At 51.1% G+C, this 284,597-nt stretch overlaps 6 protein-coding genes across 17 annotated transcripts; 2 read left to right on the forward strand and 4 right to left on the reverse strand.

Annotated features, from left to right (window-relative positions):
• The first annotated feature begins 11,508 nt into the window (after positions 1 to 11,508).
• NCBP2AS2 (NCBP2 antisense 2 (head to head)) lies at positions 11,509 to 12,051 on the forward strand. The gene has a single exon (XM_063131401.1). It carries the CDS (start codon positions 11,619 to 11,621, stop codon positions 11,850 to 11,852), a length of 234 nt encoding a protein of 77 aa, XP_062987471.1. The 5' UTR covers positions 11,509 to 11,618; the 3' UTR covers positions 11,853 to 12,051.
• On the reverse strand, positions 11,955 to 23,716 carry PIGZ (phosphatidylinositol glycan anchor biosynthesis class Z). Its single transcript, XM_063131712.1, has 4 exons — positions 23,422 to 23,716; positions 21,309 to 22,853; positions 12,262 to 12,458; positions 11,955 to 12,017 (listed from the first exon to the last, which is right to left on the reverse strand). Exons 1-4 carry the CDS (start codon positions 23,537 to 23,539, stop codon positions 11,955 to 11,957), a joined length of 1,923 nt encoding a protein of 640 aa, XP_062987782.1. The 5' UTR covers positions 23,540 to 23,716.
• A 23,653-nt stretch (positions 23,717 to 47,369) lies between these two features.
• MELTF (melanotransferrin) lies at positions 47,370 to 78,345 on the reverse strand. The gene is made up of 18 exons (XM_063131713.1): positions 78,214 to 78,345; positions 77,457 to 77,611; positions 76,737 to 76,822; positions 76,192 to 76,346; positions 68,451 to 68,550; positions 66,033 to 66,215; positions 65,622 to 65,778; positions 64,098 to 64,165; positions 62,752 to 62,939; positions 61,699 to 61,879; positions 60,298 to 60,449; positions 59,102 to 59,198; positions 57,233 to 57,427; positions 55,969 to 56,125; positions 55,174 to 55,241; positions 54,900 to 55,087; positions 52,272 to 52,470; positions 47,370 to 47,801 (listed from the first exon to the last, which is right to left on the reverse strand). Exons 1-18 carry the CDS (start codon positions 78,343 to 78,345, stop codon positions 47,731 to 47,733), a joined length of 2,532 nt encoding a protein of 843 aa, XP_062987783.1. The 3' UTR covers positions 47,370 to 47,730.
• A 736-nt stretch (positions 78,346 to 79,081) lies between these two features.
• On the reverse strand, positions 79,082 to 226,786 carry DLG1 (discs large MAGUK scaffold protein 1). Of its 12 annotated transcripts, none has more exons than XM_063131689.1 (25): positions 226,664 to 226,786; positions 225,928 to 226,059; positions 223,724 to 223,890; positions 188,439 to 188,615; positions 143,633 to 143,728; positions 138,375 to 138,428; positions 136,762 to 136,812; positions 135,619 to 135,743; positions 135,035 to 135,204; positions 134,402 to 134,541; positions 129,811 to 129,955; positions 126,934 to 127,060; positions 125,706 to 125,862; positions 125,277 to 125,379; positions 120,423 to 120,537; positions 108,941 to 109,117; positions 107,587 to 107,656; positions 104,145 to 104,241; positions 101,491 to 101,532; positions 96,029 to 96,079; positions 94,264 to 94,365; positions 87,136 to 87,308; positions 81,731 to 81,840; positions 80,771 to 80,862; positions 79,082 to 80,182 (listed from the first exon to the last, which is right to left on the reverse strand). In XM_063131689.1, the coding sequence occupies exons 1-25, from the start codon at positions 226,680 to 226,682 to the stop codon at positions 80,076 to 80,078; spliced, it is 2,799 nt and encodes a 932-aa protein (XP_062987759.1). In that variant the 5' UTR covers positions 226,683 to 226,786; the 3' UTR covers positions 79,082 to 80,075. The 12 variants fall into 12 exon arrangements, with proteins under 12 accessions (XP_062987759.1, XP_062987756.1, XP_062987761.1 ...); XM_063131686.1 differs by having other exon boundaries at positions 104,145 to 104,244; XM_063131691.1 differs by lacking the exon at positions 104,145 to 104,241 and adding an exon at positions 103,669 to 103,702 and having other exon boundaries at positions 134,402 to 134,538; positions 226,664 to 226,785.
• Positions 226,787 to 244,164: 17,378 nt separating this feature from the next.
• BDH1 (3-hydroxybutyrate dehydrogenase 1) lies at positions 244,165 to 256,959 on the reverse strand. Its single transcript, XM_063131699.1, has 7 exons — positions 256,818 to 256,959; positions 253,839 to 253,962; positions 249,116 to 249,188; positions 248,552 to 248,662; positions 246,935 to 247,076; positions 246,475 to 246,627; positions 244,165 to 246,010 (listed from the first exon to the last, which is right to left on the reverse strand). The coding sequence occupies exons 2-7, from the start codon at positions 253,922 to 253,924 to the stop codon at positions 245,541 to 245,543; spliced, it is 1,035 nt and encodes a 344-aa protein (XP_062987769.1). The 5' UTR covers positions 253,925 to 253,962; positions 256,818 to 256,959; the 3' UTR covers positions 244,165 to 245,540.
• A 125-nt stretch (positions 256,960 to 257,084) lies between these two features.
• LOC134402337 (D-beta-hydroxybutyrate dehydrogenase, mitochondrial-like) lies at positions 257,085 to 269,378 on the forward strand. The gene is made up of 5 exons (XM_063131740.1): positions 257,085 to 257,255; positions 262,984 to 263,094; positions 265,207 to 265,348; positions 266,516 to 266,668; positions 267,218 to 269,378. Exons 1-5 carry the CDS (start codon positions 257,085 to 257,087, stop codon positions 267,685 to 267,687), a joined length of 1,047 nt encoding a protein of 348 aa, XP_062987810.1. The 3' UTR covers positions 267,688 to 269,378.
• The last annotated feature ends 15,219 nt before the right edge of the window (positions 269,379 to 284,597 follow it).

Raw genomic sequence — 284,597 nt, forward strand, 5'->3', positions numbered from 1 at the left:
CCCATGTGGTGGACGCCCATGTCCCTGACCCTGAACAAGTCGTGGATGGCACGCTGTTGCTCCACCATCCGCTCCAGCATCAGGTAGGTGGAGTTCCAGCGTGTCACCACATCCTGCACTAGCCTGTGCTGCGGGAGATTCAACTCCTCCTGCTTCTCCCGCAGCAAGCGACTGCCCTTGACGCTGTGGTGGAAATGGCCTGCCACCTTTCTGCAGCTCTCCAGGAGGTTACGGATCCCGGACAGGGGACCGAGGTTGGGCTTGCTGCTGCCCATCCCAAGGCCATCCCTCACCACCAGGTTCAAGACGTGCGCGATGCAGCGGACGCCCTCGAATCTGCCGTCGCGCACCGCCTTCACCATGTTGGCTCCCCCGTCCGTGACCATGTAACCGCGGGTGACCTTCTGCCCAGCTAGCCACCCATCCACCATGCAGTTCATGGCCTCCGTAATCTCCGCTGCCGTGTGGGACTGGTCCATCACTTGCGTGTGGAGGAGGGCCCAGCAGTAGCCCTCCTTGCCAGTCCCTGTAGTGCTGGATCCTTCCTGCCCCACGGCTGCCCACCAGTGTGCCGTCAGGGACAGGTAAGCGTGCACTCCGCCCTCGCTGGACCAAATGTCCGAGGTGAAGTGCACCATCCGTGCCTCTGCCTGGCACAGACGACCCAGCACTAACTCCCTGCAGGAACGGTACAGGGAAGGCACCACCCGCCTGCTCAGGGTAGTGCGACACGGCAGCTTATAGTATGGCACCACAAGCGCCATCAGCCTCTTGAAGCCTGCGTTGTCGACGAGGCTGAATGGCTGGTCGTCCAACGCCACCATCTCACCGATTGACGTGGTGATCTGGGAGGGCGTTGGAAAACGCCATCTTGTGGTTCCATACTTCCCCCACCCCATTTCCGGCAGGGTTGCCTGCCTAACCCTTGTGGGGATGGGAGATGGAGAGCTGAGAGTGGAAGTGCCAGCAGCAGCAGCAGCAGCAGCAGCAGCAGCAGCCTTCGGCTTTCCCCTGGAACCAGTCGCCTTGCCCGCCTCTTTCCCCATCAAGACCGACTGGTGCTGCCTATGAAGATGCATCTTCATGCTGCTGGTTCCATAATGCCCTGTCGATGAACCCCTGCTTAGGCTGAGTTTGCAGTGGCGACAGACAGCAAAGCGGGGATCCGCTCCCAACTCAAAGTGGTCCCACACGATGCTTGTCTTTTGTTTCCGTGGTGACACCACTAATTGCCCGCCTGAGCTCTCTGGTGTTGCCACAGAAACAGGGGTGTGGGATGAGACTGGGGAGAGAGCCTCGGCCTGCTGCTGCTGCTCCTCCTCCTCAGCCCCCACATCCTGGAGGCCCACCGCCTCCTCCTCCTCCCCCTCCCCCTCGTCTAGGTCCATCAGCGGGCTCGTGGGCTGAAAGGATAATGAAGGTGTTGGGGATACTCCTCCTTCTCTAATGCCACCTGCCTCTTGTAAAGGGGCACTTTTCCCATTCCCACCCTCAAAAAGAGAACGCCGGGCACAAGTTGCAGAAGAGAGTGGCTCTGCCTGCTGCTTGTCCTGCTTCTGTTTTGGAGCAGTCAGCCAAGGAGTTGCCCGTTTGATTTTCACAGGAGGAGAGGCAGCCTGCTTACTGCTGCCAGCCTGAGCCTTGCTGCTTTCAGCACGCCTGCTCCCTCTTTTCATGATGACTAATAAAATATTAATACTACTAATAATATGTATAAGGTACTACTAAGAATATGTATAAGAAGAATATATGTTTAAATGTAGGGAAATGGGACAAGAAGTGTGTATGCTGTATAAAAAGAATAAAATATTATACTACTAAGAATATACTAATATATATACTACTAAGAATATCTAATAATATGTTTAAGAATATTACTAATAAATGTAGGGAAATAGGACAAGAAGTGTGTATGCTTTCCCCAAAATGCTCAATCTGTGGCTGCCTGTTGCACTTCACAAAAGCAGCCCACTCAGTCCAAGTTACACAGAGAAGAAAAAGAGAATAATTTTTTTTTTGGTATTTTTTGGTATTTTTTGGTATATAGAAGATAGAAGGAAACACAATCAGGATTTAAGAGAGGGGAGGGGGGAAAAGAACCAACCAAACACTACTACTAATATGTATAAGAAGAATAAAATATGAATACTACTAATAATATGTATGAGATACTAATATACTACTAAGACTATGTAAAAGAATATAATAAAATATGTTTAAGAATATTACTAATAAATGTAGGGAAATGGGACAAGAAGTGTGTGTATGCTTTCAAAAGAAAGCTTTCACAAAAGCAGAACAGTCAGGGGGGGGGGGCAACCAACCCAACCCACCAAACACACACTCCAAAATTTAAAAATAAAGTTTATATTAAATCAAAGTAAGGGAAAAACACAGGGCAAACTAAGCTATAAGTCAGAAAGAAGCAAACAAACACACACACGCGCCAAACTAAATCTATCCTAATCTATCTCCAAAGTCCAAAGCAGGAGCACTAACTAACTAAGTGTTCCCTCCACGAACGCCAACCCACAAAGAGACACAAAACAGAAAGTTCTCAGGGTGGGTCTGCCTTAGTCCCCCCTCCAACGCTGGGATTGGAGGATGATTCTTTCTGAGGAGATCAATTCTCATCAGGATTGGGAGTTGAATGTGCCTGTCATCGCTTCCAAAAAAACCCAAAAAACCCCAAACCCCGATTTTTAAAAAAATATTGCACAAGAACCACAGGACGCAGAAAGTTGAGAGTAGTCTCAAAATGACCCCCATCCACGACTCTCTGTGCACAAGAATTTTCAGAACGATAGCTTAAACCCCCCCCCCAGTTATCCCCGATTCTTTCCCTCAATGCAATCCTATGGGCGAAAAGCCGAAAATGCCGTTTGAGCCGCGAGGTTGACCCGATTTTCAAAAAAATATAGCACGCGACCCGCACAACGCAGAGAGGTGAGAGTGGTCTCAAAATGACCCCCATCCACGACTCTCTGAGCACAAGAATTTCCAGAACGATAGCTTCAAAAAGAACGTAGTTATGCGTGATTATTTGCCGCAATGCAATCCTATGGCGAAATGTTTTCAAGATGGCGACCGGAGCGCTCCGCCTGAACTAGGAGCTCCGAAAAATGGCCGCTTCTCTTCGTCTTGCTTCTAGGGGTCCGCGGTCCGCTCCTACTCCGCCTCTGGGTAAGGCGGAGCAGGCCAATCCGCTACTGCTTCTACGCTCCTAATCGGAGCGGATCACACCCCTAATAAATGCCAAGTTCCACATCTAGAGCCAGATCTACACTAGTCTTATACCGTTGCTAGTGTCCCTTTCTAACGTGGTTCCCTGTATCGGTTCTCTGTAGCTGTAACGTTACTGCAGGGCACATGGTTCAATCCTTTCGTTGCTGGGTTTGCCCCGCCCACTGCCTGCCTCATTCAGGGCAAGTCATAAGCACACACAAACTCCCTCCCTCCCAAAACATCTTAACACAAGTCCCAGGGAAGTGCCTGAATGCACAGGAGCCAGCCACTTTGCTGAAGCTAAGCAGGGTTGGATCTGGAAGAGTGATGGGAGGTGTGGCCTGCTGCTTCAGCTGACTGTGTTTGTTTGCCCCACCCATCTGTGCAGGTATTTTAGCCTGGAGAGCTCTGGAGGCGCGAGCCTGCGGCGAGAGCCGAAGGGCGAGAGCAAAAGGGCTCTCGGCCTGAGGCTCTCCGCCGTGGGCAGGAAGCTAGTCATCTTGCTTTGGGAGAAGAATTGAAGAATTGGAGAGTGTCATGCCCACCCTCTCCACTGAAAGACCCAAGGCAGCCTGCAACCCAACATCTGTACCTTCCGGGGAGAGGAGAGCTGCCTGCCTGCCTGCCTTTTTGTTGTTGTTTTCTGGGGTTTCTAAAATATGTGCCTGGGAGGGAGGATACAGAGCCGGGAGGGGGGATCTGAGGGGGCCCCAATTAGCGTAGTGACGGGTAGGGGGAGATATGGTGTTGTGAGGAGGATGTGCCAGGTAAGGGGAACGCGGCCCAGACAATTAATGGCTGTGCCATGTTCCGGTCCTCCTTGCACCCGCAGGTCTGTTGGTTGCTCTATCAGCCAGCCCTCGGGCCTCCAGATGCTGCTTTTAAATGCCAGATCGGTGCATAATAAGATCTCCCTCATCCACGACTTAATTGTGGATGAGGCAGCCGATCTGGCATGTATAACCGAGACCTGGGTGGGTGAGCAGGGAGGAGTCAGTCTCTCCCAGCTATGCCCACCGGGGTACTTGGTTCAGCATCAGGGTAGACCTGAGGGCCGGGGAGGGGGGGTTGCTGTGGTCTATAGGAATTCTATCTCCCTCTGCAGGCTCCCTGTCCATGTGACTACTGGTCTGGAGTGTTTGCACCTTGTGTTGGGTCAGCGGGACAGATTAGGGATTCTGTTGGTGTACCGCCCACCCTGCTGCTCAACAGACTCCCTAGGTGAGCTGACGGAGGTGGTCTCGGCTGCAATGCTGAGATCCCCCAGACTGTTGGTTTCTGGGGGATGTCAACATTCATGCCGAGGGTGCCTTATCCGGGGCGGCTCAGGATTTCATGGTCTCCATGACAACCATGGGACTGTCCCAACATGTCATCGGCCCAACACATGTAGCGGGGCACACTCTTGACCTGGTTTTCACAACTGGACACGGAGATGGTGATCTGGAAGTGGGGGACCTTACATCAGTCCCTTTGTCATGGTCGGATCACTGCTTGCTGAGGTTTAGACTTACAGCAGCTTTTCCCCTCTGCAAGGGTGGGGGACCTATTAAGATGGTCCGCCCCCGGAGACTAATGGATCCGGATGGTTTCCAAAGGGCTCTGGGGAGTTTTCCGGCTGATAGGGCTGGCTCTCCTGTCGAAACCCTGGTTGATCTGTGGAATGCAGAAATGACCCGGGCAGTTGACAGGATTGCTCCCGAGCGCCCTCTCCTGAGTAGAGCTCGTACGGCTCCGTGGTATACCCCAGAGCTGAGAGCGATGAAACAAAATAGGAGAAGGCTTGAGGGCAGGTGGAGACGAACTCCTGGTGGATGCAATCAAATATTGGTAAGTGCCTATAGTAAGGCATATTCAGGGGCACTGAGGGCAGCAAAAAAACAATACTTTGCTGCCACTATTAAATCTTCAATTTGCCGCCCAGCGGAGCTTTTTAGAGTTGTCCGGGGGCTATTACATGCTGGTCCCAAGGACACGGTAGAATCATCTGAGGCCCGCTGTAATGAATTTGCTAGGCACTTCCAGAATAAAATCTTTTGCATCCGCCAGGACTTAGACTCCAGTGTTATAGCAGGTGAATCTAGTGAGGTGTCCAGAGTACAGTCTTGTCCTGTAATCTTGGATGAGTTTCAGTTGGTACAGCTCGAGGATGTGGACAAGGTGCTTGGACAGGTCCGCGCAACCACCTCTGTACTGGATCCTTGCCCCTCTTGGCTAATAAAAGCTAGTAGGGATGGAACAGCCGGCTGGGCCAAGGAGGTGATTAATGCCTCTCTACGAGAGGGAGTGGTCCCAGACCGTCTGAAAGAGGCAGTAGTGAGACCACTCCTGAAGAAAACTTCCTTGGACCCGGAAAATCTTAGTAACTACAGGCCGGTAGCAAATGTTCCATTCCTGGGCAAGGTCCTTGAGCGGGTGGTGGCGGGCCAGCTCCAGACACTCTTGGATGAGACTGATTATCTGGATCCATTTCAGTCGGGTTTCAGGCCCGGCTTTGGCACGGAAACAGCCTTGGTCGCCCTGTATGATGACCTATGTCGGGAGAAGGACAGGGGGAGTGTGACTTTGTTGATTCTCCTTGATCTCTCAGCGGCTTTCGATACCATCGACCATGGTATCCTTCTGGAACGTCTGGCTGAGTTGGGAGTGGGGGGCACTGCATTGCAGTGGTTCCGCTCCTACTTAGCAGGACGGCTCCAGAAGGTGGTGCTTGGGGGACATTGCTCGGCCCCGTGGACTCTTCAGTATGGAGTTCCGCAGGGATCGGTCTTGTTCCCCATGCTGTTTAACATGTACATGAAACCGTTGGGTGCGGTCATCCGGAGTTTTGGAGTGCGCTGTCATCAGTACGCTGACGACACGCAGCTCTACTGCTCCTTTTCATCCTCATCAGGTGTGGCTGTGGATGTGCTGAACCGGTGCTTGGCTGCGACAATGGACTGGATGAAGGCTAATAAACTGAAGCTCAATCCAGACAAGACTGAGATGCTGCTGGTGGGTGGTTCCTCTGATCGGATGGGGGGTGTTCAACCGGTTCTGGATGGGGTTGCACTCCCCCTGAAGGAGCAGGTTCGTAGCTTGGGGGTTCTCCTAGAACCATCTTTGTCACTTGAGGCTCAGGTGGCCTCGGTGGCACAGAGTGCTTTCTACCAACTTCGGTTGGTGGCCCAGCTACGCCCCTATCTGGACAGGGATAACCTAGCTTCAGTTGTCCATACTCTGGTAACTTCCAAATTAGATTACTGCAATGCCCTCTACATGGGGCTGCCTTTGAAGACGGTCCGGAAGCTGCAGCTTGTGCAAAATGCGGCGGCCAGATTGATAGCTGGAACAGGGAGGTTTGAGCATGTAACACCGATTCTGGCCCGCTTGCATTGGCTGCCTATATGTTTCCGAGCCCAATTCAAGGTGCTGGTCTTAACCTATAAAGCCCTACATGGCTTGGGACCACAATACCTGATGGAACGCCTCTCCCGACATGAACCTACCCGTACACTGCGCTCAACATCTAAGGTCCTCCTCCGAGTGCCTACTCCAAGGGAAGCTCGGAGGATGGCAACAAGGGAGAGGGCCTTTTCAGTGGTGGCCCCCCGACTGTGGAATGATCTCCCCGATGAGGCTCGCCTGGCGCCAACATTGTTATCTTTTCGGCGCCAGGTCAAGACTTTTCTCTTCTCCCAGGCATTTTTAACAGCATTTTAACAGCATTTAACAACGTTAAGTTTGTTTTTAATGGACCCCACAATTGTTGTTTTTAAATGGATACTGTTGTTTTTATACTGTTTTTGTGTGTGTGTGTGTGTGTGTGTGTGTGTGTGTGTTTAAATTGTATACTTTTAATGTTTACTATTTTTAAATGTTGTAAACCGCCCAGAGAGCTTCGGCTGTGGGGCGGTATATAAATGTAATTAAATAAATAAATAAATAAATAAATAAATAAATCTGGTCAGGGTTTGGATGGGAGACCAAATTGAAAAGTTTTAGCAGCAGCCGCATTTAAGCCCCGCTGGTCATGACTTTTGGACTTTGGACCCTTGTTAATTTTCCTGCAGGGAGTTACAGCTCCTTTGCAAAGAGGGGGGAAATGTTTTTTAAAAAATCATAAAAAATCAACCAATGACCCAATTTGATTCAAATTTTAAGGAAGGATGCATGGGAGTACTTCACAATAAAAGCAGATTCGAAGGTGGAAAACTTCTGAGTCCTTTGCATACAATTGTCAGTGATTGCACAGTATAAGGCTGGTGTGATTTATCTGCTGTAGCAGATAAGATAGCAAACGGGGCGAAGGAAGGAGAACAGGAAGTGGGCGGAGCAAACTCAGCAGCTCTGGGTTGCGAGAGGGAAATTACCGGTATAAGGAGGCACATGAATCTGTACGTAGCCATGCTGGAACTAAGAAACAGAACCTGTAAGTACGACTCATTTACAACGTTGGAGACCCAGAGTCACGTGACGCTATGCGTCACAGTAACCCATTCAAAACGTTAGAATAACACCAGTGTAGATTCCCACTAGGAAATAGAAACCAAATAGAAAACAAGATGGGGGATACTTGGTTCAGCAATACTGCAAACAAGAAGGATCTTGGAATTGTTGAAGATCACAAGCTGAATATGAGCCAACAGTGCAATATGGCTGCACGAAAGGCCAATGCTATATTGGGCTGCATTAATAGAAGTATAGTTTCCAACTCGTGTGAGGTACTGGTTCCTCTCTATTCAGCCCTGGTTAGGCCTCATCTAGAGTATTGCGTCCAGTTCTGGGCTCCACAATTCAAGAAGGATGCAGACAAGCTGGAGCATGTTCAGGGGAGGGCAACCAGGATGATCAGGAGTCTGGAAACAAAGCCCTATGAAGAGACTGAAATAACTGGGCATGTTTAGCCTGGAAAAGAGAAGATTGAGGGGAGACATGATAGCACTCTTCAAATACTTAAAAGGTTGTCACACAGAGGAGGGCCAGGATCTCTTCTCGATCCTCCCAGAGTGCAGGACACGGAATAACGGGCTCAAGTTACAGGAAGCCAGATTCCGGCTGGACATCAGGAAAAACTTCCTGACTCTTAGAGCAGTGCGACAATGGAACCAATTACCTAGGGAGCTCATGGCCTCTCCCACACTAGAGGCCTTCAAGAGGCAGCTGGACAACCATCTGTCAGGGATGCTTTAGGGTGGATTCCTGCATTGAGCAGGGGGTTGGACTCGAGGGCCTTGTAGGCCCCTTCCAACTCTACTATTCTATGATTCTAATAAGCCACAAAACGTCCACGAAAATGACATTCCGATACCCGTTCTGGGTCATCGTCCTTTTTGTGCAAAACAAGCCGGAACAGCAGCTTCCAAGTGAGCCAACTCAACTAAACTCACCAGTCACATGTAACTTCATTTCAGGGATTCCATAAGCTCTAAAACTTCCATCGAAAACACATTCCAATACCCGTTCCAGGCCATAGTTCATATCCCCAAAATTAGCTAGAAAAGAAAATTATGGGTGAGCAAAATCAGGCACAATCTATTGTTGGGAAATTGCCTAGTATGACAACTTCTCCGTGCGTGAAGGCAATCAAACTGTTAGACAAGTTCTTTGCCCTTAGGGACAAGATCCAATTCAGCCCCCAAGCACAACTCCACACTTTCCAGCGACAGAGGGTTCAAAAGCGCTTTATTGATTATAATCAAGATCTGAGTGTCTTGAAAGCGAACAGTCAGACCGAGAAATTGGGAATTCAGCACAGCATTTCAAGCCTGAAAGGGGCAGTGTCCTTTAGCAGTATTAACCAATCAGAACATAACACTAGAGCCTTCTTATCTTTTGCTAAACAATCCCTTTGCTCACAGTAAGTTACAGTAAGCTAACTTCCTTCCTGGAGCCGAGGCCATTGTTTTAGTTAGATAAGACAGATACAAGAAGACACCCTTGAAAACACCCTCGGGTACGTGACACTTCGCCTGGTGTATAATGGCTACTTCACAGCTTCCTTTAGAAAATGGAGGCACCTATGCTAACATTTCCCCCCTTTAAAGCAATTTAAAATTCAAGCTTGCTAGCTTCTTCTAGGTCATCCATGGCTAAGGCTTCATAATGCAAATACATTTGCTGGTGGATTACAGATTTTGCAAGATTTTTCATAAGAGACAAAATACAGGGCAGACAAAAAGCAAGGATAAGCAAAATCATTACAATCAGGTACAATGCAAGAAATCCTTCTTTTAACCACCCTAGATTGGGTAACCAACTAGTGAGCCATCCAAATAGATCATTAGTGGGTGGTTGTCCAGTTTTATGAAAGACTTGTACTGCTTCTTCTATTTTCTTTACATCTGTTTCGATTTTACTCTGTTCATTTACATAAAAACAAGAAGATTGGTTAAGCACAGCGCACACACCATTTTGTTGAGCTAATAATAAATCTAAAGCCATTCTATTTTGCACAACATTGCTGAGAGAAGAAACTTCAGTTTGCAAACTCTCTATAGCATCCAGTGTACAATTAAAAGCTTTTTCTAACTCTAATGAGATGTTCTTGACAGTTTTCTCTATTTCAGATACTCCTAACTAAGGGAATAACCATCGTATAGTAGCATGAAATCCAGTGTTCCATCTAGCTAAAGGGTTATCAGATCTTTGTATAATTCTGTGTGCAAAGCTACCAAAATTAGTCATCTGATCAGAAGTGAGATTCTTAACAATTTGTAAATGTGGCACAGCAAATGATACAGTGCATCTTCCTCTCTAGGAGGGAGAACTTTATATAGATTTTCTCCACATAAAAACTACACTCCTTGCTCAATGAGAGTAAGAGAAAAGATATGACCTTTTATAGTAGTTATTTTGCTATCTTTTGATATAATCTTCATTAAAGCTCTGGCGTGGGCTGGTCCATGAAGTCACGAAGAGTCGGAAACGACTGAACGAATAAACAACAACAAACCATATTTACACCTTCAACGTAGTGGTATGTGCATCTTTTGTGATGGTTAGTATTCTTGTGCCATTGTTTAGTTTTCTCTTCCCATTTTATGGTATGTTTAAATCCACAAAAGATGGAAGTAGCCAAGACTTCTAAAAGGCTGTTTGGAATGAGGTCAGGTGGAACTTTACTGGTTTGGTTTGTTCTTGGACAGGAGTTATTAAGTAAAGCTTTGACAATTGCTCCATTTTCACTGAAAAAGGACACAGAGTTCTTTAATAAGGCCATTGATTCATTTTTCCAAATGACATCTGTGAAATTTAAACCATAGAGTGTAGGATTGGTAAGACTATAGGAGGGCATGCCACTAAAATTGTATGTGCTACTGCATGTAGATTTTTCTTTGTTAACTTTCATTTCATCATTAACGTAGGGCTCTAAAAGTCCTTGGGTAGAATCAAACCATAATATGTGTGCACAGTTCTGAACCTTTAACCATTCTACATCTTGGCCAGTTGAATTCTCTGATTCTATGCATATTGAGTGTTTTATTTCATTAGGTATTACTTGGTAGGCTACGAGTCCTTTGGAACGAGGATTTTGCACCCACAAGCCTTTGGTAGTATGTGTGTAATTTAAAACCCAGTCAGCTGCCCATCCTTTTTTTACTTTTGAGGTCCAATAGGTTAGGGGCACAGGGACTGGAAGTAATTTATTACCTACATCTTTCTTCCCTAGTTACTCACAAATCCAAATCTGGGCTCACAATGAGAGCCCAGATGCCAGTGCCCGACATAGCAGCGCGTCTTTTTTAGAAAGTGGGAAGGTCCTTACTGCGTTGTACTTGTAAGTCATTCTGAAGTTGTTAGGGACACATAAATGGAAATGCTTTATTCTATAACAAAACCACTTTCATTGTACTAACTGGAACATTTAATAAACTGGATTGCAGTGTCCCTTTCTAGAAACAGGCCCATTGAGCAAGGGGTGGGACTCGATGGCCTTATAGGCCCTTTCCAACTCTGCTATTCTACGAACTGCTCGATTACTCTCTGGTGTATTTGCTATTTTCTATGAATTAAACCTGGCTGTAGAAGAACTGATTCGTGCTTGAGCAGCTCAGGCATCACGTCTGCCGGGAAGCAGACAAGCGAGCCACGGCACAACGCGGGTGCGAAGAGACGGGCAGAAACGCCGCAGCTGCAAGAGCCCTTCCCAAGCGATGCATCACGTGGGGCATGAACGACGGCCCGTTCTGACCAATCCATTGGTGAAGCGCGAGGGGAGGAGGAAGGGGCGTTTAGGAAACCGGAAACAGAACGCAACGACCGACTCTCGGCACGTGACCAGCATAAAACTCAGCCCCGCCCCCTCGCCTTTATTCCGCCAATCGCCGCGAGGGAAGGAGGCCGCAGGGCGCCTGTCCTCTTCTCCGAGCGCTGTCGGGGAGCCCTGGCCGGCCCCGTTCGTCTCGCCGAGCATGGTGCTGCGCCGGCTGCTTCTCGCCATGCTCAGCAACCACAGGCTCGTGGACCGGTTGGCAGAGGCGGCGCCTATCCGGGCGGCTGCGCGCCTCACGGCCTCGGCTCTGACGCGCGGACTGCGCCTGAGAGACAGCTTCCTGCGAGAGCTGAAGGAGGAGGCGGCGGCGCGCGCCAAGGACGGCGGCTGGCCCAATCAGCGCAGCGGGAAGGACAAGGGGCGGGGCCCGTGAGCGCCTGAGAGACAGCTTCCTGCGCGAACCGCAGGCGGCGCGCGCGCCAAGGATGCCGGCTGGCCCAATCAACGCAGCGGGAAGGACAAGGGGCGGGTCCTGTTATCGCCAGCCGGCCTGGGCAGGCGCCGCCTCTGGCCCGTCGCACGCGATCGGCGGCGCCCCCTGGCGAAGCAAATAAAGAGCGAGGCTTGCTGGACCACTGTCGTCCGCGTTTCTTTACCGCGCGCGCGCGCTGGACGGGGGGGGGTGTTAGGTTGCTATGGCAGCGGCGAAGGGGGGAAGGGGAGTCCCTTTCGGGGCGCTCCGTGTGTCCTCAGGTGACCCAGTAAGCTCGGCTCAGAGGCCCCTCCCCCCCGGGTGCGCGTTGATTCAGCCGTGCAAGAGCTGAGGGGAACCGAGCCCGCACCCGGGAGGAGCCCGGGGCGCCAGGTGGCGGCTTGGACCCAGGCGTCCCGGAGCAGAAAGGCCCCGGCCAGCCGCGCGCCCTCCCCCGGGAAGCCGTTGCTCGGTGGCGGGTGGGGAGTCGCCTCGTGGCAGGAAGAGGCAGGTCGGAGCCGGCATTCCTCAGGGCCGCGGGGCAGCCGGGAGGAGCCGCATGGCTGGCTGGGCGTTACGCGAAAGGTGAGTCGGCCGTGCGCAAGCTAGGAGGGGCAGGCAGGCAGGCAGGCGGCACTCGGGTGGCCCGCAAGCCAGCCGTTGGGGCTCCTGAGCCCTGTTCCCAGGTGCCGCGGGGCCCGGTCTCTGCCCCTGGAGCTGCTGCCTGCCTGCCTGCCGGTCGGGAGAGGAGGCGGCGGCGGCGGCTCCTCCTCTCCACTGCCTTCTCTGGAGGGTGGTTCTTGCACACCTGCGCGCTCTTGCGCTTCCCTGTGTTCTCCTCAGTTTCTCTTTTGCGCCAACCGTTCTCAGAACTCCCTTGCTACTTCCTCAGGCCGAGCCATTCAGTCCCCTGCAGCCGCTTCAAAGGCGCCCCAAGGCCCGTGCTCCAAGCGGCGCAGGGCGGCATCTTCACTGACTTGTGAAAAGTTGAGAGAGGGGCGAAGTCAATCACCCATGGCAGGGAGTTTCACAGTCATGGCTACAGAAAAGGCCCTCAACCCAACCAACGGTGCATGTGACGACCACCACCATCCAGAGGCAAGGCCAGGCCAGGCCTCCCCTGCCAGCCTTTGGGAGCTGGCAATCCCATAACAAGAGAAAGAAGGTATCCTGGGTCCAAGCCACTGAGAGTTTTAAAGGTGATAATCAGCTCTTTGAAGTAAACCAGGAGCCCACAGAAGTATTATAAAACTAGGTGAGACTTGCACCTATTAAGACGCTTGCTGATGTGTTCTGGAAAAGATTTAGAGTGTATTGCTGTAATCTGGTCTGGAGGTAACTACAGCATGTATCACCATGGTCAGATCTGATCTTAGTAATGGGCACAGCAGGTATATAAAACAAAAAATTTCTGTACCCTACCATTTCACTGCCAAGCTGATTCTCAACACCGCTGCCATATTTTGTATTACAGGGAATAAGTGAAGAACTAGAACAAAATGTTTCAGAGTATCCCCATTTGCTAAAATGAGTGCTCCTTTTCAGGACTCAAGTCAGCCTGCAGCAGAAGATTTGTAGTGGTGTTCAGGGCTTGAGGTGAGGTTTTCAGGTGCATATTAATAAAGCTCCCCTATGTGCCTTTTTAGGAGCAAAAAAAGGGTAAGATAATTTATCAAATTGCTCCTCATGGTTAAAAGCATTTTAAAATAATTTTATTTCCAACTGCAGCAAAATGTCCTCCATATGATATAGTGGTAAAGTACAGAAGAATATTTAAATATACATTGGTAGAGCACATAGTTTGCATGAGAAAAGAGCAAAGTTCAGTCTCTAACATCTCCAGTTTAAAAATAGGGTCAGGGAATGTGAAAATCTGAAGTCCAGGAAAGCCTTTTGAGTAGGCACTGCTGGACTAGATAGATTAAGACTCTGGTCTGGTATAAGGAACCTATCCAATTAGCATGTTAATTGCAGAGCAGGGGGAGATTTCAGCAAGACAAGAAATCAGAACTGCACCCTGAACCTCTTTGTAGCAACCAGAACATACAGTCGTTCTGTAAATGAGGGTAATTGAAGTCACCTGTTACTACATTTCCTTGTTTGACATCATTGCTTGTACACCCAGAAGAACAAATTAACCTGACCTTCCTATAGAGTTTGTATTCAAAGGTAATCATCAATTGCTATGACTCCCATGACTGGAATTAGCAATTGAAGGATATAACTTGTTCAAAAAGAACAGAAGAAATAGAAAGGGAGGCGGAGTTGCACTATATGTTAAAAATACCTATCCCTGCACAGAAATACAGGCAGATCAGACTGGGAGCCCCATCGAGAGCATCTGGATTAAAATAAATGGGGGAAGGAATAAAAAGAACATGATAATCGGAGTCTACTACTGACCACCCAATCGAGAAGATGAGGTCGAAACTTTTGAGAAACAAATTGCCAGTGTTTCAAGGAAGTCTGATGTAGTGGTGATGGGGACTTCAATTACCCTGATATCTGCTGGGAGACCAATACTACCAAAAGCGGCCCTTCCAAGAAATTCCTGACATGTGTGGGTGATAGCTTTCTCCTACAGAAAGTGGAGGAAGGAACTAGAGGATCAGCAATCCTTGACTTGATATTGACCAACAGGGATGACAGTGGATAAAGTGGGGTAAAGTGGGAACTCTGGGGTAAAGTGACCACGTCATACTTGAATTCATGATTATGAAGGAGACAAAAGTTGAGTGTAGCCACAAACGTACTCTGGATTTTAGGAAAGCTGATTTTAATAAACTCAGAACTATGATAAGTAAGGTCCCATGGCAAATGAGCCTAATGATTTTGCAACTAAGATTGTAGTGTCTGAATTTGCTTTCCTTTTCCCCCTCCTCCCTTCCAATCCCCTTTCCTTTTGTGTCATGTCTTTTAGATTGTAAGCCTGTGGGCAGGGACTGTCAAGAAATACTTCTGTAAGCTGCCGTGAGAGCCTTTTTTGGCTGAATGGCGGCATGTACATTGATGGTGCTATATAAATAAATAATAATAATAATAATCCTTAAATAAATAAATAAATAAAATAAATAATGAGAAAAGGAGTGCAGGATGGGTGGGAGTATTTAAAAAAGGAAATTTTAAAGGCACAGTTACAAACAATTCCAACAAGGAGAAAAGATAGAAGACAACAGAGGAAACCAATGTGGCTCCACAAAAAGCTTAGAGATGACCTGAAAACAAAAAAGGATACATATAGGAATTGGAAGGAAGGCCAGGCTGCAAAAGAAGAGTACAGACATGTGGCGCAGAAGTGCCGAAATGGCATCAGGATGGCTAAAGCTCAGAATGTGCTGAGATTAGCGAGGGATGCTAAAAGCAATAAAAAGGGTTTCTTCAGATACGTGAGTAGTAAAAGACAGAGGAAAGAAATGGTGGTTCAACTGATGCCATCAGTTGGCTCCTCTGATGCCATGTTTCTCGCCTGCCCAAGGGCCTCTACTTCCCTTGCTCGGCTTCGTCCATTCTCTTCTGCTGCCCCTTACGCCTGGAACGCTCTTCCAGAACATTTGAGAACTACAAGTTCAATCGCAGCTTTTAAAGCTCAACTAAAAACTTTTCTTTTTCCTAAAGCTTTTAAAACTTGATGTTGTGCGGACTTTACACTGTTAGTTTTACCCTATCCTGTGCCTGCTTACCCTACCCTGTGCCTGTTGGCATTCTCTTCCCCTCCTTATTGTTTTACTGTGATTTTATTAGATTGTAAGCCTATGCGGCAGGGCCTTGCTATTTACTGTTTTACTCTGTACAGCACCATGTACATTGATGGTGCTATATAAATAAATAATAATAATAATAATAACTGCTTAATGAGGATGGCAAATTGATAACAGATGACAAGAAATGGCTGAAGTGAAGCAGAAGTTGAGGGGGCAGGATTACAGTTTGAGATTGATAAACAAATGGTCAAAGAACACCTAATTTCCTTGAATGAGTTCAAATCTCCAGGGCCTGATGAACTGCATCTTAGAGTAATGAAAGAGCTAGCGGAAGAACTCTCAGAACCTTTGTCTATTAACTTTGAAAAATCATGGAAGACGGGTGAGGTGCCGGACGACTGGAGGAGGGCTAATGTCCCTATCTTCAAAAAGGGCAAAAAGGAGGAACCTGGGAACTACAGACCAGTCAGTCGCGACATCCATCCCTGGGAAAATTCTGGAGCAGATTATAAAGAAGTCAATCTGTAAACACCTTGAAATCAATGCCGTGATCACTAGAAGCCAACATGGATTTGTCAAGAACAAGTCCTGTCAGACTAATTTGATCTCATTTTTTGATAGGGTAACCTCTCTTGTGGACTGTGGGAATGCTGTGGATGTCATATATCTTGACTTCAGCAAAACTTTTGACAAAGTACCACATGACATTCTGATTAACAAACTAGCTAAAAGTGGGCTAGATGGGACAACTATTAGGTGGATTCACAGTTGGCTACAGAATTGGACTCAAAGAGTACTTATCAACGGAATCTTCTCAAACTGTGGAGAGGCAACGAGTGGGGTACCGCAGGGCTCAGTCCTGGGCCCAGTGCTCTTCAACATTTTTATGAATGATTTGGATGAGGAGGTGCAGGGAACGCTGATCAAATTTGCAGATGACACAAAATTGGGTGGGATAGCTAATACCCTGGAAGACAGAAACAAACTTCAAAGTGATCTTGATAGGCTGGAGTGCTGGGCTGAAAACAACAGGATGAAATTTAATAGGGATAAATGCCAAGTTCTACATTTAGGAAATAGAAACCAAATGCATAGTTACAAGTTGGGGGATACTTGGCTCAGCAATACTACAAACAAGAAGGATCTTGGAATTGTTGTAGATCACAAGCTGAATATGAGCCAACAGGGCGATATGGCTGCAAGAAAGGCAAATGCTATTTTGGGCTGCATTAATAGAAGTCTAGCTTCCAAATCACGTGAGGTACTGGTTCCTCTCTATTCGGCCCTGGTTAGGCCTCATCTAGAGTATTGCGTCCAGTTTTGGGCTCCACAATTCAAGAAGGACGCAGGCAAGCTGGAGCGTGTTCAGAGGAGGGCAACCAGGATGATCAGGATGAACCTCCCTAGGTAACTGATTCCATTGTCGTACTGCTCTAACAGGAAGTTTTTCCTGATGTCCAGCAGTAATCTGGGTTTGTGTATCTTGAGCCCGTTATTCCGTGTCCTGCACTCTGGGAGGATCGAGAAGAGATCCTGGCCCGCCTCTTGTGTTACAACCTTTTAAGTATTTGAAGAGTGCTTATAGGACCCTTCCAATTCTACTCTTCTATAATTCTAAGAATCTAGTCAAAAACTATTATGATGTACTGGTTAAATAAAGATATACTCTCTTATCACCTGGAGGCAAAGTTCTCCAAACATCAGTTAGCCCAAGTTCAACCATATAAGCCTGGAGTGCATGTCTCACCACTGTTTGGCTCTTAAGCGATGGCGTACTCCTATCCAGCAGAGGATCTAAGTCATCATTAAAATCCCAGCCCACAATCAAATAATCAAATGCCATATCAACAAATTTACTAAAACATTTGTGAAACATAGGGGAGTCATTTTTGGGCCCATAAACATTAATCATAGCAATTCGTTTGTCCATATATTTTCCAACCAAACTCAAAAAACTAACCCATCGGGATCAATGATCACCTGTTGCAATGAAGAAGTAAGTCCTTTAGGGATTAAAATAGCAAGCCCTTTGGACCGTGTTGAAGTATCTGTTACATGAACCTCACCAACCCAGTCCCTTCTCAACAACTACTCATCTTCTATCAGGTGTGTTTCTTATAGAAACGCCACAGAATTGTAAAGCTCTTTTAACTCTTTTCTGTTTGTTTAAATTTTTCAGCCCCTTGATGTTCCATGGTGACATTAAGTATTGGAGAAAAAACAAATATATGTTTAGCACCACCATGTGAACAGATCTTTACCAATTTTACAAAGTTTACTACGTTTAAATAACATAACATATGAATCCTTAATACATTACATATTGGTCTGCAAATGTCAAACAGATACAAGCTGATTTCTATTCCTTGCCCACCCACCCCACTGGCAGAAATATCTTAAAAAACAAACTAAAACTATTAAAATAAACTTAAAACTTTTTTGCCTTCCATTTGGAGACTGCCACACACTCTCCTTACCTTGTATTAAACTGAACTAATTTCAACTGAACATATTAAACTGAACTACTTTGATACACAAAGCAATAGCAGATTAATAATAGCAGATTTTTGTGAACCGCCCAGAGAGCTCCGGCTATTGGGCGGTATAGAACTGTAATAAATAAATAAATAAATTATCAAAGACGCAAAAGCAAATTAATATTACAAAAAATGTATTCATCTGATTTATACCAAAACAAAATACAATGAATATATATAACCTATATTTTAATAAATATTTATGTGGATTATATGGTAAATATTAAAATGTTTTTAAAACATAAAGCTTTTTTTTAAAAAAAAGTTTAAAAAGAATTAAGAATTAACAAAGTTGATAGAGACCCACTTTGTTCTGAGTCCAATCAAAACAGATTCTGCAACCTCAGGAACTCTTTCTTTAACTCTCCATCAAAAATAATGCAAAAGGTGGGATATCAAATGTGGTATTGCAAAGCTGTTCCCGTTCTAGCATTCTCGCCATGGTAAATTGCCTTCTCAGATCTGCCACTTCTTTTGCATAATTTGCATATAGCATGATTTTATCATTAGCCGGCCCCCACTGAAGCTCCTCTCCCTGCCTGACTGCGAAGCAAAAATTATTTGCTGGAGGCCTGTAAAAACTGGAGAATAACTGGCCCCAGTCTAGACTCTCATTGGCAACCAGGGAGATGATAAGCATATTCGATAACAAGCTGAAAATCTACAGGCAATTCCAATACGTCAAACAAGAGTTTATCCATAAATTCAGGGAGACAAATCTGTGTAGGCTGTTCATGAGTCCCACAAACTCGTAGGTTGCATCTCCTGGAAAGGTTTTCCAACAAAGCAATTCTTTCAGAAAGAACACTCTGGACATGGCCATTACAGTTTCATGAGTAATTACCCCGTCCTCTAACTTGTCAACTTTTAATCCATCTGCTTAAGTTGAGCATCAGTGGAAACCACATGACCACTGAAGAGCATTGATAGAATCCTGATCAGCTGTAGCTGATCCAGCTGTGCCAGTTGTTTTGACTGTTGAGACAGTTGTAATTATATATTTTTCATTAAAGCCATGGGGAAAGTTGGGTAGGTATATAGTCTCTCCCCCTTTTCTTATTGTAGTGGATTATTTCTAAAATTATCCAGAGGTACTGAACTGTGATTGCTAATCTTAAAGTTGTATTCACTCGTCATGGATTTCCTACGATAGTTGTGAGTGATAAAATGCCCTTTGCTAGTCGAGAGTTTCAGTTGCTTAGGATTGGGGGTTTGAACAATGTTTTAGTAGCCAAGGGTATCCACAATCTAATGGAATAGTTGAAAGAGCAATCCAGTCCATAAAACAACTTATTAAAAATGTAGAAGGTGTATGCGTGGATCTGCATCTGGCATTGCTGGAATATCAGAATACAATGATTTCTGCTCACCTCCACAAATGTTAATAGGCGGAATGTTAAGGAGCAAACTTCCAGCAGCCACTAATTTATTGCACTTTGAGATTCCCACTGATGTACATAAGAACCTTCAGAGAGTCCAGGACAAGCAAAACTATTTTTTAAATATTTTAAAGTCCCTACAAGAAGAAGATTCAGTGTGGATGGAGTCAAAGGAAGGATGGCTCCCTGCTATTGTTACAACAAAATATGAGCAGACTTATTCATATCAAATGAGGACTCCAGAATGTTGTATGTATTGTCATAATAGGCACAACTTAAGGTTTCAAAGTCAGGCATCTGAAAGCTTTGGTCATACAGATTTAGAGCAGGGTGAATCTGTCCCCACAGATGGATGCACAACTTGGTGAGCCTTTTAATGTCTCTATGAGTGATACAAAAGATGTTAATGAGGATAATAGCATAACTTGTGAGACACGTGAAGAAAGGCATCCCATAGGTGTAACATCTTATGGCAGACCAGTCTTCCTACTCTGGGCTTCCAGTGAGGAAGGATGGTAGCAAAGAGCATTCTCAACAGCGGATGTTCAGCGGTGAGGTAGAGGGACTGCAGTTCAGTGGTAGAACATAGATTTATCATGTAAAAGGTTCCTTGATCTTTTGGGTCTCCAGTTAAGGCTGGGAAAGACCTCTGTCTGAGATGCTGGAAAGCCACCACAAGTCAGTGTAGACAGTATTGAACTACATGGACAAGTAGGGTATGAGGCGGGTTGGTTTCTGTATATTTTCATATAGTTAGGACATTAACATGATCTCTGTCCTCTCATATCTGCCCCACACCAAGTTCATATAATACATTATACTGCAGGCCTGATAGGGGTGCTTGGAAAGAAAAGTAGGATTCCTATAGAATACAGCAATTCCTTCTCCTCTCTACCCACCTGAGCAGAGAAAGAATCCTACAGAACGTAAGTGCAGCAGCTTGGCCAGCCTGAGCTCAGTCATATAAGCCAGGTGAGCCCCTTTATTAGGGTCAGCTCCTGTCTGGAGGCAGTTATTCCACGGACTGGTGTGGCATTTAGCAGCAGCACCCTTTAAAGTTAATGCCATATAGGCATGATCACTTGAGTAGCCTTGAGGACTGGAAGAGAGGAATGCCCTTAAATACCTAACCACTCTTCCCTTTGTTCATTTTCCATAGCCAAGATTCCCTTTTCCCATCACAGCTATAATTGGGGTCCCCAACTCTGGCAGAGCCACAAGGCATATGACAGCAGCCAAAGCAGATTCCACTGTCAAAACAATTAGGAAACTAATATCAGTGCTATTAACGAGCAGGAGAAAGGATGGGGTGGGGATGCCTTCACAATATTACTAGGCTACTGAAGACTTTCTTCCTGAGTTACGCCTGTGTGATCAAAGTTCCCACAGGTAATGGCTAGCTGGAATTGCTAGAAGAAATGAAACACATAGATGAGCCTCCCAGGACATACAGTTAGGGGGGTGGGGGAAGCGCTACATCTTTGTAAAGAGTGGAAAAGGAAAGGCTAGAAGCTGGAAACAAAAGCAGCAGCTACGATGGAAAGGCATTTTGGGGGGATGATGAAGAGAAGGACCTGGGCTGCTTGGTCTGAAGCAGCAACAGGCAGGGCCACAATTGAACAGGAGCCACAAAATACACCTCAGATGTAGCTGATAGTACTCACGATCATTTTATATGGCTCTTTGTGAGCCAACCAGTGCTTTGGGGTTCTTTCCTTAGCTCAGCACAATGTTAGGTGCTCTCTTTGTTTCTCTCTAGATGCAGGATATGCAATCCTAACTGACTCCTCCACTTCTCACTAAGGAGAAAGGAAATTTGTGGCGGGTCTTCCATTGTCCAGTGTGGAAATACCACTGTCTCATTCTTGACCAGTAATTGGCATTGCTCTATCATTGTTCTGATGGTACCAGGAATGATAACCAACACATGGCAAGTTATTTCTTTGTGCAGACCCATATCTAAGCATGCAGAACCATTCACTAAGGATCCCAGGATCTGGCAAAGGAGACTTTTCTCAGCCCCAGCCATATCAATGATCTCCACCAATGTGTCACTCTTGTTAATGTTAAGGAGAAACCTGGGAGGCATGTAGGTATGAGCAAAGAGGAGGGTGTAGTGTGTATGATGGCTCAGGGACTCAGGGGAATGAGTGAGCTGTTCCAAGTGGAATAAACAAGGGATTACACCTCCCTGATGGAAGCAGCCGTAGAAAAGGGCAGCACCAATATTAAACATGATGTTGATAGACTTCCAGGGTTGGTTCTGTCTATTCTGTGTGATCAAGAGGACCAAAGGCAAGATAAGAGGGATGAGGAAGCGAGGTTCCTGGTGGCTGAATAAAGAAAGACATGCCAGAGGGATAAAATAGAATGCCAGCAGAGCCTGCCTGCCTTCTGGATGTACAGCTGCTGAATGTGAGCTCCTCTTGGGTGCCCTGAGCCAGGTGACCTGGCCAATGTGGCCCTTCAGTAGTCTGAGACCATTGTGGATGGCCTCTATGTGAAGGGCCCCAAAAAGCAGTACCCCATTGATTGCGAAATGTGTAACACGCGGGTGAGCCCCATGCTGTGCAAGGTTATCAGGGTTGAGGTTATATCTGAGAAAGTTAAAGGGGGTCACGACTACGCTCTGACGTAGCCTAGTGAGGGTCTTCCATGGGTTGTCCTCATAAAAACTATGCAGGCTAAGTCCTGATAGGGCAGGCGTGAAATACCATGTGTCAGCAGCTATGAAGATAACGGCAGTGAAAATAGCACTTGGGACAAGCCGCAGGAGCTGGTTTATAGGTCTTCTAATGCTTTGTCGACATGTGGCATCTACACCTGTCCAATACAGCAAGGGTGTCAAAGCAAATGCCAGAAATGTCGGCCTGTTGAAAAAGCCAGCAACTGTTACAACCCCAATGAGACTGTGACTTAGAGGATTCAGCCACCTGGAGGCTGATGCTGAGGGCAATTCTTTGCCGACTGCTCCTGAAGACACCAATACAAGCAGCAAGGCAAAAAGGAGCCCTTCAACTGTATTAGCAAATGTTCTTGTGTAAAACACCAATGTGACATAGGAGCCGGCGAGCAAAGCCAGTGAGTTCCATGGATCTGCTCCCCACAGAGGAGCTAGCTGATAAACACTGTAGTCCAGGATGAAGGAGAAGATGGTGAGAAGAAGGCGGGGTGAGACAAGGAGGGCATAGCTGGTAATGCAGTTTGTCCAGAGGCCCAGTTGCTGAAGAGTCTTAATGGCCCTGAATGCAACCCCAGATGTAATCAGTGGGAACACAATAGTCCTGCAAGGAGATTTGGGGAGGAATTCCCATGGATGATGCACCTTTAAGTCCAATATGCTGCCTAAGGAAAAGGAACAAAAGGCAACAAGGCAACATTAATGGAACAGTACAAGCAATTGTAAAACCTATTCATTTATTAATTTAATGCATACCCTCTTTCAGCTAGAAGAAACTGACCCTTGAGGCAGCTTACAACCTAAAATTAGAACGTTTAAAAATAATAAAAGTACTCAAATCACTAAATAAATAATAATATATTTATAAAAATATGAATAGAAGCACCAGCGGAAAAATAGTAATTCAGCCAGACTAGGATATGCTGCTAATCCTTTATTTTATCCATTTGTTTTAGAATATTTATTTACCACTTCCTATTTTAAAAATCCTGAAGTAGTTATAAATTAACTCTGCCTGTATTTAGCCCTTTGGAGCAATGGTGGAAATCGAAAACAGCCATTCTGCGCAAGTAGACTTGTTAAATTGCTTTGTAGTGGATCCTAAAATTTCCCTAAACATCAAAGCTTACAAGACCTCATCCCATCTAGATACAAAGAACTCTTCCTACTAAAGCCATCACAGAGACTGTATTCTTTAAGACCATCAACGAATTTTAGTACAATATGTGTTACCTGCCATGACCTCTGGAGACTGGAAAAACTCATCTGGATGCAAGTAGCCAGTCTGAGGAAGAAGACACCAGCAGATTCTTAGCATGCAAAGGACCTTCCAAAATGTTTTAGGTGTCATCCCAACTTTACCACACCTGCCCTGATTAGAAAGTGTCAACTGGAAAAAGTAGCAGCCTCCAGTTCAAAAGCGAGCCCTGAAAGAGTCAAAATATTTAAAGCACAACACCTGATGGATCAATAAAACATATTTTATGGAATCATGGAGTTGGAGATCAACGCCTGCTCTATGCGGGCTCTGAAGAGCAGGGAGCCATTGCAGCATCCCTGACAGGCGGCCATATAGCTGCGGGGCAACCTGAACAGGGGTGAGGCAGCATTTCTGATTCAGAGGATTTGATTCACATCACACGGTCTCCCTGCTTGGCCTGAACATGGGGTTACTACATATCTCTGCGATGTATGTGGGTATACACTTTCAAGAAATAGGCACTGAGGAACAGCTCAGCATTAAAGTTTAAAGGTACAACCACCCTTGACCAAGATGTATTGATTGTTTTATTTATATCCTGCCTTTTTCCCCTTACGGGCCCAAGACAGTGTACACAATCCCCATCACCATTTTATCCTCACAGCAATCTTGTGTGGTAGGTTAGGCTGAGAGTCAGTGACTGGCTTCATGGCAGAGTGGAGACTCCAACCCAGGTCCTCCCCACCCTTTACTACTCCAACACTCGATCTCTTCTTGATCATCCTAGAGTGCAGGACACGGACTAATGGGCTCAAGTTACAGGAATCCAGATTCCAGCTGGACATCAGAAAAAACTTCCTGACTGTTAGAGCAGTACGGCAATGGAACCAATGACCTAGGAAGGTGGTGGGCTCTCCCACACTAGAGGCCTTCAAGAGGCAGCTGGACAGCCATCTGTCAGGGATGCTTTAAGGTAGTTTCCTGCATTGCACCTTATAGGCCCCTTCCAACTCTACTAGTCTATGATTGTAAGACTTCCTGTGAGCTAAAATGTTGGTTTTCCTCTAGTTTGCTGACGCAAGGAGAAACTAAGAGGGGCTGACAACATAACTTTGTGAGTGCCTTAAAGTAGTGCCGGAAGGTGGGACTCAGTGCCAGAAAATATGGTAGTGTGAAAGGCTGGATACTCCTTTCAACTGGCTCCATGAAGGCTAGTGATTCTCCCAAAGATAAGTTTGCATCTGGAAGGTCCCTCCAATTAAAATAAACATCACAAATGAGAGCTTATCTCTAGACATGAAGTAATACAGAACTAATTAGAATGATGCTTCGCAAAAGAGCAAGCAGGGCTGCAACCAAGACCTGACTTTAAAAATGTAAGGGGTTAACATTCAGAAGGAAAGGCCTGATAGAAAATGATTTGGAAGTATGACTTGGTATTGCTCAAAAGACATTCGTCATATGAACTTGTGACATGTACTAACTGTAACTAGGAGAAGGGTCCAAGATGAAGGACAAGTGAGGTTGTGGATGGAAAAATAAGAGCCAGACAACCACAAGAACAGGGAACTTGACCTTTTGTCACAAACAACTAATTGAGAAAGGGGAAGGAGGTTTTCAGGAGAGGATGGTCTAGATTATGAGGTGGTCCAATGAGTTTAGGAGTTTAGAAGACGTCAATAGGAGGAGTTGATGATGTCAAATTGGGCATTTAAGGCTGAGCACAGAGTGATAAGATGTCTTCCCTCTCCCTCAGGCAACGTTTGGTCTTGCTTGGGAGAGATGGGAGTCCCTCTGTGGAGAAGCGCTCATTGACAGTCTGTGTTTGTCTGTCTTTGTGTTTGTCTATGATTGTTTTGTTTTCCAAATCTGCCAGACTTGTATGTTCTTTTAATTTGCTTTGCTGAAGAGGTTTGTGTGTGTCTGTTTGACTTTGACTTTCTTAAATTGTTTTAATAAATGTTTTAAAGTTATAACAGTGTCATTGTGCGTGTGAATCTGAGTGAAATCAGTCATTCTGTATGTCTACCTCCGGATCTTCTTTACACCTACTATAGTGGGGAATTTAGTGAGTACTGTTGCAAGGTATTGCAGGAACCGGCACCTATGTTCAGTACCTCTTAAAAGACCACCATAAAATTCCTCCTACAGTATGTAGTCCAATACAGTATGTATTGTTCATGGCAGCAACAGCTCATTAATTATGTCAGATTTCTTTCTGCAGCTGTGGATGGCATCACCTTCGGCATGGCTGAGATGCTGATTGCCTGTTGTGACCATTGGATGTATGCGGTAGATTACACAGTGTAATTCCTTCTGATTTTTTCTTTGTTACCTTTATACCCTGCCTTTTCTCAAGGCAGTGCATCTGATCCTCCTCTCCTCTCCTGTGGGGTAGCTTAGGCTGAGAGTCAGCAACTGGCCAAAGACACGCAGTGAGCTTCAGAGAACCAAATTGTGTACAATATATGTTACTTCCCTTGTTTGGAAGCATCTCTGCCAAGTATCTGGACTGTGTGAAAGTTTGTTATTTACAGGGGAGTCCAGATCTGAGATTTCATTCTTGATCATTTGCGGTTTGCTCTAAAGGATGCTGTAGTTTGCTGGAGAGAGTGTAACATAATCTCTCACCATAGTCCCTGCAGGACATAGATTTGAATGGACATTTCACTTTCAGTCCCTTGGGAATTATGTCCTACTGTTTGCATTTGGTTAGAAAGATTTTATCTGTCTGTATCTGGATGTGAGATTGTTGGATTCCATTGGTGCCTTCCATTGTAACCATTTCCAGAGGAGCGGCAGTGTTGATGCAAAAGCAACAGAATCCTATTGCATCTTAAAGATGAACAAATTTATTATGACATAATAGTCTAGGCTTTTGTGGACTATAGTCTGCTTCATCAGATGCATGAAATGTTATCCTGTAACTTCCAGGTACTGTTTACAATTATCTCCCTCTCCCCCCAACCCACATGCATTTAAAATAATGAAGTGAACAGTAGTCCATGAATGTTCATGCCATAAGAAATGTGTTACATTTCAAATATGCCACAAGAATCTTCATTGCTTTTGCTGCCAAAGACTAACACAACACGACTACCCCGAAAATTCTGGATTCTGTTAACATACTGCCCATTTCATTGACAACCAGATTCTCTGCCTTACGTTGCCTTGAATTTAGTGTTGCAGACTGCCCAGGCATCTGATTCCAGGGACCACAACTACTACAGGGCCTCGTTGTAAAGTATGACTCAGGACTTCACTGTGACCACAAACACCATCGGGATGTCCCAGACACATGTAGGAGATCACGTTTCACTTGGTGCTAGACAGGGCAATGATAATGAGCCAGAAGCAAGGACGATGTTACCGGTGCCTTTGTTACAACAAATCACAAGCTCTGTGTGTGTGTGTTGGGCTTTCAGGGATCCTACCTTCTGCAGAGGCGGGAAGTAGTTTGGCTGGTTTGCCCAGGGTCTGACAGAGGGCTCTGGTGGGGTTCCTTACTCACATGGCTCGTGATTCCTGTGAAGTGCTGGCTTTGCTGCGGAATACAGAGATGGCTCGGGCTGTAGAAACGATCATTTCTAGATCTTCTTCCCCCATGGCTAGAAAGGAGTTCTCCATGTTCCAGGGCTCTTAGGATGATTAAGCAGCAGTTGGGATAATGACTAATATGCAATTGAAGACAAATTCAGGGGTGAATTTGACAATGCAGGCTCTGGCCCATTTGACAGTCTATTCTGTGGCAGCGATGTCATTGTCAAACATTGTGTTCTTGTGGTGCCATCCAATCAAGCTTTCTCAAGTGGTTCTTGTTACACGTGAGGCTTGAGCCTACGGCTTGTTCAGGCTGTGTTAATAGCTGCATTAGCTTGTTTGTTTAGAAGAACGAATGGGGTGAATGTGTGTGACACCACTGAAGGCAAATAATGGGGACATGGGGAAGAAACCAAGGAGGAAGGAAGTGCAAAAAGCTGATTGTATAGAACAACTCAGAGGCCAAAAGAACGTCACTAACAGAGACACCACCTTCCCCACAGATCGTACATTCTGAAGAATGTCCTGCTTATGGGTCCCTGGTCAACAGCTGATGGGCCACTGTGTGAAGAGAGTACTGGACTATATGGTCCCTTGGCCTGATCCAGCACCAAGTGCAGCCCAAAGCACAAAAAAGGGGCTGGTGGACCAGTTGTCCAGGCTGAGCAGTGCATAAGCCATGCCTGGCCAGCACGGGGGTGACATTTCTGGTGGCCTCCAGAGGGGTGTAGATGCAGAAACTGTCGAAAGGAGGATATCGGTCAGGGTCAAGCCCCCCCCCCGCCCTCGGTTCCTCCCCCCCAGCTCAGCCCTTCTGCTCCTCTTCACCAGCCTGGGTTCATGTGCTCCCTCCAGCACTGCTGCACCCAGAGGAGAGGGGGAGGAGGCAAAGCAGCGTTAACCTTCCAAGGGGGCCGCGGCCCTTGCTTCTCGTGGGGTAGCCCTACGGACTTGCAGTGACGAGAACGCCAAGAGCGCCTTTTAGTCTGGACGAATGCGCCACTTTATTGCAGCAGGATTGCTGCTGGATCGAGGCGAGCAAGCCCCCCCCCCCCCCCGCTGGATCCCCCGTTCAGGTCCATTCTCGAAGTCAACCAAGGAACTACAGAACCGAGACTGGCCGACTCCGGACCCACGAGCTCCATCCAGGCGGACCCACGGCATGCCCCACCCCTTGCTTCTGCGTCCACCGGCCCACCCCGCCATCTGCTGTGCGCGAGCCCCCGACGGGCGCCCCGCTGCAGCCGCCGCCGCCCCCTGCGGACTAAGCGGCAGCAGAGCTAGCCGCACCGGCACCGCCTGGCCTGAGAAGGCGCAGCAACGGCGGCGGATGTTGCTGGCGCCGCCACTGCGGGCGCCGCCCTGGGCAGCCGCCCGGCCTGGGACAGCCTCGTGGGCCGACTGGGCGGCGGCGGCGGCGGCAGGGGGCGTGGCTCGAGCAGAAGGGCGTGGAAAAGGCTTACCTGGGCGCCAATGGGCGGGCGCCATGCAAATAACCCGCTGCTCGGGACGCCACACCGCCCGCCCGCCCGCCCGCCGGATCGTCAGCAGGAGAGATCTGAGCCGCGAGGCAAGAGCAACAGAGAGGGCGAGCTAGAGAGGCCCCCGGCGCCATAGAGAAGGGCCCGGCCGGCGCGGGCTTTCCCCGTCTCTATGGCCAGCAGCCGCAGCGCACAGCAAGGCACGGGGCGAGCGAGGGGGCCTGGGGGGGGCGCCGCCGCCACGGAGGGCCCGCTGGGGAGCGGGGGCGAAGCCAGGACAGTCCAGCGCAGCCCCCCCAACAGGCAGCCGCGGGGCGGCAGGGAGGAGGCCGCTTCCTCGCCAGTCGGAGCCGCGTTTCGGCCTCTCGAGGCGGGCGCCCCTTGAGTCGAGGGGGAGTGCGCCCCCGCCTCAGCAGGGGGCTCCGCCCCATCATGGGCTTGGCTGGTGCCGCCGCTGCCTCCTTCGCCCAGCCGCCGCCGCCGCCGTGGCTGCAGGCGCGGAGGTCGGGGCCTTTCCTGGGCTGCCCCGCTGGTGCCTGGCCCTGGGTCGGGGGGCGCCCGGAGCAGCTCCTGCGCGGCATGGCCGCGGCGCCCGCTGGGCCCAGGCGGCCCTTCCTGCTGCCGGCCGGGGCTCGCCCTCCTTGGCCTGGCGGGAAGAGGGCCGCGGCGCCAGGAAGCGCCGGCATGACAGGACCCCGGCGGGGCCCGGTCGCATCCACCGCCGCGCTGCTGCCCTGTTTCCGACCCAGGCGAGCGGGGGGCTGGGGCCCTCTCCCCGCCTCCGGGAGTGCAAGTCGGGGCGTGGGGGAGCCCGGAGGCAAACCTCCCCCGTCGCCCTTGGCCCTATAGAAAAGCCCGTTCGATAAAGCAGAGCCCCCCAGGAGTGGAGGCATTTCCGTCCCTAGCAGGAGCTGCACAGCGGTGTACCCAGATGGTGCACACCGGACTCAAGTCCCACCTCCCGGCGGGCGGGCGGGCGGGCGGCCTGCTAAAGAGCACTTGGACTCTATTCTGCATTAGCCTGGCCCAGTTTAAGAAGCAGGTTGCTGCACGCTGCCTTGTAGAGCCTGCATTGAGCCATAGTGCTCAATGGTCCATCCCAGCTCAATGATCCTAAACATTGCAAGGCAGGAAAGCATCAGTTGCACACAAGAGCCAGTTGCACACAGGAACCATCATTGCTTTAATGCAAGCACAGGCCAAAATGACTATTAAGCTTAGTCCCAACTCTCTCAAAGGCTCACACCCAACAGGATGCATGATATACTGACTGTTGAATTGCGTACATACCTTTTGTCACAATTTCAGAACACCAAAAGTGACTCAGGTTGCTCCAACAGACATTTATTATCAGTAAGACAGACCACGCGCTGAAGCGAAGTCCCTTCCAACACGCCAGAACAGGAGACTAACACCCAGCTACTGCTAGTAGCACGTACAGGTTAAATGTTGTCATTGATCATTCTGTGGTTTTAACAAATCTGGTTACAGCTTATTTATTTATTTATTACATTTTTATACCGCCCAATAGCCAAAACTCTCTGGGCAGTTAGCTTATACTGATAAGACTAGATTACTACCACATATGCGCTGACTACTTCCTATTTCTTATCTCAGTTAAAAGCTGGCTGAGTACTTTGGGTGTTTCCCACATGTAGTTTCTTCACATACACGGGCTTATCAGTAACAATCCAGCTCATACACTGACCTTCCAGTAAAATTCCATCACAAAGACTCTTAATAAAATTCCATAACACTTTGAAACTTTGACTAAGCCAATAGCTATGTATAGCCATCATGTCCTGATAGGTGCAATCTATGCCCCCTGCCCCCATACGCTTTTCTAGTTATAAAAACATGAACCATGCTGGATCAGATCAAGGGTCCATCTAATCCAGTATTTGGTTCACACAGTGTTAGATCAATGCTGTTTTCACCCAAGGACGAGATCCAAACAGCCCTTAAGCACGACTCCACCATTCCAGCGACAGAGGGTTCAAAAGCGCTTTATTGATTAGTAATCAAGGCCTGGTCTCTTCAAAGGGAGCAATCAGACAAAAGACATAGGGAATACAGTACAGTATTTGAGCTTTCAAAGGGCAGGGCCCAGTAGCAGCATTAACCACTCAGAACATAACACTGAGGCATAGCTAATTATGCTAAACAGTGCTGTAAACAATACCTTTGGCCTGACAGTAAGTTATAGAAGTTAACTTCGACACAGCAGCACTTGGAGACAGCTGGAGCCAGGATTCTTGTTTATATTAGATAAGAAAGACATGAAGACACCCTTGAAGACGCCCTGGTATGTGACATTTCGCCTGGTGTGCAATGGATACTATACAGTTTCCTGTTAAAAATGGAGGTGGTTATGCTAACATTTCCCCCCTTAAAGCAATACAAAACTTAAGCTTGCTAGCTTCTTTTAGATCATCTGTGGCTAAGGCTTCACAATACAAATACATTTGCTGGTGGATTACAGATTTTTGCAAGATTTTTCACAAGAGACAAAATACAGGGAAGGCAAAAAGCAAGGATAAACAAAAATCATTACAATGGAACAAAATACTGTTAGAACAATGTTCTTTTCACCCAAGGACGAGATCCAAACAGCCCTTAAGCACGACTCCACCATTCCAGCGACAGAGGGTTCAAAAGCGCTTTATTGATTAGTAATCAAGGCCTGGTCTCTTCAAAGGGAGCAATCAGACAAAAGACATAGGGAATATGGTACAGTATTAAAGCTTTCAAGGGGCAGGGCCCAGTAGCAGCATTAACCAATCAGAACATAACACTGAGACATAGCTAATTATGCTAAACAGTCCTGTAAACAATACCTTTGGCCTGACAGTAAGTTACAGAGAGTTAACTTCGACACAGACAGCTGGAGCCAGGACTCTTGTTTATATTAGTAATCAAGGATGCAAGGACGCACACAAGGAGACATTCTCATACAGGGCATTATGACATTTTGCTTGGTGTGCAATGGAGATTTTACAGTTTCCTGTTAAAAATGGAGGTGGTTCTGCTAACAATACAATGCAAGAAATCCCTCTTTTAACTACTCCATATTGGATAACTAACTAGTGAGCCATCTAAATAGATCATCAGTGGGTGGTTCAACTGCTTAATGAGGAAGGCAAATTGATAACAGACAATAAAGAAAAGGCTGAAGTGCTCAATTCCTACTTTGCCTCGGTCTTCTCTTAAAAGCGGGTCTATGACCCCCTCCTGGAAAAAGTGAAGCAGAAGTTGAGGAGGCAGGATTGCAGTTTGAGATTGATAAAGAAATGGTCAAAGAACACCTAATTTCCTTGAATGAGTTTAAATCTCCAGGGCCCGATGAACTGTATCTAAGAGTAATGAAGGAGCTAGCAGAAGAACTCTCAGAACCCTTGTCTATTATCTTTGTAAAATCATGGAAGACGGGTGAGGTGCCGGACGACTGGAGGAGGGCTAACGTTGTCCTTATCTTCAAAAAGGGCAAAAAGGAGGAACCTGGGAACTACAGACCAGTCAGTCTGACATCCATCCCTGGGAAAATTCTGGAGCAGATTATAAAGAAGTCAATCTGTAAACACCTTGAAATCAATGCAGTGATTACTAGAAGCCAACATGGATTTGTCAGGAGGTGTAGGGAACGCTGATCAAATTTGCAGATGACACAAAATTAGGTAGGATAGCTAATACTCTGGAAGACAGAAACAAACTTCAAAGTGATCTTGATAGGCTGGAGTGCTGGGCTGAAAACAACAGAATGAAACTTAATAGGGATAAATGCCAAGTTCTACATTTAGGGAATAGAAACCAAATGCACAGTTACAAGATGGGGGACACTTGGCTCAGCAATACTACAAATGAGAAGGATCTTGGAATTGTTGTAGATCACAAGCTGAACATGAGTCAATAGTGCAATATGGCTGCAAGAAAGGCAAATGCTATTTTGGGCTGCATTAATAGAAGTATAGCTTCCAAATCACGTGAGGTACTGGTTCCTCTCCATTCGGCCCTGGTTAGGCCTCACCTAGAGTATTGTGTCCAGTTCTGGGCTCCACAATTCAAGAAGGACGCAGACAAGCTGGAGCGTGTTCAGAAGAGGGCAACCAGGATGACCAGAGGTCTAGAAACAAAGCCCTATGAAGAGAGACTGAAAGAACTGGGCATGTTTAGCCTGGAGAAGAGAAGATTGAGGGGAGACATGATAGCACTCTTCAAATACTTAAAAGGTTGTCACACAGAGGAGGGCCAGGATCTCTTCTCAGAATGCAAGACACGGAATAACGGGCTCAAGTTAAAAGAAGCCAGATTCCGGCTGGACATCAGGAAAAACTTCCTAACTGTTAGAGCAGTGCAACAGTGGAATCAGTTACCTAGGGAGGTTGTGGGCTCTCCCACACTAGAGGCATTCAAGAGGCAGCTGGACAACTAACTGTCAGGGATGCTTTAGGGTGGATTCCTGCATTGAGCAGGGGGCTAGACTCGATGGCCTTGTAGGCCCCTTCCAACTCTGCTATTCTATGATTCTTTGTTAACTTTCTTTTACAACTAAGGTATGCTCTAAAAGTCCTTGGGTAGAATCATGTGTCTATGATTCTGAACCTTTAATTATCTTATATTTTTGCTTGTGTGGTGATCACAAGCTTTTGCAAGGCAGGAAGATGAGCGTTTGCAAAGAACATTTGGCAATTGTGGAACGAAGCCAAGTCACTTATGAGTGGTAAAAGGCACAAATCCTTTCTTAAAAACATTTGCTATGGCAATTAAAGAAACACTTGGAACTACTAAAGTAAGAATTATCAAAATTACAGCTACACAATCTTCACACACATGTAAGCTCATTAGTTTATCAAATTTAACTTTAGTGTCTTTTAAATGTTGGGCTGAGTACCTAGGTTGCTCCGTGCTGGTTTCTTCGCCTATGTTGCTGGTGGCTTCCGGTGCACCAGAAGGCAGATGACCTTTGCTTTGCCTGTGTCCTTCTGGCACGCGGGGCCAGGGGAGGTTTAATTTTAGAACAATGTCTCCATTTATCTGTCTATAATAATTTCACTTACAAGTACAAAGCAGCAAGGGCTTTTTCACTTCTGGGGTCCTACTTTTAAGCAGGTAGGCTGGAACAGGCAGGGTTCTTCTAACGACAATCTCTGGAAAGGTGCAGATAACGATGGAGCTGGGAAAGAGAAAACTGCAGGGCAATTACATATTCTTGGAATAAAACATTCCCCAATTCCTATTTAATTCTTTCTTGTTCCCTCACTAAAAACTGAGAGGAAAAGCCAAACATTAGCTCAAAATGAAACAATTTAAGACCTTTTTCTGACTTGAACAATGCAATTGGAAATACATCCACCCATTTCAAGGAAATTTCTAATTTAATTTTTGCTAGGGTCTCTTTTCAGGGTCCTATTAACTTTATCTGCCTACCGGACTGGAATCTTCATTAGATGCCAGCCTATTTTTAGGACAAAAGTGCCATATTCTACACTACCTAAGAAGTAAAATAGCTTTCTAGATCTGATTCTATGGTTTCAGGCAAGAAAACCTGAACAAAAACAAGCAGGTGTTCAAAAAAACCTGAACAAAAACAAGTAGGTGTTCAAAAAAACTTTTACATTTCAACAAAGTCAATCTGGATTCTTAAAAAAAAAGATAACAAGTCCATGTCTTTTGATGCATTTACAAATGAAGCCAGTAAAAACAATTCACTGAGCATTTATTGATTATGGTTCTCAAAAAGTCTTTCAGTCATTGAAGAGGCTGATCAATGTCCATCTTGTGAGGTCTTTAAACACCTGATCTTTAAACAGGGAGGTCATGATGATTCTTGGCACATCAGGGGTAACAAATCCCATCTTTCTGGGTTCTTGAAAACTTTGAGTTCTTGTGCTAATTCCAAGTCTTCTTTTTCATAAGGTGGATTCAAATACTGAGAAATGGGCTAGCTCCAATTATGGCAGCTCGTTTGTAGACAAATTAGCCAATTCTTTTGGCAACATCAGGGCTTCTAACAGATCAACTGTTAATTCTCCACGGATCACTGCTCCATGGGCAGTCACAAATCTTCTTTCTTTCCAAATCTGTCCATGTGATATTTTGAATCAGTAAATATAGTCTTTTGCCTGAAACAAGCATCAGGGCTTCTGTGCATACTACAAGTTCAGCTGCTTGTTGTACAATTGTAGCTGGATCCATCAGTAAACAACTCGAGGTCATCATATAGGTCTGGGCGAGGTTTGGTGCCAAGTTGCAAGACTTCAAGGCTTTCATACTCTGGAACTTCTTCTTTGTAGTTCAGGTATCAACGTGGCAGGATTCAATGAGGCAAGCCTTGGGTCCACGAGGAGGTTGATCTCATATCTGGACTGGCAGGCAGGGTTCAGGTGTCAGCTTCTTCCACTGTACTCCACTGGTCTGTGCCACGTTTTTGGCACAGCACACTTGAGGCTGGTAGTGCAAACACAGTAATGCAAGCTGGAGTTTTTAATTGCTTTAATCATTTCACAAGTCCATTTTTAAAAAGCAGTAGCTGTATTCTTCTTCTGGCTTCTAATTTCAAAGGATACTGATGCAAGAACACAGGGGTGCTTTTAGGCTTCAATTGTAGTTGCATTTAGGGCTCAGGCTCAGGGCTCAAAGCATTTCAAAAGTTCTATTAGGCCAAAGGAAATTTGGGCCCACAACTTAGTTAGAATATCTCTGCCCCAAAAAAAAGAGCCTCTGGGCAATTTTCAGAACACAACGTTCAAAACACACAAAAATATAGCAATTCAGTATTTCCAACCTTAGTCAGCAGAGGACGCAAGATTGTCCATTCACTAACTTTTTCAAGGCAGGGCTCTTTCACCCCCCTTTTCCTTCTGGTCAAAAACCATGCCACGTACACTAACCTTCAAACACTTTCCTTTTTCTTTTTTTTTCTACGTTTCAACTTCTTCACCTCTTCTATTCACATACACTTTACTCTTCTTCAAATCAACTTCACTTCAAATCAACATCTTTTCAAAACAACCAAAACAACCTTTTTAAAAGTCTTTCAAACTATCTCTTCTGCACATCCTTCTCTCTCTCTTTCTCTTTTTTCAGACATTTCTCTTATCCACTTTTCTTCTATTACACATTTTTACATACTTCTGACATTCAGCAACATACTTTTTCTTTCTCCCATCTTGGCAATCTGCGTTATCTGTGCTTACAAGGACTTGAGCTTTTTAACTCAGGCAGTGAATCTTCAAAGCTATGGAAGACATTTCTTCCGTGAAAGTGGGGTTCTACATTTTCTATTTATCTGAGGTTAGTGAAAGACAAAATACACAAAGTCTTCAAATTCTTTGGACTACTTTCACTGGACATTCTTTCTGCTTATCTCTAGCTGCTAAGCATAGGAGAAGCAGCAAACACTAGGGAGGAGGCTGCAAGGGGGATGTAACACCAAGGGGAATCTAGCCGCAGAAGGAAAACAAAAACTTCAAATTTCTTTCACTTGGGCCAGGTGGAAAACACAAACTGACAATTTTTTTTCTTTCCTCTTTAACACAACACTAACTTTTCTGTAATTCACATTCCAACACTAAAGGGCGATCCTTTGAGAGGTACATTTACTTAATTACATTTCTATGTTTGCAAATTGATTCCAATGACACAGCTGAAATTAACTTTGGATCAAGTTCAAAATATCCACAAGGGGCAATCTAACAAAAAAAAAGACATCCGTTCACAGTCACAAACATTTTTAACTCATTGTTACACTGTTACAGTTTCAAAATCCCTTTTTCAATTTCAATGAAAGCTTTCCCAAAGACAACAACTTTAATCAATGGGCTTGGGGACTCTTTTCCAATACGGACTATAAGCTTCCCATTTCTGAGGTCAATTGTGAACACCCACTCCCTCCATTTCCCTGGGATAGAGTTTTCACTTACCAAATAGCCGTCTCCCGTCTTCACCCTTTCTAATCACGTCTGATTGCAAATTGTTGTTGCCTGTTCCCTTCCATCTGTCGGGTGGAGTTGATTTTGTAACCTTGGCTCGAATGGTCCCGTCAATTCGGTCTCCATGTCTGCACAGTGCATGATTCAACCTACTAGACGCAAGAGAAATCTCTCTTGGCGATCGCTTCCTCAATCTAGGCTCTCCTTTCCACTGGCAGGCATGAATCCGACATGGGGTAGATCCGAGTCATGGCACCATTTGTTAGATCAATGTTCTTTTCACCCAAGGACGAGATCCAAACAGCCCTTAAGCACAACTCCACCATTCCAGCGACAGAGGGTTCAAAAGCGCTTTATTAATTAGTAATCAAGGCCTGGTCTCTTCAAAGGGAGCAATCAGACAAAAGACGTAGGGAATATGGTACAGTATTTGAGCTTTCAAGGGGCAGGGCCCAGTAGCAGCATTAACCACTCAGAACATAACACTGAGGCATAGCTAATTATGCTAAACAGTCCTGTAAACAATACTTTTGGCCTGACAGTAAGTTATAGAAGTTAACTTCGACATAGCAGCACTTGGAGACAGCTGGAGCCAGGATTCTTGTTTATATTAGATAAGAAAGAGACTTGAAGACGCCTTGGTATGTGACATTTCGCCTGGTGTGCAATGGATACTATACAGTTTCCTGTTAAAAATGGAGGTGGTTATGCTAACAACAGTGCAACAGCACTCTCCCACCCATGTTCCCCAGCAACTGGTGCACACAGGAGTACTGCCTTGAATACTGGAGATAGCACACAACCATCAGGGCTAGTAGCCATTGATAGCCTTTGCCTCCAGGAATCAATCTAACCCCCTTTAAAGCCATCCAGATTGGTGGCCATCACCACAACTTGTGGCAGTGTGTTCCATAATTTAACTATGTGCTGTGTGAAGAAGTCCTTCCTTTCATTTGTCCTGAATCTCCCACAAATCAGCTTTATGGGATCATGACTCCACTGGGTTCTAGTATTTTGAGAGAGGGAGAAAAATGTCTTGCTACCCACATTCCTGTTGTAACCTTTTCTAGTAGGGGAGATGCTCCAGCCCCTTGATCACTTTATTCGCCCTTTTCTGTGCTTTTTCCAGCTGTATAATATCTTTTTTTAGATTCAGTGCCCAGAACAGTACATAGTATTCCAAGTGTGGTCGCATCTATATAAGGGAAGTATAATATTGGCAGTTTCATTCTCAATACCTTTCCAAATTATGCCAAACATGGAGTTCGCCTTCTTTACAGTTTCATGCTGGGTTGACATTTTCATCGAGCTGTTGACCACAAATCCAAGTTCTCTTTCTTGGTCAGTTATCACTAGCTCAGTTCCTAGGAGGTTATACTTGAAGTTGGGGGGGGGGGTTTGCCCCAAATGCCCCCAATTTTAGGATGTTTTAACAATGTATATTATGTTTTAATTCAGTTTTATGTGTTTTATATTTACTGTTGTTCCCTGCCTCAATCAGACTGGAGAGGCGGATAAGAAATTTATTATTATTATTATTATTATTATTATTATTATTATTATTATTATTATTCATTTGCTTACAAGGAGCCATGTTAGCCAGTTACATGCCCATTCTCCCAGTTTGGAGATACCCTTTTGGAATTCCTAACAATCTCTTTTTGCTTTAGCCACCTTACATAATTTGGTGTCATCAGCAAACTTGGCCACTTCACTGCTCACTCCTAATTCCAGATAATTTATAAACAAGTTAAAAACCAATACAGACCCCTGTGGGACCCCACTGCTTACTTTCCTCCATTGGGAGAATTTACTATTTATTCCTACTCTCTGCTTTCTGTTCTTTAACCAGTTATTGTTCTAGAACAGCACTTCTCTTATTCCAAGACTGCTAAGACATGATAGAGGTGTACAAAATTATGCATGGTGTGAAGAATGTGGATAGGGAGACATTTTTCTCCCTCTCCCGTAATACTAAAAACTGTTGTCATCCCATGAAGCTGTCTTCTGGGACATTCAGGACAGATAAAATGGAACCAATTACCTAGGGAGGTAGTGAGCATGTTTTTGTAGTTTTTAATTTTCGTATATTGTTTTTAAGTGTTTTTATCTTCTGTGAACCACCCAGAGAGCTTTGGCCATGGAACAGTATACAAAAGCAATAAAACAAAATAAATAAAGGCATTCAAGAGGCAGCTGGACAGCTATCTGACAGGTACACCTTAATGTGGAATCCTGCATTGAGCAGGAGGTTGGAATTGATGAACTTTGCGAAATCATGGAAGACAGGTGAGGTGCTGGAAGACTGGAGGAGAGCTAATGTCCCTATCTTCAAAAACAGCAAAAAGGAGGAACTTGGGAACTACAGACAAGTCAGTCTGACATCCATCCCAGAGAAAATTTTGGAGCAGATTATAAAGAAGTCAATCTGTAAACACCTTGAAATCAATGCCGTGATTACTAGAAGCCAACATGGTTTTGCCAAGAACAAATCCTTTCAGAATAATTTGATCTCATTTTTTGATCGGGTAACCTCCCTTGTGGACTGCGGGAATGCTGTGGATGTAATATATCTTGACTTCAGCAAAACTTGTCAAAGTACCCCATGATATTCTGATTAACAAACTAGTTAAAAGTGGACTAGATGGAACAACTATTAGGTGGTTCCACAATTGGCTACAGAATTGGACTCAAAGAGTGCTTATCAATGGTACCTTCTCAAACTGGAGGGAGGTAACGAGTGGGGTACCACAGAGCTCAGTCCTGGCTCCCATGCTCTTCAACATTTTTATTAATGATTTGGATGAGGAGGTACAGGTAATGCTTATCAAGTTTGCAGATGACATAAAATTGGGTGGGATAGCTAATACCCTGGAAGGCAGAAACAAACTCCAGAGTGATTTGATAGGCTGGAGCATTGGGCTGAAAACAACACAATGAAATTTAATAGGGATAAATGCCAAGTTCTACACTGAGGAAAAAGAAACCAAATGCACAGTTACAAGATGGGGGATACTTGGCTCAGCAATACTACAAACGAGAAGGATCTTGGAATTGTAGATCACAAGATGAATATGAGTGGTGATGTGGCTTCGAGGCAACAATGGATGAAGGCCAATGCACCACAGTACAGATAACAGCTCCAATAGTGCCCCAAAATAGTGTCCGTAACAATGTAGGAACAAAGCCAGACTATAAAACACATGGTCTTCAATGTCTATATACTAATGCCCAGAGCATGGGAAACAAACAGAATGAACTTGAACTCTTATTACATGAAGGCAAATAGAACTTGATAGGTATAACTGAAACATGTTGGGATGACTCCCATGACTGGAATATAGCAATTCAAGGATATAACTTGTTCAAAAAGAACAGAAGAAATAGAAAGGGAGGTGGAGTTGCACTCTATGTTAAAAATACCTATCCCTGCACAGAAAAACAGGCGGATCAGACTGGAAGCCCCGTCGAGAGCGTCTGGATTAAAATAAATGGGGCTAGGAATAAAAAGAACATGATAATCGGAGTCTCCTACCAACCACCCGATCAAGGAGAAGATGAGGTCGAAACTTTTGAGAAACAAATTGCCAGTGTTTCAAGAAAGTCTGATGTAGTAGTGATGGGGGACTTCAATTACCCTGATATCTGTTGGGAGACAAATACTGCCAAAAGCATCCCTTCTAAGAAATTTCTGACATGTGTGGGTGATAACTTTCTCCTACAGAAAGCGGAGGAAGGAACTAGAGGATCCGCAATCCTTGACTTGATATTGACCAATAGGGATGACTTAGTGGATAAAGTGGCAGTTGCGGAACTCTGGGGGAAAGTGACCACGTCATACTTGAATTCTTGATTATGAAGGAGACAAAAGTTGAGTGTAGCCATACACATACTCTGGATTTTAGGAAAGCTGGTTTTAATAAACTCAGAACTATGATAAGTAAGGTCCCGTGGCAAGTGATCCTAATGAGAAAAGGAGTGCAGGATGGGTGGGAGTATTTAAAAAAGGAAATTTTAAAAGCACAGTTACAAACAATTCCAACAAGGAGAAAAGATAGAAGACAACAGAGGAAACCAATGTGGCTCCACAAAAATCTTAGAGATGACCTGAAAACAAAAAAGGATACATATAGGAAGTGGAAGGAAGGCCAGGCTACAAAAGAAGAGTACAGACAAGTGGCGCAGAAGTGCCGAAATGGCGTCAGGAAGGCTAAAGCTGAGAATGAGCTGAGGTTAGCGAGGGATGCTAAAAGAAATAAAAAGGCTTTCTTCAGATACGTGAGTAGTAAAAGACAGAGGAAAGAAATGGTGGTTCAACTGCTTAATGAGGATGGCAAATTGATAACAGATGACAAAGAAAAGGCTGAAGTGCTCAATCCCTACTTTGCTTCAGTCTTCTCCCAAAAGCGGGTCTATGACCCCCCTGGAGAAAGTGAAGCAGAAGTTGAGGGGGCAGGATTGCAATTTGAGATTGATAAACAAATGGTCAAAGAACACCTAATTTCCTTGAATGAGTTCAAATCCCCAGGGCCCGATGAACTGCATCCTAGAGTAATGAAGGAGCTAGCGGAAGAACTCCCAGAACCTTTTGTCTATTATCTTTGCAAAATCATGGAAGACGGGTGAGGTGCCGGACAACTGGAGGAGGGCTAATGTTGTCCCCATCTTCAAAAAGGGCAAAAAGGAGGAACCTGGGAACTACAGACCAGTCAGTCTGACATCCATCCCTGGGAAAATTCTGGAGCAGATTATAAAGAAGTCAATCTGTAAACACCTTGAAATCAATGCGGTGATCACTAGAAGCCAACATGGATTTGTCAGGAACAAGTCCTGTCAGACTAATTTGATCTCATTTTTTGTTCGTGTAACCTCCCTTGTGGACTGTGGGAATGCTGTGGACGTCATATATCTTGACTTCAGCAAAGCTTTTGACAAAGTACCACATGACATTCTGATTAACAAACTAGCTAAAAGTGGGCTAGATGGAACAACTATTAGGTGGATTCACAGTTGGCTACAGAATCGGACTCAAAGAGTACTTATCAATGGAACCTTCTCAAACTGGGGAGAGGCAACGAGTGGGGTGCCGCAGGGCTCAGTCCTGGCCCAGTGCTCTTCAACAATTTTATTAATGATTTGGACGAGGAGGTGCAGGGAACGCTGATCAAATTTGCAGATGACACCAAATTGGGTGGGATAGCTAATACCCTGGAAGACAGAAACAAACTTCAAAGTGATCTTGATAGGCTGGAGTGCTGGGCTGAAAACAACAGAATGAAATTTAATAGGGATAAATGCCAAGTTCTACATTTAGGAAATAGAAACCAAAGGCACAGTTACAAGATGGGGGATACTTGGCTCAGCAATACTACAAACGAGAAGGATCTTGGAATTGTTGTAGATCGCAAGCTAAATATGAGCCAACAGTGCAATATGGCTGCAAGAAAGGCAAATGCTATTTTGGGCTGCATTAATAGAAGGATAGCTTCCAAATCACATGAGGTACTGCTTCCTCTCTATTTGGCCCTGGTTAGGTCTCATCTAGAGTATTGCGTCCAGTTCTGGGCTCCACAATTCAAGAAGGATGCAGACAAGCTGGAGCATGTTCAGAGGAGGGCAATCAGGATGATCAGGTGTCAGGAAACAAAGCCCTATGAAGAGAGACTGAAAGAACTGGGCATGTTTAGCCTGGAGAAGAGAAGATTGAGGGGAGACATGATAGCACTCTTCAAATACTTAAAAGGTTGTCACACAGAGGAGGGCCAGGATCTCTTCTTGATCCTCCCAGAGTGCAGTACACGGAATAACAGGCTCAAGTTAAAGGAAGCCAGATTCCAGCTGGACATCTGGAAAAACTTCCTGACTGTTAGAGCAGTACGACAATGGAATCAGTTGCCTGGTGAGGTTGTGGCCTCTCCCACACTAGAGACCTTCAAGAGAGCTGGACAACCATCTGTCAGGGATGCTTTAGGGTGGATTCCTGCGTTGAGCAGGGGGTTGTACTCGATGGCCTTGTAGGCCCCTTCCAACTCTGCTATTCTATGATTCTATGGCTGCCAAAAAGAACAAATGCTTTTTGATTCTATGAACCCTTTGGAAGACTCTGCCAATAGACAAATCCTCAGGCAAAAGCATAGCCCTCTGAAAGAAAGCTGCCTGGTCAGTTCCCTGTATGTGCAAATGAGGCAGAGGTAATCTTCTTCCAGTCATCCTCTTGTCCAAATGTAAAAATACACACACAAAAACTAGTCATTGTTAAGTTTTGAACCGTAACACAAACAAGAGGATGAGTGACTGCAGCAGTGAGGGAGAGTCAGGTATAAACTTCAAGGCAATAATGGATGAGGGCCCATGCACCACAGTACAGAGGACAGTTCCAATAGTGTCTACAACAATGTAGGAACAAAGCCAGAATATAAAACACACGGTCTTCGATGCCTATATACTAATGCCCAGAGTATGGGAAACAAACAAAACGAACTTGAACTTTTATTACATGAAGGCAAATGCGACTTGATAGATATAACTGAAACTTGGTGGGATGATTCCCATGACTGGAATATAGCAATTGAAGGATATAACTTGTTCAAAAAGAACAAAAGAAATAGAAAGGGAGGGGGAGTTGCACTATATGTTAAAAATACCTATCCCTGCACAGAAATACAGGTGGATGAGACTGGGAGCCCCATCGAGAGCATCTGGATTAAAATAAATGGAACCAGTTACCAAGGGAGGTTGTGGGCTCTCCCACTAGAGGCATTTAAGGGGCAGCTGGACAAACCAAGTATGCTTTAGGGCAGATTCCTGCATTGAGTAGGGGGTTGGACTCGATGGCCTTACAGGCCCCTTCCAACTCTACTTTTCTATGATTCTATGAAGTTGAAGGTAGATTTTATTAGAACTAGTTTGGAATGTCTGTGCAAGCTTATCTCTGTCAGGGTACTCAAGGAAAGAGTTCATCTCCACCCCTTCCACCTTCTGGCCTTGAGCCGGTTAGAGTTCCCTGGGAAACTGATAGAGTGTTTAGAAAGGTGGAGGGCCCTTGTTGAAGGAGTCTTGGACATGGGCATGATTTATGGGCCACAGCCCCTGCCTGTCAAGTGGTTTTGAACAGGCTCACGCCTCCCTTTATAAGCTGGAGCAAAGGCAAGGAGCCTCTGCTAGGATCATCTTTCGACTCATGGCCTGAAAACCCTCCCTGTTTTCATCTATCATCGTTTGGGACTTTGAAAGCACTCTGCACATGAACTCTCTCCTATTTGGGCTTTGGATTTCTAAGGACTGTGTCATGAAAAGTACTGTGAGGCTTTTCATAGACTTGAACTCACATTTATTTATTTATTTATTTATTTATTTACAATATTTATGTCCCACTACCCATTCAAAATTTCGGAGCAATGTACAAGATAAAATAAAATAAAAACAGAATAAAACATTTTAAAATAAATTTTGAAAGAAACACAATGTACGGTGAACCATGGCTGGTCATTAGGAAAAGCTTCCTGGAATAATGACATTTTCAGGAGGCTCTGAAAGGAATACAAAGTTGGTGCCTGCCTGACCTCCAGAGGCAAGGAATTCCATAGGAGGGGGGCTACCACACCGAAGGTTCTTCTGATGGACACCAATCAGGGGATGGGTCTATGTGGAACCACCAGGAGCATGCCCTTGGATGCCCTCAGTGACTGGGCATGTTGGTAGGGGAGAAGGCACTCTCTCAGGCATCCTGGTCCCAAGTTGTTTAGGGCTTTGTACACAAGTACAGGAACCTTAAACCTTGCCCAGTAGCGAATAGGCAGCCAGTGCAGTTCTCTCAGCAGAGGAGTTACATGCTGGAAAGGGGCAGCACCAGACAACAGCTGAGCTGCAGCATTCTGCACTAGCTCCAGCTTCCGAAGCAGCTTCAAGGGCAGTCCCACATAGAGCACGTTGCAGTAATCCAATCTTAAGGTTACCAATGCCTGTACCACTGGCCAAGCTATCCCTTGTCCAGGAGAGGCTGTAGTTGGCAAACCAGCCAAAGCTGGTAAAAGGCATTCCGGGCTGCCGTGGCCACTTGAGCCTCCAGCGACACAGATGGATCTAAGAGTACCCGAAACTATGAATCTGATCTTTCAGAGGCAGCGCAACCCTATCCAGAACAGGCAATGAGCCTATCTCCCAGACTCGGGAACCACTCACCCACAGGGCTTCCGTCTTGCCAGGCTTCAGTTTCAGTTTATTGGCCCTCATCCAGCCCATTACTGAGTCTGGGCACTGGTCCAGGAACTGCACAGCCTCACCTGACTCAGTTGTCACAGGGAGATAGAATTGCGTGTCATCAGCATATTGATGGCATTTAGCTCCAAATCCCCTAATGACCGCTCCCAAAGGCTTCATATAGATGTGAAATAACACTGGGGACAAGCTGGTGCCCTGCAGCACCCCATAGCTCAATTGCCAAGGAGTGGTCACCCAACGCTACCCCGTAGGTAGGACCGGAACCACTATAGCACACTGCCTCCGATGCCCATCCCACAGAGTCGATCCCAAGGATACCATGGTCGATAGTATCAAAAGACGATGAGAGATAGAGCAGGATTAACAGGGTTGCATTCCCTCCTGTCCCTCTCTCGATAAAGGTCATCCATCAGGGTGACCAAGGCTGATTCATTTGCTGTAGATGGTGTGTTTGTGGTCAGCTCAGTGTAGCGGCAGGCTGGGATTGACTGTTGGATTTTTCCTCTGGTGACTCAGGTGGCAGGGAGTTCCCTGGGCTGAAGTACAAGCACGGGACTCCTTGTGTCTGAGGTTTTACCTGCCCTTTGATTGTGTGATCAACTGCTCAGTGTAAGGGTAGACTGGGGTTGATTATTTATTGTTGGACTTTTTCTCTGCAGACTCAGGTGGCAGGGCGTTCCCAGTGCTAAAGCAGCATGGGAGTTCTTGTGCCTGAGATTTTTTTACCCACCCCATGGTCTTGTTTAGGCCTTGGCCTCGTTCCCTGTGTTACCCACGTGTGGCCACGTTTGGACTAGCTCCCTTGGGATGGTTTATTAAGCCTTTCAAGAATTCCCCCATTATGATTACCTGAAAGATCATATCAGGAATCTGTCCCCTCCCTTGGTCGGGGTTGGAACGCGTTATTGGAACTGTTGAGATGGCAACTGGGAAACCAGGTTGCTATTGTAGTGAGTAGCATTTTGACTATACGTTATCTTGGAGCCTAAAACTTTCTGACCAATCAGTTTGAAGTGTTTTTGAAGTGTGTAACCATTAAGCTTTTCACGGTGGGATTTCCTCCAATAAAAGAAGACTCACGGATTGGGTGTCCTGTGTCAGTTTTGCCAGCATGTGTGAATGCCGGAACGGGAAGCACGACGGAGAGGGGACTCTCCTAGGGCTGTTTCCTGTGTTGCAAGGGCACTGCAGGCTCTTTGGGAGCAGAGCCCCTTTTTCAGGTGCCGTGGCTGCTGCTGCTTCTCCTCACCCTGCAGAAATGGAGCCCCGTCTAGGCCGGGTTAAGAAGGGGCCGATCATTCCACTTGCCATTCCTGAAAAGTTTCTGGAGATTGGGCTTAGGTAGAGAGTGGGGTGGGGGGGCAGAGCCCTATCAAAACCTGGGCACCGTACTCTTGGGATCCATGGGCCAACTGACCTGCCACATGACTGGCTTGGATGGGTGTGATGGAGAACTTTCCCAGAGGAAATGCCCAGAGAGCTTCAGCTATTGGGCAGTATAAAAATGTAATAAATAAATGAAGAGGAAGCACAAGCCCCCCTGGGCAGGAGCTGCTGGGATGGATCCCTGCAGTCCCAGCAGAGGACATGGGAAGGGGACAGGCCACAGGTGCCCCATGGGTACAGCTGTGGATGGGGCTCCCCACTTCCTTAGGGTGAGGTGTCTCTGAGCTCCAGGCACCAAGAGGGTCTCGGAGTGCTTCCATAGAATCATAGAATAGCAGAGTTGGAAGGGGCCTGTAAGGCCATTGAGTCCAACCCTCTCAGGAATCCACCCTAAAGCATCCCTGACAGATGGTTGTCCACCTGCCTCCTGAAGGTCTCTAGTGTGGGAAAGGCCACAACCCCCCTAGGTAACAGATTCCATTGTTATACTGCTCTAACAGTGAGGAAGTTTTTCCTGATGTCCAGCTGGAATCTGGCTTCCTTTATCTTGAGCCCGTTATTCCGTGTCCTGCACTCTGGGAGGATCAAGAAGAGATCCTGGCCCTCCTCTGTGTGACCTTTTAAGTATTTGAAGAGTGCTATCCTGTCTCCCCTCAATCTTCTCTTCTCCAGGCTAAACATGCCCAGTTCTTTCAGTCTCTCTTCATAGGGCTTTGTTTCCAGACCCTTATGGAATATACCAGAACAGTCTTTGTTAGAACCTCAGAGGAAAAACATCACCACTGATCACCACCTATCTAGACCTGTAGAACCCCACTGTGCAAGCCGACTTGATTTTGCATGATGCTTACCTGTGGGGGTTGCACATGGAATTGCCTGTTCATTGTGGATGAGGGGGTCCTGACATCCCGCAGCAGGTCTGCCCTGCCCTGCCTTCACTACAGCTTGACGCCCGATAATGGGTTTGGTTTTCCATGTACTGAAAGATGTGGCCAGAGGAGAAACATAGAGCCAAACTCTTAAAACATGGGGTGGGGGGCTCTTAGAAGCTCCTGGGGGCATCCACATGCCATGGGACACACTGGGACAGTATGCCATGCCAAAAACGGTGCATCTTGGCAAGTGGTGGGAGACAGAGGCCTCGAGGCTGGAGTTAGCATTGTTTAAATACCAATCATGATATAGACGCTGCTGGACACTTCCACCCACCCCACCTCTCTGCTCCAAGTGACCTGCAGCTGCCCCAGTCCAGAGATTCTGAAGGTTTCACCTTCTTCTGAGAAAGCTGTGATTACCTTCATCAGCCTTTGGAAACCGGCATCACCTCCTCGGCACTGGGTGCCTAGATGCCCCCTTATGTAACCACATGAGAAAATGGTCTTAACTTCTCTCTGGACTCAATTTCTATCCTGCTGTTTAATCCACAAAAGGAAACTCCAGGCAGTTAACAAATACAACCATAGTGTTCGTCTGGTACATAAAAGTTCGTGCTTCATGCCAGGGACAGTAGGTCACACACACTTGGCCCAGAAGCATCGCCCAACCCCTGGCGCCTCCCTCAGTCTACCCGAGCACAGCAATGGCACAGCAGGGGGCACTTGGAGAATTAGGAGCAAAACCGTCTCCAGAGTAGGGCAGGTTGAGCGATGAGCCAGGTCCAGAGAAGGAGAGGAGAGGAGGACGGCCAACATTCCTCACTGGCTTGTTGTTTTCATGTTGGTTGTCCATGATATTAGATCCCGGGATTGCATTTTGCTTTGCTGCAGGTTGATGCCCAGCCAATGGATCATGAAGAGTAGAATCGAGCAAGTCCTAAACTTATCATCAGCAGGAGGAAGGTGTTCATGGACATGACAGCTGGAACGGCATATAAGAACACAAGGGCAACTTTCCCATCTGTTTTAGCCATGCAATGCTCCCTAAGATGCTGAGTCAGAGTCAGACCACCAGTCTGCCCCAGTTTGGCCACACTGACTCAGAAGTGGCTTTGAATATGGGTCTCAGGCAGTGGGATACGGTGGGTGGGTGGGTAGTGTCCCTGCCATGCTAGCTGAGATCATGTTAACAGCAGACATCAGGAACAGAACGCAGGAACTTCAGAATGCAAAGCAGATGCAATATGACTAAGCTATGGCCCCAGCCAGCCAGCATTTTATCCCACGCTTCCTGCAACACCTTAGGGCAGCAAACATTGGTTCCACCTTTGATGCCTTTGATCCAAGCCACCAGTGTTAGAGAAGTCTCTCCATTTTTAACAGGAAACTGTAAAGTAGCCATCATATTGCAGGCAAAATGTCATGATGTCCTGTATGTGAGAATGTCTCCTTGAGTGAATCCTTCTTATCTAACATAAACAAGAGCTCTGGCTCCAGTGCTGCTGTGTCAAAGTTAACTTCTGTAACTTACTGTCAGGCCAAAGGTATTGTTTACAGAACTGTTTAGCATAATTAGCTATGCCCCAGTGTTATGTTCTGATTGGTTTATGCTGCTACTGGGCCCTGCCCCTTGCAAGCTCAAATACTGTACTGTATTCCCTATGTCTTTTGTCTGATTGCTCCCTTTGAAGAGACCAGGCCTTGATTACTAATCAATAAAGCGTTTTTGAACCCTCTGTCGCTGGAATGGTGGAGTCGTGCTTAAGGGCTGTTTGGATTTCGTCCTTGGGTGAAAAGAACATTGATTTAACACCAGTAAGCATTATGGCTATGGGGGGAATTGGACTCCGTTCTCCCTGGTCCTCATTTTGACACCCTAATCATTAGAATAATAGAATAGCAGAGTTGGAAGGGGCCTACTTGTAGGCCCCTTCCAACTCTGCTATTCTATGATTAGGCCATACTTGTGCTCAACTAATCTTGGGAAATGGCCCCGGGCACTCAGAACCTCCTCCTCCTCTTCCTCCAAATCACAGAATCATAGAATAGTAGAATTGGAAGGAGCGTATAAGGCCATCGAGTCCAACTCCCTGCTCAATGCAGGAATCCTTTCCACCCTATTTGTAACCTTCTTCAAAGGGCAATGAGGTAGCTGGCAACCAGGATCCCACAAAGGCCTATCCCCTCCCAAACCAGTACACCCACTGAAAAGTTGATTGGGTCCCCACAGAAAGTACTGCAACTTTAAAATTTAAAATAAATATTGTAAATAAATAAATAAAATAGGGGCAATGTTCACAAAGTATGAAGTAATGGGATTTGTTTTGGGAACTGGTTCCCATTTGCTTGTCTCAAAAATGGCCAGGAGCAAATGGGAGCTTTTTCTTTTCTTGTTCATACAAAGAGATGCTAAGTACTAGAGAGTGAAGACAACAGGGGCCATACTAATGGGTATGAAACATCTGAAGGGCAGGAGCCATGCATTTAAAGAAAATAGCTGATTTAGCCTGGAATTGCTATGAAGGCTGCCCTGAAAAAGCTAAGCCAAAAATACAGTTTCTCAAAGATAAATCTTACCTAGCCTAAGAGATGTATGTTTAAGTCTTTTTTGTATGTTCCCATTTTATGGGATTTTTTTTTAGAAATTACAACTGTAAGACTAATTTATAGGACAGCTAGATAATATTAGCTGTGAGAAAAACATTACCCAAATAAGCATGATCTGATTTGGGAATGAGGACGCTTCTTCACCATCTATAAACTCACCAGGACTGCTTCCTGAACAACCTGTTCAGAGCTGAACAAGAAACTTGGTACTTAAGTGAAAACGCTCATTTTAGACTGTTAATACTAAAAATATTTCATAGGAAGAAATGATTAGGAAATACCACTTCCTGTTAACATTTTTTTTAAATCAGTATGTTGTAGTTTGATATTACCCTTTATTGAGAGTATAACACATACATACACACACACACACACACACACACACACACACACACACACACACTAATAGAAAAAGAAAAATGGATGCTGTCAGGGGTCTGCCACTAAAAGTTCTCAATGTGGCTGAAGTGATTGTTTAAGAAAGTGAATATTTCTCTCTTACAAACAGCAAAAGCTGCCGTGCCTTGGAGCTGCAACCCCCAAGCAATTAAGCATTTTGCATAGATGATAATTAGAAATTCAGAGAAATACATCATAAGGTAACTAGTACTAATAAAGAAGACATAAGCAAGTTTATAATGAATTTTGGGTAACTAGCATAAAAATAATTGTCAAGATTACCTGGATGGTATCCAAGGCCTATCACTTGGGCAAAAGTGTGAGTAATGAACAGGTGAGACAGTCTTATTCCAGGTCAAAAGTGTTCTTACAGTTTTCACTTATGAATGAACAAGAAACAACATTTTGTGTAAGGGATACTATCAAAAAGCTTGATATAATAGATGTCTAGAAAAAAAATGTACTAAAGTATAATTAGCAAATTTTGAGTAAAGAGTTTTCCTCTCAAATGTATAAATCAAAATTGATTTTTTCTAGCCTGAATGTACATTCCAATTTTTAAAGAATGTATGTAATGAAATAATTAGTTATAATGAAATAATTAAGAGTGAAAGCCATAATTTATAGGATAGTAGATAACACAAAGAAGTATAAATACAAGCTGATTTTAGAAGCCAGGAGCTTCTTCTTAGAAGCTCACCTTGCCTGTGTACCTGTGAACTGAATATAAGAACATAAGAACATCAGAAGTGCCCTGATGCTGGATCAGAACAAAGGTCCATCGAGTCCAGCACTCTGTTCACACAGGGGCCAAACAGCCATCGGCCGGGGATGAACAAGCAGGACATGGTGCCACAGCACCCTCCCACCCATGTTCCCCAGCAACTGGTGCACACAGGCTTACTGCCTCAGATACTGGAGGTAGCACACAATCATCAGGGCTAGTAGCCATTGACCGCCTTTGCCTCCAGGAATCTATCTAACCCCCTTTTAAAGCCATCCAGATTGGTGGTCATCACTACATCTTGTGATAGTGAGTTCCATAAATTAACTATGCGCTATGTGAAGAATATACAGCTCCATCAGATGGGGGAAATCACGGTTCCCTACCATCATTTCCCTGCCCCCATTTTCGTTGCTCCTTACTTCCTCTTTTGAAAGAGGAAGTTAGCAACATGCACGAAGCCCATTCAGTCAGCTGTTCTAATTGCGCTGCTTCTCCTGCACACAGCAGGAGATAGCGGCAACTTCCGTATAAAAGTATATGGGATTTTCTGAGGGGTTTTTTTTGTGTGTGTGTGTCATGCGAGTATCAAGGAAATCAAGATGGGTGGTCTTTCACCTATGCCCACCCTCCCTCCCTCGGGACGTGTGCTCGGGCCCCCTCAGCTGCAGTACTTACAAGGGCCCTGAAAACGTTTGCAGGGCTTTTGATTTATTTTATTTTATTTATTACATTTCTATACCGCCCAATAGCCAGAGCTCTTGTGTTGTGTTTCATTGCCCCTGCTGCTCTTTTCTTGAATTGGCTGTGGAAATAGTTTTTATACTGACTGATTTATTTTAGTGTATCAGGGTGGGGTTATATTTTAAAATTTTACAGTTTTAATATTATATTCTTGTAATTTAATTTTTATTCTGTATTTTGTTTGCCACCGTGGGTGGACTCGGTGCAGAAAGGCAGCATATAAATATTTAAACCAATGAGCATACATTTTGCATATATTAGTCATCCCCATAGGTGGATGGTAGACAATCCTGTACACCTAAACAAAGCAAGAATCCGGTCTTGGCTAGTAAGATAATCTGTGAACGAGTTGCACCGATGTTCCAACTTGGGACAAAACATTTTCAGGTGGAAGCAGCTACAAGAGTCACCTGGACATGCTCCCTGCACATGATGCAGCATTTAAGGGCAAAACAGGTTGTATGAAGGCAGCCCAGCCCAGCCCACCGGTGGATGTTCCAGCCGACACGGCTTTGGCTGTTGCCTTCGAAGCATCCCCAACGTCCCCACATTTTGGCTCCAGAATTCAGCCCCTGCCCGAATGCTGTGAGGCACACAGGTGAGTCCCAGCGCACCCAGCAGCACATATGCTCACTCCGACACAGGGAGAAGAGTCTCAGGCTACCTGGAGGGCCTGCCCTGCCCTGCCCTGCCCTGCCCTGCCGGGGCAGTGCCCAACCACCCTCTTGTCTCCCATTGCGCCCAGGCCACCAACTCCATGCTCAAAAAGTAGAAAGCCAGAAGCTCTGCCTCTCTTTGCAGAGGAAGAGAGGAGGCTGCTGTGTGCCAAGGAAGGAATTGGGCTTCTCACGCAGCGGGATGGGGAAAGCGGTAGGGTGACAGCCCTTCTCCAGAACGCCCCCTTCCCTTCCTGCTGCTCATCTTTTCCCTTCCCACGGGAGCGATCCAGGGCAAATCACCCCAGCAAGTCAGACTCACCTGCTCCTGAGCACTGGGAGGATCCCAACCCTTCCAGAGACTCCATGAATTGCTGCCCCAGCCAAGAAGCAAAGGTTGTTTTTCCCCCTAGGGACACAATCGCAGTGGTGGAATCCTTGAAGATTAAATCTTTCCCTTCGAAGTCCGTGGAACTGAACATTTTAAATCCGTTAGGGTTGTTGTCCTTTCCAAAGAAATCCTGAAATACAAGCAGAGGGTTTCTGAGCCCCTCTGACTGGGGCCATTTCAAAGCATTCTGCATGAAGGCCGGCTCAGCCTAGCCCTGCCACTGGCTGCCAATCAGATGATGATGATGATGATGATGATGGCCCCTGGTGTTACACTTTTCTCCTTCTCCCTCAATACTAAGCACCCGGAGTGCTGGACTGGATGGACCCTCGGGTCTAACTCAACACGGCACTTCTTATGTTCTTATTTGGATGGCTTTAAAAGAAGGTTAGACAAATTCCTGGAGGAGAAGGCTGTCAATGGCTAAGAGTGGCTCTATGCTGCCTCCAATATCAGAGGCCAGAAGCCTATATGCACCTCAGTTGCTGCTGAGGAACATGGGCGGGAGGGTGCTGCTGCTGCTGCTGCTGCCCTTTATGCCCTGACTGTGGGTTTCTCAGAGGCCTTTGCATGGCCACTGTGGGGACAGAATGCTGGACCAAGTAGGCCTTTGGTCTGGTCTCCTGTTTTAATGTTTTAACAGATAAGAATTCACCACTATGCTACTCTGCTCAAGGAAATGTTTTGAGTAGCACCATTTCTTTCCTTTGAATTAAAATCAAAGGAGCAAAACAAATGCCAGCAAAAATTCTAAAAAGGGTCACCGTACTTGAAAGAATTCCAAAACTGCCTGCCCAGGAGCTGCTTCTGCCTCTGGGAGGGGCAGAGTTCTGGCTGGCCAGCGGCTGCTCTTGGAGGGGGGTTTCCGTAAGACACGGGGTGGGGGCCCGAGACGCAAAGCCTTCGGCTTCTTGCTGTGAACAGGTTGGGCCGGGTCCCTGGGTATGTTCTATTGTTATTTTACCTTTTACTTTACATGTCTCCCCTGTATTTCTGCGCACTGTTATCCAAGGCACCAAAATAACATGTATCAAAAGTTGATGTAATCAAAGGCATCTTACAGCCTAGTTGCACGTAATACTCCGGTGGAAAGGAGCCTCCAAACCGAGCCCTGTTTTGATTATTCAGTATATTTAGATGTAAAGCATGTTGTGATCTGTGGGTGACTTTGCCAAAAGTCAGACTGCAATCCAAATTCTCTCAAATAGTTAGTCAGCTTCTCCCACAAGCTTATCGTCCCACAAGGAATACTAAGGACTTTAACACTGCGTTTTCTTTTCCTCTTTATGACTGACCTTATTGCATAGTTCTTTCTTCCTTTTTCATTGCCTGCATCTTTAACTTTATTTCAAAAATAAATACCATGGTAATTGTTGTTTTAAAAGATAGTGAATGCTTGAGATTCTGCCCTGCAAATTCTTGGACAATGTTTTAGAAATATTGTGGATTTAAGCTTTTCAAATATTGCACAAGAACTAGTAATTGCGTTAGTTTGAAGCAACGAAAGAGTCTTGTGGCATCTCTTCATGAATGGTACAGATTCATGAAACAGATTCAACCTGTTTCCTGTGGCCCGAATAAAGACAATTTATTTATTTATTTATTTATTGCATTTCTATACTGCCCAATAGCCGGAGCTCTCTGGGTGGTTCACAAAAATTAAAACCATTCAAAGTATAAAACAACAGTATAAAACCATAATATGACAAGACATGAAGTGTGATTTTCTTAAAATCATACTTGTCTTAATCTACTCACCACTGTAACGAGGTCTAGGTTATCAGCCAGCAACATTCGCGAATGGCAATTATTAAGGTAATCATCACGGTGTGTCCTTTATGAATTTCAGTTCCCTCCAGCCCCACTGTTTACCGTTTCCACCCCCCAGCCTGCATATAAATAAACCTGCCAGTTGAGGATAACACACTTCATGCATCTGTTGAAATGGGCTAGGTCCACGAAAGCTTATGCAAAATAAATGTGTTAGTTTTTAAAGTGCCACAAGACTTTTCTGTTGCGTTTATTTATTGACTCAGTAGATACCCTGTTCTTTTGTTTGACCCACTTCCACAAGGCCATTTGCAAGGCGAAACACAGAAAATCCTGAACATGTTAAAACAGCTAAAATACTAAACAGCACTAAAATATCAAAATTAAGATCAACTAAACCAGCAGCCATCAACCATTAAACTTTGAAAAACAAATATATTATTGTCAAAATCCTCAAAAATAGCAGTGAGATAGCCTGGCAGATCTCACACAGGAGAGACTTCCAAAGCACAATGGGGCCACCACTGAGAGTGCCCTGTTTTTTGTAGCTTCCTCTCTAGTGGCAGATCCACCAAACATGACTGAAATACTCCTGGGCAGTGAGGGAGAAAGGGGAGCACACCTAGTAACGTTGGGAATTACGGCATAGAATCATAGAGTCATAGAATAGCAGAGTTGGGAGGGGCCTACAAGGCCATCGAGTCCAACCCCCTGCTCAATGCAGGAATCCACCCTATTTCAAAGACCATGTGACCTCGTATATTTTCTCTCTAGGAGACTCACTAGTACCTGAGCTTTGTCCAGAAGTCCGTACACAGCCAACGTATTGATGTCTGGGTGGACCATGATGGCCCGAGAAGGCACCTGCCCCCAGTGGCACTCAGCAAACTGGCCCACTTCAGCCCGGGCACCGTTTGGGCACAAGAGCTGGAAATCGCCAGACCGGAGCTGAGAGGCCCAGGACTCAGTGTTGTTCCCTGGAAGGAAAAACAGGCTCCCTGAGCAGATAGTGTCAGAAAGGGACGGCTGGAGGGCCCACAAAAGTCAGGAGCAAGCAACGTACCATCTGTGTTTTCAAAGACTGAAGTGTGTTTGACAAAGGCCACGTCGCCACGTCTCTCGACTAAACACCTGCAAATAGGCCAACAGCCACGTCACCACCTCCATTTGATGCAGTGTTAAAAAGGCGGCAGCATGGGATCGCAATGCCTGAATAGGGCTGCAGAGACCACAGACACTCTTTCTGGGCTGCAGCCCGTAGTCCTGGGGAGCACCCGGAGCCTTTCCTTGCTATCATGTGCTTCAGGACAGTAGCTGGTGCCCCAATGATGAAGAAGGCCCGCAGATGCCATTTGCACACAGGCGTGCACGCACGCACCCACCCCACCCCCACCCCATACGTGGCACTGCCATCCTAAGGCCAGGACGGGGTGCTCAGTCCTCAGCCCTGACGTTGCCACCTCAGAAACCCAGGCATGCGTTGAACCTTAGAGACGCACAAACCTGGACCAAGAAGCGACAGCAGCTCTTTCTGTTGCTACACTGCTGGGGAAACTTCTGTTAGGTTTGCACCTGCCGGTGGCAGGGGATCCACAAGGGAGGCAGGCCCACACAGGCTGGGTGGGTGGGCGGGAGAGGAGCGAAGGGGAGGCATCCAGCCAGCCAGGTCTGATCAGCATGCCATGGCAGAGAAGGCCGGGCCGGGCTGAAGGGAGCGCCCGTGGGAGAGATGAGTGGAGTCACAGGGGCGTGGGCCACTGTGACCAAAGAAACCCAAGCATGGCAGCAGCGTGGCACGTCCACGTCCACGAGACCATGAGCCGATCGCCCTCGGGCTGCACCGGGGCTACCGGATTACCTGAAGGCTCCAGCGTAGCCATAATAGCGTTCCTGGAAGCTGGCGTCACACTTGTGATTGCCGCTGACATCACCGACGCACAGCTCACAGAGGTTGGCCGGGTAGTCCTCTCGATTGGCAGCAGGAATGCAGCTGGCTGAGAAAAAGGAGCTGACCGCTGCAGGGAGACGAAAGGGGATGGGTGGGGCTCAGCTGATCATCCTTGGTCAGACTCAGGAAGCCTTCTTTTGGCTCCATGGCCAGACAGGTCCTGGGCTGGGAGAGTGGGGTGGGGTGGGGGTGGGGTGGAGTGGCTGGATCGGCTAGTTGTGACCCTCTCCTCTCTCCACACAAATCCTCCCTCACACACATCCCATTCGTAGGCAAATTGACTTTTCAACCTGTGTGTTGATTTTGGACTGGAAATCCAGTTTCAGCCTCACTGACATGCAATGCTCACCGTGGGCCACACTGCAGGGCTAGCGTAGCCCCCTCCTTTCACCCACCTGCCCCCATCTCCTGCAGTAAGGGGAGTAATGGCATTTGCATTGGCAGGGCTGTTTTTTAAATGTTCAAAAGCTGCTGCAACCTTTTGACAGTAGACACACTCTGCTCCTTGACTTCCACCCCTCCATCCCTGGCAGGTCAGGTGAGGAACCCCTGCAGGCCAGAGGTTCCCCATGCCTGCCCCAGACTGAGGCTGAGTGAGGCTGGCAGGCTCTCCTAAACAGCCCTGGAGCCTGGAGGCCTCAGGGGCTCATCTAACCCTTCCCCTGGCTAGGATGTCCTAGACCTAGCCTAGGTGAGCCAGGTAGGCAAGAGAGAAAGAGAGAGACTTGAACGAGAGCATCTGGATTCAATTCCCTATTCAGTGGTGAGGCTCACTGGGGGAGCTTTGTCCGCATACTCTCAGGCTAAACTACCTCACAGGGGTTGCAATGACCCCATGGATACCACCCAGCATTCCTCGGAATGATCAAGGCTGGGTTGATGGGTACAGCCTTGCATTCAGTTAGCTTTAAAAAGATCTGGATCAATCCCTGCCCTGACATAAATTTGCAATGGCTGGGAGAAAGGTGGCTGGTGGAGGGGTGTGGAGGAGGGGGGATTTAAGTGCCCACCCCGCCCATTGCTTCTCCCATCCAAAACACCCCCTCCAGTTTTCAGATGTTTGCTGGAGACTTGGGTGGACCACTGAATGCCCTACTTGCTTCAGAAGATCAGGGGTAGCCCAGCTCCCCAAAGAGCAGCCCTCTCCCCACCCCCCACCTGCACAAACACTTACCTTTGAGGACGCTGCATCCCTGGGGCTGAATAATCCCCTTTCTTAACAGCAAGCCCACAGGTATCTTCCACCCAGCTGTCCTCCCATAGCCTGTGTGGCAGGACCGTTTCCCTTGGAGGTCGTGGATGGTGAAGGCGTTGGCCGTCGCTCGCTCCACGACGGCCACTGCGTAGTACGTGCTCGTGGTGTCCCCATCTGGGCATGGGGGAGAAACACAACACCTGTTGGGTCACACGTCCGTGTAGTGACCAAAAAAATACTCTATGATCTCCAAGCTTCCTTATGGGAAACAGGCTTCCTTATGCGAAACAGTCAGACGTTCAGCAGTTCAGATTCTAGTCCTTTGTCACTAGCTGACTGAAAGACCTCTTTGACAGATGCATTCTGGTGGGCTGGCTGCAAATCTCACTCACCCTTCAGCACCAAACCTGAAAAACCTTCCTGTGATGGGCCTCCAGCCCCTTCCTTGCTCTGCCCTCTTAGATCTACCCCTGTCTGCCATGCTCCCCCCTCCCCTTCTGTAAGCTGCCAAGTTCCCACCCAAAAAGGAGCCGTGTTTGTGCCCAGCAACCAGGATGATCAGGGGTCTGGTAACAAAGCCCTATGAAGAGAGACTGAAACAACTGGGCATGTTTAGCCTGGAGAAGAGAAGATTGAGGGGAGACATGAGAGCACTCTTCAAATACTTCAAAGGTTGTCTCACAGAGGGCCAGGATCTCTTCTCGATCCTCCCAGAGTGCAGGACACGGAATAACGGTCTCAAGTTAAAGGAAGCCAGATTCCAGCTGGACATCAGGAAAAACTTCCTGCCTGTTAGAATCATAGAATAGCAGAGTTGGAAGGGACCTACAAGGCCATCAAGTCCAACCCCCAGCAGTATGACAATATAATCAGCTACCTAGGGAGGTTGTGGGCTCTCCCACACTAGAGGCCTTCAAGAGGCAGCTGGACAATCATCTGTCAGGGATGCTTTAAGGTGGATTCCTGCACTGAGCAGGAGGTTAGACTCGATGGCCTTATAGGCCCCTTCCAACTCTACTATTCTATGATTCTATGAGCTCGCCCTGGAGACCTGGGTCTCGGTCTCCCCTGGCGCCTGGCCCAGCTCATTGCCTGGCTCTGACTCCAGTTCTCCCATCTTTACAGGGAGTCTGGACCCGATCCTGATGACAATAAAAGGAAGCCTTGAGATGCCATCCTGCCCCCCTGAGCAGTGTCGCCTGGTCCCTGGCTTGTTGCTGGATTCCCGGGGGGCGGGGCGGGGGAGCACTCAGTTATACATCTCTGAGATATGAAAAGGGCCCAAACCCCAGAAAAGGGATTATGACTACCCGCCCACGCCCCCCCCCCCCCACGCCTCTCTGGGGCTGAAGAGAGGAGCACCAAGCACGAGCAGAGGGCCAAAGACTTTGGGGTGGGGGAGTGGCAGGCAAAGGCTGCCGAAAGGCCACGGTGGAAGCAGAGGGTTGCTTTCAGAGCCAAACGGGTGAGGCCTCCCCAGCCCCCCCCCCTTCGGCTTCTGGTGCTTAAGGGCTGCAACCGCGAGGATGAACGGGGGCCGGGGTGGGGGGAGGCAGACGTGGCCACGTGCCTGACGTTCAGCCCCTCTCGGCCAGGGAGCCCCGCGGCTGCCGCCTGCTCGGAAAAAGCCAGGCGGGCGCAGAGCAGGCGGGCAACCGCCGCGCGGCTCCCGGCACGGTGGGCGCGGCTCTCGCTCTCTGGCGGGCGGCGACGTCCTCCGAGAGCCGCCTCGGCTCGCCTATTGCCGCCCGGACGGGGCGCTGAAGCTCCGCCTCCCTGGGAGCTCCAGACCGCCGCCAGCCGTCCCGGCACAACGGCCCGGTGTGCTCCGCCCTCCGGCAGCCTCACCTGCATAGCGCTCCCCCGCGGCGGGCACCAAGCCATACGCCTTCCCCGCCGTGTAAACGTCCTCGCCAGCCAGAGTCACGGCGTCCACGGCTCTTTTCTGAAAGGAAACGGGCTCGCGTCTAGGGCTGGGAACACCCCCCCCCTCAACGACGCGTGGAGGGGGGGAGGCGCCTGGCGCCCCCCCCCCCCCGCCTCGCTCGCCAAGCAGCCGTCGCGTCTCGCCCGCAAAGGCCAGGACTAGAGGGGCGGCGGCTGGTGCCCAAGCGCCAGCCCCGAGGCGGGGGCAAGGAGCCCGGCGTCTGCCCATTGAGCGGTTCCTCCGCTCGCCACCCGCTCAGACCCCAGCAGGGGATATATCTGACGCCGAGACTCCCAGCCCGCAACGTGTGTCGCGCGTTTCAAGCGAGCCAGTGGGCCCCGCGCGGCTTCTTCCGCCGGGAGCCCCGGGGACTCTGGCCGGGCGGGAGGGGGGCGCAGCGGTCTCCCTGCCCCAACAGGAGAGGAAGACGGAGGCCGACGGCCCCACTGGCCCGGGCCGCCGCCGTAATGCCAGCGGAGCTGCTGTGGGCTGAGCTGGGGGGCTGCCGCTTCCCGGGGCTGGTCTTTGGACGCGGACGGGCAGCCCAGCCAGCCCGCCGCCGCCGCCACGTGGGGAAGCAGCCACTGCGGCGTGGGCGCTTCAGCCTCCACGCCGGAAGGGACGCGCGGCTCCAACCCCCGGGGGCGGGAGCCCCTGGCAGTGCTGGGCTGAAGGCGAGATCCCCGCCACGGCCGGAGGCCCCCGGGCTGCCGGGTCGTGTGGCAGCACCTCTGCCCAAGTGGGCGCAGCGGCGCCTGGTCCCAGCTGGCCAGAAACGCCTCGGTACAAGTCGCCATTTCGTCCGAGCCTGGGTGGCCTCCTCCTCCCCCTCTGGTCTGCTCCGTTGTGAAGCTTTTGGAGTGATGTCAGCCGCTTTGGGGCGTGGGGGGGGGGATGGATGGATGCCAACATTTGTCTGAACAGCAGGATAAACGAAAGGACGAGCAAGACATGCCGGGCGGGCGGGCGGGTTTCTCAGCCGCCCTAATTCCACGTGCTCAATCCTTCTTCCCCATTGCGCGCGTGCGGAGGAGGTGGAGGAGGAGGCCCCTGGAGCGCGCGCAGAGGGCAGCACACAACTCGCCGCCTCGCGAAGCGTCCGCAGCCAGCGCCTCACCTGGATCCACTGCATGCATTGCTCTGGACCTGTCGCTGAAACACATTGGATTTCTGGCTTCAAGGATTGGTTCCGGAAGGCCACAGCCATGGCGCTGCATTTCCTGATCTCCTCTGTAGACAAGACGCACCAGCGCAGAAATTCTGGCAATCCTGCGTCACCAGAGAAAGAAACAGGAGGCGGGAGAGCCGGTCAACGTAGTGTGGCAGCCGCAGGCCTCAGAATCCCGCGTCCGCATGCACACTGGGGGTGGGGGGGGGGTGGCACGGTGCAGACTCAGGACTCTCAGAGAGAGAGCTCAGGGGCTCACTGGAAGCACATGGAAAATTCGCCAGAAAGGGGTTGAAGTCTAACCTGCAAAACATTGCGGAGTTCCCATGCCTCTGTGCCCATGCTGCATGCAGCACAGAGATGCCACCACCACCCCCATCTCAGAAAGGACATCTGCTGGTGCCAGGCCAAGGGGTTAGGCCGGGAGAGGGCAGGAGGACGATATGCAGAAGTTTGGGACTGCCACTCCCAGAAGCCCCTGCCAATGGTCAGGGATGTTGGGAGTCTAAGTCCAAACTCCCTGGGGATCTTCCTTCTGTCCCCACCCACACACCCCACTGGGTCTGACCGCCTGCCCTACGAGGAAAGGCTGAAGCTCTGGCAGGAGACGTTCAGTGGGGCAGGGGGAGGGCCGGCGTGTGGGAGGTGTATGAAACCACGCACTGGAAGTGTGCGCTGCCCTGGCGCTGATGGGCAGCAGGGCCTGGGGAGATGAAAGGGGGGGGGTGCCTCTGGCTCACGGCATCAAGGGCTCATGGCCACGACCCTTCAGCGCAACCTTCAGGTCAGGAGCAATAGCGGCTGAGCACCCGAGGTAGAAACAGCCACAGGGGTGGCCATCACTGCCACGCCCTCTGGGGCCAGCTTTCAGTGTGTGTGTGTGGATTGTCTAGAAGGGTGATGATCGACACCAGAACGCTAAGCTAGAAGGGCATGTTGTACAGGTGTGTGGTGAGCAAGTCAGCCTTCTAGCCTGTATGAGTGCAGGACACAGAATTACGGGCTGAAGTTATAGGAAGTCAGATTCCGGCTGGACATCAGGAAAAACTTCCTGACTGTTAGAGCAGTACGACAATGGAACCAGTGACCTAGGGAGGTGGTGGGCTCTCCCACACTAGAGGCCTTCAAGAGGCAGCTGGACAACCACCTGTCAGGGATGCTTTAGGGTGGATTCCTGCATTGAGCAGGAAGTTGGACTCGATGGCCTTATAGGCCCCTTCCAACTCTGCTATTCTATGAGTGTGTGTGTGTGTGTTTGCCTGCTACACCCATTCCCTCAGTGGCGGCTGCCACCACCACCCTCCCTTCACATGCCCATGCTGGTCCCAAGTGTCCCCCCTTGCCCCTTACTGGTGGGGTCACAGTCCAAGCCCCGCAGAGCATGTAGGTATTCATCCCCCAACCAGGCCTGGTACGTCTGCTCCCGGATGGGAACCAGCTGGCTGGTGGCGTCTTTGAAGAGAAGGTTCTTCCCACCATAAGCGTCAGAGTCAAACATCTGGAAAGTGGCGTCTTCTCCATTAAACCTTTGCTGTAACCAAGAGAGAAAAACACATCTGAAGGAGGTGGGCAGCTGCCACATCCCTGAAGGAAAGACAGAATATTCCTCAAGTGTGCAAGAGCCAGCGTGGCAAAGTGGGCAGAGGGACGTTGGGCCAGTCACTCTCAGCCTAGACTACCTCACAGGGTTGCTGTGAGGATAAAATGGGAGAGAAGGAGGTTCATGGACATGGCCTTGGGCTCCTTGGGATATAAACGTAACCACCCAACCGATAAATGCACAAACTCTGGAGAGGGGGGTGGCCATGTTGCTCCAAAGTGCCCAGTGAGCATCCAAGGCGATGCCTGCCCAGGTGGACTCCAGCAGCTGCTCAGCCCTGAGCTCCAGCCTGGGCAGCTACCCTGTCCTCAGACCTCACAGCACACCATTGTGGTTGTGGGGCTGAATAGTGCCCATGCACGTTGGAGAGCTGTTAAGGTGGCAATGCCCCTTTGCACCTCCTCTTACAGCCTATTGTAGTTCTATGGGGCAATTCTGAATCTCTGCCCATCATGAACCTACGGAGAAAAGGAAATGGTCAAGCAGAAGTGCGGCAGGTGAAGTATTTCCCATCACCAACAGCTGGCAACGCTATGGGCATGGGGGTGAGGGGAGAAAGCCTGCAAGGTAAGAGCACAGATGTTTCATGGCCCACTGTGGTTCTGTTTTCCGCCTTCTGCAAACATGACACCAGATGACCTGCCACAAGCGGGGGGGTGAGGAGCATGCCAATGGCTGGGCGAGGCTGCCCACATCTGCAGACTGCAGTTAGTCGCTTTCTGCAGGTCTGGTGTGGAGAAGCCTCCCCTACCGTCCATTCACTGCCAAGCTGGCAGCTGAGGCAGGACTCAGGAAAGACCCACCTGCCCCTGGTTCAGCAGCTGGAAGACGAGGCCCCCGTCAGTGTCCGCTCTGGCTACCACGGCATGAGCAGGGACGCGGGCCAGGTGACAGGTGCGCCACGCCGTGACGGCCGCCCTGCTTCCATCTCGGCAGAGCAGCTGGAATTCCCCCGGCTGGAGCTGCAGGGCCCATGAGGGACGACTCGGCCCTGCAAGCAAAATTGGACCAGAGCTCAGCCGGGGGACTAAGAGGCCCATCGGACCCCCACACCGCCCCCAATATCCCCACTCCCCGCTCTGGGAGGAGATCCACACAACAGCGCACATTTATCAGATGCTGCAAGAAAGAAAGGAAGGTTTTTCCCAAGCAGATACAATTAGGAGTAGGAGTAGGAACGTAAATTAGGGGTTTGTGTATGCAGAGCATGCAGATAACTCCATCAGCTTAAAAAAAAATGGTGTCTGCTTCATGCCATTCATCTTGCTCTGAGAGACGCCATGTTGGCTGAAAGGCACCTGCTGCCCCTCCCCTAGCTGTGGTTCAGCTATGCAGTCGTGGCCGTGGCATGACACCCCAGCCCAGCCACGTTCTACAGACCTCTCTTCAATCCAAGGTCATTTAGTAGAGAATTTAACTCTGGGAGAAGTAGTGAATGCCGCATGCCACTTATTTATTATTTATTTATTTATTTATTACATTTTTATACCGCCCAATAGCCGAAGCTCTCTGGGCGGTTCACTTCCACCAATCTCTGCTCAAAATCCCACCCCCTGCCCCTCAAGTCACACCCAGCTTCTGGAAAAGGACAGTCTGGTTTACCATCTCCCTGTCGTCAGTGTCTGAGAGCACTTTGGACCATAGAATCATAGAATCATAGAATAGCAGAGTTGGAAGGGGCCTACAAGGCCATCGAGTCCAACCCCCTGCTCAATGCAGGAATCCACCCTAAAGCATCCCTGACAGGTGGTTGTCCAGCTGCCTCTTGAAGGCCTCTAGTGTGGGAGAGCCCACAACCTCCCTAGGTCACTGATTCCACCGTCGCACTGCTCTAACAGTTAGGAAGTTGAGCTGACCCACTCTACCATCTCAAGACCATCCTATTCTCTCGCATTTGGCAGCATATAGTGAGGCTTTAATCAGGTCCTGGATTTTTCTTATTGTTGATTGTTTTAAAATAGTTTTAGATTTATGTCTATCTCTGTGTGTAAGTAGTTTTTAATAACACATTTTAAAGGGTTTTTTCTTCTCTCTTTGTAAACTGCCCAGAGAGCTTTGGCCAGTGGGCAATATAGAGATGTCATAAATGACATGAACCCGCACAGCTCCCTTTCCAGCCAGCCTGGCCCCTCGTGCAGGGCGGACGCACCGTCGGTAGCTTCTGCCACTGTGCTGTGCTTGACAAAGGCCACGTCTCCCGCACCATCCGCCAGGCACCTGCAGGAAGAGACCGCGCAACAGTGACGTTGTGGCGAAGGGGGTGGGAAGCGTCCAGGGAGACTTCGGGGGGCTCAGTTTGCTGCTCCAGCCCCAGTCTCGTTGCCCCCCACCCCCAAATGCCTGCTGGGGTCACCAGCTCACCCCACGATTGCACTCAGGACAAAATCATGCCATGCCTTTTGAAAAGGCAAGGTTGATCAAAATCAAACCATTTAAACACCTGGCTGTTACTGGACTACTCATTTTACTTTTCACATGGTTATCAGCCACTTTTTACACCGGCTAACAATACACCTTTTGCATGGCCTGAATTCTGAACTACAGCAATATTATTTTGGAATTGTATATTTTTCTTTGAACTGTTCATTTTGTGTATTGTTGTTCATTTTACCAAAGCTCTGATAGCATCAGAGGACAAGTCTACCATTGCTGGTAGTTCTGGTGACAGAGCAGCGAGAAGGCAGGACACCAATTCTACCGAGATGAGTGGACCAAGCCTCCGAGGCATCTGTACACCCCCCTACCCCTTGGTTGCTGTTGAACGGGTAGAGCTGCTGTCCAGACTACGTATTTCCACACACAGCTGAAACCTTCCATTTCTGAGAGAAGGGGAGGAGGGCTAAGAGCTTCCATTCATCCTTGAAGAAGGAGTCATGATCCCAGGCAGAAAGGGCAGAGGGGCAGGCCTCCAGAGAGCACCAGAGAGAAGGAAGAGGCGCAAGGAGAACGTGTGGGTCAGGGTCCTGCAGTCCTGGAGCTTGGCTGGGGACGTGGAAGAAGAGGGGGAGCTGAACATTGAAACCAAAGCCTTCCCACTTTCTCCAAGGACACAGCAGGAGGGGGTGAATGGAGGCACCAAACAGGCTCATAAGCTGGGGCTTGGCGATCCGTGGGGTGAAGGGCAGTGGGTCAGGCAAGTCAAAGGCTGGGAAGGGGTCAAGTTGAAGGTGGAAATGTCCCAGCCTAAGGAGCAGGCTGAAGCGACAGGTGAGATGAGGGGGGGGGGGGCTTGGTTTCCAAGGAAGAAGCCCTCTCGATGGGCAGCTGCTCATAGAGAGGCAGGGGGTGCGCAGAGGCATCGCGGGAGGCATTCTGCAGGGTCAGGGCAGTGCGCAGCGGAGGGCGGCGTTGGTGACATCACGGAGTAAAGGAGGAAGACTGCTGGGAGAAAAAGAGAAGGGCAGCCGGACAGGTTGGTGGTCTGACATGTATGGGTTGAGAGTGGGCTGGAAAGGGGGGGGGCAGTGAGCCAGCACAGCGCCACGAAGGTGTGCAGTGAGGGCAGACGGGCAGACAGCGTGGCCTCCAAAGGCCAAGCATGCTGTCGCCAAGGGGGAGAGGGGCGGGAGCAGTGGCTAGCCTGGCAGAATCAAATGAGACTGGCAAAGGCCTGGGGCGGGCGGGAGGGCACCATCAGCTAGACTTCCAAGGAAGGGGGCAGAGAAGGGGTTACCTTAAGGCGCCCAGGTAGTCAGAATACTCTTCACTGGGACTCGGCTCACATTTTCCTTGCCCGGTTTCATTTCCCTTGCAGAGCCGGCAGAGGGACTCGAGGGCGGGGCTCCTGGGAGCTCCTGGCACGCAGCTGCCATTGAAGTAGCCCCCCACAGCTGAAAGGGAAGGACAGGCTGAGCACTCGCTGGCCCACAACCCAAACTCCACACAGCTCCCCATCATTCAGGGGGGGGGGAAACCAGTCAGCTAGACAGAGACCCGCCCCAAAGGAGGGTGCCCTGCTTCCGGCTGAGAGACCCAGATGCAATGGCCCAGCTCAGGGCCACAGCCGAAGCCCAGCCAGGTCGCGTGTCATGGCTCATGGTGGCCGCCAAGGAGCCGCAGCGATGCAGCCTCAGCCAGGCCTCACCTCGAGCGACGTCACAGCCCATCACGGCCATCCGGCCGCTGTCCAGTAGGAAGCCGATGGGGACGTTCCAGCCTGCCGTCCTGTTGATGCCTGTGTGACACGACTTGGCCCCCTTCAAGCTGTTGATGGTCAAGGTGGAATGTGCTCTCACAACAGCCACGGCGTAGTAGGAAGTGCCAACATCTGCACAGGGAGAGGCGAGAACTGCCTGACTGCGAGGCCAAGGTCCGGGCAGGCAGGAGTTCCAATGGAAGAGACCCACTAATTCCCAACCCAGCCAATTTCAGTCCACGTGGATGTGTGGCCCTCAAACACCATTTGTGGTGGAAGGTGGGGCAGAACTTCAACCAATAAATAAGTAAATAATCATGCGTGGCCTCCCTGCCCCAACTTGGGACCAGGATACCTGGCAGACCCCCTTCCCTTATAGACACCCAGGCAACATTTACACTCGTCAGCGGAGGCCCTGCTCGTCATCCCAACACGAAGAGAATGTCACCATGAAGAACCTCGACCGCGGCCCTTCTCTGTAGTGGCCCCCACCCTCTGGAAAAACCTCCCTTCTGCAGTTCAGGAGGCGGAAAATGTAGTAACATTTAAATGCTTCCTAAAAACACATCTTTTTAAACAAGCCTTCCCTGGACTGTAATTTATTCTGGTTTTATGTGATTTTAAAGTTTTAACCTGGATTTTATGGTTTTAGTTGTAAACTGTCCAGAGAGCCTAGGCTGTTGGGCAGTATAATTAAACAAAAAACAAAAAAACCTGCTACCAATTCTTTTCCTAAGAAAGAAAAGAACTCTCTTGCTTCTGCAGCTGCTGGGATTGCCACAGTGCCTTGGGAAAGAGCAGAGCCATGCCCCACATGGACAAAGCCAAGGTGGTTCTGCCAGCAGGGGTAATTTTCAACAGCTGCAGTCAGATGTGGTGGTGGTGGTTGGGGGGTGCAGTTTAAAGCTCCCAGATATCTCCAGTATCAAAGGCAGTGAGGCTGTATACACTAGTTGCTGGGGACCATGGGTGGGAGAGTGCTGTTGCACCGTGTCCTGCTTGTGAGTCCCTGGTTGACAGCTAGTTGGCCACTGTGTGAACAGAGGGCTGGACTAGATGGACCTTTGGCCTGATTCAGCAGCAGGGCTCTTCTGATGTTCTTATGTTAAGATGGAATCCTAGGACTGAGTGTCCTCTTCCTGATTTACCAGATTTTGCTTCCTTGCAAGGAATGATTCCCACAGTCTGCATCTGCCCAGGCCAGGCACAGCATCCTCAGCCATGGCAGAGCGAGCTCCAAAAAGAGGGTGCTTTAGGGTGGATTCCTGCATTGAGCAGGGGTTGGACTTGATGGCCTTGTAGGCCCCTTCCAACTCTGCTATTCTATGATTCTATGATAAGAGATTCTGCAGGACGTGGCAATAGCACGCCTCAGGAGAACATCTCAAGGGGACAGAGCACCATGGGCCTCCAGGGACAGGGCATTGGGCACCACACGACAGAGGCAAGGCAAGCATAAGAGGGCTTTTTCGGAAGGCCAGTGGGGAAACTTCCCCAGTCACACTTGCTCTGAAGTCCAAGGCAGGTCTGCCCACTGTCCCCCGAAGAGGACATTTTCCCAACAGCAAACTGGAGGTGAAGGGACTACCCAATATCTGCCAAAAGCCACCCGCTAGGATTGGGGCTAAGCAGGGCTTTGTACCGAGGTCCAAACTCTTCACTGTCCAAAGGAGATGGCAAGAAAGCCTTAGCTGCAAAATGATGTGCTTGGCACAATGGGGAAAAACTTTCCATCCCAAAAGATGGGGGTGAACTCTCAGGTTGTCCTATTTCAAACCTCATTGAACCAACAGGGAATGGGAGCAATGAATGGTGGCTTAGGGGCTCACGGGTGGCGACGATGCCCCTGGCCAGGAAGGAGGAGGAGTGGCTGCAAGCAAGGGACTCGGGAACATCCGGGTGATCAACTGGACTTATCCAACACAGTTGTAGAACCCTAACCCTTGGTTTAAACCAGGGCAGTATGGGTGTTGTTCTGTATATTTATATGGTGTTTGTATTATATTTTGATTGTAGCTCCTAATGAAGGATCTTGGCATCCGAAACTTTGAGCTTTTTCAACCTTTTAAATAAAAATCTTATTTTTTGACAATACCATAAAAGACTTTTTATCCTACACAGCACCAGAGCCAGTCTCTCTTTTCATACCATAGGGGAAATGGGAACATCAGCAAACGTGTCACCCTGGCTTGGTGAGGCGGAGCACCGTAAAGATGGCGGTGCTGATGCATGATAGGTACTGCTGGCCTGGGGCACCTGGCTTCCTGTTTCCCTCTTGGCTGGAGCGAAGCCACGGTAGCAGGCCAAGGGCACAGAGATGGGGCCCTGCCCAAAAAAGGAGTCAGCCATGGCCACGCTCCCCCTTACCTTGGCCATAATCTTCGGCCACCACTGGCTTCAGACGGAATTCCTTCCCAGCCTGGTAAACGATGCCACCATCTACAGCCACCGCATCCGCCAAGCTGGCCTGTATGTGAAAGAGGAGGGCATTTGTCAGGGGTGTGTGTGCATGCGTGTGCGTGCGTGTGTGCACTGACCACGAGATTTGGTTCAGACCCTGATTTGGTGATTGAGAAAACTGCTCGAATTGGCTTGGCTCCCAATCCGAATGTCAGTTCATAATACCAAAGAATCCTGCCTCACATCGATTATCTTTGGATGTCAACAAACAGCTGTGATCTTTTTTTCGGTTTGACATAATTGGATGAAATGTGTAGGCATTGCAGCCCCTTATAAGAAGATTATACCTGCCAAATTTGAGACAAATAGTGCAGTGGTTGTTGTGCTTTATTTTATTTATGTTTTTGTAAGGGAACAGCTAACAACTTTATTTTTTCATCCATTTTGCAGGTTTAATTTCCGCTTCTGAAGGGACCAAGGCTGCCAAGTTTAAGATGAATAGGTGCAGGAATATTTGCACAAGAGCAGCCCTTTCAGAAAGTGTGGAAGTGGCTGATGGCACATAGGATGTGTCCCTATGTAAGACACCTGCAGAAAATTCCAAAGAGGAGAGGGGAAGGGCTGAGGGAGCGTGCCCCAGCCAGCCATGCAGGCTGCCTGAGCAGGCACACCATTGCGCCAGAAGACTTTTTAAGTGCGCACAGGAAGCGCACTCGGACGGGGTATGGGTGGTGGTGTGGAGGCCGCAGGGAAGCCCCAGTACTGCAGCCTTCCTGGTGGCACAGATGCTACCGAGCCCCACCTCAGCCAGAGAAGGCCACGACTCCTTAACCAGGGTGGCAACCTCGCCCTCAGAACAGGAGCAAAGGAACGCCCATGCCTGTCCTCGCTGCCAAGGGATGGCACTCCCACCAGTACTGGACTCATGGCGCAGCAATGGATGGGATTGTGGGGTGTGTGTGCATGTGTCTGAGGGGATCCTCCAGGCCAAGTGGGGCAGGCCGTCCCTGCTCAGCCTCCTGACAGCAACTGGCTGCCGCTCGCTGCTCCTTCCCAACTCTGGGACTCATGACTTGCTTGAGCTCTCTGGATTCCTGGACTAAAATGCAGAGTCCTGGATGCGAAAGGAAGCGGCTCTGCTCCCGTGGGTGGATCCGGGTGGAGTGGGTGAAGTTGCAGGGCAAACCACTATGGGCTGTGGGCTGGTGTGGGCAGGATCTGGCGCACTCAGAGGAAGACCACCACAGAGCTGCTGAGCAGGCAGGGCCAGAGGAGGAGGAGGAGGAGGAGGAGGGCGCTTTGCACCTGGGCCCTCCTGCTCTCCTCCACCCAGTGGAAACTGGGCTGCACTTTGCTCTCCCTATCAAGAAGAGATAGGGAGACGGGGCGGCAGGTGTGCCGGACACCCGGGGTTGGCAAGTCAAGCACCCTGCTTTGCCCCAAGAAGTGCCTCTCCCTGGCTGCTTCCCGCAGGGCAGAGTCCAGCAAACACTGAGCATGCAGGGCACAGACGTCTGCATTAAGACAATGGGGAGGGAAGGAAAAAGAGAACACCAAGCTCCACTTCCTAGGGATGGGCAGGGAGCGGGGAAGGAGACGGCATCTCCTGAGCTCTGAGTGAAGAGAGGAATGTCACATGCCCCACCTTTTAGGGACTGCAGTAACCATGGCGGCTACAGGCCAGTCCCGTCCCTCCTGCTCTGACCCTGGTTTTCTAAAGGATCAATGAGTTGCCTCTCACTTGCTCAGCTGAGCAAGTGCCTTCCTTACAGATCAGGGCTGTCTTTTATAGCTATGCAGGCCCAGCAGAACCTCCCCTGGAAAATCCTCCTAGGACATCTTCCCAGGTTCAGAACCAAAGCGCAGGGGAGGATCTTCAAAAGGTGCAAAAGACACATCCTTAGGAGGACCAAGGGCCGTTCATATTGCGTTGGGGAAACTTACGTTTGCAAAAACGTTAAAGAAAAAGGACATTCTCAATGGCTCCAGCACTAAAACTGCTGGAGCCATATCCTTCAAACTCAAGTTGTCAAACCTCCTCTTTGGGGTTTTGCATATTGAGCAGTTTCAGCCCTTGGCATTAAGGGGATCTCCAGTCTTTAGGTAAACTGCCACAACACCCACCCTAATGTTAGAGTAGAGAAACTTGTGACAATTATACACAAGCTTTTTTAAAAAAATTGAAATTAAAAAAAGCCAGCCATCCGGCCGGCCAGTAGCAAACCCTGTTAACAACAACAGCAGCTTGCAATGAGTGAAGACACAGTCAGAAAAGATATTTGAGGGAAGGAGAGAATGTATCACACAAAGCATAGCAAAAGCTTCAAAGTACAGCAAAACCTACAAAAGTAGGAGTGAGTGAAGTTAATTTCGGATACATTGAATCTCTCACTTGTTCTTTATTTCAGTGATTTTAACATTAAGATGTTATGTAGAACAGATTTGTCTTAAATGTGTGCTGTAAAATCAGACATGTGACCAAGGCTATGTTCGGGTGGGCACGGCCCCTTGGTACTGGACACGCCCCCTTGGGGGCGACCATGTTGTCCTCCTTTTTGGTTTCCAAAATAGGGTCACCCTAAGCGAAGCGCCTTCTTCTCATGCTCACCATGCACACAAGCAACGTACCCCCGAGGTAGCGCAGCTGTGGCAGGCTGAAAATGCCCCCCAGTGGCTGGATGAAAGGAGACCACCGCCATCCAACTGCCAGTCACTCCCTGCAAGCCTGCTGTGTTGGGTGGCAGCCAGGCGTGCCCCTCTGCACTCCCGTGGGAGAGCAGGTGGGGGCAGGGCAGGGGACCCTTGGCAGTTGGCGGAGGGGCAGGAAAGGGCAACTAAAATGACCCTGGTGCTGGAGCAACTCCGCTACGAGAAGGAATGCTTAGCTTAGAGAAAAAGTGAGTAAAGGGAGACATGATAGAGGTGTACAGAACTACGCACGGGGTGGAGAAAGTTGGGCAGGAGTCACGTTTCTCCCTCTCTCGTCATGCTCGAACTGAAGGCAGCAAGTTTGAGGTTGCCTCTCTCGCAGGCCCCCGCCTTGCCTCGTTCAGGAGCAGGGCCCCAGATGGTGACCTTAGCATCCAGGTAGGCAAATACAGCAGGAGATGCTCCTTCAGCCTATGGTTGGAAAAGCGCATGAACTAACCCCAGTCACCTTATTAGGTGAGGCAATTACAAACAACAACAACAACAACACAAGTGGAACTACTCCTTAGGGAAGCGTGCCGATGGCTAGACGGCTTTCTTGCACAGCGCCAATGGCGGAAGCGGAAAGAAGGTTCAGCAAAGGGAGCCTTCGCCCAAACTGCCACTGTTCTGCAACGGGGCAAGAACAGCTGCACTGCCTGGCTATTTTGTTTAGCTTGCAAGACAAGCTGACTTCTGGCAGAGAAGACAGGATTTTGCAATGGAAGAAGCCAGAGAAACAAGCAAAGAAAACACTTTAAACGTCAATGGGTCCATTCATAACAATGTTTGCAACTATGTTGATTCACCTGGAATAAAACCAAAATAGAACAAACCCCAAAGTGACAAAATAGCTAGCAAGCTTTGCAGAACTCTTCTTCAGGCTGGATACAAAAATAGGAAAAATGAGGAGTGTTTGGGGGTGGGGTTATCATGGAAAAACTCCAATTTGGGCCATACTGTAATTTCAGAAATGCAGAAAATCTCCCAGGCATTTAGCAATATGTAATGAGCCTGTGTCTGTTTTTTAGACTCATAGTTTTTTTTTTTACAAAAAGCTGTTATAGTGGTTTTAAATGTATGTGTATAATGTATGCTTTTGTGGTTTTTAATTTCTGTATATTGTTTTTAAGTGTTTTTATCTTATGTGAACAACCCGGAGAGCTTCGGCTATGGGGCGGTATACAAATGCAATAAAATAAATAAATAAATAAATAAAAACTAATTTCAAAATTAAAGCAGAAACCTTTCTTTCCTGGCCCATGAAACTGTGTGGATTGTGGTATGCCTGAGGGAGGGGGCCCATGTTACCAGCTTGCACTGTCCTCCCCACTCCCCACCCCAAAAAGATGCTTGGGCTCTGCTCCCAGCACTTGGGTGTCACATACAGACTCTTCCCCCGTCTCAATGCCCTTTGGGCGACGGGTGGGTGGACCACCCAGAAATGGAGGTAGGGATGGCTGACCTGGCCCTCTTTCGTTCCATTGACCCTCCTGTGGCAGGTTAAAGCTGTGATTTCACCTTCTATTACTATGCAGAAAAGGTGATGGTGTTTTCCCTTATGCATTTTGGAGTCGATACTGTATCTTGTTTTTTTCTGCTGTTGTTTTTAAGCAGGTTTAATGAAGTTATTAAATTATGATTATTATTTTATCACTGTTATTAATTATTGTTGTCAGCTGTTCTTTGAGGGACAGGGTCCCACTCAGTGGAACACAAAGTTGGGTAACATAATTAAAAATATAAGATTGGATCCAGACTTAGTTGTATCTAGAGCAGACCCACGGAAATCTATGGGACATACGTGAGTCATGACTGAATTAATCCTGTTGGTTTCAATAGGTCTACTCCAGATCCAAGCCAGATAGTTGTATTTTCTTGATTTATTTATCGAATGAACCAGAATCAAAAGGAGGAGGAGGTGGTGGTGGTGCCAACATGAGAGTTTTGGATTCTGGGACCACAGGCTACACTACTTGGAAGATGCTGCTGGCAAGGGATGGGTTGCACCTCACAAGGGCTGGAAAGAATGTGTTTGTCCACAGCATGAAGAACTGGATCAGGAGGGCTTTAAATTGAATCTTACGGGGGCGGGAGATGTAAACTTCAAGGCAACAATGGATGAAGGCCCATGCACCACAGTACAGAGAACAGTTCCAATAGTGCCCAAAAATAGTGTCCACAACAATGTAGGAACAAAGCCAGACTATAAAGCACATGGTCTTCGATGTCTATATACTAATGCCCAGAGCATGGGAAACAAACAGAACGAACTTGAACTCTTATTACATAAAGGCAAATACGACTTGATAGGTATAACTGAAACTTGGTGGGATGACTCCCAAGTCTGGAATATAGCAATTGAAGGATATAACTTGTTCAAAAAGAACAGAAGAAATTGAAAGGGAGGCAGAGTTGCACTGCATGTTAAAAATACCTGTCCCTGCACAGAAATACAGGCGGATGAGACAGGGAGCCCCATCGAGAGCATATGAATTAAAATAAATGGGGCGAGGAATAAAAAGCACATGATAATCAGAGTCTACTACCGACCACCCAATCAAGGAGAAGAGGAGGATGAAACTTTTGAGAAACAAATTGCCAGTGTTTCAAGGAAGTGTGATGTATTAGTGATGGGGGACTACAATTACAAATAAACAAATAGTCAAGGAACACCTAAATTCTTTGAATCTCCAGGGCCTGATGAACTGCATCCTAGAATAATGAAGGAGCTAGCAGAAGAACTCTCAGAACCACTGTCTATTATCTTTGTGAAGTCATGGAAGACAGGTGAAGTGCCGGACGACTGGAGGAGGGCAAACGTTGTCCCTACATTCAAAAGGGGCAAAAAGGAGGAATCTGGGAACTACGAAGCAGTCAGTCTGACATCCATCCCTGGGAATATTTTGGAGCAGATTACAAAGAAGTCAATCTGTAAGCACCTTGAAAACAATGCAGTGATTACTAGAAGCCAACATGGATTTGTCAAGAACAAATCCTGTCAGACTAATCTGGGCCGGATCTACACTACTGCTTTAAAGTGCTTTATAACAGTTTTATAGCGCTTTAAAACAGTTAAAGCGCTTTATAACTGTTATAATGCGCTTTAAAGCAGTAGTGTAGATCCTGCCCTGATCTCATTTTTTGATCAGCTAACCTCCCTTGTGGACTGTAGGAATGCTGTGGACATACAGTGTACTCCTTCCATTGCCAGCTGAAGACCTTTTATTTTCTCAGTATTTTAACACCTAATTTAACTTAAATTTAAACTTTGCTGTTTTAATTCCATATTTTAACCTATATCAATTTTTTCTGTGTGGTTTTATCCTGGTTGTGCTTTTTATATTGTATTTTGTATTTGTGTTTTTCGATTGTTGGGTTATGCTCTTTCTGGTTTTAATTTTTGTGAACCTCCCAGAGCTCTTTGGCTATTGGGCGGTACAAAAATATAATAAATAAATAAATAAATAAATAAATCTTGACTTCAACAAAGCTTTTGACAAAGTGCCCCATGATATTCTGATTAACAAACTAGCTAAAAGTGGGCTAGATGGAACAACTATTAGGTGGATTCACAGTTGACTACAGAATCAGACTCAAAGAGTACTTATCAATGGTACCTTCTCAAACTGTGGGGAGGTAACGAGTGGGGTGCCGCAGGGCTCAGTCCTGGGCCCAGTGCTCTTCAACATTTTTATTAATGATTTGGACTAGGAGGTGCAGGGAACGCTTATCAAGTTTGCAGATGACACAAAATTGGGTGGGATAGCTAATACCCTGGAAGACAGAAACAAACTTCAAAGTGATTTTGATAGGCTGGAGTGCTGGGCTGAAAACAACAGAATGAACACAGAATAACGGGCTCGTGACAGGAAGCGAGATTCCGGCTGGACATCAGGAAAACCTTCCTGACTGTTAGAGCAGTACGACAATGGAACCTAGGGAGGTGGTGGGCTCTCCCACCCTAGGGGCCTTCAAGAGGCAGCTGGACAACCCTCTGCCAGGGATGCTTTAGGGTGGATTCCTGCATTGAGCAGGGGGTTGGACTCGATGGCCTTGTAGGCCCCTTCCAACTCTGCTATTCTATGATTCTAAGGAAGAGCAATACATGCACACTTCGTTTCAGCTGGCGACTGCTACTGAGCAGGGACTTGAAGCTATTTCTCAGTGGAAGCCCCAAGTCAGGCCATTCTGTGAGTGTGCACACATACACTTTTTCATTAGGAGTTGGCTGGCTCATGTTCCCAAGGCGCCTGCTACCTAGGAAAAGCCTGACGTAGTGGAAGGCTTCAAAAGCCCACCCCTCCCCAGCCCACACAAAGCGCCTCTCCAGCTGCAGAGGCCGGCCTGGGACAGCCCAAGGCGTTCAGCCTCTCCCTGCGGGCCACAGCAGCCAAACGCTGCCTCCGCTCTGCTCACAGAAGCGGCTGCGCCTCTCGGCTGGCACCACACACTGATGCTTTGTCCTTCGTCTGCGCCTTCAGCAGCATCCTCTGCTCCAGAACTGGAAAGCAGAGATGACGCACAAGAGCTCAGGCATTACTCGTGCAACGTGCTAATGATGCCCCCTCGTTTTGGGGCGAGGTGGGATGTAAGGAATCCATTGGAGGCTGCAACGTCTCTCGCTCATTCTGCTGGTTTCTTTAATTGACTGATAATTGCAAGATACACTTAAGCTGCAACCCTAAACATATTTACTCGTGAGCAGGCCGCAGTGAACACAGTGACACATGCAACCAAGTAAGAACAGAAGTGCTGCCCTGCTGGATCAGGCCAAAGGTCCATCTGGCTGAGCAGCCTTCCTGTTTCCTCCCCGTGCAGCCGGAAACCCCGATGAGAAGCCCACAGGCAGAAGAGGAGGGCAACAGCCCTGAGGTTCGCTTGCCCCCCTGACCCAGCCCCACTGCTAAAAGATCCGAAGGAAGGGTGAGTGGAGAGAAGAGGCAGCCAGGGGTGCCCTCCAAAGCAGAGCGGAAAGCCAGCTGCATCTCTTGCCCAGGCACAAGCCGCTCAGACTTACGTTGATCATCGAGATGCAATCGACAGCCGAGCCGCCGTTCACACAAGCCAACTCGGGGAGAATGCTGGCCCGGGAGAACGCTTTGCTCATATCGCTGCACTTGGCAAGCTCCAGGTCAGAGATGGCGCACCAGCGTAGGAGGCTCAGGCTGAAGGCTGGAAAGAGCACATGCACACAGAGGTGGTTAGGAGCTGCCAGCCAGCCGGCAGACGCAGCAGCAGGCGAGCCCAGGATCAGGGCCTGGTCACCACTTGCTGCGGCTTGCACCTCAAGGCCCCTGGCTAGCCACAGCTGGCAATGTCTATCCCATATCAAAGGGTGTCCTATTCAGCGACCCTATGAACTCAACACACAGCTGCCCCTCAGCCTGATCCGGTTGCTCTCGCCGTGAGCGGCTTCTGTTCAAGTCGGTACAACGGGCAGCGGCATTTCAACGGATGCAGGACCAGCAAGGGACCACCTGGACCAGCCCCCTCCCTCCGCTTCTCTGGGCACAGCTGGTGTTTCGGTCTTGGTGCCTGGAGCCCAGCTGAAGGATTCCGCACCGGGCTCTGCTTGCCGGCCAAAAGCCAGGCGAGGAAGCTGGAGCCCAATCTCTTGCCGTCCCGCCAGCATCTGCCCAGCTGTGGGCCTGCCAGCAACAACAGATTATGTCGCCCAGTCAGACGTGGGGCATTCTGGCCATTTTGGCTCCCCTGCCTGCCTCCCAAAGAGAGATGGAGCGTTGCTGTCGTTCCCGCCTCTCCTGAAAGCGTGGATCTGAAACTAACAAGCCAGCCTGGAAGCCAAAGTACAGAGCACCAGCTGCAGCTGCTCTTTGGACATGCTCCACTCCACGTCTAACCACCACGCTGGAGCCACGATCCCAGGGAGAGAACGGCTGTTGCTTCTTAGAGCAAAGGCCAAGGGTGCTCTGCTAGAGAGCTGGATCAGGCTGCTGCCTCACGAGGAGGCTCACAGCAGTCTTTGGGGTCGGTGGGTGGAAGAGATGGGTGGTATTGCTATCAAATGAATGCCTGGCTTAGCCTGAGCCTGGCCGGTGTATTGGCCAGAGGGCTCTCCTGCTAGGACCCACTGTAATGTAACTGATGGGGTTTCAAGGGTGCCCCCCCCACTATCCTCTAGCAATGCGTGGCCACATCAAGAGTCAAGGAACCCCTCCCCTCCCAAGGAGTGGCCAGGACCAAAATGCCTCCAAGGATCTTTTGGGCCCAGTCCTGGTCTCCGAGCTCTGCAAGAAGCCTTAGCCCAAGCACTTTCCCTACCGATCTGAGAGCAGAGCAGGAGCGCCCGGAGGCACGCTGCGCTCGTCATGGCAGGGGCCGCGGGCAGGTTTGGCTTCCACTCCGGTCCTCACGATGAAGCAATGTGGCTCTTCGGAGGCCCCCAGTCCGGCTGTGCTTCCCTGGACCCTCCCTCCCTGCTGGAAAGTGGGCTGGGCCTTGGTGCTGGCAAACAGGCCGTGCCTCTGTCCTCACCTTCATCGGGGAAGGAAGTCTGTGTCTGCCAAGAAAGTTAATGACTGCCTTCAAGAGCTGCCCCCAGCCGATCAAACGCCTGGGCCAGGAGGAGGAGGAGGAGGAGGGGATGGAGCTGCTCAGCGCTTAGTACCACCTAGTGGCTTAACTGAGAAATCCCTCACGGCGAGGTGGACGGCCCACTTGGCAACAAACGCACACCAACCTGGCCTCAGCGGAAGCCCAGGTCTGTGCCTTCTGTGTGGTACACCTGGGAGTTATGGCAGAGCAGCGGAATAACAGAAGGGACGCATGCCCAGCCTTCCCTGTAAAGTGGGCATGGAAGCAGGGTGCAAGTGGAGCAGAAATGATGCCACTTTAAGTGGATGCATAAGAAGGCAAGTTGGGCCACGTCCTATTGTCAGCATTGTCACGAGACCAACGCGTGGACTGCACACAGAGCCAGCTGAACAAGAATTCAACCAAGAATGCAGCACAGGGGTATAGGAAGAGCAGCCCTTCCGGTCCCCTCGCCCAAACACATTAGGACTTGAAAGGGAGTTACCAGCACTTCGATTCGGGCCCAGAAGCAGATGGGAAGCCGGCAATGCTGCAAGGCGGGAGTCACACACGCCTGCTTGCGTTCTCTGGTCAACCTCCTGGCAGGGGCCTTCTGAAGCGCACTGCAGTCCTCCATTCTCAACTGGACAAAGACACCTCCTCTGCCCGCACCCGCCTAAGCGCTCCTCGCCACGGCTGCCACCTGGGAGGGAGCTCAGGAGCAGAGCTGGCTCCAGAAGCCCCCCCAAAACTGGGCCCATTTTGGGTCAGATGTCGGCACTCACATGCCCCTGGCACTACAATGAACGCCTCCACCTCCCAGGCCGGCTGCGAAGAGCCTCCATCTCATGCTCTTTCTGTCTTTTGCCATCCATTGCAATGGCTAAAAGCCCCAATTCCTCAATTCTCTCAATTATTTCTCTCTCAATAAGTAGGTTGTGCAATGTTTTTAGCGGTTCTCTTTCTGAGGAACTGGATGGCCATGGATGAAGGTTCTTTACAAATGAAAGCCAAGAGGTTTGTGAAACTGCACCCAGGTTGCTTGAGATGTGTCTGATGAATGGGCCATGGAAACGGAAATTACCGACTTGGAGACCTGACCCCACCTCCGTACAGGAGGAGGAGGAGGAGGAAGAGCCCTTTGCCCTTCCTGCTAAGATGCACCTCTTAGAGGGGCAAAAACAAGGCTCCAGAAGCGGAGAACTTGCCCAGAACTAGGCGGCAGCAACCGCAGCCCCCCCCCCCCCCCCCCCCGGGCCCCAGCGGCCTCGAACTCTGGCCGGAAGGTTGTGCTCTCGGGGCTCCTCAAAGAAGAAGAGCACATGATGTTTGTGTGTACAGCCACGGCACGAAAATAATCCCCACAGTTAGACTTTAGTTAAAGAAAGTTTAATATATATATTTATATATGTATATGTATATAATATGTTTTATTATAACAAAATAGGCAGTTATTGTGGGTAAAATATTCATTAAAATCTGACCTCTAAGAACATATTTATATTTTCAGACTCTTATGACCATAATAATGATAATAATCTTTCAGAATATTTTCCCCAAAAAACCATCATTCGTAGGTGAAGTACAAACTTTTAAAGCACCTAAACAATATTTGGATTTGAAAACGTCATATTTGTTATCTATCAACGATATCTGTAAGACATTCCAAATAGTCTTGTATGTGCTTAGTTTAAAAACAGGAGATATTTTCGCCCCAAGTAACGGCATCAGCAAAAAATGAAAAAATAGACTATAAAGAATATTCTTCTGAAATTATGAAAACAAGTTTTCCCTTGTGAAATAATGCCAATTAAGCAGACATTATCTTGGACATTTGAAAAAGTTTCTTATTGAACTGCCTGTAAAATTTATTTGCTGCCAAGAACAGAAAACTATGAAACTAAACCACGAACCCATTTTCCCCCTTGGATCAAACCATGCTAGTAAAGTTAAGCGTGCAAAAATGCTCACAATTGACATCATTAAGACCACTTTTCTTTCAGGTTGTTAGGAAATCTTTAAAAGGATGTATATAAAGCTTTGTTTTCTCAAAATCTCTGAAGGATACTTTCCCTTAAACATTAAGGAGTTTACCACGTAATTCCCCATTTCCTAGCCATAAGAGCGGAACCAGCCACTGCCCACCCCCGGCCCCGATCCTTGAGAAAACGGCGGCCCACCGGCAGCTCGCAAGACCAAAACGGCGTAAGCCAAACCGGGGCGCTGAGTGCGAAATGCTCCCGTGGCCACAGGGTGCCGCGGACGCAGCTCCAGGGAAAAGCTGCCGCCAGGGGGAGGAGGGAAGCCCTGTTGGAGGCAGAGTGGATCCAGCGCTGCGTGCAGGACGGCCGGAGGGGGGGCGGGGCGTCACAGCTTCTCCTTGGCCGGTGCCCAGATGAAGGGGCCGGAGTGCTCCTCAATCACTTGTTTGACCTGGTCGTAGATCTCTTCCAACGTGTCGCCTTGCACGATGGCTGCAGGGGAGAGACCGAGACCGATCCTGAGGGCCCGGGCCATCCCTTCCGCAGGGCGCCCGTGCCTCTCGTCCCCTTTCCCCGCTCCCAGAACACCGAGGCCAAGCCATTCCCCGCCCCAGCGGGGCTCCCGTTGTCTTGCAACGTCCCATGACACAACGAGCGCAACGGGCTCTGAAGTGGGGCTTGCCACAGAGGCTGCAGCATGGAGGGCGCTGGGGGTCACGGTCACCTCCCCCCCAAGACTTCTGACCAGTGCTCCACCTGCTGTCCCTCCCGCGTGCGGCCCACTGCAGTTAAGGATCCACAAGCCGCTCGTATCACCTGACCTTAACGTCTACGCCCGTACAACCGGGCCTGGAAAGCTGCCCCAGTTATCGGTCGCAAAAGAGAGGCTGGGCAAAGCACCGCAGGGACATTTCCTTTGACTCGGATTTTGGTGGCAACAGCAGAAGGGACCCCAGGAGCTCGCCTGCAGGTAGCTGTGGACCCACACGAACGGGATGGCGCTCCTCCCCAGGAGAATGGCACTCCCTGGCCACTGTATCAAGGACGGCGGCACCTGGGGTGCTGTGGGCTGCCACCAACCTGTGAAATGCTCAGCAAATTCCTGCTCCAGCTTCATGGCCCTCTCAAACGTCTTCCGAGCTTGCTCATCCGTTAATCGCTTATTCATTTCCCTGAAATGGCAGACGTTATGCAGCCATCAGCATCACAACCCAGGCAAAGACACGGAGGGCCAGGCAGTGGGTGGCCACAGTGGTCAGGCAGGCAGGCAGCTGTGACCGATGTGGGAATGTTCATTTCTTGCCTGAGGGCAACTTCCAGCCCTCAGGCAGTGGGGAAACCGCTGGGAGCATGTGAACCCATGTGGCCGGCGAGGTGCCAGAGCAGCAACTGGGCAAGGATGCCTCCCCCCGGCTCAGGAGGGGGCTATAAAGGCTAGCTGCCCCTCTCCCCCACAGGCCACTTCCATACGGGGCCATCCCCCACTCTATGGGGCCGTTTGCAGGACATGGCAGCCCGCCGTGGGTTATTTCAGTCATGGCGGGCCGTGGGGTGTGTGCGGCTGCCGTGTTGAACAGGCAACCCCTGTCCAAGGGTTGCGGTGTCGTGCAAACCTGGCAAGCGTGGGTTACGCAAGGGCGTTTAACGCTTGCCACGTTCGCATGGCATGGCGACCCTGAGCAGCAGCTGCGCAAGCTAGCTGGTGCCAGTGGGTGCCATGGCCTCGTCGCGGGTCAGGTAGCCCACGATGAGCCGTGACCTGTCATCTGGCCAAAGACAAGATCTCTGAAGATGATGTGGGCAGTTCTGCAAAATAGGCGTACGTTTCGTTTAGCACGTATCACTTATTTGACTCCGGGAACGGGCGGACGCGGATTCCCTTCTGGGCCCTGGCAAACCCCCAGCCCTAGCCAAACGCCCCGTGGGAGAAGGCCGCGGGCTTCCTGGGAGGAGGCCGCCCAGAGCAGCTCCGCCGGCATCAAGAGGCACGCGGGGGGTGGGGGGGTTGGGGAGCACGGAAGGCCGCCCGGCTGCACTCACATGATGTTTTCCACCGACTTGGGTTTGATGAAGATGGCGATCGGGTGCAGCTGGGCTATTTGGAGCCTCTTGATGGCATTCCCAGAGACGTCGAGGATGCAGTGCTTTCCCTGGCACAGAGAGGGGAAAGGAAGCGGTGAGCGCGGGGCGGAGGAGCGCCTGATGGGCCGCTGAGCCCTCGAAGGGCGCCTGCGTGGGGAGGCCCAGCGCTGCAGCAAGGGCTCCGCCTGAGCACGGGTCTTGTGCTGAGGCAGGAGAGCCGAGATTTGCAAAAGCTAACTTCCTCCAGCTTTGGATGAGGCCCATCCTGGCAAACGCCCTCCAGCGCAGCACTGCTTCCTCCAAGGCGAGCGGCAGACAAGCGAAGGACGTGTGGGTTTGGGGTGGGGGGAGAGGGCTTTGTGGGGACAGTCAACAGCCTGCACAGGAGCAAACCAAGGGCCACAGGACTCCCCGCCCGCTGGTTTGCCACCGCTCCCCTTCCTTGCGGCTCGTGTTAAGGGAACCTCTCCACTCTGCCCAGGTCCGGACACGGCCTGCACACTCTCCCTAGAGCAAGGCACGGTTGCTGCCCACCCACCTGACTTTCAAGCCAGGTTGGAGGGAGGCACACGAGGGGTCTCTCCCCAAAGGAAGCCCAGCCCAGCCCAGCCCAGCCCCCACGCTGCACCCCACACTTGGCCCGCAGGGAGCCTGTTGTCCGCCTTTTACTTTGCAGGCAGTTTAAAACACCGACGAGTGTCGTGTGCCTCCAGGACTGGTGTGCCCACGGCGGCACCCTTTTGTGGACCGGAGCCCCCGCCATCAGAGACGTGGCACGTCACCCTGATACAAACACCGTTCCCAAAGGAATGCTGTTTATGGCCTTGAGTGCCAGCTTCTTGGTAGAAAGGCAGAGGGGAAATAAATAAATAAAATAAAATATACCCATTGGTGCCGGCGAGCTAATTAACACCTGTAGTGGGATAAAAATCTGTTATTTTGATTCAGGTCTGAGGTGACTGGATTGGAAGTCCTGACAAACGGCCATTCTGCAGGTTCAGGCTGGGTCCTCCCCTCCCTCCCTCCCTCCCTCCCTTTGTTCCTCAACGGTTCCTGAACGTTATCCGTCCCCATGTCAGATTTGTGTCCGTTTATTCTCTTGCCTAGGGACTGGCCTGCTTGCTCTATGGGGAATGCATTCCTGGCCCATGGGGCTGCCTATCACATGGGAAGAAGAGCAGGTGAACGCTGAACCTCTGATGCTGCGAGGGACGCGGCGAAGTCCTGCAACGGCACTGGCTGAACAGGCACGGGGGGGGGGGGGGGAGCTGGGATCGAGGGCGGCCGCTGGGTCTGCGCCTGGCGCTTGGGGCTTGGTTCCAGGGCCTGGCACGGCTTGTGAGTGGCTCTTTCAGGTTAGCTGTCCCAGGGCAGAACTGGCTGTTGGCAAGGGGTGGGGCAGGGGCGTGCACAGGCTGGGGCTTGGGGGTTAGGCAGCTTTGGGGGCGCCGACAGAGGGGAAGGCTAAAGCCTCTTGCACGCACGTGGCTTTCACACTGCCAGACCTACCACCCAGCCCTACGAGAGGAAGTGTCATTTGGGGGGGGCGGGGTAGATCACTGATATGTTGGTGAGATTTTTGCTGGGAGCAGAACAGGGGGTGTTCTGTCATCTCCTCTCCTAGCTCTGTCCTCTAGTCAATTATTTCTGGACACCAGCCTGGCCTTGTTGATTTGCTCTTTCACTTCATTGCACAAAACTCACACAACGAAGTGAAAAAAGCAGTGTCCTTTAACAGGGAGAAATGTAAGGTATTACATTTAGGGAGGAAAAATGTAGGGCAGACATACAAGATGGGGGGATTCGTGGCTTGGAGAAGGATTTGGTCACCAGTGCAAGATGGCCACTAGAAGGGCGAAGGCAGTTCTGGGCTGCCTTAGAAGCGGCTGTATGAAAGACGCGTGAAGTCCTGATTCCTCTCTACTCAGCACTCAGAGAGTACTGTGTTCGATTCTGGGCACCACATTCCCAGAAGGCCATCGGCAGGTTAGAACAGGTTCAGAGGAGGGCAATGAAGATGACGCGGGGACTTGAGGACCTGCCCTGTGAGGACAGGCTGAAGGAACTGGGGATGTTCAGTCTGGAGAAAAGAAGGCTGAGGGGAGACATGTGAGCCGTGTTCAGTACGCGAAAGGCTGCCACAGGGAAGATGGTCAAGAACTATTTTCCATGGCCACAGAAATTAGGACCTGGGATAATGGGTACAAGTTACAGCTACCTTGATTCTGATTAAATATAAGGAAAAAACTTCCTGACGGTAAGATCTGTACAATAGCGGAACAGTCTCCCTACGGAAGTTGTGGGTTCTCCATCTCTGGAGGTTTCTAAGAAGAGGCTGGGCAGCCACCTCTCACGGATGGTTTAATGGGTTTTCCTGCACATTGCAGAGGGTTGGACTAGATGATTCTTCTGGTCCCTTCCAACTCCACAACTCCACAATTCTATCATTCTATGATAAGCTCACTCAAAGACCAGGATGCAGAGGAAGAGAACTCAGATGTATCCTGTTTTGGGAACTTAACAAAATCTGTTGTGCAGCAGTGCTGACAAGGATATTAAATAAATATATTATACCCCTGAATCAGAGCTGGGAATTTTGGTAAAAATAATACCTCATTGTTAAAATATGCTGAGCTTGAATTCTGCTCTTTGTTAAGTACTATGCGACCAGCTTGTAATAATATAGATATTAAGGGGAAAACCGAGGGACTTAAGAAGTCAAATCACAGTTGTGGCCACTGGCCTATGTGGGAATTCCTAAAGAGTACTTAGTCGGGGGCCAGGATGAGGCTGGGAATATTATGGATGCATCCCGGAAATTTCTGTCACTCGCTGCACACAACAACATAAAACGGAGGGCTTTAGACACGCAGCCGCCATTCTGGGCTCCGCTGGCGGTGCAGCCCTCGTTTCCTACTGCAAGACGGATGCGATTCTTGCATGGAACGGGGCCTGAGAGCAACCCCGCAGCAAGGAAGGCTCCTTCACCAAGACTTCACTCCTTCCCAGTGTCATGCCGCCACTGGAGTCATCTTCAGAGGAGGAGCCGGAACCTGCAAAGCCTGTCGGCCCCTCAGAAGACCCCGTCAGGAGTCAAGACAGTCTGGGTCCCCCAGGCACGAGGCCTTCAAATCTGCCTCCTGAAGAGGCAGAGAGCTCAGCTTCTGAGGCAGGGGAGGACGCAGGGCCAGCACCAAGCCCCAGCAAACACCCGCACCTTAAGATCCATGATAGGACGGTGGCCGGGCACAGCAGTGCTCGCTTAGTGAAGAGGACTACTCATGAGTCTGGCTCTCCTTCTGAGGAGGAAAACTGACGAGCCTCTAACATGATGCAGCTGAGGCCTGGGAGGACTCTAGTAGCTCTAATAGATCAGCCCTCCCTCTAGGAACTTGAGAGTTGCTGGAAACAATGTCTGAACTTCAACTCTGAGTCTCTGTTTCCTGCTTTCTCCCTGACCTTGCCATGGGTTTGGATCTCCTGGACTGCTACCGGACTCTGCTTTTGGACCTGGGTTCTTACTTGACTGATCTCCTGGCTTTGGACGTTTGGTAAAACTGCGCTTGACCATTTGCCTGCTAAATTGACAACTGCATTTGCTTACAAAAGAATCAGGACTCAGGTCAGAGCAGGACACCCAGCCCAGGCACCTGCCGTGCAGACCCTGCAATGGCTCTTCTGGCCGTGAGGAAGTTTTCCTGAAGTTCAACCAAAATCTGCCTTCCTGCAACTGAAGCCTCTTATTTGGGTCCCACAATCTTGGAGGGCAGGGAACAGGATGCGACCCTCCTCTGAGCGGCAGCCCCTGAGGCATGTGAAGAGGGCTGTCCTCTCCTCGCCCCTCGGTCTTCTCTGCTCAAGGCTAAACAGACCCAGTTCCTTCCAGCTTTCCTCCTAGGTTTTGCCAATAAGGTACTGTGAGTAGCTACTTATTAAGCCACTGTGTGTAATCTGACTCACCCCCCCTCCCACCCCGTCCTGCTGCAGTCTTCCTGCCTGAGCAGCGGCGCTGTTTTACCTCTGAAGTGCTGGAAGCTTGCAGAATTGGGACAAAACGTCATACACCGCCCAGAGAGCTCCGGCTATTGGGCGGTATAGAAACGAAATGAAACAAACAAATAAATAAATAAATACACAGCCTCGCCCAGTCAGGAGGCACCCGATCCACCATCAACCCCGTGCTCAATAACTCACCAACAAGGGAAAATCCCAAGTGCCCCCCAAAGGGGCCGTGGCTAGAAATTCTTGGGCGTTTGCAGAATTGGGGCCAAACTCTACACAGACTCCCCTAGTTGGGAGGCACCAGATCCACCACCAACCTCCTTACTCTAGAGGAGCCCCCAAAGGGGGAGATGGGGGTTTGCAGGATTGGGACCAATCTTCACAGACAGCCTCCTCTATTAAGGAGGCACCGGATGCACTATAAAAACCCAGCGATAACTGTGAAAGCAGCGAAAATGCCAGGTGAGCCAAAAAGCGGGAGATGCCTGTAACACCTTGGAGGTTTGCAGGATCAGGGCCAGACCTTACAGCCTGCCTGCCTGCCCCGCCCTGCTGCCCTGGTTGATTTAATGTGGTCCTGAGCAGTAAGCCAAGGTAGAGCAGAGCGAGCGGCAGCAGCTGTTTTGACCGCTCTTGCCGCACAGCCCTGCAGCCAGCCAAAACAACCCGCCGTGACCGCTATGCAACATGATAACCCACGATGGATTAAATAACCCAGTCTGCAGACTGTGGTTATCAGAATGGGTTATTCTGGCCAAATAAGACATCATGAGGTTTATGATAGCCCACCCATCATGGGTTAGCGTGATGGCACGAGTGAAAATGTGGAGGAGCGCAGGGCCCAGGCCTGAGGCGGCCTGCAGCGCCCCACGCGAGACCTCCCTCTACTGGGTGAGGAGCACCACCCTCGGAGCGTGGCTCCCCAACTGCGGTGACTCGGCCTAGTAGTCCTCTCCAGCTCACGTCACCAGCACCAGCACCATCACCTACGTTTCTATACCGCCCCATAGCCAAAGCTTTCTGGGCCGTTTACAAGATTTCATTTAAGTAGTTTGCTTCTCAGGATATCATGTATGCATGTTTTTAATAAACCAACTTTGCTTTATGCCCGGTAAAACGGAAACCATTACCCTCCCAAAGGTGAGTTTAGGCGGTATGAAACCTTGTACGTGGGGTGCTCTGGCAACACTGAAGGTCTAAGCGAGGAGGCCTCGCCCGAAGGGCCTCCCTGCTGCTGTGGGTCTGTTTCACTACTGCCAGATAAATTAATGCTGGGGAAAGGGAAGCTGGGTCAGGAAATGCCCTGGAGCCCTCCCAAGTCCCACAGAAGCCCCCTTTTGGAAGTGGGGCGGGCGACTTACCTTCTCGGCTACCTCCCGCACGGACTGAACGCTCGTCCCATACAGGTGATTGTTGTACTGCCCAGCTTCAATGAACCTGTGATCCTGAATATCTTTCTCCATTTGTTCCCGGGACGTCACAAAGTGGTAATCCCGCCCATCCACCTCATAGTCTCGTTTTGGTCGGGTGGTATCTTGAGAGAGAGAGAGAGAGAGAGAGAGAGAGAGAGAGAAATCAGGAGGGAGGGAGGGAGCAAAATAACACAACACCCCAGCTACTTCAAAGTCTTCCCTGCAAGTATTGCAATTATCAGTTCACTCCTGAACTGACTCCAGACACGGGTTTATCACTTCCACTGCTTCCCCGGGATTGGACAATGGGAATGAGAGGGCACCTTTGGAAATACACTCTCTTTTTGCATTTCTTTCCGTTTGGGTGCCTCCCTTTTGGCTTTCTCGTATCGTTTCCCCACCGTAGCCCCACTGTGAAGGGCCTTTCACCATGGCGGGAAGCTCTGCTGGATGACGCTAAGCAGAGGCTGCAATGCCACAAAGGAAGATTTCTTCCTTGTCACGACCATCATAGCGTTGGCTCTAATATGAGCTTGCACCAGATCCAATTTTTGCCTCTTTTAATGCTTGCTTATTTATTTATTTATGGGTCTGTCATTCCTTTGAAGTTGGGGACGGCCATGAAGACGTCTCATTGGTGAAATTCCAGGCATGAGACTTTCCTGTATTTCTATATCGCCAATGGTGCTTTAAGGAGTGTATTTTGGTTTTTCAAGGCATTTTTGGTATCTTTTTTTAAATAAAGGGTATAATCTGTGGATCTGGCTGTTTAAATAAAGATCTTTCTATTTGTACCCACTGCTTTTCTTGTGAGTCATTCATAAAAAATAACAGGTGTCTTAAGTTGATATGCTTCATAATAAAGTTTAAGATTGGGGACTCCCCAACCTCCCTCAGTTAATGGGCTGCATCTTAACAGTTCTGGAGTATGAGGGTTACTTTTTAAAGACAATTGCTTTCAATTTTGGTTTGCCAGATCTGAAGATGTTGTATTGGGGCTTCTATTGGTAGAACTTAAAATAGATGTGGTGTTGGGCAATGCCAAGGGGGAAACGAAGAGCCAGTCAGAGCTATGTAGGGGAAGGCAGAGACTCCCTCGTAGACTTCGCTGTGCTGCCACTACAGCCCTGCATTTCACAAAGAGTCGTGGCTTGGCCAAAAGGGAGAAGTACTTGGGTCCCACGGCGAAGAAGAGGAAGGGATGGGAGGCCGGATGAATGGTCATATGCAAGCAGGTGTTGCTCAGGTCTAGTGCTATGAGACAGTCTTCCAAATGGAGTAGAGAGAGGATAGAAGGTAAGGTGGTCATCCAGAATTTTGGGGTCCTGATACAGCGATTGATGCCTTAGGTTGAGTATGGGGTCAAGGTCTCCATCTTTTTGGGGTATGGTTTAATATCAGCGGCGGTGGGAAGAACTGGTGAGCTCTTGGCAAGAGGAGATCTTTTGTATAGCTCCTTTGTCTACAAGTGTAGCGATTTATTCCAAGAGTGTGGGTGTCAGATGGGTGGTGCAAAAGATCCCCGTGTTGAGTCCAGTCAAACTCAATGATGTAGCCATTCTGGATAATTGAGAGCACCCACAAATTGGTTGTGACCGACTCCCATATTGGTAGGAAGGGTCTGAGTCAGTTGAAAAAAACAAGGGTCAATGTTGAAACCCCATGGCCCAAGTCAAAGATGACATTTTGACTGGTCTGTGTGTGGTGGGTTGACGATACTTGCTCTGGAAGTGTTTTCTAGATCTCAGACGTAAGTCTTTGATCCCCTACTCAAGGCTAATTCTGAGGGCTGCTTATTTGTACCCTGGTGGTTCCAATAAGAATGGGGATGATTAGTGATGGTGGATGAGGATTGGGACCCCATTCCGATTTTGTGGGTCATCTTTTAGATGTGGTCCAATATTTCATGTGATGTATTGATCTGTTGGCCTGCTAGTTTGTGAGCTGGGGCTTAGAAGATCATTGCATAGTTTTGACGTTCTCTTGGAGGCGATCGAATAAAGTTGCCACCTTTTCCCATAGAAATTGCTGGTAGGCTATCATCCAGACCTCACAGTTAGTTATCTCAGTGCCAGGACAGCTGTGGAGTAAATTTTATGGTTCATGGACTCCAATGCCCTCCCCTTGGTGTCCACTCATGCCTAATCAATTTTTCAAGACATTAGTGGCACAGTGGATCCCCCCGCCCAAATTCCTTGATTACATGGAGGTTTTAGTAACATTGATATGGTTACCAGTGGTGTTAAGTCAGACTTGATTTGTTTGAATACCTGGCCTGCAAAGAACGGAAGGGGCTTTCATCTTTACCCCCAGAGACGTTGCCATCTCAAGTACTTGTTCAGCGTAAGACCGAACGTCATCTGTGGGAGAGAGAGGGTTATGGTCTCTGGAGAGGAAATAGAGGCCACCGTGGACCAAGGTGAAGAAGAGTTGAGGCGGTAGTGGCCTTGATCAGATGTCCAGACTCTGGAGGAGGGTTTTGCTACCATCTGCAGGGGTTTAGGAGCTACTGATGGGTAGGATGTTATAAGTGGTTGTGGTATTGCTAGTGTTGAAGCAGGTACCAATTGATTCCGAAGTGGTTGCCAGGGCCTTCAGGAAAATCATATCCTGGAAAAAGTTCAGCAGGTAAGTGCGTCATTTGTTTATTTATTTTATAACATTTCTATGCTGCCCAATAGCCAATGTTCTCTGGGCTGTTCACAACAATTAAAAATGCTGTTTGCTTAACTAATGAGGAGCAGGAAAAAAGGGCAAAGGAAGGAAAGAAAGAAAACTTCAGTGGTTGAGAAAACAACAGGTTTTCTTGGAGAGAGGCTCCCGACGTGCAGCACCAGCAGCGGTCAAAAGAGAGCTGGGGACCTGGTCGGGAACCCCGGAGCACGCGCGGTACGGTGGTGGGGGAGGGGCTCCCGCCAAAACCATTCCTCAGCTGTTGAAGTTTCCCCGACAACGGCCTCGGCACAGATCCCGTAATGTGTGATGCACAGAGACCGTGATGAAGAACCATAAAACATAACACGACAAAATACAATATAAAAGTTTAAAACTGCAGTATAAAAGTAATAATCAACTAGAAGCTAGCAACAGTGCAAAGATTTAAAATTCAGCATCAGATTTAAAACAGAAACTGAAAAACTAAAATGTCTGGGAAAACAAAAAGGTCTTCATCTGGGGTGCCACAGCAGAAAAGGCCCTCTTCCTAGTAGCTACCACCTCACTTCCTTTGGCAGGGGCTCCCCGAGAAGGACGGCTGAAGATGATCTTACCGTCCAGGCAGGTGTATATGGGAGGAGATGATCCTTCAGGTAGCCTAGGCCACAAGCCCTTTAGGGCTCTGAACAGTGACGCTGGAAAAGTTTTGGGAGGTGGCACAGTGTGATCCCGTTGACCAGTCCCTATTAATAACCTTGCTGCCCTGTTTTGGACCAGGTGGAGTTTCGAGACCATCTTCAAAGGCAGCCCCACGTATAACGCACTGTAGTAAGTAATCCAGCCGAGAGGTTATCACAGCGTGGACAACTGCAGCTACTAGGCTATCTCTGTCCAGCTAAGGATATAATTGGTATAATCAACCTACGCAGATTGTGAAGAAATGCCTGTATACAACTGTATTGTTCTGCAATGTTTATTTCCTGTGACTTCTGGGAGGTGACAATGTATATGAGTCAGCTTGAGGCCTTCTTTCGTTACAAGTCTGTGGAGTCATTACTTTGCATCATTCTGAAGGGAGAGAGAGAAACAATCACTTTGAATAGTGTCAGGTGGAGCCTGGATCAGGTAGATTCAATTCTGGCTGGCTGGAGATTCTAGCCAGGTGGAAAAATGACAGCTCAGGTGTGTCAGACGGCAGTTGGGAGTCCAGCCAGAGAGCGCAGGAGGAGGAGGAGGAAGAGGCCTGCGGGTCGGGAGGTGGCGTTTGAGGAGGACGAAGAGCCAGTGGGGAGCTTGAGTCTCCCTTTGTCAGATAGACCTAAGCGGCTGGTGAAGAGCAGGAGCAAGGAGCAGCCGGTCATGTCATGCCAGGAGAAGGCCCTGAGATCTGGCCATTTAAGCGGGAAGTAAACACCTGGATAAACGTTCCAACTAGCCAGAAATGCAACTGGAGGAGTTTGGGTGTGGGAAGAAGGCCGCACCCTGAAGCTGGACTTGCTGGTAAAAGTATTTGGCTGGGCTGGAGGTTCAGGGAATTTGGCCTGAGGTAAAAGAAGTCCTAAGAGGCTCATAGCGGCCACAGTGTCTCTTGAGTCCTACAGAATTGCCATGAAGAAGCAGTCCTTTGAATACCCCAAAGTAAAAATGAGTAATCCTTTAGGTACAAAATATCCTTTTAATAAATTACTTCTTCAATTGTTCAACTTGTCTCTAGCGTTAGGGCCCATCTCATACCTAAACCTACTACACCAGGTGCTAGGAATTTTTAAAGTATTCTAACAGAATTGGTGGCAGCAGGAAAGGGTGAAACTCCTGAGTTACAGTGGCAGAGAGTTCCTTAGGACAATAAATATAAGCATTTCTTATAAATAAGAAACCCCATAGGTGGGACCGTCCAGTGAAGGAGAAGTTTCCCCATATGTGGTGGCAGTTATAGGGAGAGAAAATCCCCAAGACTGATGAAAGGTGCTCTGTGCCACCAAGACCACCTGTGCTCTAATGACAATGCTGGATCCAACAGCACCCTCAAATGACGAACCTGATCCTTTAGGGGGGAGCGCAACCCCCTCCAGAAGAGGTTGGACATCACTTAACCAGGCAGGCAGGCCACCCAATGGCAGTACCGCTGTCTTGCCTGGATCAAGTCTCAGTTTACTGGCCTTCATCCAGTCCATGACCGCACCTAAGGTCTGGGTGGTGCCTCCGCTGCCTCACCTGGGTTTGATGAAAAGGAGAGACAGAGCTAGGTGCCATCTGCATATTGGTGGCAGCTCAGTCCGTATCTCCGGAAAACCTTCCCCAGGGGCTTCATGTGGACGTCACGTCAAACAGCAAGAGACAGAAAGCGAGAGTCCTCAAGACTTCAGGATCCGTTTCATTCAAGAGTATCTGGAGTTGGCCTGCAACCACCCGCTCAAGCATCTTGCCCAGGAAGGGGATATCAGCCCATAGTGAACCTCTTCAGGGGGCATTTTAGGCCTTTTCTGGAGTGGCCTGATAACTGCTTCCTTTAAAGTGGCCAAGAGAGGCTCCCTCTCTCAAGGAGGAGTTGATGACCTCCTGGTCCTGTATTGGTGCCTTGAGTAGTGGGGGGGGGGGGGGGGAGACACTCGGCTGGGTGGACTCCACTATGGGCAGTCTTGATACCGTGCAGCTCGGAGGGTGACGGCAAAGAGATCTCTCAGTCCTGCCAGAAGAGGAAATAGCGCCTCTCAGTGTCTCCCTCTTTCTCTCTGCAGTTGGGGCGCCGTTGGGGCTAGCAGCAACGTGGAGGCAACCTGTCCTCGAAGCACTAAGTCCAGGGAGATTGGGAGCAGTAAGAGCAAGAACCACCATCCCACGGGAGGCCACGACGGTGACGAAGGGAGCTGCATAAGGAGGCCTGGTGAGACCTCTCACAAAGGCATCTGTGTAGATTCAGCAAAGGGCTGATCTCCTTCTACTGGGGATCCCCCACAACGTTCATCCTCCAGTCCTGCGCACTAAACCTCGTCAGATGAACCAGTGTCAGGAGGCAGCTGAACTTCTCCAAAATAGGGGTGGCAACCTCAGCTGAGACGGCGGGCCCTGAACTGGTAGACGGGTCGGCTCCGACGTTGCCTCCCAAGGCAAAACTTTGTGGCCAGGTTTGACGCTCCCAAGCTGCACGCCGAGTCCTTCAGGAGCGGGGCCAGCCCACCCGAGACCAGGCGCACGCCTCTATCCAGGTCGGTCAGCAACCCTAAATCTTTAGTGACAAGGAATGTTTAGGAACAAGGGCTTCTGAGTTTGGGCCATACGTTACATTTCGATGTCTGTGTTTTATTTGAAGGAGCTCATGTGTATAGTAAAAGTGAAAGCAAAGGTTTTTCATTTACTAATGCTCGTTAGTAAAATGGCAGAATTCAACCCATGCCACAATTCCTGGCATATTCCTTGTTGAAGCTTTGTTGTTTATTCGTTCAGTCGCTTCCGACTCTTCGTGACTTCATGGACCAGCCCACGCCAGAGCTTTCTGTCGGCCGTCGCCACCCCCAGCTCCCCCAAGGTCGAGTCCGTCACCTCTAGAATATCATCCCTCCATCTTGCTCTTCCTTCCACTCTCCCTAGCATCAGCCTCTTCTCCAGGGTGTCCTGTCTTCTCATTATGTGGCCAAAGTACTTCAGTTTTGCCTTTAATACCATTCCCTCAAGTGACCAGTCTGGCTTTATTTCCTGGAGTATGAGGTGGTGAAATAGCAGCCAAAGGCTTCCTAAATTTTGAAACTACAAATAGATAATGCAAAGTTGAACGCAGAACATCGACGCCTTCTCTTCTGACTTCCAGAGCTCTCCCCGTTCTTCCTCCCTGATCTTAACTTTCACAAGATGCCCTTGCATGCTCCACCACTCTCCTGCCCTCTCAAAGGGCTCCACATCCAGATCACAGCATCTCCCCACTCCTCAAAACCCACCTGTGCTGGGGAAGGGTGGGCTTGACTCCTCAACAGCCTCCTTCCAAACCTTAAAACTACACAAATGCATCGGTTCGCCTGTGAGACCCCTTTTCTTCCCTCCTCCAGCTGACTTGGACTGTAGGCTCTGTGGGGCAGGCTCTTGCCTCTATGCCTCTTTCATGGGTGCAGGAGCACAGGTCAGGGGGCAAAATCCAGCCCTCCAAGGGTACCCAGCAAGCCCTGCCCCCTTTTCCTAAACTAGTTTTGTGAAGTCCCCCCCCCCGGCCAATTCTAAAAGGTTGAAATGCCTCCCCTGAGGGCTCCGTTGCTGGCAGGAAGGGCTTCAAAGTAAAATAGGATGGTATTTTGGCCCCTCCCGGAATGCCTCCCCCCCTTCCCGAGAGCTTCTCTGAACCGGAATTCAGCCCTCAGGGGACAGGACGGGTTTTCCGCAGCCCTCCTGTCCTACACACTGAAGCCTTCTCGGACAGCCCTTTGCCATACATACGTGGGACACAGGACCCAAACTTGTCAGGAAATTCAGAGATCAGGTCATCGTTGATCCGGTCTTTCATAGGTCCCAGAATGATCACAGGCCGCGTGTAACTGACTGGAAGATAACGGACCAAACAGCTTTTGGTTAGAGAGTTTCAGCAAAGTCAGGGCATGGAAACGAAACGACCAAGAGACAGCAGCCGGCCTCTCTCGAAGGGGAATTGCGCACCGATGAGAAAGAGGGAGCATTTGGGCGCAACAGCTGGCTGCCCGGCCAGCATCCACTTCCCAGGGACCCATCTCCACCCCCAGCTCCAAGGCCTTGAATCAGAGGGCCTGTGGAGGGGCGTTCAGCCGCTTGCCCCGGCCTCCTCTCCCACACCAGCCGCCAGTGCCGCCTCGTCTCTTAGGCCACTGCTTTGCCGATAGCTATCCATTCTATTTATTACAGGATTATCTCTTATTCTCCTCCACTGCATTTTCCCCACCCAGACCAGCAATCAAAAGCCAAGGCTGATAGAGGTGTGGAGGCAGGACGTCAAATTAAATCCATGGGTGGCAGTTTAGGGGATCTCCTCCTCCATAAGACAAGCCAGGTTTAGACATGAGTGTCAGGTCCGTTTGAGAGCTTCAAAGTTCACTTGCTTGCTCCGGCACTCGGCTTCCGCATCCCTCCCTGCCTTTGGTGAAGGGGGGGGCAGCGCTCCTCTCCGGTTGAGCATGCTGGAAAAGCTCACGTCCGGGGAGGTTTCTCCTGACTCAACGCCCCTTGCTTGCTTATTCTATTTACAGGAACCGCCCAATACCATGTGTTTTCAACTGCTCCTCCAAATTTCATCCAGGTTTGGCCCAAGGCCCAGGCACTGACCTATGCCCAACCCCCACCCACCCTGGAAATGAGCGTCTGCTGGTCCTGAGCTACTAGCAGAGGGGGAAAGCACCAGAGCTGGGTGAGCAAGAGGCACACGGAGCTGAGGTTGCCTGGGCAAAGTCCGCAAAGCCCCCTGACCCAAAAGAGCAGAGGGCAGTTCTGAAGAGCTTCGTGCTGGTGGACCGTAACCCACCCACTGTTTATGTTACTGGGACACACAGGCAGGTTGTGAACCAACCAACCAATAAAATGTCCTGGGCATTTTGCAGCCAGACATGACAGATCTTCTCTGCCAGATTTCCCATTTATTTATTCATTTCTGTGTGACCCAATAGCCAAAGCTCTCTGGGAGGTTCACAAAAATTAAAACTCTAAAATACAACATGACAGAACCTAATATAAAACCTTTAAATATTTAAACAAAACAGAATCAAAGTAAAAAACAGCAGCAGGGAAATATCTAAAAACACAGCAACACAATTTAAAAACAAAACTGAAGGGCTTAAAAAGATCCAGAGGCCTGAAGCGCTCCCTCCCAATCCCCAGCAGAGTTCTGACTGAGGCCCCCCACTGCCCCTGCCCCTGCCCCCCTCTGTGGCCGCAGGGCAAAGCCCACCCTTGGTCTGGGGAACGAGGCCTGCGTGTGTAGAGCCGGCGCTGTGGTGGGCCCCAAGACCCAATCCACACCTTTCTGTTCATGACACGGTCCTTCCAAGGCTCTTGGGGGGTAGGCAAAGATTTCACCTCGCCTAATAAGGCACCCGCTCCGAAACACCAGCCAGCAGGCTCTCAAGCACAGGGCTGGGTGTGTGTGTGTGTGTGTGTGTGTGTGTGTGTGTGTGTGTCTCGCTCAGGTCTCTGCGGCCCACAGTGGGTCTGCTTATTTCAGAAGCAAAGCTGTACAAACCTTCTTGCTGAGTCACCGGCTCATAAGACAAGACATATTCTTCTTGGCCACCTATAAATTTAGATGTATAAGTTTAGCCACTGTAGTATAGAGCACTTGCTTGTCACCCCCCCACCCCACCCCCTGCCTGCCAGCCAGCCAGCCAGCCAGTTCTTCCATTAATGATTAAGCGGAGAAAGTCTGGAGGAAAGAATCTTCCAGATCAGCAAAATGATGTAAATGTCAAGAGATGAGGTAAACAACCGCCATTTTCTGTGAAAGCAATGAGCTACAGTCTAATGTTATTCAGACGAAGATGAGTTCATGGGGATGGTTAGCACTACTGAGCTCTTGACCTTCAAAGCTTTCCACGGTCTAGCTCCGCCCTATCTCTCCTCTCTCATCTCACACTATTGCCCCGCTCGCCCTCTTCGCTCCTCTGATGCCATGTTTCTCGCCTGCCCAAGGGTCTCTACTTCCCTTGCTCGGCTTCGTCCATTCTCTTCTGCTGCCCCTTACGCCTGGAACGCTCTTCCAGAACATTTGAGAACTACAAGTTCAATCACAGCTTTTAAAGCTCAACTAAAAACTTTTCTTTTTCCTAAAGCTTTTAAAACTTGATGTTGCTCAGACTTTAGACTGTTAGTTATACTGTTAGTTTTACCCTACCCTGTGCCTGTTTACCCTACCCAGTGCCTGTTTCCATTCTCTTCCCCTCCTTATTGCTTTACTATGATTTTATTAGAATGTAAGCCTATGCGGCAGGGCCTTGCTATTTACTGTTTTACTCTGTACAGCACCATGTGCATTGATGGTGCTATATAAATAAATAATAATAATAATAACGTGAAGTCCCAGCTGTTCCTGGACAAGAGTCCACCCCATGGCGCATTGGGCACAGGGGAAGTGATCTGTTCAGTCACTGCCAAAGGCGCCGGGGGCCGCAGGGGGTTTACGCTGCAGGCACAAGCTTTTCCCTTTTTCTTTTGCAAGATGCATGTTTTGCCTAGAGACCCCTTAATGAACGTGACTTCTTCTATCTCCTTGTTTCACTGAACGCATTTTCCTTCATTCCAGCAGCAGTGAAGGGCCTGAGCTTCTGCACTCAGAGGCTGCAGAGTTCAGGGCCAAATGCAGAAACGCAAGGCAGGCTGCTGTCCAGACGCCCTCCGGAGAGTTTCCTTTGAAACCCTCCGTGGCCTGGAGCATTTGCTGGCGGCACCTCGCCCACTGAGGGAAGCAGCCTGAAGCCGGGCGGGGAACGTTAGAGCTGCAATGTGGACAGAAAGCAGAACCTCTGGATTCACGTGTTCTTAGAAGCCTCTCTGCCCATTTGGAAGTAGGCTGCTTCCTGCCAGCCCATCTGCGCCCTCCTGCCTCCGACAGCCCTCTGCAAGGCCAAATCGCCCAGCGGTTCGCACACGTGGTTCAAAAGCCCGGGAGCTGCACAAGGCTTTGGGTTTTCGTCTCTTTTCTTTTCGGTTAGCAACAGTTCATTAAGGTTTTTAATTGTACATAAAGGGCAGAACGGTGACAAGCTTATTCTTGTACAGGCAGCCCCAACACTCCTTATGGCAGCGTTCTTTGTGAGCACGATCCAAAGGAAGAGCTAAGCCCTGGCCCCTTCCCGCGCGGCCCATGAGGACTACAGCGTCTGGGATGCACCCAGAGTTCGTTGGGGTAACAGATGAAGGACCCTCAGTATACTTTGTACAAGCAGTCACAAGCCAAAAACCAGTTCAACAAATAAACAGAAATGTCAATAACAGAAGTGACTTACTGGAACAGAACAAAGAGTTTGTTGGAACAGGAAGCAATAATAAAACAGATGTCACTACCACAGAGGCCTTTTGAACAGCCTACTCTTCTATCACCAAGACCAAATGAGAGAGCTGGGGGACAGTGTGTGTGTGTGTGTATGTGTGTGTTTGTGAATGAGAAAGAAAGAAAGAAAGAAAGAAAGAAGCTGTTTAGAATTGCATATTCAGAAAAGGGGCTTTGATCTTTTTGCTACGCATCCAAATCAAAGCGTCTGAGAGCCAAAAGCGGAGAGCCTCTCAACCGGGTCATGACAGAACCATCAGCAAGCAAACGGAAATCTTCCAGCACATACAACATTACTGCCGCTGCCGGGGCTGTGCGAAAGGGACGCCTGTGTCCCTGGGACTGGACGTGGGAAGAGAGGGCAAACGCCAACAGGAAGCCCAGGGAGTTCTCTTCCCACGGCTGCTGACGAATCCCAGCCCAGGTGAGGATTGGGGAGTCTTCCTCTCCCTGCTCACCTCCTCCTGCTAAGGCCGGTGCTCTCTCGGCTTGCAGGCTGAACCGAGGAGCACCAAGAGAAGAGAGGGGTGAAAGTGGTCGCAAACATTCTGGTCGACCTTGAAGTCCTCGTTATGGGAAAGCCAAAACTCAACACCACATCTAACAGCGCAAGCCACAGTGAAGATGGGTGGCTGAGTGCTCTCTCTTCAGAGTGGAGAAAGGGGTGGCAATTCCTGTGAGCGCAATTGGTGAAGATAAGAGCACGGGGGGAAAGAGAATGAATGGAAGAGATACTAGCCCAAGGTTTGGACTGATGGTAGCAGACCCTTTTCGCAGGGCTGGGGACCAATTCAGGCAGCCCGCCCTGGGAGGCTCATGGACTCTGGCAGTGTGGGTGATTCTGTCAAGGCCTCTGGGTCCTTCTATGGAATGGGAAGCTAGAATGGGAAGCGATCTGAAGCATCCTCTTCTGGGTTTGCAGATGATCCGTGGACCATGAAACAGGCGGGTGAAGACCGGAGCACACGCGGCTTAAGCCACAGAGTCCGTGCGACTGAACGCACGGAAGAGCGCTTCGTCGTGCCTCCTCTCCGGCAGCGAGGGAGACGAAGAAGCCTTGGGCTCCTCCGTTCCGTCCTTGAGGTGTTGTTCAGCAGAGTTGCTCTGGGTGGTGAAGACCCTGGGCTTTCAGGGGGTGGGAGCGGAACCTTTTGCCACCTGCTGAGACAAACTGGCTAAGTAGTTGGCAGAGAAAGTTGCTTGCATCTGCTCGGATCTTGATGCCAGAGTTGGGGCAGTATCTGGGGCAGTGTCTCGAGGACGGCCCAGTTAGCATTTGGGGGATCAATTTCAGTTGTAGCAGCCCAAAGAAGTGGACAAGATGCTTGAACCCATCCATCCCGCTTTATGCAGGCGCGACTGAGAGGGAGTGACTGGGTGGGTGGGTCCAGGGCTGGTGAAGTCCTGGTGAGGTCAGAGGGTGGCGCCTGTGGCTGCCTTGGGCAAAGTGGCAGGGGCCTCTACCTGGGCCCTGAGATATACAAGAACCACCACCACACTTTTAACAACCGTTTGGGGCAAGACGCTTGAGCGGGTGGTAGCCGCTCAGCTGCAGATGTCCTTGGAGGAAACAAGAGTTTCTAGAGCCATTCCAGTGTTGCTTCACCCTGAGGTTTGGGATCAAAAGAGCTTTGGTCACCCTAACGGCTGACCAGCTCCAGGGAAGAGACAAGCGGAGCCTCTTGGATCGTTCAGTGGCTTTGTAATATCGTCAGTCATGGTAGCTTATCGGACTAACTCAGCGTGTTGTGAGTTGAAGGCACAATGTTACTACGGCAGTTCTGCTCCTACCTGCAGGGCCAGGTTCAGAGGGTGGCGCTGGGGGACTTTGGTTGGGCGCCTCCTGCTATGACGGTGTGGGATGCCTCCGTGCTCCGTTCTGCCCTCCCCCGCCCCCGCTGCTGTTTAGGCTACTGCAATGCGTCCTTGGTGGGGCTGCCCCTTTCTCTGTCCCACAGTGTCGCTCCTTTCTCTGTCTCATGGTTGGGAGCGATGCCGTCTGCGGAGTCGCAGGAAAGAGCTCCCTTGGCTGTGATGCCCTGGTCAGAGAACGCCCCACTTCCGGAGGCCCGGCTGGTGCCAACACGGGTCATCTGCCAGCGCCATGTCAAGACCTGGTCATCTGCCCAAGGTCTGGTGCCTGAGGGACAGTAGCTTAGTTTCAATCTGTTGCTTGGGGCTTGTTGCTGATTTTATGCCTGTGGTCTTATGTGGAATGTTTTGTATTGCTGGATCCCACCTTAAGATCTACTGCTATAGGGCAGGGCAGAAATGCCTTCAACAACAACCACAACAACCGGCCGGTCTAATTCTAGAACCGCGTGAAGGAGAGGGAGGTGCTCGGGGGCAGCCGTCCGTCCTCCTTAACACAATGCTTATTGCTACTGTTCAGGTGGAATCTAATACAGGGCCCCTGAACCAGAACAAGTAGATGAGGCATTGTTTGGGAAGGTATTTATTTATTTATGGCATTTCTAGGCTCCCTTTCTGAAGCTAACCACATAAAAGGCAATATTGAGCATCCAGTTCTTTTCCAAGAAAGCCTCAGTGACCTGCTCTAATTAAGGCCACGAACTGCAGGGAATAACAGGAACCCTACAGGTTTGCTGATACTTCAAGGTTGTCAGTCTGTACATCAGAACCACTTATTTTTTTCAAAACTTAGAAGCACTAAGAGGTGGCTGAGCATTTTGGCAGAAATTGAATAACTGGTGGGAAAGGTTGCAAAGAGAGTCCCCTCACAAGAACACAACCATGAAATAGGAGTTTGGGACGCTAGATTCCGGCTGGACATCAGGAAAAACTTCCTGACAGTTAGAGCAGTATGATGATGGAACCGATAGCCTAGGGAGGTCATGGGCTCTCCCACACTAGAGGCCTTCAAGAGGCAGCTGGACAACCATCTATCAGGGATGCTTTAAGGTGGATTCCTGCATTGACGAGGGGGTCAGACCTGATGGCCTTAGAGGCCCCTTCCAACTCTAATATTCTGCAGTTCTATGAGACCCCGAAGTGCTGCTGCCAGTCTGAGTGGACACTCCCGGGCGCATGGGGTAAAAGGAACATGCACCACTCAACTGAGCACGTGGTGATTTTGAAGTGTTTCATCAGGATCCTTGTTCCCAAGGCCCAGAAAGTGACTGCGCTGTTCAAGGTTCTGGAAAAGACTCAAATGAGAGTGTCCGAGGGTGCCCAAAGGACGCTGAAGGGGAGCCCAGCAGGCAAGGCGGAAGGGACTGAAGACGGCAAACAATGAGGCCAGAGGCAAGGGAGGAGGTGTGACCTTGAAGGGTGACGGCCAGGTCAGCCCTGCAGAGAGCTGCCAAAGAGAAAACACCTGCCTCGGATCCCTTTTGTGTCAGATCTTTCTGAGGCGCACAGAAGCGCTGGGGCAGGGGGGGGGTTCCATCTACCGCTTGGCCGCTGGGGAATGGGTCCCTTCTGCAGGGGTGAGAACACCGTTCAGTCGGATGGGGAAAGAGCCTTTGAGACACGCTCCACAGCCCTGCCACCCTCAGAGACATGGAAGGCCTCGTGGCTGCGGAGCGGCTTTAGGGACGTCACACGTTACCTGCGGTCTCAAATTGCGTCAAGCACCTGGAAAGGAAACCACAGATAATGCCCACAGACAAAACGAAGAAGGCTCTTAAAACACTTACGGTAGCTACTTTCACTATCGCTGGCGTTGGACGTCACGTGCTCTGAAACGGGAAGAGAAGGCAGGACTGAGGGACGGCCCCAGCGCAGCAGTGCAGAACCTCTCCCAGCCCAAGGGCTGGATTTCGTTTTGCGGGAGGCTCTGGAGGGTCGTGTCCCGGTGGGGGTGGGCAACGGCAAGAGGGCTGGCTGGTGCTAGAACTGCCAGCGCAGAATAGCTCCTAAGAGCTCCTACTGCCGGCAGTGCAGCCTCAGGAGAGGCGTTTCAACTGCTTAGAATGGGGGAAATGGCAGGCAGCCGGGCCTTGGGCCAGGGTGTGCAGCCACCAGGGGGACCTCGGAGGGCAGGACTGTAATCCCAGGAGGGCCGGAGGTTCTGCACCCCAGCTCCAGCAGAGGCGAGGGAGCGGAGGCAGGGCTGGCCTTGCAGCGGCTGAGGATCCGCGCAAAGAAATGGGGGAGGGGGCGAGAGAGGGGGAAGCACAGGCGAGAGGCCGAGGGAAGCCCAAACACCCGAGGAGAAAACCCTGCCAAGCCCAAGAGCAACTTCCCAACACTCAGCAGGGCTGGGGGAGGGGGAGGGGGAGGGGGGGGCACCACCCTGTCCTCGGCTGGCTGGCTGGCTGCGTGAGGCGAGAGGGACTTCCTGCTCGGAGCCCCACCAGCATGCTATGCTGAATGCCCACAGCCAGGGATGATGGGGCTGCTGCTGCACAGGCTGGTAAAGCGAGTGGGGGTGGGGTGATGACTCCCCTCTGGGAAAATGGAGGGGGCTCCAGTGGGAGAGCCAAAAAGGCAGCACACGGTGGCTGACAAGGCACCCAGCCTGTGGGCAGGGGCAGTGGGGGGGGGGGGGGGAATCCCGACTTTCAACAGGCCACTTGGCCAAGGTGGGCTCCTGCAGAGCCGGGCCACTTGCCCAGGGACGGAGCTCTCTCCTTCCAGCTCAAGCTCCCAAAGTAAGGGGCACTGAAGGAGAAATCCAGGCACTTCAGCTGAAATGCAGGCACGCTCCGGAAGAAGGGAGGCCACCCGGGAGCCCCTCCCCCCTGCACGGCTGGGCTCTGGCACCTGGTCCTGCAGGGGCGAAAGGCCTGCTTCAATGTCTCAGGTGTCGTGAACGAGGCTGTTCCTACTGAACCTGCGCCCCTGCTTGGCACGCACAGGCCTCCAGGTCCAATCCCCGACAGCGTCCCCAAGTAGGGAGAGGAAGGGCTCCTGCTTGAAACCCCGGTGGGAGGCAGAACCAGGGCCGCCAGCCCGTGTTGCCGACGCTCGGCTGGAAGGCCCAATGGGTGGAGTCGGGCTGAGGCGGCTGCCTCCAGTCCTGGCTGGGGAGCTTTCGTGTGCCTGGCAGAGCAGGGGCAGGGCCACAGGGCTATGGCTCCTCCACACAGGAGAGGGAGCAGGAGTGTTGGCTGCGGGAGCAGAGGCAGGCGGAGGGAAGTCCCCAAATAAGAACAGGACCCCTGGGAGGCTTTAGGCCTTTGCTGCGCTGGGGACGACGCCCCCCACCCCACCCCACCCTGTGCAAGAGGTGGCAGTCGTGGCCGGCCATCCCACTCAAGATCTGCAGAGAGAGCCGCGTCTGCTGAAAGGGAAAGCCTGGTTAGTTACAGAGGAAAACTAGTGGATAAACAGAGCTCCGTGAAGCCAGACCTGAGCCAAGGAGAGGCGGAGGGGAACTGTGAAGGGGGCTGGGGGGCTGGAGAGACCCTGGGGCGGGGGCAGGAGGGGATGGCACAGGGGGACCAGGAAGCTCCAACCGGCTTGGCCTGGAGACGTCATCCGTCGACGGTGTCCCTACGCTGGCTTTATTCGTGCCTTTAACGGGACACGGTGAGCTGCCCAAAGTCCTCCCAGGAAACGCGGACTCCAGGTCCGTGTCTCCCAGGCCAGGTTAAAGGTGACGGGGACACAAATGCTTGCAAAGTGAGAAGCTGCAGGAAGAGTTCTGAGGCCCAAATCCAGAGAGGAACGTCAGGAGGCTGAATGAGATGGCAAACCCTGGAAGAGAAGGCGGCAGCGCCCAACAGAAGAGACAAGAACTGGGGTCCTTCGCAGAGGACGAGCCTTTCAGCAGCCTCACGCCCAGCTTGCCTGGTAGCCATGGAAAGGTGCAGATGGGGGGCTGGGGGTAGGGGAGGGCGGGGTGGGAGGGCGGCAGGAGGGTCACTTACTCAGGCCTTTTGATCCCATGTCTTCAGGGATCTCCTGCGGAGTAGTTCCCAGAGGGCAAGCAATGAAGAGACAATCACAAAGAAAACAACCGTCAGTAGCACATCACAGGGTTGCGTCGACAAGGGCTTCCAAGAGCATCCGCAGGGGGAAGGCGAGAGGCGCCCGGGCCAGGGCCAGCCCCAGTCCAATTTAGGAGGAGCCCTTCAACCCTAACCCCAGACATCCTCGGCGTGGGCTTGGCGGAAGGAGGGCCGCCCAGCGCAGCCGCTTCCCTGTGGCGGCATCTCCAGTGGGCAGAGCTGGGGCGCTCCGGCGGGGCGCCCCGCGGGATCCGCCGCCGCAGGAGGAGGGCTGGGCTGGGCCGGCCCTCCGGCCCCTGCTGCAGCTCTTGGAAGACCCCTCAAGGCAGCCCCACACGGCCCGCTGGCCGGCGCGTCGGCCCCTGGCGCTGCGGGGCTCCCACCCCCGTACTTACGGTCCACATCACTGGTCTCCTGCTCACTCTGGTCCTTGTTCTTGTAGAAGGGGAATTTTCGGGAAAAGAGGTTCTTTTTACGCTTGTCATTGAATGACTGCTGAAGAAGAGAAGGAAGGAGGGGCAAAACAAACCATGTGGGACCTCCGGTGCGTCACGGAGGCCCAGCCCCAGCGGAAGCGGGTGGAGGCCGGCTCCCAGCACGCCCACATGCAGCTTGGGGTGGGTGGGATGGGGGCATCCCTCGCTCAGCAGGGCAAGGAGGACAGGGGGCTTTGAGGCGGCAGAAGTGGGGGGCTGGCAAGCAGGGAGGGGGGGAGGAGGAGGAGGAGGAGGCGCTCCAAGAGAGGCCGGCCGGCGTGGTGTCGGTGGCCCGGGTCAGGCTCTGCAGCCTTGCCATAATGCCTCCACGCTCTTCGTGAGCGCAAGCGTCAGGCAGCAGTGGAGTCTTCTTCTTCTTCCTGACGTGGAAGGAGTGGAGCCACCACAGCCTGTCTGGCAAGACGGGCTTAGCGAAGGGCTCGCATGTGGTGGGGAGGGTGTCCACCCTCGAGAGCGGTCGACGCCTTGGAGAGGCAGTCAGAGCGCGGCACCGTTTGCAAAAGAAATCCAATACTTTTTATAGCCAGGCCAGCCCTGCCTGCTTCGTCCTCCCCTCCAGTGGGCTTCTGAGATGGGATCCCCCACTCCACGTGTGCACACTGCAAGGGGCCCCAGAGGGCCCGCTGGGCAGGGTCTGCGCGTGCGTCTGCAGTGGGAAGGGGCCGCCCAGGCAGGCCCAGAGAGCGGACTCCGGCTGGACTCATGGGCAGCTCCCCTGGGCCGCCTGGGGAGTCTGACCCTATGTAAGCCCTTGCGGGCCTTTGGCTTGGAGCCATGGGACTCTTGGCCAGGCGCCTGGCCTGGTAGCCACCCTTGCCCCAAATGCATTATCCTATTTCTTGACAGCGCTTCACAAGAGCGATGTCTTGGAGGCGAGCAGAGAGCCCGCCAGGGCCGGCAGAAGAGTCCTGCTCAAGCCCAGGGCCCTCCGCCTCAAGGAGAGTCTGGCCACGCCAGAGCAGAGCTGAGGGAACCAGCCCAGCACCCAAGGAGGCCAGGTGCCAAGGGAGGCTGCCCGCTGTTCGCTCAGGTTCGTGCCGTGCAGACTGGAAGGCCCGGGGAGCAGCTTGCCATGTACGACCCAGACAAAACCAGCAAGAGGGGCAAAGTTCCCACTGCCCTGGCGGGGCCGGCATCAGCTGTGGGCAGACTGGGGTGAGGAAGGGCTCCTCCTCCTCCTGGCTGGGGGAGCCATGGCCCAAGCGCGCCTGTCTCCAATCAAAGGGCTGGAGAGCGCTCATCTCTCCGACTGTAAGGGGAATGGTTAGAAGCCAGAAAGGGAACACGGCTGGTGGACCCTGAAGGGGCCCGAGAGCTTCGGCCTTTGTTCCGAGGGCAGATCAACGTGACCAAAGCTTGCCCGGCCACTTCTCAGAGCCAGCAGCTCATTCGTCCAAAGGGGTTAGAAAAGGCAGCCACAGAGGAAGCAGGGCGGGGAGCGCGGGGAACTCTCCCTTGAGGCCGGATGAGGCATAAGCTGGTTTGCCCCAGGCAGAAGAGATGGAGAACTCTGGTGCCACGTCAGGGGCGATGTGAGCCATGCACACATGAGGGGGGGGGAGGGGCTTCCATTTTCTGCACCAGAAATTCTGCCTCTTTCCACTTTGCCAGGTTAGGTGCCGCAAGAAAGAGATCAGACCACATGGCTTGCTGTGTGCAGCCACTGACCACAGCGAACACGCACAGAGTTCCCGGTCAGGCATGGAGAGGAAGGCCAGAGACAGGGTGCGTGAGGAGAAGGCCACGCTCCTCCCAGGGGAGCCACCGCGAAGAAGAGCAGGCAAGACCCAGCAGAGAGAGCAGGAAGCCAGGAAGGCAGTTCTTTCTCAATGGCAAGCGTCCGTGGGTTTCCGCTCAGGATCTCATGCATGGACCTGGCGCTTTGTTAGGACAAGGGAGCCACGTGCAAACTCAGCCACAGTCCGTGGACAGGGCCACAACTTCAATGCGGCCAGATTTTAAACAGACAGCTGGTCGTGCGTGTGCGTGTGCGCTCGCTGCCCTAAAATAAATACAAACGTCTACATTCTGTGGGCTGTGCGGAGGATTTGTTTGCAAAATTCTACTTTTCCTTGGGTTTGGAGAATCAGTAGAGGAACCAGCGCAGGCGGAGTCGCGTCCCTCGCTCAGGCACGTGATGGCCACACCGTGGGTCACTGTGTCATCCGACCCTGGCGCACGAGGGCAGATCAAATATTTCTTAAGCGAAGAAATATTTCATTGGATCTGCTTCCTGCAGGTGCCGCCTCTCCCCACCCATCCCCCGCCTTCAAACAGGGCCACGGTGGCCTTAGGCCAAGCGCTGCCAGCCCTGGCGTCCACGGCCAAAGGTCCCTCCCTTAAGGCCGCCTTTCCTGGGCTGTGTGAGCTCCCTCCCTCCCTCTTTCCAGCCCAGCCTCCCTGTAAAAGGAAGCAGCTGCCAGCCGGCTGGTTCCGAGCTCCCTCTGCTCTACGCCACAGAGACTCCTGCCTGCTCTGCTCTCCCGGAGGGTTTCCTGTCTACCTCTCAGCTGCCCCTGAACATGCTGTGCCACCAAAATCTTTGCAAGGGATGGGTTTCCCCAGAGGGCGCTGGGCAGTCTCCCCTCCCCTCCCTTGACGCCCCTTTCACGGGACAAGTGTGGCCCACAGAGGAAACTACGTGGGAAAAGAGGTGCCCTGTGCCTGGCACCCTGCCTTGCTTGCACACGACAGCCCTTTACCTGGAAGCCTTGCCAGGCCTCCCTCCGCAGGTAGGTAGGTAGGTAGGCTCCTCCAATTAGTCTACATCTCTCTTCAGAGCCATCTGATCCATTGGGCCATCATCACTACCATCCCACTTACGGCCGTGAATCCCCTCACTCAATTAGGCTTTGTGGGATGGAGGGTTCTCTTTTGCCTGTCCGTCAGTCTCGTGGGCTGACCCCGCTGTGATCTAGTACGACGGGAGAGGGAGGCAAAGGGCCCCCATCCACTTGGGTCACACCATGCAGCTCTGTAGAACCCTCTACCACATCTACCCCCGTAACCCCCGTTGTCTCAATGGTCTCTCCTTGGGACTGCACATAAAAACCAGTCGGAAACGTCCGTTGGCTCGGAACACCCTCCCTAAACTCTCGACCAGCAGCACAGAGACTTCATGCCAACAACCACCTGGAAGCCCGAAACCGTTTCAGCCCAACCATTCCTAGCAAGGGATTCGCTTCCCTCGCAGCGGCTTTCATGGTTCATGGCTTTCCTTCTTAGCACCCCCGGTCCGGACCCTGGCAGTGTATCGGTGTGACGTCAGCCACCCCTGGCCACCGATTAGGGCAGTTGTCATGGCAGGAGACTTTGGAGGCAGTCAAGAGTCCAAACTCACCCCTTTGTCACCTCTGGTTTTAGAATTAAATTTCACTGTCTTTAAACGGGCTCGTTCTTTCTTCTCAACCCTGCCAGGAAAGTGCAGAAGACAAAACAAAACCAACACAGAAAACATTACTTGCGCTGCAGCACTTGCAGCTACGAGCTCGGCCTTACTGCCCCTCAACTGGCCAGGAATGCCCCACTCCAGATGCCCCCCCCCCCCGTGTGTGTGATCTGGCAAAGGGACAACCTGCCAGACACAGGCTGTGGGGGGGAAGCACAAGCAAGTCACTCAGCGGCAAGCAAGCCCGGCCTTGGAGGCGTTGCCTAGAGCAGAGACCCAGCCCGCCACTTTGGCTGTTACGGGAGCCAAGGTGGGGCTCAGCCACCCGCTTGGCAGGGGAGAGGGCCCCGGTGCACGTGCAGAAGGGCCTGCGATGGGCAGCGATGCCCCCCCCCCCCCGGCAGAGCTCTCACTTCTGCTGCTGCATCAGTTTGGAGAAGATCAAAGCAGCAGGAGCCGCTCTCTCACTCTGCATGATCTTCCCCAAACCTCAGGGGAAGCCTGAGGAACGCTCCCCTCTCACCCTCTGGGCTTACCAAGGAAGGAGCCGCTTTGGGTGGCAAGTGCAAGCCCAGCCAGTATCTGTGGGCCACGGGGGTCAAGAAGGTGGCTGGCTTGTGCACGTCCGTTTTTTTAGGGCTGGAATTATCTCCTTTATCAGGGAGAAAATAACTTCCAACCAAGTAAAAGGAAACACTGAGGGACAGGCAAGACGTGCTGGTAAACAGCAGCCCTGGGGGCGCTTGCGGATGGGGCAACCTCCCTCCCCCGCCCCACCCCCCACCCCCAGCTACTTGCATTGGGAAGGAACCTCCCTGTTGCCACCAATGGGGGATTTTGTCCCAGTGAAAGATCCAGCTTCAGATGAGGAATCCCCCTCAGAAACGTAGCAGGGGAGGAAAGAGTGAAATCCCCCTCCCCACCTCCTATGATTCTGGGGATTTGTTGTCCCCCTCCCCCCCCTCTCTCTCTCACACACACACACAGAGGCATTATTTCTTTTAGAACCTGCACATTAAATCCAAACGAGCGTTCAATTTCACGTCTGGTTTGGCCTTAACAGCAGGTTCTTCCAAACACAGGATTTCTTCTGCTTGATAAATCAAGGCAGAAAAATGTCAGAGGCTCCGCCATCCCGCCATGTGTTCATGCGGACGGTCCCTGCGGTCATTTGGCCACGCCAGGGGGCTCGCAGACGGGCAGAACTGGAGGGGAACGTCCGGAGGCGACCAATGCCGAGCGCTTCGCCCTCGCCCTCAGCCGCTCGCCCTCTGACGGCAGGGCATGTGCCAGCGCCCATGCCTACCTGCGCTTGCTGGGAATGACGCCAACCTCCTCGCTCTCGCCGCCGGGCAACACCAGCCGCGCCTGCCACCACTCGTCATCGGAGGCGTTGATCACGTGGAGGATGTCGCCGAAGCGGAAGTTCAGCCCCTGGCTGGGGAGGCCGCTGTCCTTGGTCTTGTCGTAGTCAAAGAGCGCTCTGGAGACAGAAAGGGAAATGGCTGAAGCATGGCCCTGCGACCCGGGGGGGGGGGGGGGAAGCGAGGAAGGACGGAAGGAAACAGCCCCCGCGGGCAAGGCTGAGTTATGCTTCCAATTGGATATTTATTGTTGTTATTATTATTACTACTACAACAAAGGTTGTCACACAGAAAAGGGCCAGGATCTCTTCTTGATCCTCCCAGAGTGCAGGACACGGAATAATGGGCTCAAATTGCAAGAAGCCAGACTCTGGCTGGACATCAGGAAAAACTTCCTGACTATTAGAGCAGTACGACAATGGAATCAATTGCCTAGGGAGGTGGTGGGCCCTCCCATGTTAGAGGCCTTCAAGAGGCAGCTGGACAACCATTTGTCAGGGATGCTTTAAGGTGGATTCCTGCGATGAGCAGGGGGTTGGACTCGATGGCCTTAGAGGCCCCTTCCAATTTATTTATTTATTTATTACATTTTTAGACCGCCCAATAGCCGAAGCTTTCTGGGCGGTTCACAAAAATTAAAACCATAAAACCATAATAAAACAACCAACAATCTAAAAACACAAACACAAAATACAGTATAAAAAGCACAACCAGGATAAAACCACGCAGCAGAAATTGATATGATTCTATTGCACCTTTCCCCCCCTTGCAAGGAACCCGAGGCAGCTTACACGGTCCCCCTCCTCCTCCTCCTCCCCATTTTATCCCGTGAGGTTAGTGAGGCAGAGTGTGAACAAGGGGCCCAAAGGCAGCTGGACAACCCTCTGTCAGGGATGCTTTAGGGTGGATTCCTGCACTGAGCAGGGGGTTGGACTTGATGGCCTTGTAGGCCCCTTCCAACTCTGTGATTCTATGATAGCCACCCAGTGAGCTTCACGCCGAGCGGGGACTTGATCCCAGATCTCCCGAGCCTCAGTCCAACGCTCCAACTACTACACCGCCTTGGGACTCCGTGGTGCCTAACCACTCAATTCTGGGCTGGAAGAAGAACAAGGAGTTGCCCCCCCGCATCCGCGTGAAGCACAGCTGGGCCGAAGCGGTGGTGGCTGGGCAGGGAAACCCCCCCCCCCCCCAGCCTCTTCTGCTGGAAAGGCTGAGGCCTAACAGGCCCGGTGGGTGCTGAGCACACCGACGCCCTTGTGCATTGCTTCATGCGCTCCTGTTGCAGGGTGAGCAGGCACCCGGGGCGTCTAGTCGGACCCTTGCCCTGAAACGGAAGAACCTCAGCAGCGCTTTGGAGCTGGGCCAGAGCTCAGGCCTCTCTGCTCCAGCATCCTGTCTCCACCCTGGCCAGCCAAAGGCCCCGCGGGGGAGCCCACAAGGCAACAGCTTATGACACAGGAAGGGGCACCTGGCCTTTGAGCTGGAAGGCTCAGGCGCCTCCTCAGAGCTGCCTTTCGCCTTTGCCACTGCTTTCCCAACCGCAGAAAGATCGGGCCTTGTGGTTCTGCTCACCCCCACCCCGCGAGCCCTTCAGTGGGGCCACTGCCTTTCTGAGCCTGTTCTTCTCCCTTGCTTTATTGGCAGAGCAGAAACGGGAGGGGGCAGGGCAAGCCGGACCCCTCGGGATGGATGGATGCCAAAGGGAAGCCCTCGTGGGGTCTGGGGGAGGGGGAGAGGGAGGAGGATCTATGGGCCCATTCGTGGGTGTGGGAAGGCCTCCCCCTAGAACTACCGTGCCGCCACCGCCGCCTTCCCCTTCTTCTTTTCATGGGAAAGGAAAAGAAGGCAAGGCGGACCCCCATGTGGGGCACCCCTCCCTGTCAGGCCCAGCTCCAGTGCCGCTGTGGGTCCTACAGTTTCGGAATCAGAATCTGATTCAGGCTCAGAGCAGAACGTTTTAGAACCCCGGCTGATCATGAGGCCTTGGGGCCTGAGAGCATGGCTCCGCCTGGCTTCCCACCTGATTGCAGGGTGAAGGGGGGATGATATTCCCATCAGCCGCAACTGCAAGGTACAGCCTTGAATCGGATCTGGTTTACAACCTGAGAAATGTTCTGTGGGAACCGAGCAGGAGGAGGGGTCATGGGGGTCACCCAGGTGGAGACGTCAACTGCGAAGGGCCAAACGGAGGTGCTCCCCCCAGACGCAGCGACAGGCTAGATCAGAGGTTTCCAAACTGTGTGTCACAACACATTAGTGTGTCAGCTGCAGTGTGTAGGTGTGTCATGTGAATGTAATGAGAAACCTGAGTCTATGTGAAATAAGCAATACCAACTTGCACGCATTTTTACGCAGCAAAGGTGCCGATTAGTATGGTGCACTAGTATATTCCCCTTCCGTCGTATCCGTGTATGCACACCACGTTCGAGGGATCATACAGGTACTGCGCATGCGCTGGATGCATAATCGGGTCGAAACAGATGATTCTGCGTCACTTCCGGTGACGCAGCTGCACCTGAAGTGACGCATTCGAGAAATTCCATGGGCCCAGTTTTTTGATAGAACACCGTCTCAACCGCCGCTCGATCGCAGCTTGACAAAATTGGTTCAATGTGAAAAGTCTTGGAAATGTATGTTATTATCTTGCAAATCATGTATTTTTAAAAATATAAATGAAAGGTTTTCATCAGATATGTTGTGTCCCCATACATTTCGTTATTACAATTTATGTATGTCTCCGCATCTCTTATAAGGGGTTAGTTTAACCTTCGGTTTGCTAGTAAAACTGAATTACTGTGTCACGAAATGATGCATGTCTAAAAAGTGTGTCACCAACATGAAAAGATTCTGGGCTAGATTCTGTTGTCAGCACAGTTCCTCAGAAGGAGGGCTTTAGCAGCCCCCCCATCCCATATTTAAGCCAGTGATTCAAGCGGAAGAGCCTCCGTTGAGAACGTTTTAAATGCCCAAAATGCTGACTTGCCTGGACTTAGCATGAATCTTGAGAGTCTTGTCTGCTTTGAACCCTGTGTACTGTTAATCCCCTGTCTGGGAACGTGCAGCTGGACTTTTTGGACGATGACTGTGACTCTGCGTGGCTTTTGGCCTTGGGACTTTCTGCTGGACAAAGCCAAGCACCAACGCTGACTGGGGCACCGGAGCCGTAAGCAGGGAAGCTCGGGCACAAACTCCGTCACGCTTGTTCTGTGCTGCCTGGTCTCCTGCCGCGCGGCGTCTCCTTCTGATCAGCGGCCTGCGCTGACTTGCCAGAGGGCGTCGGAAAGCCAGGCCTGGTGCTCCCGCTGGCCAGCAAGGCCACTGTATCCTGCAGGGAAACCAGGCTCTGGACCCAGGCTGCCGAGTGAACCACAGCCCCTCTCCTGCATGAGGGGTGGGCTGTAACGCCGACCTCTGAGTCCTGGCAACCGAGGGGCATCCCTGTCCTCTCGCATCAGATCCGGGGCTAATAAGGACATCAGAAGAGCCCTGAGGATGGATCAGACTGAGGGTCCATCTGGTCCAGCTCTCTGTTCACACAGTGGCCAACCAGCTGCTGACCAGGGACCCACAAAGCAGGACACGGTGCAACAGCACCCTCCCACCCATGCTCCCCAGCAAGTGGAGCACACAGACGTACTGCCTCGGATACTGGAGGCTGCACCAGAGCCATCAGGGCTAGTAGCTGTTGATAGCCTCCTCCTCCTCCTCCTCCTCCTCCAGGAATGTATCCAACCCCCCTTTAAAGCCATCCGCATTGATGGCCATCACCACATCTTGACTTCTTTCTGCCGTGGTGCAGACGGCCCACAGAGGCTCGATGCTCTCTGCCTGCCCTAGAGAGAGGGAAGGGAGCAGAGCACAAGCGACCGTCCTCCTGACAGCCACAGCCACTGGTTGTTCCGCAGCCACGGTGAGGGGCCTGGGAACAGTGGCAGGGCCAACCCGAAGGGAGGCCACCTGCTTGTGAGCCCATCCCTAGGGAAGCCATGGGAAGCCAGCTCCCGGCTGAAGATTGGTGGGATGGAACAGGCAGCTGCCCAAGGAATCAAAGCAAAAGGAAAGGAAAAACCAGGCCTCCAGCAACTAAGCTGGGCGCTTAAGAGCACCAGCTCAACTCACTCTGCAGAGCCAGTCTGCGAGGGCACAAGTGGGGCAAGTCAACTCCACCTGTGCAGTGCCACCCCAGGGTGAAGGAAGGCCTCCTCCCAGGGAGGAGCTCTGGAGAACCTTCAACTTGAGGGCTAAATGCTGGACTTCATCTGGCACCGGGACATTTTCAGAGAGCTCCTCCCTCCTGGCCCAAGACAGGGCCAGCGCCTGGCTCAGTGCGACCGCTGGAAGGTGCTCCAGCCACCACCCAGCAAGGGCGCTCGGCCTCTCCCACTCCAGAAGGCATATGTCCCAATAAAAGGAGCAGGTGTGTGCCTCGCTCTCTGGGGACAGAGATGGATTGGCTCCTGGGCGTCTGTTGATCCCAACCTAACTAGCACAAGCTTAGGGGGGGTGGCAAATCCACCCCACCCCCAGCACCGTCCAGTATTTCCATTTACTTATGGCATTTATAAGTAAATGAAACAATGGTATTCCAGTATTTCCATTTACTTATGGCATTTATAATGCAATTTTTTAACAAATAGAACATTATTCATTCACTCTTGATTGTGGGTGGCACGGTTTCCACCTTGCTTCTCCCTGAGGAGGTGGCAGGGCCTTTCCCAGGCTCGCAAATTAGGCTTCCGGCCGCGTGTTGGGAGGCCGCTTCTCCAAACTCTCTCACTATGAGAGCGGGGGGGGGGGGGGGGAGAAAGAAAGACAGACAGACAGACTATCCCTTCTTGGAAGGAGGAGGACAGGGCGAAGGCAACCTCTCCACCTGGCACACAGGTAGATGGTCACGAAGGGGCTGCGGATCCAGGAGACCCCCTCCTCCCTGGGTTTCTCACCTGCATGTGTCGGGGAAGCCCCAACGACTTCGCTTCACCATCGCCCAGGTGCGACTGGGAGCGACCAGGCACAGGCTCCTTCCTGCTGTGGAGGCCGGAAGCCTCATTGCCCGCGGACGCAGAGGTGCAGCAGGGAGGGGGCGGGAGGCAGGGTCACTGGGCGACAGCTCCAGAGCAGGCCCTGCGGATCCCTCCCTCCCTCCCTCCCACCCCCATCTCACCCATCAGCAGCAGAGCCAATGGGGCCGTGGGGTGCATCCTTGGGGAGCTGGACGGAGGCCCCACAGGGTCTTATCAGAGCAGCCTCCCTGATCATTCCTCCACCAGTCAGAAGGGTTTCCCACACGGAGCCCCAAGGTGGTGCTGAAAGCACTAACCAGGAGCCCTCCTCTGAACCACGAGTGGCGGCCACCCTTGGGTGCTGACCCTCAAAACCATTTTCCTGGCAGCCACCACCTCAGCAAGGAGAGTTTCTGAATTAATCATAGAATAGTAGAGTTGGAAGGGGCCTACAAGGACTTTCCTCGGAAAAGGAGCTTTCTGTTTTTCATAAGGACAAATCAATTCTCTTTCCAGATCCCGCCTTCAACCCCAAGTTTAACACAGAATCCCATAGAACTCAGGAGCGGACAATTCACAATTCCTTCTGCCCACAGCTGGCCGGCCCTCAGGAAAGGGGGTGGCGCACCCTGGATGTTAGGCGGGCAGCCAAGTTCCACCTGCCAGGCTGCCCAGTGCGTACATTCACCCACCGCTACAAGGTTGATCCATCTGCCTCTGCAGAGGGTGCCTTTTGCCCACCTGGGGACATGCTGCTCTTCTATATCCCCCAGCTAGCCGGCTTCTTGCACTTGAGGGGCGAAACGGAAAGTCGGTACTCACCGGTGAATCTCTGTTCTCCTTGAGTGAAGGTGGCCAATGGGGCTGGCCTCCTTCCGGGTGACTCACAGGCTAGGCAGGCCTTGCCAGCGTTGCTTCTAGAGCCCAGACGTCATCTGAGGTGTCCAGCCAGGAGCCGACAAGGACCGGTTGCTTCCGACGGGACACAGTGGCGTGGAAGAGCCAACTCACGGCCTCGGGGAGGCCCCACCTCCTCCGGCAACAACAAGGCGGAGCCGGCCTTCCCGGCCCCTGAGGTAGAGCCCTCCCCAGGCCAGCTGGCCTCCTTCACTCGAGGAGAACAGAAATTCACCGCTGAGTAAAGAAGTCCCTTTTCCCCCACCGCCGCATGCAGCTCCTCTTACACACTCAACCAGCCAAGCTGTTGATTAATTTAGTGCTAATTTGTAAACGGAAGCTCAGACAGGAAGTGCCAGAAGTAGTTTTCTCAATGTCTGGCCTTAGTTAAGAAGTCATTTTGATTTGTAAAGTGATTACAATTGCAGACTCTGAAAGGGCTGCGGGGAGAAAACCTGCGGCAGAATGATGTGGGTCAAGGTGCCCCTTCTGCCTCTGCGGCTTTGCAAAGAACTTCCATGATCCACTCAAGGCAAAGTCGCAAAGCATAAGCTCATGTCAGCTTCCAGACAGCACAAACAGCAGTTCAAAGAACGCCTAAGCAGGCTTTGATACTAGACTGGGCTACAGCGAAACACAGCAAAGGAAAATAATTGGAGTCGTGGATATCGGTGGGGCAATGAAAAACGCACAATCAGTTTCAGCCCTACGGAAAAGAAACGCACTTGCTGATTTGCACCCTTATCAGTGCCAGCAGGATAAGCGTCACCATGCACAGAGGCGGTGTCCTTGCTTTGCTGCGCTTATGCCTCAAGTAGCTGGAAGCCAGAGGCCGGCAGGCAAGAGCTCGCCATCGCTGCAGGGCGCCTCAGAGGGACGTCCGCCTCCGAACGCTCCGTTAACCGGGCAAAGGAGTCAACAAACTCTTTGTTTTACTGGGCAAAGGGAACACGTGGCGGCTCAAGTAACACCAACCAGAGCCACAGCCTCCAATGGCTCCGGCCGCTGCCCTTCTGCGAGCTCCGCTGGGCTCCCCAGCAAGAGAACAGAAGCCCCCCAAGTGGGTGGGTGGGGGGAGGGAGAAGCCCCAGCACCGAAGCGTCAGGGGAAGCACCGCGCGAGGTGAAAGCGGCTGCTGCCCGTTGTTTATTGAATTTAGTCAGGTCATTATTTAAGCTCATAAATCATCAGCTGAAGCCAGAACAAGGGTGCAGCAATGAGAGCTGATTCCAAGGAGGAAAATCCGTTAGAAAAACTTCCCTTCTGGAGCAACATTTTCAGGGAGAAATTCCTACAGAAACTTAAAAAGAGTTCTTGCAGCCTGCTCCAACAGAGAAGTCAGAAAATCTCAGTGGTTGCAGAAAATCTCAACCGGGTACCTAGACTAAACCAGAGTTTGGAAAGAGGGTGTAAAATTAGTGCGTAGATCTATATTTGACATCAATCCCTGGGAATTGGACTCGATGGCCTTTTAGGCCACTTCCAACTCTACTACTCTATGATTATTATTATTATTATTATTATTATTATTATTTATTTATTTATTTATTTATTTATATAGCACCATCAATGTACATGGTGCTGTACAGAGTAAAACAGTAAATAGCAAGACCCTGCCGCATAGGCTTACAATCTAATGAAATCATAGTAAAACAATAAGGAGGGGAAGAGAATGCAAACAGGTACAGGGTAGGGTAAGCAGGCACAGGGTAGGGAAAAACTAACAGTAGAAAGTAACAGTATGATTCTATGATTCTATGAAAATGTTGGGAGCAGATTATAAAGAAGTCACACCTTGAAAACAATGCAGTGGTTACTAGAAGCCAACATGGATTTGTCAAGAACACTGATGTTTGCTCTGTCCTGGACGGGGTTGCACTCCCCCTGAAGGATCGGGTCCGTAGTTTGGGGGTGCTCTTGGATCCAGAACTGTCACTTGAGGCACACGTGAACTCAGTGGCAAAGAGCACCTTTTATCAGCTAAGGCTGAAATACCAACTGCGCCCTTATCTGGACAGAGATAGCCTAGCTACAGATATCCATGCTCTGATAACGTTTGGATTACTGCAATGCGTTATACGCGGGGCTGCCTTTGAAAACGGTCCGGAAACTTCAACTGGTACAAAACAGGGCAGCATGGTTACTAACAGGGACTGGCCGACGAGACCACATCACGCCAGTCCTTTTCCAGCTTCATTGGCTGCCAGTCCAGGTCCAGGCCCGATTCAAAGTGCTGGTATTAACATTTAAAGCCCTAAACAGCTTGGGGCCAGGCTGTCTGAAGGAACGCCTCCTCCCATATGTACCTGCCCGGACCCTAAGGTCATCCTCAGGGGTCCTTCTCCGCGAGCCCCTGCCAAAGGAGGTGAGGCAGGTGGCTACCAGGAGGAGGGCCTTCTCTGCTGTGGCACCCTGGCTGTGGAATGAGCTCCCTAAGGAGGTTCGCTTGGCACCTACATTATGTGCTTTTAGACGCCAGGTGAAGACCTTTTTATTCTCCCAGAATTTTAACAGTCTATAAATAAATTTTAACTTGATGTTTTACATTTGAAATTTTGCATTGCTGTTTTTATCTGGTTGAGCTTTTATATTGTATTTTATATTATGGTTTCATACTGTTGTTTTATACTTTGAATGATTTTAATTTTTGTGAACTGCCTAGAGAGCTCCGGCTATTGGGCAGTATAGAAATGTAATAAATAAATAAATAAATAAATAAATAAATAAATCCTGCCAGACTAATCTGACCTCATTTTTTGATCAGGGAACCTCCCTTGAGGATGGTGGAGATACTGTGGACATACGATATCTTGACTTCAGCACAGCTTTTGACAACCCTGTGCCTGTTTGCATTCTCTTTCCCTCCTTATTGTTTTATTATGATTTTATTAGAATGTAAACCTATGCGGCAGGGTCTTGCTATTTACTGTTTTACTCTATACAGCACTATGTACACTGATGGTGCTATATAAATAAATAATAATAATAATAATAATAATAATAATAATAATAATAATCAGCAAACTAGCTAAAAGTGGGCTAGATGGAGCAACTCTTAGATGGATCCACAGTTGGCTGCAGAATCACTCAAAGGCTCAGTTCAGACAACACATTACTCAATGGTGGACTTTTAAGCAACCATTGCTTAAATAGTCCCCTGTTGACTAACGTGTCATCTGACGGGAAAGAGATAACCAACGGTTTGCAGAGTTGTTTATCTGCACAACCACTGCCTATCCTGTTGTGTGGCGGGCTCTGTGGACGATTTCCTGTGTTTACAGAGTTGGACCAAGAGCAGCAGAAACCCCTGCCGCTCTGGCTCAGCGCGCCTCTATGGGCATGGGAAATAATCCTGTCCTGGGAAATGCTCGGGGAGCCACTGATCATGCCGTTCGGGGGCTCCCCACGCGCTTCCCGGGATGGGCATATACTGTCCCTGGGTGGGGCGCCCCCTTTCCCACCCCGTGATCCATCTGGAGATCGGCTTGAGGGGATGGAAGAGCTGCCTTCCATCCCCTTGAGCCAATCCCCAAATTGATTGCAGGGAGGGGGCGAAGGAGAAATCCATCCGCCGATATTGGGGAGGGGCGCAACCATCTGTCCTGCAGCCGTCACACGCAGGACAGGTCCTTGCGCGCCTCGTCCCTATTCGGCAGAAGAGGAGGGGAATCAGACGCGCAAAGCATCTCTCCTGCTGCTTCGCAAACCTAGCTAGAGTGGAAAGGTCTGCTTGGAAACCAAAAATGTGGGCTTAGCTTCAGTTTAGGCTCAGCTTTTAGGTCTTTCAGTGGAGCTCATAAACTCAACTTTAGGTGCAGACCTCAGCCCAAAATAAGAGCTCAGCTTTTCCTTTAGTTTTAAAAAGCAGAGTGTGAGTCTAGAAAGTGCACCGTGAACCCAGCTCATACTGACTCAGTGCTTTGCATTCCCAGCGGAGCCGAGGCAAGGTCCTCTGCTGAGCCCTTTCCCAGGCGAATTCAAGCCACGCCCCCTCCTTCACCCTCTACCCACTGTCCTCTCATCTAACAAGAACTTCCCTTCCCAGGGAGGTAAACTGACCGAGTTCTCCAGGCACCGGAAGCTACTGCAGAGCAGCAGTCAAGCCAGGCCCTCCCTGGTCAGGGTTATAAAGCAGGCGGCCTGTGAGGGAGCTCCGCTCACCAAGTGGGAGAAAAGCCCAGTGACGAAGTATCTCGGTCCAAGCTGAAAAGACGAGGCCCTTCCCTGGGCTTAGTAACAGGACGCGGAGGTGAAAGCGGTAGACTCTACCCCAGCTTCTCCTAGTAAATAACTTCACTTTTCAGGTAAGCAAACCCAACAATCATAAAAGCAACAGCTACGGAGGTAGGAAGCCAGCAGGGACGGGGGAACTGTCAGGCACACAACTATCTTCCTGCTGGACAGGAGTCGTGGGTGTCCTGCTTAGCGTAATGAGCTCCCGGCCCTCAAGGAACAGCTCTGTTCCCTGGAAGCCAAGGCGGCCGACCTGGACAAGCCGAGAGGTTGCTGAACAAGCCCTTTGGGGGCGTGACAGCGGCATCACAGTCCCCGGGCAACAGCTCCTCTACTGTCAGAGAAGGAGAGTCCCACAGAAAGAAGGCGTCATTCTGAAGAAGAGGGAAATGGCCCTTTAGAACGGACCCATTCCTTGGAAGACAAACGCATATCCCCACATGCCGAGGGTTTGCTATGCAGGAGAGGGGAGAGGGGGGCTGGCAGTAGTGGGCGATTCAACCATTAGACCTATACAGCTCCCCTGTGATGGGCGACACGGAAAACTGTGGTGGATATCACACGCCATCAAGTGAGCTTTGTAAATAGTTCTGGGGTGCAGTTGTGGTGCATGGCGGCACCAACGGTATGGACAAATGTTGTTGTGGGGTCCTGGAAGCCAAATTTAGACTGAAAGCCGGGACCTCCAAGGCAGCTTTCTCTCAAATGCATACCTGTTCCCCACACAGGGCCAAGCAGACAGGTGAAGCTGAGGGCTCTCGATGCAAGGGTGAGATGGTGGGATGGGAGGAAGGGCTCAGGGCTGCCCTGGAAACATTTTGAGATGAGCAAGAGGGACACAGGCTCCGCCTGAACCGGAATAGGGCCAGACTACTGGCGCGCCACATCAAAAAGGCAGCAGAGCGGCCTGCAAGGCTGCTGCCTCTTCCTCCTCCTCCAGAGGCTCCCACAAGAGGAGATAATAGAACCATAGAATAGCAGAGCTGGAAGGGGCCTACAAGGCCATCGAGTCCAACCCCCTGCTCAATGCAGGAATCCACCCTAAAGCATCCCTGACAGAGGGTTGTCTAGCTGCCTCCAGCTGGATCTTAGAGAAGTCCGTATATTTGGGGAAGCGTTTGCAGCCAAGGATGAGCTGCCACGGGATCTGGCTTCCTCTGCTCTCAGGATGGGGAGGGCCGCCCAGCCTCACACGCAGCCACCCTCCTGCGCCACGTGTGACCCAAGAGCAACCAGCCCCGAACTCCCTCTCTGGGAGAACAACTCAAGGGCTAGAAAGTGGCCTCACCTGACGTAGAGAGACCGCTTCTGGCTCATCCGCAAAGACCCAGATCCTGAACTGATGCTGCTGTTCATCATCTGCTCTCGCAAGTCATGTATCTTGGCTTCAAAGCGGCTGTATTCTGCCAAAAAATAAAGGAAAGGGGGGGGGGGGGAGGCAGCGCCAGTTCAAACCGAGTCAGTGGCCAGAGGACCCATCTAGCAAACGCTTCTACTGCTGCCGCTGCCACATGTTCCCGTTCAGAAGGCTTCGTGACAGATGCTATCAACAGCCAACATTCTGTGACCAGTATGAAGTCCCCTCCTCTGGCATTCATCCAGCACTTGGGCTCCTTCAAAATGTCCACACGGCTTTTTAAAAAGCTTTTAATGGTTGAATTCACCAAACTGGCACATGGTTTTAACTGTTTTAATAGTTTTACTGCTTTTAAATTATATATTGTTTTAACTTGGTTTATGGTTTAATTTGTTTTTAGCTGTGTATATTTACTGTTTTATACTGTATGCTTTTATCTGTACGTCGCTCTGAGATCTTATTGATATAGGGCGGATATAAATGTTTTAAATAAATAAATAAATAAATAAATAAAAAAACAAATTTCCTCAAGTATGAAATGGCAAAAGCACCATCAATGTTGAAAAGCTCATAAAACGTAAAACGAAAGCATTTAAAAGTGTGTGTGTGTGTGTGTGCCCACTGCACAGCGCCGTTCAGCCTTGCCCTTTGCAGCTGGATCCCTGCGCTGCCCGGGGAACTCACCTCCAGAGGCTGGACAGGACGGAAACATCTGAGCAAGCCAGTTAAAAGGCCTGCAGCGAAGCCACACACCAAGCCTCCGGAGGAGGAGGGAGGGAGGGCTGTTCTTCGGGTGCCCACAGGCAGCCACCGTTCCGTGGCAGCCACGCAGGGACAGAGGCGCACGGCTGCTTCTAAGAAAGGGAAAAGCCTCCCCACAGCCAACAGCCCAGGAGGCCAAAAGCCTCCCTTGTCCAGCTCACGCCCGGCCAGCAGCCGGAGAAAGAACAGGTTGCTTACCTGTCACTGTGGTTCTCCACATGGTCACCTGTGCATCCCCACACATGGGCTCTGTGCCCACACAGAGCCTCGTTTCGGGAAGACTCCACAGCTGAGGGTTATTTTGGCATCTCAGTGCGCATGTGCCAGCAGGTTCCCGCCTTTCCCCTCAGTTCCCTGAGACCGCCAACAGAAGAGCCTCATGACTGAAGGGGAGCTCCACCTCGGTCTCAACACCAAAAGCGACACAGACACCAAAGCGGGGATTTGGTGGTGGTGGTGGTGGTGGTGGGGTTGTGTGACTGCACAGATGACCACTCGAAGAGCCACAGTCACAGGTACGTAAGCAACCCTGTCTTTCTTCTTCGTTGTGGTCTCTGTGCATCACACACATATGGACGGTTACCAAGCCAAGTCACGTACTGGAGGTGGAGAGGCATCACTGCGAAACAGGTGAAAGCACTGCTCTACCGAACGAGCAGTCCGTCCGGGACCAGACATCAACGTTGTAGTGCTTGACAAAGGTCAGAGGTTTGGACCATGTTGCTGCCTTGCAGTGGAACGAACGCCTCTGCCAGAAGCAGCTAAAGTCACCATGCCTCCTGTCAAACGAGCTCTAAGTTGAGCAGGTCATTCCAATTAGGCTAACTTAATTGTTTGCACCACCCAAGCAGCTAGTCTCTGAGTAGACCCCTGGAGACCCTTCCTCTTCTGTCCTCCAGAACAAATAAAGAGGCGCTGTGTGTCGACCAAAAAGTCCGAGTCCTCTCCTTATAAAAATCTAGGGCTTGGTGAACATCTAATGTATGTAACCTCCTGTCTAGGTCCGTAGAAGGAGATGGGAAGAAAGAAGGTAACGTAATCGGTCAGCTGATATGAAAATCTGACACAACTTTAGGGAGAAAAGTGGTATCTGGTCGAAATACGACCGTGTCCTTGTGAACAACTGTAAAAGGTGGTTCCAAACGAAGTGTGCATGGCTCCCCTGCTGCAGAGGTTATAGCCATTGAAAGGGCTACCTTCCGCATAGCTTGAACGGACGTCCACCGTCACCATCGGCTTGAAGGGTTCGGTCGACAGCGTTTGAGGGACCACCGATAGGCTCCATTCAGGCATTCTCGGTCGTCCTGGAGGCACCAAATTTTTCAAGCCATGAAAGAGGCTGCGAGAATAAAGACTGCCCTTGAAATGGGCCCTCGGCACGTTGCCAGTGCTGCAAGATAAAACTCCGACGGACGAATACTTGACTCCGTTCTCGTATAGGTGATGCAAAAAGACTAAAATACTAGCAATTGAGCAGGAATCAGCAGAAAAGGAATTTGTTGTAGCAAATCTAGAGAAAGCTGCCCATTTCAGAGCACATGACCATCCCGTGGCGCATTTCCTAGCTGCGGTGTCTCACACCGAGAAGCAGAGAGACTGTCGATGCCGTAGTCGGGGTCGTCGGAGTATCATCTATAGGGTGAGTTGTGGGTCAAGGCTGTTGCTGTCGAACCTGACACTGTCGACCCTAAATTCTCCATGCCGTGAGATTCACAGTGAGCAGATCTGGATGTCGGACCCGACCTTGGTCGCAAGAAGTGAAGGATGGAAGCAGCGGAAGGAGGTACATTTCTCCCGGGGTTATCTGTAAAAGCGGTGCAAACCAGGCTTGCCTCAGCCACGGAGGAGTGACTAGAATGCAGCTGGTCCCGTCCTCTCTGGTTTTGGCAGCCATTCTGGATAGCAGCAGGAACAGATAGGAAAAAATCCCGTTCCACTGGAGGAGAAACGCGTCTCCCAGGGACGATCAATCTAGTCCCAGGCGCAACAGGGAAAGATGATGAAAAATACAGCCGGACGAACGATGATTATTTCTTAAATGCAGAACAGAGCAAAGGCGAAAAAACACGGAGGAAAATGCAAAGAATAACAACGAAGCAAGCACCCAAATCGGAAAAACTCAACGAGCGCTTTCCCTACGAGGCACCGGTGATGGCGGCCGCAAAGGAACTGAGGGGAAAGGTGGGAACCGGCTGGGACACACGCCCTGGGCTGGCGGGGGAGTGTTCCCGCCAAAAGGCGCCTCCGCTAGAGCGTCTGCCCGAAACGAGCCCAGGTGCGCAATGCACAGAGACCACGACGAAGAACCAGCACACAAAGAGGCCCGGGGGGGGTTTCTCACATGGGGGCATGGGGGGCTCTTTTAGGCGACGGCAGGTGAGGAAAACCAAGAGCAAAGGTGACAGCCCTCCGGGTGGCGAGACAGGAAGCGACTGGGCAGGGGAGGGAGAGGGGGGCCTCTGCACCCCACTCCTCACCAGGCGTTCTGTCCTCCCCCCTGCCCAGTCTCTGGAAATGGCTGCCAGGCGGGTGTGACGGCCGTGGCACTGTGGGGAGCCAGCCGTGGCCCGGCCACCCATGGGTCTACCTCCTCTCCAGGCTGGCTTCAGCTGCCATGTCCACCCCGGCACCATTCCTGCCTGTCTGGCTCAGCGTCGCGTGCAGGAAAGGTGCTACCGACACCTGTCCCACCTCCGATGCTGGCCTCCCCAAACCTGGTGCCTCCCAGATGTTTAGGACTTCAACGCCTATCAGCCCCAGCCAGCAGAGCCAGTGGGTGATGCAGTCCAGGAGATCCAGTGGGGACTCGGTTGGGGAAGGCAGTTGTAGCCCACCAGCTGCCGGCGGTGCCAGAGTGTGCCTGGATGGCACTGGGTGCCAGGATGAGGCCTGTTCTTCCTAGTGTGGGGGAAAGGGAGGCGGCGGCGGCGATGGCTAACGAAGCTTAGCAGAAAAGCCCCCAGCATTCCCACTCCCTTCAGGTGCAAAGAGATGCTTATTTGCTACATAAATGCTGCGTGGATTCCCCAGCAGGCCTCTTCCTCTCCTCTCCTCTCAGCGGCAGGGCTCAGAACCCCGACACGGCCCCACCGGAAGGCCTGGCAGAAGCGGAAGGCCTGGGAGGACTTGCACCCTCCGGGGCCTGGAAGTGCCAGAAGGGAGGAACATCGCCGGATCGGGGCCTGAGCTTTCCATCGGTCAAGCACACATACGTTCCTCCGCCTTCCGCCCGAGAGAACCGGTATTTGAAAACAAGGCTAAAGCTTGGCTATGTGGGAGCCCCCTGCCCCTTCGGCAATCATAATTCAGGGCAGAGAAAAAAAGGCCTCTCCCCCACTCCCCAATCTGCAAAGGCCCCCGAAGGGCGTGGGGCTGGGGAGGGGCATCCTTGGCGTGAGGGCGCTCAGCAGCAAGGAGTGGCAGGGGAAGGCTGGGCGGCCTCCCCCACAGGCTTCTTCTGCTCGAAAGGAAGGCAGCCTTTCCCTCCTGCCCGCTGCTTTACACAGGACTGAACACGGCGGCCTCCCGCCCCCCAAAAGCCCCAGGCGCCCCATGGGCTTGGACAGTGGCCTTCAGCCTAGAGCCGTTCGAAAGGAGGCCACGGAAGGGGGGCTCAGAAGGGGCCTGTGGAGGCTGCGGCCCACGGTGTTCACGCTCCCGCAACATTCCCTCTGCCCACCCCCCACAATGAATTTGGAGAACGGAACGCCATCGGGGAACGGGGGTTGGATGTGCCCTGGCCTGTTCTGAGCAACGGTCGTAATTCCCGACTTCCCATTCCAACCAGGGGAGGGGAGGGGAGGGGAGGGGAGGGGTGGCGTTCTCTCCAGGAACCCCAATTCTGAAAGACTCAGCGACAGCGCCGTCGCCGTCCAAGCGTGGGAGCGTGGCCTGGCTATGGTGATGCTCCTGGGGGTTGAAGCATCGCCACCTGCCGCCACCCGGTCTCCCTTCTCTCCCCTGCCACTGATTCAAGCAGCGGAGCCCCATGAGGCAGGCGGATCAGTTCCACCACGCGCTTACCTTCCGGACGGTACTGAGCCACAATTGCGACGGCTTGGCCGGCGTTCTTCAAGGCGGCAGCGGCTTCTTCGTGGGTGGCAGCTTTGAGGTCTACACCGTTCACCTACAAGGCCAAGGTGAACACAGCACATTGAGGAGCATGAGGGCTGCATTTCACGGAATGGCACACTGGGGTCTCTGGGACCTAAACGCCTCCTTCCAGCCTCCACGGGGCTCTCGGGACGATCGCCAGCGGGAAGCAGAACCTTCCAAGGGGTCTCAGCCCAAGACGCCGGCAGGACCCAGCGTCCCTCCCGATGGCTCTGGCCAGAGCCCCGTTTTGCATGCGGCAGGGCCACGGCCGGGCCGGCCACGTTCTAAGGGGCAGAATCCAAGCAGGCTACGAGGCAGGAGCCCCCTCGCTGTTCCCCGTCCAGCCGCCCGCCTCACCGAGATGATACGGTCTCCTTTCCTGAGCTCGCCGCTGAGGTCTGCCGGCCCCCCTGCAAGGATGAACGAGACAAAGATCCCTTCTCCGTCTTCCCCTCCTACGATGTTGAAGCCCAGCCCCGTGGATCCTCGATGGAGCACCAGCTTCCGCGGCTCCCTAAAAGGCAGAGACAGCCCTGGCTGTGAACCCTAACCCTGCACAAAGCCAAACAATGGAGCAGCAACGACAAATACGTCTGCAACTCAATGGAAGACATCTCAATCAATCCAATTTTAGATTAAATGTGTGCATGTGAATGAAGATTTCAGCAGGAAAATGCCCCTTTTTAATACATAACGAAAAAGAGGAAATGTAAAAAAATTACCAGTGAAAATAAAATGCCAAAAAGGAGAGAATACAGATTTAAACATTTAGCAGGCAGGATTTTGAACACTATTTTTTGGGTCAGGAACTTAACTGTAACAGAATGCAAAGGGGCAAACTAATTAAGACCCCAACAGCCTTGCCAGTAAACCCGGCGGCAGGTTCCTAGGCGTGGGCCAGCCAGAGGCCATGCCCACCCTCAGCCCCCCACCCCCAAGAGTGGTTTTCTTGCCTCCTCAGGGGCTGAGTCAGGGGCCAGCTGCATGTGACGACGCCCCCCCCGCCCCTCCACACACCACAAGGTGAAACGACCTGCCTTTTGCAGAAGCGGCCAGATGCAGATGCAACCCCCCCTGCCCCCCCTGAACTACGGCACCCCCTGCTTTGCAGAACAGCCTTGCTTCCAAGAGAGGCCGGCCAAGCGCAATGACCTTCGACTCCCCGCACCCGCCAACAGCGCCCCACCACCACCACACACACGCCCAAGCCAGCCAGCCAGCCAGCCAGCCAGCCAGCCGCAGCCCCAACACGTGTCCCCAGTGGTTTCGATGCAAACGCCTGGGATTGCTGAGCTTAGAGAAAAAGGGCGGGGGGAGGGGGGACCAGACCAGACGGTGAGGAAGAGCCTGCCAGCAGCCGAGGCCACGGGCGCCACTGTCAGCCTGCCCTGAGTGCTGGGGAGTTCCTCCGACTGCTCAGCCGGAATCTTCCCTCCTACAACTGAAGCCCCCCGGGGCTGCCCCCCCCCACCCTGAAGCCCCCGAGGCTGCCCCCCTGCCCTGAAGCCCCCTGAGGCTGCCCCTCCTGCCCCCCCAGGCCCTCTCCAATGAAGTCCCGTGCAGAGCTCCAGCAGCCGCTGCCTACCTGGTGATCTCGTCGTCTCCCAGCATCCCCTTGGGAATGGGGGAATACCTCCCTGGTGATGCCGGCGGCAGAGACTGTCCCAGGTAGGTGGACGGGCTGATGTGGTTGTCAACAGGCTGAGAATAAGCTGGGAAGGAGACAGATGCGCAAACGGTGAGCTCTGCGCAAAGACCTGATGCCGGTCTGAGGCCGACAGCAGCACCCAGGGCTCATTGGCACATCAGGAGAACCCTGCTGACATAGTTTCCACTGAAACACCACTGTCTGCCCACCACTTCACAGGGGCTGCTGCACCCCGAGCCCTCCAGCCATTTCAAGCTGTTCACAAGTGCCTGGGCGCCCCCCCCCCCCCCCCGGCCGGAGAGAAAGCCGGCTCCTCCACACACACCCCACCCCGGTCCCTCGCAATCAGTTCAGGGCCTCCTGTGCCGTGCATGTGCCACCACCCCCACCCCCGGCAGTCCTTCACCAGGAGCACCATGCTCTGGCTAAGCACCGGCTGCATTATGCAAACGGAAGTTTAGCACGTTTTCTGAAAATACATTTAACATTTTTATCACACATTTGAAAATAGTTAAGTCACACACTGAGAATACTGAAACTTCAGAACAAAACCCATTTCAAAGGAACATTTGGGGGCAAAGAGGCCTCCCCCCGCCCCACCCCTGGCGCTTGATTCCCCCCTGACCAAGGAGACCGCCCCCCCCCCCCCAGCGGCATCTCTTCTCTACCCCGTCCTGAAACTAATCCAGCGAGTGGATTTTGCCATCCACGGTGTTGGCCAAATGCCTTTTAGCCTGTCTTCTTCAATTACTGCACCATCTGGAGATTCTCATTTGCGTGGGGCTCTGGTCTTGCTCTTACAATGACGTTGCTAACTCTTGATAGTTACTGCCTGCACCCTCCTTTATGTAACACAACAAAAACGTTCCATGGATTAGGAAGCAAAAGGACCTCGGCAGATCTCCCAGGTCATTTGAATCGGTTCCCTTGATCTTGACCTTAAGTAGGCTTTACAGACAGCACATGGGAAGTAGAAGTGGCTTTTAAGATGCCATAATTTCTACCTCTAAGAAACGGGGGCTGAGCTGGCTTTTCTCATCTTCCCTTCCCATGCTGATTTCCTTGTGAGTCATGTCTTTTAGACTGCAGGCCTGAGGGCAGGACTGATTTGCTGGTGGTGGTCCCTGGAAGCTGCTCTGGAAGCCTTTTTGGCTGAACAGTAGGATGCTGCTGCTGCAGCTGCTGACGCTGGGTAGTGTCCAATGCTAACTCTACATAGAGTAGACCCATAAAAATGAATGAGATTTATGTTACACAGCTAACGTGTCCCATTTATTTCAACCGGTCTACTCTACAGAAGACTAACATTGGATACCACCCTATGTCTTCCCAGTTTAAATTCTCTTTATGCCAAACAGCCTTTCAGGATTTAAAACGAGATGTCCTGATATTTGGAAGTCCTGACAAAATAAAGGTCCACCTCCTCCTCCCTTTTCAATTAAAATCTAATTCTACAGCATCACTTTGCTATTCCTAAGAAAATCCAATATTCTTGTAAAACCAAATTGTTTCCACGTACCAGTGGAGCAGGGGAGGGGGGTGGCGGCGGTGGTAGAATTCTGTCGTACCTTAAAGATCATAGAATCATAGAATAGCAGAGTTGGAGGGGCCTACAAGGCCATCGAGTCCAACCCCCTGCTCAATGCAGGAATCCACCCTAAAGCATCCCTGACAGATGGTTGTCCAGCTGCCTCTTGAAGGCCTCTCTTCTTCTTCTTGTCGTTCACAAGTGCGCACGTGTGGAGATTCGCTTATCTGCTATGTATCCTCTGCCGTAGCGGCCGCTTTATCAATCTCCTTGTCTTGGAGATTGCGCTTAGTGGGCAAGCAAATCTGCACATGCTTGCAAAGGACCTGGAGGAGCCCAAAGGGTGTGTGTGGAGGGGCTGGCACTGTGTCATCTTCACAGAATCATGGAATAGCAGAGTTGGAAGGGGCCTACAAGGCCATCAAGTCCAACCCCCTGCTCAATGCAGGAATCCACCCTAAAGCATCCCTGACAGAGGGTTGTCCAGCTGCCTCTTGAAGGCCTCTAGTGTGGGAGAGCCCACAACCTCCCTAGGTCACTGGTTCCATTGTCGTGCTGCTCTAACAGTCAGGGAGTTTTTCCTGATGTCCAGCTGGAATCTGGCTTCCTTTAACTTCAGCCTGTTATTCCGTTATGAACACCCTTGTTCTGTCTTAAACCCTTGTGGCTTAGAGGTCGCTTAATCAGAGGCACCAGAGTCCACAAAAGTGTCTGCCGCACCCCGAAACACCGAGGAGGAGGAGGAGAAGGATGGGGGGGAGAGCCCCCCCCCACACCCAGGAAGAGCCTCAGTCCTTGGGGCGCTTTCAGTGGCAAAGAGCAGGCCGAGCACAGCACGAAGGCTGCTGCCAGGCTGCTTGGGCTCCCGCGACCTGCCCCACCCGCTGAGAGTTGTGGGCCTGGGCCGACCCGGCAGGTGCAGCCCTTGGGCAGAAGGGGAGTGGCTTGTTCCGAGGCCCCGCGACTCTGGGCGGAAGGGGAGGGGCCCCTAGGAACCGGCCTGCCCCCTCCCCGGCCTGCCCCCTAACTTCCCATCCCCAGCTCCTGGTCTCCCTCATCCACTTGCTGCTCTCTGGCTTGGTAGTCCAGGTGCAGTTCTCTTTCTCCCCCCCTCTCTTGTTACCTTTTAGTCATAGTTTCACAGTGTGAAAATGTTCTTTGTGATAAAAATGGAAGGGCAAGAAACAAGCGTTCTGGTGGATTTTAAATAAACCAAAAACATTGTTGGTTAATTCTTTCTTAGGAAGTGCCCCATAAGCAAAACAGTCAACACAAGTTAAACTCACAGTTGGTGATGTCGGGAGGGGCGTAGCTGTCGTTCATGAACATGCTGGTGGGCTTTGCAACTTTCAGGTAAACAAAATCGGAGGTGTTTTTCAAGGCCGTCACTGCTTCTTCGTGCGTCACTTCTTCTAAGCAAACGCTGTTCACCTGGAGGGGGGACGCAGGGGAGGGAGAGGACTGAATGAGCCCATCCCCTACAAGGGGATGCTTGTGGGTCAGGATCCCCCTCGCCCCCAGGCTCAGAATTGCACCTTCTGTCCAGGAAGCCTCCGCCCTAGGTTTGCTCCGGGTGTCAGCACCTCCTCAGGAATTCAGCCATTGGCCTTGATTTAAAAGCCGGCATCCCACCTCCCGTCTTTTTCAGCTTCCCGGGTGCTTGCAGGGAACTAGAACAGGGGTGGGGGGAGGGCCCTGCCTGGGAGCCCCCCCCACTTTTCCTGACCACTTTTCAGTGTGAAAACAAGCTCTCAAAGGGAGAAACCATAAGATAACAATGATGTATACATAGAAAAATTAAACCATCAAATCCTCAAAGCTTAAAACGTCAGCAACATATAAAAGATAGAAGCAGAACAAAATAACTGGTGTGCTACGGAAGAACCTCTTTCACCAGCCCTGGAGTGGCCGAAGGCCCGGCCCCAGGGTCAGCTGCGGGTAAAAGACAAGCTTGGCCCCTGGCCAGGACTGCTGGCCACCCAAGGCTCCTTCCAACTGGTGTGGCCGACGGCACTGATGCCATGCAGCCTTCTTCGGAGAGACAGCAGATCCTGTCACCTGGACCGGGCGGCAACATGGCTTGGCCACAGGGCGTGGGAGGGAAGGGTCCATAGCCATTCTAAGCGGAAACCCTGCATCTGTGTCAGCTGTGGAGCAGCGGTATCAGTGGGCAGTTTAAGCACGTCTCGCCCACCCCCACAGACTTCTGGCATTATGAGGACAAAGGACGGCCGGAGGGACGGACACACTCGTCATGACTGGCCCACGGGCCCTAGCCAAAGGCACATACTTACTCAGCTGTAAGCAGCACACCAGAGGAGGCCCCTGGAGGTGGGGCACCACTTCGTTTTCAGTCCACTTGATCGGAATTGTGCATTTAACTCCCTTGAACAAGGCAGCTGTAGATTATGGAATCCTAATCTCTTAAGTCTTCCATCATTTCATTATCTAGGGACTATTTCCATTTCCACAAGATCCTCTCAGATATGATGGTCAAAACTAACAGACAACCCCAAACAAATTCTCCAGGCACATTCCAGTCCAGACCTTAGAATACCTGATCAAATGGTTTTTTTAGGTCAACTAAGGTCTGCGATGTGTTTGAACAGACATACACTCCGACCCCGATTTGGTGATTCAGAGTTTGTCCACTTTGATTCGGGTACTGAACTGGAGTCGAGATTTTGAAACCTGAAGTTTCATGTGTCCCATTTGACTATCATGGGAAAATATATATACGGTTTTCTCTTTCCCCCCCTTGCTTGGAATCTGCAGCCTATATATATATATATATATATATATATATATATATATATATCATTTATATTTTACAAAATTGATATACCAAACTCCTTATCTAACAAGGTTCTCAAGCGGTGAACAATAAAAGGAAAATAGCATCAAAATACAGAATAGAAATATTTTAAAATAATTAGATTGTTGTTTTTAGATTGTTGATTGTTTTTTATGCTCTTTATGATTTTAATTTTTGTGAACTGCCCAGAGAGCTTCGAATATTGGGCAGTATAAAAATGCAATAAATAAATAAATAAATAAATAAATAAATAAATAAATAAATAGTACCAATAAAACCCTGGCTAGTTAGTAGTTGCTTAGGAGTGGTTTACGTCTGCAAAATCTTAGAAAAATAGGTGCAGGGATCTTTGTGCTACCCACCCTTATATCTATTTTTTAAAAAGGAACTGCTGATGATATCTTTATTTCGTGGCAGAATTGGATGAAGATTTCAGAGATATCTGCTCCTTCTGAGAGGATCAATTCTGCCAAGCTTCAGAACATTCTCTGCAGGGGGTTTTGTGTGGAAGAGGAGCCTTGGCATTTTGGGGGTACCTGAAAGAGTCCCCCCACCCTGGGCCAGGTTCCTCGTGAGCCTGTGTTCTAGAAAAGACAGGAAGCCCGAAGTTGGCAAGTAAGAAACCTCCAATGTTTTTGGGAGGACCAAGGGGCAGCGATTCACGTGGAAGGAACTGGCTCACTTCCCATTCCCTCCCCCAGTGGCTTTTTTTTGGGGGGGGGGGCGCGGTTGTATGAAAATGACGCCCATCATGACTTTGTTCTTAGGAGTTTCACACTGTTCATTTTATTGTCCCATGCGTATTTGGCGCGTTCTCTTCTCTTTCTTATTGTTTTATTATGATTTTATTAGAATGTAAGCCTATGTGGCAGGGTGTTGCTGCCTTATTCTTTTACTATGTACATTGATGGTGCCATATAAATAAATAAACAAATAAATAAATAACAACAACAACAACAACATTATGGAGGTATCCCCAGTAAGAAACCTGCAAAGTTCCGGAAGGATAGGTGCAGGGGCTGAGGAGTTACGATGCTTGAAAAACCAGCTTAAAGCTCTTTCGTAGTGAAGTGTGGAGGCACGCCGAGAACGGCCACATCCCGGTCCCAATCCATGCCCCACTTGGAATTAACAAAAGGAGAGTGGGAACAAAATGGACGGAGAGGGAAAAGTTATGTTTCTAAATTTATAACGGCGAAAGAAGTCAATTTGATTGAATTGCCTGCCTAAGTCTTACAAAACAAGGAATTTCAGGAGAAAGCTCACAGTGGCATAAATAAGTTATTATCAAGTATAATTAATAAATCCTGAGGTAATGAAAAATCTTCTCAATGAATCCAGGAACAAAAGGAAAATGCCAAAATTGTGGGGGGGTGGGGTGGCAGGAAGGTAATCCAACAAGAAAACTTTTCGAAAATTCAATAAGAGGGAAAGAGGAACTAAAGCGTGGTTGAACCGTTTCATGAAAAAGGGAAGCAAAGCAAGAGAGCCGGCCTCAGCCTCTCAGCCTCTCTCCCTCCCTCCCACACATGGAAAACTGCAGGACAGCAGGAACTAAATTCAAATTACTCTTTTTCCTGACCAGGGGAGGAGAAAATAGATTCACAACCCAATTCTATACAAAGACTCACAGACAAGAACACAGAACAAAGTGTACCTCGCAACCCTGCCCACCCCAGAGGCCCCCATCACTTCACGCCCTGCTCCCCCCCCTCCACCACTGCACTGCCCAGCTGACAGAAAACCAAAGACCGTGAGAACTCCACTGGAGCACTCAAGAGAACTCAAAAAGCCCCCTGCCCCCGCCCCCCACAAAGCCCAGACATTGGGGAGCCCCTGGTCAAACGTGGGCCTATTGCTCACTCAGGCCCCCTCCCTCCCTCCCTCCCTCCCGCCACTCAGAGCTCTAGCGGAACAAAACTGAAGGATGCCCTTTGCAGAAGACATGGAGCCTCCAAACCACGAGTCAGCCACGAAGCCCTCGTGCGGCTCCAGCTGTGGCACTGTGGCTTCGGTGGGAGGCCGTCCAGCGCTCCATCCAGCTAGCTTGTTTCCCTAACACGAACGGGCGCGTCTGAGATTTACCAGATCAAGAGAGATCGCAATGGCTTTAAAGGACAGGGCCCACTTGGTGATAGATTTAAGAATCTAGCTGAGGGTTCTGGCATCAAAAATTAATAAAAGTGGGATTGTGGTCCCTGAAACTTTTTTCAAGCCAAAGTAGCACAAAGTGGTACCACAAAATATATACTTACTGCTTAAACATTATCAGGGAAAAACAAATCTATTCAATGATGAAGCAAGCAAAACACTACTACCTACAATGCCATTAGGCTGACTAGAAGCATAAAATAAATTGTGGCTGGCGTATTTCTTAGCAAAAGTAAAGTTCTATCCCTCTCAACTATCAAAGCAGTCTTCGTTAAGGTTGTGTAGTTAGCAATCTGGCCAGCATGGTTGGCAGAGCGCGGGTGGTCATGCCTGGCGGGCGTCCCATGCTCCCAGGAACTCTGGGTGGCAAGCAGATCTAACCCTTGGCTTTTAGAGCTCTTTTGTGGATAATCCCATCTTAAAAGTTTTAGAGGTGGTCGTGCCGCTATTTCCATTTCTTTCAACATAACCAGTTCTGCCACTGATACCAGTAGCGCCCAGATGAAGGTACCTCTGCCAAGCTCAGCTAAAGCCACGTGCTGCTTCTGGCAGCCAACCTGCCCACTGGTGGCAGCAGCCTCCCTTCAACTCGAAGAATACGTCCCATTACTCACAGTCCTCTCAGAACACACAGAGCACTCAGCCCCATCACTTGCCGTCCATCCGTACAGACCCTTAGGAATAGCGCTCCTATGAACTCCTATCAACAACATGCGTCACATTCGGACTGCGTGGCAAACGGAAGCCCCCTGAACGAGAAGGGCCTGGGGGTGGAGCGTGCGTCTCGTGACCAGGCACAAGCCCAGAGTCTGATCAAGGTTGGAAGGGGAGCGTCGCCTGGAGCCCAAAGGCTCCGAGGAGGCGCCCAGACGAAGCCAAGGGATCGCGCACCCCCCCACCCACACACTTACCGCCATGAGCTTGTCCCCAATCTGGAGCCTGCCATCCTTGTGCGCTGCGCCGCCTTCAATGATCTTGGTGACGTAGATGCTGTTGTCTCCGGGAATGTGCTGGTTTCCAACCCCCCCAGCGATGCTGAACCCAAGACCTGCTTCAAGAGAGCGAAGGCAGTCAGTGCCACTGCTGCAGACCCCCACCCCCACCCCCCGAGGCTCCAGCAGGCGCATCAGGAAACAGGCAGGTGGCTGGAATCTGGCCTGGGAAGAGCAGGGAGAGGATTTCAGGGAGCAGGGAGGGGTCTGGGGAGAACGGAGCCTGGGCAACGGACACCGGCGGAGAAAGAGGTCCCTGATCCCCGGAAGCTCCCTAGCCGGGTGTGGAGGGCCCCGGGGCCCCAGGCAAGAGCCGCGTTCTTTTTCCCTACAGGAGAGCCTCTGGCCCCTGCTGCTGCAGCCTCGGAATTCCGCACCCGAGACGACGCGCAGTTCTGTGCGGCCCAGGCATGGAGCCGCTTGGAAAGACTGCAGCCTGAACAGGAGTGCGGGGAGACACGAGGCTCCACGGGTGTGTGGCTGGAGCTGCAGCAAAGCGGTGGCCGCCGTCCCCGGCGGCCCCAAGCCTGCCCCCCATTTCCCACCACAAACCTTTGGGGCCTTTCACGAGCTTGAGCTCCACAATTTTCTCCGTCACTTGCTTCCTTCTCTTGACGTACAGCCGGACCAGAGAGCCCGCCTCCTTCAGGGCTTCCACCGCTTTGCTGTGCGTCACCTCGCGGACGTCCGCCTCGTTCACACGCAGGATACAGTCGTTCACGCTGCACAAGGGGAGCAGAGGCAGCCCTGAGTTGGAGCCAGCAGGCCGAACCCTGTTTGGGCCCTACCGACAAGCCCTTTGCTTCCCAAGCGCCCCTGGGACAGCCTCTGGAGGATGGGCCTGCCCCCTCCCACCAGATGCTCCAGGACCGCCCAGTCCGACGCCTCTGCCCCAGACGCAGGGCCTCCCAGTGGCCCTCTCCTCTCCCACATCCACCCACCCCGTTTCCACCATGGATTTCAAGAGCCCCCAAGCCCTGTTTGCTCCTCCTCCGCCCATGGTCGACAACAGCTGCTGTGGCCACGGTATCCGCCCCAACGAAACGGGGCCCAGGCAGGACAGCCTCTCCTCGAGACACTGGCTGAAATGGACACCAGGGGGCGCCAAAGGCTGGAGCCGCAGGGCCCTGACCTACCGCAGCCGTCCATCCTGGGCTGCTGCCCCCCCAGGGATGATCTTGGTAATGAAGATGCTCGAGTCGTCCTCAATGTGCGGATTGTCTGTCCCTCCTGCAATGCTGAAGCCGAGCCCCGAATTGCCCTGGAAAAACAAGCGCGTTGACCCAGAAAGCCCAGAGCCCCAGGAGGGAACGCGGCCCTCAAAAGGTGGGGCAGGATCTTGACCGGGTGACGACTGGGTATTCGCCACTGAGCCATTGGGAAAGGGCCACAGCAGCTCCGTGGGGGAAGAGCGCCTGCTTGGTGGGCCGAAAGCCCCAGGGAGGGTTGCTGGAACAGTGCCTGCCTGAAACCCTGGAGGGAGAGCCGCCTCCGCAGCTGCCAGTCCGTGTTGACAAGACTGGGTTATGTTGACCCCTGGTCTGACTCAGTAGAAGGCAGGTTAAGCCGGGATCCCCAGGGGAGGGGGCAGTGGCTTTAGCCTCCCCCAGCGATCCCACCCCATCCCTGGGTGTGAGCACCCAGGTATCTGTGGCCCTTGGCCCGCCGTCCAGCACCGTCAGCCCAAGCAGCACAGCCCGCCCCGCCCCCCGCTTCAAGGGAAGCCCTGACCGCCAGAAGGGCGGACGGCCAAAGGGCAGCGAAGGGAGGAGCCTCCAGTGCGCTCTGCTCATTGTGCCCAACCTGCAACGTGGGCATCCAAGGCGCGGGTGAGATGGCAGGGTCTTCTCGGCTTCAGCCCCACCCCCAAACTGAAACAGGCCTCCTGCTGCTGCTGCTGGGCCTCTCTAGGGGCTGTTGCAAACTACACAGAGCCTGACCCGTGGCCTTGGTGTGAGCTGTCCTGCAAAGCGGCCCGAAGGGTTTTTGTTCCAGCAGGGCTTTGGGAATACTCTGGACCTGTGTTAATGTATTGGGGGGGGGGGGTTGACTGGGGTTTGCTTTTTGTTTAAAATGTTTCAATATTGCAGAGGTTTAGTTCTATTTTAACTTTTGTAAATTTATATTTGTTTTAATTGTATGCCTTTTTAATCTTGTACTCCCACAGTATTGGGAAAAATAATAATAGAAATCAATCCTCTGCACATGGCTGCTCAATTCCCAGCAGGGCAAAAAGGTAATTCCTTGACAAATTAAAGGCTGTGAGAGCAACTGCTTACCCTTTCTAGCGTAATTTCTTCATATTCATAGTCTCCATCAGTGCCATTGACCTAAAGAAACACAGAGACACACAATGCATTTTGCCAAATGGCTGCAGAGCAGCCCAGCAGGAGGGGCGGAAAAGGCCCGTGCCGCTCTGCGCCATCTCGCCAGGGCTGCCTCCCGCCTCCCTCGCCAAATGGCGCTTTGGAGGGACCGTAACTGGGTCTCCACCCTTCGGTAGTTTGGAAGAGTGCAAATGGGGTCCAGAGTTGTCCATTCTTTCTCCCCCGCCCCCCAATCGCCCTGGGCCGTGGCCAGTGTGCAGATTCCCTTGGCCCAACCGGCGCCCGTCTTGCCCTGTCGCTTTCCCAGCGCATCACCAACTTCACTTTGTCGAACTCCCAAAGTCGCCTTGTGCAAGGAAACGGACAGGGCAGGGCTGCGCATCGTGGGCAGGCCAATCTGCACACCCTCGTGGCAGCCCAAGGAGAAAATCGGCACAAAGCTAAAAGAAAACATGAACCCATTTGAGTAATTTAGAAGCACTGGATTATTATTTTATATGCAAAAGGGGTGAATGAAGAGATCACTCTGAACAGGAGCACTGAAAGGGGCGGGGAATAAACCCACCACCCCCGCCTCAAGACCCTCCTGCTGCTGCCACATCTGCAGCCGCCACTCGCCACTCCGAGGTCCCGTCTGCTGGCAGCAGTGGCTGAACAAGACGAAGCGACTGGGACAGGCACCTGGAAGGAAGGGCTGCTGCCGTGGGGCAGGCTCAGCCCCTCCATCCCGTCCAGCCGCCACTGAATGGGGCTCGGGGAAACGTCGGAAGAGGGGAGGAAGCTGCCAACTGGCGGTTCAAGGCGTCAGAACGAGAAGTCTGGGCTCTCCCACCCTAGAGGCCTTCAAGAGGCAGCTGGACAAGCATCTGTCAGGGATGCTTTAGGGTGGATTCCTGCATTGAGCAGGGGGCTGGACTCGATGGCCTTGTAGGCCCCTTCCAACTCTGCTATTCCATGATTCTATGAAGATGACACAGCACCAGCCCCTCCACCCCCGCCCCTTCAGGCTCCTCCTGGTCCTTTGCAAGCATGTGCAGATTTGCCTGCCCACTAGGCGCAATCTCCAAGACAAGGAGATTGATAAAGCGGCCGCTACGGCAGAGGATACATAGCGGATAAGCGAATCTGCACACGTGCGCACTTGTGAACGACAAGAAGAAGAGATTATGAAACCATTTGCGCAATTCCAAACCATCTTAAAAAGAAGGGGGGGAGAGAGAGGAGGTTGTGAACTAAGAAAGTGCTCCAAAAAGGGGTGGCCACTGGAGCGGGGAGGCGCGCCGGGAAGGTTTCCTGCTGCAGGGCCGAGGGTGAGACGGGTTGCCATGCAAAGGACGCAGGGACACGTGCAGGGAGCAGGCTGCAGGGCTGAGGGGAGAAGCAGCCATGCCAAGGCACCACGTGCCCCATCATTTGTCAGGACTAAAGCAGGTTAGTCAGAGGGCCACAAACCACTGGGGCTCATTGGCAGGGTGGCTCAGCGGGACCTGCGTGAACCAGCCCAGGGAAGCCGGAGGGTTTTCCTCAAAACCACGCAAGGCAATCGATTGGCAGCAGAAACTCACGTAAGTCGTTGTCTCCGAGGTTTCTGTGTTCACCACGACTGGAGGGGGATTTGCCTTCAAATTCAAAATGCAAAGGCCCACATTAGAAGAAGCCTCACAAGGGCAGCCCACGCGCCACCCAGGCCCCTGGTTGGGCCGTTCGCTGCCGCTCATTTTAAATGGACGGTCGCTGCTTTGAAGGGCTCTCGGCCAAGCTGCCCTGTTCTTGAAGGCTAATGGGCTTCACTCAATGGAAGAAGCCACCGGGGGTTTCAGAGTTCAATGAAGTATCGGTGGCTGAACTGCCACCCATTTCAACCCTTGTTTTGCTGATTGTATCCCAGAATCTTGCTAAACCTGTGAACGCTGGGGCCACGCCGCACGTTGTTTTGTCTCTTTCTTTCTTATTCTCAAGTAAGTGCAGGGTTTCCGATCCAGAATGGTCCGGTGGTGGATGGAGGGGGACTTTGCCCTCGCTAAAGTTCAATTTGGATTTGGAGGGGGGGGGCAGGCCTGTAATTTTCACTGCAAAAAGTGATCCAATTTTGGCAATGACAATGGCAGGTGCAGTTCCCCTGATCAGGAGGCAAAAAGGATTAAAATCTTCGGTAGGGTTCTGATTAGGGCTGCGGCTCTTATGTTAGAGGAAGAAAGACGTGACGTCTTCAAAGTAGCATAGAGCTTGGCCCAGAGATAACAAATGTTTGGGGATTGAGCACGGCCCAGGCGTCCTCTGACTAAATCAGCATGCTGCTGCTGGACAAGCAGGCCAACCCTGGCCAGTAGAAAGATGAGCTGGGAAAAGCCCAGGGATTCACGGCAGGCCAGCTCAGGGACAATGTCTATGGTAGGGCTTAGGAGGCTCCCGGCTCCCGTCCTCCAGGGAGGGCCTGTCCTGTCAGCTGTCCCACCAGTGTTTGCACAGGGTGTAGGTGCATCAAACCCACTCATGAGGGCAACCAGGATGATCAAGGGTCTGGAAACAAAGCCCTATGAAGAGAGACTGAAAGAACTGGGCATGTTTAGCCTGGAGAAGAGAAGATGGAGGGGAGACATGAGAGCACTCTTCAAATACTTAAAAGGTTGTCACACAGAGGAGGGCCAGGATCTCTTCTCAGAATGCAAGACACGGAATAACGGGATCAAGTTAAAGGAAGCCAGATGTCAGCTGGACATCAGGAAAAACTTCCTGACTGTTAGAGCAGTACGACAATGGAATCAGTTGCCTGGTGAGGTTGTGGGCTCTCCCACACTAGAGGCCTTCAAGAGGCAGCTGGACAGCCATCTGTCAGGGATGCTTTAGGGTGGATTCCTGCATTGAGCAGGGGGTTGGACTCGATGGCCTTGTAGGCCCCTTCCAACTCTGCTATTCTATGATTCTATGATGGTCTCACAAAACCCAGGATTTTCTGGCAGGGCTAAATGCACATGCTGTCTGCAAACATCACATCCGTGTGAAGACCTGGCGTGCCCGGAGAGGACCGTGGAGCCCTTGAGATCGAACGTGAGACTCAGAGAGCCGCTCTAAACCCACCTCTTACACTGTTTGCTTGTTTGTTTGTTTATGCTCTGTCTTCGGCCTGCCTTTAGGGGCAAAACCTAAACAAGGCAGAGTCCTTAAAACAACCCTAAAATATACACTCCTATTTAAATAAAACCACGATTTGAAAAGCAGTTTAAAAATAATGCACAGATTAGGAACACAATTATTACACATGAACTAAAACAATTTTAAAATGATGTCAAAACAGCAGACACAATAAGTTCTTAAAGAGAAAGCCACCTGGAATAAATACGTTTTTCCTTATAGAATCCAAAGCAGACTTCACAATATTCTAAAATAATCAGAGTTTAAAAATCCTTAAACAAAACACCATAGAAACACAAGAGATAAGGACAGCAGCAAGAAACAAACCTGCTGAAATAGTCATTGGTCTTGTTCAGACGTGCACTTGCAGGTTAATTAACCCCCAAACTGCAGGCACGTGCACCGCACACAAGCCACTTGTGGTGTCCTGCAGCAACCTAAAAACACCACATTTGCGGATTTTTACTGTGACATCTGGACCTGAGCTCTTGGGGTTTGAGTAAAAAATCTCCCAGTGGGTTTGGTTTTCCAGACCTAGTTTTGTATCATCGGGCTTACCTGTTGGGTTGCACTAAGTTTTGGTCCTTTTCTGCTCCCTCAGAACTGCCACCGTGGTCAGTTCTGGAAGCCTTATGGTTAGAACTTCTTCCCAAATGGATAGCACTCGGTTCTCACCGTATCAAAATAAGTAACCCCCCTCTTACAATTTTGGCTGCTAGAGAGACGTGGCGTATAATATCACGTCAATTACAGTTTGATCCATTCTCTCATGCAAAATTGACTATATGGGGAAACCCAGATTTAAGAATTGGCAGGAAAGCATTTCTGTGGAGGAGGACATGGATGGGTCAGATGATTTTTACTCTGGATTTTATTTTATTTATTTATTTAATTTCTATACCGCCCAATAGCCGAAGCTCTCTGGATCAAGTAATAGGCTCAGGCAATGAGGTTCGGCCTTTTTCAGACTTGTGTGTTAAATATAATTTCCCTGCTATGCCCCAATGGCAATACTTGCAACTGCAACACCTGCTGGAACCTAGGTTTGGCTCAGCTGCTTTTACAGCTTCGGAGCCTCCAGCGCTGTTAGAAACACTTATAATAGCTGAACTGACACGCCGATCCATGACCTGTATGTGTGTGTGTGTTTGTGTGTGTGTATGTATGTATATATATATATATATATATATATATATATATATATGTATTTAGTAGCAGCAGTAAGTAAATATGATACCCCTATGATACCTACCCTACCGCAGATGGATCTTCAGAGCCCTTATGACAGCTAAAAGACTTCTACTATCACACTGGAAGGACAAATCCACACCTCCCATAATGCAATGGATTGAGGACTTAATAACATTATCAACTTTTGAACGGGTATTACACAGACGCCCTCAAACGACGTTGCCCGGAGTGTCTGGAACGGCCTCCCGGAGCGCCAGGTGGGATGCTCGCTCCCTCCCTCCCTCCCTCCGACTTCATGCCACGCCCCCTCTCCAAGCCCGCCCGCCTTGCTCCCCTGGCCCTGCCGGAGCTACACGCGCAGAGCAGCCTTGCAGCCTCAGCCTGTAGCCAAGCTTTAGCATGTGTGGCAGGAACGAAGGCGGCCCTTCTCCTTCCCTGCTCACCCACTGCTGCCGGGTGGCCGGCCGGCTTCGCCTTCCTCTGGCTCCACAGCGTGGAACCTCAGATTGCAAGCTCCTCCGGGCAGAGACCTGTCCTGTCCTGTCCTTCTCGTGTGCTCTGTAAAGCACCGACCACCCCACTGGAAAGGGCCAAACAAACAAATAAAAATGTACACATCCATTTTCTCAGACCCCAGAATTGTTGTGAACCGCCCAGAGAGCTTCGGCTGTGGGGCGGTATATAAATGTAATAAAATGAATAAATAAATAAATTTTTGTTTAAACTGATTTGTCTTTGCTAATGCTTTCATACTGCTCTTTTATATTTTTCTGCCTTTACTGTGTTTGTATGTTTTAATGGTTAATAATTATTTTTATTATATGCTGATTCTTTACAAGCTGCCCTGGCAATCTGTTTGAAAGGTGGAATAGAAATATCTGATAACAAAGCAGACACGACAACAGCCATAAATGCCCTTGATTTTTGCAAGCCCCAGCTCCTTCCGGCTGGGCCCAGGACGCACCGCCTGGCTGGCGGTTGTCGATTCATCCTCACCCTTCATGGCGGGATCCAAAGGGTCCAAACTGCCAGCCACGCCTCAGCCAATCAACTAGGTGTGCCAAGCTGAGGTCAATGCAAGACATTTGGTACACAAGAGTTGGCAAAAACCATCACAGTATATGGAGAAGGACCCAGCCGGGAAGAGAATTAACTGGGATTGTTTATTATTTATTTCCATACTAATTCTCAGGGTAGAACGCCCTCTCAAGCTGGTCCATTGGAAAAATCACAAATCAATTTGAAATATAAAAACAAAAGTCAAAGAACACACAAAGGGCTTTTTGCGCAACTGGTCCAGGCAGGGGAGCTAAGGTAGACTTTGACTTGCTCCTTATTAGCCAGTAAAAGTGACAGCCTTTTGCCAGACTTGTAGAAACAAGTCTGGAAAAACAAAGGTCTGGAAACAAAGCCCTATGAAGAGAGACTGAAAGAACTGGGGATGTTTAGCCTGGAGAAGAGGAGATGGAGGGGACATAGCACTCTTCAAATACTTCAAAGGTTGTCACATAGAGGAGGGCCAGGATCTCTTCTCGATCCTCCCAGAGTGCAGGACACAGAATAGCGGGCTCAAGTTAAAGGAAGCCAGATTCCAGCTGGATGTCAGGAAAAACTTCCTGACTGTTAGAGCAGTGCGACAATGGAATCAGTTACCTAGGGAGGTTGTGGGCTCTCCCACACTAGAGGCCTTCAAGAGGCAGCTGGACAAGCATCTGTCAGGGATGCTTTAGGGTGGATTCCTGCATTGAACAGGGGGTTGGACTCGATGGCCTTGTAGGCTCCTTCTAACTCTGCTATTTTATGATTCTAGGATTCTAGAGAAGAAGGCAGCTCAGGTGTGTGCAACCACGGCTTTCGGGAGCACTGCCCTCTTTTCCCTATGGTCCAGTTGATCAGCCCTGGGGCAGTGATCCACCACTGTCTCATAGGGGTGGTGGGAGGCTTTAACTTCCCACTGACCTGCAGCTTCTGTTCCTAAAACTGACTGACCAATAGGGAGAAAAATGAGCCTCAAATAGCTACAGGTGAATAAGGGCAATACCACTGCCTGGTCATTCTTATCACTAGTGCAGCCTCATTGACTCATGGGTGATTCCCCTGAGTTCTCACCCAAAACTTACAATAATGGCAGATTTTTTTCAAGTTTCAGAACTCAAAACCTGATCGCAGAAACCACCGCTTTGGCAGAAACTCCCAGGGAGCTCAGGAGAGAAAGATCTCTCCTGGGGGCTGCTGCCCCAGAGCCTTGCAGACTGGAAATGCTGAGGACCAAACGCTGAGAGCCCTTCCGCTTGCGAGGCCTGCGCTCTGCCGCTGAGCAACTGCCCGGCCTTTTCCAAGTTGGCAACGCTGTCCGTGTCTTCTACAGCATGCAGGAACGAAAGGGCCTCGAGCTGAGAGGTTAAAGGCATCGTCCGACACAAGCTGCATGCAGTTAATGGAAGCTGCCATAGCAGTCAAGACCGCAATTAGCATGCAAATGGAAAAAAGGAATAAAAACCTGTGATATGGAGGATGGGATTGGTGCAGCCTCAACAGGGACAGGCTGGACAGAGACAACAGGAGGAGGAGGAGGAGGCGGAGCAGCTTCTGCCGTCTAAAAGCATCAATGAAGAGAGGTCAAGGGGTGGGGAATCAGAAGGGCAAGCCACACTCAGCCCCTCCCAGGGGCCAGGAGGAAAAAGCCACCAGGCATCCCCACTATTCGGACCTGCCTGGTGGCATCCCCCAAAGGCAGCCGCCTCGGCTCCTTCCCTTCCTTCCCCACAAGCTGAGGAGGAAGAGGGGGAGGAGGCCCCAGGGATTCTGGCAGCCCAAACACACACACACACACCTTCCAGAACTGTGGCCATATTAGGCATCTGGGCTGTGGAGTCGTTGGGAGTGGCCATGAGAGGGTTTGGAACAAGGCACTGTCCGTACCCTAAGAACACCCAGCTCTCCCTATGAAGAGAGACTGAAAGAACTGGGCATGTTTAGCCTGGAGAAGAGAAGATTGAGGGGAGACATGAGAGCACTCTTCAAATACTTAAAAGGTTATCACACAGAGGAGGGCCAGGATCTCTTCTCGATCCTCCCAGAGTGCAGGACACGGAATAACGGGCTCAAGTTAAAGGAAGCCAGATTTCGGCTGGACATCAGGAAAAACTTCCTGACTGTTAGAGCAGTACGACAATGGAATCAGTTGCCTGGTGAGGTTGTGGGCTCTCCCACACTAGAGGCCTTCAAGAGGCAGCTGGACAACCATCTGTCAGGGATGCTTTAGGGTGGATTCCTGCATTGAGCAGGGGGTTGGACTCAATGGCCTTGTAGGCCCCTTCCAACTCTGCTATTCTATGATTCTATGATTCTCTTCCGCGTCTGACTCAGGAGAGGCTGGGCTCGCCTCCGACTGGTGACCAGATCCAGTGGTGGGCTGGTGGAGGCTCTGTGGGCGAGTGGTTGCCCGGTCACCTGCTCTGGAGAGGCAGGCGCATTGTCTCGGGGTGCTCCTGGATCTAGTGCGGACACTGGAGGCACAGGTGTGCTCAGCGGCTAGCAGTGCCTTTTGCGTTGTGAACCGCCCAGAGAGCTCCGGCTATTGGGCGGTATAGAAATGTAATAAATAAATAAATAAATAAATACCAGCTCCAGCCCTGCCTACCCAGGGATAGCTTGACCACTGTGGTCTACACACAGGTAGCTTCAAAACTGGATTACTGCAAGGCACTTTGTGGGGCTGGCCTTGACATTCGTCCAGAAGCTGCAGCTCGTGCTGAATGCCGAAGCCAGGTGGGTCACAGGAGTAGAATATTCTGCTCATGCAGAGGGAGATGCACGGCAGGGCGATATTCTGGTGAACGTAGTGCACGGGTAGGCTCGTGCTGGAAGAGGCCTTCCATCAGGTATTGCAGTCCCACGCTATGTAAAGCTTTATTGGTCCAAACCAGCACCTTGAATCGGGCTCAGAAACATACAGGCAGCCAGGGAAAGCAGGCCAGAATTGGTGCTATTGTATGTTCAGACCTTCTTGTCCCTGTTATCAATCTCTCCAGTGCAATTTGCACACGCTGCAGCTTCAGAGCCGTCTTGAAAGGCAGCCTCACATAGAGCACCTTGCAGTAATCTAACTTGGAGGTTACCAGAGCATAGAGAACTGAAGCCAGCTTATCCCTGTCCAAGTAGGGGCACAGGTGGGCCACCAACTGAAGCTGGTAGAAGGCACTCCGTGCCACTGAGCCTCAAGTGATAGAGCCAGCTCTAGGAGAACCCCTGAGCTAAAAACCAGCTCTTTCAAGGGGAGTGCAAGCCCATCCAGAGCAAGCTGAGCCCCCTCCATCCAGTCAGCATCTCCGTCTTGTCTGGACTGAGCCTCAGTTCATTAGCCCTCATCCAGTCCATGGTTGCAGCCAGGCACTGATCTAACACATCCACAGCCTCACCTGATGGAAGATGGAAAGGAGAAATAGAGCCGTCTGTCATCAACATACTGATAGCAAACCCCCACCCCCACAAAACTCTGGACGACTGCACTCAACAGCTTAACCAATGTTAAACAGCAATTCATAAATATGATTAAATAAATAGAAAAAAGTAAGATTCCAGGGACTGACCCAAAGCACAACTTGCTACGTACATTCTTTGACTGCAGCCCAGTTAGAAAGGAAATTATTGTGCCCCAGGATAATCAGCAGCAAGCACCACCCCCACCCCCACCCCCACCCCCACCCCCACCCCTCCGCATCTTCAGTCATCACAGCTGTAAATACTCTCAGGCCCTGCTTGGAGGCCTGGGGTTGCTGGCCCTACTCTGGAGAGCCACTTCACGGGAGCTCATGGGCTGGGCTTGTCCGGAGAGAAAGAGAGAGAGGGAGAGAGAGAGAGAGAGAGAGGGTGGGGAGGGAGGGAGGGAGGGATTGATTGTGGCTCATTTATAGCGGTCTCTGATGGGAGTAGAAGCTCAAAACATCTCCAGGGCACCTGGCTGGGGATGATTGATCTAAATTAGCTTTCCAATTTGCACGTGGACCAAGAGAGATCTGCACAGCTATGATCAGATTGGTTGTGTGATGTTTTTTTAAAGCTACAACACACATTCAGTATTATTTTAAATGGTATGACATACAAAATGCACTGGATTTATTTACTCTGTTTCTGAATATAGTTTATCACTTTTGTTATGCCCATTTTATACATTTTGTAACATTTGATAATGTTTTATGAAGAGCAGCAAAAAAAGCCTTCTATGAATGAATGCCCATGTTAAATGGCTGACATGAAAACAAAAGCACATATTAATTAAATAATCCACAGTATAGCAATACGCTGGGCGTAGGAGGTCTACAAAGTGGAACCGGTGTGTCGTGGGGTGCGAAACCTAGCCTGTATACACCAGTTGTTGGGGAGCATGGTTGGGAGAGGCTCTTGCACCTGTGTCCTGCTTGTAGTTCCCTGGTTGACAGCTGGTGGGCCACTGTGTGAACAGAGTGCTGGACTAGATGGACCCTGGGTCTGATCCAGCATCAGGGCTCTTCTGATGTTCTTAACTAGTGCAACAGGCGGACTGCCTCTGATCCTGGAAGCAGCACACAACCATCAGAACTAGTAGCCACTGACACGCCGCCGCCGCTCCTCCTCCTCCTCCTCCTCCTCCTCCTCCTCCTCCTCCTCCTCCTCCAGGAATTGATCCAACCGCCTTTTAAAGCCATGGCCTGATCTTGTGGTAGTGAATTCCACGGCCTAACTCTGCACTGTGTGAAGAAGTCCTTCCTTGTAGCTGTCCTGAATCTCCCACCAATCAGCTTCATGAGATATGACCCCCTTGGGTTCTAGTATTATGGGAGAGCAAGGAAAGCCTTTTCCTATCCCCCTTCCTCAGTGCCACGCATGATTTTGTATGCCTCCAGAACATCCTCCCACAAGTCACCTTTTTTCTAAGCTCAACCACCCCAGATGTTACAACCTCCAGTCACAGGTGAGTTGCATCATCTCCAACATGGAATTCACCTTTTTCACAGCAGCTGCACACTGGGCAAACATTTTCACTGAGCATTTTCATAATTGCAAGATTTCTTTCTTGTTCAGTCACTGCTAGCTCAGGCTCTATCAGCTCATATGTGAAATTGGGATTTTTTTTACTCCAAAATACACCACTTTACACTAAGTTACATGGAATCGCGTGTGCCATTTGGGTGGCCACCCCCTAGATCAGAGGAATCCTTTTGGAGCTCTTCACAATTCCCCTCTTTCAACCACTCTAAATATTTTGGTGCCATCAGAGTACTTGGACACCTCACTACAATTATGGGGAAAAAAATTAAAAGCGCCAGTCCCTTGGGGGACCCCATTGTTTGCATCCCTCCATTGAGAGAACGGGCCATTTATTCTTATCCTCAACCATTTGGGGTTCGTAAGGGGGCCTCTTCCCTTATCCCATGACTGCCAAGTGCGCTCAGGAGACTTTGGTGGGGGATGTAACTCCGAGGGCCAGCTGCCTTTTCCTCCTATCTTGCTGAGGGCAGGGCACAAGCTCGATAAGGTGCCACGCAGATACCTCCATGAAAACGGACGTGCCATCAGAGCCAGGCTTCTTGTCCAACACTTCAGCCTTTCCCATCCAAGGACGTCCTCCTCGCCTGATAACAGGGGAGAGAGTCTCACAAAGTCATCCAAGAGGGAGAAAGGTCCCTCGCTGGGGTTCTCTCTCAGGACAGAACGAGAGGCTTACAAGACACATTCATTTTTGCCCAACTTCTTGCCTTGTTGAAAATTGTAAACAAACTGTAGAGATGACCACCAGTTCTTGGATTCCAGCACCAAACTGCCATTGGGGAAACACGACCGCTTCCTCTTCTCCTCCTCAAAGGACCTTGCAGGGGCAAATGGTCTGGCTCTAGCACTAAGTCACCAGGGCACTTGGGGGCCATTCTTAAGACGACTTCTTTGAGGGATTAATATCCTGCCCCATTAATAAAAAATGGCACTGGGGTAGAGAATCCCACAATGAGGCACCACGACCAAGTGGGCGCTTTCCCTGGTGGAGACTGCCATATTCCTGAGAGCATGCAGTCTTGGCCCATGTAGTAATGGGTGAAATGCCAGATAACTGGAGGAGAGCTACTGTTGTCCCGACCTCACTAGGTAACTTGTTCCATTGTCATACTGCTCTAACGGTCAGGAAAAGTTTACTGATGTCCAGTCAGAATCTGGCTTCCTCTAACTTGAGGCTCATTATTCCGTGTCCTGCACTTGGGAGGATTGAGAAGAGGTCCTGGCCCTCCTCTGTGTGACAACCTTTTAAGTATTTGAAGAGTGCTATCATGTTTCCCCTCAATCTTCTCTTCTCCAGGCTAAACATGCCCAGTTGTTTCAGTCTGTCTTCATGGGGCTTTGTTTCCAGACCCCTGATCATCCTGGTTGCCCTTGTCTGAACACACTCCAGCTTGTCTGCATCCTTCATGAAGTGTGGTGCCCAAAACTGGACACATTATCATTATTATTATTAGTAGTAGTAGTGGTAGTAGTAGTATGCCGCCTTTTGCCCAATACTGGGCCTCAATACTCAAGATGAGGCCTAACCAGGGCTGAATAGAGAGGAACCAGTACCTCACGCGATTTGGAAGCTATATTTCTATTAATGCAGCCCAAAATAGCATTTGCCCCATCTTGTAACTGTGCATTTGGTTTCTATTTCGTAGATGGAGAACTTGGCATTTATCCCTATTAAATTTCATGCTGTTGTTTTCAGCCCAGCACTCCAGCCTATCAAGATCAATTTATAGTTTGTTTCTGTCTTCCAGGGTATTAGCTATCCCACCCAATTTTGTGTCAACTGTAAATCTGATCAGCATTCCCGGCACCTCCTCATCCAAATCATGAATACAAATGTTGAACAACACTGGGCCCAGGACTGAGCCCTGCGGTACCCACTCGTTACCTCCCCCTAGTTTGAAAAGGTACCGTTGAAAAGCACTCTTGGAGTCCGATTCTGTAGCCAACTGTGAATCCATCTAATAGTTGTTCCATCTAGCCCACTTTTCGCAAGTTTGTTAATCAGAATATCATGGGGCACTTTGTCAAAAGCTTTGCTGAAGTCAAGATATATTACATCCACAGCATTCCCGTAGTCCACAAGGGAGGTTACCTGATCAAAAAATGAGATTAAACTAGTCTATCCTGGGCCCAGTGCTTTTCAACATATTTATTAATCACTTATCAAATTACCCATCAAATGCTTATCAAATTTGCAGATGATGCAAATATGGGTGGGGTAGAGCCTGGAAGATAGAAGCAAACTTCAAAGTGATCTTGATAGGCTAGAGTGCTGGGCTGAAAACAACAGAATGAAAATTAATAGGAATAAATGCCAAGTTCTACACTGAGGAAAAAGAAACCAAATGCACAGTGACAAGGTGGGGGATACTTGGCTCAGCAATACTACAATCTAGAAGGATCTTGGAATGGTTATAGATCACAAGCTGAATATGAGCCAACAGGGTGATGTGGCTGCAAAAAAAAGAAGCAAATGCTAGTTTGGGATGCATTAACAGACGTATAGCTTCTAAATCGTGCAAGGTACTGGTTCCCCTCTATTCAGCCCTGGTTAGGCCTCATCTTGAGTATTGCGTCCAGTTCTGGGCACCACACTTCAAGAAGGATGAAGACCAGCTGGAGCATGTTCAGAGGAGGGCAACCAGGATGATCAGGGGTCTGGAAACAAAGCCCTTTGAGGAGAGACTGAAAGAACTGGGCCTGTTTAGCCTGGAGAAGAGAAGATTGAGGGGAGACATGAGAGCACTCTTCAAATACCTGAAAGGTTGTCACACAGAGGAGGGTAAGGATCTCTTCTCCATGATCCCAGAGTGCAGGACACAGAATAATGGGCTCAAGTTACAGGAAGCCAGATTCTGCCTGAACATCAGGAAAAACTATAAGAGGAATACGACAATGGAACCAGTTACCTAGGAAGGTTGTGGGCTCTCCCACACTAGAGGCATTCAAGAGGCAGCTGGACAACCATCTTTAGTGTGGATTCCTGCATTGAGTAGGGGGTTGGACTCGATGGCCTTAGAGGCTGTTTCCAACTCTACTATTCTATGATTCCTACATCAAGCCTATGTTTCTGTCTTTGTCACCAAGGTATAGACCTCCCTGGTGTTATACAATTAACATCACTAAATATGTAAGGAAGTGCCATGAAGTCTATAATCATAGGAATCTGTTGTTTCCTCTGCAAGCAGAACTGGACGCTCCTCTCATCTTTTGTGGTTCTCCTCTGTTTTTCATCGACATTAAGGGAAGCACTTTGCTCCCCCGCTGAAGGAGCCCAGGGTCAGTCCCGCCTGTGCATGAACCCTGCCGCTGCTGACCTGCTTTGCAAACTGGCTCCCGGAATTAGACTGCATCAATCGATGCGGTCAGTGGAGAGCGAGTGCCGCACATCGGACGACCTCCGCCTCCCACTCAGCCCAAGGAAAACTCAGCCACTAAGCACCCACTCCGTCCCACACACTCCTCTCAACCGCCTGCTCAGGCAAACATGGAAGGCCTTTAACCCCCGCCCCCACCCCACGGGAGAGTTGAGCTTCACAGTTTCCACAATACCATTTGTGGAAGGCCCTCAGAAGGCAGAACTCATCATGCTGAGTCAAGACCACGAAGAAAAATGAACAAGTGGGCCGACGGCCGCTGCTGCTCACGTGGCTGCAGGGCACTCAGGCGAAGCGGGCAGCACTTAAGAAGCAGAGCCGGGGCCTGCCAGCAGCCCGTCCCCTGGGCTGGACCACCGCCCAGCTCATCACCTCCACTCGGAGGCGAGGCGGAAGCCGGCCTACCAAAGAAGCCCCCTTACCTTTGCCACGGAGCAACTGGCGCAGGAGCCGCCGGAGGCTGCCTTCACTTTGGCCGTGCTCTTGGTTGGGCTCTTCTTCACGCTGTCCCGCAGATTGGTGAACCTGCCCCTGTGCTTGGAGGCAATGGGCAGCCCGGCTGGAGCACACGGCGCCTGATGCTGGGGACACAGAGGCGCTTCCGCCCGGGCGCTCCCCGCACAGCCGGCCAGCCCAAGCACTCCCACATCACAGCTGTCTGGAGCCCCACAGCCACACTTGTGTCTCTGGCAATGGGCGGTCATCTCGAGGAAGCCAGCTTGGCACTAAAGCTAAAACTGAAACCTGACAAAAATGGGGAGGCAGCAGTCCGCTTCTTTGCAGTAGCTGAAGCAAAATGCTCTCTGGGCCAGTGAGGCAGACGCCCAGGCTTGCACGCCCGCTCATCCCATTGGGCAACTGGCAGGCGGCCCCTCTGCTAGGCAAACATAATCGATCGATGCTCTGCAAAGGCTGGGGAGTGGACGGTGAAGGTCACCTGGCATTTCCACAGCTCATTTTGAGGCCAGTTCTGTTATGCTAGAAGCACCAAGGTAGTTGTGATCAAGCACTCCTATAAACGCCCGTCACTCTATCGGCGTGCCCACCGCTGCTTTCCCAACACAAATCGTGGGAGGGCGGCGGCTTTCCTTGGAACGGGCTGTCTTAAAGAGGCCAGCCATGCTCATCAAGCTCTGGCATGCACCGCAGATTTAAGAGCACACAGCACACACCTAAAAGGACAGGTGAACTTTACAAGCCCCCAAATTCTTCCCCAACTCAGACTAAATCCAAACTGGGGAAGGATCCCCGGCTTTTCCCCTGCCTCCCTGCAGCCTGAGAACTGCCCCTGCAGCACCCCCACTCAAACAAAGGGCTTCACTGCATTATCCTGCATAGCAGCTGTGGGGGCCAAACCCAAGGATGTAGGGGAAGAGGGGGTGTTTTGCTGGGGGGGGGGGGCGCGGTGGCGCTGGAGGGTTACTTTCAGGGCCTCAAAAAATAAATGGGTTGTTTTTTGAGAGAAAAAAGCTCCCCCATCTCCATTCTGTTCAAGTGCCCTTGTCTGCAGTGACACATCGGGGACGGCGCATGGATCAGATAGACCTACAAAATGTCCCAGTGCTGAGGAGCATGAAGGACACGCCTGCCTGCCCGCCCCTTGGGGAGTGCTGGCCTGGGCTAGCGAAAGGTGGCGGGCTCGCTGTTGGGGCCTCTGGCTGGCTCCTATGGGACACAGGACGCGCGATCAGATGGGTCTTTGGTTTGATGCAGCTTCAGGGCTCTCTCTTGAAAATGGAGGATAAAATCAGGGACACACCCAAAAGAGATCATATTATAATAAGGAGCATCTTCAAATACCTGCACATAGGCTGGAGGTTCATGAATAGGAAAGGGAAAGGGAAGGGAGACAGGACGAAGGAACATCAGAAAACCACAAGAATAAGGGTCCCGGGAGAACGTCATGGCAAACCTTTAAAGTTGCTGGGTGCTGGTGAGATTGGAGTTCAGGGGTCCACTAGGGATTAGGCATTTACCAAGATTTGGGGTAAATCAGGTTTCCCAGCAATGCAGGAATGGGAATAAAACAGCACTGCAAAATGCTCCAGTATCTGAGGCAGTAAGCCTATATGCACCAGTTGCTGGGGAACATGGGCGGGAGGTTGCTGTTGCACCATGTCCTGCTTTGTGGCTCCCTGGCCGACAGCTGGTTGGCCACCGTGTGAACAGAGTTCTGGACTAGATGGACCCTCAGCCTGATCCAGCAGGGCATTTCTTATGTTCTCTGAATGGTACTGGGACTCGAAGTCAGACAGGCTTGTTTATGACCCTGTTTAGATGATATGCCAAGCCACCGTGGTTAAACTTGTTGAGCCAAACTTTACAGCTTTGTGTGTTGTGTGAACCATTCCTAACCATGGAGGCACATAACCATGGTTTAAACACGCTCAATAACCATTTGCTGCAATGGCTTAGTGTGTTGTTGGAACAGGCCCTAAACGTTGCTCCAACGAGCAGCAGATTATAACTGAGCCGTAAACAGGGATTTGGCATCCTTGAGGCTAGTTTGCCCTGGCTCCACACTGACTAAGACCTTTTCTGCTAACAGGAGCTAGCCTGTTTCAGCAGCCTCAGGACCACACAAGAGTTACTGTGATGTGCTGCTATCTTCTTGGCTGCAGTGCTCAGAGTCTGGACACAGAGGGAGAAGGTCCCTGGGATCTTCCTGGAAACTGGGGCCCTGAGGAGGTGGAAGCCTTGTGATGCCTGTCTGTGACAGAGATCTCTACCTGAACCCAGGTGCCTCTTCTTCTGAGGACTGGATCCTCTGAGGCCGAGTGTTCAGGATCCTGGCCCATGAGCCCCACTAGAGGCTCCACAAAGAGTGCAAATTAGTCTGTTCTAGTAATCGCTGCATTGTTTTCAAGGTGCTTACAGATTGACTTACAGGACACGGAATAACGGGCTCAAGTGACAGGAAGCCAGATTCCAGCTGGACATCAGGAAAAACTTCCTGACTGTTAGAGCAGTACGACAATGGAATCCTGCCTACACACCGCCAGGATGGATAAAAATAAAATCGAAAGACATCTTAAAAAGATTTTTTAAATTTGAATTGGATTATTTAAATTATTTTTCAAATTTAAACCTTTTTTTAAAAAAAATTACATTGGATTTGGTGAGAAGGGGTTAGTCATCAAATACTTAGCACTCCTCAAATACTTAAAAGGTTGTCACACAGAGGAGGGCCAGGATCTCTTCTCGATCCTCCCAGAGTGCAGGACACGGAATAACGGGCTCAAGTGACAGGAAGCCAGATTCCGGCTGGACATCAGGAAAAACTTCCTGACTGTTAGAGCAGTACAGCAATGGAATCAGTTACCTAGGGAGGTTGTGGGCTCTCCCATCCTAGAGGCCTTCAAGAGGCAGCAGGACAACCATCTGTCAGGGATGCTTTAGGGTCGATTCCTGCATTGAGCAGGGGGGTTGGACTTGATGGCTTTATAGGCCCCTTCCAACTCTATGATTCTACGATCTAAATATACTAACTTATTATTATTATTATTATTTATTTATTTATATAGCACCATCAATGTACATGGTGCTGTACAGAGTAAAACAGTAAATAGCACTTCTCATTGTTGTTGTTGTTGTTTTAAAAAGTTACAATTAAATCTCATCACAAACATGCTATTCCTACACTTCCAGTCTTCTGAAAATGAACTGGGCGGCTCCGTCACTCTCGCCCGCTGAATCACCTCCTGGTGCAGCGTGAGCATTGCGTTTTCAGTTTTCCACGCATCTCGTGAACGTGCCTCTGCCCAGCCCCACTTGCGGCTCCTGCTTCTTCTAAGTCCCAGGCTGCCTGTTTCTCTTTCTCTGACTGAAGGGTTGCAAAAACACAGGCCAGAGACCAGGATTGCTGTTCTGTGTTTACGTGGTGGCAGAGCAAGGTACGGACCACGAAAGACAGAGAGGCGATAGAGGAAACGGAAAGGGGGAGGGGGAGGGGGAGAAGGACGCTGTGCAGAGTTCGGATCGTGTTCCTGTGCACAAGTTTAACTTTGTGGATTGAAGGGGTTCGTTTATTGCCGAGTCTGTGTGAAACCGGATCCAGTGTTGGGTATGCTGCCAGTCGTGCGAGGAAGAGGAATCCTCTCGTGAAGGGGCCTGATCCTGGGGTAATTTGTACACCTCACACTATGCAAGTTTTAGGCAGCCAATGACCACGGGCTGGGTAAAACCATCTGTCAGGGATGCTTTAGGGTGGATTCCTGCATTGAGCAGGGGGTTGGACTTGATGGCCTTGTAGGCACCTTCCAACTCTGCTATTCTATGATTCTATGACTTCTTTATAATCTGCTCCAAAAATTTCCCAGGGATGGATGTCAGACTGCCAGGTCTGTAGTTCCCAGGTTCCTCCTTTTTGCCCTTTTTGAAGATAGGGACAACGTTAGCCCTCCTCCAGTCCGGCACCTCACCCGTCTTCCATGATTTTGCAAAGATAATAGACAAAGGTTCTGAGAGTTCTTCCGCTAGCTCCTTCAATACTCTAGGATGCAGTTCATTGGGCCCTGGAGATGTGAACTCATTCAAAGAAATTAGGTGTTCCTTGACTACCTTGTTCCTCAAACTGCAATCCTGCCCCCTCAACTTGTGCTTCAATTTTTCCAGAGGGGTCATAGACCCACTTTTGGGAGAAGACTGAGCCAAAGTAAGAATTGAGCACTTCAGCCTTTCTTTGTCATTTGTTATCAATTTGCCACCCACATTAAGCAGTTGAACCACCATTTCTTTCCTGTCTTTTACTTTTCACGTATCTGAATAAAGACTTTTTATTGCTTTTAGCATCCCTCGCTAATCTCAGCTCATTCTCAGCTTTAGCCTTCCTGATGCCATTTTGGCACTTCTGTGCCTCCTGTCTGTACTCTTCTTTTGTAGCCTGCCCTTCCTTCAACTTCCTATATGTACCTTTTTTTGTTTTCAGGTCATCTTTAAGCTTTTTGTGGAGCCACATTGGTTTCTTCTGTTGCCTTCTATCTTTTTCCTTGTTGGAATTGTTTGTAATTGTGCCTTTAAATTTTCCTTTTTTAAATACTCCCACCCATCTTGCACTCCTTTTCTCATTAGGCTCACTTGCCATGGGACCGAGTACATGTATGGCTACACTCAGTTTTTGCTTCCTTTATAATCAAGAATTCAAGTATGACGTGGTCACTTTACCCCAGAGTTCCCGTAACTGCCGTTTTATCCACTAAGTCATCCCTATTGGTCAATATCAAGTTAAGGATTGCCGATCCTCTAGTTCCTTCCTCCGCTTTCTGTAGGAGAAAGTTCAATCAATCAATCAATCACTTTATTACGGTCCAAGACCACCACAACATTAATTCAGCAACAACCATACAAAGTAGTACAGATCCTTAGTTCCCATCTCCCAGAGATTTAACAGTCCTCTGAGGTTAATAGGTTATGACGTGTCCTCATAGCCAAGTGGCAGAATTTAGCAACCTTATAAGTAACTGAGGGGTTTCTATCGGCAAGGAGGAACTTGGTATAAAATTCATCGGTGTTACCTGGAAAGTCCTGTAGTAGAGGATGGATTAAGCCTGACCGGGCCTCTGAGTAGAACGAGCAGTATAAAAGCACATGAGAGGATGTCTCTATCTCACCTGAATCACATGGGCATAACCTTTGGGAGACTGGAATTCTTTGATTGTCTTGTAAAATTAGGGGAAGCAGCCCCGCTGGGGTCAGCTTAAGTCTAAGCCAGGTAAATATAGTAATTTGCCACACATTAGCTTCAATTCTAATTAATCCACTCTCCATTCGTAATGTCGCATTGGAGACACTTCTTGGTGTCAGAAATAAAGACTTTAAGAAGCCCGATTGTATTTTCTCATATATGGCTAAGTTGGAAAATGGTCCCAATTGTGCTCCATACAAGAGCTGTGCTCTCGATTTTGCCACAAACAGTTTAATTGCAGCTGGAATAAAATTTCCTCCTCGTATACGAAAGAACCTCAGAATGGCTGCTGAACTTTTCTCGGCAAGTGAGGAGATATAATTGATCTGTGCTGTTTTTCTTCTAGAAGCTTGGAAGACAATACCTAGATATTTAAAACAAGAGACTTGTTCTATTTCATTGTTATCTATATACCATCTGTGGATCTTGTTGCTATTGGCAAACATCATAATCTTTGATTTAGAGAAATTGATTTGTAATCGGTCCTCCTTACAATGTCGGGCAAGGGCCTTTAAGGCTCTTCTTAGGTCTATCTGAGACAAGGAGAGAAGGACCGCATCGTCTGCATACAGCAGTATGGGTAGTCTTTTGGTTGCTATTTTTGGGGCGTGTCTATCTAAAGCTTGGAGCCGTTGGATCAAGGAGTTTATATATATGTTAAACAGATGTGGGGCCAGAACGCATCCTTGCTTGACCCCCCTATTTGCTGTAATTGGGTTGGAGAGCTGACCTTCTCTGTTAAATCTTACTCTAAGGCTTGTGTTACTATACAATTTAGCCATCAACCGTAGTAAGTGTTTATCAATTGTGGAGTTTTTAAGTTTTTCCCATAAATTGGATCTTGGGATTGAGTCAAATGCCGCTTTAAAATCTACAAAGGCTGCATATAGCCAGGAGCTACTGCTACGGGTGTATTTTTCTGCCAAATGTTGCAGAATTAGGCAGTGATCTAAAGTAGATCTGCCTGTCCTAAATCCTGCTTGTTCATCCTCAAGTATGCTTTCTTCCTCCATCCAGTCACACAGTTTTGTACACAGATGTCTTGCGTATAATTTACTAATGGTATTCAGAAGACTAATGGGTCTATAGTTTGCTGGGTCATTCCTAGCCCCTTTTTTATAGATTGGAATTATAATTGCCTCTGCCCAGTCTTCGGGGATGTATGTTGTTCTATCTGTGTAAGTAAACAGTGATGCTAATATGGTGGACCACCATTCTGGGTTGGCCTTAATTAGCTCCCCTGGGATAGAGTCATTCCCTGGGGCCTTACCCGTTTTTAGCTGTTCTATAAGTTGTTTGGTTTCTGTTACAGAGACTGGGGGCCAATACTCTAGCTGGTCATCAAATAACTCTAATGAGGAGGGATATTCATCTAGATCTGTGTAAATTGAGCGAAAATAGGTCTCCCAGGCCGTCACGGGGACACAACAGGTTAACCGTGAAAGGCCTGGATCCGGATGACTGGCAGTAATTTGCCAAAATACTGACGTGTCTTTGGCTTGGGCGGCCTTAATCAGTTGTTGCCAGGTTTGAGCTATTGCCACTCGTTTCTTCTTCCTCAGAAGGGTTTTGTACTCCCTTTTGGTTTGTAGCATAATTTGCCTAGTAATAGTTGAAGGCTTCTCCCTATATTTGTTATAAGAGTCCATTAATATCTCCTTGGCCCTTTTACAGTCTTGGTCAAACCAGTTTTTAGATGGAGGACCTGATGAAGGGGAGCTGGAATGCTTCTTTACAACAAACCACTGCAGGTTATGGATGAGTAGTTTGTATAGAGACATTGTCTCTTGTGTGTCAGAATCTGAGTCCATATTTATCTCGGAGATTGCTCTGGTTAACTGTTTACAATCTGGTGAATTATACCAATAAGAAACTCTTTCACTCACTTGACCATTCCATTTGATCCTTTGAGGCCCGTTGGCCGCCAAGGATACTGGGGGGTGCCTACTTTCTACCTTTAAGGGTCCCGTGGGAAGACTACAGGAAAGTAGTAAGGGTAAGTGGTCACTTTCTGGTCTTGGTATAATTTTAAACCATGGGCTTATAATAGCCAGGCTATAAGAAATCATAATATAATCTATTGTAGATAGCCTTTGACCTTACCAAAAAGAATATTGGCCTGGGTAATCGTCTTGAGTGGCACCATTCATGATTGACAGATTTTGTCTATATGCCATCTGTGCTAGACACAAGCCTGCTATATTACACCTGTCATCTACTGAGGTCCTAATAAGCAGAGGTGAGGCAGCTCCTATATATGGTGGATATTGGTGAAACTGGGCATATAAAGTCTTATCATTGGGGCCCATTCTAGCATTTAAATCTCCTCCCATGATGACATGGGCGTGGGGATAAAGATCCAAACAATGCTCCACAAATTGTTCCAATTCTAACCATAATTGTTTGATTTGTACATGCAGACGCTGTGGGGGTATATAAACATTAATACATAGTAAGGCACTCTGTTGGAAACATAATACCGGGGGCGGAGCTTGGCAGCCTGAGCGATGGCGGGTTTCTTCTGAGGCTCTGAACGGCGCTTGCCGGAAAAGGCAATTATCTCTCTTCTAATGGGCATAAATCTTTGAGCAACTGACAGAAAATGATTATAAAACCAACAGGAGCTGGGAAAGTGGAGAGATTTGAACAAGGGAGGTGAGATGAGCTATGATTAATGCAATGTCTGTCTAAACGGCAACTCTATCAAAAGTGAAAGTAAAGTAAACGCTGACTGACGCAGTTTAAAAAGAAGGAATTTACGCTTGCTGGACATTGATTTGTGTTATAACCTTTCATCTTTATCTCACATGGGAATGATTGAAATGCTGGCTTTCTAAGGTGGAAGTGGTTGATTGGATTTATTGGCGTGGCGAGAAGGGGGGGTGAAGGGGCGAAAAAAGCTGCATTTGGCATTCGGTGAGGGAGATGTGGGATGCTGAGAGACTGTGAATGATTAAATCTGATCCCCTCTAGTGAATGCTGTTGTGAACTGGATATTTCCCCCCTCCTCGTGAAGAAGGAGCTGTGAGTGCTATATAATAGAGAAGCCAGCATAAGTTGCTAAGGAAGAGAGTTGGACTCTAAGATTTATGCCCTACCCAGAAGGGACCCATGCCCAACGTTAAAAAAAAAAAGATCAAAAGTTGGGAAAAGCTTAATATACAAAAAAAGAAACCTTCAAATCATAATTTGGCTTACCTCTCCTTCCTGGAAAGTACAGCCCCTGGAGTTGAACAGGAAGAGGAAGATATAGACCCAGTCTCTTTGGATACAATACCAAATAAAGAAAAAAACATGGCTGAAGGGGGAAAAGAAAGTGGTAGTAACCCTCCCTCTTTAATGGAAATCAAGGCTATTATAGCAGAAAATAACATTATTATTTTTAAAAAAATGGATCAGCATATGAGTGAATTCAGAAAACAAATGCGTACTATTGCGGATAAAGCGATGGAAAATTCGGATAAGATCAAAGAGATAGAGGCTAAAGCGGATCTGGACCAGAAGAAACAAGAGGCTTTCGAAAAATCAATTAATATACAATTTAAAGAATGGGAATTGCGTTTGATTGCCTTGGAAGATCAATCTCGTAGATCTTCGCTTCGAATAAAGCAGCTGAAGGAGACGCAAGGAGAAGATCTTAGAGAAATTATCGTGAACTGGTTCAAGGAGCTGATGCCTGACATACCAATAGATGGATCGGATCTGGACCGAGTCCACCGTGTGGGGGGGCAAAACTACAAAGGGACTAGAGACGTATTGGTGAAATTTGGTAACTATTACAAAAAAGAGCAAATTATGAAAGAATTGAGATCTAAGGTTCAGATACAGTGTAAAGGCAGACCAGTGCAAATTTACAATGATCTTTCTCAATGCACATTAAATTGGAGACGTAGTCTTAAACCAATAACGGAAACATTAATGAAGAATAAAATTCCTTATGCATGGGGTTACCCGGTTTTTTTAAGATTTACATATGGGAGGAGGGAACACAGAGTAACCTCATTGGATCAAGGTAAAGATTTGCTGAAGAGGCTGGGTCTGGATGGGGAAGCAGACGGGGCTGGAGTGGGTGGGGGAGGGAATGAGGCTGGGACATCTGGAGAGTAAGAGAATGGTTAATTATGTTTGGAGATAATTGCAAATAAAAATGTTAATATAGAAACCTGCCGGCCAGGCACAGCACTGCCTCCCCCCTCCCCCTTTAAAGTAGATGGCTGGAGTACTAGACTCACGGGGATATGGGGGGGGGGATTAGAGTGGGGGGGTGGGGAGGGGGGGAAGGTAAGGGAGGAGGGATTGGGGTAGGAGGGTGGGGGTTTTATGTATGGAGTTTGTGTTTTTATGTAAGCAAGTTTGAATTGCTGAGCACAAGGGATCGGAAGAGATTTCAAAAGGGTGATTATGGATAAAAAGATAAAGGTATCAACACTCAATGTTAAAGGTTTAGGGGCAGTCGTGAAAAGGAAGAGAATAGAACAAATGCTTAATAAAGAGGGATCAGATATTATAATGATCCAAGAGACACACCAAGGCTCCGAGAATTCGAATATGATAAAATTAAAGTGGTTAGCCTATTATGAAAAGTCATTAGGGACATCAAAAAAAAATGGAGTGGCCACTTTGATTTAAAAAAAAAGTGGGTTTACATTAGAAGAGGTAAAAAAGGATGATAAGGGTAGATATCTTATGTTAAAAGGTAAAATTGAGGGAAAGGTCTATACTTTGATTAATGTTTATGCCCCAAATGAGAGGCATAGAGAGTTTTTTATAAAGTTGTTTAAAGAAATAGAAGAATTTAAGGAGGGGTATGCTATATTAGCTGGGGATTTTAATATGGTTATGGATAATAAAAGGGACAGGTCAAATCCCACTAATGCTGAAAAGAGGAACAATATGACTATATTGAATAAGTTAGTAAAAGAAAATGATTATTTAGATTCGTGGCGCTTACTTAACGGGAATAGGCCTGGATTTTCATACTTTTCCCCAGTTCATCATACATACTCCAGGATAGATCATATATTTGTTTCAAAAGACTTTGCAACGAGGATTTGTAAAATGGAAATGGGGGTAATAAAAGTAACTGATCATGCCTTGTTAAGTTTAGAATTTACAGTTAAGAAAGATTATAAAGAGGCATATAGATGGAAGTTGAACACAAAGATATTGAAATACAATAAAATAGTAGATAAAATTCGGAAGGAACTGTCGGAGTCATGGGAAATTAATGAAAAAGGAGGAACAGCTGGGTCAGTCATTTGGGACACCATGAAGGCTGTAGCAAGAGGAATCTGTATTAGAGAAACATGTAGTTTAAAAAGACAACAACGTGCAGAACAGGAAAAGTTAGAGATAGAAATTAAAAACTTGGAGGAAAGATATTGGCGAAGTAAAGATAAATATAAATTAGTGGAAATACAAGCTAAGAAGAAACAATTAGAAAACTTAAATATAGAAGAGATTCAAAAGAATTTAATGTATATGAAAAGGGAATATTTTGAAAACAGTGATAAGAACTCGAGGTTGCTTGCCAAGCTCACACAAAAAGAAAAAGGGAGGAATGGGATAGAAACGTTGAAAGATAGCCGAGGGAATTATTGTCATGCAATGAAAGCTAAAATAAAAATTTTTCAGGAATTTTATCAGGAATTGTACAAGGGTAAAGAAATTCAACAAGAAAAGGTGGAGGAGTATATTGGAAGGTTTATAAAGAAGGAAATAAAATCAGAATATAAGGAGTTAATGGAGTCAGTAATAACTCAAAGAGAAGTTGAAGAGGTTATTGATAAGTTAAAAGTGGGTAAATCACCAGGAGCAGATGGTTTGGGTCCAGAATATTATAAGGTCTTCAAAGATTGTTTAGTTCCAAAATTAATGGAACTTTATAATAGGATATTATCAGGAGAGAAGATACCTGAATCATGGGAACATTCAGTGATAATTCTGATCCCAAAACCAGATAAAGATTTGACTAATCCCGATTCTTATAGACCTATTTCTTTAATAAATCAGGACGCTAAAATTTTTACATCTATTATGGCCAAACGACTAAATAAATTTTTGGCAGAATATATAGGAGCAGATCAATGTGGGTTTGTGGTAGGAAGACATATGCATAATTTAGTGGGTAGAGTTTTAAATGTAATAAATGTAATAAAAAAAGCAAATATTAAGGCAGGTATTATGGCATTAGATATTTTTAAAGCTTTTGATTGTGTGAGCTGGCAGGCACTAAAGAGTATTATAGATAAATTGGGATTTGGAAATAAATTTAAAAATGTAATAGAACAGCTATATTCCCAAAATACGGCGGTAGTGGTGGTAAATGACGGACTTACTGAAAAGATACGACTAGCCAGAGGAACAAGACAAGGATGTCCGCTCTCGCCGGTCCTTTTTGTAATGGTTATGGAAGTTTTGGCGAAGGCACTAAGGGAGGATAAAGAATTAGAAGGAATTGGAGAGGTAAGGGAAATAAAGCTAAACATGTTTGCGGATGATACTTTATTGACCATTAAGAATCCATTAAGAAAATTAGAAAGAATTAAATATCAGTTGAGGGAATTTGAGGAAATTACAGGGTTAAAAATAAATTGGTCTAAATCAGAGATGATGTTGTTTAACTATACTAAGAAGGAAGAAAAGGATTGGGAATTTAAGGGAATGGAATTGAAAGTTAAGAACGAGATTAAATATTTGGGAATTAAAATTACAAAAAATCTAGAGAATTTAGAAAGGGAAAATTTAACGAGGTTAAAGAAGGAGGTACTAGAGAAATTGGAGAAATATAAAAGATTAAATTTATCTTGGTTTGGGAGAATAGCTTTGATAAAAATGAAGATATTAGCTAAAATTAATTTTGTATTTAGGATGCTACCTATAAAAATATCAGAAACCGAGATAAAAAGTTGGCAAAATATTATTAATAAATATTGTAATGGAGAAAAGAGAGCAAGAGTGAATAAAAATAATTGGTACCTAAGCCAAAAAAAGGGGGGAATGGGTCTCCCAAACATAAAATTATACTACGTAGCAAATAGATTAAGACATGTTGTAGAAGCAATTATGGGAGTAGGAGATTTATATTGGATGGAAGAAAAAATCATAAGTAAGGTAGAGATGAATCTGGAGAATGTTTTTTTTAAAGATGGAGGAAGAAAGTGGGTTGGAAGTATAGATAATCCACTCCTGAGGACTCAATGGGAAATTTGGAGTAAATTTAAAGGGAAGCTGCTTCCGAGCAACTCTCCCTTAGCACCGATAATAATGTTAAAGAATTTCCCAGAGGATCTAAAGGGCAGATTATGTAAAATATTAAAAGAGAAAAATAAAATAAAATTAAAGGATTGGGTAAGAGATATTAAAACAAGAGAGGATATGGAAAATTTGTTAAAGGAGAAGAAGCTATCTTGGTTAGAATATGGTCAATTAGAACAATGGAATAAAAAGTGGATTAAAGATAATAGAATGTGCAGAAAGATGACGAGGTTTGAAGAATTAGTAGTAAGTAAGGAGAAAGGAAAAGGAGGTAGTATAGTTTCAAAAGGATTAATGAGTGAAATATATAAAATATTGTTAGAGAAGGAGTTTAGAGAGAATACAGAGAAAATGATTTGGGAATCAGATTTGAAGATACAAATAGGGCGACAGAGCTGGGAGGGACTATGGAAACAAAGAGTGTTGAGAAGTTTATCAGTAAGAATAAAGGAGAATTATTTTAAAATTTTATGGAGGTGGTACCTAACCCCGGTTAGATTGAATAAGATAAGTGATCAACATTCAGCAAATTGTTGGAGAGGATGTGGGGAAAAAGGAACGTATTTACATATGTGGTGGCAATGCAAATATGTACAAAGATTATGGAAGATGGTGTTCTCAGAAATTGAAGAAATAGTGGGAATGAAAATAGAACAAACACCAAAAATAGCATTGCTGTCACTATTTGAAGATATAAAGTGTGGAAAAGGAACTATAGAGCTGATATCGAGTTTGTTGGTTGCAGCACGATTGATGATAGCTAGGAACTGGAAGATTCAAGGGGAATATTCTATTGAGGAATGGTATAAAGTAGTATGGGACATAGCCATTAATGATAAACTGACATGCAATATTAAGTGGAGAAAAGGCGTAACTAAAATAAATGAGTTCGAAGGAATCTGGAAACAGTTCCTAGTGTTCGTGTTTACTAAGGGAAGTGGGAAACCACCAGCAGAAGAAATGATTAGATTTTGGACTCAAGAATGATCCCGAGGTGGGGGGTGCACTTTTATGTTAAGAATGAAGATGTTGTAGTGTGATAAGGCATATGTAATAGTTTTTGATATTTGTACTCAACAATTATTCAATATGTATGCAGCAGATATTTGATGTATTTTTTTTTCTTATTGTGTTTGTTTCAGTTATATTTTGGAAATGTTTATCTATGTTTATATAGTGTTGAAAATGAATAAAATTTTAATTAAAAAAAAAAAAAGGAAACATAATACCACTGCCATAACCCACTCCTTGTATGAAGGTAGCAGCTGGATGTTAGCTTGGAGTTTCGTGGAAGTGAACAGGCCCAGACCCCCACTGGGTCTGCCACCTCTCTGACTAGGCAGGGCGTTAATTGTGTATGAGTGGATGAGCCATTTATATGAAAGTCTCCCAGCATCCAGGTCTCTTGTAAGAACAAAATATCATATTTGGTGAGAAACTCAATGAATGTCCGATCCATATTCTTGGCACCCCAGCCTGCGATGTTCCATGATAGGAGGGATAACCTGCAACCTGCGTGTAATTGTCAGTCACCAGGCATCATATTGGGTAGCCCTTCCTTTGCCCCAATATTTATGTTAACGGAATCATCTAACGTGGAGTTACCGGATGTCTTTATTGGGCCTGTGATCTCCACATGTGTCCCTGAGCTTAGATGCAATTTAGATTGCGAATAATCCATCCAGCTGAGATTGGTTTGTGCAAAAGTTACTCTCTGGAAGGCTGTTTGTAATTCTTGAGCCAAGGATGATAGATGTGATGAGTTTGAGTCATATGGGATATTGCATGCAGAGCGCAAATCTATTTCATAGTCTAGGCAACCATCGGGCCGTATTCGGTTAGGTGTAGTTGGCTCTACCAAGCTGAGCTGCGTGGGTGCTGGGCAATGAGGAAGGGAGTCCCCGGTGTCCATCTGCCTATCGTCCTGTGTTGGTATATTTGGTTGTTCCTGCTCATCAGGCCACTTTGTGGCAGAGTGTCTATCCACAAGGGGTCTAGCTTCGCCATTAGGGCTTACCGGGGACCCTGCTCTCTCTCTTTTCATCGATGTAAGGTTTACAGGTTCTTCAGTCATGTTAATTGCCTTTAACTGACTGCTCTCTGTAATAGGCAGCAGTGTAAGTAATGATTCTGCAGAAGAGTAGGCATCTGTAAGCATTCCTTTCAGCGCATCTAGCTTAGCAGTGGGATCAGCCTGCGAGCCAGATCCAGGGAAAATAGTATTCTGCTCTTCAGCGTCGGCATTGTACATCTCGGTATCTGAAGCCAGAGGTGATTGATCACGTTGAAGATGCCTGTGGACGATGAATTGTGATTTATCTTCTAGGTGCTCGGAGATAACATGGCTTTGCATGACAGCAGCTGGTTTGGTTTTCTTTGTAATTAGATAATGAGGGATTGGATCGTAAAAAACTCTGGTTAAAAATATTTGAAAGAAGGCTAATGAGTCTTTCATTTTTAACAGCATACTCGGGATGTTAGATTTTTTAAAGTTAAGCAACACTCTCTTATGAGGGTGCGTGCAGGGTAGCCATTCTACTTTATCTAGGTCGATGTATTTGGGGCGGGTTCGTAATAGCAGACTCAAGGAGTGAGTTATAGCCCCAAATGACCTCCACCGCCCCACGTTTAGCTTATTTCCAGTTATTTGAAGTACAACTTGGGTTGTTTGAAGAATTCGACTATGATGCTCTCCTCTGTCTTTGACTATACTCCTTCGGGTTTTTAAGGTTTGCCCCAGAGTCTTCCCACAATTGTCTCCATTGGTTTTAATTTCCTTATCCCTCCCTGGAATAGAGAGGGACGTCTGGGTTGTAGGGCTGGAAGAATCAATCAGGTGTTCCATTGAAGGGGCTCTGAGAGAATGCCTAAGTTGAGTGAGTTCATTTCCAATTTTAATTAAATGGTCAAAAATAGCTATCACTGTCTTTGCAGTCAGCAGACAATGATTAGTGACAAAATCCAGAGAAGATTCTCGGAGAGAGTGGGGCAAATTCCCTTTGCCGGCATGGGAAAAGTCTCTTACAGGGGAGTCACTCATCTCCGGGAGGTTATCTCCCTGAAGAGAATCTGTTCCCAAAGAAGGAGATTCCAGGCTGTCTGGGTCCAGGACTGAAAAGTTATTTGAGGTAAGAATTGGACTTCTGTTACTCACGCTTCCTTTGCGAGACAGCATATCGTCAATCCTGGGTTGTTTGGAAGCTTTCGTCTGTTGATGAGCTGTCGGGCTGGTCCTGGATCTAGTGCATTTTTTGCCCATCCCGTGTCGCAGGTCTTATCCAAGCCAATACGCAAAAAAGGGATTCCAGCTGAGCAACAATGGATAAAAGTTTAAAAGCCAGGAAGGATTAAAATCTGAAGGCGATTCACATATCGCTGTTAAAAAACCCTTTGCATGCACCCAGCTCACAGCTGTCACGACCACTTGCAAGAATGGAGGTGTGGGAGTAAATAAAGGTCTAAGTAAAACAAACCATAAAAAGAGCTGTCTCTCAGAATAAAATTTAGAGCAGGCAGCCCCAGAGCTAAAACAAACACTTGGGTTCACGACGCCACCTTGGAGAGTCTCCTTGCCCTTCTGGAATGGTATTTCCTGTAGGAGAAAGTTATCACCCATACGTGTCAGGAATTTCTTGGAAGGGCCACTTTTGGCAGTATTGGTCTCCCAACAGATATCAGGGTAATTGAAGTCCCCCATCACTACTATATCAGACTTCCTTGAAACACTGGCAGTTTGTTTCTCGAAAGTTTCATCCTCCTCTTCTCCTTCATTGGGTGGTCGGTAGTAGACTCCGATTATCATGTTCTTTTTATTCCTTGCTCCATTTATTTTAATCCAGATGCTCTCGATGGAGCTCCCTGTCTCATCTGCCTGTACTTCTGTGCAGGGACAGGTATTTTTAACTTATGGTACAACTCTGCCTTCCTTTCAATTTCTTCTGTTCTTTTTGAACAAGTTATATCCTTCAGTTGCTATATTCCAGTCATGGGAGTCATCCCACCAAGTTTCAGTTATACCTATCAAGTCGTATTTGCCTTCATGTAATAAGAGTTCAAGTTCATTTTGTTTGTTCCCCATGCTCTGGGCATTAGTATATAGACATCGAAGACCATGTGTTTTATAGTCTGGCTTTGTTCCTACATTGTTGTGGACACTATTTTTGGGCACTATTGGAACTATTCTCTGTATTGTGGTGCATGGGCCTTCATCCATTGTTGCCTCGAAGTTTACGTCTCCCGCCCCCGTAGGATTCAGTTTTAAGCCCTCCTGATCAAGTTCTTCATGCTGTGGACAAACACATTCTTTCCAGCCCTTGTGAGGTGCAACCTGTCCCTTGCCAGCACGTTCCTGTTTGATTCGCAGCAGGCCTGGCTGCTTCCAAGGCGGTAGTGACGGGCAGGAAGCCTCCAGAGAGGGGGGAGTCGCGCCTCGGTTCTAGGACCCCTTTGGCATGCCATCTGCCTGTATGCCAGGAGGAACCAGCCACGTCCTCCTCTGTTCTTTCCTTCTGCTCTTGCACGCAAGAGCACAGAGGTTCTGCCTCCTACCACAAGACAAGAAGTGAAACTGGCAAACAGGAGCTCTGAAACAGGGGTTGAGCTCAGGTTACCCTTACAATGACATGGGGGAGACTCAGGGAGGGGTGGAATGGAAGGAGGGATGCCCAAAGGTAAACCCCACACTTTAAAACTTAGGGATAACTTTGCTAAGGGGGCTGATTGGTCACATTCCCACCCCCATATAACCTGTCAGCTATCAAGCTAACATATATGCAGCCCCGAATCTCCCATGTTTCCTAGTATACTTTGTTCCTTTAGACAGCTGAAACATGTAAGCCAATAGAGAAGGCAAGGCTCTGTATGGGTTGACAGCCACAATTGTGCACCTCCGCAATTGCAACAACAAAAAAAGGTTACAAAAAACAAATTACAAAGAAATTTGCACATATTCTGGGGCGAATTTATATCCATGCCCCATTTTGCGTAAATGTCAGAACACAATTTTTTTTAAAAAAAAAAGAAGAAGAAGCAGCAGCAGCTCCAAGGACAAGATTTTGAATAATCACCCCAGTTCAATGCAAGCAAGTGTAAAGTGACCCACATTGGGGCAAAACAGCCCAACTTCTCATATTAGCTGAGGTTACATCTGGTATTGTTTAGATTAGAGAAAAGGTGAGTGATGGTAGACATGATAGATCTGTACAAAACTGCATGGTGTGCATGAGGAATGGGACCCTGTTGTTCCTGGTTTCCCTCAAAGTATGCCTTCAGCTCAGGGTTAGCTAACACGTACACAGACAGCAGCACCTGGTAGTATGTTATCTCTACCTGTCGGAGCCAGGCCTGAGGCTCAAGGCCGCGGCTGATTGGGGAAAGTGGATTTCTGCTGGTTCGGCTGGAAAGCGAGACCCGCCAGGGAGGGGGCTAGCAGGAGCAGCTCACTCAGTGACCGGTGGAGACTGCCGGGGTCCAAGGATACAAAGAGGGGGATCTGGATTCCGTCCGGAATTGCTCTCTGCAACAAGAGGAAGAGGCGGGTGGTCTTGGTTGGTGACACTCTACAGGGAGGGCATAGAAGGGTACTTGTGCCAGCTGGGCCCATTGGCTCAGGAGGGATGGTACTTCCCAGAAGCACAGATTGGAAATGTGATGGAACAGCTGCCCAAACTCTTCTTCAGGCCCTCTGATGGTTATTCCCTCCTGCTCATCCATGCAGGAACAAACAATACAGACGAGAAGCACAGCTATGACTGCATTGTGTCAGACTGTGAAGCTCTAGGAACAGGCTCAAGACTTCTGGGGCTCAAGTCATCCTTCCAATCCACAGAAGAGGACTAGAAAAGGAAAGAAGAGCTCTACAGGCTACGGAGACGGCGTCTTGGTTTCGTGAATCATGGCTTGCGCTTTTCGGTACGAACCATCAGGAGGTCTTGGGCAGCTACTCAGCCTTTTGTTCCTTCATGGATTTTCGGCAGTAAGCAAAAAGACAGAAGCAGCAGTGGGGAAAGGCAACCAGACTCCCAAGTGGATGGCAAAAGGGTCTGGACCCACTGTAAGATGCCTTGAATGAAGCAGCGCAACGGCACCTTCAAAGCACCCTTCGACAGGCGCCGTTGGGTGGCTGACAAAGCAGGCTCTTCTCCCTTTCGGGGAAGATCGAGGAGGGGCACTGATCAGCCGTGTCAGGAGACTTAGTCGCGCGCACAGTAGCAGCGAACTGTCCTCACCTCACAATGGACAAGGTGGTCTGCATTATTCATTCGTCGGTGTGTTCACCAAATGGCTTTGGCCGGCGTTACCCAGGCCAACTGCTGTTTACTGCCCGGCTTGCTTCAATGAATGCGGCCAAACATGCCCATAAAACATCCTAACAGCTGCTCATCACTACCTGCAAATTGGCAATTTTGAAGAGCAAGATGGTCAATGAATGTACTTCTGCATCTCAAAGTTCTTCCTTTCTGTATCAACCGGAGGGGGGGGGGGGAGAACGTGGAGTCTGAGATTTCTTTTGTCTAGCGGACACCCTACTATTACTATATTAGGCAACACAAGCTATCACCCTGTCGTACAAGGTCCATCCCATCTGGCATCCTTGAGGTTCCCAGGGTCTGTTCATGCTGCCCCTGCATCTCAGGAGGGACTCAGACCCTGAGCTGGTGAGTGCCCTGACCCCAAAGGCGGCACCCCATTTCTCCATCAGGGCTCAACTGACTTTGATGCTCCCTGACTGCGTCATTTGAAGGATAGCTCATTGCTGAGCTAGCCTCACCCACTCATCCCTCTGGTGAGATCCCTGATGCTGTATCAGGGAGCTGAAATCAAAGAGCTGCAATACATGTTCAGGGACTGCTAGGCAACTGTTCCAGTGTAGCACAGCTGGTGCTGTTCTTCCACTGAATATCAGCAGAATAATGCAGCCGGCTACTCTGACAGCCAACCCCCTCCCTGCAGACGTTTTCAGGCTAGGTTAACGTATGAGCTAGAAGCCACTTCTGGCTGAGGCCGAGGTTCGAACAGACGCAAGGGAGATAAGCAGAGGCTTCAGCACAAGAGCGTTTCCAGAACAAGTGTGAGGAGGCTCCTTTCCTCCAGCAAGGCTTTCGGAGCACCCACGGGGGTGGCGGTGCTTCTCCTTCCTGCGCCTTACGCACCTGCCTGCGTTTTAGGGCTGGTTTTATTGCCACTGATTACATGGCTGACATTTTTGTTCGTTCTGATGTTCCTGCTTACCATTATGGTTTCATTGCCTCAAGTCTAAAATGTAAGTAAAATTACATAATGTGCGTATAAATATGCCATCTAGAGTTTACAAACAGAACAGTAAGATCCTGTAATGCCCCCCCCCCGCTCCTCCTCCTCCTCCACTTACAGCCACTTAGCGTCCAATTCAAACGCCCTCCCCCGGCGCCTCCAGGACTCCGTCACACATGCCAAGATTTAATGTTTTAATATTTATTTATAGTTGGAAGCCTGATTCGCCTTCCAGAGCAGAAGAGCTCTGGACCATTTAATAGCCTACTGGGAAAGCCTCTGATTGCTTCCTGGCCTCCCCGCCAACTCCTCCCCACCCCGGACAGACAGACACACACACGCCAATGCTATGGAATTAACTCTGCCGCCGTGACAACATTGGAGGTGTCGAATGTCTCATTAGTAACGCCAAACAATCCAGACTGCATCTCACGTCCAAGCCAAGGCCCTGGAGAAAAACAGGGCGCCAAACCTCCATCTCCGTGTCAAAGTGGTCCTCTTACCCAGAGAGAAGCTACTCAAACATTTTGCAGTGACATATTTAATATTTCCCCAAATGCTGCATTCCCAGGCTGCAATGCAACTCCATCAGCTGCCTCTGCCCCACCTAAGCTTCCATCCACAGTACTTGTTCAGTGCCTCAACTGCCCTCTTTAAAACCACTTGAGTGCTTAAAGGCACTTTGTGGTGATCAGCTAGAATGATCCAGGGGCTGGAGCATCTCCCCTTTGAGGGAAGGTTGACACAGCTGGGATGGCTTAGCGTGGAAGAAAGGAGGCTGAGGGGAGACAGGACAGACGTGGACAAAATTATGCCTGGTGTGGAGAATGTGGTCAGGGAGACGTTTTTCTCCTTCTCGCATAATATCAGAACCTAATTGTGGTCATCCCATGAAGCTGATGGGTGGGAGATTCAGGACGGGTAAAACAAAGGAGTTCTTCACAAAGCGCATAGTTAAACTCTGAAATTCCCTACCACAAGATGTGGTGATGGCCACCAATGTGGATGGCTTTAAAAGGGGGTTGGATGAATTCCTGGAGAAGGCTATCAAGGGCTACTACTCCTGATGGCTATGTGCTGCCTCCAGTATCAGAGGCAGTAAGCCTATATACACCAGAGGCTGGGGAACATGGACTGTAGGGTGCTATCACACCCATGTCCTGCTTGTCGGTCTCCCATCGACAGCTGGTGGCCCACTGTGTGAACAGAGTGCTGGACTAGATGGGCCCTGGGTCTGATCCAGCCTTAGGGCTCTTCTTACGTTCTTATGAGACAGACGTGATCAGTGTCAGCCTCAGGACTATGCAGCAGGAGCAGAAGCAGCATCTGGCAAAGCTCTTGTCCGTTAATTCAGTCTTATTGCTTTTGATTTTCTATAAACTAAAAAGATGACTTTAGTTCCCGTGTGTGTGTGTTAAATTGCAGACTGCAAATGACCATGGGAGCTAAAATTGTAAAAAAATTCAACCCAATTCCGGACTATTTACCTGCTTCCATACAAAGGCTAGCACCAGCAGCTTGTAAAGCATGCATTCATAGAATCATAGAATGATAGTTGGAAGGGGCCTATAAGTCCATCTAGTTCAGCCCCCTGCTCAATGCAGGAATCCACCCTAAAGCATCCCTGACAGGTGGTTGTCCATCTGCCTCTTGAATGCCTCTAGTGTGGGAGAGCCCACAACTACCCTAGGTAATTGGTTCCATTGTTGTACTGCTCTAACAGTCAGGAAGTTTTTCCTGATGTCCAGCTGGAATCTGGCTTCCTGTAACTTGAGCCCGTTATTCCGTGTCCTGCACTCTGGGAGGATTGAAAAGAGATCCTGGTCCTCCTCTGTGTGACAGCCTTTTAAGTATTTGAAGAGCGCTATCATGTCTCCCCTGCATCTTCTCTTCTCCAGGCTAAACATGCCCAGTTCTTTCAGTCTCTCTTCATAGGGTTTTGTTTCCAGACCCCTGATCATCCTGGTTGCCCTCCTCTGAACATGCTCTAGCTTGTCTGCATCCTTCTTGAATTGTGGAGCCCAGAACTGGACGCAATACTCTAGATGAGGCCTAACCAGGGCCTAAGAGAGAGGAACCAGTACCTCACGTTATTTGGAAGCTATACTTCTAATAATGCAGCCCAAAATAGTATTTGCCTTTCTTGCAGCCATATCACACTGTTGGCTCATATTCAGCTTGTGATCTACAACAATTCCAAGATCCTTCTCGTTTGTAGTATTGCTGAGCCAAGTGTCCCCCATCTTGTAAATGTGCCTTTGGTTTCTATTTCCTAAATGTAGAACTTGGCATTTATCCCTATTAAATTCCATTCTGTTGTTTTCAGCCCAGCACTCCAGCCTATCAAGATCACTTTGAAGTTTGTTTCTGTCTTCCAGGGTATTAGCTATCCCACCCAATTTTGTGTCATCTGCAAATATGATAAGCATTCCCTGCACCTCCTTGTCCAAATCATTAATAAAAATGTTGAAGAGCACTGGGCCCAGGACTGAGCCCTGCGGTACCCACTCGTTGCCTCTCCCCAATTTGAGAAGGTTCCATTGATAAGCACTCTTGGAGTCCGATTCTGTAGCCAACTGTGAATCCACCTAATAGTTGTTCCATCTAGCCCACTATTAGCTAGTTTGTTAATCAGAATGTCATGGGGCACTTTGTCAAAAGCTTTGCTGTCCAAACCTGTCCAAATGCAAAAAGCTGTTTGCAACATGATGATACGTGGGGAGAAAAGGAAGCAAAACTAACTGGTGCAAAATCAATTTAGCACAAGCATAAAAGCCCTGGAAATGAGAAGTGTGTCTCCTCCATCGCGAGGAGTCCATGGTGCAGCCTGTTCTCCTTACAACCCCACCTCTCTCTCTCTCTCTCTCTCTCTCTCTCATAACGTCCCAAATAGCTGTAACACAACTACTTCATGTGGCAACACCCACACTCAGCGCAAGCCAAACCAACGAGTGTTGAAGGAGCAGAGCCTCTGAAGGCCTCCCTGCAGGACCTCTGGGCACCGAAATGCTCACCCAACAACCGCCTCACAGTCACCACCGATGGAAGGGGCAGGGCCGACTCTAGGGCAAGGCTGCGCTGTCCCCTCTTGCCAGCCCCACGCTGCTGACTGGAGGGACTGGGGAGACTAGGCGGAGGGTTACTGGCGGCCTACAACTCCCATCAGCACAGTCAACGGGAGTTGTAGGTAAAAACATCTGAGGACCACAAGTTGCCCAACATGGCGATAGACGCTTTTGCCCTCTCTGGCAATAACCCACTCTTCTACAGGAGTCCACCAGTCACTCTGAGATGACCCACCGGCAAATCTGGCCACTGATACTATCCGGAGTGGGCCCCAAACAGGCCTGCTCTCTTCCACATCCCGCCCCACCCCGCCAAGGGAAGCACGGACGCATGCATGGGTGCGCTCACTTCCAGCCTCCTGATGGTCTGATCTTCCACCTTCCCCCAGGAGAGGAATGCTTGAGCCTGAGGGCCCATCCTGACGTCTTGCTTTGGGCCGTCTCAGGAACGGGAGGAAAGGAAGTCCCAACGGACCACTTGTGTTCAGCCCTCCCACCTGTCTGCCCTACGCTGACCCTGAAGGCACCGAGCGCACGGATCAGGCTGCACCGGGGCCGCCTTCAGCAAGACTTGGATCCAGCCCCCACCTCGCATCCTCTTATGGGAACACAAGGAGCCCTGCGATGGGAGCACCAGAAGGTCCACGGCGTCTAGCAGACACACGCCAAGCTCAAGTGGATCAGCATCAGGCTGACAGAGAGGTTCGGTGGCGTGGTGCAAAATCGGGGATGTTCAGCATCTCCCGAACGCCTTGGCAGAAAGCTGGCGCAAGTGCTCTTTCTAAGCCCCATGCACGCTCTGGGGGGCAGGCGAAGCATTCCAGCGAGGACCACAGAAGGAAAGGCAAGAACTCCAATGCCTTTCTTTCTAGAGAGCCTCAGTGGATCCTGTGCTGGACAAGCATGGAGGAGGAGGAGGAGGAGGAGACATGGAGGCAGAAGAACAGAGTCAGGGTCCCGCACCCTGGTTCCAACAGCGGCCAGCCAGCTGCCCCAGTGGGAAGCCACAAGCAGAGCAGGGGTTCCCCACTCAGGGTCCCCAGCCCCTGCCTCGGATTCTGGGAGGAGCACCTAGCCCTCCAGCATTGATGCCTAAAATGCACGTCTGGCGGCCAGGCTGAAAGAGGGGAACAGGGAGGCACACTGGTGTCAAAGAGTGACAAAAAGAGGGGACGGGGACGACCTGCCCTCCCCATCTCCATCCAGGAAAGGAGGCACCGGACAGGAAAGCAGCCAAGTGCTAACATGGCAGGAAGGAAGGAGCCATGGGGGGTGGAGGGGGATTTTCAACTCTCACAGCAGCCCAGCGGAGGCCCAAGCTGCCTTGCAAAGCTGTGGGGACTCAGCCCTGGGGCGTTTTGCAAACAAACCCAGGCAAGCCACTGCTCTAGGCATGGAGCACTTTCCTGCCTGCCCCCCACACCTGGGCCTCTGGACTAGAGGCCCCACCCAGCTGCTCCGATGAAGATCTCTTGCTCTCTGCTGGACAACCCTCTGTCAGGGATGCTTTAGGGTGGATTCCTGCATTGAGCAGGGGTTGGACTCGATGGCCTTGTAGGCCCCTTCCAACTCTGCTATTCTATGATTCTATGCCCCTATCTCACCTGCTCCAGTGAGATCCCTTTGGGGGTCAGGAATCCTGGATGCCCCCACCCCCCTTGGAACAGGTGCCGTGGCAGCTCACGCTCAGGCAACCGAAGCAGACGTTTCTGCCACTCCAGGCCGGTATTACTCCCCACCACCACCCCGGCTGAATATCATTTTGCCACCTCAGCTATGACAAAGCCAGTACGTATAGGGCCAGTTAGAAGAAACCTTAAGCTGCTGCCTGGCAAAGGCAAGTCTTTCATTGAGCAGGGGGTTGGACTCGATGGCCTTGTAGGCCCCCTTCCAACTCTGCTACTCTAGTCTATGCCATCCTCCTGCCAAACTGGGGGCCGGGCCAGGCGCAGCTCTAAGGCACAGCGGGAGACTCCTCCTCGCCCTGCCGCCCTGGGCTTCGAGGGCCAGCTCCACCTGCCCCCCGGGGGCACATCTCTCCCCTTGACGAGGGAGGCTTTACCTGGCTGGAGCTGGCGGCCACGGAAATGCAGTCAAAGAAGTGACGCCTGCGTGCAAAGAAGGCGACGATCTGCTGCCAGCGGGAGGGCGCCAGCTCGCCGGGCAGCGTGTCGGCAGAGCCCTTCTTGGCCCACGGCTTCTGCTTGTGCCCTCCCGAGCTGTGGCCGGACCCGGTGTTGCCTCCCCGGCTGGCACGTGAGTAGAGGAGGGTGTTGTTTCCAAAAATGTAATTCATCTCTGCAGCCCTGCAGGTGGTTGCCAGGCAGGCAGGCAGGCGTGCTTCCTCGTCAGATGCCGAGCAGGGAATGATGAGCCCAACGGCAGGCAGGCAGGCAGAATTACCGCTGCATCACTTGGGGAAGGAAGCTGGCCAGCCTCATGCGCTCCGGCTGGGGGCCAGCTCGGCCCTCGCCTGATTCTCACCACCGCACCTGTTGCTCCCCCAAGGCCGAGGCACGTCCATGGCTGGAGCACGCAGGGGAGGCCCTGCCGCCTTGGGGACCCCCTAGCCACTCGGGAGGGCAGCCAGAATCAAAATCCCCATGCTTTTGTCCGCCGCTTGGCAGGCGGACTGGATTCAGGGAAGGAGGCCTATCAGCAGCAGGTAGAGAGGGATGCTGCCAGCAGCAGCAGCAGCCGAGACGACAGACCCTCCCTGGGGACGCCTGATAACACACGCTGGGCGGGTAGACAGAGCATCAGGAGCACAGCGCTGCTGCTGCTGTCGTCGTCAGCGCAGCCGGCGTTAAAATGCCAGAGTTGCCTCGTGACCCACCGCAGCCGCTCTCAGCAACGGTGTAGCTGCTGGCCCTGCCTAGACATCGCTTAATGGCCACCTCGGTATTAATATTTAAGCATCTGAAACACACGCAGCCCCCCCTCCCCCGGAAGCCGTTTTTAGCCTTGGAACAGGTGGCCTGCGTGGAGGCTGCCAACGAAGCGGCTTCCGTTCCTCATATATTTCAGGGCCGGGGGGGGGGGGGGGGAACGGTGGCATGCAACACTCAGAAATCCCCCTTCCCAATTGAGAGGAGTTCAAAGAATAGCCCTGGAATGGCTTTCCTCGCGGGGAGGGGGGAGCTTTTTAGCCCCCTTCACCACCCATCTTCCTTCCAGGTAGCATTCCCAAGTGGTCAGGCCGTGGGGAAGGGGGGTAATCCCCTTCTTGTGGGCTGGTCAGATACCTCCAAATCACGAGGCCAAACCCAAGCAGTAACAAAACAAAGTTCATGAAGACGTCGGCCCGTGAACATGCCGCAGCGGGGCGCAGGAGCAAAACGGAGGCTCCATCGCCACTCATGTGCAGCCGCCCTCTCGCCGTGCCACACGCTTCATCTTCGGGGTCGCTTTCTGGTCTGGACCAGCTCTCCACGGCTGGCCGGACAGACGGACGGCCACCTGGGGTTTCAGCCCCTGCTTTTGAAGGGTGAGTGGCACCCCCTCCCCCGCGCCTGATTGCCAAGGCCTGAAGATGGCAAGGAGGGAGCCTTGGTGGCACAGGCCAGACAACCTTTAAAGGGAAGCTTCAGGTTTCCGAAGAAGCCACGAGCACATTTCTAAAAGATGTCCGGTTTCTACCCTTTCTTCCACCCCATAATAAGCCTGCTGTGCCCAGAATCATTAAGCAACGCTAGACAGGGACAGCGTGGGGGGCTGACCACAGAAGACGGAGCCTGGAGAAACAGCCAGGAGAGAGGGCTGACGCACAGGTGCTCTTGCCCCATTTCTTAAAGGCAGTGCAGCATCCCCGTGAATATTGGGGTGAGGAATCCCCCGAAGAAGGCGCCACAGTGGAGGCGAGAGGTCTGGGGGCGACCACAGTGGGACTTCCTGGAAACTGAAAAGATGGCCCTGCCTTCATTTCAGACCATCTCGGCAGCTTCTCCATTCTTTGCCCAAGTGGTACCTATGCTGGATGAGGGCTTGCAGGGTAAATATTATTCTTATTGGGCCTGTTCAGACGACACGCTAAGCCACGGTTAGGCCGCTAATCCTTTTGCAGCAAATGGTTACTGAGCGTGTTTAAAACATAGCTATGTAGTCACCATGGTTAGGAATGAGTCACGCGACACACTAAGCCATCATGTTTAGCCCAAAATGCTTAACCACCTTGGCTTAGCATGATGTCCACAAGGTCAGTATTTATTTCATTTCTACACGATCCAATGGCCGAGGCTCTCTGGGCAGTTCAAAACAAAAACTATATCATAACTATTATAATACAACATCCTAATAATACATGGTCTAAAAAAAAAATTAAGGTGAAGAATTTTAAACAATTAAATAGCTAAAAACAATTACAGTACACAATTTCAGTAACAGACCAGTTCAAGAAGGCCGACAGAAGGCCATTAAATGCCTCAGAGTAAAGGGTGGTCTTAATCTCGTGCCGAAAAGACGACAGTGTTGGTGCCCAGCAGGCCTCAATGGGGAGCTCATTCCATAGATGCAGGGTCACTGCTGAGAAGGTCCTTTCCCTGGTTGCCACCTTCCGAGCCTCCCTTGGAGGAGGCACTTGGAGGAAGGCCCCAGGTGTCTGGGTATGTCCAGGTCAGGAGAGGCGTTCCATCAGGCAATGCAGTGACAAGCCGCATACGGCTTTATAGGTTAAAACCAGCATCTTGAATCAGGCTTGGAAGCATACAGGCAGTCAATTGATCTTATGGGTTCTGACCTTCTGGTCCCAGTTTTTAATCTGCCTGCCGCATTTTGCACAAGCTGCAGTTTCTGAACAGACTTCAAGGGCAGCCCCACGCAGAGTGCATTGCAGTAATCTAAATTTTTATTCTTATTTATTCTTATTCTTATTCTTATCTCTTTTCTCACTCATGGTGGTTTTTCTAGACAGACATAACGGTCTTTGCCAGGTCATGCTGTCAGGAATTTCCTGACAACTCAGCATGTTTTAAGTATGACTGCTTTCTGGATGTTGGTATGGATGTATTTTGGTAGGCCACTATAAAATAGTATGTTTTATACCTTCATAAAAGCCTGCAGTAATGGAGCATGGCAGACTTCCTACGGCAACTTATTCCAAAGGTGTGGGAGCCACTGCAGAGAAGGCCCTCTCCCTTGTGGTCACCCAACTAATTGCTCTCATGGGTGGACAAATGAGGAGGGCCTCTCTTTCTGATCTTAAAATGTGGGCACTTTAAACTTGGAGATTACCAGAGCATAGATGATTGAAACCAGGTTATCCAAGTCCAGGTAGGGGCATAGCTAGACCACAAGCCAAAGCTGGTAGAAGGCACTCCATGCCATAGAGGCCACTTGAGCCATAAGCGATAGAGCCGGCTCCAGGGAAAAAAACAAGCTAAGAACCAGCTCCTTCAAGGGGAGTTGCAATTGCACCCAGAACAGGTTGAGCCCTCTCCATCTGCTCAGAAGAACCACCTACTAACAGCATCTCAGACTTGGCTGGATTGAGCCTCAGTTTACTAGCCCTCATCCAGTCCATTGTTGCAGCCACACACTGATTCCACACATCCACAGGTGCAGAATTTCTGCTCAAAGCTGTCCATGTCAAAAAGACTGCACACCTGCTATCTACAGTGATGGATGGATGCCATACACCTCTGAAGCCACCTTGAGCCAAAGCCTTAGGACCTGCCCCTACTGAGGGTTTTCATATATTTTTAATTACTATTTTCTCCTAACTGTGTTGAGTGGGGGATTTGGTCCTGCAAAGTCCTAGTCATCAATCGGGTTCTTTTGGCTATCAAGCTGGAAACAAGCCACTTGTGCAAAAAGACGACAGTTTATTGATGGAAGATGGTTGCAGACTACATACATGCAAAGGAAGTCTGCACCTCCTTCCAGCCAGACAAGCTCTCATTGCTGGGTGTCTGTCGAGGGGGTGGGGGCATGGCAGGCGGAAGCCGCCCCCTGGAACCCAAGCGGGTTCCCCAGGCCAGTTGCCCCGTTCTTCCCGAAGCGAGGCAGAAGCATGATGTCTGTGCACTGGGTCGTCTCAGCTCTCCTGCGAGCTGCCTGCCTCTCTCTCTCTCTCTCCCTTTTTCTCCAAATGCCCGTTTGTTTAGGGGGGGGGGACACAGGGGGTTGGATATCCTCCACCCTGGTTCAAAATTTCCAGCACTCCTGACACTGCTGCCAGTCAGTTTCATCAGGTCACCACAAGCCGTAATGTCAACATCTCTCTATCTCTCTGGCCTGAATTCATTCAAAGCCCCCACCCCATCCCTGTTGAATGCAGCATTGTGTGAAATCAGGAAAGGTGTAAACTCCGAGGAGGAGAGGTCTTCGCACAGCCTGCTATGACTCAAGAGAAACGGAGCACTGAGAACCCCTTCCCTGGTCACACGGCACGGTGGGGCACGTCAGAGGAACCCTGACAGGCTGAGGGAACCTTCCCCTTCCGGGTGAAGGACAGGCGCTGGCACGGAGCCCTCAGCATCATCTCTAGTTACTTTTTAAAAGGAGGAAACGCAGCAGCCGGATTAAATGGCGGTGCTTTAATCTTGGAATCCAGCAGGGGCGATGGGGCTCTCACCGATCCAGCCCCAGGCACCGAGCCACGGCTCTCCCTGCCACGCCCACGACTCCATAAGGCTCAGCACCACCGGCACGTTGCCTGGGAGCCAGCGCCACACTCGACTTCTGAGAAAACGCCCAATGCCCACCACAACCACAACCACAATCACAACCGTGGTGACGGCGGCACCCTGGATCCAGCACAGCAACGGAGCGGAGCGGACACGAGGTCAGCACCGCTGGAAAGTGCCCTCCCACAGCCTTCCCTGACGTGGTGCCCTGCAGATGGGCTGGACTGCAACTCCCATCATTCCCAGCTAGCATGGCCACTGGCTGGGCTGGCTGGGGCTGATGGGAGCCATACTCCCAACACACCTGTCTGCGGTAGGCTGCCTTGCAATTAGGCTGTGAGTTTTCCGAGGCTTTAAAAACAGACTCTGAGGAACTGTACTTTCGACGCTGCCAGAACACACGACACCCTAAAGCAGACATTTCCTTCATATCACAAGGCTGTGCTCCTGCACTCAGCAAAACGAGAATAATTAAGAACCAATTCATTTGGCTACTTCAGTTCACCTACCAAAACATGAAGGTTGAAGTGCCTGGACTGCCGCACACGCTTCAGGATCCGCTGGCTCCTCTTCTGAGCATGCCACACCAAAAGGAACATGCCGGCCCTTCTTGCAGGTCGTAGCAAACGCGTCCCAAGAGGTCAAAACAAGTGACCCTCCTGCCCCAAGAATCGAAAGTGCGGGGGGGGGGGGGCAGCAAGAGCAGCAGCAGCAGCAGCAGCAGCGATCAACAGATGCTGTTGACTGGCTGTTTGCTCTCACTCCTTCTCCGGGTACATGAGAGCAACTGGATTAATCCAAGTCCCGTCTGTCACATGTCTTGGCCCATTTCAGGTTTGCTGACTATGCTGGTCCTGAGGGAAGAGCCATTCTTACACAGTTCTCCTAGTCAAACAGCCAGCCACTAAAGGCCATGCACGGAGCACTCGGAGAGCAAGGACGCATCACCCACAAACAGCTGGAATCCCGGCGCGTCTTTCCAGCGCTCTGCAGAACACTGGCGCAGGGGGGGAAACAAATCAGGCACGTAGCTTCGTTGCCATGTCAAATGCCCTTGTTACAGGCAACGCGCATAGCGGCGCACCATCAGACGCTGCCCAAGGGAGGACAGGTGACGGTCAACCAGGCCACTGTGCGTGGACTCTGCCCAGGGAGTCGAGGGGGGGAGGGGGAGAGAAGGGCAGGCAGCAGCCCCAGAAACGAAGCACGACCTCAGGCGGAAACTTACTTTCTATGGGCCTGAAAACTACCCAGACACTAGCCAGCGGCTATCGGGGCAGGAGGCTTGTGAATTCTGTGAAGGGTCCACCCGGCCTTCTCACGCATCATTTGAGCAGTGGCCAGATGAGGCTAGCAGGGGCCACTGGCCATGAACACAAGCACCTGCTTCTTAACATGGACCCCTCGATGGCCAGAGGAGCCCCTCGCAAGCATCGTGCCTCAAATTATGCAAAGCAAGCCTGACTTCTTTTAAAGCCAATGAATTCTGTACTGCAACAAACTAGCTAAAAGTGGGCTAGATGGAACAACTATTAGGTGGATTCACAGTTGGCTACAGAATCGGACTCAAAGAGTATTTATCAATGGAACCTTCTCAAACTGGGGAGAGGCAACGAGTGGGGTGCCGCAGGGCTCAGTCCTGGGCCCAGTGCTCTTCAACATTTTTATTAATGATTTGGACGAGGAGGTGCAGGGAATACTTATCAAATTTGCAGATAACACAAAATTGGGTGGGATAGCTAATACCCTGGAAGACAGAAACAAACTTCAAAGTGATCTTGATAGGCTGGAGTGCTGGGCTGAAAACAACAGCATGAAATTTAATAGGGATAAATGCCAAGTTCTACATCTAGGAAATAGAAACCAAAGGCACATTTACAAGATGGGGGATACTTGGCTCAGCAATACTACGAACGAGAAGAATCTTGGAATTGTTGAATATGAGCCAACAGTGCGATGTGGCTGCAAGAAAGGCAAATGCTATTTTGGGCTGCATTAATAGAAGTATAGCTTCCAAATTGCGTGAGGTACTGGTTCCTCTCTATTCGGCCCTGGTTGGGCCTCATCTTGAGTACTGCGTCCAGTTCTGGGCACCACACTTCAAGAAGGAGACAAGCTGGAGCGTGTTCAGAAGAGGGCAACCAGGATGATCAGGGGTCTGGAAACAAAGCCCTATGAAGAGAGACTGAAAGAACTGGGCATGTTTAGCCGGGAGAAGAGGAGATTGAGGAGAGACATGATAGCACTCTTCAAATACTTGAAAAGTTGTCACACAGAGGAGGGCCAGGATCCGTTCTCGATCATCCCAGAGTGCAGGACATGGAATAATGGGCTCAAGTGACAGGAAGCCAGATTCTGGCTGGACATCAGGAAAAACTTCCTCACTTTTAGAGCAGTACGGCAATGGAACCAGTTACCTAGTGAGGTTGTGGACTCTCCCAGCCTAGAGGCCTTCAAGAGGCAGCTGGACAACCATCTGTCAGGCATGCTTTAGGGTGGATTCCTGCATCAAGCGGGAGGTTGGACTCGATGGCATTAGAGGCCCCTTCCAACTCTACTATTCTATGATTCTATGAAAGAATATTATGCATTCTCTGTGTTTCTCTGTTTCAGAAATGAGAAATAAAAGCAGAGCCCAAGGAAAATCTAGATGCACTCCATGTGGGGCTACCCCTGTGCCTGGTTTGGAAGCTGCAGCTGTGCAACATGCAGCAGCTGGGGCGCTCTGGGGGACTCTCACATAACACCTGTGCTAAAAGAACTGCACTGGCTGCTAAGCCAGGCACAAGGTCATGTTAGTATCCTATAAAGCCCTGAACAACTTCATAGAATAGCGGAGGTAGAAGGGGCCTCTCAGGCCATCGAGTCCAACCCCCTGCAGGAACCCACCTGAAAGCATTGAATTGATTTAGACAGGGGCAATTTAAATCACCAAGAGAGAGAAAATGCCAGTCTTAACCATCTGATTTTAAATGAGATGGTGTTTTAATCAAACAGTGCATTTACCGTTGCCTGGTCCAAACAATGTATCTTGGCTGAACCCAAACTGTGTGTGAGCCTTTCCCCATGCGCACAGCCACCCCTTCCCTTCTGAAAGCACTGTGCACGAGGACGTAAGCCAAGAATGCTTCAACTAACCAGGGCTTCCCATTTCGTCAGAACAGGGAAACAATGGTTACCAGGCCCAGAAAAGCTGGAATCTTGAACCATAATCCAACATGGGTTCAATATCCAGGTTTTGTCCAAACCTGGTAAACCAACATCTCCCAGTTCGGAAATTCAATTGGTTCAAAGCGGCTACAATCCAGAACGGCCCATTTCTGGCCAGCGTTGTCCTGCGTTTCACTTCTACACTGTGCAGTTCGCCTCCTGCCTGGCCCCAGTGCCACTCACGTCCCATCCTCTAAAACTTAAGCTCATTAATAAATAGAAGCCCACTAGGCTGGAAATAGCACAGACAATACTGACTAATCACTCCAAGCCACGCTCAAAATATTTAAACGTTCTTATTACAAATGTCAAGAAAGGAGCAGGAAAGCGCTGCCAGGACTAGAAGTAGTTTAAGTTTCTAGGCTAAATACTAGCGGTGCCCATCTCTGGAAGCCTCACTCAAGTTCTGGCTGCAATATCACATCATTCCGCAGTCAGGAGTCACACTAGATCTAGGAGTTCCTACTGTTCGTATTTGACATCTCTCCTCTCCTCAGGTTCAAATTTAGACTTTCCGCTTCTCTCTCCTTTAGAGTGTGAATGGTCCAAACAACGTGACGGATTATTTCCTCGCAACAACACTGGCATTTCGCCAAGTCTTGGGTTCCCGCACTGATGTCTGACCTGACGGTGGCAACACAGTCAAGCAGAAAGGCAACTACAGTTCACGTTTGACAAGTCCTCCCAAACGATGGTCAATAGCCACTCAAATATTAGCCAATTAGCAATCATAGAATCATAGAATAGTAGAGTTGGAAGGGGAGCCATCAAGTCCAGGAATCCACCTGAAAGCATCCCTGACAGATGGCTGCCCAGCTGCCTCTTGAATGCCTCCAGTGTGGGGCAGCCCATGACCTCCCTAGGTAATTGGTTCCATCGTCAGGCACAAAGAAAAATGAAAACTGCTCTAATTACAGAAACAAATGTCTAACATTTATTTGATGGATTTATTTCTCACCCTTTCAATTTATAAACACAAATCCACAGGGCCACTTGGAAAACAAATTATAGAACCATACGACAATAAGAACACACTAAAAGGCATTCTCTCCTCATGCCAGTAAATATATCTACCATTAACTCCCATGGGGCACTTTATCTTGTTCCGATGCATAATTGACTGGAAGGCTTCCACCGTCAGGAGGTGGTCAGGCACAGCAGCCCAAGACGCTCTCCCCACCCCCACCCTACTGTTTCCTGTAAAATAAATGCATAGGCTCAGGTGGGGGCATGGGGAGTGGCAGGGACCAGGGGTGGGTGCAGCCCACATGCTGCCTACCCCCCTGCTTCAGAAAGTCCTCCTTCAGGAGCTCCTAGACATGCCCCATGGCAGGATCTAGCCACAGGGCCCTACCCAGCAGTTCTCTGAGCTTATTAAATCAGCTTTCCTGAAATCCAAGGTACATGATTTGACTGTGCTCACTTTTAGCTTCCCGTAGGGGTAAAAAAATCCCAATATTGTGTGGTCACTTTCCTCCAAAGTTTGTGCGACATGAATGTCACTGACCAACTAAGAACGCAAGAAGAGTGATGCTGGATCCATCTGGTCCAGCAACTCTGCCCTACTGATTAGAATCAACTGATTCAGACCGATTCAGGAAGGGAATATTTGTAAACAAATTTACAGACATTGGGAAGGTATCCAACACCGCTGCGCCACTGACACCACCGACACGGGCGTTAGCGTAAGGAACCTCTAGCACAAGATCCAGCAATGCACGCTGGGGCAATGGGTTTCCTCAGAGAAAAGTGTCACGGGCAGCATCCTCTACTGGTGTTGCGCGCATAAGCAACCTTAGCGCTATTTCAATGGCATAAACGGAGCCACGGCATCGGATACGGCCCAACGCCACGCACCTCCATTGCACTGCTTAAATTTGGGGACGACAGGGGATGACACAGAGGAACCAAAAACTGCTGACACACTAATTAATTTAACAACCCAATGCTCTTTACAAGTTATTCTGACAAGCAGTCATGGATTTCAACGGAGTATAGCTCACTTCCACGAAGGCTGCTGGGTCACCTTCCGTTGCACTGCCACTGAGTTTTAGTTACATTTCACTCTGATGGTCTGAGCTGGGGGTGGGATCCCTGCACCGCAGGAGATCCGCTCCTACTTGGAGGGCCAGCTCCAGAAGGTGGTGCATGGGAATACTGTTCAGCCCCACGGATTCTCCAGCATGGGGTTCTTCAGGGGTCGGCTTTTGTTTCCCATATAGGAAACCGTTGAGTGGGGTTACTCAGAGTTTTGGGGTGCGTGGCCAACAGCATGCTGATGACACGCAACTCTGCTTCTCCTTTCCATCTTCATCAGGTGAGGCTGTGGATGTGTGCTAGATCAGTGCTTGGCTGCAACCATGGACTGGATGAGGGCTAATGAACTGAGGCTCAGTCCAGACAAGATGCTGTTAGTGGGTGGTTCTTCTGAGCAGGTGGAAGGGGCTCAGCCTGTTCTGGATGGGGCTGCACTCCCCTTCAAAGAGCTGGTTGTTAGTTTGGGGGTTTTGCCAGAGCCGGCTCTATCACTTGAGACTCAGATGGCCTCAATGGCACAGAGTGCCTTCTACCAGCTTCTGTTGGTGGCCCAACTACGCCCCCATCTGGAGAAGGATAACCTGATTTCAGTCATCTATGCTCTGGTAATCGCCAAGTTAGATTGCTGCAATGCACTCTACAGGGAGCTGCCCTTTAGGACTGTCCAGAAGCTTCAGTTGGTGCAAAATGCAGCAGCCGGGTCGCTGCCAGAGAGGACCGCCCCTGCCCCAGTTGGACCAGGCCTCAGCTGCTCCTTCCTCAGCACAAAACAGCAGCAGGCCCTTGAGAGTTGAACTTGCTCAGCATCTTGGTGCAGATGCCAAAGGCCTTTATTTATTTATGACGTTTTTATACTCCCCAACAGCCAAAGCTTCCTGGGCGGCTTACAACAATTAAAACCATGACATACGAAGCAATAAAATATAGATGATAAAATGCAATGTAAAAGTTTAAAAGCAACAATACAAAAATAGAGTAACAGAAGCTAGCAGCAAAAAAATTAAAATACAGTACCAGATATAAACAAACCGAAAACCTAAAATTCCTGGGGGAATAAAATGTTCACCCATGTGGCGCCCAAGTGAGCACAACGCAGGCGCCAGGCGAACTTCTCGCCTCACCATCTCCGGAATCCACCCCCACCCCAGGTGGTGCCGTGCAGAAGCTGGGGGTGAGGAGTCTGGGGTTCACGGCCCCAGAGCCAAGTCCTCCCATGACCTCTGATCCGTGTTTGGTCGGACTCATCCTGAGCTCTCCCTCAACCTGGCTCAGGCCGACACCCACCCCCCTCCGGCTGCTTGTCGCCAGCAAACCCCTGGAAAAGCAGGGAAATTTGCGACACCCGGGCTTCCAATATGCGGGAGGCGAGGCCGGATCGTCTGGGGAAATACTGACTGCGACATCTTCCTGTGCAGCAGCACCACCTAGTGGCAGCTGCCCACGAGGATCCGCTTAAATTGTACGTAATTCTACTTTCTCAACGCCGCACCTCCCCTTCTTATCCTAGGGGTATCCTTCTTATCTGCAAATTTGACAAGTGATCCCTGCACCTCCTCGTCCAAGTCAAAAGACTGAGCCCTGCGGTACCCCACTCGTTACCTCCTCCCCGTCTGAGAAGGTACCGTTGATAAGCACTCTTTGAGTCCAATTCTGAAGCCAACTATGTATCCACCTAATAGTTGTTCCATCTAGCCCACTTTTAGCTAGTTTGTTAATCAGAACAAACTAGCTAAAAGTTTGTTTAGCTAGTTTGGGTCTCACCACGGGGTCTTGCGCTGCAGCAACCAGATCTCTGGATCAGGTCAGTTCGGGTAGGGCAAGTGCATTCACACTAAGAGGACTAAGGGTGTGCACACAAGCACACGCACATGTGTAGCAACCACAGAAGAGCCATAACAGAGGTTACTATTCCTTGCGCAGGATCAGAAAACGAACCCTTTGAAGGTCAACAGACTCTGTGCATGGAAAGAAACTGGGTTCTGGGCATGGGTCCAGTGTTCACCTTTCAGCAAACGGAAAGCCTCTTTCGTCTCCTCTGCCCTCCCTCCAGGTCCTGCGCACCTCCGGTATTCCCCACACATCCAAGCATGCAGGCGCTCTTCTACAGCTCTCACAGGCATTTGCTCCTCTGTGCCTGTCCTGAGAACTCAGCCAAGGTCAAAGTGCCCCTTGACCAACAAGCTCCAGGAATGCAGGACCTCTGCCTCCGGAAAGACTGGCCCTACTGCCCTAAAGAGTGGCCCTCTATGCCGGACAGGCACACACCCCGCCTTTGGCAGGGAAGCATGCAGAGAAAGGTGCCCCTTTCACTGCTTCAGGCTCTAAGACAATCACAGATTTTGTTTTGAATTCTAAACAAAGAACATACTGAAAAATCTTAGGGGAAATACATGGCTTTGCACACTGCAACCAGAAGCAGACCTAGAATTAGCAGTCAAAATTATGAACATTTAATTAGAACACTCTCCCCTTCATGCAGCTAAGATCTCTAAATTCAATGGATCTGTATGATGCTGACCAAATGTTAGTTTTCTTGAAGAGCAGCAACCAGTTACTCTTGTTTCACAGAAGTGGTAGGAAATGAACAAATAGCAAAACCGCCAGAATCTCAGACTCTTATGACGGCCCACAGAACAGACAGACAAAAGAGCCGGACTTCCAACGATCACGTCACAATTCACAGCACGCAGGAACCATGCCGCTTCTCACTGGAAACCTGACATCATACCAACAAGAGCATGTTTTGAAGTGACTGAAATACACCTTCTCCTACCTTGACTGGTGAAATATGAGAGTGTGAAACAAATCCATGGATGCTCTCGATCTGTGAGAGGCTCTTCTCGGACACATGCACCAGCTCCGGAGCTGTCCCCTCGCTGGGCGCCTGGGGGGAGGAGCCGCTGGGCTCTAGTGAAGGAGTATCTTCTTCGTCATCCTGAGAGCGGTATTTCTGAAAGAGGTCACAGACAGAGAGGCAGATCTTACAAGGGAGAACTCAGCGATATGGTAGCTGCCGCAACCCCAACTCAACAGGGGACGCAGGAAAGCCGGGGCTGGGGCGGCTACGGCCCCAGCCACGCAGCCTGGCCCCAGCCGGCCCACGCAATGACACGGTAAGATTGCATCCCAGACCCGTGTGCTGCGGGCAAGCACCCCTCCCACGCCACGTGCCAGGCATGGCCATGCAGCGCCATGCGCAGCGCCACCCTTTCATTCGTCTAGGACGCTTAAATGCCACCTTTCTGAAAGCCAGCATTCAAGACACCACTTAACTCAAAAATAGAAATACAACCTTCATGGAATAAGTCATAAAACGCAAATACAAAATTCAAAGCAGTAGCACCATAAAAAGAAATCCCAACAGAAACAGAGAGAAGCAATTAAAAATACTCAACGAGTGGAAAACCAAGACCACAAACTAAACAAAATAGCCCAAAACAAAAGCCGACCCATAAATAGATGAGCCACCAAAAGCCTAGGCAGACTTTGCCCAGTGCCCAAAAGCTCATTGCAAAGAAGAAGCCTGGTCGGTCTCCCTGGGAAAGGAGCCCCCAGAAGAGCCCCCCCACAATACCCACCAGGCTGAGGAGGGCAGGCTTACAGGAGGAATAAAGACAGCCCTCTGGGGAAGTTCCCTGGGGGCGCGGGCACACACACACACACACACACACCGAGGAAGCCCATCCCTGGTAACCCCCTCCTCACCTCAGCAGGTGGGGGCATCTCTAAGAGCCCCCCCCCCTCGACTGATCTCATTGCATGGAGGGAATCGGGCCCTTGCGAAGCTGCAGAGGCAAGCAGACCTTTGCAATAACGGGTGGTCCTGTGCTGATCACGTAAGCAACATGGGCCACCCCCAAACAAAAGCAGACTTCAGGATATCTAGGAGAACCCCAATACACACCTACTTCATACCTACAAAGAAATGCTTTGGGCTTGAGCCCAAAGGGCTCAAGCCCCACCCCCCCGAATGGTAAACTGAGGACTCCACCCGCCAATCACAGCCATGCCTCCCCTCCACCACAGCCACACCCATCACCTTTTTCTTCCCCCCTTAGGGGAGCTGGTCAGAACTACACACTCCACCCATGCAGAAAGGGGCTGCCAAAGTCTCCCCCCAAACTTCCCTGGCCTGCAGCACAGCAGCTGCCTCCCCTCCATGAGCAGGAAACTCTGGGAAAGAGTGAGAAACAGCCCTTGGCCATGTTTGGCTGGCTGCAGTTTGCCACAGGGGGAGAGGATGCTGGGGCACTGCATGCCCCCCCCCCATGAGGGAAGACCCTCCCTCTCCTCCTGGTTCAGAGTGGATGGTCCCAGGTGCGTCCCTCTCCTTCGCTTCTCCCCTCTGAGTCACTGCAGCCCCCTCTTTTCCCAGGGAGGTAAGAGCCACTTTAGCCACTGGCAGCACAAACAACTGAGAGCCACACGTGGCACCTTAACAACAGACACGCGTATCCCGGCAGAAGGCTATCCATGGCTACTAGCCCTGATGGTTGTATGCTATCTCCAGTGTTCAAGGCAATAAGCCTGCACCAGTTGCTGGGGAACATGGGCGGGAGGGTGCTGTTGCACCATGTCCTGCTTGTTCATCCCTGGCCGATGGCTGGTTGGCCACTGTGTGAACAGAGTACTGGACGAGATGGACCCTTGGAACTTCTTGGACAACTATCCAATGAGAAATGCTTCTCTCCGGGAAGGGGTGGTCCCTGCTGTCCTTAAGGAGGCAGTAGTGCGACCACTCCTGAAGAAGCCCACCCTGGACCCGATGGTATTAGGCAACTACCGCCCAGTTGCTAACACTCCTTTTTTAGGGAAGGTACTTGAGAGGGTTGTGGCGGAGCAACTGCAGGCACTCTTGGAGGATACTGATTATCTAGATCCATTCCAGTCTGGGTTCCGATCTGGTTACGGGACTGAATCAGCCTTGGTCGCCCTGATGGATGACCTTTATCGAGAGAGGGACAGGGGGAATGCAACCCTGTTAATCCTGCTCGATCTCTCAGCGGCTTTTGATACCATTGACCATGGTATCCTCCTGGATTGACTCTGTGGGATGGGCATCGGAGACACTGTTTTACAGTGGTTCCGGTCCTACCTACGGGGTCGTTTTCAGAGAGTAGCATTGGGTGACCAGTCCTCGGCCTCCTGGCAATTGAGCTATGGAGTGCCGCAGGGCACCATCTTGTCCCCAATGTTATTTAACATCTATATGAAGCCGTTGGGAGCGGTCATTAGGGGATTTGGAGCTAAATGCCATCAATACGCTGATGACACGCAGCTCTATCTCCCTGTGACAACTGAATCAGGTGAGGCTGTGCAAGTCCTGGACCAGTGCCTAGACTCAGTAATGGGCTGGATGAGGGCCAATAAACTGAGACTAAATCCTGGCAAGACGGAAGCCCTGTGGGTGAGTGGTTCCCAAGTCCGGGAGACAGGCTCATTGCCTGTTCTGGATGGGGTTGCTCTGCCTCTGAAAGAACAGGTTCGTAGTTTGGGGGTACTCTTAGACCCATTTCTGTCATTGGAGGCTCAAGTAGCCGCCACGGCTCGGAGTGCCTTTTACCATCTTCGGTTGGTTCGCCAACTACGGCCTCTCCTGGACAGGGATAGCTTGACCACGGTGGTACAGGCATTGGTAACCTCAAGATTGGATTACTGCAATGCGCTCTATGTGGGGCTGCCCTTGAAGCTGCTCCGGAAGCTGGAGCTAGTGCAGAATGCTGCAGCTCAGCTGTTGTCTGGAGCTGCCCCTTTCCAGCATGGAACTCCTCTGCTGAGGGAACTGCACTGGCTGCCTATTCACTACCGGGCCAGGTTTAAGGTTCTTGTACTTGTGTACAAAGCCCTAAACAACTTGGGACCAGGATACCTGAGAGAGCGCCTTCTCCCTTACCAACCTGCCCGGTCACTGAGGTCATCCGAGGGCCTGCTCCTGGTGGTTCCACCTAGATCCATCCTCCGATTGGAATCCACCAGGGGAAGAGCCTTCAGCGTGGCGGCGCCCCTCCTGTGGAATTCCCTGCCTCTGGAGGTCAGGCAGGCTCCAGCCTTGTACTCCTTTCGGCGCCTCCTGAAAACATCTTTATTCCAAGAAGCCTTTCTTTAACATGCAGCCTTGGATTTCTGTGTTGTTGTTGTTTTGCTTCTTTTTAAATTTTGTTTTAACTGTTTTATTCTGTTTTTATTTTCATTTTACCTTGTACACCGCTCCGAATTTTTTTCAATGAGGTATATAAATATTCTAAATAAATAAATAAATAAACTATCTGTCAGGGATGCTTTCGGGTGGATTCCTGCATTGAGTAGGGGGTTGGACTTGATGGCCTTTTAGGCCCCTTCGAACTCTGCTATTCTATGGTTCTTATGTTCTTAAGCTTTCCTGGACTAGAGTCCACAGCATCGCTGGATGGCAGTTCCAGCAGCTTCCCTTTCATTTACAGATGGGGCGGCTGAAATACCTGCTTTCTGCTACTCACGTCCCTTTCATGCCCTTCTCCTTAGAGTCCAGGATTTCACAACATGAACCGCTGCTGCATGGAGAAAGCATTCCAATTCCAACTCACAGAATCGGCTCCCTGGTTCAAGCAAAGATTACATGGTATTTCCTATTTTTTCTCCAGAACTGTAAAAGCTGTGATTCTGCCCCGGATCTACATGGTACACTGCACAAAAAGACTGGTGCTCAGCCTTTCATTCCAAGCCGGCCACATGGGTTCCAGTCGCCTTGCCCTGGGGCCCAGAGCGCTCTCTCTCTCTCTCTCTCTCTCTCTCTCTCTCGCACACACTCCAGCGCTCACGCTGGGCAAACAGAGCTCCGCCGAATGCAACTTTCATCCTTTAGAATGATGGCAGTTTGCAACCCGTCCGCCAGCAGTCAAGGCAGATCACAAATCTGGTAGCATCAATCTAAGGAGGAGGAGGCAGCGCAGTGCTCACAGGATGGTTGCACCTTTTAAAAAGCCATTATCCTCATCTCTGCAACGAAAACCTGAAATTCTGAACAAACAGCAAAGACTCTGAAACACATGCACACATGATTATTGGCACTCAGAGGACAGCAGCGGAATCCAGGAGCCAAGAGGAGGGTGGGTGGGTAAGTCAGTGATAATTTCAAGAGGCCACTTAGAGAGACGGAAGCGGTCGCACTTGCTGCCTGCTAACACGATCCAAGTAAGAGCAACACGGGGCGGTGGGGGGCGGGCAGAGAAGAGTTTCTCACATTATTTCCTCTCCTGTTTGGGCAGGCCAGGACTTGGAGAGATGGACACAGTGCACAGGTAGGCCTGATTCTTCAGCCACAAGCACCACCACCACATTCTAGAGCACAGACTGGATGTGTTTCATGGATTGTTGGGCGTTCTTTCCTCCGTCAGCTGCACACTAACAGAACTGATCTTTTTTACTGTTTCTTTAGGAATGGACAAGAATTTCATTCCTGCTTGCAAGTGAGCACTTGCGCAAAGCACCCTGGAAAGGTTAAAAACTGGTCCACAAATCCGTGGAGTCTGAGTGATTCAGAGAACGACGGGTGGCGGTGGAATCTGCACATCAGGTTTATAGAACTCAGAGCTCCTCTGGCTCTGATGCAGGTCTCTCCCCCGTCCCTAATGCCAAGACAGAAAGGTGTGCAGAGACCAAGCTGTCCAAAAGAGCACCCTGAAAACAAGCCCCCCTTTTAGAAGACCGCCTTGGGGAGCTTATTGAGAAAGCAAACCTGGCAGGTGGGTGGGCGGGCCCCAAAAGGACTACAACCATAGTTCCCCACCCAAAGAGGAGGGGAAGAAGTAGCATGACACTTCAACATGTGTCCAACGAAGCTTTTCACCTGTTACTGGGGAAAACACAGTATTTGTGGTAAGAGGAGTTTAGATGTTGGTCACCAAGATAGTCAAACACCATTACCTTGCCAAAATCTGTTCAGCGCTGTGCACCCTAGTAGCCATTGAAAGGCAATTTGTTGTTTAAAATTTCTGCAGACATTATAACAACCCTCTGAAGAAGGCCTAAAAAACAAGAGCCCCAAAAGCGTCGGGCTCTTTTCATAATAAACCTTCCTACCTATCGCATCCTGAGACCTCTCCCCCTTTTTGTGCACAGCTGGGAAACAACAACCCTAACTTTGCAACGGCATTTTCTGCACATCATCACTAGCTAGATGGAAAGATTGATTCCTGCACATTCTTCACACATCCACTTCCTAATTTTTCTCCCAATGTCAACCTCACGGCTTCCTCCCGATCATTTTCTTTGTCTACAACGTTCCAATTCCTGCTGCGTCAAGTGCGCAGGCCTAAAGTCGACTCTCTCCCGAGCTTCAGGCATCTTCTCTCCAAAATAGATGCAAGGGGGAATGGCGACCACTTACCATTTGACCCACAAACATGGAGCTTTTAACAAGGGAACTAGTTTTATTGGAAGAGAGAAACCGATCAAGTGAATCCAAACGCAAGTTTTGCACTAAACGTTACGTGGTGCCCCCTTCGTCACGCCACCCTGGCTAACATGGCCCCCAAAGCCACCGTGACATGCTCAGGAAGCTTCCACTGAGACAGAACTACGGATAGTTTCAGGACATCCAGCCACAGTCAACATGGGCACTAGTGGGAATTTCCTACTGCACGTAAGCAGTTCTGGGAGCTCAATTTGCAGAAGAGCAGAGTCTAAACGGGACAATGGCAGTAGCGTTTTGCCCATACGGAGCTTCAGCAGCCTATCCAGAGGGTTCTCCTGCCTAGCTTATTAATTGCTCTTCTGGGTGGGTGGGTGGGGGTGATCCTTCTTTCACCCGTCACATTGACCGAGCAGCGAAGGCTGGCTGCCTGCCTGCGGCACGTCATCAAAAGCATATGACTTAATCCAATCCCATGGCATAATTCTCTGTCGCTACAGATCCCATTAGCATGGCAATGCTGCCAATATATTCCGAAGCCCTTTCGGACCCACCTTACATCCAAACATTAAGGAGACCGTGTTGTTGCTGCAGGCTACTTTACAGTGGCACAGCATTGGAGAAAAGCAGTCCAGGCGTTTGATGCTCGGAGACATCTTTTCAGACCCAGGAGGACAGTGCCATCAAACAGCGGTGCAGGCTCAGGAAAAATGCTTTTGGAAATGGGGCTTGCTGCCTGCCTGCCTTGGACATTTCAATCCACGTAACCACGCTGCTCTCAAGAGAAAGCTGCTACAGAAAAACAGGACCAAATTCTCCCTCATATTACAAGTCCACGCAGCCTGTAGGATACAACCCAATGGATCGATGTTTCCATTTTCAAGATGCCGGCTCCCTCTTTAGTTCAGAGTGGCTGTGTCAGCACAGAGAGCGCTCTGCCCGGGCTCCTTTCTGGAATCCTCTTGGCCAAAAATCTCCCAGGGCCGAGGGGGGAGGCAGAGGCGGCGCGCACGACGGCAGCTGCCCCCGCTGCAGAGTAAACTCAGCTGCCTTCTCCATGAGGACAGAAGCGGCTCATCTGTCCAAAGCCACTAGATGCTCCGCCAATGCCAGATGCTGACGGGAGGGGCAAAGCGCTGCAGCGGCGGCGGCCCTGTGGCAGCACTGTACGGTGCACAACACACGTGAGCATGAGAGAGAGACACACACACACACACACACACAGAGAATGCAGTAACCGACCCCAACCTTCGTCCTGCAAGAGGATTTCACACTAGAACAAGCAGCACAGCCAGGTCTGATTTCAAGCAAATGTACCCAAGAACAAAAATCCATGCCCTGCATATTATCATCATCATTATTATTATTTCACTAGGACTGGCCACCTTACTTTGAATATATATTTACTGCTGTTCATACCCAACCTTTATTGCTTTAGCCAATTGCCATCACAAAGACATAATACAATTCTAGAATAAAATCCACAAAGTTTATCCTTAAAAAGTTACAAAAATAACCAAAGTTGTTTACAATTAATAAAAAACACACACACCACTAAAATGTCCTACTCTGTACTCGTGGATCCATAAATTACAAAGCCCTACTCCTAACATATGCCCTCCTTTTATTAAACATCACCATCTTGACAATCCGTCATACAACCGGCCCATTCCTTCTCTATAGACAAAACTGCACTTTAAAAATATGTGAAATCAAATATAACCCTGTATGCCACATTTGTGAGATAACCCAATATGTCCTCTCCTGCCCAGTTTCCTCCACGCTCCCACCACTTTACAACGAACTTTTTCTGTCTTGGGGAATTATACAATTCTACGGAGGGTAACACAGCAGGCTCCATGGCCTTTTTCCAGGCCCTGTGAGAAGAGGAAGGCAGGGGAGAAGCCCAGTCTTGTTATCGACCTGGTAAAAGTCTTAATCCAAGCACTATGTGGAACACAAATCACTGCTCGCTCAGGAAGCTCCTGGCTGCTTCCAACGGATAGCTGGATCCGATAGGCGGCCATCCTATGATTTGCCAGAGACCCAACTTTGGTAAATCGGTTTCAGCTAGTAGCGAAGAAGGAGGTACATATGCCCATAGGGAACCAGGAGTGTTACTCTAAGGAACTGGCTTTGGATGGTCTCCATCCTCTGCAAGCCCATAAAGGCCCACCACTGGGTTCCACAGAGGAGCCGTCCCAGAGCTTTGGCCTGGCAAACCTTGAGTGTGGGTTGTGGCAGGTAAGTGAGGAATCATCCGGGTTTTTCCATCAGAAGAACAGGAGCTTGGTTCTTAGGTTATTTATCCCTTTCTAAACATGGTGCACATGGAATCCACAACTGGCAATACCTGTTTCACCAGCACCGTGGCCTCATTAAGCCACCTGCCTATGGTTCCAGGGCACAGGAATTTAATGCTGAAACCAACAGACTGTACAAGGATGTGAAATAAAAGCGGTGCATGCTCACCAGACACTCCGACCGATCCACACTAATAAGAGCAAAAACTGCTGTGGGAGAGGGCATTCGTTAATAGGTCATAGCTCATGCTATGATTCTGCTCTAGCCTTAAGGTGACCCATCTATCAGTACAGGCACTTTTTACTGCGTTTATGTCCCCAGTGGGTTTGTGAGGCTGGATTCAGCACTACTTTTAAATGCAACAGAAATACAGGAAAGCAGGTGGTACAAGGCAACGTAACTTCCACTAATCACACACTGCAACAAGCCTTTATAGGAGACACCTGCCCCCCTCAATGAGGGCACTTTAGGGTGGTGGTAGGTGTGGTGATTTTCACAGTGCCGATCGGAGGGAGGGTCTCGAACTCGATATGGTAGCCTTGTGCAATGATGTCTAGGACCCAGGAGTCCGTGGTAATGCTGTCCCAAGCGTGTAGAAAGAAGGATAGGCGGTCTGCGAATGCATGGTATGTGGTGTCGATGTGTTGTGAGTCAAAGACGACGATTTGGGATGTTGTCTGTCTTCTGGTGTGGACGGAAGCGGTTAGTCTGGACGTATTGCTTTCTTTGGAAAGGTTGTGTTGGCTGGAACCGTGGTGTCCTATCGATCGAGGGTTTTTGCTGGTAGGGTTGGTATTGGCAAGGCCATTTGCGTGGTTTTTGGGGTTGGAATTGTTGATTTTGTTGGCCAATCCCCATCTTTTTTGCATTATTTCTTGCCTTCTGTACAGTATCCATTTTTTCATCCGTTGAGGTGTTAAAAAGGCCGTCTCCGTCGAACGGGAGCTCCTCTATTCGTGATCGAGCTTCAGGGGCCATCCCTGCCGATCTGAGCCAAGCATGACGTCTAAGTGCTACTGCTCCCATCATCAGCTTGGCGTAGCAGTCCGTCTGGTGTCGGGTGGTGTTGATTTGTAGCTTTGCTAGTCAAGACGCCTCGGATCGAAACACTCGAGCTAGCTCCCTTTGATCTTCAGGTAGATAATCACACAGGGAGCCAATTTTGTCCCACAAGAAGAGCTGATAGCGGGCCACGAGAGCCTGGTAGTTTGTGACTCTCATACCCAAAGCGGCTGCAGAGTATGATCTCCTGCCCATGAAATCTAACCTACGCCCTTCTTTATCCACGGGAGATGAATGTTGTTTGTGGGGTCTAGAATGGGAAGATTCGACGATAATCGAGTTGGGGCGTGGATGTGTAAATAGAAAGTCCACATCCTTCTTTTGTACCCTATACATGGATTCCAATCGGCGGGAGGTCGGCGTCATTAACGAAGGGGAGACCCACGTTTGCTTGATTGCATGTAGCAGTGTTGGGGCGAAAGGTATTTCCACTGGAGCTGAAGCCTCTGAGAATATTGGTTCAAATATAAGGTCTTCAATATGATCTTGTTGCTGGTGCACATCCACTCCAAGGGCTTGTGCCATCCTGAGTATCTGCTCTGCAAACGAGCCCATTTCCTCAGAGGGGGATGCGCGCTCTTTGGGTCCCAGGTTTTCATCAGGAGAAGGCAGAGATGGTGCCGCTGTTGATTGTGATGAGGCGTCAGAATCATAGCCGTCCGCTGATTGTGGCGATCTATTAGGGCTCGGTATCGGAGCGGCGGTATGAACCGCTGCGTGAGTAGTTGCACGTGCGTCTGCACGCGTCGTGGTGGTTTCGCGGGGCTGAGGGCGCCTCGAGTATTGTATGTCTCGTTCATGGTGGAAACGTTGTCCATCGTGATGATAGTGATAGTCCCGCCCCGACGGTGGGTAGGAATATTCAGAACAATACTCCCATTCACGATGTGGAGATCTGGACCTACTGCGGTATGGTTGACGGTGTCTGGTTGGGTAGTCATAGTCGTCTCTGTAGGGGGCGGGCGATCGGTGTCGAGACCTGGAACGTCCGTGCCTCTCGTAGTGCTCATGCCTGATGTCAGTTGACCTCGGGCGAGGGCTGGGTCGTGGGCTAGGTGGCGGTGCTGGTGGGAGGCTGTGTTGCGTTTCATTGACATCAATTGTTAGTGATGTCCCTGGCTGTTGCGTCGGGGTTGGTGGTTCTCTAATTTCACCTTCCGACGTTGTGGAGAGAAGTTCAACTGCCAGAGGGTCTGCCGGGTTGGAACTCTCTATAGTAGGCAGAGGGCGTTCTGTCAAGCCCTTAGCTCTCTTTTTCTTCTTGATGCGTGTTTCAGCAGGTGTTTTAATGGTCTTCGCCTTCTTGACGATCTTTTTAGCTGTGGATTGCATCGATGTCGATGGGTCAGGGCGGGCTATTAATGTCGAAGTGTCCGTCGACACCGAGGGTTGTGATGGCATGGAGGTCATTACTTTCGGTTTGTCAATGCGTTGGAGCGTTTGCTTCCAGAGTTCGGCCTTGAGCCTATCAGCCCTGTGCCTCCTTGTTTGTCTTGAGAAGGATTGGCAGTGATGGCACGTCTTAACAATGTGTGTCTCGCCGAGGCACAGCACACAAAGTGAATGGCCGTCCGCTGCGGGGAGCTTGCTAGCACAGCGGACGCACTTACGGAACGGCGCCTTAAGGGCCATACAATTAACTATACAGGAGGAAGGAGAGAAAGATGGAGGAAGGGAACAGATTTTTTTATTTTTTAGTTTTAGGAGGAAAGGTTGAATAAGAAGAAAGTTGAACGAGAAGGGACAAAACGGTTAGAAGAAAAAACGCTCAGCTACTCAATGTTTAGAGTAAAAATGGAGAAGAACTCTCTGCGAGGTAGCAGCTAAGGCGGTCGCAAAGGAACTGAGGGGAAGGCGGGAACACGCGCTGACATGCGCAGTGGACGGTGGGGGAGGGTTCCCGCCAAAAAATTAACGGTTCTCAGCTGGAGAAGACTTTCCGAAGCAGAGCTCAGCGCAAGCGCAAAGCCCATAGTGTGATGCACAGAGACCACGAAAAAGAACTGTCAAAATATAGGCATTCCTACAACCACCTACCTGGGAGTAGGTCCCACTGAACTCAATAGAACCTATTTCTGGGGAGATATGTATAGGACTGTGCTGTTAACCTCTATTTCATTGTAAATAAAAATGACTTCAACATTTCTATTGTAATGACTGGGACAAGGAGGTGCAAGGAACGTTGTTCAAATTTGCAGATGACACAAAATTGGGTAGGATAGCTAATACCCTGGAAGACAGAAGCAAACTTCAAAGTGATCTTGATAGGCTGGAGCGCTGGGCTGAAAACAACAGAATGAAATTTAATAGGGATAAATGCCAAGTTCTATACCTAGGAAAAAGAAAACAAATGCACAGTTATAAGATGGGGGATACTGGACTCAGCAATACTACAAGTGAGAAGGATCTTGGAATTGTTATAGATCGCAAGCTGAGTATGAGCGCACAGTGTTATGTGGCTGCAAAAAAAAATAAAAATTGCTATTTTGGGCTGCATGAATAGAAGTATAGCTTCCAAATCGCACAAGGTAGTGGTTCCCCTCTATACAGCCCTGGTTAGGCTTCATCTTGAGTATCGCATCCAGTTCTGGGCTCCACAATTCAAGAAGGATGCAGACAAGCTGGAGCGTGTTCAGAGGAGGGCAACCAGGATAATCAGGTGCCTGGAAACAAAGCCCTAGGAGGAGAGACTGAAAGAACTGGGCACGTTTAGCCTGAAGAGAAGATCAAGGCGAGACATGATAACACTCTTCAAATACTTAAAAGGTTGTCACATAGAGGAGGGCCAGGATCTCTTCTTGATCCTCCCAGAGTGCAGGACACGGAATAACGGGCTCAAGTTTCAGGAAGCCAGATTCCAGCTGGACATCAGGAAAAACTTCCTGACTGTAAGAACAGTTCAACAATGGAACTAGTTACCTAGGGAGGTTGTGGCCTCTCCCACCCCAGAGGCCTTCAAGAGGCAGCTGGACAGTCATCTGTCAGGGATACTTTCAGGTGGATTCCTGCACTGAGCAGGGAGTTGGACTTGATGGCCTTAGAGGCCCCTTCCAACTCTACTATTCAATGATTCATAGAATCTATGACTTAGTAGTCAGATTTTGTTCTGGCCCAGCTCCAGCGCAGCAGTGGCCTCACAGCTTATAGCCAGAATCTGATCAGAAGCAGGCCTACTCGGTCTCCGTCAGTGTTGTCAGAGGAAAGCAGGCAGCAGTGAGGCTCCTTCTGTCCGGCAGTGAGCTTCCACCTTGACAGGGAAGGAAGCTTGGCAGCTTCTCTGTGAGAGGTGTCAGAGGTGTCACGCAGGTTGAAGCGCCACCACCGAAGGCCAGAATGGAGAAGCTGCTGAGAAAAGCACTACGATCCTCTTCACAGACCTTGGATTCTTGTTTGCTATGGATTTTGACCCAGGTAGCATGGAGATACCAAAGTGGCAGCTATGGTCGTCGGAATCTCTCTCTTGGGGGTGGGGCGTTACTTTGGACTTACTCTTGAGCCGGTCTTGACGCTTGGATTTGTAATGCCTTCGCCCGTATAGCGCGGAGGTCCCAACAAAGATCTTGAGAGCAGACTCTGTGGGTGTGGATTTGTCTAGGCCTTGGTCTAGAACCCTGGTCTTGGATTGCCTGGGATGGATTAAGCCAGGAATCATTTGGGGCCTCTGCCCTGCAACCTCAACCATGGGCCTTGCAACGGGGAAACCGAGTTGAATGGATCTCTGCCTCGGTCGTAGTTGTTAGCTTTGGAATTACTTATGGAGCCTATAGGCTGCATTTCACCAGCTATATGATTTCCAAAGCGTGTAGCCATTAAGCTTCTACAGTGGGATTTACCACAGTGAAAGCGTCTCTCTGATTCGGAGTGCTCCCCTGGGGCGGAATGCCAGAGTCGGGGGCTTGGGAGATCAGGGCCAAGACAGATTTGCAACGCTATTCAGGAAATAAATTTAAAAGTCTCAATGGGACACTTGATTTACATCAGTGATTTAAATCTTTGGGTTTTTTTTGCTATGAATGATTTAATCATTGTTTTAAATGCCTTGATTTAAATCAATCCACCATGCCCATCACCATGGTAAGGACCCCGTCTCCCACCTCCTAAATATGAATTCACAGTTCCCAGGATGGGCACTCGCACTTGTCACCTGCGAACAGGATCAGCAAACCAGGAGGGGAGAACCCTAGTAGCAACGCTTTAATCATTAACATTACTTCCTTTGAATCTTCGATCTGGGCATTTTAAAGTAGAGTGAATCAGCTGCGGTGACGAAGCAGCTGTCCCGAATGGCAGCCTTCCCCGCCACCCCGCACCCCCCCCCCAGCACAAAGCTTCCTACGTCGGGCAGAAAACTCATTTTCATTCTTGCACAAATGTCAAATCCAACACTTTGATTTCACCTGGTCAAAGCATTGCACAAGGCATCCCACAAGGTGTTGCACAATTCATTATAGCTCTGTGAAGCTACAACAACAACTGCTTGCATTACTTATGTCAGTAGTTCTGCCTGCAGCTGTACGCCAGCTCTTATCATTTTCCTACTAGCATAACATTGGATAACAATTTCCATTTCCCTCCAAATGTACAGTCTTTCCACTGGGAAAAATTCCTCAGTGAGGAGGGGAGGGGAGAAGGCTCCACCACCACACATGTGCAGCATTTGTGGCACATCCAAACCTTCTCCAGCTGGATGGAAATGATAACCACGGATATGGACTTGAACAGCGCCAGCTTTTCAGATCAATGATTCCACAAGTTACAAGCCTGCAAGAATTTTTTCCCTAGTGCCACAGGCCACCCGCCCCTGAGTAATTTCTGGAAAAGCAACGATCTGAAGTGTGGGGGGAGGATAGGAACTCTTCCAGTTTGCCAATCCAAGGGCAGCGAGGCGGGCTTCAGCATCAGCCATCATTCTTTATTCTTCTCAAAGGAGCAGACGTGCGCCAGGAGGAAAGCCCCCCCCCCGAGGCGTTGGACTCTAACCATGGCCACGATCCTCTCAGCAGCCACAACTCTGCACCGGCAAGAAGGGGGTGGGCGGGCGGGCGGGCTGCAGTCCGGGTCTGCCTCCACCCCCAAGGCTGAGCCCTACCGCCTCCCAGGAGAGCAGTGCCGAGGGACCCTTGGTCTCCTTTGTGATGATCTGCCTCAGAATCAGATGCGCCCTGAGGCAGCGGCAGCAGCAGCGGCAGCAGCAGAGGGCAGCAGCTGCTTCTCCCCTCCGCTCCTGAGCACACTCAAGAAAAACACCCCGGTCCGGCAGGAACAAACGAAAGGCTTCACTTAAGGCACTGCTACGCCACTCCCCCACCCAAATTATCCACAGGGCAGCGGACATAAACACACCCCACACAGCCAAGGAGCCCTCGCAAAGAGAGAGCGGCCATGGCCCCCGCCACAAGTTTAAGCCGGCTGTAGGGAAGCTCCTGGCCTGCCTCTTGATGGGAGAGTGGGACAGCGCGCAGCGACACCCGGGGGCTCCAAAGCCGCCTCAGGGGCCGGAAAGAGCAGGAGCGAGGCCTGCCGCCCCACAGCAAACACACGCTCCGGCTCACTGACAGCACTCCCCAGAGCAGGAGCAGCGCCGGCCGCAGGAACACCCCCCAGCCGGTTTCCCTCACCATGGCAAATGTGGGGCCACCCTCCGCCCAGGCGGATAGGCGGACAGGCTTCCGGTCAACTCTGAAACGGCAGATGTGGCCGGGTTAGTCTGAGCGGGGGGGTGGGGGCACCGTGATCCCTGGCGCCCCTGGGGCTGGAAGGAAGGAGAAAGAGGCTTGGCCTCTCACAGCGAAGGGGCCCAAAGATCCATGGCCCCCCGGCCCTCCTCCTCCTTTTCGTCCTCCTCGCCCTTGCCTTTCCTGCTTCCTGCCGGAAGGGACCCTGGGCAGCTTCCCAGTGCAGCGCCCAACAGCACCCACTAGGCCAGGGGAAGCTGTGGTCAGCCCAGTCCAAAGGCGCTGCAGTGTGCACCTCCTGGAAGTGGGGCCCTTCAGCGCCCACCTCCTCCCACGCCCAGCCTTTTCCTTAGGAAGCGCTGGACCCAGCAGGCTAGGCGTGTTTGGGGCAACCGCTGTTTCTGGCTTGACCAGTAAAGCCCAGCCAAGCAGTACCGGCTCCTGTCCCAAACTGCGAACCTGATCCTTCTTGGGGGAGGAGCTGGCCCAGAGCCCCATCCAGGATGGGTCAGAAACCAAATGGGAGGTTCTTGGATCTCCCAAGCGCAGACCCCTCTGTCTTGTCTGGGCTAACCTTCAGTTTATTCAGTCTGACACTGAGGCAGGATCTCAGCGACGGCACCTGGCAGGAAGCACACACACACACACACAGAGAGAGAGAGAGAGAGAGAGAGAGAGAGAGAGAGAGAGAGAGAGAGAGACGAGCCTGCATGTGGAGGCTGAATCTTCATTCACCCTGCAGCTTACAGCGCTGCAGAACAGCACCCTGAGGCTCAGGACAGGGTCTTGCCAAAGGTCAGTTTCTGGCCTGCCCAGAAGGACCAGAACCACCATGAAACACAGCCCCTGTCCCCAGTCCAGAAGGGTGCCCAAGGTGAGGGGGCTGGGAGATGCCAAAGGCCCCAGAATTCTCAACAAGACTGCCATTTAAAATGAGAATATATGGGCGGACACCAGTGGAAGACCACGGCGCGCGCGAGAGAGAGAGATTTCTTTTGACTTGTGATATCTAAGGATGAGATTACAGGAGCTAGATTTTAACACGAGGGCAGTTGGGCTAGTAGAATTTATAGTGGGAGAGTTACTTTTGTGGACTTCTTTAGAGGGCAGAACTACCACCACCACGTCATCATCATCATGTTTGGAAACCCTTTTCCAGTGTGCATTGTTTTCCCCTTTGAAGTTTGAGCCATTTAACAAGGATTAATTAGTTCATGTTTACCTTCTGCATGGGGATCACTACAATTTTAAGTGCTTCACAAATAACAGTCACAAAATCTCTCTCTCTCTCTCTCTCTCTCACTCACACACACACAGTGAGAGAGAGACAGAGACAGAGAGAGACTGGAGACATCTTTCAACACACATACACACACACAACCATTCTTCCTTCTTTATCAGGTTTTACTAGCGAGGTTAACCAACTTGGAAATAAACAAGGGGAAATTGGATATAACTGCTAGTTTTCTCCAGGAGCTGCCATCCCTGGAGCAATACAGTTTTTGAATGGCCTTGCTATTCCTTTTCAGACACACTCAACTGGCTCAATTCCACCTAAGTAGTGTTACGCCAAGGGCGTTCTCCTTACTGATCAACAATGGCCCTAACCCTTTCCAAAGGAAGGCCAAGGGTGCCTTGCTCCTGCATACGCAGCTCTGGTATTCTGGGAGCCCTGAACTAGCTTCGGTGGCTAGCTACCTTTCTCTCAAGTCTCAGGCTACCAGCTGGGGTCACTAGCGTGCCAGGCATCTGCCAGCTCCAATCCTGCTCATCTTTACACTCAGCACCATGGTTCTCGACGTTCACAGACCTTCTTTCACCCTTCCCTGCTTCCCTTTAGCCTTTGCTGAATTGCTCCTCTTTCTTTAAAAAGCAACAACACCCCAACTTTAGATTAGGATTTACCTGACAGCACTTATTTACAGCACCAGCCTATCCCAGTCCATTGCTATGGAACACAGGAAACCACGGCCTCATACCAGGGCTCCGACCTTGTAAAGCTCCAGGAGCTCTACCCACTGAGCTCTCAGCCCCTCCCTATAGCTTGCTTTCAACAATACCAGCTCCCTAAAGGCACTGAGCAGGAGAGGGCCCATGTCCGGGGCTATCCTCCTGCACACGCATACGTACCAGCGCCCCCCCCCCCCCCCCGCAGCCGCACCACCAAGTTTGCTGCCAAAATTTGGCGGTGTGGCGGCAGCAAGGAGGCCACATTGCCCCCTTTGAAACAAGGTGCACAGGGAGAAAGCGCTGTGCTTTAAGGCCAATTTGTGCTCCCGGGGACCTGCACGCTCTCCGCACACCTTCTTGGAAAGGAAAAAGGGTGCTTTCTTTCACTCCCACCAACGGCTGCCAAATTTCAGCAGCAAATTCAGGGCATGACAGGGTCTGCAGAAAAGACAGGGGTGGGGTGGGGTTTGGAGAGAGCGCTAATCCTCTCACATGCAGGACAATTCCTACAGTTCCTTGGCAAGAAGCCCCTAACTGTCTGTCATCTTTGCAGCCCCTTGGACTGAACATCTAGGGATCGGGGGGGGCGGGGGGAAAGACTCCTTTTAATTATAGACCTACAACAAAAGCTAAAAAGATGGCGACCAACACAGACAAAGAGGTTACGGTTGAGCCATGGAACAGCCCTTCCGTGCTCACTGCTGCTCCCATTCTTCACTCAAGCTATGCTGTGCTGTAGGGGTTGTTTTGTAAATTTGGTATTTCTCTTACTCATTCTTAAGCCTCTCATACATAGGGTGGGATATTCAATTTTAGGGAGGAAAGAAGCAACTTCTGCTTCACTGGTAACACAACTAGCAAGTGTTTTGTTGTTGTTTATTCGTTCAGTCGCTTCCGACTCTTCATGACTTCATGGACCAGCCCACACCAGAGCTTTCTGTCGGCCGTTGCCACCCCCAGCTCCCCCAAGGTCGAGTCCGTCACCTCCAGAATATCATCCATCCATCTTGCCCTTGGTTGGCCCCTCTTCCTTTTGCCTTCCACTTCCCCCAGCATCAGCATCTTCTCCAAGGTGTCCTGTCTTCTCATTATGTGGCCAAAGTACTTCAGTTTTGCCTTTAGTATCATTCCCTCCAGTGAGCAGTCTGGCTTTATTTCCTGGAGTATGGACTGGTCCAGCTCTCGCAGCCATAGGTTACTATGGGCAATACCATTGCTTTAACTATGCGGACCTTTGTTGTCAGTGTGGTGTCTCTGCTCTTAACTATTTTGCCAAGATTTGTCATTGCTCTCCTCCCAAGAAATAAACGTCATCTGAGTTCCTGGCTGCAGTCAGCATCTGCAGTAATCTTTGCGCCCAGAAATACAAAGTCTGTCACTGCCTCCATGTTTTCTCCTTTCTCAATGACTCCTAGAACCCAGTTCAGGCCATACTATTGTCGTGTTATCCTCATTGCAACTGCTGTTATTTAAGGAGCAAGGGGAAGACAATCTGCACATGCTCAAAGCCTTTCCTTTTAGGCATCAAGATCAGATTGGCCCTGGCTGCATTTGGACGTCATTTTAAGCCATGATGGGTTAATAAGCGACTCAAATAACCTACTGTTATCTCCATACGATCAGACAAGGAAGCCACTGTGCGTAATCTGAGCCCCCACCCCCACCCCGGCCGCCCTCCGTCCTGCTCCAGTCCTTCCGGCCCAGCAGTGGCGTGTTTCACGCATCAACAACATCGCAGCAGCCTGTTTTAACCTTCCACAGAATCCCAATGGGAGGGGTGAGATTAATTCAGCACTTCTAAATCACCCTGACAAGCGGGTGGTGGCTCTAAAATGTGGAGGTATACAGGATTGGGACCAAACTTTTCACACAGCCCTCCCCTAGTTGGGAGGCATCCAAGGCACCATCAAAACCCTGCACGATTACGCACAAAGGAGTGAAAACCCCGGGTGCCTCAAAAACGGCCCGGGGGGGCCTGTATTAATGGCATAAAATAAATACTGATGTAGTAACTGAGTCCAGCTCGCTCAGATTTATCATTGTGTGTGTTATGAAAATGATCTTATGATAGGTTCATCAAAGAAACTATGAGATTATGATTGTGTGAGAGTTAATTTAAAAGTACAAATTTTCTTTAATGTTTAACAGAGATCACCCTCGCTGGTTTCAGATTTTTCTGTTGAGGCATAATGTGCAGAGAAGGACGGACAAGGCAAATATAGCCTTGTCAACTAAGCCTTTTGATGATCTGCACCTACAGAAGGTCTTTATGTCACGGGATTCTCTAAAATGTATAGCTAGAGGAATGTTGGTAGCTTCCAAAGGGAAGATGCATGTTCAAACAATAAAGGAGTATGATAGTTTGAAAATTAGAAGGTATGAAGTATTCAGACTTTGGTTAGATATTAGGTAACTTTCTGTAATTTGAGTAATACAGAGATTTATCTGATATTATGTGTTAAAATAATTTTTTAACATAGTATGTGAGCCACCCAGAGAGCTTCAGCTACTGGGCGATATAAGAATGCAGTAATATAAATAAATAAATTGTAATCTTCTTAGGATAGATGGTATTTTTGTTGTTGCCCTGGATTTTAACCGTATGTTTTCTTCTATTAATTTAAAATATTCTTAAGACGCCTTAAAATGTCTCAATAAAATGTAAATTCAAAAAGGGAAAGCAGTGATTTTTTAGTATATTTTGGTATATTTTTATTTTGCTTGTTTTAATATGTGTTTTGAAATTTTGCAAGCTGCACTGGGAATTTTTATTGAAGGACAGAGTACAGGTCCCTAAAAATAATACCTTGAGGTGCACAATCCTACGCACGTTTAAACAGGGGTGAAAGTCCTACAGCTCCCAGCATTGCTGGGAGGACTTTTTTCTGACTAAATAGGCACAGGATTGCACCCTTCACTCTCTGCCCTCCCGGCTTAGACAAATGTCTAAGTCACAGATCTGCGCCTACAAAACGGAAAACAATGAAGTCAAAAACCTCTCAGGGGTTTGTTGTCAAAGCTCACATAAAGGTCAGGGAAGTCAGAGTCCAATAGAGAGAAGTTTACATGCTTAGAGAAGGACCGTCTCAATGGACAAAACGCACAGCCAAGAAGTGACAAGAAGCCTGGATCCCACTCGAGTGTGACGCTCACTGGAATGTGCCGTGAGCTCAAAACAGAACTCCACCGCAAGCCGCCAGGGGAAAGGCAAGGCTTTATTCGTTTCAACCGTCGAGACAAAATCCTCTGAAGATGGCATCCGTGTGGAAAGAAACCAGACGGAGAACGCAGCGCCCGCTTCCCCACCACGAAAGCCACGCCTTTCGCCTAAGCAGGCGCCACGAGAAAACAGCTCAGAAGAGGCAGATTTTGTCCTCCCGTCAGGCGGTCCCGCTGAAGCGCTTTCAGCTTCATCGCAACAGCTGAGTTGCTGCTGAAGGCAGACTTAAAGGGCTTTCAAGCGCCGCACAGGCTTCCTGGGGAAGAAAACTGTCCTCAATAGCTGAGAGCTCAGTCCACCTCCTCCGGGTCCAAGGCTCTGCTTCATCCAGTCAGGATGCTGAACGTTTCCGAGCACTGGAGCTGAACACTGGTTATAGGGACACGACAGCTGCACAGCACCGGACAGCATCAGCACCGCACAAATGCCAGCAAACACACAGCGGGCACCTTTATGTCCCAGGAGCTGGAAGGCTTCAAGGACAGGGCATTTTTTTAAAAAATAATCCCTACCAAAGCCTTCTCAGATTAAGATAACCATTAAAAAGGGAAGATTAAAGGTTATATAAAACTAGCATCTTAGTCGTACACTGGGAGTGTAAGCAGAGGAACAAAGAGATGCTAGAATCTCAATGCATTCATGTTATATGGAAAAGAAAACGTAACCGTTACATACACACACACACACTTTGGCTCCTACTGACCGGACAGATATTTTAGAGCAGTGACAAATGAGTCACTCGAAATTAAATCTCTCTGAAAAAGAGTTAGGAAATGAAATATTCACAAGACATGGAAACTAACACACCGGTTTCCACAGTCGCAAGCCCTGCTGAGCACCTGCTGCTTACCTTGGTGGTTATAATGCATAAGCAGTCCATGGCTCCAGCATCGCCCGTCACTTTACGCTAATCCCACTATTTGGCCAGTGGTTGCTTACTAAAAACTCAGCGGGGGAATGAGATAAGGACGGACAGACAGAGGTCAAAGCATCAAAACCAGTCACAGGATGGAGCAGAATTTAAGAGGCAGGAATACACTGGAAAATTAGAAATGCAAGCAGCTGCTGAGGGAAGGGGCTCTTTCAATCCTGTACTTCACTGATTGCTCAGTTATTCTTGCCAAATTATTCTTCATCGCACACAGTTGGCTCCATGCCCCCTCTTTGGAAGACGCTGGCTGACTGCAGAAGATGCAAAGCTGTCATTTATTGACACTTCCTTTGAATATACTACCACTGAACACCGGTCCTCTCTCTCCCCCTTCGAGAAGTCTTCCAGCAAATGAAAGCTACAGCTATATGCAAGGGTTTCTTCCATCAAACAAGTTTAGCTTCTGGAGTCAGAAAGACAACAGACGGAATATTCCATGTACAGTTTTGGAAGAGGGGGGCAGGGAAGACAGAATTCATGCCTGGGAAAACAAAACCCCGCGTTTAACTCTTCTGAGATACCTGCCTGCCACGAATGCATGAGACTCAATGGGGTGCGGCTGATGGGCTCATTCCTTTTTGCGCTGCCGCCGCCCAACAGCCAAAGTTCCCAGAGCTCTCCCACAAGCAGGACTCAGGCAGCCGGGCTGGGGGAGGGAAGGGGCCTCTTCCGACCGGAGTCGATCCTGAAAAGTGGCTGCCAGGCAGGGAAGGCCATCCTGTGGCTTGTGGCTAGAGAGACCAGTGCCCTTCACCCTGGCTGCACCACGCAGCAGCTCAAGTGGCCTGGATCCAATGTCGCACGAAGGGGCCTCCCCATTATTTATTTATTTATTATTTATTATTTATTTATTCTTCCCACAACCCTGTCTGCACCTCCGATCTGCCCCGGAGGTCCCCCAACCAACCCTCTGGAGATCTGGGGAAGTGCAAGAGGCTGCAGGGCAGGAGGGAAGGGAGATCCGTTCTGCTGGCGGATGGATCACACCGGATCCATCCCCCAGCCTTCAAAGGATTCTGGAAATGAAAAGTCACCGCAGCACCAAAGGGACTGTGCAGGAGCAGAGTGAGCATCTGCTTCTATAGAGCGCTTTCCTGTTTACCCCAAGAGAAATTGCATTTTCTCTCCATGGTTTGTGAATCACGCAGCTAAACAAGGTTGCTGTGGATGTGAACGCCGTTTCCCCACCCTTCCCTTCCTGTGTGCTGTGACCCGGGTCGGGACAGAGATGTACAGAGGCAGCCCCATGGTCGTCATGGCAGCCATGAAGTCCTCAGCCGGCCTAACGAAGGCAACAGCCCTGGTGTGGAAGTGGGGAGGACTTCCCCAGCACCACGCCGGAAGCGCTTCTGCCGACTCCGTCAGTGGGGTGGGTGCCAGACCAACGCTGTTACAGGCGGTGAGGTCGCCATCCCGGCCTGCAGCTATGGCAGCCCTGCCCAGAACGTTCCTCTCCCCGCAGAAGTCCACACCCTTCTTCCTCCCTAGGGCAAGGGACAGCCATGGGGGATGAAAAGCTGGAAACGTCCACCTCGACTCAGCCCACTGAGTGCTCATCTATCTCTCGCTCCTAAAAACTGTCTGTGGCTACAGCTTATTTTGGAAAATCCAGCAGCAGCATTAGCAATTGAAGGAAGGAAAGACTTCATTTCCTTACAACCATGCAGAAACATCCACAAAACTTCATACCTCAAAAAACTTTTAGAATCCTGCCTACGCACCGCCAGGATGGATAAAAATAAAAATAAAATCGAAAGACATCTTAAAAAGAATTTTAAAATTTGAATTGGATTATTTAAATTATTTTTCAAATTTAAACCTTTTTTAAAAAAATTTACATTGGATTTGGTGAGAAGGGGTTAGTCATCAAATACTTAGCACTCCTCAAATACTTAAAAGGTTGTCACACAGAAGAGGGCCAGGATCTCTTCTCTATCCTCCCAGAGTGCAGGACACGGAAGAACGGGCTCAAGTGACAGGAAGCCAGATTCCAGGTGGACATCAGGAAAAACTTCCTGAGTGTTAGAGCAGTACAGCAATGGAATCAGTTACCTAGGGAGGTTGTGGGCTCTCCCACACTAGAGGCATTCAAGAGGCAGCTGGACAACCCTCTGTCAGGGATGCTTTAGGGTGGATTCCTGCATTGAGCAGGGGGTTGGACTCGATGGCCTTATAGGCCCCTTCCAACTCTACAATTCTACGATCTAAATATACTAACTTCTCGTTGTTGTTGTTGTTGTTTTAAAAAGTTACAATTAAATCTCATCACAAACATGCTATTCCTACACTTCCAGTCTTCTGAAAATGAACTGGGCGGCTCCGTCACTCTCGCCCGCTGAATCACCTCCCGGTGCAGCGTGAGCATTGCGTTTTCAGTTTTCCACGCATCTCGTGAACGTACCTCTGCCCAGCCCCACCTGCGACTCCTGCTTCTTCTAAGTCCCGGGCTGCCTGTTTCTCTTTCTCTGACTGAAGGGTTGCAAAGACACAGGCCAGAGACCAGGATTGCTGTTCTGTGTTTACGTGGTGGCAGAGCAAGGTACGGACCACGAAAGACAGAGAGGCGATAGAGGAAACGGAAAGGGGGAGGGGGAGAAGGACGCTGTGCAGAGTTCGGATCATGTTCCTGTGCACAAGTTTAACTTTGTGGATTGAAGGGGTTCGTTTATTGCCGAGTCTGTGTGAAACCGGATCCAGTGTTGGGGACGCTGTCAGTCGTGTGAGGAAGAGGATTCCTCTCGTGAAGGGGCCTGATCCTGGGGTAATTTGTACACCTCACACTATGCAAGTTTTAGGCAGCTAATGACCACGGGCTGGGTAAAAAGTGGGCTGGGAACACAGAGGCCTGCATGCAGCTATCCAAGACAGAGGTGGCCTTTCGGAGGGGAGGGGCTTTGCCCCTTGGCAGCGTAAGCGAGGAGATGCCCAGCTGAAGGGGCATCCGCTGGAGGGTGCTCACTGCAGCACAGTCGAGATGGCTTGGCCAGGGCGGCAGGGATTTCTGCTGCTCTTGCCGAGTGGCTCACTTGCCAACGGCTCCACCCCAAGATGGCCTGGCAGTAGTGGGTTCAGAAGGCGGGCCACGCATGCTGGGTACAGCAACGCCTAAAACAAGCCATGACTTGTTAGGGTGGCTTGTTGCTCCCACACAAGCCACCACCCTGCAGGAACTGGTTCAGGTTCGCATAACATGACAAACCATCACGGCTTGTCATTCACAACAAGTTGTCATGTCAGTCACTGAGTTGGACAGCCCAGAATGAATTCAATGGGACTTACTGCAAAATCACTCTTAGCTTTTTGGGTAATTTGTAATTGGACCAGCTGCATCCCTGCTAAATTTAAATGATTAAACTAATAAGAGAGTAAGAAGGACAGAGAAAACAAGTCTGACTACTACTACTACTACGTAAAATCTTCTGTGTTTCACAAGAGACTTCGACGATCCTCAGCAACAGCTTCAGAATCACCACCACCACCTCTTGGTACTTTAGCAACGGGGCTGCAACCAATGTATCAGTAGCAAGGAAAAGTTGCAATCACCCAGTAAAGGCACCATCACCATCACCACCACCACCATGGACAGGCTCGCAGGAAAGGCGAGCCAGCACCAGCAAGACGCCATATGAGAAAAGACTGCTCCGTTCATTTAGCATCATTAGCGATAAACACTGCACTGATATGGCTGAGCCCTTGCAACTGGGGCACTCACCACCTGGTAGGCTGCTAGATTGGGAAAGACCTAAGCAAGAGGAGAAGCTCTGGGACTCAGCACCCGCATCTTGCCTGCTGCTCTCCCATAACCCTAAAACCCAACGGGGTCATTATCCCATGAAGCTGACTGGTGGGAGCATCGGAATACAACAATGCAGAAGGCAGCAGCTGGAATTAACAAAATGGAAAAATGCTAATCAGCACACAACTGCTAAAATATTAAATATCAAAGCAAGTGGAGTGGTAAATAAGCATTTTATATAAATTTACCATAAATGAACAAATGTTTTATATAATAATGATCAAACATAAGTATTTAACGAAACCAGGTTGAATAAAAATCAATGGGTGTTTTTTTTAAAAAAATGGATTTTTTCATTTAAATCAGACTTTTTTTATTTAAATCGGATTTTTTTAATAAAATGCTTTTTGAGGAAAAATCTATCTAAAGGTAGTTTTCTATTTAAGATACGTTATAGTCCAAAGGTTATTCATCATGAAATAAGGATTAGTTTTTAATTATGTAGGACGTACTCTTGATTTGTTTTTAATGTTCGCGGTTTTTAACTTTTTGTAAACTTTTGTAATCTTACAGAGGTTTCTGTAAGATTATTGGGCATTTTTTCTGTCTAGAAGATATGATCACAGATGCTTGGTTTTACAGTTCTCAAAACTGTGAATTTGTGTCTGCAGAGATCACAATCCCATTGTTCCTTTGCAAATCTACGTACACAGAATTAACCCCTTACTCTTTAAGTGCTGAGTTTCAAAAAATTCAATGAATAGAGTGCACTTTTTTGGGGGGGCGGGAAGTCACATGATTAAATTGAGTCTTTCTGAGTAGTGATTTAAATCGTGATTTAAATCAAATCCACCCTGAACGAAACTGAATAAATTGTTAACAGAACCAAAATCAAGTAGTTTATAATAACTAAGTGATGACTGAATACTTGAGCTACAGGCCTCCGGTTTTATTTCTACCTGTTTCACAACAACTGCTTCGTCTGGATCAGAATATCACAAACAGTTTAATGCTGCTTATGGTTGGGGTGACTCACTGCTCCTGGAGATTCGCATCTTTTTGGCTGGGGATCCAAGTCAATCCTTGTTTGGAGGACTTAAAAACACTGTTGAAATATGAGGAATATAACTCAACAAATCCTCTTCTTTCCCCAACCATAAGCAGCATTAAGCTGTTTGTGATGTTCTGATCCAGACGAAGCAGTTGTTGTGAAACAGGTAGAAATAAAACCGGAGGCCTGTAGCTCAAGTATTCAGTTATCATTTTGTTATTATAAACTACTTGATTTTGGTTCTGTTAACAATTTGTTCAGTTTCATTAAATACTTAAGTTTGATCATGATTATATAAAATGTTTGTTCATTTATGGTAAATTTATATAAAATGTTTGTTTACCACCCCAGTTGCTTTGATATTATTTAACATTTTAGCACTTGTGTGCTGATTAGTATTTTTCCATTTTGCTTTTTTGTGTTTTTTTTTGGTGGGAGAACCAGGCCAGATTAAAAGAAGTCCTTCTTCACACAGTGCAGAGTTAAGAACTATGGAATTCACTATCACAAGATGTAGTGATGGCCACCAATTTGGATGGCTTTAAAAGGGGGGTAGACAAATTCCTAGAAGAGAAGGCTATTAATGGCTACAACTCCTGATGGCTATGTGCTACCTCCAGTATCGGAGGCAGTAAGACTATGTAGAGCAGTTGCTGGGGAACATGGGTGGGGTGCTATTGGACTCATGTCCTGCTTGTGGGTTCACAGGTGACAGCTGGTTGGCCACTATATGAACAGAACGGTAGACTAGATGGACCCTTGGCCTGATCCAGCGTCAGGGCTTTTCTTATGTTCTTGAAATCCTTGTAAAATTCCGTACTCAATTGTAAATTAACATGTTTTAGTAATCAGATTTGCACCATTGTTTAAGAAATACATGAACAACTACACATGGCAAATTTGACCGTTTTCTCTAGGTGATTTAAATCAATTCAAATCAATCCACCCTGCCCACCGCCCATACATACATAAACTCATAGAAATTCAAAAAACACCTGTCAGTCTCAAAGATGTGAAGATTATGGGTGAAAGACAGAGCTGTTCTAGAATTAGAAGACTCTTAAAGAGAGAGAAACAGACTAGGGGAGAGAAACAGAAGTGAATATCGGGAATTTTATTTTTACTCTGGGGAGTAATTCTTCTCTTCCCACTTCTATTCCCTGTAGAAGGAGAGGCACAAAATACTCCTGCAAAAACAACAACAATTTACATTTTACCAGTGATGCTGGGGCAGAAATTTTTTCAGTGCTTTATTTTTCCACAGACAGTTTTCCATTTCAGTAGTTCATTAATAACCATGAATGGATGCCAATTTCAAATACAATATTAAGCAAATTTGGCCGTTTCAAAGTTGCAATTTGTATTTTTCAGGTGATTATACCAAGCAAGTGTGTGAGAGAATACATAAATGCCACTGAAATACATACACCTCTCAGCGTGAACTGGAACTCATAGGCGGTGATGGCAAAAGTGAAGGCACCCCAACAACCCCAGAGGAAGAGAAATAAGGGCTCCCTTGGGATGGAGGAGTGTTTGTCAACGTAACATCTTGGTTCCTAAAAGTTATTTGTGTGTCAACGGTTTTCAATACCTCTGTTCTTTTAAAAATTTAAACAATGTAATGGAAACACATGCTATTTTATTCCAGTAAAAATGATTACATAATATAATTCAAATCACATTCAGTGTGTTTTGATTCCCCCCACCCCATCAAATATTTCAGGTCAAATACTCTATTATTATTATTGTTATTATTATTAACATTTCTGATCCATCCAATAACCCTGCTACATGTGATTGAAACCCAAGTATGTCGAAAAGACCCATGGACTTGTCAGGTATGCTATCTCCCTGGAGCACAAATTAGAGATGTGACTGACGGGTTAAAAAAGCTCATAAAGCCCACTGACACATACCCTTTTCTTCTCATCCATGTGAGAACAAATGATGTCACCAAGCGGAGCTATGAAGAAATCATTTCAGACTTTGAAGCTCTGGGAAGGAAACTCAAGAACTTTGGGGCCCAGATAGTTTTCTCATCCATCCTCCCAATTCTTGGGAGAGGATTAGAAAGGGAAAGAAAAATACTCTGGGTGAACGACTGGCTACAAAGGTGGTGCTGACGTGAGAGTTTTGGATTCTGGGACCACGGGCTACACTACTTGGAAGATGGACTGCTGGCAAGGGACGGGTTGCACCTCACACGGGCTGGAAAGAATGTGTTCGGCCACAGCATGAAGAACTTCATCAGGAGGGCTTTAAACTGAATCTTACAGGGAAGGGAGACATAAACTTCAAGGCAAGAATGAAGGATTATGCACCAATACAAAGAGAACAGCTCTAATAGCACCCAAAAATAGTCTTCACAATACTGTAGGAACGATGCCAGACTATAAACCGCATGGTCTTTGATGTCTATATGCCAATGCCCAGAGTAAGGGAAACAAAGAGAACGAACATAAACTCTTAACATATGAAGGCAAATACGACTTGATAGGTATAACTGAAACTTGATGGGATGACTCCCATGACTGGAATATAGCAATTGAAGGGAACAACTTGTTCAAAAAGAACAGAAAAAATAGAAAGGGAGGTGGAGTTGCACTATATGTTAAAAATACCTATCCCTGCACAGAAATACAGGAGGATGAGCCTGGTAGCCCCATCGAGAGCATCTGAATTAAAATAAATGGGGCAAGGAATAAAAGGAGCATGATAGTCACAGTCTATTATTGACCACCCAATCAAGAAGACAAGGATGAAATTTTTGAAAATTTCAGTGTGTCAAGGAAGACCAATGGAGTAGTAATGGGGGACTTCAATTATCCCAATATCTGTTGGGAGGCAAATACTGCCAAAAGTGGCCCCTCCAAGAAATTCCTGACATGTGTGGCTGATAACTTTCTCCTACAGAAAGTGGATAAGGAACTAGAGAATCGGCTATCCTTGGCTTGATACTGATGAATAAGGACAACTTAATGGATAACGTGACAGTTACAGGAACTCTGGGGGAAAGTGACCACATCATACTTGAATTCTTTATTTTAAAGGAAGCAAAAGCAGAGAGAAGCCAAACACGTACTCTGGATTTTAGGAAAGCTGATATTATTAAACTTAGAACTACGATAAGTTAAGGTCCCATGGCAAGTGGCCCTAATGAGAAAAGGCGTGCAAAATGGGTGGGAGTTTTTAAAAAAGGAAATGTTAACGGCACAATTCCAACTAGGGAAAAAGTCAGAAGACAACAGAAGAAACCAATGTGGCTCCACAAAAAATTTAAGAGATCACCTGAAAACAAAAAAGGACACAGATAGGAATTGGAAGGAAGGCCAGGCTACAAAAGAAGAGGACAGCTAGGTTGCACAGGAGTGCAAGAATGGCGTCAGGAAGGCTAAAGCTGAGAATGAGCTGAGACTAGCGAAGGATGCTAAAAGCAATAAAAAGGCTTTCTTCAGATATGTGAGTAGTAAAAGACAGAGGAAAGAAATGGTGGTTCAACCCTAACCCTAACCCTAACCCTCTCCCTCTGGATCGAGGCGGGGTACAACACAATTAAAAACACCATAAAGTACCTAAAACTAATTCAAACATTTAAAACCAGTGCATCATTAAAAGCAGCACACCATTAAAAAAGGCATCTTAAAATTCAGCTGGGTAGGCCTGCCGGAAGAGATCCGTCTTTATGATGACCGGAGGAGGGCTAATGTAGTCCCTATCTTCAAAAAGGGCAAAAAGTAGAAACCTGGGAACTACAGACCAATCATTCTGACATCCATCCCTGTGAAAATTTTGGAGCAGATGATAAAGAAGTCAGTCTGTAAGCACCTTGAAAACAATGCAGTGGTTACTAGAAGCCAACATGGATTTGTCAAAAACAAATCCTGCCAGACTAACCTGATCTCATTTTTGATCAGGTAACCTCCCTTGTGGACTGTGGGAATGCTGTGGACATAATATATCTTGACTTCAGCAAAGCTTTTGACAAAGTACCACATGGCATTCTGATTAATGAGCTAGCTAAAACTGGGCTAGATGGAACAACTATTAGGTGGATCTAGAGTTGGCTACAAAATCAGACTCAAAAAGTGCTTATCTATGGTACCTTCTCAAACTGGATTTGAGGTAACAAGCAGGGTACCGCAGGGCCCAATCCTGGGCCCAGTGCTCTTCAACATTTATATATAAGATATTGGATGAGGAGTTGCAAGGAATGCTTATTAAATCTGCAGATGACACAGATAATCTGAGACGGAAACAAACTTCTAAGTGATCTTGATAGAATGAAATTTAATAGAGATAAATGCAAGTTCTACACCTAGGAAAAAGAAACCAAATGCACAGCTACAAGATGGGGGATACTGGACTCAGCAATACTACAAGCGAGAAGGATCTTGGAATTGTTGTAGATCACAAGCTGAATATGATCCAACAGGGTGATCAAAAAATGCAAATGCTATTTTGGGCTGCATTAATAGAAGTATTGCTTCCAAATAACACAAGTTATTGGTTCCCCTCTATTCAGCACTGGTTATGCCTCATCTTGAGTAATGAATCCATTTCTGGGCACCACACTTCAAGAAGGACGCAGACAAGCTGGAGGGGGTTCAGAGAAGGGCAACAAGGATGATCAGGGGTCTGGAAACAAAGTCCTATGTGGAGAGACTGAAAGATCATCCCAGAGTGCAGGACAAGGAATAAGGGCTCAAGTTACAGGAAGCCAGATCCCGGCTGGACATCAGGAAAAACTTCCTGACTGTTAGAGCAGGACGACAATGGAACCAATGACCTGGGGAGGTCGTGGGCTCTCCACACTAGAGGCCTTTAAGAGGCAGCTGGACAACCATCTTTCAGGGATGCTTCAAGGTGGATTTATTTATTTTATTTATTTCATTTGTACACCGCCCAATAGCCGAAGGTCTCTGGGTGGTTTACAAAAATTAAAACAACATACAGCATAAAATATAAAAGATGAAAGCTTAAAACCACAATATAAAAGTACAACCGGAATAAAACCAAGCAGCAATGCAGAGATTTAAAATATAGATTTAAAACAGCAGAGCTAAAAGACTAGGATGCTAAAATACTGGGGAAATAAAAAGGTCTTTACCTGGCTCCAAAAGGAATACAATGTAGGCACCAGGTGAACTTCTCTAGGGAGCTCATTCCACTGCCAGGGTGCTATAGCAGAAAAGGTCCTCTTCCTGGTAGCCACCCACCTCACTTCCTTTGGCAGGGGCTCAAGGAAAAGGACCCCTGAAGATGACTTTGGGTCAGGGCAGGTACATATAGGAGGAGGTGATCTTTCAGATAACCTGGCCCCAAGCCATTTAGGGCTTCGAATGTTAATACCAGCACTTTGAATTGGGCCCAGACATGGAACGGCAGCCAGTGCAGCTGGAAAAGTAGTGGTGTAATGTAGACCCATTGGCCAGTTCCCATTAAGTAATCCCGACAAGAGGTTATCATAGCATGGAGAACTGTAGCTGGGTTATCTCTGTCCAGATAAGAGTGTAGTTGGGGTATCAGCCTAAGCTGATTAATAAATCATTCTCCTATGAATCACTTAACTATTGGACTTCATCCCCTTCTATTCTGTAGTTTAGAGACACCTTAAATAGTCACCTTTCTTCCTTTTCCTCCCCTCTTCCCCCTTTCCTGTTAAATAAATACTTCTTGCTTTTTTCTATATTATTAAGTTACCCACTGGTTTTCTCCACTTCCCTGAAACATGGGGACAGGTCAGATGGAACCCTGACCTTCTTCCCACTCATCCATCCTACCACTGGTTTGTACCCAGATTCCATAGTTCCCTAAATGGAAGGTAAAAGTAAAGTAAGATTATATATAAATAAGCATTGGTATATGGCAGAGATGGTTTACATTCTTTTACTAGATTGTTAAAAAAATGATTGACCAGCCAAGTCTCAATGGAAGGGGATAAGCCATATACTTACTGCTCAGAGCAGGACAGGTTGGCCATCCTGGTCTAGGCCACAGAATCACATTAGGCCTGTTCAGACAGCTGTGGCGTTACACCCCACAAGTCAATTCCAAATGTGTGTCTGCGTTTTGTAAGTCTGTGGTTTGTAGAATGTTGGCCTGAGTGGGCGGAGTTAGAATGTCTTGGGAGGGGGGAGGAGTGATATATAAGGGAAGGACTGAGCGGATTGAGAGATCTTTTCGGGGGGGGGGGACTTGTTAGGGACTCTTAGAGTCTTTAGTGCTCTCTGTGTTTAGGGTACTTAAGTACTGGGGAATTTGAGAGTCAGTGCAGTGAGAGGTGTCTTTAGAGTGTGGTGTGCACGTAGTTGATGTATTTCAATCAATACTGATAATAAAGAAAGTTCAAGAGTGATTGTGTGAGGAAAAAGGAAAGAGCGTATGTGAATGAGTAACAGGATTGTATGAAAGGTTTCAAAAAGGTTTTTAAATGTTGTTAGTTGAAACAAAGCTTGTGAACTTTTAAAAATAAATTTTGATTGTTTGTTTTAAAACTACCACAAAAATCCCACGTGTCTGTTTGGCATTTATCATCTAAAGTTTACACATTTAACACCCACTCTGACAATCATTCACCTCAGCAGATATAATTCACAGCGCATTATTATATATATCAAAATCCTTCTCCATTTTAAACCCCTTTCTCCACATAGTTTGGAGGAAGGTGGTTTTTATCCCTTGCCTCAGGCGTATCAAGCGGTGGTGCTTGGCTTGAGCAGGGAGTAGCCACGGCCGGGCCTGGTGTTCAGAGCCTGTGTTGTGGCAACAGCCACTAACCCTTTTGCAGAAAATGGTTAGTGAGCATGTTTAAACCATGGTTATGTAGCCACCATGATTAGGAATGGTTCACATGACATGCTAAACCATAATGTTTAGCTCAAAATCCTTAACCACCATGGCTTAGCATGTCATCTGAACAAGGTCACTACACTATAACAAACTATGGTTAGGAGAAATGGAGCCAGGTAAAGAACACACCAATCACCTGCTCATATTAGGCTAGGTTTGACTGTTTTTAACAGTATTCATTGCATTTTATTAATATTCTGTGCAACTTTGAGGACTTAAATTTAAAAGCAAGATATAAACCCATCACATAAATATATGGTAAGGTGCACACAGAATATTGTAGCACTTTGTCAGGCAAACCATTTAGATTGCGACAAATGAAGAATGACAAACAAATCTGCTGGCTGGAGAATGCTGGGACTTGCAAGACTTTTTTCCTTTCTAAACATACAAAGGATTGTGCCCCTTTTCACTTTCTGACTTCAAACCCTTGCCACCAGCAAAAAGCATACACAATTATATGGAGGGCAAGTTGAGATACCATATAACAACCAATCCCTTTATTGTATTTGAATACATGGAACATATTACAGAGGAAATGGCATATTTTAAACCCATTTGCACATATGATTTGACCCCCAAATGCACAGGAAATGTGAAAACATTAAACCTTAATTGACCTAATCATCATGTCAAACAGCAAGGAGTTTTTGATGCTCTCCTTCATTTCAGCACAGGTCAGTCAGGTATTATGAGGTACCCAGATGGGTCTTTGTTCTAGTCAGCCAATCACAGGGGACACAAGTGGCTGCTCATTTGAATATCTGGCCTTATATAAGAGTACCACTAGATGAAGGCACAGGCATTTGCAGGCGGGCAGACAAGCAGGCAGACGTACACGCAATCTTGGCATATGAGACAATGGCTTCAAAAAGACCAATGTGCAGGAGACCACGATACAGGGCACAAACCAGACGGAGAAGGCGCACAGTCCGAAAGAGAATTATGAAGTCTGTGTGAAGGTGCCGGAGGCAGAAACACTCAGCTAGAACTAGCTCCAAGCTGCCAAAGAGACTGCAGACTAGGAAGATCCGAATGACCAGAGATGCTCGGGGCATGTTGCGCTCCTATGTAGATGGCATCTACAGGAAAGTGTCTGGGGAAGCTGACCGCCTAAGGAGAACAGAATGACGCCCCTCCATAATTTCCTCAGATGTGCAAACGGCCTTGAGGCAAGTCATGCCAAGGAAATACAACAGGCGAGCTGCCTACAGCAAGACGCATTAGAAAGATATCCTTTCTCTTTTCTGGGGCTGGCTTAAGACTAAGAACGGAAGAGGAAGGAAAAGAACAGACACCAGCCTGAGAGAAATTTCAACCTTCTGCCTGCCAAAAAAAGATCAAACATGACCTTCAAATTGCCAAGGAATCCTGTAACCTACCACTTTTTTCTTAAACCAACCTCACTACCAACTATTATTTGAAAAAGAAGAAAAAAGATCTGGGAAAGACAGAGAACCCATCCCTACAACACTGCAATCATAACAAAATCAACCTTCCATTAAGGTATTTTCTGTTATCCGTGGAAGTGACTATATGACTATGAAATGCCAGAGACTTTCCATCTTTGTGAATCTGAGTCAGCAAAAAGACAATACAGATCAACCATACTTAGAAAAAAAGGACTATGTGAGGTGCTGAAGATATGGTTCCCTTGCAATAAAACAGGACTAGCAGGATTGTTACGCGCCTCTCATTTATAAAGGGGCCTGTGCTCGTGTGTGTGCGCGCACTTTAAAATGATAAAATCATGTGGAATCCTGCATTGAGCAGGGGGTTGGACTTGACGGCCTTATAGCCCCCCTCCAACTCTACTATTCTGAGATTCCGGGTAGATAAAAGGAAGGACTTCTTCACACATTTAAACTATGGAATCCACTACCACAAGATGTATTTATTACACTTATATTCCACCTTTTTTTCCTCCAAGGAACCCAAGGCGGCGTACATAATCCTCCTCCTCTCCATATTATCCTCACAACAACAACCCTGTGAGGTAGGTTGGGCTGAGAGTCTGTGACTGGCCCAAAATCACCCAGTGGGTTTCCATGGCCGAGTGGGGACTAGAACCCAGATCTCCTGACTCCCAGTCCAGTACCTTAGCCACTACACCACACTGGCTCTGTAGTGGTGTCCACCAATTTGGATGGTTTTAAAAGGGGGTTAGGCAAATTCCCGGAGAATGCTCTCAATGGCTACTAGTCCTGAAGGCTTTTTGGTCTACCTCCAGAATCAGAGGCAGCGTGCCCTGGGGGAACACAAGCAGGAGAGTGCTACTGTGGTCATGTCCTACCTGTGGGTTTCCCACTGGAGCACCTGGGTGGAACAGTGAGAACTAAATTCTGGACCGGGTGGGCCTTGGGTCCAAGAGGCCTTTCAGGGGCCTTCTTCGGTTCTGTTCTGACTCTTCTTCAAAACAACTGAGAGAGGCTTTGGGGGCTGGGTTAAGTGGAGAGAGAGCGCCATGCCCCCACGACCACTGGCCAGTGAGCTTCAGAGGCCAGTGGGGAGTCGAGCTTGGGTTTCTTTCCCACATTCAAGTCCAAACCTCTATCCATGGAGACACATTCAGTCGCCCTCCTATGACTCCTGCATACCTGGCGGGGGTGGGTGGGGAGAGAAAAGGAGCGCATCCGCAAGCCTCACACGCCTTGGGGCCACCACAGACCAACTGAGAAGCGCCAGTCACATCAGAACAGATTAACTGCCTACCCAGGGCACCAAACGGAACAGCAGAATCCCAAAGCAACATCCTGAAAGATGCCATGCTGGCCACTCGCCCTCTGCTCACGGCCGCCACGCCAGCCACACTGACCCACACAAAGCCTGGCTCTGAGGTAACCGCTCCGCTGGCTCTGCAGGGCCCACCTGTCCGTCACGGCCTCACGTACCTCTGTGGCTGGACTAAGGCTGCTCGGCAGAGTTCCAGAAGTCACCGTTGTGCTTGGAAGGCTGGAGAAGTCCCACGTGTTCACAGGCTGCACAAATTCAATTTCCTTTGAGTGATCGACACTTTTGGGATTGTCAAGTAAAGTCACTTCGTAAAACTCTTGAATATCTGGAGGCAGAGAGATGTTTCAGTTATCAATTTCCAGAAGCTGTATTTGACCCCCTCCAATCCAATAGGAAGCAGCCGTCACTTCCTACTGGATCATCTTCTGTCTTCGTTGTATGACCAGATCTCTAAAAGAACAAAGCCGTCTCTCTTGCGCAAACAGCACCACGGTGTCACACGGCACAAAACAGAGCCATGCCGGCTGCCACATGTAAAGCAGGAATGAGCCCCCCATGGCCCTCGGCTCCTCCTGCGGGCTACAGTCTGCTTTCCCTCCCAGTGACAGCCCCCTCCCCACGCAAGACGGGAGAAAAGAATGCTTTTAAAAGCACAGGTCCAGCTAGAGCCACACGTTCAAAAGAGGAGAAGGAGGAAGAGGAGGGGGTGTCACTGGCAGCCAGAGAGAGAAAAGGAGAGCGAGAAAGGAAAACAGAGCAGGACGCTACCAGCTCTACTCTCCTGAGAGTCTTCACAGAGAGAAAGAGAGAGAGAGAGAGAGATTGAGATTGGGCTGGTGATGGGGCCCTCAACAAATTCCCTCAAAGACTGAAAAGGAAGAACACCTTCAAGATACACAGTCAAGTGCAGAATATAGGGGGTGGGGGGAAGAGACATTTAGAAATTAGATGCAGGCTTAGTAGGCAGCTGAGGAAGTTGAGACCAAGAGACAGCCTTCATCCCAGGCTCTATCACAACTTCTTAGATAGACCAAATCGGGTCCTGTCATCTGGTGGGCCAGGACAAAATGCTGGACTACCAAGGCTTGACCTAGATAGATCTGATCGGCTTACATATTGCATTGAACGGGGCAAGCTACATTGTACCGACGCAGGCCACTGGCCTACCTGGCCCAGTGTTGCCCTGTAATGACTGGCAGCTCTTCTCCAGGGTTTCAAGCAAATTCTCCAGCCTTCCCAGAAGGTGCTGAAGTTGAACCCAGGACTTTCTGTATGAAGAGCACGATGCTCTACCAGCTACAGCTCAATACATCCATCCAGAACGCCTAAATTGTTCTGCTGTTTCTAGAACCTCTCAGTTTCTGTATGAAAAGCCTTACATATTTCATTGTACAACACTGTGATGTTTGATAATTTTAAATAAAATTCAGGAGTGTGGTTCTGTAAACGTGACCACTGAAGAGACCTGCTTAGTTTAGCAAGGCGGCTTCATCATATGCCCTCGGGCCAAGTCCCGGGGACACTACTCTTCGCAGAGCGGTCTGTTATTTCTCATTTTGCAAGAGGATGCTGGGACCACAGAAGTAGCCAAAGTCACGCTGCCTTTCCACCTCGGACTGAACTGCACGAGGATATAGCTATACAGATGCACCCTCCAAGATATCTCCAGTCACTGAAAACTGCTTAAATACGAGAAAACAAATACCAGCAAAATACGCTGCTCTGTCACCCTGTTCCAGAGCAGGAGAAAACTGCTACCTACTACGGCAACGTGTTGGACCAGAAGGCTCCGGCCTTCTTCCCCCAGAGCAAATCCTCATCAGGACTGCTGTCCACCCCCAACGGCCCGGAATAAATGGCCACTGCAAGAAGAGCCACGCTTACTGCGGGCAAAACCACACCAGCTCAGCTTATTTACTCCATTCCTCCCCCAGCCGTCTTTGAAGGCGTTCCAGGCAGGACAAAGCCGCCCCTCAGTTTCCCCTGAGAACAAGCCTTGGAGGCTGAGAGGTGGAGACGGCCCAGTGGGCGAGTGACGGTTTGAACCCGGGCCTCCCCAGGCCTGGATTGGACCCAGCCTTCCCCAACCTGGGACCTCCAAAGGTTCTGAACAACAACACATCGCACCCCCCTCCCCGCTAGCTGAGGCTGATGGGAACTGGAGCCCACAACACGGGGGGGGGGCTGCTCTGGTCTCTCCGTGGCTTCCAGGGTGCTGCTGGGTCACATCCAGCATCAGCGATGCCAGCCGGCCCCTGGCGAAAGCACTGGGAAGACCCTGCAGCTGCCGCTGGGCTCTGCCTCAGCAGGGGGCAGACTTAAACAGGGGGCAAACCGGCCGGCCGGCCCAGGAGACCCGTACCTATTAGCGCCTGGAAGAGGTTGCTCTGGAAGATGCCGATGACGCGCTCCACGGACTTCCTCAGCTGCCGGTCCTCCATCTGGCTCAGCTTGGCCCGGTAGTCCTCCAAGAGGCGCAGGGCTCGTTGGGTGTCTGCAAAGAGCACCGCCCTTGCGGTGTAGGTTCAGTAGTCCGGGTGGGAGGAGCCTCCCAGGGCTTCCCCTGTTCTCCCCCCTCCCCACCCCCTGCAACAGGCACAGACCCCCCCCTCCACAGTTGCTATTGCAAAACCCTGGGTGGGAGAGGCGACTTTTCCACACAGGACGTCCTTTAAGGGAGGCTCAGCCCCTGGGGATGAAGCTCCTCCGGCCGGGGGCTCCTCCCTCCCACCCACACTGGGGCGCTGGGGGGGGGGGTGTTTCCTGCTGCCACCTCTGTCGAAAGCCCTGCGGCTGGGCAGGGGAGGTCGGTGGGGGGCGACCCACACGCGGTCTCGTCCTCCTCCCCCCACCCCCGGAGCAAGTCGGGCTGCTCGCGACAGCCAGCCGCTTCGAGGAGCGGGTACTCTGCACGTGCTCAGAGGCACTGGCGCCAGAGCCGAGCCGGAGGCGGCTCCAGCGGGTGCCCACGGCTGAAGGGGAGGGACGGAGCGCGCCGGGCCACGGCGACGGCAGAGGCTCCCCCTCCCCCTCGCGTCCCGGGAGTTTTCCAGCCGGGGTGTGTGGAAACTTTCGGGCGGGGCGGGGGGGGGGCTCACCTTGCTTCTTGACGGGCATGGCGACGGAGGGGCTGAGGGAGGGGCGGGGGGTCCTGCCGCCGCCGCCGCCGCTCCGGCTGCCTCCCGCTCCCTTGCTCGCCCGCCCGCTCGCCGGCTCCTAGGGCGAGTGCGGGGCGCCCCTCAGAGCCGAGCCCTCCTGGGCCGCCGGTCCTTCGCTTCGCCGCCCTCGCCTTCCCCGCCTGGGCCCCGGGTGGCGGCGGCGGCGGCGGCGGAGGTGGAGGCGGCGGAGGTCCCGCTCCGCTGGGCTGGGCTGGGCTGCGCTGCGCGTGCAACGCGGGTCCCGGCCGGGGCGCCGCTCGGAGCTCCCAAACTTTCCAGGCAAGATGGCGGCGTCGCGGGGCTGCCCGGCGGAGGCGGGGCCCAGAGCGCCGGCCACGCCCCGCCGCGCCCCGCCGCCCAATCAGCGCCCGCCGCAGCACCTACCGGGCGGGGCCTCCTCCGCCGGCAGGTAGCGGGGCGGGGCGGAGCCGCCCGGAAAGTTTCGCCCGGAGAGACAGAGAGAGAGAGGGAGAGAGAGGGAGGGGGACGGGAGGGGCGGGGCCGTCGCCCCCCACCCCGACCCGGAGCAGGAGCCGCCCCGCGACCCGCCTCTGCCAGGCCGGCTTTAAAACTCGCGCCCTCGGCCCGGCCAGCGCAGCCGCCTTCCCGCCACCGGCCCTGGGCGCCCCCTTCCCCTGCTGCCCTAAGGCGCTAGTCCTCAGTGCCGCCCGCCCACTCCCTCACTCCGGCTCCAGTCGGGGACCCGGCGGCGCCCTGCCCTGGTCCCTGCGTGGGACAGGTGCGGTTGCCGAGCCGTCGGGCGATGCGCGCCGCGTCTGCTCCGCCGGGCGGGCGGGCGGCGCCTGGGGTGGGGTGGGGTGGGGTGGGGTGGAAACGCCCGCAGGCCGCGGTCAGGACCGCCGCCCCTGGAGCGCTGCGCGGAGCCCAGGTCAGGGCGCAGCTGGCGAAGGGGCAGGAAAGGGCCGCCCAGCCAGGGGGCCCAGGGGCTGGGAGACCCCGCCGCCGCCTCCAGGTCGGGGGCTCCTTAGCTTCACCAAAAAGCCAGCCGGGGTATGGAATGAGGCATGGGGGGCGGGGGGGGGAGAAAGTGAATACTGACGGCCCCCCCCACCTCCGCCCCGCAGCTGCATCCAAGGCTGAGAACTGGGGGTGGGGTGGGGTTTGGGTTGCCACGCGGGGGCGGCACGTGGCTGAGCGCACCCACCCCACCCCGGCCAGCCAGCCAGCCAGCCAGATCCCTGGGGCCTGATGTGGCTCAGCAGCGCCCCCTAGAGCACCTGGTCCGTTGGAGCCACGCGGGGATGCCTGAAGGGGCTGATCTCAGGTTGTTCCCCGCTATGACTGAGTTTGGGCGACACGCTAATCAACCGCTGATTCCCATTCTGTTCCTATTACCCTTCCCCCAATTGATTGGGGTGTTGTCCAAACTCAGCCTACGTGTCCCAAGCGCCCCCACCCCCGCTGCCTTGTAATGGGCTGCTGCCTCTTTTGAGATTTAAGGCTAAGCGCTTTATGGAGGTGGGTCATGCCACTAAATAATGCTCTAATTTGCTGACTAGGCACTATTGGGTAAAACAGCCATCAGTCTCCGCTAAGACCGAACTTTTATTGAACCCGGACTCTGTGCATATGCTACAAATAGACAGCTGTGCAGTCTTGGACAGCAGCTGGGAAATGGCCAGCTGGGTGGGGGGAGAATTGCTCAGTACAAGAGGATTTATGAGCTGGATATTTAATTGTGCTTTGTCCATTCTTTCCCACATGTGCCTCAAAACAGCACAAAAGGTTCCCAGTCTCACTTTATCTGCATTTCTGTAAGCTATGAAGTCAGCAGGATATTTTATGCGGAGGAGCACAGCTGCTTTGAGGAAGGGAAGCCCAGTGTGGCCTTTGCACTAACACTGCACAGGTGAGGCAGGCTGCTGGGCCTGTCTGCACCAAGGGCAGGCAGCAGTCGTGGTCTAGACAGTGGTTGGTTGGTGCATTTACTGTGTGTCCGTGGCCTTTCATCCATGCCCTGCTTCCCTCTTCATTGAGAACTTGTGGGTGTTTGGTTTCCTGTGTGATGAGAGCAGCCTCAGGGAAAGGCATTGAACCTTGCAGCAGGCAGGTCTTTCCAGCTTCAGGGCTGCAGAAGCGCCCGTCAGATTGCAAGGATTAGAATCTTCTTGTTAGGATCAAATGGGAGGGCAAGGATCTGGGATGCGCTCATGAGCTTCTTGGAGGGAGGGCAGGGTAAAAAAGTAAGCGATCCAGTGAGGCTTGTCTAAGTCCCAGTCGCTCTCCTGCCACGTTCGCTGGAAAGAAAATTGGATTTCATTGCTCCTAATTTGCCTGACTATCCTCCAGAGCTTGCTGCTTTCCCATCCAACCAAGGCAGACAGTGCCAGAAAGCAGAGCGAGAGCTTTGCAAAAGTGCCTCCAAGAGCCAAGCCAGAGAGCTGTTCCCAAAGCTTGGTGACACGTGGAGGGACAGGAGCTGAGCGCTCCTGGCCTGCGCAGAGAACACAGCACCAGTGGTGGGGGTGTTCCAGGGTGCAAATGTTTTCTAGCATTGAGGAGGCTACTTTTTATGGGCAGCACAGGCAACACCAGCTCTGCTTTCTGGCACTGTCTACCTTGGTTGGTTAGGAAAGCAGCAAGCGCTGGAGGATAGTCAGGCAAATTAGGAGCAATGAAAGCCAATTTTCTTTCCAGCGAACATGGCAGGAGAGTGGCTGGGACTTAGACAAGCCTCATTGGATCGCTTACATTTTTACCCCGTGGTGAGGGAGAGCCGTCACCAGACACCTGGTGGGAGGCTCCTTCCAGGACAAGCATAGCTGGCCGCCCTGGGAGGAGTGGAGGGCGAGGAATCGGTGGGCCCGGCTCAGGCCACCTCTGCCGCTGTCAGCTCAGGAGGCGCTCAAGTCACTCTCAGCTAGCCAGCTGGGGATAGTCATACCGTCCTACCTTCCAGGGCTATTGTAAACGCTACTGAGATAATCTACACGAGGCACATCTTGACCATGTCAAGATGCTGTGTCTGGTGACAGCTCCTCCTTTTGCACGTCACCCTGGCCGGCATTTTGTGGGTGGGCTGACAATGGCGATCTGGGGGTAAGGAGGACATTGCAGTGGGAGCATCGGCCATCTCTGCCTGAGCACAAAGGCAGGGCCGGGCAGGGCCCCCAGGGGTGCAGCTGAGTGGGGCTCAGGAAGGCGGCCTCTTAAGACCGTGGCCCCCAGGACAGAAACAGGCCAAAAGTTCAGCAGAGAGGGTTCAGGGGCCGCCGGTTTTCTGCCTCCAACTCCCTCTCAGTGTGTCTTTTAAAAGGCAGCTGGGGGGGGGGGACTTTTCCGCCTCACGGCCGGCCTGCCCATGGACCGGGCCAGCCCCGCTGCCTGGCAGGAAGCACAGGAGGCGCAAGGAGGGAGCCACGCTCCTCCTCAGTGATGCTGCAGGACGACAAGATTGGGCGCTCTGCGAGAATGACAGATAGTGGCCTTTTCGGACCCCAAGGCACGAGGGCCACGTCGCTCTGGAGCCTTGCGACCCATAGAAGCCAGGCGCAGGCTGCTGCTGAAGAAGAGAGAACTCATTCATGGGTGATAACATCTCTTGGCACAGCCTCCTTCCTCACTTCGGGGCAATGGCCATTGTTCCCACGCAGGGATTACTCAATGCGCCTTTCTAGGGCTGCCGTTGATGCAGCTGAAGGCCGGCCAGGCGAGATGTGCAGCGCAAAACGCCTTCCCTGCTGGTGGGGAGGGGCAGGGTTGGCCAGGAAAGGGGGCTTACTTAGGGTTATGCTCTATAGCTCAAGGAGAGCTCTGCAGTGGGGGCGGGGAGACGCCTTTCATGCCAGGGTTTATTAGGAAAGGGCTTGAAGATAATGCTGCTGAGACCACACTGCCGTTATACAAATCTGTGGTGTGGCCACATGTGGAATAATACGTACAGTTCTGGTCACCACCCAGAAGGAGGACATTGCAGGAGTGGAAAAGAGCACACAAATTATCAAATGGCTGGCAGAGGCTAAGAGAGAAACGCTAATGTTTTGGGGTGGGGTGGGTCGGTTAGCTTAGGAAAAAAGATGACTAAGGGGGAACATGATAGCGGTTTATAAAATTATGCATGTGTGCAGAAAGTGGTCAGAGAGAAATATTACTCCCTTGCTCATCTTACTAGAACTCAGGGTCATCCAATGAAATTGACAGTAGATCCAAGACAGATCCAAGAAATTACCTTTCTCACAATGCACAACTGATTTATGGGGTTAGGTGTGTTGGCGATGGCCACAGTTGTCGGTTGCTGTAAAGGGGGGTAAGAGGGCTTCTGGTGTGTGTGTGTGTCTGAACAGCTGTGAGGCAGGAGGGTTACATAGACACACACATGCACACACACACACACCCCGGTCCGGGTACCAGTCACTAGAAATCAGCAGCAGGAACAGGCTCCTGCCTTCAAGGCCCATCGGCTTCTGGGGCTTCCCATAGGGGCATCTGGTTGTCCACTGTGGGAACAGGATGCTGCCCTAGCTGAGCCTTTGGTCGGGTCCATTCTGGCTCTTTCTAGCTTCATATCCCCCAAAGTTGCAGCGACCTTTGTAAGTGCTGCAAAGGACAGTGGCTCTATGGGGTGGGAAGAAGGGGTCTATGGGGTGCCAGGATTATGACATAACAGCATTCTCCTCCACGATCAATGTGTGTAGTGAGAGATTCATCCATTCAAATATTGATACAGTGCTTTTTGGAGCACCAGAGGCAGCAGACCCACAGAAATGGAGGACAAGGCTCTCAAAAGGCTACTAGTCATCCCGGATTATTTTATTCATTTATCTATTAGCAAAATTTATATACCACTTCTTTTTTGAAACGAGTTCCATTTATAAACGTATGAGTTGCCTTTCAGCCCAAATAGGGCTTATAAGAATTTGAAAACTTTAGAAACAATTGCAAACTTCAAAAACAATTTGAAAACTTTAAGGCAGCACCAATAGCAGAAAATAAGACCAGGATGGCGTCTTAAAAACAGTGCAGAGTGGAGAGATTTAAAATAAAATAAACGTATTCGCTCCAAATGAGTTTTTTAACAGCACACCTCAAGCCGAACCCCGAAGGGGCCTGCCTCGCTTCCTCCGGGTGGGGGGTGGGGGCGCAGGCCGCCCTCTCCCAGCCCGCCAGTGCCTCTCGGTGATGGAGCACGCAGGCGGGCACCCGGCGAACCTCCCGCTGCGGGCAAGGTCCATCTGGCAGGCAGGGGCGGACGGCCCTTATTAAAACGCCCCTTGGTCAGACAAGCCTCTGAGCACTCACAGCATGCCGGGGATCCATTCGCCCTTTCCCCCGGGGTGGGAAGAAGGCGGCGGCCCAGGAGAAACGGCCATGAAGAAACCGGGGGAGGGAAGAGAAGGGGGGTGCAGCGGAGCCGCGCGGCGTCCCCCGAGGAGGAGGAGGAGGACTTTGCCACCGACCCAGCTGTCCAGGGCCGCCCTGAGTGCAGCCGCCTGGGTCGCCTCCTCATCCCCTGGGACATCCGTGGTCCCAACCAAACCTCCAGAAGAAGGGAGGAACTCGCCCTGGGCTGCAGCTATCTTCCAGGCTAGACAAGATTGATTCTAAATCCTATCTATGAGAGAACAGCTCCCATGTACTACTTTTATCAAAGTAATTGTAAAAAGCTCCCAAACATGCATCAGTTTTTATAGTGTTTATGCCTATACAGTATTTATTGCCAATTAATTATCAACCATGATTAACTGATAAGTGCAAGTCTCAGTACACCTTTGATCGCAAGCAGAAAAGTAATAATGTTCTGCAGCACTCTTCTGATGAAGGTTTACGCTAAACATTAAGTTTTACAACTCGTCAACTGGTTTTAGTGCGATTTAGTTGAGATTAATGTTAGCAGGGATAGGAAGATGGCACCGGTCATGTTGCAATTAGTGTCTGTTATTTAATGTGTTAAATGGTATTTTATTGCTGTGTGTTGTCTTTCTGCTGCTGTTTTGTATTATAGTTGGATGACTTCAATAGTTAAGTATTTATTTATTGTGAAACTCCTAGAATTCTTTGAGGAATAAGAGGGATTTGTTGTTGTTGTTGTTTGCGTTTGTATACTGCCCCATAGCTGAAGCTCTCTGGGCAGCTTACAGAATATTTAGACATTTAAAAACAATATACAAAAATTAAAAACCATAAAAACATACAGTATACACCTACATTTAAAACCAGTATAACAACTTTAAAAACTATGAGCCTAAAAAAACAGACACAGACTCATTTCATATTGCTAAATGCCTGGGCAAAGAGAAAAGTCTTGACCTGGCGCCGAGAAGATGACAATGTTGGCGCCAGGTGGGCCTCATCAGGGAGATTGTTCCACAGTTGGGGGGCCACCACAGAAAAGGCCCTCTCTCTTGTTGCTGTCGTCCGAGCTTCTTTCGGAGTAGGCACCCAGAAGAGAACCTTAGATGTTGAACGTAGCGTTCAGGTAGGTTCATGTTGGGAAAGGTCAGGTATTGTAGTCCCAAGACCAGCACCTTGAATTGGGCCTGGAAACGTACAGGCAGCCATTGCAAGCAGGCCGGAGTCAGTCTTATATGCTCGACCCTTCTGGTTCCTGTTACCAATCTGGCCGCTGCATTTTGCACAAGTTGCAGCTTCCGAACTGTTTTCAAAGGCAGCCCCATGTAGAGGGCATTGTTGTTGTTTATTCGTTCAGTCGTTTCCGACTCTTTGTGACTTCATGGACCAGCCCACGCCAGAGCTTTCTGTCAGCTGTCGCCACCCCTAGCTCCCCCAAGGTCAAGGCTGAATATCATCCATCCATCTTGCCCTTGGTCGGGCAAGATGGATGAATATCATCCATCCATCTTGCCCTCTTCCTTTTGCCTTCCACTTTCCCTAGCATCAGCCTCTTCTCCAGGGTATCCTGTCTTCTCATTATGTGGCCAAAGTACTTCAGTTTTGCCTTTAATACCATTCCCTCAAGTGAGCAGTCTGGCTTTATTTCCTGGAGTACGGACTGGTTTGATCTTCTTGCAGTCCACGGCACTCTCAGAATTTTCCTCCAACACCACAGTTCAAAAGCATCTATCTTCCTTCGCTCAGCTTTCCTTAAGGTCCAGCTCTCGCAGCCATAGGTTACTACGGGGAATACCATTGCTTTAACTATGTGGACCTTTGTTGTCAGTGTGGTGTCTCTGCTCTTAACTATTTTATCAATGTAATTTGGGGGTTACCAGAGCGTAGACAACTGAAGCCAGGTTATCCCTGTTCAGATAGGGGCGTAGCTGGGCCACCAACCGGAGTTTGTAGAAGGCACTCCATGCCACTAAGGCCACTTGGGCTTCAAGTGACAGAGATGGTTCTAGGACACCAGAGATGGTTCTAGGATATAAATGTTTTAAAATAAAATAACTGCAACCCCAACCAAATGCCCGCATTCGTAGTAAATAAATTTAAATGTATCCCATCTGCTTAGAACAGTAGAAAAGTCATGAATTAAGTTATCTAGTTGAGCAGTGGTGAAAATTTATTTATTTATTGCATTTCTATACTGCCCAATAGCCGAAGCTCTCTGGGCGGTTCACAAAAATTAAAACCATTCAAAGTATAAAACAACAGTAAAAAAACATAATATAAAATACAATATAAAAGCACAACCAGGATAAAATCAGCAGCAGTGCAGAATTACAAATTTAAAATACAAATTTAAAACAGCAAAGTTAAAATTAATTTATAGACTGTCAAAATACTGAGAGAATAAAAAGGTCTTCACCTGGTGTCTAAAAGAATATAGTGTAGGTGCCAGGCGAGCCTCCTTAGGGAGCTCATTCCACAGCCGGGGTGCCACAGCAGAGAAGGCCCTGCTCCTGGTAGCCACCTGCCTCACTTCCTTTGGCAGGGGCTCGCGGAGAAGGACCCCTGAGGAGGCCCAGGGTGTCTCATGAGGCTGAGTCGTGCAACAAGAAGCACATGAGATTGAAGAACAACAGCCAGCTGAAGCCGAAGTGGAGTATGCTGAGGGGAGGAAAGCCAATGAAGAGGAAACTCCTTGGAAAAGAGTGACAGTTAGGAGAGGAGGAATTAGAGGGCGTTCTGCACCGGTGGGGCCATTGGAGTTAAGCAACCGCTTTCAGCTTCTGGAGGATGAGACTGAAGGACAGTTTGCAGAGGAGGAAGTACAGGAGACACCATGCAACAGTGACCAAGGGACAGAAGGTAGGTCAACCAAGAAGAAGAGAAGAGTAGTCGTTGTGGGAGACTCCCTGCTGCGTGGGATTGAAACCCAAGTATGTCGTGAAGACCCATGGACTCGCCAGGTGTGCTGTCTCCCTGGAGCACAGATTAGAGATGTGACTGAAAGGTTACCGAAGCTCATAAAGACAACGGACACATACCCCTTTCTTCTCATCCATGTGGGAACAAATGATGTCGCCAAGCAGAGCTACGAAGAAATCATTTCAGACTTTGAAGTTCTGGGAAGGAAACTGAAGAACTTTGGGGCCCAGGTAGTTTTCTCATCCATCCTCCCGGTTCTTGGAAGAGGATTAGAAAGGGAAAGAAAAATACTCCGGATGAACGACTGGCTTCGAAGGTGGTGCCGTCGTGAGAGTTTTGGATTCTGGGACCACGGGCTACGCTACTTGGAACATGGACAGCTGGCAAGAGATGGGTTGCACCTCACAAGGGCTGGAAAGAATGAGTTCGGCCACAGCATGAAGAACTTCATCAGGAGGGCTTTAAACTGAATCTTACGGGGGTAGGAGACGTAAATTTTGAGGCAACAATGGATGAAGGCCAATGCACCACAGTACAGAGAACAGCTCCAACAGTGTCCCAAAATAGTGTCTGCAACAAGGTAGGAACAAAGCCAGACTATAAAACACATGGTCTTCGATGTCTATATACTAATGCCCAGAGCATGGGAAACAAACAGAATGAACTTGAACTCTTATTACATGAAGGCAAATACGACTTGATAGGTATAACTGAAACTTGGTGGGATGACTCCCATGACTGGAATATAGCAATTGACGGATATAACTTGTTCAAAAAGAACAGAAGAAATAGAAAGGGAGGTGGAGTTGCACTATATGTTAAAAATACCTATCCCTGCACAGAAATACAGGCGGATGAGATTGGGAGCCCCGTCGAGAGCGTCTGGATTAAAATAAATGGGGCTAGGAATAAAAAGAATATGATAATCGGAGTCTACTACCGACCACCCAATCAAGGAGAAGACGAGGACGAAACTTTTGAGAAACAAATTACCAGTGTTTCAAGGAAGTGTGATGTAGTAGTGATGGGGGACTTCAATTACCCTGATATCTGTTGGGAGACCATTACTGCCAAAAGCGGCCCTTCCAAGAAATTCCTGACATGTATGGGTGATAACTTTCTCCTACAGAAAGTGGTGGAAGGAACTAGAGGATCGGCAATCCTTGACTTGTTATTGACCAATAGGGATGACTTAGTGGATAAAGTGGCAGTTACGGGAACTCTGGGGGAAAGTGACCACGTCATACTTGAATTCTTGATTATGAAGGAGACAAAAGTCGAGCGTAGCCATACACGTACTCTGGATTTTAGGAAAGCTGATTTAAATAAACTCAGAACTATAATAAGTAAGGTCCCGTGGCAAGGGAGCCTAAAGAGAAAAGGAGTGCAGGATGGGTGGGAGTATCTAAAAAATGAAATTTTAAAGGCACAGTTACAAACAATTCCAACAAGGAGAAAAGATAGAAGACAACAGAGGAAACCAATGTGGCTCCACAAAAAGCTTATTGATGAACTGAAAACAAAAAGGGATACATATAGGAAGTGGAAGGAAGGCCAGGCTACAAAAGAAGAGTACAGACAAGTGGCGCAGAAGTGCCGAAATGGCGTCAGGAAGGCTAAAGCTGTGAATGAGCTGAGATTAGCGAGGGATGCTAAAAGCAATAAAAAGGCTTTCTTCAGATACGTGAGTAGTAAAAGACAGAGGAAAGAAATGGTGGTTCAACTGCTTAATGAGGATGGCAAATTGATAACAGATGACAAAGAAAAGGCTGAAGTGCTCAATTCCTACTTTGCCTCGGTCTTCTCCCAAAAGCGGGTCTATGACCCCCCTGGAAAAAGTGAAGCAGAAGTTGAGGGGGCAGGATTGCAGTTTGAGATTGATAAACAAATGGTCAAAGAACACCTAATTTCCTTGAATGAGTTCAAATCCCCAGGGCCCGATGAACTGCATCCAAGAGTAATGAAGGAGCTAGCGGAAGAACTCTCAGAACCTTTGTCTATTATCTTTGCAAAATCATGGAAGACGGGTGAGGTGCCGGATGACTGGAGGAGGGCTAACGTTGTCCCTATCTTCAAAAAGGGCAAAAAGGAGGAACCTGGGAACTACAGACCAGTCAGTCTGACATCCATCCCTGGGAAAATTCTGGAGCAGATTATAAAGAAGTCAATCTGTAAACACCTTGAAATCAATGCAGTGATTACTAGAAGCCAACATGGATTTGTCAGGAACAAATCCTGTCAGACTAATTTGATCTCATTTTTTGATAGGATAACCTCCCTTGTGGACTGTGGGAATGCTGTGGACGTCATATATCTTGACTTCAGCAAAGCTTTTGACAAAGTACCACATGACATTCTGATTAACAAACTAGCTAAAAGTGGGCTAGATGGAACAACTATTAGGTGGATCCACAGTTGGCTACAGAATCGGACTCAAAGAGTACTTATCAATGGAACCTTCTCAAACTGGGGAGAGGCAACGAGTGGGGTGCCGCAGGGCTCAGTCCTGGGCCCAGTGCTCTTCAACATTTTTATTAATGATTTGGACGAGGAGGTGCAGGGAACGCTGATCAAATTTGCAGATGACACCAAATTGGGTGGGATAGCTAATACCCTGGAAGACAGAAACAAACTTCAAAGTGATCTTGATAGGCTGGAGTGCTGGGCTGAAAACAACAGAATGAAATTTAATAGGGATAAATGCCAAGTTCTACATTTAGGGAATAGAAACCAAATGCACAGTTACAAGATGGGGGACACTTGGCTCAGCAATACTACAAACGAGAAAGATCTTGGAATTGTTGTAGATCACAAGCTGAATATGAGCCAACAGTGCGATATGGCTGCAAGAAAGGCAAATGCTATTTTGGGCTGCATTAATAGAAGTATAGCTTCCAAATCACGTGAGGTACTGTTTCCTCTCTATTCGGCCCTGGTTAGGCCTCATCTAGAGTATTGCGTCCAGTTCTGGGCTCCACAATTCAAGAAGGACGCAGACAAGCTGGAGCGTGTTCAGAAGAGGGCAACCAGGATGATCAGGGGTCTGGAAACAAAGCCCTATGAAGAGAGACTGAAAGAACTGGGCATGTTTAGCCTGGAGAAGAGAAGGCTGAGGGGAGACAGGATAGCAGTCTTCAAATACTTAAAAGGTTGTCACACAGAGGAGGGCCAGGATCTCTTCTCGATCCTCCCAGAGTGCAGGACACGGAATAACGGGCTCAAGTTAAAGGAAGCCAGATTCCGGCTGGACATCAGGAAAAACTTCCTGACTGTTAGAGCAGTGCGACAATGGAATCAGCTACCTAGGGAGGTTGTGGGCTCTCCCACACTAGAGGCATTCAAGAGGCAGCTGGACAACCATCTGTCAGGGATGCTTTAGGGTGGATTCCTGCATTGAGCAGGGGGTTGGACTCGATGGCCTTGTAGGCCCCTTCCAACTCTGCTATTCTATGATTCTATGAACATGAACACACAGGCAGGCAGGCTGCGCGCCGCTTCCCTCGGCCTAAGAGCCTGGGGCTCCCTCAAGCTCTGAAGAGCGCCCTCTCCCGGGATACCAGAACCCCATGGGGTCATTATCCCATGAAGCTGATTGGTGGGAGATTCAGGACAGATGATGATGATGATTGATTGATTGATTGATTACATTTCTACAATAGCCGGAGCTATAAATGATACATTTATTTCTTGCCCGCCTCTCCTTCTGCATCGAAGTGGGGAACAACATTGAATACAAAAATACATAAAACTGATTAAAAACATATAAACTAATACATTATTAAAATAACAGCCAAACATCTTAGAATTTGACTGGGTAGGCCTGCCGGAACAGTTCAGTCTTTATAGCTTTTTTAAAAATTAAAGGAAGGACTTTAATTTAATGTCCTTATAAGCCCCTTCCAACTCTACTATTCTATGATTCTATGACTTCTCCACACAGCAGTTAAATTATTATCATTATTATTTATTGCATTTTTATACCACCCAATAGCAGAAGCTATTCATTACCACAATACGTAGTGATGGCCACCAATTTGGCTTTAAAAGGGGCTTGGATAGATTCCTGGAGGTGATGGCTCTCAATGGCTACCAGCCCTGACCACTCTATGCTACCTCCAGTATCCAAGGCAATAAGCCTAGATGCACCAGTTGCTGGGGGACACGGGTGGGAGGGGGCTGCTGCGCCGTGTCCTGCTTATGGCGCCCTGGTCGACAGCTGGTCGGCCACTGTGTGAACACCGTGCTGGGCTAGATGGAGCCTTGGCCCGATGCAGCCTCAGGGCTCTGCCCGTGTTTTTAGGGAGGCGCTGCCGCCGCTGTGGCCCTTGATCCGCCTTCCCTGGAAGGCGCCGCCTCGGAGCGTGGCCATGAGCAGACGGGGCTCCTGTGGGGGCCTCGGCCTCTCTGCCGCCCCACAGGCTCTTCTGGAACAGGGAGGCGGGGGTCTCGCACTGGGCCTTGGGATCCCGCAGGCTGATTATGGCAGGAGGTTCCGCGTCCACAGGAGAGCTCCCTAAACAGGCATGGCCCGGAATCGGTGCATGTATGTGGCCGGTGGCTCCCGTGGCCGGGCCTGAGCGTGCGGGTGGCTCTCGCCGTCAAGTCCAAGCAGGTGAAGTGGGGGTCTCGGGGCGGGGGCTGTGGGGAGATTTCACTGGGAACTCCGCCTGCTCAGGGCTGGCCGAGGCCGGAGGCCCCGCGGCGGCGGCGCTGGCGCTGCTGCTGCTGGGCTCCGGCTGACGGCGCCTTTCTGGCTCAAGCGCGCAGCGAGGCCGAGGCGCTGCGGCGCGCTTCCAGGGGCCTTCGCTGCCCTGTGGAAACCCGAGCGGGGCCCTGGAAGGAGGAGCGCTTTCGGGCAGGGGGGCGAGGAGCGCGCCCGCGCGTCCTCCCCGGCCTGCCGCCTGGGCCGCGCTCGGCCCTCCGGGAGGGAGGGGCCCGGGGCGGCGCGGAGGTGGCGCGGGCCCCGGAACCCCCTGGCCTGGCGAGGGCGCACGTTCTCCGCAGGCTGCCCGGGGGCGGGTCGCGGGAAGGCCGGATCCTCGCCGCACGCGGACGGCCACGGCGCGCCCCTCTGCCTCTGGGCGAGTTCCGGCCGCTGGTTCTGCCCGTTGGCGGCCTCGTGCGCCGGGAGGATGCCGGGCCTGCTCCGACGCCCCCCGCGCCCCAGCCCTGGGCTCCGGGCAGCAAGCAGGCCGCTCTCTGGGGCGGGGCAGGGCGGGGTGCTTCGCTTCCTTCGGAGGCCGAGGCGTCCCGGCAGGCCGCTCCCCAGCGCCGCGCTCCAGGCCGGCCGGGCAGCGCGTGCTTGAGTGCCCGCGCGCTGCGCTGCCTCCCTGCCCGGCGGCCCTTTGGAGGGAGGGCCCGAGCCCGCCGCCTCCCTCCACGCGCCCGTCCGTGCCAGCATCTGCCTGGGCCGGGGAGCGGTGCGCGCCAGTCAGCGCTGCGGGCGGAACCCGGCGGACAATCGCCGCCTTGTCCCTGTCTCCGCCTGCCCGTGCCAGCAGGGTCCGGCGGCGGCGCAGGCGAAGGGGGGTCCCGGCCTCAGCTCCTGACGAGGAGAGGCGCCCCCGTAGCTCCAGCCCCACGACCGCGTTAGTGCCGCACCTTCAGGAGGCCGGCCGGAAGATCACACGCATGCGCCAGCTTTTGAGAGGATGTCCAGATCTCGTCATCAGGCAAGAGGCTACAAAAAGCAGGCTTGGAGGCAGCAGGGGGGGGGGGGGAGGAGGAAGCAAGCTGCCTGGTTGACAAAGCCCCCCCCCCGCCTGCACCATGGGGGGGGGGGGTGTCTGCCGCCTCTCAAGTCAGCCTCTGCGGGTGATGTTGGGCCTGGAGCTGCCCTGGAGTCTGCTGGGAACAAGGAAGGGAAAATGTTGGATCACGTTTTCCTCGCCATCTCCCCCCCCCCCCCACCTCCCCAAGCCCTGCTCTTTGTAACGTCGTGCCTGATGAAGAGAGCTGGAGATCTCAAAAGCTTGCACATTTTTGGTGATATTCTGGTTGGACAACGAAAGGTATCACGCTAATACGGAGTTTGGAATTTTTCTCAGGGTCAACACAGACATTCCCCCTCACACCCGCCCCCCCCCCCCCGGTGTAGAGCAGTTGTCCTCTATTCTGTCAGACCTGCCATAAGCCAAACAGATATTTAAGGACCCAAATCTTAACTTTGTGAGCGAATAGTTGCATGGTGGTAGCGTGGCTGATGAGACCCACCCTGAGGGAGGCTGCGAGTCTGAAAGATGGCAGAGAAACCTGCAGTGGAGTCAACAGAGTTCAGGATTTTATGAATCTGACCTGCTTTTTCTGAGTCGTACAGCTTTGGCAGACTTCCGGACCGGTTTTTCACCCTTGGGCTGGACAAGGAATTGTGTTGCAATCCCCTTGTGAGGGCCCTTGCCAGTACTCCATGGTCAGGAGAAGATGCTGTGCTTGGAGTCGTCCTGCTGCATGGCCTGGGGGTGTGTGTGGATCCAGGAGAAGCCAAGAAGAGCCGGCAGCCGATGGCCGGGGGCTGCTTCCACAGAGGCAGCCGCCCAAAGAAGCACCTCAAAACCAGGCATTTAGCACTGGAGGGCTCCCTGGAGGGCCACGGCAGTGAAACTGAGGCCTAATTTTACACCAAGCAGGATATTGCACAATGAAAGCAGTATATAAAAGGCAGGAGCCACACGACTGCTTTATGGCGGTATTGAAGTGCACGGACAACTGTTGGGGCCCATGGACGCAGACCATGTCCTGCTATATCGTGCTTGATGTGGCTCCTGCCTCTTATATGACAACTTTCAAACCACTTCCATGGTGCAATATCCTGCTCAGTGTAGATTAAGCCTGAGGCTGGCCATTCGCGGCTCTTCCTGGTCCTCCACCTGAGGGGGAGGATTCACACACACACACCATGGGAGGCCCAGCCTTGCCTCCCCCTCTTGTTCAGCATCCGGTCTCCTCTAGTGGCTGATGAGATGCCCCCATGGGAAGCCCCTCAGCAGCGGCTGGCATTCATAGACTGACTGCTTCTGAAACGAGAAGGGCTATGGAGCCATCCTGATTAGTAGCCACTAATTAGTAGCCACTATGGAGCCCTCCTGATGAATAGCCTTCTCCTCCACGAGAGAGCCACGGGCTGCTTGCAAAAGGCAGACTCCGTCATGGGCCTGATTAGGACAGGCATTGCGAATAAAAGTGCTGAGATCCTACTCTCCTCGGGCAAACCTCTGATGTGGCCACATTTGGAATACGGGGTCCAGTTCTGGTCACACACACCCCACACCCCTCAGAAAGGGCATCCTAGAGCTGGGGAAAGGGCAACCAACACGATCAAGGGGCTGGAGCGACTCCCCTGCAAGGAAAGGTTACGAAGGCTGCCCTGGGCTGCTGAGCTTCGGGAAAGGGCGAGCAGCAGGAGACATGGGGGAGGAGCACAAGGCGGCGGCGGCGCCTGGGCTGGAGAAGAGAGAAGCCTTTTCTCCTTCGCATCGCTAGAACCCATGAAGCTGATTGGCGGGAGATTGAGGGCAGGTCAAAGGAAGGGTTGGACGAATGGGATTAGTGACGGCCACCAATCGGGATGGCTTTGAAGGGGATGAAAGGAACGGAGGGAGGAGAAGGCTGTCAATGGCTGCTAGCCACAAGGGCTATAGGTTGGCTCCGGTATTCAGAGGCAGGCCGCCTCTCAAGCCCAGTTGGGCCAATCCAGTGTCAGGGCTCTTCTCATGGGCTGTCTCTCTCCACCGCTGTGCCTGCGGAATCACAAGACAGCCTCCTCCCAAGGAATCAGCAAGTCCAGCCTTTCCCCTTCAAGTCTGGCCCTGGCCCTGAAGAGCCACGGAGGAGGAGCTGCTGGGCTCTTGTCCAGGTGCTGAGCAGCTTTCCCAAAGGGGCCTCTGCAGCTGCTGGCATCCGAGTACCAGGCTTCCTGCTTTGGCCCCAGAGACACGAGCTTGGCTGAGGCCACGCGGAGACCACGGCACCAGCTGTGAGGCTGCCAAGGCCCTGGGGCTGGGCCCAAGCCCCTGGGCTTCTACGGGGGTGGGGTGGAAGGAAGGGGGCTGCACTGCAAAGCCACTTCTCCCGCTGGTTCCGCCTCAGCAGAAGCCAGACTTCCTGAGCGGCTCCTCCGCAGCTCTTCACGTCCAGGACCTGCAGGAACTGGCTGGACTTCCCGGACTGAACACAGACGCAAAGTGGTGGACGTCCGTACACTTCCAGCTTGCAATGAGATTTGGGCAACAAAGCAATGCATTTGAGGAATATGTACGTTTGGAAATGTGCATGAAAAATGTGTGCAAACACTATTTAGTCAAGGGGGGGGGGAGGAATGCATAGAATTGAGGTGGTGCTGCTGCTGCTCTCTTCTGCCGCACCTTTTCCAAAGCCCTGCAAGGCCGCCGCCAGGTGCCCACTTGTCTCTCGCCTGCCTCCAGCCCTGGATGAGGCTGGGGCGCTCGGGGTTGCAGAGGCCTCCTCCCAGGAAAGATGGCAGGGCTGCAGCAGTCCAGATACTGGGGGTGGGGAACGGAGGGAGGCTCTCCAGGCAACCCAGGAGTTGCTGGTTCCAGGGCTGCAGCTTCTATATTGTGGGGTGTGCCTATGTGTCTGTCTCCACTTGCCTGAGGGGCGATTCCTGCTTTTGTCCTGTCCAAGAGCATAGAATCCTTGAGTTGGAAGGGGCCTCGAAGGCCATGAGTCCAACCCCCTGCTCAATGCAGGAATCCACCTGAAAACAACCCTGTCAGGTGGTTGTCCAGCTGCCTCTTGAAGGCCTCCAGGGTGGGAGAGCCCACCACCTCCCTAGGTCATGGGTTCCATTGTTGCACTGCTCTGACAGTCAGGAAGCTCTACTTCTATTAATGCATCCCAAAATAGTATTTGCCTTTCTTGCAGCCACATCACACTTTTGGCTCATATTCAGCTTGTGATCTACAACCATTCCAAGATCCTTCTCACTTGTAGTATTGCTGAGTCCAGTATCCCCCATCTTGTAACTGTGCCTTTGGTTTATTTTTCCTTGGTGTAGAACTTGGCATTCATCCCTATTAAATTTCATTCTGATGTTTTCAGCCCAGTGCTCCAGCCGAACTAGATCACTTTGAAGTCTGCTTCTGCCTTCTGGGGTATTAGCGATCCCTCCCAATTTTGTGTCATCCCCCTCCCTCCAGCCTGCTCCCCCTCCCCTGAGCATCTTTAGTTTCCCATCCAGGGAAGAGACACGAAGCTTCGTCACTGTCATTTAATGTTAATCAAGGCAGAGGATATTTGATCACAGACACTTCCACATGTTAGTCTGTTGCAGAAGCATGACGCCCCTTCGCCCCCCCTCCCCTTTCACTTCCACAAATACCTTCACAAGCTTCCAGTGAGAGTTTTGTTCGCCTCTGAAGCATCACAAGATATCTCCGAGCGGCTGCTTGGTACAAAAGAATGTTCTGACGGGCCATCAACAGGAGAACCCGCACGGAGGGCCTGCCCTCGTCCCATCAGGGCTCCCTCCCGGGGGCCTCCTCCTGAAGGCCCAAATGAGAGCTGGAGGGGAAGGCGGGCGACGCTTCCGGCTCCTCTGAGGTGCGCCATGCGTTCCTGGTCAGGGAGTGCTCTGGACCGCTCCAGCCCCACGTGCTGGACGGAGGGTGCCTCTGTGGTCCCCAGGGAGAAAGAGTCAGGAGGCGGGGATGGAGGAGGCCGGCTGGCCATAGGAACCGGGGCTCCCCAGAAGCCCTGCCCCCTGCTCCAGCCACCACCGCCAGCCACCCGTCCCAGGGACTCGAGTGCAAAAGGAGCCGGCATGGAGCCGTTGTGCGGGGGGCAACCGGGCACCATGACGGGGCGCGTGCTGCGTCCTCTTCTGCAGGAATAAACTGCTCACAGGCATGGCTGCGGGAGGAATGAGCCTGAGTCTAACAGCTGCTCCTGCAGGGGAGGCAGCCAGGGCAGCCCCTGGTCCACAGCACCCTCGGCAGGGAGTGTGCAAAAGGCAGGTGCAGCCGGGATGCCGCCATGGGATCCAGCCTCACCCCCCCCCCCAACAACACAACACAGCACTTGAGCCAAGGCAGGGCGCATCCCCAGCCCCCTGTCCAGGGTGGGGGGTGGTCCTGGCCTTCCGAGCGCCGGGCAAAAAGAGCTGCTGGCTGCCTTGGGCGGAGCTGCAGCTGCAGGAGCAGCATTTGCTGGGGGGGGGGGGGGAGGGGGGAGCCACCGACCCTGCCAGTAACAGTCTTCCATGAGGATGGGAGTGCAAAAGCCCCAGCTCTTCAGAGCAGCTGCCAAATCGGCCAAGACTCTACCTTAACAGCTGGGATGAAGAGGGGGACGCAGGCACTCCTGAAATAAATAGCGCTGGGTCCCTCTGAAATACGCAACAAAGCTTTGCTTTTGAGACACACCATGCAAGGAGGGTTCTGAATTCTGCTCAAAGGCTTAAATTAACAACAACAAGAAGAAGAAGTCTTGGTCTAAAATACAGTACTTCGAAATCAACTAGCCAAGTGACTACGGGGGAATCTGTACAGCGAAACCTCTAAAGTGACTTTCCCTTCCTGGTTCTGCCACGGGTGGCCAAGAGGAGACCCCCCCCTGCCCGCCCCGCCCCGGCTCAATAAATGTAGAGGCGATCCGAGATGGCGGCCGGCATGTGGGTCATGACCTGCATGCGCAGCCACCAGTAGTAGTCCATGGGGTGGTAGCGGGTGTAGGGCGTGGTGGAGGTCAGGGCGTGGGCGATGCTGTCGATGACGGGGGACGTGTCCGAGGAGCCGCTGCCGCAGTACGACTCCATCTTGGCGATCTGCTCGTCGAAGTACTTGCGGCCGTAGTCGCGGCGCACGATCTCGGGCAGCTCGTCCCACATCTTGTCGGCGATGGCCTGGATGCGCTCGGGGCTGTACAGGCTGGTGCCGGCGATGAAGTTGCCGGGCTCCACGATGCAGACCTTGACGTCGTGCGGGCGCATCTCGTAGCGCAGGCAGTCCGAGAAGGCCTCCACCCCGAACTTGGTGATGCAGTAGGGGGAGCGGGCCGGGTTGGCCATCCGTCCCATCATGCTGCTGATGTTGACGACGCGGCCTGGCGCAGGGGGAGGCAGAAGTGGCCGTCAGGCCCCCTGCCGGGGCTTCAGGCAGAGCCTTTCTTTCCCATGCTGGGGTGTGTGTGTGTGTGGCTGCTACGAGCCGAGCAAGGGCTCTCTCATAGGGCCAAGCCCCCACCCCCCAGGTAAAGCACGGGCTGCATCCCACCCACTCACCCACCCTTCCCCTCCCCAGGGAATCTGGGATGCTGCACACCTTGGCACCTGCTGGGCTGGAAGCAACATTCCTCTTTGGGGTGGGGGGGGCAGGGGGCTAACAAGGGAGTATTCCTCCCCTGCCCCCCCATGAATTCACCTGTGCCCAAGGCCATATGTTCCTCCCAACAGAAGGGCTTCCGTTCATTTACAACTGCCACGGAGGGGGCAGACAGAGCAGGCTGCACCAGGGGAGGGGCCCTCCTCTCTCAGGAGCCCCCCCCCCTGTGGTAAAACAAGAGCTTACCTTTGGATCGGCGGATGAGAGGCAGGAAGGCCTTTGTGGTGCGGATCGTGCCCCACAGGTTCACTTCGGCGACCTCCTTGTAGGTGTCCATGCTGGTGAACTCAACTTCCCCGAAAGTGGAGATCCCGGCGTTGTTGACCAGGCCCCAGAGACCTGGAGGGGCAAGCAGGAGTACATTAGCCATGGGGACGATCCCCCTCGGAGCGCCACAGCTGTGCCGCTGAGCAGGGTGCTGGTGGGCCGGGCTCCTCGGGAGCGCCCTCACTCCCCACCCCCCTCGGCTGCGGCGCTCTCCCCTGGCGCCACCTGGTGCTCAAGTCTTGCCTTGCACCAGGTGCCACACGTGGGCTGTTTGGAGGAGGGTGCCAGGAAGCCACTGCTAGGTGCCAAAGGCCGCCGGCCTCCCCCACTTCAGCGCCTGCACCCCCAGCCCGGCTCCTCTCCCCCCAATCCCACCTACCGGCCTCCGGATTCTTCAGGGTGGACGTCATGTACTCCACAGCGCGGGCCACGTCCTCACTGTCACAGACGTTGAGCTGCACAGTCCTCATCCGGTCGCTCTTCATGTTGTCCAGGTCTTTGGAGCCTCCACGGCCTTGCTCCTGAGAGGGGAGAGAGGTCCTTCCGTCTCACCCCTGTGGCCAAGCGGCAGCAGGCGCGGGCTTCCTCAGGCCACTCGCTTGAGGACAGGGCCGCCCCAGGGCAGTCTCTGGGACCCGGAGGCTTGAGAGAGCGCCTCCCGCTGCCTGCCCGGATCTTGCTGCGGCCCGACTCCAAGCCCCGTCCGCATCGGAAGTTTGCCGGGTCCCCATGAAGGAAGGGGCTGCGTCTGCAACGGCCTTTCTGGAGTGCCAAAGTTACAACCTTTCTGGTGACAAGTTTGGACTTTATAATTTGTACCAGCAACTGGTGTTCATAGGCATAGACCTCTGATACCTCCTGGAGGTAGCACAGAGCCAGCAGGACTAGTAGCCGTTGAGAGCCGCCGCCTCCTCCGCCTCCGCCTCCGCCTCCTCCTCCTCCTCCTCCTCCTCCAGGAATTTGGCTAATCCAAGCCATCCACATTGGTGGCCATCACCACATCTTGTGGCAGTGAACTCCAGAAGTCTGACCCTGCGCTGTCTCAAGAAGCCCTTCCTTTGATCTGTCCTGATTCTCGCACCAATCAGCTTCCTGGGATAACGACCCCGTTGGGGTTCTAGTATTGCGGGGGGAGGGGGGAGAGCCATCTCTCTCCTCCACCCCACGTGTGGTTCTGTCCACCTCTATCATGTCCCTCCTGACCTGCCTTTTCTCCAAGCTAAACAGTCCCAGCTGTTGTAACCTTCCCTCCTCCTAGGGGAGATGAGGCTCAGGCCCCTGGACCTTTTTTAGCTGCCCTTTCTGCCCTCTCCCCAGCTCTACAATCTCCTTTTCTGAGATACAGCGTTCCAAGGGAGTCCGCAGCACCGCACTAGCAAAGGGACGCAGAGTGATCTGGGGGGGGGGGGGGCGGTGTTTCCTGGCCAAGGGGCCGGACCCTGTGCAGCCCTTGCCCCCTTGTGCCGCCCATCACAGCCCCATGTCCATGACCTCTAGGCAGCCCCTAGCCCCAGTTCCTGGCTCCTGCCACACTGAAGTGTGTGTATTGGGGTGGGGGTGTCAATCACACAGGTCCAGTTCACCCGATCGTTCCTCCTTATCCCAGCTGGGCAACAAAGCATGGGCAGAACCCACATGGTGCTCGGCTACAAAACAGTAAAGCCACGGCAAAGAGGCCACTGCTGTGACGCCTAAAGGGCCCTAGCGTGATCCCAACACGCAGCCCCACGGATCTTTCAGCCTGGCCAATGAAGCAATGGCCGGGCTTCGACAGTGGCAGCGCCCTCGAGCCCCCAGGAGGATGGAGGCGGCTGCAGGGAAGCCCCGTGGCCACGTGGAGCCCCCGCCCAGGTCACAATGGGCCAAAGGTAGCCTGGAGCCCTCCCTCCTTGCCTCGCCACAGGATGTGGGGCTCAGTAAAGGCAAGGGCCCCCCTGCCTCATGCCAGTCTCTGGGCTGCCCCCCGCCCCCCCATCCCCACTCAGCTTCCCCCTACCTTCAGCAGGCAGCCAGCGTAGATGATGAGGCCCTTTTCATGCAGGCACTTGGCCAGGGCAAAGCCAAAGCCGGAGTCGCAGCCTGTGATGAGGACGGGTCGCTCGCCAATCTGGAGCAAGGCACGGGAAAGGGATGGGGGAGGTGAGAACGCTTGCTGCCCCCCACCTGCCCCCGGATTTGTCAGCACCTGGCAGATTGCCAGAGGGAAAGGAAGGACAGCCGGCTCCGGGGTGTCCCCCACCACAGCAGCCCCAAAGGGCAGGATCCCCTGAGAGCCCAGCGGCTGGCCACGCATGCCTGGGGTGGACAGGAGAGCTGGCCACAGCCTTCCCCTACCCCGCCCGTGTCACGAGGGTCCACCAAGAGCTTTGCAGGAGTGGGTCAAGGTCCAAATTGCTCAGCAGGGCAGGCAGCCCCCCTCCCCACCAGGGCTTCCCCCTCCCCATCATCTGGGGGCTGCCAAGAGCCGTCGTGAGGACCTCTCCTCAGGCGCCCCACTGAAAGCCACCTGCTAGTGGCCATCAGCGTCTCTTGTGGTGCAGAGGGGGGCAGCCACGCTCACCTTCTCCACCTCTGTCGCGTAGGTGCGCCGACCCCTCGGGCTGGAGATGGAGAAGCAGAAAGCAGGAAGGGGCCTGAAAGAGAGAGCAGAGGCGCCCCCGGGGCGTCTGAGGGGGGGCAGGACAGCTGGGCAACCGAAGCTCTGCTCTGGAGCCCCCCCCCACATCACTGCCGCCGGATCCCCCCACTTCCCACCCTCCACAAGCCCCCCACAGCTGTCCCTCCTCTCGGCACCACCTGGCTCCCACGGGGTCCTGGGGAGGAGGAGCCTGTCTCTGCCCAAGGTACAGAGCCAGTCTGGGAAGAACCGGTCCTGCCTGTAGAGTTCTGGGCAAATTCTCATTCCAGAGCAGAGCCGGTTTAGCAACCTCATCACTGGGCGGGGTGGGGGGACACCTTGCTTGCCAAAGCCCCGGGTGTCATATGGCACTGTGGGAGGGCGGCAGACCGGCTACAAAACAACTAGAACAGCAAACTGGGGGGGGGGGGGCAGGCCAGAGTGCCCGCATGTGCATGCCTGCTAGGGGCCTCCGGAGGGCTCCCAGTCCCCACCACCAGCGCCACTCTGAGTCCATGGCGAGGAGGAGGAGGAGGAGGCCCGGCTGCTTCCTGGACTTTGGGGCTGCTGAGCATCTGGGCAGCATCGCTCTGGCTGGCAAATCAGCCACAGGAAGCACCCCTTGGCCAACAGTCCACCTGGACAATCGAGAGGATGTACATTTCCCTTGCGTGTGCGCGCACACACACACACCCCGGCCCAAGCAGGGAGCGGCAGGGGAGCAGGCCCCACGTCCAAAGTCCAGCCCCCCTCAGTCCTCCTGCTGCTGGGTCCGGCCCACTGGCAAGCAGCCCTCGCTTTCCAGGCCTCAGCTGCCCCACTTGGGGTGCAGCTTCTCAAAAAAGCACCTGGCAGGTGAATGGAGATGCCTGCGGGGGGAGGGGGCAGCAAAGCGTTCTCGGGAGGAAGCCCCCCTGCTCCCCCACGGCCACGTTAGTCTTCCCCGCGTGGGCACCTGGCTGAGTCCGGAGGTTCCCACGCCACCAAGCCCAGGGCAGCAGCCACACACCGTTCGCCTGCAGAACGACTCCGGGCTCGTCCTGCCATGGGCATCTCGGCTGGCAGAGCCCTGCGGCAGCCCCAGAAGCGCTGCTGCCTGCCAGGGTTGAGAGAGAACTGGGCCAGGCTCTGGGGAAGGCGGCTGCGGAGCCCACCCACCCACCCCGGGGCCTGCTCCATCCTGCACAAAATCTTTGGGACAGACCGAGAGCCCCTTCCGGAGCTGGCCTCTCTCCTCCGCTCTGAGGCTGGCTGCGCCAACTGACAGTCAGAAAGCACTCCCAGGCACGGCCCTGACAGGCTATTCTGAGCAGAGTAATCCCATTAAGGTTAGGGGGACGCCTCTCCTGCTTGCCTGCGCTTGCTCACTCAGTGTGCTCCGGCCGGAACAAAACCCTCTCAGGACGGAGGTGGCGGGCCGTCCCAAGGCATCGCCTGCCCTGGGTGCCTGGAAACATGCTGGATGACGAGCATGCCAGGAAAGACAGACACCAGAACGGGGTCCTCCCCCCTCTGTCCCCGTGCCCACCTGCAGTTTCGAAGGGTCTGCCAAGAGGTGCCGCTTGTCCTAGGTTGTTTGAGAGGGGGGAAGTGCCCCCCCGCCCCCCACCTCTGAGCAGCCAGACAGCCCATAAACGCCAGCCAGGAACGTGTGGCCGAGGGCTGCCCTTTGCACTTCACGTTATCTTGCTTCAGGATCCTTAGTGATAGCTGGCCCAGCTGATGAGGGGTCGGGTGGGGTGGGGGATTAGCTGCTGCCCACGTGTGCACATCTCATGGGGACTTTGGAAAGAGGAGATCACATCTGGACTCTTTTGAAACTTGTTTGTTGCACTTGAGCAGGGCCGGCCCTGCTGTGGGGCAAGGTGAGGCGGCTGCCTCGGGCAGCAGATCTGGGCTGTCATGCGAGGGCGTTGGGAGTGATTATTGCTGAATTTTCTTTTTGTGCCACGGAGGGGCAGAGGCGGTGCCAAAATAACTTGCCATGCCTGAGGCACCACGGCTAGGGGGCTGTCTTCACAGCACCAACTGGGGCCCCTCTGCTGTAAAATCCCACGGTATAACTGGTGCAGGATGGCAGCAAATTATGTACACGGAGGGAGGCAGCGCGGGTTTTCTGGCGGCCATTAGGCTCGCTGGGCTTAGCCCTCTCCCCTGGCTTCTCGCGACTAACGAGAAGTCGCCTTCCACCCAAGAATGCCCCCCAAAACCACCGGCACAGCACCCGAGTGAGGACAGATGGAGAAGAGCTGTGCTGACCTGGTTCAGGCAGGAAAAGTCAGGATAAGTCCCCGTCTTTTCTGCTGTGGGTCTTTGGCTCTTTGCCCCAGGGATGCTGGATCAGACCAAGGGTCTGTCTAGTCCAGCACTCTGTTCACACAGTGGCCAAACAACTGCGAACCAGGATCCCACAAGCAGGTCATAGTGCAACAGCACCTTTCTGTCCATGTTCCCCAGCAACTGGTTATATGGGCACACTGCCTTTCATAGAATCATAGAATAGCAGAGTTGGAAGAGGCCTACAAGGCCATCGAGTCCAACCCCCTGCTCAATGCAGGAATCCACCCTAAAGCATCCCTGACAGATGGTTGTCCAGCTGCCTCTTGAAGGCCTCTAGTGTGGGAAAGGCCACAACCTCCCTAGGCAACTGATTCCATTGTCGTACTGCTCTAACAGTCAGGAAGTTTTTCCTGATGTCCAGCTGGAATCTGGCTTCCTTAAGTTGAGCCCGTTATTCCGTGTCCTGCACTCTGGGAGGATCGAGAAGAGATCCTGGCCCTCCTCTGTGTGACAACCTTTTAAGTATTTGAAGAGTGCTCTCATGTCTCCCCTCAATCTTCTCTTCTCCAGGCTAAACATGCCCAGTTCTTTCAGTCTCTCTTCACAGGGCTTTGTTTCCATTTGATAATGGAGGCAGCACAGAGCCATCAGGGCTAGTAGCCATTGAGAGCTTTCTCCTCCAGGAATCTATCCAAGCCCCTTTTAAAGCCAAATTGGTGGCCATCACTACGTATTGTGGTAATGAATCGCTTCTGCTATTGGGTGGTATAAAAATGCAATAAATAATAATGATAATAATTTAACTGCTGTGTGGAGAAGTCATAGAATCATAGAATAGTAGAGTTGGAAGGGGCTTATAAGGACATTAAATTAAAGTCCTTCCTTTAATTTTTAAAAAAGATATAAAGACTGAACTGTTCCGGCAGGCCTACCCAGTCAAATTCTAAGATGTTTGGCTGTTATTTTAATAATGTATTATTACTTGATGTTGTGCGGACTTTATACTGTTAGTTTTACCCTACCCTGTACCTGCTTACCCTACCCTGTGCCTGTTGGCATTCTCTTCCCCTCCTTATTGTTTTACTATGATTTTATTAGATTGTAAGCCTATGCGGCAGGGTCTTGCTATTTACTGTTTTACTCTGTACAGCACCATGTACATTGATGGTGCTAAATAAATAAATAAATAATAATAATAATAATAATAATATGTTTTTAAACAGTTTTATGTATTTTTGTATTCAACGTTGTTCCCCACTTCGATGCAGAAGGAGAGGCGGGCAAGAAATAAATGTATCATTTATAGCTCCGGCTATTGTAGAAATGTAATCAATCAATCAATCAATCATCATCATCATCTTTCCTGAATCTCTGTCCTGAAGTCTTTGAAGAGTGCTCTCATGTCTCCCCTCCATCTTCTCTTCTCCAGGCTAAACATGCCCAGTTCTTTCAGTCTCTCTTCACAGGGCTTTGTTTCCATTTGATAATGGAGGCAGCACAGAGCCATCAGGGCTAGTAGCCATGGAGAGCCTTCTCCTCCCCCAGGAGTTTATCCAACCCCCTTTCAAAGCCATCCAAATTGATGGCCATCACCACATCTTGTGTAGGAGGCCAGGCGTAAGACAGGGTGTGGGCGGGGCTCAGCCAGGCCAGCATCCTGCCTCTACCTGTGACCACGCAGACACCTTTGCAAGGCTCAAAAGTATTTGCGATTCAGGAGACGCCTCTGGGCCTCCACTGGGCCCCAGAAGCAAGCAATGAGAGATGTCCTGGTCTGGTGCGATCCGGAGCCATTGCTTGCCGAACCCAGGGAGTCCCCCAACACACACACCCATGTGTGTCCAGAAGGACGGATGTTGTGCAAGTGAAGCAGTGTCCTTGGATCAGGCCCGGATCAGCACATCCCCGGAGGCATCGCAAGGGAGCTTCCCAAGTGCTGGACGAGGGGGTGGAACACTCTGGAAGGGTCGGCAAGGCCGGAGCACAGCTCTGGGCCCAGAAGGCCACATCCCTGCGTTTGTTTTTAAAGAGTCTGACAGCTGTCAATCTTGGTGAGGGAGCATGTGAGGAACGCCCAGGTGTGCTGCAGAAGTCAGAGGGGGCTGAAGGTCTCCCAGAGATTGGGAGTCAGCAGGTGACACAATCCCCCTTTGGCAAAGAAGTTTGACTCCAGTGCCGCCTCTCTCCCACCCCCAGCAGTTCTGAAAGACCCACCTGAGGTGGAGATAAAGACCTCACCGCCGCCACCACCCTGCTTCCGGAGGGATGGCAATTCTCTGGGGGATCCTTGTGCAAACCCTTACCGCTGGGGAATGTCCCTCCTGCACCTTCACAGGCCCGGAGCCCGCAGCCCCATCTCAGACCCCTCCCCAACAAGAGTACTCACCGCAGGCCAGTGGCAGCATCCTTGAGCTGAGGAGCTTTCACAGCCAGCTGGGCCAGGGGCCGGGAGGCGGCAAGGATGGTGGCCATGGGTGGGCGTCTTCCTCTCGGGAGTCTTCCTCTCGGCTCTGCAAAACACGGCACCAGGCCCTCTCCTTTATTTGCTCCCAGCTTTTATGGCCTCACGGACCTCTTAGCCATAAAACAGGGTCCAAAGGAGGCAGCCCCCCCTTCCCTCCCCTCCCCTCCGGCCGTCATGACAGCAAGTGGCTCCTGCGGTTACTTGCTTATTGTCTAAATGTCGGGGTGCACCAAACCCAACTCTTAATTCTGCCAATCAATGCATGTGACCTTGAAGCACCTGTCAGAGATGGATGGCAGCAGCCCCCCGCCCCTGCCCAAATAAAACAATTCCCTACAGCATGCTTGGAGTTTGAAGCCACTTCAGCCGTCGCGGCACCTTTCCGTCAGAGTGTGATCAGAAAAAATGAGCAACGCTCAGGTGGTGACAAAGAGGCTTTCCTAGGGCGGGTGGGGGCGAGGGGGATCTGCAGGAAAAAGTGAGGATGTTCCTGAACCGGAAGCCAACCCGTGGCAAAGAGCAGCCAAATGTTCTGTCCCGACAGAACTGGAATGATGGAAATAAAGGCCAATGCCGGGCCCTCCAAGGGACCCGAAGGGGAGGATGCAGGCTGGCACAGGAGGGTGGCTGGCCAGACCCCGAGAAGCTTGGGGCCATCTTGACCGAGCGATTCCAGAGCCACATCTGAATGCGAGAGGAACCTTTGCTCCAAACAAGGACGGGAGGGAACTTGGGGAGCCGTCCTGGGTCAGAAGAACCCGTGGCAGGCCCGGGACTTCAGCGAAAGCGTCCTCCAACATGGGTTGTCATCCTGGCAGGTGGCAGCATCCAGCCAATGACAGTGACCCCAAAAGCCTGGACTCCGTCGAAGTTTGATCAATTGGAGGGTGAAAGGCAGGCAAATAATGTAGAAGTGTTTTTAGGGCATTAATATTATAAGGAGGTAAAACCGTCAGGAGAGTTGCACGCAAAGCACCTGCTCCGTGTTGATGGGCGGGTGCTGGGAGCCGGGAGGGCGCTGAGCGGGCACTCCTCTGGAGGGGCACTCTGCACTCGGCCTTGCGCAGCTGGAGGCGGTCTCATGCGCCTCCGCAAAGCCCCTCCCTGAACAAGCAGCAAAAACACAGAATTTAAACAGTACTAATAATAATTCACGGCAAGGCTGTCTGGTGGGCAAAGCCTGAGAGCCGCCTGCCTGCCTCTAGAGGGAGGGAGAGGGAAGGCCTGGCCTGTGGGAAGGGGGGCACAGGGGTGCCCAAAAGCCCATGGTGAAAGGGCAGCCGCTTCAGGAAGGGACGTGGCTGCCCAGCTGGCTCGTGGTGGGGCTGGTCTACACGTGGTGGGAGCGGGCCTCTTGCCCTGGACCGGCAATCTAGCTGTTCTTCCTGGCCAAGCCTCCATCGCCCGGCTCGTGAAGGGAAGTGGAAGGTGGCGTGGGCGCAAACGGCAGAGGCCACCGGACGAAAGAGGAGCCTGGCTCGGCGTGGCCGTCCGTGCTTCCTGCCTCTCATCAGCCACGGGTTCCACCCAAAGCACATGCACAGACACCCATGCACCCATGCCGCCCCCTCCCTCACAGGGAGGGAGAAGAGAGGCCCAGGAAGAGCCCAGCTAGCCCTGAGGCGGCATTCTGGGGGCTCAGAGGAAGCCCCTCCCTACTCAGCCTGGGCCACTGAGCCCCTCTCAGCCTGCCTGCCTTCCTGGCTGGCTGGCAAAGGGGGCAGAGTTCCTGGGCTCCTCCACTCCGCAAGGGCTGGCTTCCCGGCTCTGGCGCTTGAAGGGGTGTCGGAATGAGTGCGGCTTCGGGGAGCGGGTGGGCGACACGCGGCAGGGCCAGCGCCAGGAAGGCCCGGGGGCGGCAGAGCCCGAGGACGTGGCTGAGGGCAAGAGGAGCCCCGCGGCACAGGGGTTGGCGCCCCAGGGCCGAGCTCGGCGTGCTGCAGCATGAATGATGCCCGTCGGGGGGGGTGTCTGCCCGCCCTCCGGAGGGGCTCCACAAGTTCGAGGCTCGCTCATGGCCCTCCCGCCGACCCCTGGCTGCGCCTTCCCCAAGTGCAGGAAACCCGGGGGCGGGCCCTTGGCTGTGCGTGTGCAGGCCAGCCCCTCCCCCGCGCTCCACAAAGCCCACCGGTCCGCCGGCCCTTCACACGAGCAGGCGCACGCGAGTCTGAAGCAGGGCCTCGCTTCGAAGATGCCTCTTGCAGGACTCCCGCGTGCCTCGGCCGCCCACAGTCAGCCGGAGCGGAGAGCACGAGCGAGTGGCGGGGAAAGACACGTTCGCGCACCGGAGGCCTTCCCGCCCGCCGTGTCGGGCCCCGCGCGCTTGCAGCCCAGGTGAGCGGCTCAGGTGGGAGGCGCCTCCCCGGCCAGGGCAGCCCTCGACGTGCTCTGCTGCCCCCTCCGTCCCCGGGCGGAGCTTCCGTGGCGCCCCCGCGGCGACCCGAGGCCTGCGTTAGCACAGCGCCGCCAGCCCCGGCGCGGCCGTCCAGGGCGCCTCCTGCCGCCTCCGGGGCTCGCCCGGCCTCTCTGGCAGGCAGGCGGGCGCTCAGCGGCGAGGGAGGTGGGCCCGACGGCTCGCCCGGCCCTCCTGGCACGCGGCGCCTCCGCTTCCTCCCCGCTACCGGCCCGCCGCGCGCCGAGAGTTTCGGGGCCTGCGAGCCGGGCCGAGGGGGTGGGGGCGGGGCGCCGTCGGCCCGCTTAGCCGGCCGGCCGGCGTCGCAACGACGCGTGCAGGCAAGCGGCCTCCCTCTCTCGGGCTGCTGCTCCGGTCGCGCCGCCGCGAAGCCGGTCAGGAAGGGAGGCGCGGCGCCCGCACCTTCCACCTGCCGCCGCACTGGCGCCCCTGGACCGACCGACCGACCGACGAACGTATGGATGGAGAGAGGCGAGCGACGGCCTCACCTGCGCGCTCCTTCCTTCCTCGCGCGCTGGGCCTTGGCGATGCGGGAGCGCGGCTGGGCTGGCGGCACCGCGGGGGACGGAGCGGCGCTGGGCGGCTGGCTCTGGCTCTCTCCTGGCGCCCGTCCGCCCGCCTGCCCTTGCTCGCCGTGTGAACGGGCCCGACTCGGCTGGCCTCGGAAGTGATCTCATTCCTTCTCCGGGCCCACCCCTTTGGCGCCGCACCACCCCGAGGAGGCGGAGGCGCAGCGCGCCAGTCAGCCGCGGAGGATGTGGCGGGCGCTCGGCGGACTGTGGGGGAGGCGAGGCGCGCTGCTGCTGCTGCTGCTGCTGCTGCTGCTGGGCGGCTGGCGGGCTGCCTGGCCCGGGGGCGTCGTGGTCGTGGGGCTCGTGCTGGGGCTGCTGTGCCGGCGCCCTCCCCGTCTCGGGGGCGCCCTGCCCGTGAGTAGCCGACGCGCTTCGGCAGTGTGTGGCGCGGGGGGGGGGGGGCGGTGAGCGCCGTTCGGCGAGAGCAGGGCCCCTCCGTCCGGGGCTTTCCCAGCCAGAGCCCGCCCGCCCGCGCTGCCTGCCTGCCTGCCTGGACGGCCGAGGCAACCCTTGGGCGGCCCTGGGGGGAAGGAAGGCCCGGGACAGGAATGCGACCCCCGTTGGCCAATGGCCGGCAATCCTGGTCGCCCCCGTCCACAAGGGTCCGGCCGGTGGCCCGGGGGGAGGGTAGCGTGTTCCCGGGGCGCTTTGCCCACAAGGAGGACCGGCAGAAGTGCGGGGTCCCGAGCCCCCGGCAGGTTCTGCCCGGGCACCCTTTGCACCCATGAAGCCCGCCCTGGGATAGCGCGGTGGCGGCAGGAGGAGGGTGCTTGCTGCTATGGCAACTGCAGCACGCAGCCAGCCAGCCAGTAGAAGCACCGGGAGCCAAGTGCTCCAGCCCGGGAGGTCCCCCCCCTTCCTTTCACCTTGGCGGAGGGAACTGACATGGCTGGCTCAGGGTCACGCTGCCTTGCTCCCTTGGCTGGGCCACTTTCTCCCTGCAATCAGCGAGGGGGGGGGCTTTCCCACTCCCCAAGAGGACAAAAGGGCACCAAAGTATCCCTGGCAGCACCCCTCCCCCTTCAGGGTCACTTTGGTTTGAGCCTGTGTTCAAATCAAACCAGCGGGAGCAGCCCCCTAACCCCACCCCACTAACCCCACCCCACCCTGCTCGCTAGGAACTCATCCTGTCTCACTTCCACACCCAGCCCTGGCTTATGCAAAGGGCCCCTGGCAAGGGAGCCATCGCTCAGCTTCTGCCTGCCACCCACCCACCCACCCCATCGGCCTCCCTGCCCATTTCAGAGGCGGCCGGGAGCTGCTCTCTGCCAGACTCTCCAGAAGGGGCGAATGGTGGTCCAGCACCACCTCTGGCAGCCACCTGTGGGGCAGCCGCCTCTGCCACTGGGTCACTCTCCTCCTGGTGGGTGGGGAGGGCTGCAGCCAGGGCTGTGCGCTGCCTTCCGCACGGAAGGGCCCAGGCCGGAGAGGGGCCCTGGGAGGGCGTCTCGTTCCCAGGGAGCCACTCCCCGTGTCCCTCCGTTTGGGGCATCCTGGTGCTTCTCTTGCATGCGGCTGCCCAAAGCCCCTCCAGGAGCCTCGTGGTGCGCGTCAGCCCTTGAGTCCCGTGTCTCCCACGGAGCTGGCCGAGAGTGGGAAGGGTGGCACGGCAGCCCTGTGCTGAGTCCCGTCACTTCAAGCCAGGTTCGTGCCTCCCCCGATTGTGTTGCGGGGGACGGGCGGCATAACACAAGGAAACGGCAACTAACACTTTGAAACAAACTTACGGCCGCAATAGAAAAAGTCCTACAACTCCTGGTCCTGAGAAGGCAAAGGGGCCGTCCCCTTGCCCGAGGACCGGACCCTCGGGGTGCTCTGCAGGCACAGTCCCAAGCGGGCTTGGGGAAGGGACGATCCTCCCTCTCGCCTAACACCAGAAGGCTCATAATCCAGAACCCAGCTGGGTCATTATCCCATGAAGCTGGTTGGTGGGAGAATCAGGACCGCTAAAAGGAAGGACTTCTTCATACGGCGCAGAGTTAAAACTCTGGAATTCACTGCCACAATACGTAGTGCTGGGCGCCAGTTTGGAGATGGCTTTAAAAGGGGGTTAGGGAAATTCCTGGAGGAGAAGTCTGTCAGTGGCTACTAGTCCTGATGGCTATGTGCTGCCTCCAGTATCAGAGGCGCTATGCCTATATACAACAGTTGCTGGGGAACATGGGTGGGAGGGTGTTGCTGCACTCATGTCCTGTTTGTGGTTCCCTGGTCTACAGCTGGTGGGCCACTGTGTGAACAGAGTGCTAGAGGTGCGCTCGGTCTGATCTGGCATCAGGGCTCTTCTGATGTTCTTAAGGGATGGGGTGGGGAGGGCTGAGCCCCCTTGAGTCAACTCGCCTGAGCAGGGAGGGGGTGTTCCTGAGCCCATGGCTGCTGTGGGATTGGTGGGGGGCTTCCGCTGGTGGGCCTGGAGAGGCAGTGATGATGGGGAAATCTCCATGAGCAGAATGTTCGCCTGCTGTGTCCAGGAGGCCGTGCCAGGAAGAGAGCTCCCCGCCCCCCAACCCTGCACAGCCCCTTGGGCAAGTGTCCAGCGTGAAGCCCCGTGCACCCTGGAGGAGTGGGGAGCGGTAGGCATCCGCTGTAACCACAAAGTAAAACCAACCACCAGAGAAGAGGCTGTGGGAGGAATGGGAGCTCTAGATCAGAACAGACACAACAGCACTCTTCAAATTCTTGAAAAGTTGTCACTCAGAGGAGGGCTAGGGTCTCTTCTGGATTCTCCCAGAGTGCAGGACATGGAATAATGGGCACAAGTGACAGGAAGCCAGATTCCGGCTGGACATCAGGAAAAGACCAGTTACCTAGGGAGGTGGTGGGCTCTCCCACAATCAAGAAACAGCTGGACAGCCACCTGCCAGGGATGCTTTAGGGTGGATTCCTGCATTGAGCAAGGGGTTGGACTTGATGGCCTTAGAGACCCCTTCCAACTCTACTATTCTATGATTCAAGCTGAATGACCGGAAAGGAGACTGGTGTTGATTCTGTTTTGTGATTAACTAACGAAATGCATTAATCAGTCTAATTAAAATGATTCCAAACTCATTTCCTGTCCTGCCGTGTAATTGCTTTAACCACAAGAATGGATGTTACAGCCCTGGGTCTTGGTGATTGCTCCCCCACCCGCCAATTCCTTCAGGGCACACTGCGTGCGTCCATGGGGCTGGCCTCCTGCCAGGCTGATTGCAGCCACCGCCATGCAAATGCATGGCCGTGCAATTAATAAAAAGGGTGGCCTGTCAGAACTTTATTTATTTATTTATTACATTTTTATACCCCCAATAGCCGAAGCTCTCTGGGCGGTTCACAAAAATTAAAACCATCATAAAACAACCAACATGTTAAAAGCACAATTATTTTTATACACAAATACAGTATAAAAAGCACAACCAGGATAAAACCACGCAGCAAAATTGATATGAGATTAAAATACAGAGTTAGAACAGTAAAATTTAAATTTAAGTTAAAATTAAGTGTTAAAATACTGAGAGAATAAAAAGGTTTTCAGCTGGCGACGAAAGGAGTTCAGTGTAGGCGCCAGGCGGACCACTCTGGGGAGCTCATTCCACAACCGGGGTGCCACAGTGGAGAAGGCCCTCCTCCTGGTAGCCACCTGCCTCACTTCCTTTGGCAGGGGCTCACGGAGAAGGGCCCCTGTAGATGATCTTAAGGTCCAGGCAGGTACATATGGGAGGAGGCGTTCCTTCAGATAACCTGGCCCCAAGCCGTTTAGGGCTTTAAATGTCAATACCAGCACTTTGCATCGGGCCGGACCTGGACTGGCAGCCAATGAAGTTGTAAAAGGACTGACGTAATGTGATCTCGCCGGCCAGTCCCTGTTAGTAACCGTGCTGCCCTGTTTTGTACCAGCTGAAGCTTCCGGACCGTTTTCAAAGACAGCCCCACGTATAACGCATTGCAGTAATCCAAACGAGAGGTTATCAGAGCATGGATAAGTGTAGCTAAGCTATCTCTGTCCAGATAAGGGCGCAGTTGGTATATCAGCATACGCTGATAAAAGGTGCTCTTTGCCACTGAGTTCACCTGTGCCTCAAGTGACAGTTCTGGATCCAAGAGCACCCCCAAACTACGGACCCGATCCTTTAGGGAGAGTGCAACCCCGTCCAGGACAGGGCAAACATCACCTCGCCAGACAGATGAACCACCCGCTAACAGTACCTCCGTCTTGTCTGGATTGAGTCTCAGTTTGTTAGCCCTCATCCAGTCCATTACCGTGCCCAACTTTCTGCACTTGAATTTGACCTCACTGTTCACACTTCTCCCCTCGAGCATGTGTACGCACGCACATGCACACTGCACAAAACCCGGAAACGCACGCGCACCACCCTGCACGTCCCGACGGCCATGAGGATGAGGTGGGCCTCGGAGGGATTCCACGCTTTCCCAGATTGCCAGGCTGAGCACCTTTCCCCACGCGCTCCACGGCACACAGGTCAGCCCTCTGTGAGTTGTGAAGCAGGTTTGCCAGCACCTCCCCCCCACAAACACACACTCCGTTTGGCACACCCAGAGAGCCACCTGCCCAGAGAGCCACATGACGTTCGCCACGGGTGGCAGAGCCGCTGGGCCTCTTGCCTCCCACTCTACTGGAAGTTGGCAAACCCAAGGGTAGGGTTAAGAACCGGCCAGGTCTGATGCCAGCAAGACTTACCTTGGTGTAAATGCCTTTTGGATCAGGGCCACTGCACTGCTTTCCTCTCAACATGATCTGCTGAGCCGTAACTTGCCGCAGGAGCACTGGGCCCTTGGTGGCTGGGCCTTGGCTTCCTCAAACAGTGGAGCTGGAAGGGGCCTATGAGGCCATCAGGTCCAACCCCCTGCTCAATGCTGGGGGGCCCTGGCCGTCTTGGCTTGGGGGGGGGATGTGTTTCCTTCTGGAGGAGTGTGCAAACAGCCCCAGACCGAAGCACTAACTGGCCTCACCTGCTTTGGGCAGTGGCCAGAGGTGTATTTTTCTCCAAAAGGCAGCCACCAGTCAACCCTCCCCACCTTGTCATTTCTCCTACCCCACAAGCTAAGCTGCTCTGCATTGGGGTGGGGGCAGAAGAAAGCCGCCTCTGAGCAGCTTTGCTGGTGCTTTCTCTTGCAATGGAGCCTGGGGGGGGGATGATAAGGGCCAAGCCTCTGCGGTGGGGAGCAGGTGGAGCCAGAGGACAGAGCCCTCAGAGGCTGTGGAGCAGCTCCCAGCAAGCTCAGCAGCTCTGCTGAGCTTGAAAACATCCCTGCCTTGGCTCTGGACCTGGCCCATTCCCAGAGCTGCTGCTGTGGGGCTCTGCAGGAACATTGGCCTGGAGGAACTTTGCATGCCGATCCACTCCCCGCCCCCCCCCCCAACTCCAGGGTGACGCAGAAGGGATGCCACACACGCCAGGGCAGCCGAGTCACTCCTGCTTGGCCAGCGGGCCTGTTTGGGCGCCATTCCCCAGGTTTGCCCTTGAGAGCAGCTGGGGCTGGGCCAGACGCTTGCTGGGAGCTGCTGCACAGCCTCTGAGGGCGCGGCTCTGTCCTTCAGCTCGCAGCCCTCGTCGCGCCTCCCACTTGCGACCTCTGTCAGCTAGGAGGGAGCATGAGGAAGCACCTGCAAAGCCAAGGCGACTGTGCAGAGGCCGTAGCAATGAGCGGGAACGTTCTGGGCCCGATCAAAGAGTCCTCCGGTGGCCGGTCGTTTCCCCACCACCGGCCACACTGGTTCCCCCAGTGGTGCTGCCGCCACAGCGGACCCCAGCTCCGCCTGATGCAGGGGAGTCTGCCAAGCCAGGCAGTGGCGACAATACTGAGCTAGATGGACCAAGGGTCTGATGTGGTCTGTCATGTCTCCTCTTTTACCCCAAGTTCACTCAAGAACCTTTGGTGTTGGGGATTTGTTAAAAGCTTTCTGAGGCACAAATTACACCCTGGCTAGGTTTGCACATGATGCCCAGCCAACGCCTACCCTGCAGATCAGCCCTCTCTGGGATCCGTTCCGTGTAGCGGCCTCTCCCATGCGAGGCACCCAAGCCCTGCGGCTTTCCTGTGGGCAGCCTGGGCTGGGCTCCTGACCCGCTGCGCTCTCTCTCTGCAGGCGGAGGGGAAGGCGGTGCTCGTCACGGGCTGTGACAAAGGATTTGGCCACGCCTTGGCCAAGCACCTGCACGCCAAGGGCTTCACCGTCTTTGCCGGTTGCTTGCTCAGGGTGAGTACCGGAAGAGCCTGGGCCGACCCAGCTAGAGCGGTGGAGCAGCAAGGAAGGGGGCAGCTGTGCATCTGCCTCCCCCCCCCCCCGAGGAGCTATCAGGGTTCCTCTGGCCGCTGCTTCTAGGGCTGCGATCTCTTGGTCTTCAGGCGGCTTCCTCTGGAGCCCCCTGCTCTGTTCTGGGTCCCCAGGCTGAAGGTCTTGGGAAGGGTGAAGAAAGGGAAAAGACCGCTCACTGGGGAAAGTGGAGGGGGACACCATTTTTAAGACCGCATCTTCACCTGGTAAGGAGGACGAGTGCCGCCTGCTGTGTCCACTAAACGCAGAGTGAGGAGCCATGGGTGAAAGGCCAGGGCGGCAGGGAAGCCAGCGAGGGTGGCCCAGCCCTGGCACGGGAGAGGAGCGCCCAGGAGAGAAGCATGTGCCTTCCCAGGGACGCCCGGAGGTCACGCCAGCGTCCACCAAGCCAGCCGTGTCGCCTGACCCCCTGGGGGCAGGGGGGGAGGGGCGCCTGGCCAGTCGGTGCTCCTCAGCTGACCTGGAGGGGCAAGCCGGGCCTCTTGGGCGGCTGCCAGGCCCGGGTCTTTCCATCCCAACTCAGGCTGAGCACATCGGCCGGCAGGCGTGCCATGCGCCACTTTGGCCTGGCCCTCCTGTCGCCATGGAAACGAAGATGGGGCAACACACCGCTCACTTTCACTTCCCCCAGCTGTGCATTTGGGGGTCAGAGGTGGGCCAAGCAAACACAGGCGGGGGCAGCGAAGCGAGGAGGAGGAGGGATCCCCCCCCCGTGTGGCTGAACAGACAGCCCCCTCGCTGGCTGTTTGGGCCCAGGTGGTGGCCCTGAGTGCCCTGGGCCAGCCCAGGCCTTCTGCACACAGACAAAGCTGCCAGGAAAGCTCCCCTGGACTCTTCTCTATTCCAAATCAGCTCACTGTTCCTGAGCTCCGGAGCAGCGCTGACCTTGAGCCTGTTTGCGAACCAAGGCCTTTCTCCCAGACCTCCGATGTCTTCAGGCTGGAGAAGATGAATCTGGACTTCACTGGGCAACTTTACCAGCCCATTCCTACTTCCACACACGCAAGCGCCTGGCCCTGGAATCCCCACCCACCCGACTATAACCCTGGCCTTGCAAGTCTCCAGCCTCAAAGCAGCCATTCAGGTTCTGTCACTCGGATCAGTGTTGCAAAGTCTTGATGCAACGCCACACGCCTCCTGATCCCCGCTAGGAATTAATCTACCCGTGGTGTACATGGGGTGATTCCGTGAGAAGTCATCAGGTGGTTGTTGGGGCCACTGTGCGTGCCACTACGCCCAGTTGGCTGTGCACGCGTGGTCACACACGCCCCAATCACCGCAAGCGATCACCAGGGCATTTGTCCATGACGAGAATGTAAAGTTGGTGCTTTACGGAAAAAGGGAGTGATCGTTGTTAAAAACGGAGTAATGTTGCCACACTTAGATTGGGTAATGTTGTAGATTACATCGATTGCTGCAATTCACTCCCGTGCTTTTCCCTGAAGTGGGTGGGAAAGGGTCTAGGAGACGTTCCTTTGGGGGAAACACACACGCTTCCACTTGGGAACAAAAACGTTGCACAAACATCTTCTCCAAGGCCTCTCTGAGCGGAAAAAGAGTTGTAATAAACAAACAAACAAGCAAGCAATGGCGGCAGCTGCTGAGCCCACTTTCCAGCGGGCTCACGTTCTCTGTACTTGGCACGGAGGAGGAGGACAAAGGCTGTTGCTCAGCAGCTGCTGCCAGGGTGCCCTTGGTGCTGAGGGCACATGATCCTCCTGGCATGTGCCTGTTGGCCGGCCAGCCTGCAGGGAGCGGAGAGACCCGGCTCAGAGTCCCCAGGGCCAGAGGGGAATGTGAGGGCATTAGTGGGTGACCTCCGTCAGCGAACGCCTGACTCATTCATGCCTTTATATCCAGGCTTTCCACCTCCAGGCCCCCAAAGTGGCCACCACAGGTGCAGAAGTGTGATTATAGGGTCTAGTGAGGGGGGGACCCTTTGAGGACCCTCTGAAAGGGGTCAGGAGTCTTCATCGGGGGAGGGGGCTTGTTCGTCTCCCAGGCAGCCCTTTTCTTCCCATGTGTGTTGGGCAGGAGCAAGGCGGGGATGGTGCCAGAGCGCTCAGCCGGCTGGGATCGGCGCGCATGCGCGTCCTTCAGCTCGACGTATGCAGCGAGGATGAGGTGGAAGGTGCTCTCCGCTTTGTGAGGGAGAACCTGCCAGATCCTGAGCAAGGTCAGTGCCCCCCACCCCGGCCGGGGCCTGGTTCCACCCACACCCCATGCCATGGGGCCGCTTTGGCTACCTGGGCGCACCGTCTGTGCCGGCCAACCCTCCTCTTCCAGAACCTGGGCGGCTCCAGGGCCAGAGGCCCATCTCGCCTCCTGGGGCCATAGAAGCCCCAGTTAGCCTGCCTGGAGGGAGGGAGGGGCTGGGCAGAGCCCCCCACACACACACACACCGTGGCTGATACTGAGCCAGCGTGGGAAAGGGTAGGAGGGGAGGGGAGGGCAGCCACAAACGGTGCCTCCGCTCCAGGGAAAGAGACGGCCCGCGGGCGGGCTGCCCTGGGAGCCTCTCCTCCGCTCACTCCCTGGGCTGCCACTTGGGGATGTGGAATGAGAGAGCGAGGATGGGGGGGACTCAGCTGGCCCCCTCTTGGTGCCCCCCACCCCCAGCAGGGATGGGACAGGGCAAAGTGGGCCTGGGGAGGGGAGGGCTGGACTTCTAGCACCCTGACCAAGGACTGCGCAGCTCTGGTTGCTGTGGGCGGCTGCCAGTGAGACAGTCTCAGCCCCAGATCTGCTGTAGGAGGAACGCCCTCATCGGCCCTGCAGTGTCTTCCCACGTGACCCTGGCTGGGCAGCGGGGGGGGGGGGCGCTGCTGGGTTCCCCAGGACCGTGGCCAGGAAGGGGTGCAGGGGTGCCTCCTGGGCTAGGAGAAACGTCCCAACGGGGCAAACGCATCCAGCCTCTTCGTAAAAGCCTCCCTGTGAATTCAGGGCTGGCAAGAGAGGAGCAGGATCCGCCCCACACTCTTGCTCAGGCCCATTGGGGAAAGCCCATGGAAAGTGCCCAGGGGAGGGGGATCTTCCACGTCCCCCGGACAAGCCCCCCCCCTCTCACCCAGGGGATCGGCTCTTCCACATGTCCTGTGACACAGAAGGACCATCCCTTGGACTGCGTTTGGTTACTGCTGCCATGGAGGCTGGGCGGTGGGGTGGCTCCTCGTGCCCTCCAGGCCGGTCCTGTCGGCCTGGCAGCCCCGGTGCCCTCAGCCAGAGGCCTCTGCTTTGGGCCATTTTCGAACCGGGGGGGGGGAGACTTTGGGCCTCCATGGGGCGGACCTCTGTTCCTGTGGCATTGGTTGGCCGGCACGTTTCTCCTGTTTTGCTCGGGCAGGTCTCTGGGGCGTGGTGAATAATGCCGGAATCGCCTCCTTCGGAGATGTGGAATTCACCAGTCTAGAGAAGTACAAGAGGGTGGCCGAGATCAACTTGTGGGGGGCCGTCCGAGTCACAAAGGCTTTCCTGCCCCTGATCCGCAGAGCCAGAGGTACGGGAGGCTGTCTGGGGTGGGGGTGGGGGATTGGGAAGCAGGAGGGGCGCGTGATCCTAAGAAGCCGCTTCTGCCCCAGCGGGCCTTTGTAGTACATTTAACAAAGCGCCACAGCGCAGAGCTGGGCTCAGGCATGGAGCGGGGTGGGGGGGAGGCAGTGGCTGCGGAAGCTCATCTGCCCTGGAACAAGTGCCGTCCGGCAGGACAGCGCTCTCTCGTGCCATAGCAGGCGGGAGCCAAGGGCCGCTGGCCCAGCCAGGGCTATCTGTGCACGCATGACACCCCCTCCCCCCTCCTGAGACAGGAGCAACCCGTTCTCAGGGAAATGGAAAATAATATGGATGAGCAGTGCCTTTGAGCATGTGCAGATTAACCATGGTCAGTCCCCGTGCTCCTGGACGTGGGGAAACACTCCCGTGCCAGAGGGACCCCACCCCCACCCCGTCCCTTATGAAAGTCAGTCTGGAGGCCACGCAGGGTCCTGGTCTCAGTCAGCACTGGGTCTCCCGGGCCAGTTGGGGTCTCTGCCTGTTTGCTCCTCCCCAGGCCGTGTTGTCAACGTGGCCAGCATGCTGGGCCGGATGGCCAGTCCGTCGCGCTCCTCCTACTGCATCTCCAAGTTTGGGATGGAGGCCTTCACCGACTGCCTGCGGCAGGAGATGTACCGCTGGGGCGTCACTGTGGTGGCCATCGAGCCCGGCAACTTCATCGCCGCCACGGGCATCCTGACCCAGGAGGGCATCCAGGCCGAGGCCGAGCAGATGTGGTGCCGGGCCAGCGAGCTGGTCCGCGCGGATTATGGAGAGGCCTACTTCCAGCGGCAGCTCCACCAGTTGGCAGCCTTCGCACACAGCGGCCTGAGGGACATGGCCCTCGTCCTCGACGACATCACCGACGCGCTCACCGCTCGGTGCCCGTATGCCCGCTACAACCCCATGGAGGCCCACTGGTGGGTCCGTGTGCAGGCTATGACCCACTTGCCCACCGCCCTGGCCGACTGGCTCTACATCCGCTAGCCACAGGCTGGCAGCACAGTGGGCCTGGCATTTTTCATTTGCCACCCCTCCCCCTCCCACTGCGTCTCCCCCCCCCCCGATGGAAAAAGGCAGTTTCCAGGGATCTGTTTCAATGGGCACAAATGTCTCTCCGCTGCTTACCCAATTTAGAAACCACACCAAGCAAGGGCTCCTCCTGTCCCTGCGTGTCTCTAGCTCTCCAGGTGCAGGCATCCATGTCCGTGCAGGATGAGTGCATGGAAGCGAGGGGCTGGGGACCAGGCTCTGTCCTCCCCATGCCACTCGGCCGGCCTCCAGGGCCCTCCTGAGCACAAGCCCCAAAGGGCAGGCTCCGTGCCTGCAAGCGTCTGCCCGCCCTTTGGGAGAGGGGGCGATTGCCATCTCTCTGTCTCTCCTTCTGTGAGCGAGTGGCGCCTCAGCCTCATGCCCGTTCCCAGCACAGCACAGCTCGCCTTCCAGGGTGCCCCCCACCGGGCCTCCTTCTGCTGCTTCTGGAGCTCAGCAGCTGGCAGGGGTCATCCCAGCCCACCTCTGGGCTGGCAGTAGCAAGAGCCCGGGGGTCAGCGGCTCCTTCCAAAGGGCCCTTCCATGCTGGGCGTGCTGTTGCTGGAGGGAGAGCCCTCCAAGGGCGCTCCATGCCAAAGTCCTGCTTCCAGGAGTGGCCACGGGCCACAGTGCCCTTGCTGGGGCTTGGGACTGGCCAGGCCCACACTCTTGCCTTGCCAGGGAAACACAGCCACCCTGCTGGTCTGGAGGCCTGGCTGAGGGCAGCCGCCCTCACTTGCCACAGTGGGCAGGGAAGGAGCCACCTGACGGGCAGAGCCCCCCCCCCGTTGCCACTCCAGCAACCCCCATTTCCCTCCACGAAGGCTGAGAAGGGAATTGGCCATTCTGGCTCCCTGAGATCTCTTTCTGTTGAACAGGAGAGATTGGGGAGAGGGGAGTTTGCACCTTCTCCGTGCAAACAGGGCTTCGGCCAGGGGCAGCTGTGGGGAAGAGATAAGCGTGTGTTAGCTCAAGACAAGCCCCACACTTGGGTGGAGCTGCCGTCAGCCCATTGCCCCCCCCCAACGTAAGCCCAGTCCCGTCTAGGACCACGTGGCACCCTGGACTAGGCGCATCATAACACCATGTGGCACCTGAGCTCCTGCAGAACAAACTTCGTGGCCATCTTGGGGGCTAGAAATATATCACCCCCTTGTTCAGGGCACACCGAAGACCAGCCACAGGGGAGCTGAGACCCTCCCCATCCGTTCCTGGCCGAACTTGATCAATCTCCCAGTAAGGACTAGAAATTTGGTGTGACAGACAATGACTGGGTTTGGATGACACGGTAACCCACGATGGGTTAAATAACCCATCATGGATTATTGTGTCATCTGTTGGGAATTTTTTATAAAAAAACGATGGGTTATTTGTCTGAAATACCCTGCTCTGATAACCCACAGTCTGTAGTAGGGGTTATTTATCCCACCTTGGGTTATTGTGTCATCTGTCGGGCATCGTGGGTCAATTTGCTCACATGGAAAGACAGAACCACATAGCTACAGCTGCTCTATAAACCCTTGAAAGTTTGCAGGATTGGAAGCAAGTTTCATACACAGCCTCCCCTAGTGAGGAGGCACCCAATGCACCATCAAAGCCCCGCGCAATTTCACGCAGGCGAGGGAAACTCCCGGGTGCACCAAATGGGGGGGGGGAGGGCGGCACAACTAAAGCTTTGGAAAATAAAACTGCCACAATCTCCCCCCCCTCTCCCCCCCGCAGCCCCGGTGGCAGGACCACTGGGGCAGAGGGGCACCTTGGGGCTTGTGTTTGCCCACGGACAGCTGCCCCCCCCCCTGCCCCACGCTGAGCAGCAGCAGCCCTTGGCCTGGAGCCGCTCAGGCCGGGCAGCCAGCGAGGAGGCCGGGCGGTGAGAGGCTCACCCAGTGGGGCCCCGGCCAGGGCTGCTCCTGCCCCAGCTGCTGCTCCCAGGCCTGAGGTGGAGCCGACGGCTTTGCTGTCAGTGAGAGGCTGACAACAAGAGTCTCATCGGGCGCCAAGCCCTTGCAGGCTTCCTGTCCCCAGAGGTCCTTTTGGAAGGGAAACTTGAGACCGTGCGGACTTGACGGGGCATCTCGGGACGCCTCCCAGGCATCCTCCTCACGCTCCAGAGCAGGCAGCGTTACAAAGGCGGCAGCTGCTCTCCGCGCTCCGCCCGCCCCGGATGACGCTTCCCCCGGACGGAGCCCCCCGCCCCCCGGGCCTGGTCCTTCTGGAATTGGGCCAGGGGAGGGCGCGGCTGGGCTCAGGGCCACCCGGCCACCTCGTTTGCCGCGCGAGGCCTCTCAGCGCCGCGGGGCCCAGCAGCGCGCCTGCCTCACTCCTGCCTGGGCTGCTGCTTCGGGGGAGGAGGCCCTGCGCCGCGTCCCACCACGGGCAGCAGGCGCGTCCTCGGGGGTGGCCCAGGCCTGCTCCGGCACGGCCCTCCCGAGCCAAGCTGCATCGGAAACCCTGCTGCTTTCAGCTCCCCACGGCGTTCCTTTGCAATTCAGTTAGATTCGCAACCTACGTTGATTTTTGGTTTCATTTTAATTGGCTGGTTTTATGCATTTGCTTAATTTTTATAATGATATTGTATGTTTAGAGTGTCAATGAAGGAGAATATTTTTTAAATAAATAATCTACCAAGAAATAGATCTTGGGGTTTTGGTGGACGGCTCGAGGAAGCCGCTGACCCAGTACAGAGGGTGCTTTGAAAAGGGGTGGTGGGTGGGAACCCCACGGGGGGCGGGGTATTAGGCATGGGGCTGAAAGGAAAACTGCGGGCATTGGAATGCCCTGGATCAAACCCCTGGATTAAGGCGTTTCCGCACTGGGGATTCCTTGCTCACTCTGGGTTGCCTCTTCTCAAACAGGAATGCTGAGAAACAGCGATGGAAATGATCAGGGAGTGAAGCCCCCTCCCCCGCCCCACTGTGGAAAGGCTGAAGGATCAGGGCCTGTCAGTTTGCAAAAGCGGCGCGGATGTGGGGACAGGAGAGGGGCGCATAAAATTCCACATGGTGTGGGGAGAAAATGGGGGGGGGGGGCGAAATGCCTTCTCCTGGCATAACACTGAAATGCAGTGTGTGTGTGTGACCCAATGAAACTGATGGGCAACAGACACAAGGCAGAGCAAAGGAAGGACTTCTTCACACAGTGCAAAGCTGGTCTATGGAACTCACTGCTCCAAGTTGTAGCAGTGATAGCTTTACAAGGTGATTAAATCATTGCATGGTCTGTCAGTGGCTACGGGGACACTATGGAACCTCTAGATTCAGAGACCAGCTGCCTTTGGTGACAAGGACATCAGAAGAGCCCTGAGGCTGGATCCGACCAAGGGTCCATCTAGTCCAGCACTCTGTTCACACAGTAGCCAACCAGCTGTTGACCAGGGACCAACAAAGCAGGACACGGTGTAACAGCACTCTCCCGCCCATGTTCCCCAGCAACTGGTGCCTATAGGCTTACTGCCTCGGATACTGGAGGTAGCCCAGAGCCATCAGCCGCCTCCTCCAGGAATTTATCCAACCCCCCCCCCCCTTTAAAAGCCATCCAAACTGGGGGCCATCACTACATATTGTGGTAGTGAATTTCATGGTTTAACTCTGGGCTGTGTGAAGAAGTCGGTCCTTTGATCTGCCCTGAATCTCCCACCAATCAGCTTCATGGGATAATGACCCCGTTGGGTTTTAGCATTATGGGAGAGGGAGAGAAATGTCTCCCTGCCCACATTCTCCACACCAGGCATAATTTTTCTCTACCTCCATCATGCCTCCCCTTGGCCTCCTTTCTTGTCGATAGCCAAGACCACTTGCTGCAAGGCCCCAGTGGGGGCGGTTTTGCCTCCACGTGCTGCTAGGCCTCAGAGAGCCCACTGGCAGGTAGCCACTAGGAGAAACAGGGCCTTTAACCAGATCCGGCAGGGCTGCATCGGTTGATTTTCCACCTTGCGTTCAGCTGTATAAAACGCTGGCAGCCTGCCTTAGCTGTGCCACGGCCCCTCCTGGCCCTTTACTGCTGGGGCTTCGCTTAGGCCAGCGCCTTGCCTGGCTCCACCTGTTCTGTCCGCTGGGCGCCTCCGGGCCAAACTGTTTGAGGCGTCTGCCCCCTGCTGGCCTGCTCACAATGCGCCTGGACCATGGACCGCTTCCTTCCGACAATACGGGCCGCTGGTGATGGATGCTCCCACGGACAACCCCGCCTGCCCACCTCACAAGCCGTGAGGGAGGAACTGCTCCAGATGTGGCGATGGCCACCGAATTGGATGGCTTCACAGGGGGATAGAGCCATTCGGGGAGGGGGAGGGGCAGGCTCTCTGTCAATATCAGCGGCAGGCTGACTCTGACGGCCAGGTGCCAGGGGACACATGTGGGGGCGAGCGAGGGGGCTGCTGCTGCACTTGTTCTTACTATTTTTATTGCATTTATATACTGCCCCATAGCAGTAGGTGGTTTACAAAGATTAAAACACAGAACATTAAAACAAATAAAAAGCATAAAAACAGATTGCATACAATATCTATCCTGGGTCAATTCAAAACTGAACATATGCTGTTAAATGCCTGGGAGAAAAGACTTGACCTGGCACCCAAAGAAGGACCTTAGATGTTGAACATAGTGTTCGGGTAGATCCATGTCGGGAAAGGAGTTCCATCAGGTATTGCAGTCCCAAACTGTGTAAGGCTTTATAGGTTAAAACCAGCATCTTGAATCAGGCTAGAAACATACAGGCAGGTCTACAGTGGGTCTTATACGCTCGAACCTTCTGGATCTGGTGATCAATCTGGCTGCTGCATTTTGCACAAGCTACAGCTTCCGAACCGTCTTCAAAGGCAGCCCCATGTAGAGTGCATTGCAGTAATCTAACTTGGAGGTTACCAGAGTATAGACAACTGAAGCCAGGTTATGCCTGTCCAGATAGGGGCATAGCTGGGACACCAACTAAAGTTGGTAGAAGGCACTCCATGCCACCGAGGCCACCTGAGCCTCAAGTGACAGAGATGGTTCTAGGAGAACCCCCAAGCTACGAACCTACTCCTTCAGGGGGGAGTACAAATCCATCCAGAACAGGTTGAAAACCCTCCATCCGGTCAGCACAAACATCCACTAGCAGCAGCTCTGTCTTGTCTGGATTGAGTTTAAGTTTATTAGCACTCATCTAGTCCATTGTTGCAGCCAGGCACCAGTTCAGCACATGCACAGCCTCACCTGTTGAAGATGAACAGGAGAAATAGAGCTGTGTGTCATCAGCATACTGATGACAATGCGCTCCAAAACTCTGGATGACCACACCCAAGGGTTTCATGTAAATGTTAAACAGCATGGGGGACAAGACTGACCCTTGTGGAACCCCATACTGGATGATCCCTGGGGCCAAGCAATGTTCCCCAAGCACCACCTTCTGGAGCCGACCAGCCAAGTAGGAGCGGAACCCCTGCAACGCAGTATCTCCCACTCCCACCTCAGCCAGTCCCTCCAGAAGGGTACCATGGTCGATGGTATCGAAAGCCACTGAGAGATCAAAGAAAATAAACAGAGTCACACTCCTCCTGTCTTTCTCCCGACATAGGTCATCATACAGGGTGACCAAGGCTGATCCCATGCCAAAACCAGGTCTGAAACCTGATTGAAATGGGTCCAGGTAATCAGTCTCATCCAAGACTGTCTGGAACTGGCCCGCCACCACCCGCTCAAGGAAAGTGCCCAGGAATGGAATGTTTGCCACCAGCCTGTAGTGGCCTCACTACCGCCTCTTTCAGGCGGCCCGGGACCACTCCCTCTCGCAGAGAGGCATTAATCACTTCCCTGGGGAGCCAGTTGTTCCATCCCTGCTAGCTTTTATTAGCCAAGAGGGGGAAGGGTCCAATGCGGAGGTGGGGGCACGCACCCGTCCAAGCACCTTGAGCTGTCTCAACTGAAACTCATCCATGAAATTTCTCCTGAAGAAATCTTCCTTGGACCCGGAAAATCTTAGTAACTACAGGCCGGTAGCAAATGTTCCATTCCTGGGCAAGGTCCTTGAGCGGGTGGTGGCGGGCCAGCTCCAGACACTCTTGGATGAGACCGATTATCTGGATCCATTTCAGTCGGGCTTCAGGCCTGGTTTTGGCACGGAAACAGCCTTGGTCGCCCTGTATGATTTATTTATTTATTTATTTATTTAAGGATTTTTATGCCGCCATTCAGCCAAAAAAGGCTCTCACGGCGGCTTACAAAAGTATTTCTTGACAGTCCCTGCCCACAGGCTTACAATCTAAAAGACATGACACAAAAGGAAAGGGGACTGGGAGGGAGGAGGAGGAGGGGGAAAAGGAAAGCAAATTCAGGCATTACAATCTTAGTTGTAAAGTTCAGCAGTTACAGATGATAGCAGTTACAGTATGATGACCTATGTCGGGAGAAAGACAGGAGAGGGAGTGTGACTCTGTTGATTCTCCTCGACCTCTCAGCGGCTTTCGATACCATTGACCATGGTATCCTTCTGGGACGACTCGCTGAGCTGGGAGTGGGAGGTACTGCTCTGCAGTGGTTCCGCTCTTATTTGGCGGGTCAGTTACAGAAGGTGGTGCTTGGGGAACATGACTCGGCCCCGTGGACTCTCAAGTATGGGGTCCCGCAGGGGTCGGTTTTGTCCCCCATGTTGTTTAACATTTACATGAAGCCGCTGGGGGCGGTCATCCGGAGCTTTGGAGTGTGCTGTCATCAGTATGCTGACGACACGCAGCTCTATTTCTCCTTTTCATCTTCAGCAGGAGAGGCTGTGGATGTGTTGAACCTGTGCCTGGCTGCGACAATGGACTGGATGAGGGCTAATAAACTGACACTCAATCCAGACAAGACTGAGATGCTGTTAGTAGGTGATTCCGCTGACAGGATGGGGGGTGTTCTACCGGTTCTGGATGGGATTGCACTCACCTTGAAGGAGCAGGTTCGTAGCTTGGGGGTTGTTTTAGACCCATCATTGTCACTTGAGGCTCAGGTGACCTCAGTGGCACGGTGTGCCTTCTACAAACTCCGGTTGGTGGCCCAGCTACGCCCCTATCTGGACAGGGATAACCTGGCTTCAGTGGTCCATGCTCTGGTAACCTCCAAGTTAGATTACTGCAATGCGCTCTATGTAGGGCTGCCTTTGAAGATGGTTCAGAAGCTGCAGCTCGTGCAAAATGCAGCGGCCAGATTGATTTCGGGAACCAGAAGGTTTGACCATATAACACCTGCTCTGCCCTGCTTGCATTGGCTGCCTGTATGTTTCTGAGCCCAATTCAAGGTGCTGGTTCTGACCTATAAAGCCTTACACGGCTTGGGACCACAATACCTGACGGAACGCCTCTCCCGACGTGAATATACCCAGTCACTACGTTCAACATCTAAGGTCCTCCTCCGGGTGCCTACTCTGAGAGAGGCTCGGAGTGTGGCAACAAGGGATAGGGCCTTTTCGGTGGTGGCCCCCAGACTGCGGAATGATCTCCCTGATGAGGCTCCCCTGGCACCAATGCTGCTATCTTTCCGGCGTCAGGTTAAGACTTTCCTCTTTGCCCAGGCATATGGCGGCACATCCTAATTACCCACATGTTTAGTTTTTAATCGGTTTTTAATGCTTTATGTGTGTATGTTCTGTGTTTTAGAGTTTTAAATTTTGTATACTTGTTTTTACCTCAATTTTAGAATTTCTGTAAACCGCCCAGAGAGCCCTGGCTATGGGAGCGGTATATAAGTTTAATAAATAAATAAATAAATAAATAAATAAATAAATAAATAAAATAGGACAAGGCTGTGCTCTAGATACCTCACTTGATTCACCTGCTATAATACTGGCGCCTAAGTCCTGGCGGATGCTAAAGATTTTATTCTGGAAGTGCCTGGCAAATTCATTACAGCGGGCCTCAGATGGTTCTACGATGTCTTTGGGGCTGGCATGTAATAGCCCCCGGACAACTCTGAAAAACTCCACTGGGCAGCAGATTGATGATTTGATAGTGGCAACAATGTATTGGGTATTTTGCTGCCCTCACTGCCCCTGAATATACCTTACTATAGGCACTTAGCAGTGTTTGGTTGCATCCACTAGGAGTTCGTCTCCATCTTCCCTCAAGCTGTCTCCTATTTTGTTTCAGGGAGACGTACGAGCTCTACTCAGGACAGGGCGCTCAGGAGCAATCCTGTCAACCGCCCGGGTCGTTCCTGCATTCCACAGATCAACCAGGGTTTCGACAGGAGCGCCAGCCCTATCATCCAGAAAACTCCCCAGAGCCCTTTGGAAGCCATCTGGATCCATAAGTCTCTGGGGGTGGACCATCTTAATAGGTCCCCCACCCTTGCAGAGAAGAAAAGCTGCTGTAAGTCTAAACCTCAGCAAGCAGTGATCTGACCATGACAAAGGGACTGATGTGAGGTCCCCCCACTTTCAGATCAACATCTCCATGCCCAGTTGTGAAAACCAGGTCTAGCGTGCGCCCTGTGACATGCGTTGGGCTGATAGCATGTTGAGACAGTCCCGTGGTTGTCATGGAGACCATGAAATCCTGAGCTGCCCTGGATAAGGTGCCCTCGGCATGAATGTTGACACATCCCCCAGAACCAGTAGTCTGGGGGATCTCAGCAGTGCACCTGAGACCACCTCCATCAGCTCACCTAGGGAGTCTGCTGAGCAGCGAGGTGGGCGGGACACCAACAGAAGCCCTAACATGTCCCACTTGTGGGCTTCTCACTGGGGCTCTGTGGGAACAGGATGCTGGACTCGACGGCCTTGAGCCTTGGAGCTCTGCTTATGCTCTTAAAGCCATGCATCCTGGCCAGGCACACAGTTTGCCAATGTCAGCTCCCAACAAGCCAAAATAATTGAAGCATCTTAAATAGTTAGAGATGAATACCACTAAAAACGTAATAAAAATTAGCCGCATTCCAGCAGAACCTGAAAGCTACCCAACGCTTACTGGTAAAAGAAAAGCAGCCCTCGCTGGAGAAAGAATGGCACAGCTTGGTGTCCTCACCAAAATGTCTGCCCCAAGCAACAGAAGAGCAGATCCCCCAGGGCTCAGCTCCACGCCACTCCTCAGCACCATCTGGATTGCAAATATCCAGTTGCAGGGCTCAGCCACAGAATACGGGAAATAAAAAAATCTTCTGCTCCCCCGTAAGAGCAAACAGCACTTCAATTCACTTATTATTTATTACGGTCGCAGACCAGCAAAATCAATATAAAACATACAAAGGATGGATAAAAAGTGACATACAAACAAAATACAGCTTGTGAAGTTCCTTCTCTCAGGAGGATGGCAACGTTATTTTTCTAATTTGCACTGAGGTTGTAAGAAACTTAGAGACCCTTTCAGTAATATGGCAGGACACATCCCTTAAACAAATTAATACCAAAGTTGTGGGGTTACATCCAGAAAAGTCTGTTAATAATGGAAAGATTAGCTTCTTTCTGCATTCCTCATACATGTTACAATGCAAAACGACATGTTCGACAGATTCTATTGCTCCAGAGCCACAGGGACAGATCCGTTCATCAACCGGGATTTTATCAAATCGTTCTTCTAGTGGTGCTGATGGCAACACATTAAAGCGAGCGAGGGTAAATGCTCTTCTGCACTTTGGAATGGTTAACGCATATGAAGCTGCAGTGAGTCCGTAGTTATTGAAGTTATTCTAGAGCAATGGAGAGCAAGATTTGTTAGCAGCAGTTCTTAAATGCTGTAGATCTAGGTCTGTTAGTCTTTGAACAACAAGAAATTGGGCCATCTGGAGTCCAGAGTTGCCCACAGCGTCCACAGAGAAGCCCAGCCTGAGTAACCTCTTCTCCATCTCTCTCATCCAATGAGTGACATAGGGATCTGAGAGCAGTAAAAAGAGATAACTACCAGGAACTGCCAGGAAGTGTAACTGTAGCCACCATTTAAAGGCCGTGATCCATGCCTTGCATTCAACTGATCGAATAGTCACTTCCAGATAAATAGCTGCGTTCTCCACACAGGAAGGAAGGCCCAGTGATTTCCTAAGAAATGCAGACTGGACCCTTTCAATTTGGGCATTAAATCCCAATATCCAAATAGGAATACCATAGGTAAGTTGGGTCAGAGTCTTAGCTTTGTAAATTTGAATTGCAGAAGGGATGAATTGACCACCTTGCATAAAAAAAGAATCTGAGGATCAGTTGCTGACTAGAGTTTGCTGAACCAATCGCCTGCCTTCTTTTTCAGACCAAGCTCCAGTGCTCTGCATTTGTATGCCTAGATATTTTATATGGGCAACTTGCTCAATGATATTACTATTTAAAGTCCATTTGTATTGCTTCCGAACTTTAGAGAACACCAAAACCTTCAACTTACTATAATTGATAGTCAAGCTATTCTCAGAGCAATAGATTCCAAACGCAGGGAGTAATCGGTTTAACCCAGTTCTAGAGAGTGATAACAGAACAGCAGCAGCAGCATACAAAAGTAAAGGTATCTTGGTGTTGAACAATTTGGGAGCGTGGGAATTGACACTACAAAGATAAGAAGCCAGATCATTTAAAAATAAATTAAAAAGAAAAGGAGGCCAAAATACACCTCTTGTAGCCGGGATTGAGTTGGAAACTTGTCCCTGCTGCCCACATCTGACTTGACCAGAGGTCTGATTATACAGGCATCTAATGAGAAACAGTAGGCGCTTGTCCATAGAACCTTTGTGTAATTTGGACCATAGCACTTCCCTCGAGACTAAGTCAAAGGCAGACTTAAGATCAATAAAGACAATAAAAGCTTACCACCAGGAAATGAGGTATATTTCTTTGCCAGGTGAGCTAACACACAACAATGGTCTAAGGTTGAGTGGCCAGCTTTAAACCCAATCTGTTCCTCACCTGTTATATTATTATCCTCCAACCAATTTAGAAGCTTACAATTTAAATACCTGGCATGAAGTTTCCCATAACTGAGTGAAGGCTGATAGGACAATAATTTGCTGGATTGGTTCTGTCACCTCTTTTAAAAATAGGACCTATAATTGCTTTACTCCAAATATCTGGAATCTTTCCAGGGTTATTAATAAAAGTAAAAAGAGCTTCTAATGGGGGAGCCCACCATTAGGTTTTAAAAGACCAGGGGGTAAAGAATCTGGGCTTGCAGCTTTGCCAGATTTAAGTTCAGTAATAAAATTGATGATTTTGTAATGAGTAACAGATTTCCACCCTGGGACATCAGGGGACAATTGCAAACAACACTTAATAATTGGGGATAATAATATATTATTTTAATACGTTCAAAGTGGCTGACATGCTTTGAAAAGGGCCTCACAACAACTTTGCAAGGTAAACCAGTTTTTTTTTCCATCCCTAAATGCCACACATGGAGCTGCGGCTGAGAAGGGGTGTGGCTTCCTTCAGGCCACCCTGTTTAGTTCATGGCGGAAGAGAGATTCAAACTGGGCACCTCCAGAGTGCCTTGGCCATTTCTACGTTTCAGTGTGGGTGTGATTTCCTGACAAACGGGCGGCCCAGTCTGGTGCTTTTCTTTTTGAAAGGCGCAGTGCCAGATGGGGGTTATTCCCAGTGCACAGGAGGAGGAGGAGGAGGAGGAGGAGGAGCCCCCCCCCATATCACAACAGGGGAAGATGTCCCAAGGTTTCATGGCAGCACCCTGGAAGCAATGTTGCCAGACTGCCGAAGCTGCTTCCTCCTGCTGCTGCTGCAGCTTGTGGGTAGGTTCAGTCATGGGACCCCTCACCCAGGCTTCCCCCTGCACAGCTTATCTTTTTGTGGGGGGGGGAGCAGTCTATCCCCCACTATCAGTCAAGATGGCTAAACGGGCCACCCGCTGTGGTACAGATGCCGGGAAGCTGTGCGTGGCTGTTTCTGGCACACCGCGGGGCCTGTGGGCAGCCAGAGGCATCAGGACAGTTTGTGCTGGAGGCAGGATGGAGGACGACGATGACACTGCTGGGTCCGACCTGGCCAGAAAAGAGTCACGCGGAGGCACCCTGGACCTCCTCTTATGGCCTGTAGATTGGGGGGGGAGGCTAATGGGAGGGGTATGAAAACAAGGGGCTGTGGTGCAGGACAAGGGGCAGGGATGGACTGAGCCAGGCCTCCACCCACCCCTCTGCCTGGCTCTTTCCACTCTGCTTGTGTGGGGGGGGGGGCTCTTGGCTGGGCTTCCTGGGGCAGCAGGGGGGATGCAGCACTTGATCCAGGGCAGGAAGACCCTTGCCAGGAGAGGCAGGTTTCGCCACAATCACTGGCCAAGTCCAACCTCAGGGATGAAGTCCAGCAGCCTCCCTTGTTCCTTCGGCTCATATAAAGCAAAGCCAGAGAGAAGGTAGAAGGGGGTCCCAGAGCTGGAGCGGAAGCGGGGGGGATCTAGTCGCCTTCTCTCTGGGCCTGCTTTACATGGGCTGAAGGAACAAGGGAGGCGGGGGCAGGGGCCGGCCCAGGACCTGAGACCGCGCCAATGCTGTCCTGCTCCAGGGAGGGAGGCGCTGGAAGCCAAGACAACAGCAAAGAGTCCCATGGCACTGAAGGGCTCTGAGCTCTCTTGGGAAAGCTGCTTCCGTGGTGTGGGGCTCACTTTGCCAGGGGGACCACGCAGCCGCTTAAGGGCCCAGCAGCGGAAGAGAGGAGAGCCGTTGTGGCACAACGTGAGGCCGACAGGATCAGCAATGCCAGGGGCCACGAGCCCCAGGGGGCCCTTGCAAGCTCTGCATTGCGTGCGGCGTGGAGGGCCCGAGGCTTGTGGTACGGAGGGACTTGCACGTTCACGCCGTGTGCGGATCCACGTGTCATGGCTTCCATGTCAGCTGTGGGTCTGTCTCAAACTATGTCTGGCCCAACATGTGTGGCAGGACATGCGTTGGATCTGCTTTCCTGTACTGGACTAGGGGAAAGGGGTCTCTGCCTGCAAGCGGCTCCTTTGCAAAGGACGGATCTGGTTACCTGATCCGGTTGGGCCTGTAATCTCTGCTGGCACAGAGGACCCCCGTGGGATGCTGATGAATCCGGACACTGTTCCTCAGTCTCTTGGGGCTTGTCCTGCGAGCCCAGCTGCTGTTGCTGCTGCAGCCCTCGTCTCAGGGAGGGACCTGGGCTACGGACAGGGCTGCTCCCCACTGTCCTTGACTCATTTGTAGAGCCTCCTCCTCGGCTCCTTGGTATTCCGAGGAGCTGAGAGCGAAGAAACGAAAGGTTGCTGTTCAGAGCGCCCGTGGTGGGCAGCGCGTAATGAATGCCTCTGAGTACAGGCAAGGCTCCACCTTGGCTCATACTCCGGGGTGGAGATGGTGGGGAATCAACCATACTTCACCATCACCGGGGTGTGCGTGTCTGTCCCTTGGAGGTGGGTTGACCCATGAGACAGCCGCCCACTGAGCTTCAAGGGCGAATGGGCGTCCAAGGCATCCCCGCGTGCTGCCAGTCAGAAGAAGACCCTGTGTAGCTTCTCCATCTTTTCCTCCTTAACAGATTTTCCCAGAAGTGGTGGGAAAACACAGGAGGCTTATGGATGAAGAGCCGCAACATCTGGAGAACCATTAAATTCCATGGATAAAGCAACTGTCTCTGGCATCTGTCACTGCCAATTCTCACAACTCCTTCCTGGGAGTGGATGTCAGGGTAGGGGTGTCACCGCAGGATCTGCACATTTCCTGTACTGACATTGGGAAAGGTGCCACACATAGTGCCCGCATCACAACATGTGGCAGCTGACCAAGCCCTCAAGACCTGGCTGAAGCAGGCTGTCCAGAAACATCCCACACTTGTGGAGTCATTTGTAAGAAAATGTGCATGTGCACGTGGGCCGGGGAATCCATTGCCCCTGAGGGCCACGTGGGGTGCCAGACGAGAAGCTTTTGTGGCAGGCGTGGTGACCCAAGGTGGGGGGAAAGAGCCGGGCACATGCCTGGCCTTGTGGAGTGCCCCCTCCCCATGCCGCTTGCCCACATCCACCTCCCAGGCATGTCTGGTCCTGGTCCTGCTCAGCACCTCACCCTGCGGTGCCCTGGCCAGCGTGGGCCCTTCCCTCAGCCTGGTCCCGTCCTGCTTTTCCCTGGGCAGGCCTCCCAAACTGACTCCATGGCAGCGGTGTTGCTGCTGCTCCTCCTCCTTGCTGCCTCCCCAGTCTCATGCCAGATGTTCTACTTCTCCTCCTCCTCCTCCATCCAAGCCTTGGGGCATGAGGTGAGCCAGGTGTGGGCAGGCGTGAAAAATGCCTCTCCCCAATTAGCTGCAATTATGTGGAATTAGGCCTTCCTCTAAAGCACCTGGCAGCCCCAGAGCCCTGAAGATGCCTCCCGGAGAGCCGGACAGGGGTGGGCAGAGAGCAAGATGTCCCACAAGCCACCCCTGCACTGCCTGGTGCTTAGGCTGGGCCTGGCGGGACAGACTCTCTCTGGGTGAATAGTGAATTGAACCCCTATTCAAGGCGATGTAAAGTGACGTGCCTGAGCTCCTCTGCCTTTGCACTCCTCTTGGGGGCCATTTGAGCGCAAGTGCCCCCCCCCTCTTGGGGCCCTTGCATTCCTCATGCATACATCCTGTTGTTTGCCAACTCTTGGAGCTTCACAGCTGCCGTTGAACCTCCATCCACCACGTGCCGTGGAAAGGGTCCTGCGCAGGGGCCGTGGGCGCTCATGCCTCTGCCTCGGCTCAGTTGCTGTCCAGCATCTGCAGCAACCAAGGTGGCTTCTGCCTTACGCAGACAAAAAGGCTTTTCGTTTCCTTGTAAAATAGACACCTGGACTTTGTGTTATGATCTCTCTGCTGCTCTTTATATGCCCAGGGAGACCCAAGCGGAGGAGGAGGAGGAGGAGGAGGAGGAGGAGGAGGAGGAGGAGGAGGAGGAGGAGGAGGAGGAGGAGGAGACCCCTTTGAATATAGCTTTTGTTCTGTCTCACTTGACTGCCATCAAACTGTGCCAGGGAGAGAGGAATCGCAAGGGGCCACACATTCAGGGGGCCACGTGTGGGCCCCTCCCAGGAGCCCTTAGCTGAGAGACCAGGCCTTCGTGGACTCTGTGTGTGGTCCCTGGTGCTGGCAGCAGTGGAACCAAAGGGCTTTTCCCCTTTTAAAAGAAAGTTGGGGGAGAGAGGAGGTTTCCTCTCGGTGGCCGGTCACTGGGAGCCCATCAGGACCGGGGGTGTCCCTGTCGTCCTGGGATGATGTGGGCAGTCTTGGCCTGCAGAAGCGTGAAGCTGAGAAGGCCCTTCGTGATGCTGCCACTGCTTGACATTGATCCGTTGGGACTCTGATGCAACAGGACGTTTTGGCACTGCACCAGCTATCCGGCTGGTGGGTCTCCTCCTGTGCAGGCATGCTGGTGAATGTGCAGCCAGAAAGAGATTCCTCCAGTGCACCAAACGGGAAGGAGCAGCTGGCCTGCGGGGCCTCCTGGCGCTTCCGTCTGAGGAGGGAGAGCAAGATGTGCAACCAGCAGTGGGCGTGCAGGAGGGGGCGGGGAAGGTGCTCTGCGGAAAGACCCCTCCCCTCTCTCTCTCTCTCTCACACACACACACATACACACGCACCGCTTCACAGCAGGCAGAGCCAGAAACTCAAGCAAAACCTCAGCGGGTCCCTCAGGGGTTGGGTGACACCAGAGAGTGGGTGCTATGAGAGGGCTGGGAGTGGGGTGGGCAGGAGGAGAAGGAAGACCCTTGTTTGCTTGTGCCCAGGCTGAGCTAGCCCCAGGCAGAGGAGGGGGGAGCCTTCTCTGTGGCTGGTCACCCACGGAGGCCGCCACAGGCCAGGGCGGCCCAGAAACTGGTCTCCCCACCCCACCCCGTGGGCTTAGAGCATGGGAGGGAGGCTGCGGTGGTGTGGTAACAAAGGAGAGAGGAATAAATAGGTCTGTGGTGCTCATCAGCCGAACCCTCTTGGACCAACTAGAGAAAATTAAAAAGACAAGGTTATAATAAGCACATATAAACAAGGCCTCGGCATGGAAGAAGGGCTTCACAAGCACTTGCCATGTCCCCGCTGGAGTCCTCCTCCTCGTCCTCCTCCTCTGGGAGAGCTAGAGGCCCAGGCCCAGCCTCCAACCCCAGACTGCCACCACCAGACCCACAGGAGCCTGAGCCCTTGCGGGAGGTGGTTGTAGGGCCATCCCTGCCAGGGGAAAGGGACTCCTCCTCTGGGGCCCAGCACTCCCCTCAGCCCCGGGAGCACCGTTGCCTCAAGGGGCAGGCAAGGAAGGCTCCTGTGCGAAGGAGTGTCCGCCTCCAGAAAAGGTCTCCTCAGGAGAAAGTGCCTCCTCAGGAGTGGGGTGCTGGAAAGGGCGCTCTGATCACTGCAGCTGAGCTTTGGGTAGGGTCCAGCTGGCTTTGGCCCTCACTGGAATTGCAGCCTCTTGGACTTTGCCCTGCCATTGATGCTCTGGATCCTGGCCTTTGGGACCGCCTCAGACCCTACTTGTGGACTGTGTGATGTACCTGACTGATTCACTGCCTTTGACCCCTTGCTTGTTACTTTGACCCCTCCTGCTGTTGCCTGGTCTCCTCTGTCTGCCTGCGTTCTGATTTCTGCCTGGATTTAGACCACCCTGGTTGTAGTCTGCAGCCCTCTTCGATTGCCCACCTGTTGTAGGCTTGGATGTGTGCTGACTCTGCGTTCAGAGTCTGGGGAGGGTATGGTTGAGTTGGCAGGACCTTCTGAGTTGTGGCCCTCCCATTGGGGGTGCCATAAGCCTCACTTCAGACATTGAAGGACTCAAAGAGCACCTGTGAGGAAGACCAGGGATGTGTGTGTGTGGGAAGGAACCCTTTTGGGGATCTGGTCCCAAGCCTTATAAGGCTTGAATGGTCCAGGCCAGCACCATCAGCTGCGAAGGGAGAAGCGGTTTGAGGTACTTTGGGGACAGCGTCATGTGTTGCACTTCACTCTTGAAAAGCTGCATTCGCTGGAAGTCATTTTAC

Source organism: Elgaria multicarinata, chromosome 8, assembly GCF_023053635.1.
Source record: "Elgaria multicarinata webbii isolate HBS135686 ecotype San Diego chromosome 8, rElgMul1.1.pri, whole genome shotgun sequence".
Classification (NCBI taxonomy): Eukaryota; Metazoa; Chordata; class Lepidosauria; order Squamata; family Anguidae; genus Elgaria; species Elgaria multicarinata.

Bases quoted from the DNA above. Each gene is read 5' to 3' on its own strand.
- NCBP2AS2 (XM_063131401.1), top strand. From the start codon at position 11,619: ATGGTGCTGCGCCGGCTGCTTCTCGCCATGCTCAGCAACCACAGGCTC.
- PIGZ (XM_063131712.1), bottom strand. From the start codon at position 23,539: ATGACACCTAAAACATTTTGGAAGGTCCTTTGCATGCTAAGAATCTGC. The intron at 12,459-21,308 runs GTGAGAAGTGGA...CGTAACGCCCAG, and splicing joins ACAAATTTCCTTTCTCCTTA to CCAGCCATGCGGCTCCTCCC. The intron at 12,018-12,261 runs GTGCGGGCTCGG...TTGCTTCGCCAG, and splicing joins GCGCCCCGGGCTCCTCCCGG to GGGGCGCCGCCGATCGCGTG.
- MELTF (XM_063131713.1), bottom strand. From the start codon at position 78,345: ATGGAGGACTGCAGTGCGCTTCAGAAGGCCCCTGCCAGGAGGTTGACC. The intron at 62,940-64,097 runs GTGCGTCCGCCC...TTTTGCTTGCAG, and splicing joins AGTGGCAGAAGCTACCGACG to GGCCGAGTCGTCCCTCATGG. The intron at 56,126-57,232 runs GTAAGTGTTTGT...GTCTCCCTGCAG, and splicing joins GGGATGCAGCGTCCTCAAAG to CGGTCAGCTCCTTTTTCTCA.
- DLG1 (XM_063131686.1), bottom strand. The intron at 143,729-188,438 runs GTAGGAGAAGGT...TGATGCTTTTAG, and splicing joins CTCATATTTCACCAGTCAAG to ACGGCAGAAGCTGCTCCGCC. The intron at 81,841-87,135 runs GTAAGTCGCCCG...TCTCTGTGCCAG, and splicing joins TGCGGGAGGTAGCCGAGAAG to GGAAAGCACTGCATCCTCGA.
- BDH1 (XM_063131699.1), bottom strand. From the start codon at position 253,924: ATGGCCACCATCCTTGCCGCCTCCCGGCCCCTGGCCCAGCTGGCTGTG. The intron at 249,189-253,838 runs GTGAGTACTCTT...TCTCTCTTTCAG, and splicing joins GATGCTGCCACTGGCCTGCG to GCCCCTTCCTGCTTTCTGCT. The intron at 246,011-246,474 runs GTAAGCTCTTGT...CCCCTGCGCCAG, and splicing joins TCTCATCCGCCGATCCAAAG to GCCGCGTCGTCAACATCAGC.
- LOC134402337 (XM_063131740.1), top strand. From the start codon at position 257,085: ATGTGGCGGGCGCTCGGCGGACTGTGGGGGAGGCGAGGCGCGCTGCTG. The intron at 265,349-266,515 runs GTCAGTGCCCCC...TTGCTCGGGCAG, and splicing joins CCTGCCAGATCCTGAGCAAG to GTCTCTGGGGCGTGGTGAAT. The intron at 266,669-267,217 runs GTACGGGAGGCT...GCTCCTCCCCAG, and splicing joins CCTGATCCGCAGAGCCAGAG to GCCGTGTTGTCAACGTGGCC.